Source organism: Electrona antarctica, assembly GCF_951216825.1.
Source record: "Electrona antarctica genome assembly, chromosome: 14".
In the NCBI taxonomy this organism is placed as follows: domain Eukaryota; kingdom Metazoa; phylum Chordata; class Actinopteri; order Myctophiformes; family Myctophidae; genus Electrona; species Electrona antarctica.
Genome location: NC_136795.1, coordinates 40,149,819 through 40,438,176, shown reverse-complemented (window position 1 = coordinate 40,438,176; position 288,358 = coordinate 40,149,819). Strand labels below are relative to the sequence as shown.

General features: G+C 42.7%; 10 protein-coding genes across 16 annotated transcripts; 6 read left to right on the top strand and 4 right to left on the bottom strand.

The window, feature by feature from the left end:
• The first annotated feature begins 45,118 nt into the window (after positions 1-45,118).
• Positions 45,119-60,105, top strand: gpr146 (G protein-coupled receptor 146). Its single transcript, XM_079521591.1, has 3 exons — positions 45,119-45,377; positions 57,549-57,704; positions 58,651-60,105. The coding sequence occupies exons 2-3, from the start codon at positions 57,591-57,593 to the stop codon at positions 59,575-59,577; spliced, it is 1,041 nt and encodes a 346-aa protein (XP_079377717.1). The 5' UTR covers positions 45,119-45,377; positions 57,549-57,590; the 3' UTR covers positions 59,578-60,105.
• Positions 60,106-85,804: 25,699 nt separating this feature from the next.
• Positions 85,805-90,587, top strand: gper1 (G protein-coupled estrogen receptor 1). The gene is made up of 2 exons (XM_079520140.1): positions 85,805-85,941; positions 88,460-90,587. Exon 2 carries the CDS (start codon positions 88,990-88,992, stop codon positions 90,094-90,096), a length of 1,107 nt encoding a protein of 368 aa, XP_079376266.1. The 5' UTR covers positions 85,805-85,941; positions 88,460-88,989; the 3' UTR covers positions 90,097-90,587.
• Positions 90,588-98,202: 7,615 nt separating this feature from the next.
• unkl (unk like zinc finger) lies at positions 98,203-120,297 on the top strand. 5 transcript variants are annotated; one of them, XM_079519990.1, is made up of 16 exons: positions 98,203-98,379; positions 100,198-100,407; positions 106,036-106,212; positions 106,954-107,087; positions 107,792-107,927; positions 108,240-108,357; positions 109,258-109,342; positions 109,978-110,126; positions 110,981-111,175; positions 112,722-112,772; positions 114,003-114,240; positions 115,010-115,096; positions 115,294-115,536; positions 117,354-117,544; positions 118,281-118,544; positions 118,987-120,297. In XM_079519990.1, exons 1-16 carry the CDS (start codon positions 98,315-98,317, stop codon positions 119,164-119,166), a joined length of 2,523 nt encoding a protein of 840 aa, XP_079376116.1. In that variant the 5' UTR covers positions 98,203-98,314; the 3' UTR covers positions 119,167-120,297. The 5 variants fall into 5 exon arrangements, with proteins under 5 accessions (XP_079376116.1, XP_079376115.1, XP_079376119.1 ...); XM_079519989.1 differs by having other exon boundaries at positions 109,978-110,135; XM_079519993.1 differs by lacking the exon at positions 110,981-111,175.
• Positions 120,298-133,422: 13,125 nt separating this feature from the next.
• On the bottom strand, positions 133,423-136,858 carry igfals (insulin-like growth factor binding protein, acid labile subunit). Of its 2 annotated transcripts, none has more exons than XM_079520373.1 (2): positions 136,802-136,858; positions 133,423-135,235 (listed from the first exon to the last, which is right to left on the bottom strand). In XM_079520373.1, the coding sequence occupies exon 2, from the start codon at positions 135,228-135,230 to the stop codon at positions 133,485-133,487; it is 1,746 nt and encodes a 581-aa protein (XP_079376499.1). In that variant the 5' UTR covers positions 135,231-135,235; positions 136,802-136,858; the 3' UTR covers positions 133,423-133,484. The 2 variants fall into 2 exon arrangements, with proteins under 2 accessions (XP_079376499.1, XP_079376500.1); XM_079520374.1 differs by lacking the exon at positions 136,802-136,858 and adding an exon at positions 136,052-136,068.
• Positions 136,859-162,948: 26,090 nt separating this feature from the next.
• Positions 162,949-184,304, bottom strand: shisa9b (shisa family member 9b; the record flags this gene model as incomplete). The annotated part of the gene is made up of 4 exons (XM_079520862.1): positions 162,949-163,355; positions 166,298-166,429; positions 182,172-182,248; positions 183,781-184,304. The coding sequence occupies 4 exons, from the start codon at positions 184,302-184,304 to the stop codon at positions 162,949-162,951; spliced, it is 1,140 nt and encodes a 379-aa protein (XP_079376988.1).
• Positions 184,305-189,768: 5,464 nt separating this feature from the next.
• mrtfbb (myocardin related transcription factor Bb) lies at positions 189,769-236,266 on the top strand. The gene is made up of 16 exons (XM_079521321.1): positions 189,769-189,884; positions 190,630-190,763; positions 203,791-204,005; positions 214,900-214,965; positions 219,151-219,206; positions 219,315-219,390; positions 221,698-221,865; positions 222,097-222,275; positions 223,686-223,811; positions 226,780-227,030; positions 228,492-228,627; positions 228,992-229,867; positions 232,864-233,037; positions 233,690-233,812; positions 234,135-234,195; positions 234,320-236,266. The coding sequence occupies exons 3-16, from the start codon at positions 203,837-203,839 to the stop codon at positions 234,817-234,819; spliced, it is 2,961 nt and encodes a 986-aa protein (XP_079377447.1). The 5' UTR covers positions 189,769-189,884; positions 190,630-190,763; positions 203,791-203,836; the 3' UTR covers positions 234,820-236,266.
• A 5,480-nt stretch (positions 236,267-241,746) lies between these two features.
• On the bottom strand, positions 241,747-244,627 carry snrnp25 (small nuclear ribonucleoprotein 25). Its single transcript, XM_079519459.1, has 6 exons — positions 244,591-244,627; positions 244,159-244,390; positions 243,271-243,361; positions 243,023-243,128; positions 242,806-242,880; positions 241,747-242,693 (listed from the first exon to the last, which is right to left on the bottom strand). Exons 2-6 carry the CDS (start codon positions 244,387-244,389, stop codon positions 242,636-242,638), a joined length of 561 nt encoding a protein of 186 aa, XP_079375585.1. The 5' UTR covers position 244,390; positions 244,591-244,627; the 3' UTR covers positions 241,747-242,635.
• Positions 244,628-244,764: 137 nt separating this feature from the next.
• Positions 244,765-248,704, top strand: polr3k (polymerase (RNA) III (DNA directed) polypeptide K). The gene is made up of 3 exons (XM_079521058.1): positions 244,765-245,111; positions 248,036-248,123; positions 248,390-248,704. Exons 1-3 carry the CDS (start codon positions 245,001-245,003, stop codon positions 248,515-248,517), a joined length of 327 nt encoding a protein of 108 aa, XP_079377184.1. The 5' UTR covers positions 244,765-245,000; the 3' UTR covers positions 248,518-248,704.
• On the bottom strand, positions 248,701-257,707 carry cdip1 (cell death-inducing p53 target 1). Its single transcript, XM_079521057.1, has 5 exons — positions 257,553-257,707; positions 254,641-254,796; positions 253,350-253,517; positions 252,203-252,479; positions 248,701-251,049 (listed from the first exon to the last, which is right to left on the bottom strand). The coding sequence occupies exons 2-5, from the start codon at positions 254,723-254,725 to the stop codon at positions 250,938-250,940; spliced, it is 642 nt and encodes a 213-aa protein (XP_079377183.1). The 5' UTR covers positions 254,726-254,796; positions 257,553-257,707; the 3' UTR covers positions 248,701-250,937.
• A 4,593-nt stretch (positions 257,708-262,300) lies between these two features.
• On the top strand, positions 262,301-284,534 carry LOC306936685 (putative E3 ubiquitin-protein ligase MGRN1). Of its 2 annotated transcripts, XR_013791521.1 has the most exons (17): positions 262,301-262,656; positions 267,147-267,265; positions 267,364-267,452; positions 267,996-268,142; positions 269,774-269,891; positions 270,069-270,135; positions 270,654-270,697; positions 270,796-270,843; positions 270,966-271,037; positions 271,463-271,622; positions 272,238-272,347; positions 274,183-274,397; positions 275,516-275,627; positions 276,148-276,193; positions 276,420-276,524; positions 280,388-283,937; positions 284,009-284,534. XR_013791521.1 is itself a non-coding variant. In XM_079520287.1 (16 exons), exons 1-16 carry the CDS (start codon positions 262,569-262,571, stop codon positions 280,498-280,500), a joined length of 1,653 nt encoding a protein of 550 aa, XP_079376413.1. In that variant the 5' UTR covers positions 262,301-262,568; the 3' UTR covers positions 280,501-284,534. The 2 variants fall into 2 exon arrangements, 1 of the variants encoding a protein (XP_079376413.1); XM_079520287.1 differs by having other exon boundaries at positions 280,388-284,534.
• Positions 284,535-288,358: the final 3,824 nt, after the last annotated feature.

Below are 288,358 nucleotides of genomic sequence, written 5' to 3'. Positions count from 1 at the left end.
GTTCACAGTGTGCATGACGCCTGTTCTGACTGATGTTCACCGTGTGCCCGAAGCCTGTTCTGACTGATGTTCACCGTGTGCCCGAAGCCTGTTCTGACTGATGTTCACAGTGTGCATGCATCTCCCCTCAACAACCTCCTCTGCAGTGGTTCTAAAACGGTTTGCATAAGGGTGTATGTAGCTTTAAATGAGATTATAGTGAGAGATTTTTTTATTTTTTCTGTTTTCTGTAAAACTTAATTACTTAGGCCATTATTTTTAGAAGGTGACCAAAATGATGGCTTCATTTTTTAAAGTATTGATAGGTCATTGGAAGCAGCACCCTACTTCCATGTCCAGTCACTATACAGTACATTGGTTTCTCAACTAGTGGAAAGAAAAAATAAATAAATCAACAAATCCTACATTAGTAAATGAATGGTCAGGGACCACATGCGATACTTCCATGGACCACCTGTTGAAAAAAAAAACCTTTCCTCCTCCGTGTTTGACACACAGACGCCTTGATGGTCAGCTGTCGGCTTAGCTTATCTCTTTATTGTCGTCCCGTGAATAATTGTTCTTGCTTACTGTAAATCGCTCTGGATTAAGAGTGTCTGCTAAATGCCTGAATTGTAATTATGGCGAGGAAAAATACTGCTCGAGGGAGGCTACTGGGAAGACATTATCTTGTGGGCATCTCTCTCTCCCTGACCTCCCATTCAAATGTTATGCTAAATAGCCAACGTAGTTAGTCTATGCAAGATAATATTAACCTATTTTGGGCGGGAACCCCTTTTGGTGCATTATGTTATGCTTTAGCTATTGCAAAATAGCAGATCTACAAGCTCATACGAGCTTGTAGGTCTGCTATTTTTGAAAAATCAGGATGTAAAAGACTTTTAGAATCTGATCTCCGGTCAAAATGGGTTAAACAACTGAACCAACAGCCAACTGGATGTGTCCAATTGGGTTTTGGCCGGTCTTCTATAGAGACATGAGACTGTTTGGATGAAACCGTCTGTGTCGGGCGAACAAAGACTGCCTTGTGGGCAGGAGAGGAATGCTGGGTGAGCACCATGCCCGCTGTCTACTCTGTACATATTCTTATCTGACTGAAAGCAAGGGGAAGGCCCAGGCATTTCATTGTGCTTTCCTCATACAAAGGCTAAACAACAACAAACCGCTTGCGCACAATATACGTTGTGCGTAGACAAGTGACATGGACAAGTGTATTTGAAGTTTACGCCTTCTGCTTCTGATTTGGTGTATACAGTATACTGTAACTGTATAATATGCATGTACTGTATGCGTGCGCATTTACCACTGTTGCTAAAGATACCACAGCTGTGTCAAGAGGTTTATCACACCTGCCGTTCTACCTGTTCTTTAACTTTATTTCACTTTTTATCTTTTTTTTTAATCTAATTTATTTGACATTTTACTTGATTATATAGGCTATCCAGTATTTTTAACTTTTTTTGTTGGGGGCTTTTCTGTCTTTGTTTGTGTAGTCTATAGAGACAGGAAACGGGTGAGGCAGGGAGTGACGAGCAACAAAGACTGTCACGCTCGGGAATTGAACCCGCAACCTGCTGTATTAGAGCCTATATGAGGTATGCGCCTTAACCACTAGGGCTAGGCCATTGGCACCCCGATATATCCAGTATCATTGTGTTGTTGTTGGTTTTTTTTTTTTAAATATTTATTATCCTGTTAAATTAGTTTTGCTGTGTTAGCTAGCACATATCTGCTGAACATTTCCTGCTTTTAATAATTATATTATATTTAATATTCTTGAACTGGGAAGGTTCCCGGTTCGATCATTGTTCCTCCGGGGCATCGTGTCTGAGTGTCCTTGAACAAGAACACAATGAACTTTTACTAGCCTTAGTGCTCTTGACAAGAACACAGTGAACTGTTACTAGCCCCAGGGCCGTGCAGAGAGCACTAGGGGGGCAGGGGCTCAAACTCCAAAAAAGGGCACATGTGTGGGCGCGCGTAGCGCGCGCCAATTTTTGGGGGTGGTCTTTTTGTGGAGTCCTTCCCTTGTGCCATTTCATGTCATTGGACAGTAAAATAAGAAATATGTTGTCATTAGTCTGAAACTAAAACTGACTGATGGCAGATTAAAAGATAATTCATTATGATAGTGGCATTTATCATTACTTGTCAAATGTTCGTCTTGAAGGGCCAATGGCACTTATTGGCCCCCCACACAAGCCTTTATTGGTCCCCCACACAAGCCTTTATTGGTCCCCCACACAAGCCATTATTTGCCCCCCACACAAGCCCTTATTTGCCCCCCACACAAGCCCTTATTGGCCCCCCACACAAGCCCTTATTGGCCCCCCACACAAGCCTTTATTGGCCCCCCACACAAGCCTTTATTGGTCCCCCACACAAGCCCTTATTTGCCCCCCACACAAGCCCTTATTGGCCTCCCATATAAGACCTTATTTGCCCCCCACACAAGCCCTTATTTGCCCCCCACACAAGCCCTTATTGGCCCCCCACACAAGCCCTTATTTGTCCCCCACACAAGCCATTATTTGCCCCCCACACAAGCCCTTATTTTCCCCCCACACAAGCCCTTATTGGCCCCCCACACAAGCCTTTATTGGCCCCCCACACAAGCCTTTATTGGCCCCCCACACAAGCCTTTATTGGTCCCCCACACAAGCCCTTATTTGCCCCCCACACAAGCCCTTATTGGCCTCCCACATAAGACCTTATTTGCCCCCCACACAAGCCCTTATTTGCCCCCCACACAAGCCCTTATTTTCCCCCCACACAAGAACACATTGAGCTGTTACTAGCCTTAGTGCTCTTGACAAGAACACATTGAGCTGTTACTAGCCTTAGTGCTCTTGACAAGAACACAGTGAACTGTTACTAGCCTTAGTGCTCTTGACAAGAACACAGTGAACTGTTACTAGCCTTAGTGCTCTTGACAAGAACACATTGAGCTGTTACTAGCCTTAGTGCTCTTGACAAGAACACAGTGAACTGTTACTAGCCTTAGTGCTCTTGACAAGAACACAGTGAGCTGTTACTAGCCTTAGTGCTCTTGACAAGAACACAGTGAACTGTTACTAGCCTTAGTGCTCTTGACAAGAACACACTGAACTGTTACTAGCCTTAGTGCTCTTGACAAGAACACAGTGAACTGTTACTAGCCTTAGTGCTCTTGACAAGAACACAGTGAACTCTGAACTGTTACTAGCCTTAGTGCTCTTGACAAGAACACAGTGAACTGTTACTAGCCTTAGTGCTCTTGACAAGAACACAGTAAACTGTTACTAGTCTTAGTGCTCTTGACAAGAACACACTGAACTGTTACTAGCCTTAGTGCTCTTGACAAGCCAGACAGTGCCTTGCAACAGGACCTCCTCCACTATTGGTGTGTGAATGTAACGCATACATTATAAAGCGCTTTGGGAAAAGGTCCTACCGTATTTAGACCATAATATAGGTTCAAGGTTGTCTTTATTTATCTCCCTCGGGAGAAATCTGTCTTGGAGATAGAGTCACAAGCTGCGTACATATACACATTACACACAAAAAGAAAATAAAATAAATATAAACAGGCCTACAGAAGAACAAAGTCTAGCCTAGCTGAAGGCCGGGAGTGAGTTAGTATCCTGCTCTGTCACACTTTATAGGAGTTGTATTTTGTGGAAAGCTTTTGTATAACTGATGCTTTTTATAGGTTTGTTTTTTTGGGTGGGGGGTACTCAAATGTTTTAAATAAATACTGCAATGTATAGAAATACTTTGTTCCAAGTAAAAGTCCAGAATTGCTGACATTATGCAGAATATGTCTCATTTCAAGTTTTCAAATGTATACAAATCTTTTGAAAGTAGCAGATCTACAAGCTCTCTGCTATTTTCAAATGGCCGAAATGTATGAGGCTGAAGCGGTTACTATTTGTTTCGTAATAGTAATCAAAAACTACAAAGTAACTAGTAACTAAAGTTTATTTTCAAATAAATGTAGTGGAGTAAAAGTACAATATTTACCGCTGAGATGTAGTGGAGAAATACTAAAGTAAAAAAAAATACTTCAAAATTGTACTTAATTACTTTCCACCATGCTGTGGAGAATAAAATATAAAAATCACACCCGTGTGAAGTGAGGGGCACTCTTATCATTATACATCATCATACATCATCTCATGAGCAACTGAATTTATGTTATTGGTTGGTTAAATTGACGTCATATTTGGCAGACATGTGACCTAATTTCTCCTTTCATTGTCAACGGCAAATATTGAGACGTGTGCGGGGACAAAAGCTGCATATAGGAGGGGCCAGCGCCCCTCGACCATGACGTGCGGTGACATTCTTGTGGCCCTGCATGTGTTGTCTATAAACACGCAGTGTCCTCCACCTCTAAATGACCTCACTGCATTCACATACGCTCATCTCCCTCCCATAGGATGGATAACCCCTGTTTAACCCACCCTAAAACCTCCACCCAGTGGGTGTGTGTGTGTGTCCAAACACACACACACCCACGCACACACACACACATGCATTAACACGCACGCACACATGCTTGCACACATTGACGCATGCACACACACACACGCATGTACACACCCGCACACACACCCACGCACACACACATGCATTAACACGCACGCAGCACGCATTGACACACGCACGCACGCGGGCGCGCACACACACACACGAAAAGCAGGCACACTGTGATGACGTAAAACTATGCAGTGATTAGCCTGCACTTCAGCCATATAGTTTGTCATAATGACAAATGAAGAAAATAGCCGATTTATAATTACATGTTTAATGTACTGTATCATGAGCCTGCAATACACACTGTTGTACACGCGTTGTACAAACCTGTACATCTGCTGCTTTAGAAACATTTTGAACATTTATAATTTGCCCAGAATAGGGGGAGGCCTACTATACGGCCAACATGGTTAAATCATTGATAGTGTTCGTTCGGGGCTGATGAAAACCGTGTGGGCGCAAAGCGGTTTGGAATTGTCTCTCTGCTGAAAGCCTGCGTCTTCCTCCTAGCGAAGAAATGTCTGCGGTGATTCAGGACCACCAATAAAAGGAGCCCCTCCAGACAGACGAGGGCACGCAGCCACCACCCCGGAGCAGAAAACCTCCACACAAACCTCCCACAAAGTATTAAAACACAGGCAGGCCATAAACAGGCCTGCTGGAGAGAGCCACGGTGGGGGAGGCGGGAGGGGGGGCCTGGGGAGTACCGGGGGGGGGGGCGATGTCTGATGGAGGCAGACAGACAGGCAGACAGACAGACAGACAGACAGACAGACAGACAGACAGGTTGCAGGGAGTGGGTTTTACCTGGTGCATACGTTAGTTAGTCCGACAACGCCGTCGCTCCCAACATGCGTGACCGGTTTCAACTAACCCATGGCCGGGTTTAAACTCACCCATGGCATCCCGACATGCGTGGCAGGTTATAACTAACCTGTGGCCGGTTAAAACTAACCTGTGGCAGGTTAAGGTTCAAATGAACCTGTGGTCTTAGGTTTAGGGTTTGGGTTTAAGGGTAGGTTGTCGGACTAATGCCTGTCGGGCTGTTAGTATATGTCGGACCAAACACATGTACCCGGGTTTGACGGTCCGCGCGGCGGGGAGACAGACACCTTAATTTATGTATCTTTTGGGCCACGATCTGAAAACATTTGGGAACCACACACACTGCGTTTAAAGCAGTGGTTTTCAAGCCTTTTCATATCAAGGCACATTATTTATTCTGCATTCGAGCACCATTTGATGAGATGACCCAAAACTAAAGAATATGTCCACATGTGATGATTGATTACTATATTTACCCAGGGTATCTGGGCTAAGCTCAAGAACTTGTTTCCAGCCAGGCCCTGCTCATGGAACATTTCATCGCAGTGGTTCAATGCCTTGTTCAAGGGCACTTCAGCGGTGGTAATTTTAACGTGTCGGACCACTGATTCGAACTGGCGACCTTCCGGTATCAAGACCGCTCCGCAATCCGTTCGGCCACCGCTGCCACTATGTCCATCCATGCTGTAAGCCTACTGATACTACCATAGGAGAGATAACAGGCAAACGTTGATCAAAATAACAATTCTTCTACATTCTCTAATTGCGTAGACTTCTTGTAAATTAACTTAAGTAATGGAGATGTTTCACAATAACTGAACTCTTGAGAGCGTGACATTTTACACTCTCAAGAGTTAAAGATCTATAAGGGGCCATTTGGTTGGTTACCAATTAACTCTCCATCATTTACCTGGACCACTGGTGCTCCCCGGACCACTGGTTGAGAACCACTGGAGAACCACTGGAGAACCACTGGCTAACACCTTTTGGTGTTAGCATTATGTTATGCTTTAGCTATTGAAAAATAGCAGATCTACAAGCTTGTAGGTCTGCTATTTTTGAAAAATCGTAAAAATGCGGCACAATTATTTGAATATATATTCTTTCAGAGCGAACGTTTTTTTTTTTTTTTTTTTTCGACGTCATGCCTAAATGGTTTAAAGTGTAGAAGCCGGCATTGCTGACTATAGAGAGAGACTCATGTGGCCTCGAACAACGAGGCGCCAAACAGAGGAACAATAGAGGACGGGCCGGGAGGGCTGCAGTGAGGGAAGAGGCCCAGGGAGAGGGGCTTGTTGGAAAGGCAACAAACAGTCTGTCTAACTCTAACTGGACCGGAGCAGCATGAGTTATACGTTGTGTTGTGATGCGGTATAAACAGCAGATCTACAAGCTCGCAACGCGTCACGGACGTGACGCGTTGCGAGCTTGTAGATCTGCTGTTTACGGCACGCATCACCGGTGCGCCAAGTATAAATCACTGGCTTGTGAGGGAGGGTGACCGAAATGCTTGCCCTTATTTTGTTGCCGCCGGCCTCACGCCTTCCGCTCTGTGGGGCGCAGTTCTTGTAATTGTTTTACTGAGAATAAGGTTAGAAATAAATACGTTTAGGGTTGGGCATAGTTTTCCTGGGGTTAAGTTTAGGAATATAGGGTAGGTTTTGGCAGCGTTTTACTGAGGTTAAGTTTCTGGTTTAAGGACTTCAGTGTTTTGTACCAAACTATTGTATGAGTACCGAACAAAGAATGTTTGCTTTCGCCATCTTGGTTGAAGAAGAGTCTGGGCAATTAATTAGTCGTATACCTCTGAGGTCAATGATTAAAGTGTTGATTGATGATTCAACCTTGATGATGAGACTTTTGAGGGGATTAGGTCCACCCATCAAGCCCATTAGTGTCAACCTCAGACCACTATGGTCTGATTTTGAATCTGAATGGCTTTGTGTTACTGCTATTGTCCTGGCTCTGTTCTAATTAAGGGCCATTTAGGAGTTTAGCATTTAAGGGTTTGTATACTAAGCTGTTCCCTGTGGGCCTATTGGATTGGTATTGTTTAAGCCGTGTGGAAATTTGGTGTTTAATTTTAAAATCCACTGCTTCTCGGCATATCTCCTTTCCCCCTCTGTCCAGGTTTGATTAGATTCTAATCCACAAACCTCCAAGGCACTAATCCCATGGGTCATGAAATGTTGAACAATTAATAAAGTTGTTTCTTTTGCATTATTTATATTATATCTATGTTGGTTTAGTCTATCTGCTATTGTGTTTCTAGTTTCACCCACATATTGTAGGTTGCATTTGTTGCATGTAATTAGATAGACACAGTTACTAGTATTAGCCTGTATGATTTGATTTATTCCCACCATTCTCATTGTGGTTCTATTTTTCACTTGTTGTTTAGGTCTGAAGTAATCCGGTTTCTTGCGTATCGGTCTGTCTGTCTCCTTTAGTTTGCTATGTACAAGGTAATCTTTCAAGTTTTTGTTATAAGGTTGGGTTTAACCGTTTAAGCATAGTTTACTGAGGTCTACGTTTAGGAATACCAAAGGCTGAGCAGTTCTGCCGTCTTGTACGCCAGAGGGGACTGTGTTTTGAGGCGAGCGTTCTAGTGTTGGTGACGGAGAGGGAGGCTGGCTGGCAGCGCTGCTCTGCTCTGCTGCAGCGCCACAAATGGGATATCTTTGTTGTGACAGGGTCTCGTGCCACAACAGAGAGCTCAATGCGCTGTATATACGCGACACACACCGCGAAGATCGTGGGACTACAGCTTGTCCTTTTCGAGGATGCCACGCCACTGTCGCCACACACGATGAACATTTAACCACTTAGATCCTATATAAATACCGTATATTTCCAAATAGTTGCCCGCGGGCGCTTAATACGCAAAATAATCGAGTCTTCACTGAAATCTGATATCTGTGGTCCTTCCGACCGCTACAGAATTGGGTTTTGGGCGGCTGTGGACAGATGTTCTGATGTCATCTGTCTGTCTAACCAGATGGGTCTCGGGGTGGATCCATGAGATTACAGCTGAGAGCTGCATTAAAGCCTGTTAGAACTGTGCGAATGTACAAATCTGCCCCTTGCGCGTCAATGTTTAAACATGCGTATTAGTTACATTAATACATTTGAATGTAATTAATTAAATTAGATTTTACAGTATAGGTAAAGAAAAACAATATCACAGTTTAGCACCGTAGGAGAGACAACAGGCAAACATTGATCAAAACAACAATTCTTCTACAGTACATACTATTATTGTTACAGTTAACTATGGAATCGTGCATTTCCCGTCAGTGTATCACTCAAAATCCCCATACATGGGACAGCCCCTGGTGCCCAGGTCTCGTGACATCACTATGACATCTAATGTCATAGTAAACGCGATCTGCTCTCGCAATTAAGCCCATATGGAATGTCAGAACAGGTTCTGACTTTCCATATGTTGATCCTTCCCCATCCATCCTTCCTCTTCAATGTCTCCCTTTTGATCGATACCTGTCCATTCAAACTCCTGCCCCAAAGTTATTAGTGCAGCTGTGTCCGGCAGCCGGCGAAAACTAGTGTTCTCAACAGGCCCGAAACTTAAGGCCTGGCCCTCATCAAACCCTGTACACTCAAGAGAATGTCCCCGCTACCACCCTTAGATCTCCATATATGGAGCTGACCTGTTCTGACATTCCATATGTTGATCTGACCTCATCAAACCCTGTACACTCAAGACATGCTCCTTATATGGCCAGCACAGAATTCATTCCATGTTGATCTGACCCCCCATGCCAAAGCGCCAGCGCTCGCCCAGCAGTCTGCCGTCAACGAGGTGCATGTGTGCAAGCGACCTCTGCCTTTAGGGCAAGGTCGCTTCTCGCCCTTAGGCGTCTTATTATTGGTATAGTCTATTGTGTAGACTCCAAATGGGTCCAAATGGGCCCTTACAGGTTTATTACTAACCCTAACCAAATTAGTTTCCATTGTCTTTTACACTCAGAGTTATAGAGTTCCTTTGAAATTAAAAAGTGTGAGAACCATGCACTGAACACAGAAAGACTGATTGGATTTGGTGCCCCGGAGTCAAAACTGATCCCATGTCAAACCTTCAGGGACGTCGGGACGCATGTGGGGAGACCATTACTCTCTGGACTTATTTGGGCTGCCTTAACATTAAACTATATAGCTGGCTTTAAAGAAAGTCATTTTCCTCTATTTCGTATTATAACGACGTATATCTGTCTCATTTCAAATACTTTTTGGGGCTAAAAACATTTCCATTCCATGCATACAAAATATTATATACCTTATGTGAGGGAGATTGAGAAACATGTGTTCCTGTTCTGTGGCCATGTTTCGTACTAATGGTTGGTTACTGTTAAATCCTTCCCTCGTTGGCGTTTGGTGCACCGCAAAAGTGTAGAATGATAAATCTAAAAGTTGTGGTCCCCGTTCTCTGCTGGAGGCGAGGCACGAGGCAGCTACACACACACCATATACCAACCACAACAGGCCAATGGCATGCGTTCTGATCACAATACATGTGGAGTGCATGTGTGACGTTAGGCAGCCGCGCGGTAAAGCCTTTCTATTTGAAGAGGGCTGATGTGTTTATGTGTTGCATTTACTGACATCCACAACAGGTGCTACCAAAACACAACATAAACCACGTCGCTCCTTATATACATTCTTGGCCACATGCATGTCCAACAGCATTACGTTCATGGTTAGTATGTTATAATGGAATGATATATCAAATGTATAGTTTATAGGGCTGGGACTTTAACTGGTTCATTTCAATTATTTCATTAGAGGAAAAATAATACGCATTTTAATCGCGGTTATTTTTGCACCACATTTTCTCATTCGCTGAGTAAAATAATATATAAAATATATTATTTGTGCCTCTTTTTCTTTTCTTTTTTAGTATGTCTCCAACACCTCTAGGGACCTCAGTCTGCATTCAAAGAGTTTCCTAGAAGCTTTGTAATTTTTGTCCAAACCTTTCCTCCTGGCAAATCAGTCAGACAATCAGGAAGTGGACAGTCAAATTCATGCATTGTTCCCATAGAGTATATAAAAGGATAGAGACTGAACTGGCGCGAAGCTCCGCCCCCCCAGCTATTCATGTCAGTGGAAGTTGCTCAGTGGCGTTTTGAAGCACCCGGAAGACTGCCGGAAGTACCGTCTCAGAACGTCTACTTCCGCATTTGACCACCAAATTTTGGTGGTCAAATGCGGAAGTGCAACCGAGCGCTCAATGTTAAAGCCCAGCTGCACGGGGTTTCCCGGTCATGAATCCACGGGTCCGCCTGTAGTCCCTCCTCTTACCACTAGGGCCCAGTGCTTCAACGTTGGAGTGCCTCACTGGCCCCTTGATTGTTCCTCATCTTTGAAGGCACACTGTGGTCCCTAGAGGTGTCACAGAGACTGTGGTCCCTAGAGGTGTCACAGAGACTGTGGTCCCTACAGGTGTCACAGAGACTGTGGTCCCTAGAGGTGTCACAGAGACTGTGGTCCCTAGAGGTGTCACAGAGACTGTGGTCCCTAGAGGTGTCACAGAGACTGTGGTCCCTAGAGGTGTCACAGAGAATGTGGTCCCTAGAGGTGTCACAGAGACTGTGGTCCCTATAGAGGTGTCACAGAGACTGTGGTCCCTAGAGGTGTCACAGAGACTGTGGTCCCTAGAGGTGTCACAGAGACTGTGGTCCCTAGAGGTGTCACAGAGACTGTGGTCCCTATAGAGGTGTCACAGAGACTGTGGTCCCTAGAGGTGTCACAGAGACTGTGGTCCCTAGAGGTGTCACAGAGACTGTGGTCCCTATAGAGGTGTCACAGAGACTGTGGTCCCTAGAGGTGTCACAGAGACTGTGGTCCCTAGAGGTGTCACAGAGACTGTGGTCCCTAGAGGTGTCACAGAGACTGTGGTCCCTAGAGGTGTCACAGAGACTGTGGTCCCTATAGGTGTCACAGAGACTGTGGTCCCTAGAGGTGTCACAGAGACTGTGGTCCCTAGAGGTGTCACAGAGACTGTGGTCCCTAGAGGTGTCACAGAGACGGTGGTCCCTAGAGGTGTCACAGAGACGGTGGTCCCTAGAGGTGTCACAGAGACTGTGGTCCCTAGAGGTGTCACAGAGACTGTGGTCCCTATAGAGGTGTCACAGAGACTGTGGTCCCTAGAGGTGTCACAGAGACTGTGGTCCCTAGAGGTGTCACAGAGACTGTGGTCCCTATAGAGGTGTCACAGAGACTGTGGTCCCTAGAGGTGTCACAGAGAATGTGGTCCCTAGAGGTGTCACAGAGACTGTGGTCCCTATAGAGGTGTCACAGAGACTGTGGTCCCTAGAGGTGTCACAGAGACTGTGGTCCCTAGAGGTGTCACAGAGACTGTGGTCCCTAGAGGTGTCACAGAGACTGTGGTCCCTATAGAGGTGTCACAGAGACTGTGGTCCCTAGAGGTGTCACAGAGACTGTGGTCCCTAGAGGTGTCACAGAGACTGTGGTCCCTAGAGGTGTCACAGAGACTGTGGTCCCTATAGAGGTGTCACAGAGACTGTGGTCCCTAGAGGTGTCACAGAGACTGTGGTCCCTAGAGGTGTCACAGAGACTGTGGTCCCTAGAGGTGTCACAGAGACTGTGGTCCCTATAGAGGTGTCACAGAGACTGTGGTCCCTAGAGGTGTCACAGAGACTGTGGTCCCTAGAGGTGTCACAGAGACTGTGGTCCCTAGAGGTGTCACAGAGACTGTGGTCCCTAGAGGTGTCACAGAGACTGTGGTCCCTAGAGGTGTCACAGAGACTGTGGTCCCTAGAGGTGTCACAGAGACGGTGGTCCCTAGAGGTGTCACAGAGACTGTGGTCCCTATAGGTGTCACAGAGACTGTGGTCCCTAGAGGTGTCACAGAGACTGTGGTCCCTATAGAGGTGTCACAGAGACTGTGGTCCCTAGAGGTGTCACAGAGACTGTGGTCCCTAGAGGTGTCACAGAGACTGTGGTCCCTATAGAGGTGTCACAGAGACTGTGGTCCCTAGAGGTGTCACAGAGACTGTGGTCCCTAGAGGTGTCACAGAGACTGTGGTCCCTAGAGGTGGCACAGAGACTGTGGTCCCTAGAGGTGTCACAGAGACTGTGGTCCCTAGAGGTGTCACAGAGACTGTGGTCCCTAGAGGTGTCACACTGTGGTCCCTAGAGGTGTCACAGAGACTGTGGTCCCTAGAGGTGTCACAGAGACTGTGGTCCCTATAGAGGTGTCACAGAGACTGTGGTCCCTATAGAGGTGTCACAGAGACTGTGGTCCCTAGAGGTGTCACAAAGACTGTGGTCCCTAGAGGTGTCACAGAGACTGTGGTCCCTATAGAGGTGTCACAGAGACTGTGGTCCCTAGAGGTGTCACACTGTGGTCCCTATAGAGGTGTCACAGAGACTGTGGTCCCTAGAGGTGTCACAGAGACTGTGGTCCCTAGAGGTGTCACAGAGACTGTGGTCCCTATAGAGGTGTCACAGAGACTGTGGTCCCTAGAGGTGTCACACTGTGGTCCCTATAGAGGTGTCACAGAGACTGTGGTCCCTAGAGGTGTCACAGAGACTGTGGTCCCTAGAGGTGTCACAGAGACTGTGGTCCCTAGAGGTGTCACAGAGACTGTGGTCCTTATAGAGGTGTCACAGAGACTGTGGTCCCTAGAGGTGTCACAGAAACTGTGGTCCCTAGAGGTGTCACAGATACTGTGGTCCCTAGAGGTGTCACAGAAACTGTGGTCCCTAGAGGTGTCACAGAGACTGCATGTCTTAGGGGACGTTAAATGCATTGCTGGCTGTCTGAATACTAAAAACATCACACCCGTGCCGTGGTAAGTGAGGGGCGCTCTTATAATCGTACATCATCATGACATAAAATAGACACTTTTATGCCTATTTGCTCAGACACTATGACGTAAAATTCTCCTTCCATTGTCAATGGGAATTTAATGTTTGTGTAAGACAAAAATAGACACTAACTAAGCCGATTTGCTCAGACACTATGATGTAAAATTCTCCATTCATTGTCAATGGTATTTAATGTTTGTGTTAGGACAATAATCTACACTATAGCTGAATATAGGAGGGGCTAGCGCCCCCAAAAAAAAGAAAATTCATATTTTTGAGTGGTGTAAACCACTCCTACAACTGGCTTTGTTAGTGCAGAAAAAATGAGCATGGTTGCTATGTTCACCCTGTTCACCCGGGTGTGATTTCATTACGTCAGACATGATTTCATTACGTCAGACATACCAGATATATACCTTACACCACTCAGTTCACACGGGTGTGATTTTTTATTATTACTTATAGCTACTTTAAGTGGATATTTAAGTCTGTGGAACCCTCAGAGCATGTTCTTTATCCATAGAGTCATAATGGATAGAGTGCGGACCGGGAGCGACACCCCTGCTATTCATTTCAATGGAAGTTGCTCAGTGGCGTTTGAAGCACCCGGAAGACTGCCCAGAAGTACCATTATAACTCAATGGCTCGAGCGAGCCGGAAGTTGAGACCGGTCTCAAATTTGAGGTCAGGGTTATCGCACGTTACGCACATGCCGTCACTGAGCGTCCGTCCACCTCCGTGAACGTGCTGCAGTTCTGGCCAGTAGGTAGTGGCAGAGTCAACGTTGGACAGCCTTTCTGGGGGCTTGTCTTTATCCAGTGATTTATGGACACCGATGTTTCCGGGACTTGCCCCGAGTCGAGTGCCTATAACTGAACTCATTGTGCAGAGTGTTTGTGTGTGGATGCAGTCGTAGAAAGTAACTATAAGTACATTTACTTGATCCATTTAGACCTGATGTCGAAATAAAATAAAAAAGTCTTCTGAAAGAATATATATTCAAAGATTTGTGCCGCATTTTCACGATTTTTCAAAAATAGCAGACCTACAAGCTCATAGCGCGCCACTCGGTGGCGCGCTATGAGCTTGTAGATCTGCTATTTTTCAATAGCTAAAGTATAACATAATGCTTAGTTAAAACACCAAAAGGGGTTCCCGCCCAAAATGGGTTTTAAGTACTGTACAACTTTGAGGTATTTTTTATTTTAGTGGAGTATTTCCAATTTCCAATACTTTTACTTAACTACTCCCACTACATCTCAGATCCAAGTATTGTACTATTACTCCACTGCATTGATTTGACAGCTTTAGTTTCTATAGTGATCTTGTATAGATTTGGATTATTATTACAAAACAGCCCTATATACATTTTGGCCATTTGAAAATTGCCGATCTACAAGCTCGCAATGCTTCGCATTCTGCATAATGAGTACTTTTTACTTTTGGTGCTTTAAGTACATTTTGGTACCAATACTTTTGTACTTTCACTCAAGTACATTTTGAATTCCGAACTTGTACTAGTAACGTAGAAGTATTTCTACATTGCAGTATTGAAGTACTTAAGTAAAACGCGCGAGCAGTACGTTTTCCACCAATGCACTGTTTGCTTGCTTTTGCGTGGAGACAGACAGACGGAAGTGGAAGGCAGGCTCCCCCTCAGAGTCACTATACAGCAGACAGGAGGAGGTTGTTATCAGTGGTGTTATCTGATGGAGGGGCCCTGCTGCCATGGCATCTCAACAGGCCTGGAGGAGGGGGGGGGGGGGGGGGGGCTGGGGAAAGACGAGAAGGCTGGTTGGGGGAGGGGGGGGGGGGGGTTCTGCTCCATTAAAGGGCTGCTTCGAGAGGCCCCAGCGTGCAGCGGCTCCACCGTTTCGAGGGCTGTCGCCAAACCCTCCTCCCTCCACTTCCCGCCCTCCAAAAAAAAAACGCTTAAGCTTTGATCACGCCGTGCAACACAAACAGAAAGGACAGATAAAAATGTTCAAATAAAACACGCGCATGGGCACGCGCATTACACAAACACACACACACACACGCGCACACACACACGCGCACACACACGTGCACGTACACACACACACACACACACGTTTGTATTACTACTACTTGGGTACTTCTGAGGACATCGACATTTTAGAGCATTCATTTTAGGATAGCATTTTTACGAATTTCTTTTGCAATTTTTAACCCTAAAACCACGTGTCTCACTGTCGGAGCGTGACACCGACATACAACCAAACTAAAAATCACACACGCACACGTGCACACACACGTGCACGCACGCACGCACGCACGCACACACACACACACACACACACACACACACACACACACACAGAGAGAAAATGAGCAGTCATCTTTTTTTTTGGCACCGATCATCTCCAGGCGGTAAAACCACAATGTCCATATTTTAAGGACAGTTCGTAGGGGGGGCCTCCTCCCTTTACAGCGTCAGTGTTTTCTCAGCTCTGCTCCACTAGATCTCCAAGAGACCTTTTCGACGTTATCCTTCCCCAGACACTCACACACCAGATTCCCAAGCATATACCTAAATCATTTTGGGGTGGGAACTCCTTTTGGTGTTAGCATTATGTTATGCTTTATAGCTATTGAAAAATAGCAGATCTACAAGCTCGTAGCGCGCCACCGAGTGGCGCGCTACGAGCTTGTAGGTCTGCTATTTTTTGAAAAATCAAAGAACCACTGACATAGAAACATAGCTTTTTCAGAAAACTGTCAGGATGTAGAAGACATTTTTTAGAATCTGATCTCAGGTCAAAATGGGCTAAATCACTCCACAGGTCGTCTCTACATCAGTCTATCAGTCTGAGGATACACGCCCCGCCGTTTATCCACCAGAAAGACCATTCGCGTTTCCTCTCCTCCAGCGCTTTCATTCTCTTGTACAAATATCAGCCCTTATATTGTATTCACCAAGACGTTTTTTGCGGAAACAGCCGCGCGCCCGCAGCAGCCTAACTCAAAGCACAGACAGTCACACAGGCCTACAAACATGTGGACGTCTTCCATGGACTCTTTGTTCTCGTTCCAAAGAGTTCCTTCCTGCGGCTGCTACTTGTTCCAGTCAGATTCGAGACTCAACACTCAAAGGGGTTTATTGTCACTTATTCGTAAGTTCAAGAGCAGGCAGCGAAAGGTCGGAGTGGCGTGTTCTGCCGTCTCTGTGTTATCACTAACAATAACACAAGAGATAACAAGATAATGCAGAAGGAATATTGAAGGGGGATAATCTAGCAACGTTGATGATAGAATATGCAGTTAAATGTACTGTGTAAACAGTATACTGTACATAACTAGTGCAAGTACAATACTGTACTTGCACTAGTGTGGGGCGGCGGTGGTTCAGGGGTAGAGTGCCTGGATGGCAACCGCAAGGTTGCCAGTTCAAACCCGGGCTCCCCCAGAGTTAGACACTGAACCCCTAATTGCTCCCGATGTGCTAGTTGGTGCCTTGCATGGTTTCCGTTGCCATCGGTGTATGAATGTGTGTGTGAATGGGTGAATGTAATGCACAATCTCTGTAAAGCACCTTGGATAAAGGCGCTATATATAAATGCACCATTTACCATTTATGTGCCATATAGGCCTACAATGTGCAGGGGTTTTGGTCCCAGACAAGAATAAGAATAAGACATTGTATTCTCTGTTTTGAACAGAAAGGGGTGATTGCGGATTGAATGCAGTCTTGTTTTGTTTCATTTTGTTTTGTTATTGTGTCCTTGTCCAGGGCTCTTAACTGCCTCAGGGACAAGCCTCTTGCTGAGTCTCTTCTCCTTCACTTCCCTTCTCTGCGTCTCTCTGTCTCTCCTGACCCAGTTCCTGTCTGTCTGTCTGTCTGTCTGCGGTCCCACTGCTCCAACAATGGTCACTGACACAGCGAGGCGGAAGTCTCGGAACATTCTTTAGACCGTCACCCACACGTGTAAATAAAGACATTATTCTTCTCTTAACAATAAACCTCTCTGTCGATGAGGATCCTGGTTAGAAATGTTTAACTTTTTTTTTGTTGAAACAATCGTTTCCTGCCAATGTTCATGGTTGGGGTTTATAAATAACCCAGTGTTTGGCCTACTGTTAATATTTATAATGAAGCCTGATGTATATCGAAGCTATACATCATTCTCATCATGTATTACTTGCAATGTGTAATGTTTCATCCCTAATGCACTGCTTCTCAAACCTTTTCAGGTTGAGACCAAAAAGAGAGATTATTATGTAAATAAGTCAGAGAGGCTTATTGTCGGTATCAGCCAGGTTACGGGAGTCTCGCTCGAGTCCTGTTTCATTGCGCTAGCTAGACCTCTGGGAGATGGAATGCTGAGGTGGAGCGCAACACCTACCATCAGCTCCCAGTACTTACCGCACGACTTAAAGCGGTGCCCCTCATGCGCTGGGTTGGCGGTGCCCGGGATCGAACCCATGATGAATGCTCTACCGACTGAGCTACCAGAGCAGACACAAGATTATATGTTATATATATAGTGAAAACAGCAGATCTACAAACTCACAATGTGTCACTTCGAGCTGCGTTGAGAGCTTGTGTAAAAGTTAAAGGTGGTGATTTTGCCGTGATTTTTTTTCTCCCCTAAAACATGATCATGAGGTACTAGGAGAAAGTTTCTTTTCAAAAACGTGTATAGAAAGTGTTAAAATGTTTTTTGTGTGGCTACACCAAACAGTTCATTAAGTATGCCTGGTTTTCACCTTAGCACCACACACCTGAACTTGAGCCTCGCCCACAGCTGTTGTTGATAATAAATTATAATATGATGAAGGGGGAGGGGTTAGGCGAGTGGAGGATATTGTTATGTCACTAATGTGGTGTATTTTTATTGAGCCTTTTGACTCGAAGGCTTTGATCTTTCAGGAAGAAACCAAAAATACACAGGGAAGACATTTCAATATCACACCCTGGGGGTCTGTTAGAGTAACGTTAACTCCATAGACACATATGTCTATGGAGTTGCAGATGTCAACTCCATAGACATCCACAGATGTCGAAATGCATGTGTGATCAAATGTTAACAGCTGTAGATAGATATAAATGCACATGTTATCATTTTGAGCAGGCCACATCCTTGAACATTTAGTTCATTAAAAAGTTAAAAAGAACATGTTATCTATAGAGACAGACAGTCATACTCTATTTTAGTGTTTTAGATAGAGAGCAATTGTGTATTGTTTAAGGAATGTTAACCCATTCTGGAGGGGAACCCCTTTTGGTGTTTTAACTAAGCATTATGTTATACTTTAGCTATTGAAAAATAGCAGATCTACAAGCTCATAGCGCGTGGCGCGCTACGAGCTTGTAGGTCTGCTATTTTTGAAAAATAGTGAAAATGTGTCACAAATCTTTGAATATAATATATTCTTTCAGAAAGCTTTTTATTTATTTCGACGTCAGGCCTAATTAAACGCCTGCCTGTCATTCACTCTCATGGATACAAGTAGGGTTGTCCCGATCCCATCTGGTGATCGGAAATCGGGGCCGAAACGGATCGGGAGCAAAGAAAGAAATAAAAATAAAAATGTGATCGCTGTAGTATCAATATAATATCCATATCATAATATTAGACTGGATATTGTCTGTGATATTGGATATTGTAATATTGTGATATGGCACAAGTGTTCTATATAAACATAAATATCGGATCGGGGAAAATCGGTATCGGCAGATACTCAAAATCAAATGACCGGAATCGAGTTCGGGAGCAAAATAAAACATGATCGGGACATCGCTATAGATACAAGTATAATAAGCATATTAAGCATTGTTCAGAGCCTATATGGGGGACGCCGTCGCTCAGATAAATTATTTACAATGTAATTTGCCAGGCCTAGATGTTATCACTGCATGGCAGGCCAGCTCTGGCCCCACACTGTTGCCTAGGCTACCTACCGCTGTCATAAATGTCACATATCATTTATGGCATGACAAGCAATTAGAGCCGCAGTGGCTCGGCCCTGATAACAGATAACAAAGCATTGTGACTCTATCTAGGCTGACCATGGAGGGAGGAACAAGCCACTGATTCGTACTGTAAACAGCAGATCTACAAGCACGGCGCCGGACCACGCAACTAACTTGCTTATAATGTACCGATTTTGCAACATCGATCAATTAATAAATGTCTTTTGTTTTGTTTTTAGATTCAAGTGGTTAAAAAATATTAGCTGACTCCAGGGTGTTTGTTCCAGCTCAGTGACCTGAAGGATTGTTGTCTTTGTGCATCTATTTTCTTTTTTCTTTTCTTTCTTTACACGCACACACACGCACACACACACACACGCACACGCACACAAATATGTGAGCATACAACAGTACAGCGCACACACACACACTGTAGTCATAGTGGAGATAGTAGACCACATGCTGTTGGCAGAGAGCCAGCGTGACAGAACGAGGCCTAGAGTAACCGCTCTGCTCCAAATGCCTTAGACAGCAGCCAGACCACAGCCACGCACGCACGCACGCACGCACGCACGCACAAAATAGAGAGAGCGAGTGTATGGAATGTTGCATTCTAGCAATTTTTCCTGACCGCTCGATGCGTTCCCCTTTCTTTATTTCTTTATTTCTTTCTTTCTTTCTTTATTTCTTGGGAAAGACTTTGAGGAAAAGTGTGTCAGAGTATCAGGGAGTAAGCAGTACAGTATGTAGCCTAAATCACAGTTCATCCTGTGACCACGTCCCCCGCTGAAAATACCTGAGTTTCAAGAAGATAAAAAAAGAAATGCAATGCGGTGTGATCGAACAGAAGCGAGGGGAAAACTCTGGATAAAGAACTCCAAGAACAGTCGCTCAGGACCGCAGACCTGTTAATTTTAGCACTTTCAACCTTGTGTCCTTATTTTGGTCGTATGTTACTAGAATTTCGCGGGCCTTCGGCCCGCTCATCCCAGAGTTGCGTTGCCCCGCGTTGCGATACAGAAGTCCACAGATACAGAAGTCCACAGTGACACGCGTTTTATGCAGCTGTTTTGTGTTGCAGCGCGTGCACGCGCGCGCGTGTAGTGTTGTTGTTCTTATCCATAACAATAAATGGATCAAATATGCTCTATATTAGTTATGTATAGATTTAAAGCAGTGGCTGTCAAAGGTGTGTTCCAGGGACCCTCATGGTTCCTTGAGGGGGTTCCAAATGGACCCATTATAGGTCTGTAACTCTGAGAGTGTAGAAATGGAACCAAGTGGACCCTACAGGTCTGTAACTCTGAGAGTGTACAAATGGAACCAAATGGACTGTTTTATAACGTTTAACTGTGATACTGTACAAATGGAATCAAATGGGACTGTTATGGGTCCATTTGGTTTTACTCTCAGAGTTATGGGGGTCCTTGAAATTAAAAAGGTTGAGAACCTGTATGCAATGGCTTATGTCTTGTAAAAAGAGAGAGCAGCCTATTCTCCAAACCATCATATCTTATGCTTTGCTAGGTTGTACAAATTAATATAGGGTCAATATAATGTGCAGGACTCACGTGTGTGCTCTCTGTCTCTGTCGCTCTCTTCTCTCTCCTCCGTCTCGGTGGTGTGTGGGGGGGGGGGGGGGGGGATTAGTTGCGCTGCCTGCGACAGTGCTATACTTCTCCAGCAGCGGTGCAGAACCGAGAGAGTGACACATTCGTGTGGATGTAAACTGCGCAAGTTGTAGCTTGAAAGTTCGGATTGTGTAGTCGCACCGGTGGTACAAAGTGAATGTTACAACTCGCACGGTGATGTTGTAAGGCGCAAATGCGAGTACCTAGTCGCACTGTCGAGCCCTGTGTAGTGTAGTGGCATTTGCGCTGCATCGCGAGGCGAGCCAAATTCCCCCCCGCGCACGCACGCACGCACACAGACACACACACACACACTGTACGTAGCTGTGTGTTGTTGCAGCGCGCGCGTGTGCGTGTAGTGTTGTTGTTGTTGTTGTACCACGCCAGGTTTGCACAGTGCGCTCAGTGCGATATTTCCGAACGTGGGCGTTGTGTGTGTGTGTGGGTGGGTGTGTGTGTGTGTGGCTGGCTGTGTTTTGTTGCGTGGGGATCGCCATGTGAGGGGGCTAGCCAATAAGGGCCCTGTGTTGCATGTGGAGAATGGTGTAGGTTAGTGTGTGTGGTGTAGCCGAACGGGGTGTTGAGAACATGAGGGGGATGTAGCACAGCAATCGGTGACCCCTACATTAAGCTGTGTTGCTCCCAAGATGCAGTGCAAATGCGTGTTGTAGCAACCGTAGCCAATGGGAAAACAGGATGCAGTGTTGCCAGGTCCGCGAATTGTAAGCGAGTTGTAAGTAGCGTGTTGAATGGCATTTTTTCTGGGCTAGTTTTCATAGACCTGGCAACAAATTAGGCGGGGGTGTCGGTGCTTGTGGCGTGTTTGTGTTTGTTATTGATATTGATGTTGTTTGTGAGTGTGGACGGGAGGCGGCTGTAGTGGCAGTGCAATGACAGTTTTTACGCGGGTGTTGTTGATTGTGGGCGTGCGGCGCGACATGAGGAGATAGCCGTGGATCGACGCGGAGGGTAAGGCTGTGTCGTGTTAGTGTGTTGTTGCAGTGTGTGTTGCAGCGTGTTGCAGCGTGTCAGTGACGTAGTAGCTGGTGCCTTTTGTTCCTGTGCGTGCTTTTGGGGACATGTTTTCAATTGTAATATAGGATTATAAACCAAGATGTTTGAAAATGTTCAAGAAATAGCCGGTCTACACGCTGTCTACAATGTGTCGCATCGATCGCTACATCTTTACAAATTGAGGAATATTTGGGAATATGTTTGAAACTTTAACAACACAAATCTTTTGTAGGTTCCCCGGCACAAAAAATATGTTCCAATAGGGTTCAGCGGTCTAATAAATATCAATATGGGGTCCTCGACGTGAATATTAAACTACAAACTACTTGACAAGCAAGTCAAAAAGGCTTGCACACTGAAAAACAAAGGCTCTTTGGATGCAGAGAGTGGACCTTTTCGTTTTGGTCCTCAGACCATTATGCCTATCATCAACACTGATAGAACATTCTGCTCACTAATTGCTGTGACAAAATGACCCAGCCATCTGTTATATTACACAGGTGAGTCATTTTTTGTTAAAGAACCATAATGTCTCGCCAGCCATTGCAGATTTGTCCGTTAAAAATAAAACATTGGCCCGACGCTCCAAGGCATTTTCTGACCACGTGAGATTTATTGCCTTGCATGTTCCCGCAAACCCTTTGTCCACGTCAATTGTTTTCTGTAAACAGAGACCGTTGCCAGCGAACAATATCCTGCTTTGGTGACACGAAATACGATCACTCTCCCTGAAAGGACATAAACAGAGCTGGGGCGACCTGCACCTGCGTGGTCACAACTCCCATATGCCACCATTAAGCGCACTCTGGAACAACATCCCACACTGCTTTTCAGCTATCCTTTTAGATCCTCTGAAACGTAATCCTAATTTTGTTCAGCCTTTCAATCATCGCCCTGAAGTAGACTTAAACACTTAGTTAAGCGGTATGCTTTGTTGTACGACACATTGTAAGATTGTGGATCGGTTACATTCCTCTATTTTTGAAAACTTGTCTTTTTAACACATGTTCACATTATTTTTGTCGAAAAATAGGGGCACCACATTGATTGGTTAAATCTGCAAAGTAACTAACTAAAGGTGTCTAAAGTAAAAATTAAAGTAAAGTATAGAGTAAAAAATAAAATACAATATACACAACTCTGATGGTGCATAGTGGAGTACAAGTATCAAAAATGGAAATACTAAAGTAGGCCTATACCTCAAAAAAATTTACTTCACCCATTCAGACCGGGAAAGCATCTGTGTCATTTTCAATTTTTGTGTTGGCTATTCAAAAAATTTGCAGATATAAAAGCTCACAGATTGCGAACATTGTTGAAAAATCTTGAAAGTGAAGATGGAGAACTACTGATTTAGAAGGCATTTGGAGAATCAGCATCAGGTCTTGCATGGGTTAAGTACACTGTACATTACTTGAGTAAATCCATCCATCCATCCATCTTTGTCCGCTTATCCGTAGTCGGGTCGCAGTTACTTTCCACCAGACGTCCTATGTTCTGGTCAGTGTCACTCACAGTCCAGGAACTTGGGAGAGCATCGTGTTGCTCTTTCATTCTGTTCCTGAGTTCCAGTGTTGTTTTTGGCAGCAAATTTCTATTTTAGTTTTAGTCATAGTCTTTGGAATTAAACTTCATTTAGTTTTAGTCACATTTTAGTCACCTGGAATTTCTTAGTGTTAGTCTAGTTTTAGTCGACTAAATGTTATGCGATTTTAGTCGACTAAATCTACAGGTGATTTAGTCGACTGAAATCTATTTTGACGGACCTTGATGCCATCGTAATGGCTGATTTTACACTTGCTGAAAATAGCAGATCTACAAGCTCACAACGTGTCGCAGCGCAAACTAAGTGTAAAATGACTTATACTGGATCTCTTGTCCACTAGTCCCTTCCTAACATTTTAGTCTAGTTGTTATTTGTCGACGAAATTGTCGGTATATTTAGTCTCCGTTTTAGTCATCATAGCTTAGTTTTCATTTAGTTTGCATTTAGTTTTCGTCTGTGAAAAAAGGCAGTCGACGAACAATTTTAGTCTTAGTTTTAGTCGACGAAAACAACACTGCTGAGTTCAGAGGTGGGAAGTAACTACATTTACTGTACTGTACTTAAGTAGGACTTTGAGGTATGATTTTACTTTACTTGAGTATGTTCGTTTTCCCATACTTTATACTTCTACTTCACTAGATCTCATACTGTACCTATTTTCTATTTTCTGTGAACATGATCGATACGGTGATCTTTGAGACGGGAGCTGCTGTATAAGTGCAACATAGCCAAGGTTTGGGTTGTATTTGTCTGTGGTTCTTAAAGGAGCATTCAGTGATTTGGAAAAAAAAACCCGGTCCGCCCCGGTAACAAGATGTGCACATGCACGCTCTACAGTGGGGGAAGTACAACAGACCAACAGCACCAAGGCCCGCCCCTCTCATCCTTATTGGATGAAGGCTTTGCCACCCAAAGCCCAAACCGAAACTAGGGTTTTTTGACCCCAGGGGCTCACTGGGGACAGGGAGGAACTCCTTATATGGTCAGCACCCTTTATAGTAGGGAGGATTATCCAAAAAATAAGAAAAAATAAGGGATATTTGAATTAAGTGAAATCACTGAATATACCTTTAAACTTCACAATACATTTGCTTTAGAATGAAAAAACGAATAAGACTTTTTTTTTGTTTTTCAACTAGAAGCTAGAAATGGAATTATCCAAGGCACCCGGACCATAGTGCATTCACGCTTCTTTTATTCATCCATTTGGTTATCATTTGTCTGAATAAGTACTGGTCGGCTCAACCTATTCAGGCCCTCGCATTATAGGTTGGACTGAAACGCAACAATTAGAGTTAACAGTTAGATTATCATGAATGTATTGCATTAATGTATAATGCCACTGTATTGACTGGCGTCTGGCGCGTGTATATATATATATAGGGCTCCTGTTGCAGTTAGATTCAGCTGCTTTTATCAGAGCTGCCTGGTTTGGTGAGGCCTTGCTAATCAGCTTTTAGCTAATCCAGTTAAGAATGTATTATTGGATAGAAACCCTTTTTTATTGTATGAGAGAGTCTTGCTGCTTCTGCTTGCAGGGCTTTACTATTTTTTTGTATTGTATGTGGACACTTTGAATGGTATTTTGATAACGCACATTTTCTGTAGCCAAAATGAAAGCAGAAATGCTTTTGCTGTAAGGGTATTCCTGGTAACATGTTACGCGCACGCACGCACGCACGCACGCACGCACGCACGCACACACAGTAGATCTTTGTGCACAGCCTGCACAAATGCACGCACACACACGAAGATCACGAACGCAATCATTAGCACACAAGTCAAGCGTTTTCCGACTGCAACTTTTATAGTAGTGACGTACCTTTTCCTTTCCGTAGGAACACAGTGAAATCCTGAGTGTTCATTCATCCATCTCTAACTCAGACAGAGAGAGAGTCTAGTCCAAATGGAACCAAAAGGACCCTCGCGGGTCCGTTTGGTTCCATTTGCCGACTCTCAGGATTTGACATGTGTTGGTAGGGACTGAGCGCTATAGCAGTGGTTTCTCAACCTCTTCTTTAGCTTTAGCTATTGAAAAATAGCAGATCTACAAGCTCATAGCGCGCCACCGAGTGGCGCGCTACGAGCTTGTAGGTCTGCTATTTTTGAAAAATCGTGAAAATGCGGCACAAATCCTTGAATATATATTCTTTCAGAGCGAACGTTTTTCCGTTTGGTTCCATTTGCCGACTCCCAGGATTTGACATGTGTTTGTAGGGACTGAGCGCTATAGCAGTGGTTTCTCAACCTCTTCAGACCGCGAACCCCCCAAAATAATATTTGAACTGCGGATTTGAACTGCGTTCTAGTCGGGACCCCCCACCCTGACAAGCACTTGGCATTGTCAAAGTTGATCCATTATACATGTAGGTTCCAGAGATAAATATTGTGAAAATAGCACATCCACAAGCTCACAAAGCCTTGTAGATTGGCTATTTTCTAAATGTTTGCCTCTTTATAATAATATTTGACAACTTGGCCAATGTTTGCCCAGTTTTTCTTATTATAGTATAGTTTGTTGTTTTAGCCTATACTTAATTTTGATGCAGTACATTTTGGGGGTCCTTGACCCACATGTTGAGAACCGCTGTGGTATATTAGCCCATTCTGGGCGCGAACACCTTTTGGTGTTTTAACTAAGCATTATGTTATACTTTAGCTATTGAAAAATAGCAGACCTACAAGGCGCGCTACGAGCTTGTAGGTCTGCTATTTTTGAAAAATCGTGAAAATGCGGCACAAATCATTGAATATATATTCTTTCAGAGCGAACGTTTTTTTTTATTTCGACGTCTGGCCTAAATGGGTTAGGGGACCGCGGGATCAAACGAGTCCCGGGACCAAACAACATCAAACGAACCCCCCCCCCCCCCCTCTTACTCCATGGGCATAATAATAATAAGCCCCGATCATTGGGGCCTTCTTGGCTAGCACCAGATGCAGCCTGGCTGGCTGCACCACTGGACGGGCCCCGCTGCTGGGGATGACAGAAGGGGGGGGGGGGGGGATTAGAGGGGGGGGGGGGCTGTTGTGGTGGATTTGGCGAGAACGGAACAGTGGGAGGCTGTCCACACACAGCTGTGTGTTTCATAATGCCGCGCGGCCTCCTGGCCCCCCGGCCGGGACGTACGCCCCCCAATTCTCTCTCTGACCTCACCGGTCAGTCACACAGAAAGTTATAGCTATTAAGTACATTTACTCGAGTAACTATTTAAAGGAGTGGTTCTCGCCAACAAATTACACGTTTTCGATCAATTGCACACGCCATGAAGCCTTACATTTTCTTTGTCATATTCCTATAAGCCAATAATTAGATGACTGCTCAATAGGAGACTCTTTGAGTAAAACAGTGGTTTTCAGCCCTTTTCATATCAAGGTCCATATTATTTATTGTTCGTTTCACGCTCTCAAGAGTTAAAGATCTATAAGGGTCCATTTGGTTACCAACTCTCCCATCATTTCGCTTGGGGACCACCTGGAATCCTTTCAAGGACCACTGGTGGTCCCCAGACCACTGGTTGAAAACCACCTCTTTGACTCTCCTACCAGATAGACGCCACCGTCGATCCTCAAATTATTGGCTCAGGAATGCAACAGAAACTATTAAAAAGTATCCATGAATTCTAGCCTTCATGGGGTGTGTAATTGATAGAATATAAATCTTCTTTTTTTTCAGGGGGGGGGGGGGGGGGGGGATTCTATATCTATATGTTTCTATATCAGTGGTGCTCAATATTTCATGTCAGGGACCCCAAAAATGATATGTAATCGGCCACCGTCCCCCATCTGAAAATATGTTATTCCAGGAAGTTACCCCTCAGAAGCAAAGATTTGACTTAAAAACGTTCGCTCTGAAAGAATATATTCAAATATTTGTGCCGCATTTTCACGATTTCTCAAAAATAGCAGACCTACAAGCTCGTAGATCTGCTATTTTTCAATACCTAAAGTATAATATAATGCTTGAAGCGCCAACAGGGGTGCCCGCCCAGAATGGGTTAAGTATACCATTTTTTAGGTACATTTTACTTTACCCGAGCATTTCCATGTTTTGGAAATGCTTATACTTGTTACTCCACTGCATATCATATCATATCAGGTTTGGAAATGTATTTTCTTTTTTTTTTTTTAAACATCTGTTTATTATGATTTTTGGTGTACAAGCATTTCAAGAATGTTTAACCAGTAAGTTTACAGATTGGAAAAAAATAGCAGAAACATTCAAACAAACAAAACAAGAGACTTACAATAAAAAGAGACAAAACATAACCAAATCAAAGAAAAAGACCAAAACAATAAAATAACTAACATGGCTGATGACTTATATATACCGCACTCCGAGGACACAAACAACTGGAAATGTATTTTCGCGAAGGCATCACGACCCCACAGTCTTATCCTGTGACAGAACACAACGAGAGAGAGAGAGAGAGAGGAGAGAGAGAGAGAGAGAGAGAGAGAGAGAGAGCCGTGAACACACCGTCTAAGTGAGGTGGGCGTTATGGAAAAGATTCATTACAGGGTTGACTTCAGGTCAACGTCCTGCATGTAATCTGTCCTGACACAACGGAGCTGACGGTAGAGAGAGGCCGTGGTGGAGTAACTAACTATAGCAAGTAAAGTTTACAAACAAAATGTAGCCGAGTAAAAGTACAACATTCGGATGGTAGTAAGTAAAAGTATGCACTTATACAGTTATAGTTGTACTTTATACACGTGACGCCACTGCCCTTATTAGGGCCAGACTTTGTGGCAGTGGTGGCCGAAAGGATTGCGGAGCGGTCTTGATACCGGAAGGTCGCCAGTTCGAATCAGCGGTCCGACACGTTAAAAATACCACCGCTGAAGTGCCCTTGAACAAGGCATTGAACCACTACGATGAAATGTTCTATGAGCAGGGCCTGGCTGGAAACAAGTTCTTGAGCTTAGCCCAGATACCCTGGGTAAATATAGTAATCATTTCAGACATTTCGGGCTCCATTTTCGTCACCGCTAAACCCCTTATCCCTAAACGTCTTTGCCTTTTTTTACTATTTTGCAAAACATTTTTGAATAGTTAAAATAGCCAGTCTACAAGCTCACAACGTGTCAATGTAGATTGGCTAGTTGAACTATTCAAAAATGTTTTTCAAAATAGTAAGTAGGGATAAGGGGTTTAGCGGTGACGAAAATGGAGCCCTTTAACTCCACGCCTACTAAAGCACAAATCTAACTACACTTCTACACTACAGGAATGTTATTTATTTTGTCGTTACGCAGGCCTCTCTTCTGTGCGCCACGCCAGACGCACACAGGAGTATAGATCATCATCATCATCGTCCCATCTGCGTGCGGATGCGTGCGTGTGCGCCGTGTACGCGTCGTGGAAATTTTAGCACACGTTACATAACAATCGGATCTCGACTGGGTCGGTTGGAGTAGTATAACGGTGAGCTCTTGAAACAATGTAGCCTCATGCAGGGTGAAATGCGAAAGCATATTGGATGTATTCCTTTCCTGCGCACAAAGTCAATTCCTCAATGTTCATTTACACATTTGTTACTCTGAGAGTGTACACATGTAACCAAATGGATCCTTTCGGATCCAAGGCTATTCAAAAATATAGCAGAGCTTGTAGATCTGCAAATCTTTTCGTGTATAAAATGTTTTAACCGAACATTTTTAACTCAAATCTTTGCTTCTACATAAGGACTCTGTTGTTGTTAACAGTCTAAGTGCCCTTATTTTATTATATTGTATTTATATATGTATGTACTGTATGTTTTAGTTTTTTTTGTTTTTTTTGTAAGTAATTGTATTGTCTGTTTGTACAAAAGATAAATGCAATAAATATATTGTTTAAAAAAAAATCTTTGCTTCTAGGGCTCCCTGGAACAAAATATGAGATGGGGGTCGGCGGCCAAATTCTATATCATTTTGGGGCGTCCCTTGACATGAAAAGGTTGGAGAACCACTGATAAAGCAACAGACGTTTTTCCCCCGTTTTTTTAGAAAACTGTCAGGATTTAGAAGACTAGACTAGACTAGTAGTAATCGGCCTCCGGTCTTAACTATAACAACGGGTTAAAAGAACTCTTGCGGTGTGTTTGTGGGGTTCCCCAGGCAGGCCACAGACAGACAGACAGACACGCAGCAGAATGATGAGAACCAGAGAGCTTTGAGGCCAGCCTCGTACGTAACGCTGCTAGCCTTGGCAGAACACGCTCAGGTTTCTCCTCTGGAAGAACAAACCTCTGCTTTTTTGGAAAGCGACACTGCATGTGTGCAGGATATATTATATCGTCACTGGCGTTGCAGCCGGGGTCGGGGATGGCGCTCCTCTGCCAAGAAATGTGAGCACTAGCCGCGTTGAGCTCTTGGCAACTGGCCCGAGGTTGGTGGGTAGTCAAGTCAGTGAGTGCTGCATGGCCTGGGGAACATGGTGCTATGCTGAATGACGGAGATGTGCAGGGCAGGAGGAAGGATTTGGCCCCCGGGAGGGGGGTTGTTTTGGTGGTTGCCCCGGGGGGTGTTGTTTTGGTTGTTGTGCGGTCGGACCTTTGAATACATTCCTTCCCCCGTCCAGACGGAACCGACTGTGCAGTCCCGAGTCCCTAATTTAGAAGTGTATAATATGATATGATGATTCTATAATAACAAGTTGTATACACATACTGTAATCCAAGGGTCTTCAACAGGACTCCCAGGGTGTCCTCAGAGTTACAATACATAACGTTTTGTGATTTACTTTGTGATTTTATTTGTTTACATTAACCTCTTGAACCCTAGCATACCAAGAGGGTATGCACATGAATAAAGTGAGTGGCAAATCGTGTGGCAAAGTGAGTTTAACGTTGTTAATCCGATCCGACTTTTCTGTTTGGATGTATGGGCTGTCAAGGCCAGAAAGTAGTTTTTTGCCACTCAGTAGGCGTTCCCGCATAACTTCCAGGTACGATGATGATGTCACGTGCTTATACCCTTTATTCCGGGGGGCACATTCGTTTTGGTGTAACGGGTAAAAGAAAAGAGCAGACCAAGTACAGAGAGGACAAGTCCAAAGGTCAAGTTTACTGAGGGTTAGTCTTAAACCCTCAAGGTTTGGACCAGGTTCGCCAGGGCGAAAGTGGTTAAGACTGCCTCTGTATATTTAACCAATACAAGTATTAACGTAATAATACAGGAGCTTGTGACTAAATAATACCTACATTGGATCCCCAACCCATTCTGGGCGGGAACCCCTTTTGGTGTTAGCATTATGTTATGCTTTAGCTATTGAAAAATAGCAGATCTACAAGCTCATAGCGCGCCACCGAGTGGCGCGCTACGAGCTAGTAGGTCTGCTATTTTTGAAAAATCGAAGAACGACTGACATAGAAACATAGCTTTTTCAGAAAACTGTCAGGATGTAGAAGACATTTTTTTAATCTGATCTCAGGTCAGAATGGGTTAAGTTGGAACACAGGTACTTTCCATTTCCTGGAAAGTATCGGTCTTTGGACACATGGAAGATTTCCGGCCGGCAGCGACAATGGGCACTAGAAACGCGCGTGTGTCACATTTGTCCCACTTTATGAGCCTCATGGAACCTGTGCTTATGCCAGTTTTCCCACAATTCAACTGCATGCATTTGTACTTTTTAAACGGCTTTGCTTTGTTTCGATTTGAGAGCCCTAGTATAATACGCACATGAGAGCTGGCCACAATGAAGGGAGGCTATGCGGGGAGATATATATATACTGCTTTTAGTTTCAAGTTCAACTGAGATGTGCTCTGCCAATAGCTCTTTGGAGTATAAACAGAAAGTGTGGGCTGCTTACTACTTTGCCAAGGGCTCGAATTCACTTCCGTTTGTGATGTTTTTTTTGCCCTGCATAGCCTAAAGGAGGTTAATGAAACTTTGGGGGCGGGGGGGGTGGGGTGGGAGTGGGACAGATGGGGATCATGATACAGAAATGTTTCCAAAGCATCATTTGCCGCCACAGGGAAATGCACACCGCCACCAGCTTGCGAGACAGGCTTAATAACCTCATGATAATCCACCACCCAGAATCCACTCAGAAACACAGTCCCTGTACTCAGTGGAGGACAAAGTACTCACTTTTACTCAATCCATTTAGGCCGATTCTAAAAGAATTTCTTCTATCCTAAACGTTTTCTGAAAAACCTATGTTTCTATGTCAGTGGTTCTCACACTATTTCATGTCAAGGACCCCCAGAATGATCTGTATTTGGCCGTGGACCCCCATCTGAAAATTTGTAGTTCCAGGGACCCTCCCAGAAGCAAATATTTGAGATAAAAACGTTAGAATATTATATTCAAATATTTGTGACACATTTTCACGATAAAAAAAAAATAGCAGATCAACAAGCTCGTAGCGTGGCACTCGGTGCCGCGATATGAGCTTGTAGATCTGCTATTTTTCAATAGCTAAAGTATGACATAATGCTTAAAACACCAAAAGGGGTTCCCGTTCTGAATGGGTAAAAGTATCAATACTGCAATGTAGAATGCTCTGTTACAAGTAGAAGCGTTGGTATCAAAATATACTTTAAGGTCAAAAGTAAATGTATAGGCTATATACTCTAAAAAGTTTTCAAATGTATGAAATGAATAAAAATCTGTTGAAAATAGCAGATCTACAAGCTCACAATGAGTCGCTTCGCGAGTCTCGTGAGACATTGTGAGCTTGTAGATTGGCTATTTTCAAATGTCCGCCATGGTTTTTCATGTCAACGACGTTGCATTTGGCCTCGCAGAACGCCATTGGACAGGATTGTGTGCCAGCTATGGGACCCAGATAAGGATTGTGTGCCAGCTATGGGACCCAGATAAGGATTGTGTGCCAGCTATGGGACCCAGATAAGGATTGTGTGCCAGCTATGGGACCCAGATAAGGATTGTGTGCCAGCTATGGGACCCAGATAAGGATTGTGTGCCAGCTATGGGACCCAGATAAGGATTGTGTGCCAGCTATGGGACCCAGATAAGGATTGTGTGCCAGCTATGGGACCCAGATAAAGGATTGTGTGCCAGCTATGGGACCCAGATAAGGATTGTGTGCCAGCTATGGGACCCAGATAAAGGATTGTGTGCCAGCTATGGGACCCGTATAAAGGATTGTGTGCCAGCTATGGGACCCCAGATAAAGGATTGTGTGCCAGCTATGGGACCCAGATAAAGGATTGTGTGCCAGCTATGGGACCCAGATAAAGGATTGTGTGCCAGCTATGGGACCCAGATAAGGATTGTGTGCCAGCTATGGGACCCAGATAAAGGATTGTGTGCCAGCTATGGGACCCAGATAAGGATTGTGTGCCAGCTATGGGACCCAGATAAAGGATTGTGTGCCAGCTATGGGACCCAGATAAAGGATTGTGTGCCAGCTATGGGACCCAGATAAGGATTGTGTGCCAGCTATGGAACCCAGATAAGGATTGTGTGCCAGCTATTGGACCCAGATAAGAGATGGTTTGGTCAGGATGTGTCAACAATAGAAAATAGCAGAAATATAAGCTCACGGCTTTTGAATATTGTAAATACAAATTAAATGGTGTTTGAACTGTTCCTCATTTGTTGAATGGGACCCAGATAAGAGATGGTTTGGTCAGGATGTGTCAACAATAGAAAATAGCAGAAATGTAAGCTCACGGCTTTTGAATATTGTAAATACAAATTAAATGGTGTTTGAACTGTTCCTCATTTTGCTGGGGATCCCCTGGAAGCCCTCCAAGGACTCCTAGGCGTGGTCCCCAGACCCCACTTTGAGAACCAGTGCCGTAGGGTCATACAATCAGCAACCAACCATCAACACGTAAACACACAGGCCTATAGTTGCATGTCGTCGTATATATCCAAAACGGTTACTTTCCAGGAAATGTACAAAAGAGCCTATATATATGAGCCTAGTTTACTTGGCAATGTTATTTTGGCTATGCCATAGGCCAAGGTTTTCGAAAATGTTCAACAATCATGAAAAAACATCGGGTATTCAGAATGCTGAAGAAAACGATCCGAGCACTCGATCAAAAAAGGACTTGCTTGCCCTGATAAAGACTCCTTTGTGAGTCGAAACATGTTGGCGTTTTAACTTTATTAATAAAGTACCTTGATTTTATATCCACCTCATTTTTGAGTGGTGCAAACCACTCCAACAACCAGCTTTGTCTGTATCTATGTTTGTGTCTATGTATGTGTGTACCTGTACGTGTGTGTACCTGTACGTGGGACCCAAAAAAATTAGCATGGTTACTATGGTCACTGACATTACGTCAGACCACAGCTGATCAGGCTATATACCAGAACGTACAGCACCACTCAGTTCACACGGGTGTGATTTTTTTATACTTTTTTGAGTGCTCAGATCACCGCCTTTTCTTCAGCATTTTTCTTTTTCTGCACCTCCATTGAGCACCTACTTGATTTTATTTTTTCTTCTCTTCAGATATTCATACTTTTGAAATGCCAGTAATGCATTCATTCATTCATTCATTCATTCAAACCTTTATTTATTCTCGAGAGACATTGAGGTTAATTCCATCATTTGCAGTGTCGTACAACATAATAGAACATTTTCAAAGCAATAAACAAAAAAAACAAAACATTGTGTGATCTAATACATGTTGCAGACACTTGGGGGTAAGTCTGCAATCAAAGATTTAAATTGACCGTATGTAATGGGAGAGCAGATCTTAAATTTAAGCTGTAAGTTATTTATTCCACGTGGTTGGGGCACTAAAACAAAATGCACACATGAATGATTGATTGAATACTTTATCAGTTTGCAGGGGGGGAAAGCACAGGAAAGTAGAGTTCAATAAAGAGAGTTCTGCTAAGAAGATTTAAACCCAAGAAAGCATATGGCGTGCTTCCATTGGGGTCCATTCTTGAATGGGTAAAGTGGCCATTGGGGAAAGGGAAGGTCCCCGGTTCGATCCTCGTTCCTCCGGGGCATTATGTTGAGGTGTCCTTATTGGGGCAGAGAGTCCCAGTTCCATCCCCCTCAGGGTCCCCCAGAGTTAGTGTAAAAGTGTCCTTGGGGCAGATAGAGACCCAGTTCGATCCCGCGGCTCCCGTAGAGTTAGTGTCAAAGTGTCCTTGGGGCAGATAGAGACCCAGTTCGATCCCGCGGCTCCCGTAGAGTTAGTGTCAAAGTGTCCTTGGGGCAGATAGAAACCCAGTTTGATCCCGCGGCTCCCGTAGAGTTAGTGTCAAAGTGTCCTTGGGGCAGATAGAGACCCAGTTCGATCCCGCGGCTCCCGTAGAGTTAGTGTCAAAGTGTCCTTGGGGCAGATAGAGACCCAGTTCGATCCCGCGGCTCCCGTAGAGTTAGTGTCAAAGTGTCCTTGGGGCAGATAGAGACCCAGTTCGATCCCGCGGCTCCCGTAGAGTTAGTGTCGAAGTGTCCTTGAGCAAGACTCTGAACCCCTAATTGCTCCCGATGAGCAGGTTGCATGGTTTCCTCCGCCACCTGAGTTTGAATGTGTGTGTGAATGGGTGAATGTAATGCAAAATCTACCTGAAGCGCTTTGGATAAAAGCGCTATATAATGTACCATTTAACATTTATTCCTTGCACATACCATACAGAAGGTATAGCAACACTGCAGTAACACTTATTAATGTGTGTAATCAAAGCATTCCTCAACTGTGGGGGGAAAAGAGATAACATAACCGATCAAATATAAAATTCAAATAATACAATACTATACAGACACACGCATGCGGACACAAACTGCAGCGACAACATCAGTCATTAATTGTCACACAAAACAGCCTTGTTTTTCCAGGAATGTGTCTGACGGCCTGACAGGCAGTCAGTGTGAGACAGCATGAGTCATGACAGCAAAACAAGATGCCAAGGAGACGACAGAGACGATCACACTGATGTTTACATTATAGCCTTGTTTTCTCACCTGTGGGAGCCCAAGCTAAGTATAAGCATTATACTGTATCTCCCCTGTGGTTCTCAACCTTTACGGGCCGTGACCCCCCCAAAATTAATCATGTTTGAGACTTAAAACATTATACTTGCCCTCTATAACTACAATTAAAAACTTTTGTTCATTGTTTTTTGTATTGTATTTGACTTTGTATTGTCATTTGTGTGTAAAAAAGGAAAATAAATACATTGTTGAAAAAAAAAAAAAACACTTTAAATATTTGTATTTCTTTCATAAATAGAGAATGTTTCACTCAATCGCAAGTTGATGATGTCATATGTGTGGTCCAGCCCTTGGAATATGTATGGAATGCACGTGGTAATAAAACGTATTTAAAATATTGCTTTGATGCTCATATTATCCTTAGGAAGTATTACGTTTTTTTTTTATTGGCATATGCATTCCATACATTCCATAGGACTAGACCAGGGGTGGGCAACTTTGACGATGGCAAGGGCCAATATATTTCCACACTCACTCCAGAGGGCCACAGTGCATATTACTGTCGTTGCAAAAATAGCCGATCTACAAGCTCAAGTCAAGCTTGTAGATCGGCTATTTTTGCTATATTTGAATTGAAATCCTGAATATTTGAATAATTGAATAATATATCAATGTTCGGATATTAACCTGGGGGCCACTTTAAGTGACGGTGGGGGCCGCATGTGGCCCCCGGGCCGCCAGTTGCCCATGTATGGACTAGACCATATGGGCATATGACATCGTCAACTTGCGACAGGAGCAGCTCCTATTGAGTGAAAGATTCTCTATTTATGAAAGAAATAAAATATTTAAAGGTGTTTTTATTTTTTTATTTTAGTTGTAGAGGGCAAGTATAATGTTTTAAGGCATATTTGTCTTATTAGCCAGGGGTCCAAAAGGGCTCAGTGGATATTTTATTTTACAGCCACTCTCTCTAGTAATTATGTAACATAAAGTAATGCATGTTAAACCACACATTTATACTTAACATTTATAATGTCCTATGCAGTGACGAAATATTTCTATTTTAGGCTATCATAAGACTCTTTTCATGTTAATAATAATAATAATAATATCTGGGATTTATATAGCGCTTTTCATGACACTCAAAGACGCTTTACATGTGTTGGGGCCAGGGGGGGAACAAGAAAAAAACTTTATTAGAAATGTTAATACCCAGTAGTGCAGTCTAATAATATTACAGGCCAAAGGAGGAATCTCTGTGACAGAACAGAGTCAAAGTGTAGAATTGATACTCTCCCTCTCTGACGTTTTAAAAATGAAGAGAAGTCACAGACAGTGGCATGGCTGCTGCCTGCATGGCCTGCCCTGCAGCACACTATAATCTCTGCCACAGCACACAGACTAATGAGCTTAATGTGCACTAGCAGGCAGCTGAGCTCAAATACATGTGCACTGTGTGTGTGTGTGTGTGTGTGTGTGTGTGTGTGTGTGTGTGTGTGTGTGTGTGTGTGTGTGTGTGTGTGTGTGTGTGTGTGTGTGTGCGCGTGTGTGTGTGTGTCTATCTCGCTGTCAGAGCAAGTGAATGTCACGTCCGTCCGCAAGCATAAACATGTGTCTGTCAGTGTAATTAGCTGGTCTTTGAACAACATGAAGTCCCACTGAGAGAGCTTCAGAAAGGTTACGGGCTCATCTTTCATTCATTTCTTTTCTGTTTCTGATTCGCAAAAAGAAAGCAAAAATAATATATACTCCCGAAGTGTTGGTATAATCGGATGAAATATTTCAGTGGTTTTTATTTACAGGATTTCAAATACCTTACTAGGTTTAATCATTATCGTTGTGGTGGTGCTCGCATTACCGTGTGTCCGTCCGCGGCCATCTGGAGTGAAAGTGACTGTGCAAACAGCTGAAATGTATCCAGGACCGACTGAGGCAGAGCAGAGCATGTGGACTTTCATTTGTAAACGAGCCATATGTCACAGTGCAGCCTAATGTCTTTAGGGGGAAAGTGAATGCAGACCAGAGCCTTACGGTTGTTGGGTGGTGGTGGTGGTGGTGGTGGTGGTGGTGGTGTGTCCACCAGGCTTCAGACCAGAGCCTTACGGTTGTTGGGTGGTGGTGGTGGTGGTGTGTCCACCAGGCTTCACCAGAGCCTTACGGTTGTTGGGTGGTGGTGGTGGTGGTGGTGTGTCCACCAGGCTTCACCAGAGCCTTACGGTTGTTGGGTGGTGGTGGTGGTGGTGGAGTGTCCACCAGGCTTCAGACCAGAGCCTTACGGTCGTTGGGTGGTGGTGGTGGTGTGTCCACCAGGCTTCACCAGAGCCTTATAGTTGTTGGGTGGTGGTGGTGGTGGTGTGTCCACCAGGCTTCAGACCAGAGCCTTACGGTCGTTGGGTGGTGGTGGTGGTGGTGGTGGTGTGTCCACCAGGCTTCCAGGAATAGGAACAGATTTCTGAGCCTGATTAGGGATTTAAACTGTGATTTACTCCTCAGACCTGTGGACGACTATGTCTCATTCATGGGACAATGGCTCACATCAAATTAAAGGTATATTCAGTGATTTGACTTAATTCAAATATCACTTGTTTTTTCTTTTTTTCTGGATAATCCTCCCTACTATAGAGTGTGCTGACCATATAAGGAGTTCCTCCCTGTCCCCAGTGAGCCCCTGGGGTCGAAAAAACCCTAGTTTCAGTTTTGGTGGTGGGTGGCAAAGCCTTCATCCAATCAGGATGAGAGGGGCCTTCCTCCGATCATGATCGAGTGGGGGCGGGCCTTGGTGCACATGCTGTTGGCCTGTTGCACTTCCCCCCACTGTAGAGCGTGCATGTGCACATTTTGTTACCAGGGCGGACTGGGTGGTTTTCCAAATCACCCAAATCACTGAATGCTCCTTTAAATAAGTTCCCTGAAATGAGACGTCTTTGCATGATTTCTGCCCTCATTCCATTGAAAAGACTAACATCGCATGCCTCCGCCATGCAGTGGTACGCAACCTTGTTTATTGTGTGACATTCACCTTTGACATTTTGGGATCCATTAATGAATCATCTTTTTGAATCGACCCCGCACCCCTCCCCCCCAAGTTACATGAAATATGTCCCATCCGTTTAAGAAATTGATCTTCATCCCGATTATGACCATGACCCCAAGGGTTAATCATCTCTTCTGGGCAAAATCTGGAATTCTGTTTTCTGTCAAATCTTACAAGATTTTTTGTGTCACAAATTGGCCAATAAGTACATGAATCTTGCCTCCTCCAAACAGTAAAACACCGACTGCAACTTGTCCACAACTTGTCTATCAACAACAATGGGTACTACTATAGTACACTACTAACTAATCGATATCACGATGTTCAATATATTGCAATATTGCCGGGAGGACGATACAATATATCGCAGGAGGAAGTATCGCGATATCGATATATTGGCACACCGCTAATACATTGTGTCTATGTGATAGTGCTGTGTTGATGGTATACTGTGTGCGTTGCGATGGTTGGGGGTGAGCCGGCGGGCATCTCCCATCTGCTAAAATAAGAGCTTCCTCTGTCAAAACCTTCCATCATAATCCTGAGCATGAATTCAAACTCTGTGTGACACCGCTTAATTTCACCTGCAGCACTGCAGTGTTGATTTTTACCGCACGTTTTAGTCATAACTAAAAATACATCGCATGGATGCACCTGGGACGTATCCTCAGTGATGTATCCCAAGGTCATCAGGGTTTCGGGTCTCTCGAACATCATACCTCTCACTCAGGTGACCCCCCCCCCCCCATCAAGTCCCGACTTACGTCCCAGTAGCTACCCTCGATCAGTCCCATTAGGGAAAGACCACACAATCCGTTGCTCCGGAACTACTCTACTGGGACTGGGAGGATCAGCAATCTGGCGCATGGAGAGACTATGCTCTGTACGTGGATTGACTCCTGTCCATAGTCTTTGGAATAAAATTCAGAATTTTCATTCGGCTCAAAAAGAAAAGCCTGTGGAAACCCATTGGAAAATCTGGCATATGAAGTGGGAGCCAACTTGTATTTCTCTAACCAATAACAGTGCAGAGGGGCGTCGCTCCAAATGTGGTTCTACCGGGGAGGGGAGGAGGGGGCGGGGGCTCAGGTCAGTGGACCAATAGGATCCACCACCGTGTTTTTGCCAGCACCCGCCCCTCTAGACCAGAAAGAACACATATGCTGCATGGGCCACACTACTGTATATTTTAGTCAACTGAAAATGTTTAAGTTTTATTTGACTAAATAGCATACGTTTTTAGTCAACTAAATCTTAAAATCTACAGTTGATTTTGTCGACTAAAATGAATTTGGGTGGGCCTTGATGTAGTGTAAATGCCTGATTTATACTCAGCAATGTGCCAATTAAATGGCCGATCGGCCGTTTTCGGAGAGTGACACCAGCATGCAACCAAACATGCATAAAATTAACTTGTCTTGGTTCTACTGCAGGGGTCTCTTCTCCACTAGTCCCTCCATAACATTTTAGTCTAGTTTTTATTTGTTGAGGAAATTGTCAGTATATAGTCATAGTTTTAGCCATCATACCTTAGTTTTTATTTAGTTTTTATCTAGTTTTTGTCAGTGAAAGAAAGTAGTCAACATAGTTTTAGTCTAGGAAATCAACACTGCAGTGCACCGCCATGAGGATTCTCTTCATACCTGTGAATGGTAATGTTTCCCTTGACTCCTTAATCTGATCCTCCCAAATCTCTCATCCTGACCCATTTTTAGGCTGTTATTCCGCTTATCGTCACACAGCCATTTGTTGAAAGCTACTGTTGTAGTCCTTGTTTCTGTGTCATCCGTGTACGCCTCGATGGGCGCTTTAGTTGCAGCTCGTCTTGCAGCCTCTCACCACTAGTAACCCATTTCAGTACCCTAGAGATCACCTCTTTATTTCCCCATGTAACAAAGTAGAGAGGTCGGTTTAAACTCGCCCTCTTTTGTAGAAATACTATACTTTGTCCCGGAGGAAGTACAGAGTGCAGACAAGACATCTGATTTGGGTTTGATCAGTGCATGCAATGATGCACGCTTGATCACGATGCAGGCAAGGACAGGACTTCAGGCTAGAGACTTGGAAAAAGAGTCTGTTTCTAGTTTGACTTTTTTGCTGACATGAATGGCAGCTGTAACAAACTCAGCAAGAGAGACATGCAGAGCATACGTTCGTTTTAGGGGCGCAACAACTATAATTCATTTAATCGATTATAAAGCGATGATCATTTAATAACATAATCCATGAATAAACAATCGTTACCCTTAAGTTATCCTGTCATTATAAACGTTAAAAACGAGTGAAAGAAGCCGATCTACAAGCTCACGTGTCATGATGCGATGCACTGTGAGTTGTGGATCGGCTAGTTTGGAATTCTTTGCACAACACCGTTGTGTGACAATATAACAGATACAATAACAACTGTAGGTTAATTGATTTGTTGACGTAAACATTACTAACAAAATTATATATATATATATATATATATATATATATATATATATATATCTTTTAGATATTTATTGGGGCGTTTCTGCCGTTATTGATAGGACATAGGGAATGACACGCAGCAAAGGTCGTCGGGATCGGGACTCAAACCCGCGACAGCGGCGACACGCTGTCAGGCATGCTCCTACAGTATGCGCCTGGACTGCTAGGCCAGCAGGCGCCCCAAAAGTTATATATATTTTTTAAATGCGCTCCTCGGTTATTCGGTTATTTTGTTTATGTATCTTTTCTATATCTATGATCTGTGGTCCTCATACTGTATGTGATGTGTCACCGTTGTAGACTTTCTGGGTTTATTGCTGTGTGTCTCCTTTGGCTCAGGTGCTGAGCAGGAAATGAAGGGATGGATCTGTACACATAGGAGCACTAATGCAAACCTCATGTCACCCTGGTTACGCACACTGTGGCTAATCTGTTGCCCATAGATACGGATAGGCAGTGTTCCAACTAAGATACTGTTAGGGATAGGATCATATTCCATTTCATCTGAAATTGATCCATTTGTCTGTCTTTAATATTAGCACAAAATAAAGAAATAAACTAGCATGACATTTAGTCATTCTACATTGGTACAGTATATTCTGCTTGGACTGTGTTTTATTTTATTTTAATGTATTATTAGTTTAAAGTGATTTATAAACTTCAAATATTAACATTGTATTATGGCCAAAGATGGCCATAATAATAACTGCTAAGCAAAACAGCTAAGCAAATTAACATGCTACTGTAGCAGTACTGTAGTAGTCTCATTCCAATATTATACATTATATATACTCTATCATGCTACTCAACCAAGGTTTCTGTTGAGAGAGCTATAAACAGTAATGTATTTACAGTTAGGCCTACTTCTATAATCCTTAATCTTCTTAGTAAACTCCAGTATTTATCTGAATAAATAACACAAAAACATTTTATCTGACATTAGAAAACATAATTATTGTTATAATACCCGTATATTATTGAAATTCTTACCAGACACGTTTTATACAAGTTCCTCATTAATATGGGAGTGCACATTTTGTTCAGATATTCAGATATGATTTGGCGCGTTGTGTGAAGGACGGACGGGTCAAGGCTGTTCTTTGTTTTCTGGCTGGCCAGAAGAATGCTAGGTCAGTGCACAACTTCTGGAACAATGGGGCAGAACGTCCTGCTTCAGGGATTTACTCTGTGAGTTTGAGATTAAAACCTTCTGGATCTGGGATCACGGAAAGGAACAAGGTAAACAGGTTAACCCTGTCCACTCCACACACTCACTTTCACTGAGTCGTGCATGGGGGGGTGCATGTGTTTGGTCCTACAGTCCTACAGTCATGACATGAGTCCGGACCGTCACCCTACCCAAAACCCAACGCTAAACCTAACCTCACAGGAAAGCCACGGGTTAGTTTTAACCTGCCACGGGTTAGTTATAAACTGCCACGGGTTAGTTATAAACTGCCACGCATGTCGGGAGCCACGGGTGAGTTTTAACCCGGCCACGAGTTGGTTGTAACCAGCCGCACATGTCGGGAGCAATTGTCGGACTAATGCCTGTCGGACTGTTAGTATGTCTAACCAACGTAAAATAATTTTTTCGATGCAGTTACTATACAGTATATTGTTACACCCCTAGTTGTCACTCTTTTGCACCTAATGTCGTGGACTACCAATGCGTTGTCACTCTTTTAATTGGACTACCAATGCGTTGTCACTCTTTCAATTGGACTACCAATGCGTTGTCACTCTTTTAATTGGACTACCAATGCGTTGTCACTCTTTTAATTGGACTACCAATACGTTGTCACTCTTTTAATTGGACTACCAATACGTTGTCACTCTTTCAATTGGACTACCAATGCGTTGTCACTCTTTTAATTGGACTACCAATGCGTTGTCACTCTTTTAATTGGACTACCAATGCGTTGTCACTCTTTTAATTGGACTACCAATGCGTTGTCACCCTTTTGCACCTTGTGTCAAACCTCATGTACATAAAAGAAAATGAGGTCTGCACGCTGGTGGTGAAATGAGGTCCACTTTGGTTTTATTGCCCGTCCTGATGGTGAAGATGTCTTGATCAAAATGCTGTTGACGCACATTAAAACAGTGCTGGAGCTTATTTTTCTTCTCTTTTCTTGTCTTGGATAGTGTTGCTTGGATAGTTGGATATGCGTGCGCTACCCTTTCATAACCTTAATGTACTGTACATACTGTTCCTGCTGCTTATTATGCTTTGTGTGTATCATTGATTTTGATCTTTCTCCTTGCCCTCCCTCTCTCTGCCCCCCCCCCCCCCCCCCCCCCCTTTTTTTCTTTCTTTCCTGGAAAACAAGGAAATGGTCTAGCTTGCATGGAAATGAATCCCACCCGCTGATTTACACCTGTTAACATGTGGTATGACGATAAAGATGATTCTGATTCTGTATGATGTATTTGTCTCATCGTCCGCAAGGGAACTTCAAAAGACAAACCTGAAATCATTCAATGACTAGACTAAAATAAACAAGGAACTGAAAACACAGGAGGGAAGAAGAAAAAAACGCTGAAGAAGACGTTACTGTCGAAACGTCGGTTTCAATCAAATTATTTTGACCTCCCCGACACGATCAGAAGATCAGTTTCTTCTCTGCGACCCACCACGGAGTCCGTTCTCCTCTATATGGCTGTGAATGCTGTACACTAACACAAGCCCTACAGACATCCCTGGACGGGTGCTACACCAGAATGTTACGTTTGGTACTAAACCAGGACGAGCACATCACCAACAAGCGTCTGTACGGGCCATTACCAAGTGGTGTATCAGAGAAGATGGCAGTAAGGATGATGAGACTAGCTGGCCACTGCCACCAACACCAAGAACTCCTGGCCAAAAGGCTTGTAGGCTACTGTGGGAACCAACACGGGCATCGATCGAGAGGACATCCCACCTACCTATGTGGACGTACTAAAGAAAGATGCTGGTGCAGAAAGCACAAATGAGCTGGCCAGATGTATGGAGAACCGAGATGACTGTAGATGCCGATGGAGGGCTTGTCTGAGGACGACGTAGAGAGATTTTGACACACAATACGAGTAGTGTGTCGTCCTCTTGTAACCATCATCAGTTTCTTGGATTATTGTTGTTCATTACATAATTTATACCGTGACTTTATTATTCAGAATAAACTATTGACTTAAGGGCAGTTCGAGCACCTGGCAAAACTACAATGGTGAACAATTTATACCTATCATTAGTGCTCAGTGTGAATGTTAATCTGTGTTTGCATTATATAAGAGCCAACCTATAATAAAATGTAAAAGTAGTGGTGAGGTGATTTTCACTGTCTGGAGAATGCATAAATCACCAGCCTTGAAAAAAGAAAACGGCTTTAAGTAGATCTCATTCCTAAAAGGTTGCACACTCCAGAACAGAAGACCCAGGGGCCGTGGCAACCAGAAAGGAGTCGGACAGCAAAGGACAGCAAAACTAAATATTTAGCTTTTCTCGTGAGCAGTGGCGATTCTTGAGACTGTTGGGACCCTGCTCAGAAAATAATCTTAAGAGGGCCCTATCTTGAATGAACCTTATTTGCTCTGGGGCCCCAGGTAGTTAAAATGTATACTATTATGTGGGGTCTTTCTTTTTGGTTCATTCTGAAATTCAAGTTCATCGTGCACTCGTGCAGGCTCTGAAACAGTGGGTCCAATTTTCTAGAGAGGTCCCCCTGACCTTTGGGCCCCCATAGGCCCTGCAGACCCCTTCAGGGATAGGATAGTCTTCTCTCTGCACGACCTCCCGAAATGTATGGTAATTGTCAACTATCTTTGTGGATCTGTCAATACATTCATGGGTTTACTTTACATGCCTGAAAGCACATACGCACGCACGCACGCACGCACGCACGCACGCACTCACGCACGCACGCACACACACACACACACACACACACACACACACACACACACACACACACACACACACACACACACTTGTCAGTTGTCACACACACACGCACACACACACACAGAAATCATGTGTTGAAAATTGAAGAAAAGCCACAACAACGTTGTGGGGTTGCCTGACAACCATCCAACCTATACCAGCCAATTACAGCGCGTCTGCCCCCACGGACCATGGGATACATAGATTGAGAGAGAGACTTTACCAACTAACAGCCCTAGGGCTGCAGCCCCCCCCCCCCCCCTCTCTCTCTCTCTCTCTCTCTCCCTCCCTCTCGCTCTCTCCCTCCCTCTCGCTCTCTCTCTGCACGACAGTGGGGGAGGGTCACGTGTGTACACACACACGCACGCGCGCGCGCGCGCACACACACACACACACACACACACACACACACACACACTGTAGGGTTGTAGTAAGTCGTCAAAGCCGTCCCCCTTTCCAGAACAAGCGTCGTGCGAGAGAACTAGATAGTGGATGAAGCCTGACTGGGTCTCTCTCTCTCTCTCTGTGTGTGTGTGTATCTCTCTCTCTCTGTGTGTTAAGTGTTTATTACAACAGTATTAATCAGTTTTAGCTGCTTCTCTGTGCTCGAGTCGTTGCCCACAAAGCCAAGCTGCGGTGCCTGTTATAGTTTGAGAGGGCAACTTCCAAATGCAACAACAACAGAGAAATGTCAGTGGAAATACAGCAAAACCCGATGCCTCCGTAGTAGATCTCTCGCCGTGCCAAACCTTTAGTTTTCGGGTGAGTTTTCGTGTCTTCTTTCTTATCTCGTTTTAGTTTGTGTGTCTCTCTAGATAAGATTGCAGTCTAAAGTTGTTTCACATCTGAAGTTTGAGGGGGAAACCGTTGAAATTCGCTCCTAAATGAATGGTCTCTCTAGTGAAGAGTTGTCCAATGATTGTAAACTCCTGACAGCTATATCCATCCTTTGATCTACTGTGTCATATAGCGATGCGATGCAGACAGACGGAGGCACTGCATGCATTCATACATTTATTTTATCACATGCCTATTTACATTGACTAATTTAACATACACGTTTTCCTCGTTTTATGAAATATGAGGCGGATACATTAAGCATAAAAAGGTTCCAACAGTATCTTCAGGTTTATGAGCCCAGAGGCTGCACTTTGTATTATTAATAATAATAGCCTGTATAGTCTAACGTTATGTTAATAATGCATGCACTTGACTATAGTCTCTGGATTAACGTTTAAAAAGAAGCTATAGCACATATCACATACCAATCAAAGTTACAGGCATTTAAACGTTTATTTTCTTCTAACATATACAGTATGTGATGTGTTTGTATCAAAAACCTTTCACTTTGCCATTGTTATTTCTTGTGATGTTAGGATATGAAATATTACTCAACTGTATAATGGTGGTACATGTACAGTAGCTGGCTGTATACAGACCAGTGGCTATTAGTATTGATGCCACCATGTACACCTGACACTGTCCACTGGTGGGGAAAGTACTCACATATTTATGTAAGTATCAATACTGCAATGTAGAAATACTTCAAATACTCAAAATTCACGTGAGTAAAAGGACAAAAGTGTTGGAATAAAAATGTACTTGTCTTAAAGTACCAAAAGTATAGGAAGTATACGCTCATTAGGATGCACAGAATGTCCCTGCATTTCACAAGTTATAACATATTTTGAAAATGGCAGATCTACAAGCTGACAACGAGTTTATTTTCAAATGGCGTGTGTGTGTGTCTGCGTGTGCGTGTGCGTGCGTGCGTGCTTGTGTGCGCGTGTGTATAAGGCTGGCTGTTTATGTTTTGTAAATATATAACATTTGCCTCTGAGATGTAATGGAGTAGAAGTAAAAGTACTCGAGTAGTAGGAATATAGGCGTACTTGAGTAAATGTACTTAGTTACTTTCCACCACCTAACTAACACAGTCTGTCACATCAGCCATTGTTGTGTTTGAAATCATGTTGCGTGGATTTAACGAGGCTCCCATAATCACACCTGTCAACAGCTCACCCAGTCAAGTAGCCTTAGTGGCTCCCAAACCTTGGTCAGAGATAAACGCTAGTGCTGATGATGGGTCAGTCAGAGCCTGCGGCGCAAAACATCCACCTTTTCTTCCACGTATAATTTGTGTTTTTCTCCCCACTTGTTTATTCCTTAGAACATTGGTTCTCAAAGTGGGGTCCGGGGACCTCTAGGGGTACTTGAGGGAGTTCCAGGTGGTCCCCAGCTAAATGATAGTTTGGAACCAAATGGACCCTTCTTATGGGTCTGTAACTCTGAGAGTGTACAAATGGAACCCTGACAGGTCTATTTGGTTCCATTTGTACACTCTCAGAGTTCAATTAACAGTGATTTTACAATATAAACTAGGGTCCCTTCATGCCAAGCTGGGGGTCCTTTAAATTAAAATGCTTGAGATTGCTTTGCTACCTAGAGCCGTAAAAATCTTCTCTCATGGGGGTCCCTGGCATAGCTCCTCACATGAGGGTCTAAGATGAGAGGCTAAATGTCGATGTGGAGGTCCTTGCCATAAAACAGTTTGAGAACCACTGCCTTATATCAGTAATCAGTAATCCTTTAAATAAACTTTCACATTTTTTGAATAGCCAGCGCTAAAATGTAAAACAACACATGATGCTCATGATGATTTTAATGGAATAAATCATCCGTTTTTGCAGAGCGTCAACGTTTTGTCAGCCGAGCAGGCATTTATTTTATCATGCTGGCTCAATAACAATAGGCCCATTCCAAGGAAATGAATGGCAATTTATTCAAAAAATGAATCTGACTGCACTATAAGGTGTGGCTACCTTTACTGCAGTGGATTTCAACCAGTGGTCCGGGGACCACCAGTGGTCCTTGAGGGGGTTCCAGGTGGTCCCCAGCTAAATGATGGAGAGTTGGTAACCAAATGAACCCTTTATAGATCTTTAACTCTTGAGAGCGTAAAATGAAACGGGTCCATTTGGTTTCATTTTACGCTCTCAAGAGTTACATTATTGTTAAACATCAGCATTACTTACACGTTTACACAATTAGAGAATGTAGAATAATAGGCCGAGTCACAGCCCCCTTTCCACGCCCACTTCCGGTAGATAGTGGTGTCATTTAATTAGGCATTTACACTTTCTTTCTCTGGAGAATCTAAGTACATTTCCTAATGTTAAAATGTCAAAGACCGATAATAATGTGAAGAAAACACAATGGTATAACAACTCAAATAAGTAGAATAAACCTTACCTTTACAAAACGGTAGTTTGTGGCTTGTGAAAATACCTCTTTTAACATGGAAGCCTATATGGACCGCAAAAAAAATAACACCATTAGGGGGCGGGGAAATGCTGTGAGAAAGGCCTATTGTCATTTTGATCAATGTTTGCCTGTTGTCTCTCCTACTATGGTGCCAAACTGCCAACAGCAAGTTTTGAGTCTGAGAGGCTAAATCTCAAATGCCGTGGCTCAAATGCCAAATAAATGATGGTCCTTGATATGAAAAGGGTTGAAAACCACCGCTTTACTCATGGATTGCATGAAATCTGCCCATAAATAATGCTGCTATCCAGCGTTCCTGCAGCTAAACCGTCTGAATTGTCTGTCTTCAATTTCTCCCCGATGTGCTTTTTCAGTGGCCAGCAGTCATTTCTCTGGCACTTAAACAAGAGTTATGCAACCTTCTCATAATTTTCGGTGGAATGAAAACACAAAATGAAAGTAATACCGCAAACTGATTGCTGCTGCCTTCTTATCATTTCCAGGGAATGAAAACACGGAATGAAAATTATACGGAGACTGTTTGCAGGTGCTGTGTGTCCCTGTACACTACAGTGTATTGTCTAGGTCTGTTATTTTCATATTTATGTAGAGGGATTGTGGGCTGCAGTAATGAATGTTTTTTTTTGTATCCACATATAGCCAATTCTTTTGAATGCGTGGCTACTTAAATGGGGTCTTTTTTCAGGATGTGTTCTGCCACTCATCCCACTGGTTATTGTTTCAACAAGTCTGGACACCTCATTGATGTACGCGTCTGTAATTCATATAGGAGTACTTTACCACAGGCTTAGGAGATTTAAATTCAGTGGACGACTGGACATTGTGGACTGTGTAGAGAATTTGATCTATCGGACAACTATAACAGTATAGACTTAAGTGGCTTCAAGTATAAAATCACAGGTTAGATGAGCGTCAGCTGCGTCACCTGTAAGTAGTGAAGAGATGAGAAAACGAGATGAGGAAATGTAATTGTTCTCTCATTCTCTCTCTCTCTCTCTCTCTCTCTCTCTCTCTGTGTGTGTGTGTGTGTGTGTGTGTGTGTGTGTGTGTGTGTGTGTGTGTGTGTGTGTGTGTGTGTGTGTGTGTGTGTGTGTGTGTGTGTGTGTGTGTGTGTGTGTGTGTGTGTGTGTGCGTGCGTGTGTGTCCACTGTCCAGCTGCATAGGGGAGACCAGTCAAGTGTCATAGTAGGAGGTTGCCGCGTGCGAAAGAAGAACCGAATCTACAAGCTATCAACGTGTTGCGACACAATGCTCTGTTAGCTTGTAGATCCGTTCTTTTTAAGCCAAAGTGATGACGTAACGCGTGCGACCTGCAGGTCAGGGTGTAGGTCCATGGAATGGTCCGCGGGGTCAAAAAGATAAGCCAAAAAAGTAATAATATAGTAACACAAAAGTAATATAGTATACTTATTTATATAACTAGTCAACGCCAAGTAATACGCAATATAATAATACTTTGACTGTTCCTGAGTAACACTGTCTACCATCCGCATAGTTTAAAACAGTTGTAGTTTTAACCACTTTTAAACCCTATCTTAGAGAGAGAGATAGTGCTGCACTGTTGCCTGAGAGAGAGATGGGGGGGGGGGGGGGGGATTTGCACCACTCAGTTCACACGGGTGTGATTTTTAGTTTAAAATAATGGTTGAAGTGGTTAAAAGCTATATGGTGACACCGATCCAGGTCTTAATGCAATGAATGAACCCATTCGGCAGATCTACAAACTCGTCGCAAAAAAGAAAAGTGACTCATTGTCAGCTTGTCGATCTGCCAAATGTTATTATGACATGCCCGGAATGGGGGGACATATGGGTTCATTCATGTGGATAAAATACAAACTATCTTGGCTACCGTTTAGTATTTTCGGGGGGAAAAAAATCACATTATTTTCTTTCGAAAATAATATATTGAAAATGTTCACCATATTATTTTGATGTAATTGTTCATTAATTGTAATCGAAGCAAAGTTTCAAAAGGACATGCTACCGGTACACACTAGTTGCGTTCGATTTCAACATTCCCTCGCTTTGCCCTCATACAAACAGGATCGTGTCACAACATATCTCTCAACATTGACACAGTTGCACATTCACACCATTCAAAATCCTGAGTCATGTAAATGTGTTTTTTCTTCTCCCTCCCACTCTTCCATAGAATACCTCTTGCTTTCTCCACTACTACTATTATTACTACTACACTCCGTCATAGACATAGAATCATGTGACATCACTCGGTACATTCTGAGAAGCGGCTGTAAATTCCAGTAAGGATATATGAGGGGTGTGGGCTCCTCCGCTATGTCACACAACTCCCATCAGCCGGCCCGTCCGTCCGTCCGGCGCTGGCTCCCAAAACGCTGGAAACGCCAAGCACATGTGCGTCACACACTCTCACAACATCATGAAGTCTGTGGGGTGGAGAGAGAGAGAGAGAGAGGGAGACGTGCCTGGAGCAATACCTCACCTTCTGGGAATATTCAACTAACCGTTTTTGACATGAGTTAGTGTGAAAAGTTCAGATGAGCCACATCTAATATTGCAGCCAGTGTGGTGTTTTTATCGGGTGAACTAAACGTGAATGAGACGTTTTCCCTCCAACAAATAGTCCCGTTCAGAGTTCTGTCCTGGGGTTGCAATTAAGCGTGGAACTTATTGGAATGAGGCTGTTTGTCACTCTGTATAGTGTATATATATATTATGCCTGTCACGCTGTCTAAAAATGTGTCCACCAGGGGGTGCAGAAAACGTCAAAACACTGCCAAACACTGCTAAAGGACAGGAATAATCATGACTAACACACTCACCGTCGTGAGTAACAACTCAGCTATGCACACCTCTAGGTCGACTTGTTCAGAAAGGCTGATTCCAGCCAATCTATTTAATTAGACGCATACTAGTAGTTGTAAAGGTGCCTTGTTATGACTCAGTAAGCAATGGGGGACTGTGTTTTATCAAACATAATTTAGCCAGACAGCGATTTGGCCACCTTTTTCTTAAGATCTGTTGGTTGTTATTCTTACAGACATGCTCCTTTATACTATAAACGGTAAAAATATGATACCTTAAATAGTTGTATTTATGTGATTATGGATAATTGTGGAAACAATTGCCTCATATACCGATCTATAATGTTGTTCACATGAGCACATGGGAGTCGGGACACAGCGAATAAGCTCTTATTACTATGGTAAGTTTGCACTTTTGCAAACTAATAGGTGCTTCAGTACATAAAATGGCTTGTAGCTGCTGTTTTGTCTTTATGAAAGAATACAGTAGAAAAGCCATGTACGGGGGCAGTGACGTAGAGTCTGTGGGGGCCGGGGGGCCAGGGCCCCCATGAGGAATTGGACCAGGGATCTCGGCCCCCATGAGGAATTGGACCTGAATATATATATTCGCCTTGGTTCGTCCCGTTTGTGCCGCATCAGGTCGCGCCCGTTCGCGCAATTCTCGTCTTGCATTGACTTTGTATGTAATCGCGCCGCTCTAACCATCCAAGTCTGGCACCTTAACACTGTCTGTTTTCCTCACTGTCCGGGGCGGGGGGTGGTGGGGGGTGGACCCCTAATCTGGGTGCTTAACCTGCCAGGTAGGTAAGGGTATCATGCGTGCATACAGTAGGCAACTTGTTCACAATGAAACCACCACCAGCAAGAACACACTGTTACGTTTAAAAAGTGTTACAAATAAGTGTTTAGAACCTAAACTCTTGAGTTTAGTGTGAAACGAAAAAAACAACTTTATTTTCCTGGGCTGTGGGGGGGGGGGGGACTGCGGGCCCCCATGAGGATTATGAAAACTATTCGTCCCTGTACGGGGTTTCTGTTTGATGCAATTTAATTACTATTCATGTTCCAAGAGATAAGACGGAGGTGGCTGATAACATCAATGATATTGTATTTCGGGCAGTCTCTGCATGCAGGGTTGGAGGGTTGTGTGTGTGTGTGTGTGTGTGTGTGTGTGTGTGTGTGTGTGTGTGTGTGTGTGTGTGTGTGTGTGTGTGTGTGTGTGTGTGTGTGTGTGTGTGTGTGTGTGTGTGCGTGCATGCAGGGTTGGAGGGGGAGTCTCATGGGAGTGTGCGGTAGGTAGGTATAGTAGGGCCATGACTTCAAATCAATATCACAGTCCTTTTGAAACATTTGCTTCGATTACAATTAACCCATTCTGGGCGGGTAACCCCTTTTGGTGTTAGCATTATGTTATGCTTTAGCTATTGAAAAATAGCAGATCTACAAGCTCGTAGCGCGCCACCGAGTGGCGCACTACGAGCTTGTAGGTCTGCTATTTTTGAAAAATCTAAAAACGAAACATAGCTTTTTCAGAAAACTGTCAGGATGTAGAAGACATTTTTAGAATCTGATCTCAGGTCAAAATGGGTTAATGAACAATTACATAAAAATTATAATATATTATTTTCGAAAGAAAATAATATAATATTTTCCCCCCGAAAATACTAAACGGTAGCCTTTAAACTGGTGGGGATTAGTGAGAAGTGTGTGTGGCGTAGGGATTTAGTGTAGTGAGACTATAGTAGCCTTTTTCATTCACAACCATCCTAATATTGAACACATTCATTGTATAGTTCATCACTTTATTGATTGTGTGGCGGCTATGGATCAAGCACTCTTCATGACTGGCAGATATATAGCTGCTTCTGTCTGATCCAAGGCAGACAACGTTCCCCTGCAATGTTACAACGGCGACAAAAATCTATTCTGCTTCTTCTTCTTTTTTCCGGGGAATTCCAAACTTCGTTTTACTTGAGTTAAACCAGCAGTGTTTTCTTTTTTTATTCTCATGTCGATTTGCTCAGTTAAATGATGAAATGTCCTAGACCTTCATAAACAATGCAGCCCCTCCACAAGGAAGCTAGAGAGAAACTGTGTTGCAAATCTCAGTATCATTGCTGCTTTGCTTCCTGTGTGGTCAGGTGTGAGTGATGTGAGTGACTTTAGTAACTAAAGTTATCATATGAATGCAGAGGCGTATCTACAATAATATTTCTGGCCTGGCCAAAATCCATACAATGAGAAAAAAAGAGGACAAAAACAAGACATGAGGCCGTCGCGGTAGAGCGCGACCATTGGAATGTAAATGCGAGCCTTTCAGCCTTTGTATCCTACTCGTCTGGCAGGTATATCTCTTTGAAAACCTTTAGTGCTACGATTGTGCGCGGGGAGACGACAATTAACACATCTTGCCTGCCCAAAATGTAATTCCTGGAAACGCCACTGTATGAATGTATAGTGGAGCGAAAGCACAATATTTGCATTCGAGACGTAGTGGAGTAGAAGCAAAAGTATTGGAAATTGGAAATAATACTCAAGTAGAGTACAACTACCTCAACATTGTACTTAAGAGCAGTACTTAAGTAAATGTACTTAAGTTTACACCACTGAGGCCATTTTACACTGCTGGTGGTCACTCACACAGAGGCGTGTTTACAAGTGGTTAGCAGTCTTCCTGTCCTGATTGAAGGGAGAGAGCTTGTTGTACAGAGTAACTCTACACTCTCTCTCCCCTCTACTGTAGTCTCTCTCTCTCTCTCTCTCTCTCTGTGTGTGTGTGTGTGTGTGAGAGAGAGAGCCAGGTTGTTGTACAACCTGGCTGTTGTTCTACGCTCTCTCTCTCTCCCCTCTACTGTAGTCTCTCTCTCTCTCTCTCTCTCTCTCTGTGTGTGTGTGTGTGTGTGTGTGTGTGTGTGTGTGTGTGTGTGTGCAGACTCTCTCTCCCCTCTACTGTAGTCTGTCTCATAGAGAGGTAGAGAGGAGGAGGGGCCGTGTGTGTGTGTGTGTGTGTGTGTGTGGTGTGTGTGTGTTCGCGCGCGCTGTGCATGTGTGTCTCGAGGCCAAAACAGGCCCTCTGTAGTGGCGTTACGTAAGTTAGTGAACGACGGACGGAAGAATGTTCCTCTTTTACTGGCATCTTTCCTCAGCCTGCAAACAAAGCCTCATCCCAACCGACCACCAGTAGTAGTACAGTGCACTTAAATATGTTCCGGGAAATCGTCACGGTCATAACTTAACATTTATTATATTTATTTGATGGTTACTTAGTTCACGTTTTTCCCCCCAGGCTGCAAAGGACTTTGTTTTTTTCTGGAACCACACAAGCACCAAATGACAGTGGATAAAGCAATATGTTATACTTTAGCTATTTTCTTCTTTGAAATCTTTGAATATATATTCTTTCAGAGCTCAAATAAAATATTTGCTTCTGGGGGGGGGGGGGGGGGGGTCCCTGGAACAACATATTTTCAGATGGGGGTCCGCAGCCAATTACGTATATTTTTGGGGGTCCTTGGCATGAAAAAGGTTGAGCACCACTGATATAGAAACACAGGTTATTCAGAAAACTGGTGAAACAGGTTTTAATGGTTTAATAAGTTCCTTCCAGACTGTACACGCTTTTGGGATCAAACGGTGGAAAAACACTGCAAAAAAAACTCCAAAAAACGCAGCTAGTGTGCTGCAGGGACCTTTATTGTGATTTGCGTCACTGTGTCTAGTCTTAGACCTACTCACCAAATTGAATTCACATCAAAGCCCGTTCATGTGCTCATGCTTTCACTTTTTTTTGCTGACTAAATTAATGCATTTTTTATAATATATATAATCTGTGTTGAGTGTGTTCCAGTGCGGGAGGTTGAGTTGGGGGAGGGGGGTTTACATAACTGTTTTTAATTAGCAGCCTCAGCAGACTTTCATTGACTATAGTGAACCCATTCCCCACATACATGTGTGTGTGTGCGTGCGACCGTGCGTGCGTGTGCGCGACCGTGCGTGTATGTGTGTGTGTGTGCGTGCATGTGTGCGTAGTTCTCTTTGACCTCAATCTGAACTCCAGCCCCACAGTCAGGCCACACTGACCCTCTTCCAAAAAAGCTTGCGTCACATTCAGTGGTGGAAGAAAAAAGGTACTTTTTAGTAGTATTAAGTAAAAGTGTCATCAATACTACTAAAAATATAATACAAAAAATGTAAGTAAACGTTCAAAATGTACTCCAGTAAAAAGTATAAAAGTATTGGCATCAAAATATACTTAAAGTATTGGAAATGGGAAATGCTCAAGTAAAGTGTCTCAGTATTGTAGTCTACACTATACAGCACACATTTCACTCTCAATGAATCCAGCCATCATCACCGTGACACCACTGCTCTGGGACACTGGTTTGGTTCCCAAACTTTTTCATGTCAAGGACCCCCAAATTGACACAAATTAGCCCACGGACCCCCATTTGAAGAGATATGCCAGGGACCGCCCACAAGAGAAGATTTTTACGGCTCTAGCAGTGATTCTCAACCCGTTTAATTTCAAGGACCCCCAGTTTGACATGCATTAGTCTATACGGACCCCCCATTTAATGGCATTTCTATCTCTGGGTCCCCCAATTTAGAATATAAAATCAATGTTAATTTAACTCTGAGAGTGTGCAAATGGAACGGGTCCATTTGGTTCCATTTGTACTCTCAGACCCCTTTTCCACCGGTTCAGTTCTTTTTGGTTCTTAGTCCATGAGCCAGAGCTCCAAAATTGGAACGTTAATTATGAATTGAGTGGGCAAAACCATACGTATATTAGATTGTTATCACGACGAAACTTCCCCAGTTGATTTCTTACACAAAGACAATGATTTATTGTATTACAAATTTTTGTTTTTTAAATATGCAAATGAGGCAAAATGTGCAAAAAATAGAAAATATGAAAAGTCTACTACCGTAGAAGGGCTATCATATATACATTTACTTATATTGATCCTATAAATAATTTAATATAGGTATAGTTTTGCCCACTCAATTCCTAATTAACGTTTTTTTGGAGCTTTGGCTCATGGACTAAGAACCAAAAAGAACTGAACCAGTTCCCATTGGGAACCAACCGGTGGAAAAGGGGTCTCAGAGTTACAGACCCATAAGGGTCCATTTGGTTCCAAATGATCATTTAGCTGGGGACCCCCTGGAACTCCCTCAAGGACCCCTGGGGGTACGCGGACCCCACCTTGGGAACGACTGCTCTGGGACTCTGAACAGAGTCGGTGCTTCAGTCACATCGCTGACTGGAGACAAAGCAGGTTGTAAAGACAAGTCAGCCCTCTAGTGAAGGAGAGTTCTTTATCTGGTCGCCTGATCATCTCAAAGGCAAAAGGGCAACTCTCCACAGGCGGTAGAGAGACCCTGCATGTGACAAGAGAGAGAGAGAGAGAGGGAGAGAAAGAAAGAGAGAGAGAGGTTTGCTGAGGTGTCAAACAAATGCAGTTTTGTATTCCTCGACAACAATAAGGGCCTCAGTTTGTCGACTCCACACAGTGAAATCCTCAGTTAATTTAAGTCTGCAAGTGTAAAGAATGTAACCAAATGGACCATTATAGTAACTCAAAGTTACTCTGGGGATTTTTACTGTGTTAATGTACTGTAGCATAGTGTGTTTCCCTGAAAGTGTAGGCAGCGGCTCTTTTTTTTTGTTTCCCCGGCCGTGCTAAATCCAAACCAGCAAACGAAACATTATTGTGAGGAATTCTGATTCAGCCAGTCAAATGCAGTGAAGTGAAATTAACAGTGTTACTCCAGGCATAATAGCCATGCCGTGTCTGCTGGCCTGTTTGTGTTAAAGAGGGCTCGCCTGTTCCCTCTCCCCACAAAGCACAACACTTGCCAGATACCAGATGCCCCCATTTTTGAAAAACTAAACTTCCAATTCGGTCGACTACACCTAGCTGTTGTTCACTGTTGTTTTTCGTTAATTCCACAAAGCCTAACGACAGTGGACAGTAAATGTTGGCACTGGTACCTGCCTAAAGGGTTCCATTTCTTCTCTAATCACGTTTGATCTAACATGGCTAGCCGAGGTTCTTTTAACCCATTTAAACCGGGAAATAGCAGATCTACAAGCTCGTAGCGCGTCACAGGTTAACTAATACCGTCGTCGTGCCGTATCACTTGCCCTAGCCTTGACGACCTTACAGGCGTATGCAAAGACTCAACTTATGTCATTTAGATAGCATTTTTGTAGACACTCTATGGTGTATTATACTCATAGTTTCATTATATAGATATTCCACTGTTGGGCTCTTAGCTCACGTATGATTCTTGATGACTTTTTTTTAATGTATTTGATGTCAATTTACAAGTGTCAATTTGGGGGTCCTTGACATGAAAGAGTTTGGGAACCACTGCTCTAACTAACGTTCTCCTGTGGTCTTCCAGTCGAGCTAGTGAGCTCTAACTAATGTTAACTAATGTTCTCCTGTGGCCTTACAGTCGAGCTAGTGAGCTCTAACTAATATAACGTTCTCCTGTGGTCTTACAGTCGAGCTAGTGAGCTCTAACTAATATAACGTTCTCCTGTGGTCTTACAGTCGAGCTAGTGAGCTCTAACTAATATAACGTTCTCCTGTGGTCTTACAGTCGAGCTAGTGAGCTCTAACTAATATAACGTTCTCCTGTGGTCTTCCAGTCGAGCTAGTGAGCTCTAACTAATATAACGTTCTCCTGTGGTCTTCCAGTCGAGCTAGTGAGCTCTAACTAATATAACGTTCTCCTGTGGTCTTCCAGTCGAGCTAGTGAGCTCTAACTAATATAACGTTCTCCTGTGGTCTTCCAGTCGAGCCAGTGAGCTCTAACTAATGTTCTCCTGTTATGTGGTCTTCCAGTCGAGCCAGTGAGCGTGGTCTCTCCATCGGCGTGGCCCAGCGATGTGGAGCTGCCTGGCCCACAACGAGACAGACGCCGACGCAGCCAGCAGTGACCAGCGCCTCTGCCAGGACTTCGGCCTCATCCTGTCCGTCTTCTCCCTGCTCTACCTCATGGTGTGTATTGGTTGACGGGACCATAATAATCGTCACGATAGATTTTAATTAATCGTGAAGACGTCCTCCGTCATACACCAGGACGAATTAGCTTTGGTTGAGCTTCAAATTCGGTATCACTTAAACACTCTATATACCCTGTAAAGTATATGTACATTTGGTACGCTTTTATTTCACTCTACACAAATCGATTCGCCCCCAGAATAAGGATGCTGCGTTTATTTTTAATCTTTTTCATTCTTTTTTTGATAACAGGCAGGTCATGTTGGGCATCACAGTTCAATTCATAGTTACATACATTTCAGCTATCTACACTCATCATTGCATCATTGCTTACAGGTCGGAGACGAGTCTGGTTAGTTTGCTGTCAGGTCTTTGCATGGTCTTTGGAAAGCATTTCTTTGTAGTCAGGAGCTCCTTTTTTAACGCTTGTCCCTCGTGGCTCTTATGTCGGCATGTATCGCGTCCGTGCTCGCTTAATAGGTACGGACGGCTCGGTGTTTCGCTCTGGGTCCACGTTGCCGTCGTGCTTTTTCGTTTGTTTGTTTTTCTTTCTTTCTTTTCCAGTCTGACGGTTGCTTTACCACTTTTACCTTTTCGTTGGTCAAATAAAATAGACCTGGGAGCTCTCGTTCCACTCCCTCTGGTGTCATAACGCAAGTCCTCGCTTGTACATATTAACCCATTTTGGGCGGGGACCCCTTTTGGTGTTAGCATTATGTTATGCTTTAGCTATTGAAAAATAGCAGATCTACAAGTTCATAGCGTGCCACCGAGTGGCACGCTACGAGCTTGTAGGTCTGCTATTTTTGAAAAATCGAAGAACCACTGACATAGAAACATAGCTTTTTCAGAAAACTGTCAGGATGTAGAAGACATTTTTTTAATCTGATCTCAGGTCAAAGTGGGTTAAGTCATAACATGTAATGTTCCTCTTACCCTATAGGTGTGCTTCCCGGTGGGCCTGTGCTACAACGCGCTGCTGGTGGTGGTCAACCTCTCCAACAAGGTGTCCATGACCATGCCCGACGTCTACTTCGTGAACATGGCCATCGCGGGCCTCGTGCTCAACCTGGTGGCGCCCGCCGAGCTGCTGGGCCCCGGCTTCACGCGCTGGCCGCTCTGGGAGTACAACAACGAGGTGCACATCACGCTGCTCATCCTCTTCAACGTGTCCTCGCTGGTGGTCATGTACTCCACCACGCTGCTGTCGCTGGACTACTACATCGAGCGCGCGCTGCCGCGCACCTACATGTCCAGCGTCTACAACACCAAGCACGTGTGCGGCTTCATCTGGGGCGGCGCCGTGCTCACCTCCTTCTCCTCGCTGCTCTTCTACGTGTGCAACCACGTCTCGGCGCGCATCGTGGAGTGCTCCAAGATGCAGAACAAGGAGGCGGCGGACGCCATCATGATGTTCATCGGCTACGTGGTGCCGGCCGTGGCCGTGCTGTACGCCTTCGCGCTCATCCTGCGCGTCCGCAAGGAGTCGACGCCGCTGGACCAGGACTCCGCGGCGCGCCTGGACCCGTCCATCCACCGGCTGCTCTTGGCCTCCGTGTGCGTGCAGTTCGCGCTGTGGACGCCGTACTACGTGACGCTGCTGGCGCACACGGTGATGGGCGGCGCGCCGCCGCCGGGGGGAAACGCCGGCCACGGCGGCGGCAACAGACGCGGCTTCACCACCTACTACTTCCTGAGGTGCGTGTCGGAGCTGCTGGCGCTGTCCAGCAGCTTCGCCATGCCTCTCATGTACAGACAGATGAACAAGAACTTCTCCCACAAGCTCCAGCGGCTGCTGCGGAGGCTGCGCTTGTGTGGCGACCGCTCCTGTCCTCACGAACGCTCCACAGTGCAACAAGTGGTGACGTGAACCTCCCCTCCCCCCCTGTCAGGAGATCACCACCAGACCCCTTGCCCCCACCTACCCAACATTTAGGCCACTTATCTCAAGCCCCATAGGGGCTCCTGTTGCTGCTTCTCTGGACTGGGTGAATAGCTTACGTAGCGAAAAAAACACTAAGGAATCACCTTTCATGACTTGATCTGGTTGGGCCAGTTCTGCGGGGAGATGACAAAACCAAGTGAAAACCACTAAGTGCTGTTGCTATTTGTCAGTGTGTGTGAAGCTCGACCACTGAGGCACTCGCTCACTAGAATGATACGTTTCACAGCAAAAGAACTCCTTCTTACTTAAACTCAGCAGATATTCAACCCTATAGCATGACCGACAGGATTACGTTCACTTCAAAGGCAGTGTTAGAGGTCGTATTCGTTTGCCCGTACATAAAAATAGTATTTTCAAACTACCCAGACCTGTATGAGTTTTGTTGCAGTAGACATAATTCACTTCTCTCTATGACGGCCAAGTCAGACTTGAGATATTTTCAAAGAGGCGTGTGATGACTGTACTGAACTGATTTTGGAATGTCTTACGCAAAGAAAGAAGTTGATAGTTCCACTTCCCGTGCAAATCTCAGATCTGATCTGCCCTCATAGACTTTGTTCTTAAGCCTGATTTGTACTTAGTTGCAACGCTGGTGTTGTTGCATGCCCGTAAATAGCAGATCTACAAGTTCACCGTGCGTGTGGAAACTCCCTCGCAGAGTACTGGAGACCTCTCAAAACGCTCCGCCACGCGTCTCCGCGTCAAAACGAGCCACGCGGGAGAAACCGCAAAACGAGCGACGTTTCGGCGGCCCACGCTGTTACGTTGGGCGTAAACAAACGGCCGTGATGGGACGTAGATCTGGCATGCACGATGCAGAGTTCTCAGTCACTGTCACGCCTCTGCCTAAACGCAGAATAAAGAGTAAACGGCCGTTGTCTCTCTAGAGACCGGCGTTGTGGTCTAAACGTGGTCTAAGTATAACGAGGCTTTAGGGGCTCCATTTTCGTCACCGCTAAACCCCTTATACCTAAACGTCTTTGCCTTTTTTTTTACTATTTTGAAAAACATTTTTGAATAGTTCAGCTATCCTCTTGACACATTGACACGTTGTGAGCTTGTAGACTGGCCATTTTAACTATTCAAAAATGTTTTGCAAAATAGTAAAAAAAAAAAGGCAAAGAAGTTTAGGGATAAGGGGTTTAGTGGTGACGAAAATGGAGCCCCTAGGTATCCAGATCCACTCACTAGCACATAGACAATATACTCATGTGTTTATAGCCCTCGAAAATGTAGAGTAAAAGCAAAATAGCGTAACTTAATTCACACACCTTTCGGAATTACAAGGCATTATACAATTGGCATTAAAAAAAAAAGAAGCATGTAGCCTATTCACTTCAGGGTTCAGACATAACCAGCTTACCTCTTCTCTTTTTTTCTGTGACCTCCAATGAAATCACATAACATGCTAAACCACCAAGTAGTTAAAACAACATAATCAGTTTGTGTTGAGAGCACTGAGTTGCCTTTTGCCAAGTGTGTAATTTGTTAAGCTATATTTATGTTTCTGGGGGGGAATGGATGCGTGCTGAGCGGAGCCAGGCGTATGGTTGGTCAGTGAAGGCCATACTACGGTATGAGTGGAGTTCACATGGTGCAAGCTTAAAGCAGAGGACTTTAGTGGAGGAGGTGGCGTACTGTACTGTACTGTACTGTACTGTACTGTACTGTACTGTACTGTACTGTACTGTACTGTACTGTACTGTACTGTACTGTACTGTACTGTACTGTACTGTACTGTGGTGGAAAAAGTACTCAAACTGTACTTGAGTAAAAGTACAAAAGTATCAAAATGTGCTTAAAGTACCAAAAGTAGAAAGTACACATTATGCAGCTGCTCGCTACAGGCTATCTATCTATCTGCACATTATCAGCCTGGCCCAATCTTCAACCCCACTGAGAAATGGTGGAATCAGTGGAAAGGTGGAAGGGAGCATTCTAAATACTGAATGATTAATACACATCATGATAAAACAAATACAAATAAAAAAAGCAATCGGAACATAATGTTCTCTTTCCATCATTACGTAATACCGATAAGATTTAAGGACCAAAAATGGTTATATCTTGTGGAATATATTTGACCAGGATCATTTTCACCAGGACGTCAGTTTGAGAGTAGAACTGTAAGCGGAATCATAACGCACATAAATATTTCCGCTTTTGTTGAACTGCCATTATCTTCACTTTATGTTGGCATAGGCATACCCTCATCGTAAAAAAATAACTAATGGTCATATTCAAGTAAAAAAGATAAAAACAAAGCAGGTTTGATTTAGATTTAGATGCCGCCGCCACCAATGATCTGAAAATACATTACATTGCCTAGAGATTATTCTTTCCGAGATGTCTATGATTAAGGTATATAAACATGTACCTGGCGTTCACATTTTAATGACAGGCTCCACCATGCCAACTCACAGTGTGTAATTATACAGCAGGTAGTGTGAAATATAAGCTCTCTTTGTTTTAAACTGTGCCAGGGCGTTCACGCAAGGCTATACTCTGTGTCCATGAGCTATCATTTATTTAATTTCAAAGATCAACAGTGTCATCATCAGTGAGGATCTTTGAAATTAGGATCTTTGACTGTTGATCTTTGAAATGAGGAAATGACAGCTCATGCGATGACTCATCATGAAGTTAATGATCATTTAAACTCTGAACAAAGTCTGAAGGCTGTTTATTTGGTATTAAAAAGCAAACAGTACTTGATTTGATTCCAAACCTATGATGCCACTGATAGTCGTAATTTTGTGCTACAGTAAGTGGGATATGGTGTTCATTTTCAGCCTCATGTTGCTATGTGTATGCTGTGTACTGTACTGTACTGTACTGTACTAGGTGATCAGCCGGTCTATGGTGGAGTCCAGGAAAAATACAATGTTGACCACTATTTAATCAAGTATAAGAAAGCAAACAAATACAGTCATATTGAATTGACATTGCTATGGGACTTCTTTGATAAACGCTTAATCCAAAGGTTGCTGCCTGGCACTATATTTTCTCTATTAATCTGTTTCACCTCCTAAATCTTTTATTCGTTTTTAATTACAATTGAATGGCATTTTCTCTGAATAAAATGTGTAATTTTCTTGTGTAATCCACTGAGAATATATAGTATGTATTTTTGTCTTGCTATTCACAAACCCCAGCATCCTTAGAAAACAGCAGATCAAGGAGCTCACAATGAGCCTGCCGATCGGCTATTTTCAGGCGGAAGCTTTCCCCACAATAATCGCAAAACAGAACATACACTAGTATTGAGCCCTGAGAGACTCCGGTTACCCATATGGGACTTTTAAAGCTGGAGTACCGTGATATTTTCCCCCCTAAAACATGATCATCAGGTGATTATACTAGGAGGAAGATTTTTTTTTTTTTTTTTTTCAAAGAAAGTGTAGAGAAAGTGTTAAAATGATGTTTCTATGTGGCCACACCCACCAGTTCATTCATTAAGTACATATCTATGATTAAGTATACCTGGTTTTCACCTTTAGTGTGTGTTTTATGATAACGGGGGAGGTTGGTTATGGGTTATGATGTCACAAACAAAGTGTATTTTCGATTGGGCCTTTTTTTGACTCCAAGGCTTTCAGGAAGAAACCAAAAATACACAGGGGAGACATATTTGAATAGGCTATTCTAACCACACCTGTGGGTCTGTTAGACTGAGTAATGTTAACTCCATAGACACATACAGAACAGAAAAAAGTACAAGAGGGGATATCTCACCCACATTCATTTCCGATGATACTCCAATAACAATGGGTTGGGAGCCATTTGTGTGAAATACTTTATAAGAAAAGAAAACTCAATCAACCCCCCCGTCGTTCCGACAGACGTCTGGAGTCGGGTCTGCTTCGGAGTGCTCTTAAATCATGTGGAGTGTTCACACATGTGCAGAAATATGCTGACTAATCGCAGCTAGAGTTCACTTAAAGCGGCTGAAGCGGACCAAGTGTAAAGAGAAAAAAAAACAACAAAAACACCCTCCGATTCACTCGTGTCGAATGTATTCAGTTTCATTTGAACTATCAACACCAGAACGAACCTCAAAGGTCCAAGTGAATCCACACGCAAGACGTAATGCTTCTGTGATTGTATATACACAACTATATGTATCCTACAAAAATAATGTGTATATATTGTATCTTAGAGATTTACAAGAAGACACCTTGCCTCTTACTTATAATACAGTATTATTTTCTGAAATATATATTTAGATACTGTGTAAGTAATCTCCACTGTCACCTGAGTCGAAGACTGATTAAACAATAAACTAACAAAGGGTTCCTGCCACTTCCGCCTCTGTCTCACTGAAAATCTGAAATACATTTATAAAACGATTATGAAATTCACATCTATTGGTGCATTCACACGGGCAGATGCAAAGATACAGTCTACCATTCATTGTCAATGGAAGCCAGCGACGTGAAGCCACGAAGCAAATCCGACGTTTGTAGCTGCTGCAAAAGATACAAAGCTACAAATTGAAGCTGAGCTGGGTTCAACTTCCAGATGCAAAGTTACGAAGCTGCAACTGTAGCTGCAATGACGCAGCGAAGCACAAACTATACTATTTTTATTCCCTCTACCTGCTTGTTTTTCACCCTGTTTTTTTTTCTTTTTTCGATGCAGTTGTGAACAATAGCCAAGTAAGATAAGATACATATCCATTGGCCAATCAAATGGTTCACTGCAGCTCAACAGTCAGTGTGAGGGGTGGTCAGGAGATATCTGTGAGCTCTGCGTTTAAAGGCTTGAAGACCATTGTCTGTGATGGAGTCCACTACGTGCTCTGGTAGGCTGTCCTGTCCCACACCTGGACAGCAGTGTGGAGAAAAGTTCTGTCCAATGTCCAATTCTGGCTGACAATAAGGGCTGATTCATACTCCTATTTTAGAGCCGAATAAAAGTCGGTTCGGCTCTGTAGAGCGTACAATGTGACGTCATTTGAGGTTCGGGGGGGCCGAAACAGCGGTAAAATAGGAGTATGAATCGGCCCTAACTCGCGACTTCTTCTTCTAGTCCGTTTCCGTTGTTTCCAATGGATATAAATAATGCCTATGTCCAAGATCACCTCTGGGACCCTAATTTACACTGTACATACATACATACATACATCTGTGATCATTTAACTTTGCGAGTGTACAGTACACACTACACAGTAGTGTTTACAGACCTGTAAGTGTCCATTAACCAAATTCTGGTTCCTAACTAGCACTCATTTAGCTGCATGGGCTCTCCTCGAGGACACCACTGTCCCTGGGGGGGTTGATGTTGAGACCTGTAAGTGTCCATTAGCTGCATGGGCTCTCCTCGAGGACACCACTGTCCCTGGGGGGGTTGATGTTGAGACCTGTAAGTGTCCATTAGCTGCATGGGCTCTCCTCGAGGACACCACTGTCCCTGGTATGGGGGGGTTGATGTTGAGAGCCACTCATTTAGCTGCATGGGCTCTCCTCGAGGACACCACTGTCCCTGGGGGGGTTGATGTTGAGACCTGTAAGTGTCCATTAGCTGCATGGGCTCTCCTCGAGGACACCACTGTCCCTGGTATGGGGGGGTTGATGTTGAGAGCCACTGCCTGGACTATAGATTATAATTGTGATAGTGGAACCTGAATGTCATGGAAAGTTCAAGAGAACAATATTGACATACTTGCTGTCGGGAGGAAATCACCTAACATCATTTTTGAGTAAAAAAAAAAAAATGTCAGTGCAATCAGTGCTATTGAACACCCTTTGTGTGTTGTTTTGAAAATATTGAACCACTGGAAAGTAGTAAAAACGCTTTGGACAAAACCTCTTAACTCCATTGGACCCTCAAACTGTCTGCTAAAGCAACTAACTCCACCACCTCTCCCCCTCTCATGCAAGTAATTGATAATATATAAAGTCACAACAATAATTTTGATGAGGCAGTATTGCTTTGTTTTCAAAATATATACGGTTTTCATAATTTCCCGAAACATGTATATTTTTTTCATTTCCTGAAAAACGAACATTTTGGAGTTAGGTGGTTTCTTCCCGACAGCAGAGATATGACACCAAGAGGCGAGCCATTGAAAGTGAGGGTGAAGGAGGAAGTCAGTCACCCCTCCTACTCCCCACACTAGGACACAGCAGAGTCCCTTAAACCACGCCACTCAACTTGAGGAACACAGCAGCATTCCAGGCATTCTGGGGATTGTTTAGTCTTCTGTGGGTTTACAGTCCAATACTGCGGCCATTCCCAACAAAAACAATGTCAGGATGTATATGGGAGAGGAGAGCTATACAGCGAGTGCTGGGTTTGGGGAGGGGAGGGGAGGGCAGCCTACTCCGATTTTGGACTGTAGCAACAGTAAAAGTACTCATTATGCAGACAGTAACAGTACCCTTTCCGCATACTGTATCATTGGACTATAATCATTGATTATTAACAATTTAAGTAGTTTTACTTAGGCTATATAAATAGCTGATGTGTATAGCTCACAAGGCGTCACAATATCTACAACGTGAGCTTGTGGATCTGCTATTTTCAAAAACGTTTGAAGATTTAATTATTAATAAAATCTGCAGACTAACTAGTACCGAAAAGCTGTCAAACAAATGTAGTGGAGTTAAAAGTAAAATAGAAAGTAAAAGTACCTCAAGCTTTTTAATTAAATGCACTTAGTGCAGTACTTAAGTACTTGCAGACAGTACAGTATGAGTTGAAAGGAGTGTGAGACAACCTCGCTTCAAAGTGTCTACTCTATAGAGATGAAACGGCAAAGGAAGGAAAATGACTAAGCGTGAGAGAGAAAATATGTTCGGTGGGTTTATTTCATCTCCGACTCAAAGCTGCTTCAGTCTGAATGTCTAATGACTTTGAGGACAGGTGGAATTCAAGCTCCATAAAATGGAAGCAGCGCCACAGAAAGAACTTTTTTTCTTTTTGGCTTTCGCCTTTATTTTTATTTTTTTATGGAGGGACAGTAGGCTGACAGGAAATGGGGAGAGAGATGGGGGGAAGACATGCAGTAAAGGTGGTCGGGATCGGGAGTCGAACCCGCGGCACACTGCCAGACTGGATCACCAGCCAGGGTGCCTGGACCGCTGAGCCACGGCCCAGGCCCAAGAACAGCCTTTTTAATCCACTTTAAAGACAGACAACTCTGCAGGGACGAGCAATATCCCATATGGTGAAGCATCAGCTGTTTGGAGAATAGAATAGAATAGTTTGTAAAATGTAAATACATAAAAGATGCAATTATAATCCATATGTAATGGATAAAGCCTTGGCCATCAGAGAGGTCATCAGGTTCTTAAAAGTGTTTCGACCCTTAACCCATTTTGACCTGAGATCAGATTCTAAAAATGTCTTCTACATCCTGACAGTTTTCTGAAAAAGCTATGTTTCTATGTCAGTCGTTCTTCGATTTTTCAAAAATAGCAGACCTACAAGCTGGCGCGCTATGAGCTTGTAGATCTGCTATTTTTCAATAGCTAAAGAAAGCATAACATAATGCTAACACCAAAAGGGGTTCCCGCCCCAAAATACCACAACACTCTCCAGTTGGCGGGTCAGCAGTGATTGGTCAAAACTGCCCATCTCATCCAGGCTACCAGCTGTTTCTCTTATGCCAGAACCAACAGGAGGCTCTCTCTCTCTGCCTTGTGTGTTCTTGGGTGGATTGCAGGCGCTGAGAGGTCTCTAGGACTGTAGCCTCGGAAACCCAGACGTTTTTGGGTCTGGGTCCGAGTCCACTTCAATTCGGCATAGAGTAGTGCAAACATCTCTCACTCTCTGCTGATTTCTGATCGTCTGCACCTTTGTTAAATTGACACACACGCAGTGACGCACACATATACACACACACACACACACACACACACACACACACACACACACACACACACTCCTCTCTCTCTCTGTCGCTCTAATTAATTAGTCTCATGTCTAGCAGCTGCGCATAGTTTCTCCCGGCGGATCCTGCCGGGATCGAGCTGCCTATGCCATAAAAAGCATAGGTGAGTTCCATGCTACTAGGACTGTGGTTTGCTTCCAGCCTTTGGCGAATAGAATAGAACAGAATTAGAATAATGTTATTTATTGGCATCCATCAAAATGTACCAACGTGCTTTGAGATTGTTGCCTTGCGAAACAGTGCAGCCCCACATTGAGGTGGACTCGGAGGCCGCTGTTGATTGATTATACCGAGTGTATACATCTGGAAATGATGTGATGATAATGCAGGGAATTGAACATGGTTATACCATGGAATGGATGCAGTTCTCTTCGTGGAACTGTGAATGTCATGGGACCTCGACCTGACTGCTATATATAGGCCTACTATAAGGACATGACACAAATATTCAAAAGACTATGACTAAACTAAAATCTGAATTTGCTGTAAAAATCAACACGACGACTCCACTCACCTTAAACAGGATGCAATGGTTATGCAACTACTACGAGTTGAACTGTTTAGTGTTTACACATAAATAAACATGTTACACATTGCTTAGACACACTATACTTACAGGAATCCCCTGGCTTTTCATGGAAAGTAAACTGTGAATGGAACAATCCACTACGGTGCACGCATACAAACATCTAAAGCCACAATGTGTATTTAGCTGAGAATACAAGGCTAGCGTATTGGCACCCTGTAAAAACATAAACCTTTTACAGTAAGCATTGTAGCATCATGGTAAATTATACTTGACATGCTGTGGTGGGACACTGCTGTCAACCAATGGTAGAAAGTAAGTACAAGTACATTTACTTATGTACTGTACTTAAGTATAGTTTTAATATAGTTGTCCTTTCTTGAGTATTTCCAATTTCCAATACTTTAACTTCTACTTCACGACACCTCAGAGGCAAATATTGTAGCCTACTTTTACTCCACACTACATTTATTTGGAAACTTTAGTTTCTAGTTACTTTGTAGATTTGGATTATTACTACAAAAAAAAATTTCAAAATATCTTTATACATTTGAAAATGAGACATTCTGCACAGTGATTACTTTCTACTTTTGGTACTTTAAGTCCATTTTGATGCCAATACTTTTGTACTACATTTTGAATTCCGGACTTTTACTTGTAACGGAGTAGTTCTACATTGCATTATTATTGATACTTTTACTTAAGTAAGACAATTGAGTAGGCCTACCCTTTTCCGCCACTGCTGTCAACCTCCTTGTCAAGTACAATGCTTATGGAACAGTCATTACGATGAACTATAACAGTGGTACAAATTGAACCAAATTACCCGTTAGGGTCCATTGGTTCCAGACACATAAGGGTCCATTTGGTTCCTAACTGTCTATCATTTAGCTGGGGACCCCCCTAGAACTCCCTCAAGGACCCCTAGCCTAGGGGACCCCACTTTGTGAACCACTGAACTATACGTAGACAAAAATACCAGTTGTGGACGAAGAACTCGGATGTGTTCGTTACTTAAGCAAAAGTAGCAATACCACCGTTTAAATAGTTAAATGAGTTAGGCCTCACTCAGACCTTTAAAACATTGATGCATGCTTGTTGTATGAATGTTGTAAGTGTCATGGCCGCCCCAATGCATTTCCAATGGAAGTCACATGGTTTGTAGTCCACATTTTGGACTACAAGCTGTTGTATGGCTTTCGGCTGTGTTTCGACTGCGCCCCTCCCCCTCATACAACACAAATGTTGTGTCAAACCATGTGACTCCCATTGGAAATGCATTGGGGCAAGATGTATCACACCCTTTGCATACAACAAGCATACATCAATCTGTTGCGACCGTGTGAGTCAGGGCTTAGGCTGAGCTCACACCTTTCATGCAATTCTGGTGCTCGTTGGATGCATGTTGTGTAGTGTCATGGCTGCCCAATGTATTTCCAATGGAGGTCACATGGTTTGACACAACATTGTGTTGTGTGAGGGGGAGGGGCACATTCGCTGCGCCCCTCCCCCTCACACAACACAATGTTGGGTCAAACCATGTGACCTCCATTGGAAATGCATTGGGCCGCTGGGCGGCCATGACACAACACCCAACGAGCACAGAGAATTGCATGAAAGGTGTGAGCTCAGCCTTACTCTCCTCCACCAGTGCAAAATACACACTGCAGAATCAGCTTCATCTGCTGGAGTGCAGTCAGTGAACCTCAAGGAATGCAGACAATAGAACAATATACGGACACAAAATGTCGTGGGGAAATATATACAGTAGCCTATACTTACTGTATACACTACAGTATTTCTATATGAATCTGTTCACTCTCAGCCTCAGTGTTTAATAGGGGAAGGATTTCAAGTGCAGCTTCCAAAAATAACATACTGTAGGCCTATATTTTTCCCAAGTTAAATACTTAGACTAAATATAAACAAGAACAGTGTACGTTAATTGTATACTGTGACAATATCACAAGTTGAATTGTTGACCTGAAAAAGGTATTACATTTATATACAGGCAACTGACCGTGAACACTGAAACTTTAACAATGCATTCATTTCGGATAAAACCAGTCAACCGGAGCGAAGGAATGAGAGTCAAATTGGATCTTTCAAGTAGCCTCAAACGTCAGACCACCTATGTTGCAGTCAGACCATTTGGTTGGTAGTTTAATGTTGAAACTGGCTGTCAACCAGATCTCACACAAAACCTAAACCAAAGCATAGCTTTTTTCCCCCTTCTTCTTCTTTTTCTTTTGAATGCAGGTCAATGGAATGTGGTTCCTTTAAGAATAGCAAGGGCCAAGAACAATGCAGCATACTGTATATGTTCATGTTATAGGCAAACAATCTGTTAAAATACAGGCCCTATATCTGTAAAATAAACCGCTTTGGGGATATCAGAATAGTGGCATGCAGACACAGTCTCACGCGTACTGGCCTATACTACTTGTTGTTGTTTTGTTTACAGGACCTCAAATATTCTAAACCATAATTGTGTGGGCGAGCAACAAATCCATGTGTTGCAGCTTTTCAGATCTCACAAAATGTCGCCGCGTTCCCGACATGCTTTGAAGGCACGCCAAACACAATGGATTTTCTTCTTAAACAATGGAATCTCACTGCAGGAACCAAACACCACCAGGGTTTCAGGAAAAGAGCCCCTTCCCCCCCCCCACCCCCCACCCAGCCTGCCTCACCCCATCATTTTTAGGTTCTGGGAAGACCACCACACACACCAGGGCAGATGCTTGAAACACAATCCAGCCTTTCTCTTCTCTCCAGCCACTCTTGTTCTGTCGACCCCCCCCCCCCCCCCCCCTCACACACACACCCCACCCCCTTTCACAAAAGGGACCAGGGAATCGAATATACAACAAACAACAATGAAGAGCCAGCATCAAACATGGCCCATGCAATGCAGTACCCAGTGTGAGGAGAAAGGAGTGGGCTGACTGGAGGATGTTGCATTCAGACGTTGTGGTTCGCGGGCGGCTCAGAGATGTTATATGGTGCCAGCGGCACATCGAGACTGTTATAAGTGAAGGCAGATGACGAGATATCTCTTCCCATTCCAGTGTAAAAAGGCTCTGCAGTGGACCTCCCAACTTTCACTTCCTTTAAGTCTAATTTATGAGTATAAATTGGTCTTTAACCGCAGGCAGACAGATCCCACAGGCAGCTCCCCGATGTAATAACACTTGGATGCTGTTAATATCGTTCATTAGGTTCCGTGAGAAGTGAGAACAACAACTAATTGTTGTCCGGCATTCTTCTGCTATATGGCACACCGTTCAGAGCAACAGCAATTTGAGCAATTAGTCCAAAACCCATTTATGAAAATAAAAGCTCTCCCATCAATGAATGCTTTGCACTTGTTCCCTTTTGTCATGCACGATTACAAAAAGGAGGCTACAAAATAATTGGAGCATTTAATTTGATTTAGCCCCAACTCAAATCAGATGAAAATGTCCAGGGACAAATGAATGCCCAATCTGACAAAATGAAAACAAATCACTATTGTCTCCCATCATATAATAACCAATCCATCGCCACAGTTTATTTTGTTATTTTTGTCCAAATGTGTGAGTGTGTGCAAGCTGAGATGAGCACTTCCAGTAGAGAACCTTGAGGCCTCACTCACACGGTCGCAACAGATTGCTGTATGCTTGTTGTATACAAAGGGTGTGACACAGCTTGCCCCAATGCATTTCCAATGGGAGTCACATGGTTTGACACAACATTTGTGTTGTATGAGGGGGAGGGGCGCAGTCGAAACACAGCCGAAAGCCATACAACAGCTTGTAGTCCAAAATGTTGTATCAAACCATGTGACTTCCATTGGAAATGCATTGGGGCGGCCATGACACTTACAACATTCATACAACAAGCATGCATCAATGTTTTAAAGGTCTGAGTGAGGCCCTACTCTCACTCCCCACATGGTGCCTTTTGGAAAAAAGGTATACTCAAATGTTTTACTTAAGTAAAAGTATCAATACTGCAATATAGAAGTACTCTGTTACAAGTCCGGAATTCAAAATGTACTTGAGTAAAAGTACAAAAGTATTGGCATCAAAATGTAGTTAAAGTACCAAAAGTAAAAGTACTCATTATGCAGAATGTCTCATTTTTCAGATGTTTACAAATCTTTTGAAAATAGCAGATCTACACTAATGTGTCGCATCGCAATGCATTGTGAGCTTGTAGATCTGCTATTTTCAAATAATAATAATAATGGATTGCATTACGTGCTTACTCAAAGCGTCCAGAAGTATAATGTGTATAATGTATATGTTTTGTAATCAAAATCTAATAATTGTAGTGGCGTAAAAGTACAATATCTGCCTCTGATGTAGTGGAGTAGAAGTAAAAGTATTGGAGATTTGGAAATACTATACTAAGTACAAATACCTCAAAATTGTACTTAAGTACATTACTTAAGTAAATGTACACCACTGGCACGTAGTATAGAGAACCTCGACACTGCTTCTGTTGCTCCCCATGGTGGAGCCTTCATTACACCACAGGAGCCTGGCCAGGCACACATCAAACATTCACTGGGAAAATGCTACACCTCATTAAGTGTGTGTGTGTGTGTGTGTGTGTGTGTGTGTGTGTGTGTGTGTGTGTGTGTGTGTGTGTGTGTGTGTGTGTGTGTGTGTGTGTGTGTGTGTGTGTGTGTGTGTGTGTGTGCACATAGGCCTACTGTATGAGCAGAGCACATTCACAGAGCTCATTATGTGTGTGCACTGTGCACAGATTAAGGCTGCACAATAGGCCCTATATCGTTATTGTATTGTTATCGAGGTATGAACATGCGCAATATCAGTAGCCTATCACGCGCGCGTGTACGTGTGCGTGTACATGTCGCCCCGTATCTGTACTTTACATTAACCACTTTAGCACTAAATAGGGTGGCTCAGGCAACCGCAAGGTTGCCAGTTCAAACCCGGGCTCCCCCAGAGTTGGTGTCGAAGTGTCCTTGAGCAAGACACGTGAACCCCTAATTGCTCCTGATGTGCAGGTTGGTGCCTTGCATGGTTTCCGCTGCCATCGGTATATGAATGTGTGTGTGAATGTAATGCACAATATATGTAAAGCGCCTTGGATAAAGGCACTATATTTATAAATGCACCATTTACCATTTAGGCTGTATACCAATACATTTCGGCCATTTGAAAACAGACGATCTACAAGCACAAGCTTTTAGATCTGCTATTTTTGCAATGAGACATTCTGCATTCTGCAGTAGGCTTTCTACTTAAATGGTACTTTAAGTACATTTTGATGCCAATACTTTTGTACTTTTACTCAAGTACATTTTGAATTCTTCTTGTAACAGAGTATTTCTACATTGCAGTATTGATACTTTTACTTAAGTAAAACAATTGAGTACTTTTCCCACCACTGAATGAATAGCTTTTTGTGGGATGGAAAAAACACACACCATCATTTATGCTAGAGTGCCACCCAGTGGTTACAAGTGACAACTGCACCATTATCTTCTAATCTATTATTATCTACTGCCAAAACTTTGTCAATAAATGTCTATAATTATGTTACATACAGTGGTGAGCTGTGGATTTTTTAACTAAGGGGGCTATAATTTATGACGTCACGTGCACGTGCACGCGCATGCGCGCGCACGCGCATGCACGCGCACGTGCACGTGCGCGGGCATGTGCACATAGCCACTCAGCTCAGTGCTAGTTGAAATACTGTATTCAACATGTGATTATTAATGTATTTATATTTCTTATTATTTTGTTGCATTGTTAATTTGTTGTTTTTATTTTTGTTTCAATTAATCAATTATTTTATTTTCCTTTACATAGACTCACCCACACATAAGTACTTAAAATAATCAGACAACTTTACTTCATCTTTACTTCAATGACTTTATTTTTTTTTAAAGACACAAGATGTCACTTACATTGCTTTCAACTTTCAACAGTGGTTTTAACAATCATATGAACAGTCACAAGAACTTCCAACAACGGTCAGGGATAACCGTGTGAGTTTCTGGTACAGCTCTCGTTCTTGGGTCCTCTGCTAAACGATGGTATCTATTCCAACTGATCACATAATCTGAAGGGTTCCAGACCTCTACAGGTGGCCCATGTAACTTGATGAACATCAAGGCTGATACCCGTTTAACCCCCAGACGTGTACGGATTGGGGTGATGATTAAATTCATCTGGCTGAATCCCCTTTCGCACTCTGCAGTGCTGCATGGAATGATTTGTGCACAATTTAATAAAGGCCTAAGGTCACCAGGTATAGTTTCCCCTTTGCTCTGTTTGAAGGCCCTGTATGCAATAACTGACCTAGTTGCTGGCAGCCTGAATCTTTCGCACAGTTCAAATATTTCCTCCTCTCCAAATCTGAGCAGCCTATTCTCTGCTGGTGGCCAGCTGTCAGGTTCCAGAGCTTGGAGTTGTGTAATCAAGGTAGCATACTGTGATGCAGACTCATCCTGTGTGTGTGACCCCTTAGAAGATGCAGTGGTGAACATACGATTGCTTAGATTGTCACAAAGACTTCTGATAAACTGTTTGTGGTTGATAGAAACTATGCTTTTGTTGTCAGTCAGCTCAATTGTTTCAAACTTGCCTGCTGATATTGCACTATTAGCTTGACGTACTTTGGTACCTGGATGTTCTGCCATTTCATCAAGGAGGTCCACAGTCTCCCTGATGAATCTGTCTGCCTGGGCTACTGTAGTTTTGCGATTCTGCAAACTTTCTGATAGTGTCTTTAACAGTGATAGTGTGTCATGCATGAGTGCTAAATCTAACAACATCTGCTTTGAAGTCAGCCGCCTTAACAGACCTGCATACGTGCTCTTATCCTTGTCTGATCGGTTTGCATCTGTCTTTGCATAGCTGAAGTGAGTACATAGTGACACCAAATTATTCCATACAGCAGATACTGTGCGAAAAGAACTTGCCACCCATCTTGTGCTCAAGACCCGGCCAATTTTTCTCACTTGCTTGTCGAGATTGGCAGCGCACTCAGCCAGTTCAAATTGGTTCAGAGGTGATCTACTGTACACAGAATACAATTTATCCATAAAGATCTGGAAATGGTTGACACCACTGACATCTTTCGCAGTGTCACCCACTGCCAGCTCCAGCCTGTGGTTTAAACAATGCCAGGTCAATATATTAGGATATCGATCAGACAATTGTTTAGCTACTCCAGATTTGCGCCCCAACATGACACTGGCACCATCACTGGCAAATGCAATTAAATGCTTCTTCAAATATGCATGATCAAAGCCATGTCCAGTGAGGCATGTCAACAGATTATTTGTAATCGTTTCAGCTTTTTGGTTGGGAAGCTCAATCAAATCTAGAAACACAGTGTGTGGTTCTAAGTTCTTTTCTGTTTCACAATTGAGATACACAATCAGTGTAGTTTTATCTCCCAGGGTAGTTGATTCATCAATCATAATTGATATTTTACCTTCAATTGCTTGGATACTTTTGCAGATGTTTTTGCGCATTTCTGAACCAACATGGTCGGCTATTTTTGCTGCACTGAATCTTGAGTGCAAGCTGAGGCCAATTTCAACCCCATTTTTTTCCTGTAACTTAAGTAAGTCATAATGATCTAGGAATGGCCTGTCTTTCTGTGCCAGGTAGTATGCAGAGTTAAAAATAGCACACGTAGCAGTACGAACTGATGCATTATTGTTGTCATTGCATTTCTCAAATGGCTGATCTTTTGCAGATGCTTGTATCTTTTCTGCCGCCTTGTGACTCTGTGTCTCTTTGTGTAGTCCTATTTTCTTCCGAAGATTTTTCATCAGGTAGATTCTGTCCTTTCCACTGGGTGTAACGTTGTAGCTACTCCATTGGTCTGACAAATGTGCCCCCTTGGCCTTGTGGACGGATAAACCTGGAACAGAAGAGCATGGCTTGCACCCCAATTTCCCATCTTTACAGTCAAGCCAGGGGTGTTCCTCCTTCTTCTTAGCCCACTTCTCATCTGTCCATAAATCGGGGAATGGTGAATATGAAGAAGAATCAGTGGTGGATGAGGAAGTCTTGTCAGGAGTACAGCCACTATCTCCCAGCTATAAAATGAACAAAGTAAAAAAGAACACATTAGAAACAATTACAACAGGTTAGAGACAAGAGAGACCAATTGTCTTTCATTGTGAGAGGAATGTAAACACATTCAACCACACAGAGCTGTTCCCCATCCCCCACATTTGAGTGAGCCCTGAATTGGTCATTGAGACACATTCAAACACATTCCATGACTGGTTTAACAGGTTTAATTTAAATGAACAGTAGGCTAAATGAAAAGCAAACACATTTATTTGCACTTAATTGCAGTGGTGTACAGTAAGACGTGTTGAGAGCTTGTAGATTTGCTATTTTAACATTTTAGTACTTTGGTACATTAAGTACGTTTTGATACCAATACTTTTGTACTTTTACTCAAGTAACATTTTGAACACAGGCCATTAACTCCCAAATATAAAAAAGGTAAACAGGGTCCCGAAAGGGGCTAGCCATTAACCTGTAACAAAGTATTTCTACATTGCAGTATTGATACTTTTACTTAATAATTAATAACAGAACATGTAACACTAGTGCATAGTCACATTTGTAATGATTATATGCCAAATTTAAGAAAAATAAAAATAGTAGCCCCATCTGATAATAAATAACATATGATTTAACAGTTACTTGCCTCAGTGATGGCTTCCACAGACGGTTGAACAACTGATAATCTTCTTTGAGCTTTGAAAGTTTTCCTCCCCTCCAGCGGTGGTGCGGTTTTCGGATCTTCTACCACAGCCGTTTTGTTTCCCAACAACAGCTGAGACTGAGCGTCCACATGCACGGGTTTTGTAGGCGTCGGCGTCGCAACAAAACACAGTTTCCTCTGGACTCCTGTCTTGTTGTTGTTTCCCAACAACAGCTGAGTCGGAGCGTCCACAGGCACGTGTTCTTCAAGCAGGCGGGTAGGCGTAGCGAAACTGAGTTCTTCAAGCAGGCGGGTAGGCGTAGCGAAACTGAGTTTCTTCTGGATGCATTTCTTCTTCTTCGGAGGCAAGGTGAGAGGCATTGTAGAATTCGCAGACAAGTGAAATACCTGACCTGTGTGGCTGTTAATACAGTGTAACTGAGGACGTAAGTGAGAACACAATGTGCTTTGCATAACATTGCTTTCTCACTTACGTCCTCAACCTGGCCATTGTTGTGTTAATGTTGACGGCTCGCGGCCGGGTGACGGTGAGTGCTCGCGCCAGCCCCCAGCCTGGGAACTAAGGGGTCGACGACCCCCCGTAGCACCCCCTTCAGCTCATCCCTGGTTACATAGGCAAATTAAAAACATTGACTTGCCTTGACAATAGCGCTATTAATAGCAGTTATAATGAACCTAACAGCATTGCATTATTGTATCTTAACTAGAGGTAGAAATTCAATTCAATTTACCATCAGGCAGATAGGCCTATACGTGTGCCGTGCATGAGAGTGAGAGTGCGTCTGTGGTTAGGATACTGTGCATGCGTGCGTGAGTATGCGTGCGTGCGTGCGTGTGTGCGTGTGCGTGTGTGTGTGGCGGTTTTAGGCGTGGTTGCCGTGCAGTATTAACTGCAGTTTGGATGGATTTGGGTCAATCAAATATAGGCCTAAGTATGAATTCATATTGGATAAACTGCGGGTGAAATAATGCGGGAAATAAATGAATGGCGTGATTGGCATCTATCTATAGCCTATGGCCTATTATAGCGTTTAAAATGCGTGTGTTTGTATATAGCTATAGCTACTGTATGTAGAATCCATATGTGCATCCCTGCAGTGCGGTCGGTGTGGATGATATAAATAGGATGATATAATTAATGCGGTTGGATAACGGATGGATAATCGAATGTGTAGGCCTACACGCGGGTTTGGGTGACAAAAAAGTCCATCCGCGTGCATCTCTAATATATATGACTTACCTATAAACGTATATAGGCCTATCCAATGAACTGCCTATCAGCAAAGATCCTCTTTCAATGAATGAATGAATGGATGGATGAATAGATGAACGAATGAACGAATGAACGAATGAACGAACAAATGAACGAATTAAAGGACCACTTCACCACTTTTCAACCTATCTTCATATAATAGGTCCTCACTAATAATCATGAAAAAAAAAATCTACTCTGTCTGTGTCTCATAAGAGGGCTGTGGGCAGTTCAGAAACCGTCTTCCAGTGACATCATCGATGGGGAATACAAGCTAATAGAAACTGCAGGCTTTCTAGTCCTGAAAAGATGCAATGTGAAAATGGAAGCCATCGTTCCCACGATAATGAAAATCTAAACATTTTTGTAAAAAAATCTGCCTAATGATGATGTCACTGGAAGACGGTTTCTAAACTGCCCACAGCCCTCCTATGAGACACAGACTGAGTAGACAAAAATCGTGCCTAGTGAGGACCTATTATATGAAGATAGGTTGAAAAGTGGTGAAGTGGTCCTTTAATGAATGAATCATAAAATAATCAACAAGTCAAACACAAAACCTGACGGTATTCCATTTCCCGACTATATATGGAAGACAAACTATTCCATGAAGTGCTGAACAGCAGTTCTGTAACGAGACAACAAGCACGGGCAACAAATCCACCAGCACTGCTTTTTCCTTTTCCTTTTCTCCCCCTGACTGACCTGTACACAGAAGACATCATCACAGTCACACTGACATATTCAGCTCAAGAGCTTAACTTCCCTTGAAGAGCCAGGTGGGCCTAAATGCGAAATGCCAAGAAGACAGAATGCCAGATTTTGAATGAAGAGTTGGATCATCCACCTATCCGCTCGGGCGCTCCACCAATGACACTGACATCAAGGAAATTGCAGACTTCAAACACCTATACAGGGTCAAATGCAATGCAGTCAGACAGCAGCAGAAAGGACTTCCTGACAAGGAAATGACAGGCCTGGAGTGCATCTAACATGAGATGGGAGTCAGACGTCTCGAGCACTACCAAGATCAACATTTTCAAAGCCTGTGTGGAAAGTATCCTTCTTCACTGTGCCGAAACACGGACAGCGAATACAGACCTCAAGGATCCTCTTGACGGAACATAAGACTTCTTCATTTGTGTCCAACCTTTCATGGAGGTATACTTTATGCCTCGCAAGCTTATAGATTCATGGTGGTATGTATGCCATTCCTTCCCATCTCAGCTGTTGTGGCACAAAGAAGAGTCCGCTTTCCTGGATATTTCCGCAGAGCAACATACCATCATCGCCATCATCTCAGATATTGTGCTCAGTCTGGAGCCTTTCTTGCCCATCACGAGGAAGAAGACCACTCACTCAATCTGCATTCATCTAGTGTGACTATGAGCAACAGCAACCAGTGCAGGCAGCTCAGATCCCGACGATGACTCGATCCGCATGTACGTGTTTTGATCTCTCCCAATAACAACACAGCTTCCGACATTCGGCATCGCCAGTGTCATTTTCAGTGAAGAGAGTAAGTGACTTTACATACTTGGGCTTTCATTCAAGTGAACACATTATTCCAGAGGAAGCTCGGAGGACGAAGATGTTTATTTAACCTGGGAGAGGTTGATCCAGTGCCTTTAAACCTTGAATGATTACCTTTTAAAGAGCTTTCGGAGAAAGCCCAGACCTGAAATCTGAAGTCATTGTCATAACACATGGTTATCTGGTCTTGTTGGTGCCACACTCTTTAGAGAGTGTCACGGGAAGGAGAGAGAGCAAGTGCATTTTCCGGTACAGGCGTCTGCGTCGCCGCCAACTGCCGATAGTAGCCACGGCATTGTTTCTGCATTAACGCCTATTCATAAAAACAGTCCAGTTTTCGATGAAGAGGTGACCACCGAAAACTACAACATCACACCATGCCGCGATGATGGTCACCGCTCACAAAACACATCTCTCTGTTTTTACTAACCACTGTTTCGGTGGTCACCTCTCTCACAGAAAACTGGACTGCGAATAGGCCTTTATAGTCTGACACCCTACCCCAAACCCTAACCTAACCCTAAGCTAACCCTAAGCTAACCCTAACCTAACCCTAAGCTAACCCTAACCTAACCCTAACCTAACCCTAAGCTAACCCCAACCTAACCCTTACCTAACCCTAAGCTAACTCTAACCTAACCCTAACCTAACCCTAAGCTAACCCCAACCTAACCCTAACCTAACCCTAAACTAACCCTAACCTAACCCTAACCTAACCCTATAAGCTCACAGGGAAGCCACGGGTGATGCACTTATACTCCTTCTGACAGGAAGACACTACAAAGTCTGCTCTTCGCTGGACTCAAACCGGTGGATCAGAAATGTTATTTGAATGTCAGATGTCTCTCTTCCTCTACCCTCACAAGTGTACCTCACACTATCGCCATGAATCTGTGATTTCTCAATTCTTCCTCTGTCCCTCCTCGCAGCATGTTCTCCTCCTCGCCCGTTCCAACTGTCTTTCTCCGTCCTCTCCTTCCACAGCTGCAGACTAGCTTCCACATTCCCACATCGCTGACATCTCTGGCTCATCCTTCTTAATATGCACTACAAGATGAAGACATTTCGCGGCAGGCACTTTTATCCAGAGCGACTTGGTTACAAGTCACTCACGTGTGAGATCGGAATAAAGCAGAGTAAGCATTGTAGTCAATAGACAACAAAGAAAATCACATAAGTAGACTGCAAAGGGAACAATAGTGTGTCACGGTAACTTTCATCTGACTGATCAGCCAATGTGGGGAGGATATATTCATGTTATGTTGTTCTTTTTAATGAATGTTAAATAGTTCTATATAATAATAATAATAATAACTTTATTTGTATAGCGCTTTTAAAAAACAAGTTTACAAAGTGCTTCACATACAATACATAAACAGGCAATTCAAATCAACAATGGAAATTAATAAAATACAAAATACAAAAATAATGAAAGACAAGATAAAAAGAGAAAGCAGAAACTGGGTGTTCATTCAAACTCATTAAAAGCTTTTCTATAATAGTGGGTTTTTAAGAGTTCTTTAAAAGTGGTCTGTCTAAGTTCCAGTGGTAGTTGGTTCCACAGCAGAGTGGACACTGAAGTGGTCTGTCTAAGTTCCAGTGGAAGTTGGTTCCACAGCAGTGGAGCCCTAGCAGCAAAGGCTATGCCACCTTGCGTCACCAGCTTTGTGTTGGGGGGGTCAAGTAAGAGTTTGCCTGCTGATCTAAGGTTACGGGCCAGGTATGTGCGGGGACAAGAGGTCAGAAATATACCCAGGTGCCAGTCCGTTTAGTGATTTAAAAACAAACAAGTTAAGTTTAAAATCAATTCTAAAAACTAGTTGAAGGCGATTGATAGATTTTTTTGGGAGTCCAGAAAAAAGAGAATTACAGTAGTCCAGATGGTTTGTGACAATGGCATGAATAAGGGTTTGTGCATCGCTGAATGAAAGAAATGATCTGATTTTTGCAATATACTGATAGTAATCATTGCTATGGAGCTGGAGCTTTCAGTAACATGGGGTCTCTCTGTCTATCTCCAGCTCTTTATAGCAAAGAGAACATCCAGTAGGTTTTCAGGTTAGGATACCAGTTTTATCCAATCGGGAGAGAGAGCTCATATTGGATACAGGATAAACAAGTGTGAATGGATCTAAAGAAATAAAAACAAAAAGAAGAGAGAAACATTGTGACGCTTTAAAATTTAAGCTGATAAATCATCTCTGTGGCATTCTCTCTCCTGATTGGATACAAACGGTATCCCGACCTGAAAATATATGTTCTGTTTACCAAAGAGCTGGAGAGATGGGGAGATCGACCCTGTTACCAACCAAACCCTCCAATGACTTACTATTTGATTACTATCTGAATATAGCCTGGCTCCCGCCCCTGAATCGATAACCACGCCCATAGAAAGAAATGTCAATGGAGTGAAACGAAAAGAAAATTGCAGGCTGAGCTGAGTGAGTGAGTGTCAGGCTAATTTGAATATAAAGCTTTTAACTTTTAAACACATTACCAGGGTTTATTATGCAATGTTGCCGTTTGCCGTTTTACACACAGATCCTGTTTTATTTTTATTTTAATTTTTAAATGAAATCTCTGCCAATCTCTTCTTTCTTCACTAATAAGACAAATGAATATTTTCCCTGCATGGCCACCTTTGAAATCTTGGCAAATTAGGACTGTAGACATGACATTCACAAAGGTTCTTTTCTAGCGGGGACCACACCTGTTGCTATGGCGATGATCTTTATAATAATTGATTCAGCAATGCCTCCGGGGATATACTGTACTACACTATTCTCAATGATGGCACCAACTGCCACCATTGATTGATTGATTCATTGATTGAATACTGTATTATAACAGATTGTAGAGGTATGCAGATTACACAGATTGTTATGGATAACACAAGAAGCCCCATGGGGCCTTGTTTCCATTGATTGTGCACTGTGTTCCATTATGGTCCACCTGCCACCAACTGCCACCCAATGACCCGCGGTGACAGTTTGAATGACATAGAAATGTACTTAAAAATGTGTCTACCTTATGTGGATATACAAAAGAGACAAAGATGTGCGTGCGTGTGTGTGTGTGTGTGTGTGTGTGTGTGTGTGTGTGTGTGTGTGTGTGTGTGTGTGTGTGTGTGTGTGTGTGTGTGTGTGTGTGTGTGTGTGTGTGTGTGTGCGTGCGTGCGTGCGTGCGTGCGTGCGTGCGTGCGTGCGTGCGTGCGTGCGTGCGTGCGTGCGAATGACATTATGAATTGAAAATAGTGAGGTAGAGGTTTTCTTTAGACTAAAGGATAATTTATACTATTTTATACTATGAAAATATACAATGTATTGTCACAACACAATGTTCAATTCCAGGCCGGTTATTTTAATTTAAATTGGCTATTTTCCACCGGGCTCGCCACAGCGGATCGTCTGTTTCCATCGGCTTCCGTTCTCTGTGTCACTCCAGCCACGTGCATGTCCTTCTCTCACCCAATCCCTAAACTTCCTCTTTGGCCTTTCCTCTTCTCGTCTTGCCCATGGCACCGACAGCTCCATCTTCTGCATCCTTCTCCTAATGTACACCTCCTTATCTCTCCTCTGCACATGCAGAAGGCTATATGCAGAAGGCTGGGTCCAGTTAAAGCTAATATCTAACAGGTAGGTCTGTAACTTGTTCTGAAGGATGCTAGGTTTTGACCTGCAGCACAAGGCCTGTTCCATCTCCCCCTTATTGATAGTGAATGGAAATGAAATAAACTCGCAGACTCTAAGTCTCAGCTGAACGTCACAGTGTTTTGGTTAGAGAGGCATCTTATCTGACGTTGCCGTGAAAAGCATGGATTGTTTCCATATTGCTAATATAATTCAAATATTATATCTTTTTCTTTTCTTTTTTTTAACCTTCATTTAACCGGATTTGTCAAGGATGTATTTTATGAGGGAGTCATGGCCAAGAATAACCGCAACAGAAAGTTTCAACAATAATATAACAAACAGCATAAAACAACAACAACTACAACAACATACATAGGTTTGAGTAACCTTAAAATGACCCCGTACTGTACCATTTGCACACAGACAACCCATGGATTCAGTAGATTTCCTGTTTTAAAATTATACAGTTGTTGAACATTAAAGGAGCATTTCACCCATTGGCCATCTTCAACCATATCTTCATATTATTGCTCCATACTAATGCTCATTATAACATCTGGCATGGGCAGGTTTTTGAATTGCCCACAGAGCCCTCCTCTGAGACACAGACCAAATAGACTTGAAATGGTGCCATTAACACATTTTGGGCGGGAACCCCTTTTGGTGTTTTAAACATTGTTATAATTTTGCTATTGAAAAATAGCAGATCTACAAGCTCATAGCGCGCCACCGAGTGGCGCGCTATGAGCTTGTAGGTCTGCTATTTTTGAAAAATCTTAGATGGGGTTCAGCGGCCTCTTACATAAAATGTTTGGGTTCCTTGACATGAAATATTGAACACCACTGATACAGAAACATAAGGTTTTTCAGAAAACTGTCAGGATTTTGAAGACATTTTTTAAATTTGACGTCAGGCCAAAATGGGTTAACGTAGCCTCCGCAACCACCCCGGTGGCGGAAATCACTGTGATTTCCGTGACTGCAGCGCGGTTGTACCAGGTGAACATTAATGATCAGTGAGGATCAGTTATCTGAAGATATAGGCTACGTTGAAAATGGGTGAAGTGATCCTTTACATTTTGTCTGCAGCAGAGTGCATGCAGAAGGTGCGGAAAATCGCAAGTGGCCTATAAGAACAGAGTGTTATTCCAAGTATATAACCAAGATAGGCATTGTAAATTAAAACATATAGAGGGTACGCACGTGACATTATCATCATACCCGGAAGTTATGCAGGAACGCCTACTGAGTGCCAAAAAAGCTACTTTCTGGCCTTGACAGCCCATACATCCAAACAGAAAGGTCCTATCTGATTGCATTAAACAACGTTAAACTCACTTTGGCACTCACTTTGCCACTCGATTTGCCACTCACTGTATGCATGCGGCATGCGCATATACCCTCTTGATTGGCATCATGTACATAAAGCAGGACAGTCCACTTTTGAATAGTACACGCAGTGGTGAGTAAGAGCTGTAGAGTTTGTAATGAATATACTGTCCTACATGTAAAGGCATTCATGTATTGTACACTACACACAGCACCATGATCAGTGACAGGTAAAAAGGCCATTCGACTTCACTCATTTCTGTGTGACGTGAAAGGAAAAGCAAGACTTGTTTTGTATGATAAAATTCAAGCATTAAAAGACAAGAGGTCTTCAATTAAAAACCTAATCAAATCAGATTGTTAATATTATGATATGATATCATAATTTGATATACTGTGTGGGTCAACGTAGGGTTGGAGGACTTCAAATCAATATCATTATGATTTAAATATTTGCCTTGATTACGATTAACGAACGTTTTTTTATCTATTCAGTGAAAATGGCAGATCTCACAGCGCGTTGCGATTCAACGCAGTGTGAGCTTGAAGTGCATGCCACCGTCGTGCAATATAAAAATAACTACGTATAAAAAGCTGCTTTTCAACTGTTCTAATAACCTTCATGAGCAAGATCAAGTCGGTTATTGGTTCTATATAAATGTCGGTTAAAAATGTTTTCGCTTATATTTGCCCATACTAAAGGTCAAAGGTCTCATAGAGCCCCAGGTGAACAAGGACATAAAAGTGGTTTCCATGGCATCCAAGGGCTGATCAAGACAAACAGCAGGGCAGGCTGCACTCATCTTTATGTGTTTACACACACAACCTGTCACATAACCTGTCCTACCATAGCTCTGGACACTCATGTGATCAGCACAACAACTTTGGAGGGAACTAGGCAAGACAGTGAGATTCAGTAGGGTCTGATTTCACAGTGCTTCATTTTTCACTGTGTGTGCCTTCACAGCCAATTATCTTCTCCTCTGTCTCTCCACTCTCCATCTCCCTCTCTCTCTCCATCTATCTGTCTCTCTTCCTTTCTCCATGGCAAGAAGTGTCAGTAAGTCAGTCAGTCAGTCAGTCAGTCAGTCAGTCAGTCAGTCAGTCAGTCAGTCAGTCAGCCTGTCTGTCTGTCTGTCTGTCTGTCTGTCTGTCTGTCTGTCTGTCTGTCTGTCTGTCTGCCTGCCTGCCTGCCTGCCTGTCTCTCTCTCTCTCTCTCTCTCTCTCCCCCCTGCCTGCCTCTATTCATGTTACTGGGTTGGGCTAAACAGCAGGTGGTGCATGTTGGGAGCACAGCCTCAGCTGGATATGGGATTTACAAATCAACAACACTTCTTTGACTTCTGCACTGAAGACGGACGCTTGGCAACAGACCCAGCATTCATCAAAAAAGAGTAAAGTAAGTCTTGTTCGTGAGATCTACTTTCTCCCTTTATTGTGAATGTTCAGATTAAAATCCTTAGTGTTATTTATTTAACTGTGTGAGAGTATGTGTATAAATGTGCACTCTCAGAGACACACATGCATTCTGGTTTGGGTAAACTCTGATTTTGTACTTCTAATTAAATTAAATTAAATTAACTTTAATTGAAAAGTGGTTAAATGCATTTCATATACCTACTGTGGATGAATTGATTTTGGTGCTTCTTTTGGTGTTTGATCAACCTGTGTGAATCTTTCCTAAGCTGATCTAATTTTGTTTGTAAAGCAGTCAAAAAGCAAAATTGCCCCTTGTTTAATATGTTCAGCTTGTTGCATAATGATATTTATAGATTCATGTATCAAATATTTGTATACCAAATGCTGATAAACTATGGATGTTCCTGTAAACTCAAAAGATTATACTGGGCTCAAGCACTCTCAAATATGGCATGTTTTTGCAATTCAAAATCACATTCAATGTAATGGAGATATCACCAAAATATCAGAAATATGATATTATGGAACGTCATTGAACTTTGTTGAAACATATACCTATATTGTTTTGCAAGGGTTACATTACAAATTGCATATTATGCAAAGCTTTTCAAATCATCGTAGGCAAACTAGGCATTCATATATTAGTAAAGACTTTCCTCAGGTTGAAATAAAGCTACAGGGGCTGTAAATAAAGGTCACGGTTTCCTTTCTTCAGCCAAATTATTTGTGTAATCACCGGGGAAGTAAATCTGAGTCTTGGATAAAGGTACCCAGGAAATGTGGGTCATATTAGACTGTCACGTAAATGAACATGAATTATATATGTCATTGAATTACTAAATCCTGAAACCGATTTGTTGGCACGACAATACGGACGTTATTAATATAACGTGAAAGAAGGCATTTTATTAAAGATCGACCAGGGCCATCAAAACAGAGTTAGATGTTTTGTTATGATAAAATATGTTTTCCCAGCATCACACCAATTAATACTAATGGCGTGTGGACAGGCCTGTGTGCAGTGGTGGAAAAGGTACTTGCGTTTCTTACGATGTAGAAGTACTCTGTTACAGACGGGAATAAAAAATTTACTTGAGTAAAAGTACTAAAGTAGTGGCATCAAATTGTACTTAAAGTACCAAAAGTATACCCATTGTGCAGAATGTCTCATTTCAAATGTATAAAAATCTTTTGAAAATAGCAGATCTACAAGCTCACAATGTCTCGCATTGTGAACTTGTGGCTTTTTTCAAATGGCTGAAATGGTGGTTAATGTAGGCCTATGTTTTATAATAATAATCACAATTTACAGTACAGAGTAACTAATAAATGTTCAAATAAACGTGGTTAAAAGTACAATATTTGCCTCTGAGATAGTGGAGTAGAAGTAAAAGTATTGGAAATTGGAAGTAAAGTACAAATACTTTTAACCCATTTTGGGCGGGAACCCCTTTTGGTGTTAGCATTATGTTATGCTTTAGCTATTGAAAAATAGCAGATCTACAAGCTCAGCGCGCCACCGAGTGGTGCGCTACGAGCTTGTAGGTCTGATATTTTTGAAAAATGACTGACGACTGACATAGAAACATAGCTTTTTCAGAAAACTGTCGGGATGTAGAAGACATTTTTAGAATCTGATCTCAGGTCAAAATGGGTTAAATTGGGAAAAGCACTGTACTTGTATGTAAATGTACTTAGTTACTTTCCATCAGTGCCTGTGTGTGACTGAGCAGGGGATTGGCTGAGGATTCTAAAGCGGCATTTCAATGCATCTGTTTAAGTCTGGCGCTTGCATTTTAATAATATACTGTACCTGCTTGCTGGTGGTCAACCTCTCCATTTTACACCCCTCGCTCTCACAGCCGTGCAATTATGTAACCCCAGTTATCCTCATGAGCATCCGCATCCTCTTACATAACATCCTTTTTGATTCATACAAAATGTATTAAAAGGCATCGCGCCTAATTCTTTAAGTACTCTCATGTCTGACCTAAAAAGTATCAATACTGCAATGCAGAAATATACTCTATTACAAGTAGAAGTCCAGAATTCAAAAATGCACTTGAGTAAAAGTATTGGCATCAAAATGTACTTAAACTAAGTACCAAAAATAGAAAGTACTCACTATGCAGAATGTCCCATTTAGAGTTTTCAGATGTATACAGATATTTTGAAAATAGCAGATCTATAAGCTCACAATGCGTCGCATCGCGATGCATTGTGAGCTTGTAGATTGGCTATTTTCAAATGGCCAAAATGTATATAGGGCTGAAGTGGCTAATGCATATGTTTTTTAATAATAATCAAAATCTACAAAGTAACTAAAGTTTTAAAATAATTGCCTCTGAGATGTAGTGTGAAGTAGAAGTAAAAGTATTGAAAATTTGACATACTCAAGTAAAGTAGGCCTACAAATACCTCACAATTGTACTTAAGTAAACATACTTAGTTACTTTACACCACTGATAATGACTTAATCGTCTCTCTCCACTCCACAGCTCAGGTGTCACGGCGGCGACAGCGTCACTGACGGAGGTTCGTTGAATAAGGATGCACATGGACTTGAGGAGACAAAGCAGCACTAGAGTCACGGCCTGGGCAAAACAAACCGCGCAGAAAAGACGGAAGAAGTCCATCCCTTAATCTCCGGGTCCACAGCAGCAGCAGGTCTGGTGGTCTGGCAGCAGCCTGGATGATGTGAGTCTTAATCACATAAGAAGGACGAGGCTGTTTGAAAACATGGAGGAGGTGGTGGTGGTGGTGGGTCACGTCTCATCCGATTGCAGGTGTCTGTTGGGTTAGGTGAACCCTGACGTTATAGACAGCATGGGGTCAGATCGACGCACCCTAAACTCTTCTTCGTCTAAATGACCTGACTTCTGTCAGCATGCAAACGCAGCATAAATGAGTCACCCTTTTGATACAGAGAATCGGGGACTACTGGTGCAATTTGAGTATGTGGCAGCTATAGGTGACCCCCATGTGACCTTTGACCCGGGACATTCCAAGGAAGGACACGCTAGCCAGCATGGAAGACTTGCAGACGTCCTCGTTGGTGTGGATTTATGCAAACGGCACGGAACAGGCAAACGCGTCGTACGGCTACAACAACGCCACAGAACTGACTGAAAACACGGACGTATATCAATATTACGTTATTAGCCTCTTCCTCTCGTGCCTCTACACCATCCTCCTCTTTCCGATCGGATTCATCGGTAACATCCTGATCCTGGTGGTGAACCTAAACAGCAGGGAGAAGATGACCATCCCCGACCTCTACTTTGTCAACCTGGCCGTGGCCGACCTCATCCTCGTGGCCGACTCCCTCATCGAGGTCTTCAACCTGAACGAGAAGTACTACGACTACGCGGTGCTCTGCACCTTCATGTCGCTCTTCCTGCAGGTCAACATGTACAGCAGCATCTTCTTCCTCACGTGGATGAGCTTCGACCGCTACGTGGCCATCGCCGGCTCCATCGGCAGCAGCCCGATGCGCACCATGCGGCACGCCAAGCTCAGCTGCGGCCTCATCTGGATGGCGTCCATCCTGGCCACGCTGCTGCCCTTCGCCATCGTGCAGACGCAGCACCGCGGCGAGCTGCACTTCTGCTTCGCCAACGTCACGGAGATCCAGTGGCTGGAGGTGACCATCGGCTTCCTGGTGCCCTTCTCCGTCATCGGCGCGTGCTACTCGCTGATCATGCGCATCCTCATGCGCTCGCGGAAGCACCGCGGCCTGTGGCCGCGCCGGCAGAAGGCGCTGCGCATGATCGTGGCGGTGGTGCTGGTCTTCTTCATCTGCTGGCTGCCGGAGAACGTGTTCATCAGCATCCAGCTGCTCCAGGGCACGTCGTCGGCGCCAGAGGAGGATCCGGCGCTGCGGACCGCCACCGCCACCACCACCACCACCCTGTGGCACGACTACCCGCTCACGGGCCACATCGTCAACCTGGCGGCCTTCTCCAACAGCTGTCTGAACCCCATCATCTACAGCTTCCTCGGGGAGACGTTCAGGGACAAGCTGCGGCTCTTCGTCAAGCAGAAGGCCAGCTGGTCGGTGCTGAACCGCCTGTGCCACCATTCCCTTGACTTACACATCCCTGTCAGGACTCAGAGTGAGGTGTCGGAGGTGTGACTGACTTGAGGCCTAATCATACTCCAGTTTTCGGTCATCACCTAAAACTCGAGTATGAATAGGCCTTTACACATGCAGTACAGTATGAACCTTTATTCAAAGCACTGACTTGCACATCCCTGTCAAGAGTGAGGTGTCGGAGGTGTGACTGCAGAAGACTGGCTGAAACGTTTGCCAGAAATAGCCGATCTGCAAGCTCATAACGTGTCGCATTATGGACTTGTGGATGGGCAATTTCTGGTGAAGAGATTTTGTGTATAAGGAAACAAGAGCAGACCAGGTACAGACCAGGTACAGAGCCAACTCAGGTCCGTTTAGTACAGGGTTTAAGGGGTTACGGTGAACATTTGAATGCACAGAAGCCAGGGGTGCGGTTCCTCATTAACCTGACTCCGCCAGATGGGGCAGCAGAGAGTACACTGGGTTCCCCCCTCCTGCTCCCATCTGGGAACTCTCAGGCAGACTTGATGCCCGGCCACAAAACGGCCTGGCCAATCAGCAGCAGCTATCCCGCCTCTAGCTGCTGCTGATTGGCCAGGCCGTTTTGTGGCCCAGTCCACATATTATGCTAAGATGTGATCCGTATTAAAGTTACGTAATCTCGCCATATCATTCAATTTGTTGTTTCACTTGCCGCTGCTTAACCGTTGGCCCCTTAATTCGCTCTTCAAATCCCCAGTGTGTCCTTTACAGCAATCAATTAACATGCCCTCCAACTTGTAAAACATTTAAAGAGATGACACACTGTGTGTGCACACACTGTAAACTGAAGGTTGAAAATGACATGAAAGGTTCCCCTGTAAGAGATTAAAAAACGTAGTCGTATATTTCATTATGTCTGATGTGAAGTTTAGCATTTAACTTACACTATGAGCTCATTTATTTTATTTTATATAACTGCCATAATTTCATGTCCATTGGTAACTATTCGGTAATTGTATTCTATTAGTCCTACACTGTTTAAGTTTGTTCAGCATGTTACGTTTCAGAAAGCTGCAATATAGTGCAATATTAGCATCATCCTCGTGAGTACAACTAACAGAGACAGCTAATTGACTCTTGTCTCTGCTTTTCTGAAAGATGTACTATAACTACAGTTGGGTGCCACCGATATTGTCCCTTATCATTTGACCCATTTAGGCCTGACCTCAAATAAATATTTTCACGATTTTTCAAAAATAGCAGACCTACAAGCTCGTAGCGCGCCACTCGGTGGCGCGCTATGAGCTTGTAGATCTTCTATTTTTCAATAGCTAAATTATAACATAATGTTTAAAACACCAAAAGGGGTTCCCGCCCAAAATGGGTTAACTGTCCTTTTGTGCAGATCACGCAAACCTCAGCAAAAAGAAAAGGACAATATCGATGGCCTCCAACTGTATTATGAAATAACCAAGGGTGTCAGGGGGCAATTGCCACCCCCTAGCGTTCTAAGCCTGGACCTTTTTGTTTTGCAGATGTTACTCTTGCGTATAGTTCATATTGGTGAAGAGTTTTATATTTGGTATTTCTATACCATACTCCATTACCTGAGTAAAATGGCATCCTTCTATTTCATTTATTTTCAGAAATCTGGTTCCAGATGGCACATGCTGTAAGTGTGTATTGTAGAATGCAAGAAATGCTAAATAACTTAAATAGAGTGCTCGTTATTTACAACTAAATCCCCATCACAAAAATAACTCCCACATAACAAAACAGCATGGAAAATCGTGTTTAGGAAACGAATCCATTGACCGGATTATTGGATATTGTGCCATTGTTTTGTACTTTTCAGTTAACTAAAGGACTGTTCAAAGTTGTTTCATTTCATCTTATGTATAAGTCAGTGTTACAACATTTCAGTGGGATGCTCAGCAAATTATAGTCTATTGCCCATGAAAACAAATGTTCTCAAATTCGATGTATTTATACGGTATAGTTCACATAAATAGTTCTCAGAAAGAACACTAATGTGTAGAATATAAATTATCCTTAATGTATTCATAGTATTCTCATCACGTCATTTGCCATAATACAGTATGGCGCATCATAGCTCGGCATGGTGGTCATTTAATGATAATCACCTGCTATTTAATTACAATCACCTGTTTGTGAGGTGACCAAGATCAACCACTATGCAATGATGACATGAGTCAAGAACATAATCATGAATACGATCATTGTCGTCATACAGCAGACTACATGCAAATGTTATATGAAAGGTTATTATGGATTTAATCTTTGCTATACCAGATTTCAGAGTCTGAGAAATATGAGCGATCATTTAAAAAAGGCTGCTATAGTGTTATTACCTCACTTGTCAGCCAGCCCAAGACTCGGGAGCCAACAGACAGGTGATGCTTGCCTGGAGGGGGATAAGACTTATAAACACATTAATTGAGGATACACAGTAAAATGAGTGTTCATTTAATGTCTCTGTGAGAGTGCATGTTGTACACTCAGTTACATTACTTACTCTTACAGTCACGTCCTTTCATCTAATGCCACTCAATATCATTGACCAGAAATAGGCTAGAGAATATCTACAGACTTTCCAATGTATTGACAGTTTTTTCTATGTTTTGCATTATCACAACAAAAAGGCACTATCTGCTGTTAATACTGTTACAGAGTAACATGTGCGTGTGTGTGTGTGTGTGTGTGTGGCGCGCTCTCGCTTAAAGGAGCATTCAGTGATTTGGGTGATTTGGAAAACCACCCAGTCCACCCCGGTAACAAAATGTGCACACGCTCTACAGTGGGGGGAAGTGCAACAGGCCAACAGCATGTGCCCCCACTCGATCATGATTGGAGGAAGGCCCCTCTCATCCTGATTGGATGAAGGCTTTGCCACCCGCCACCAAAACTGAAACTAGGGTTTTTTGACCCCAGGGGCTCACTGGGGACAGGGAGGAACTCCTTATATGGTCAGCACACTCTATGGTAGGGAGGATTATCAAAAAAAAAAGAAAAAAAAAGTGATATTTGAATGAAGTGAAATCACTGAATATACCTTTAAGTATCTACAACTTGTGCGTGTACTTAAAAAGTGTGTTGGGTGACAGTGAAAATGCTGCGCCGAGAGACGGCTGTGTGACTGGAAAAAAACAGGAGCCCAAACCACACAAGCTGTTATTCCAGCTGTGACAATCCCTGCAGCCTGGGAAATCAACTGAGACAACTGTTTGAACAATTGTTGATAGGAGGTCTGCAAAAAAATGTCAAACTTGTTGTGGTACATGATACCAAAGACCCTAAGCTTTCACTCTTGTTTCAATTACCAGGGGTTTACATTACATAAATGACTGTGGCTTGTACAGAGTCTTCAACATGGTTCTCATTTTCACACATTTGTCTTTTAGGCTATAAAGCTAAACTATAGGTCTGAATTGAGGGATTTTGGCATTTGGATGTATAAATAAGCATTTTAGTCCTTGTATAAACAGTCTATAGGCATACAGTATGACTCCATGCAGAAAAGCAATAGAGGGGGACCAACACTGGGAGGTTGGGCTATAAAATGAATACAATAAAGTCTGCCAAGTTCATGGCATATAATGAATCAATACCTAGACAGGCCATAAGAACAACCGAGTTCAACCCCCAGGGAAATGGCAGATGAGCCATGCATTACACACATACAGTATACATTCACACACACACACACACGCACACACGCACGCACGCACGCACGAATGCAGGCCCTGTGAGAAGGGGTTGACAGTGGATTGGGTCTGCAGCTGGGACCACAGACCAAGGTTAAAGGTTTGTGGTGACTGACGTCATAGAAAGCAGAAAGGGTGCAACTTTTTTCTTGCTTACATTTGTAATATTTCCTCTGACCGATGCTAGATTAAACAATGTATTGCTCTTCATGGAGGGACATACAAGTTCAAATCCACCTCTTGGTTATTCTTAGCTTCGGTAGGAAGCTGTCTGCATGGCCCAACTCTAAGCATGATTGCGTTCACAGATTTAGCCTCCAATGCATTATTAATGTAACTAGGCCTATTCCTGATTTTGTTTCTTTGAGAGAAAAAAACCCGAAAAAGAGGCCAGTGGATCAAAGTCCTCTCATCTCACAAAATACTGCCAAATGGTGAACATAGCTTCATTTTAATTCTGTTTAAAAACATCAATCTTCTATCTGACTCATTGTGAAAATAATCAGTCCCCCACAAGGAAGATCCACTTACATAAGGGCCTTTGCATTGTCAAAGTGCAGAACAACAGTGGAGTGTGGGCTGCATGTTGAAGTAATTACAACTGGATAGTTGAGGGCGTATGAATAATTACAAGGCAGTGCCCACTGCGGACCCCATGCAACTGAATAATGGATTAGATTTATAATTGCATTTGTAAATTAAAATCCTTTTTGCAGGAAAAAGAGTTGGAGAAAATAGATTAGCTCCCCAGGAATACGGATCGGAAAGGAACGGATGAGATTTACACAAGCAGGTACACATTTAATCTTGAAATTGACTGACCAAAATCAGCTGCTTTAAGTAAATAATAACCCAAGTCTTTAATCTCCAACTGTAAAAGGTGAAAATGAGTCACACTTCACCAAAATCAAGTTCTATGAAAAGAAGGTATACGGCCATCTACGTCATTGTCGTCGGCTGCATTGGGAGCCAAACTGCAGCCGTGGAATACATTGTAGTCAATGAGCCAGGTGGACCATCTTAGAACAAACACTGTTTCTGAACGACTCTGACCTTTGTGAAATACTCGGCCCAGGGAAATAAAAGAAGATATATCACACATTGTTTTCTGCTGTGTTGCTTTATGTGTACACTGTATACGTCTATTGAGATATAGAATTTAAGAGCACAAAGTATTTCGTTTCTGAACGTGCCAATGTATCTGAGACTATCCATCAATCATTGACCGCCTGCACTTAGATGCCTCAATAATATTTTACAGTGTGCACATCGAAAAACAATTGATTGGAAAACAACCTGTGATATGTCTTCTTTTATATTCCTGAACCTTTCAGAAATAGTGTTTGTTCACAGGCTGGTCCAGCCGGCTGCCCTAGACTTCAATGTATTTCACCGAATGTCCGGTTCCAGTTTTGGCTCGCAAGTGTGTCAACTGTCAATGGCATCTGCCCGGCCCGTATAGGCCTACTGCTTGACCAAACCACTACCAATGACAAGCACTTAGGCATTACATTGCATAGTGTGTACATTTAGTTCCACAGATAAATATTGTGAAAATAGCCAAACTACAAGCTGCGATGCGTTGTTGTGAGCTTGTAGATCGGCTGTTTTCACAAAGTTTATACACTTATAATGTATTTATGTTTTTCGCAACCGTATAGGTCGCATTTATGAAAACCTGCATCTCCAGTCCGTCCCTCCGTTAGTTACTCACCCCACGCCTCCATATATGGTCATGCCTCGTGACATCACACCTCCATATCACGCCTCGTGACATCACCTCCATATATGGTCGCGCCTCGTAACATCACGCCTTGTGACACGTCACGCCACCATATACTGTATGGTCATCTCCATATATGAAGATCACGACACTGACCTCATCTAACCCTGGATAATTAATTAACCATACATGGAGAAGACTGGATCATCACCTAGATCTGCATATATGGAGCCGGCCAGCAACTCTACATCTGACCTCAAACCCTTACATCTCCATATATGGAGCTGACCTGTTCTGACATTCCATATGTTGATCCACCCCACCCGTCCTTCCTGTTCTGACATTCCATATATTGATCTGACCGCATCAAACCCTGTACACTCAAGACACGCTCCATATATGGCCAGTATACAGAATTCATTCCATATGTTGATCCATGCCAAAGCGCCAGCGCTCGCCCAGCAGTCTGCCACCACCCAGGCGGATGCGTGCACTCAGGACGTCCTACTGGTTTCCTGTTGAGCAAGAAAACAATGTTGTATATTAAATAATCTGGGGACCCCTCAAAATAAATTTGTGACCCCCCTGGAGGTCCCGACCCGACCCCCAATTTGGGAACTACTGTACTGTACTGTACTACCTGAAAGTTGCTCAGTCAAATTTTGGCCACTAAATACCGTATTTGGGTTTGAACGTCAATCAAGTCCAACACATTTGTGATATTTAGTATCAATACTCTTTCCTTAATTGATGTGAGGGAGTGAGTCGGTCTTGTCCTCTCCTTCGGGGACTTGAAATATTACTTTGAATCATGAATTTCAATCAAAAATGAATTTCAATTGCAGTACTTGAAATCAGTCTCATTATTTTATATAGTAATTGTCAAAGGGGTCCTTGAGGAGGTTCAACGGGATCCCCAACATTGTGGGGCGGTCTTTCACATGGAAAAAGGTTTGAGAACCAAACACATGCTTTACAGGCTATCAATGTCCGGGGACAGCCCTGGGGGGACCTCCAGGGGTCCTTGGAGGGGTTCCATGCAGGGGCTCCTCAGAGTAATCTAGTAAGAGAGTAATGACACTCCCGTTGACTCGCATTGTAACAATGGAATGCGGAAGTGCTCATTCTATCTCAATGGAATAGTTCCAGTCATAGGACTTCATATGACTTCAGCTTGTGACTGCAACTTGTTCCTGTTCGCAGATGACTCGGCACTGCTGGTCTCGGACAGGGACAAACTGCAGGTTGAAAATGCCCTCAGCTCTGAACTTGGTAGAATCTGCACCTGGCTCGCTGATAACAAACTATCTTTACACCTGGGAAAAACTGAATCCATTCTCTTTGAATCTAATAGTAATCTCAGCAAGGCAAATGGCTTCTTGGTTAGAGTGGGTGACAATGTTATCACACATAAAGATGAAATTACCTACCTAGGTTCCATCCTGGAGGCTAATCTTTCCGGTGATAAAATGGCCACCAACGTAATCAAAAAAGTCAACCAAAGAACAAGATTCCTTTACAGGATCTCCTCACTGGTCAACAAAAACACCTTGAAGACCTTAACAGGAGCCCTCGTACAAGGCTTCTTTGACTATGCATGCACCTCCTGGTACCACAGCACCTCAAAGGCCCTTAAAACTATAGGCTCCAGACTTCCCAAAACAAACTGGTCAGGCTCCTACTTGGCCTCACCCCCCGAACCCACCTCACCCCTGCCCAATTTGACAGACTGGAATGGCTTAGGGTCGACGACAGAGTACAGCATCTTGCAATGGTTCTGGTCCACAAGATTCGATACTCCACCAAGATACCCATGTACCTGTCTAGATACTTCCTTAATGTTAACGAAGTCCACACCCACAACACCAGAGGGAGTGCAACGAACCATGTACAACCCAGATTCGGCACAAACAAGGGACTAAATTATTTTCGCTCCTATGCCACCAAAATGTGGAACACCCTAACAACAGTCATTAAGACATGCAAATCCCTTGACTCCTTCAAAACCGCTCTCAAAGGGCACCTACGGATGGCTGCAATTCTAAACTGGCCCCCGTAAAATCTGAATCCCCCCCCCCCCTTTTCCCCTCACTGTATATGTTTCTTTTCCCTTTTTACCTCCATTATGATGAATTCCTGTTCTGTTCTTTGTCTATATAGAAGTGTCTATTTGTACGTCTCTAAATGTTTTGATGAATTGAACATGGTGGACCCTGTTGTAAACAAGTGTAATGCTTAATTGGGTCGTCCACTCACAGTTAACAGCCTTTGTATTGAGTTTGTGCTTGAAATGTACTGTAATTCTGCAAACTGTTAATACATTTTTCAATCAATCAATCAATCAATCAGCAATGTTTGGAACTATAGCCCATAGGCACCCGCTTTGCGGCGAGATCAAAGCGTGTCACCACTCTCTTACTAGATTACTCTGGGGCTCCTCAGCTAAATTTGCTACCTTTGCTTTTCTACAAGAGTGCCTTAGTCTCTTCTTCTTTTTTTGCAGCCTATAGTATACTAGCCTGGCTAATAAGCCAGACCGAATCAGCCGTTGGCAAAAAAAATTGCCTGCCGGCGCAGTGTTGTGTGATATTAGTCTGGTTTATTAGCCAGGCTGATAGTATACTATATCAATTTGGCTATTTGGGGGCCCTCCCTTGGCACGAAAAAGTTTGGGAACCACTGCGTTACAATTAATGAACGCACGGCACAGTGACAGGCAGGCGGCCGGCGTGGGGCGCTCTGCTCCTGTCTGGACACAGACAGACAGGACAGCACTGCCCGTCATCACAATACGTGCATGCAGAGCAACAGATCTGCGCGCCTGCGCATTCCATTGTTTTGACTGAAAATGCCGTCGGTTTCGAAAACGGCGGCCAATGCTTCTCCTCAAACCGAGAAACCTACCCACTATACGTAAGTAAAACCAACGCTCTCGGCCGGAGAGCTAAAAAAACTCGCATTTGACATAAAAAACCAAACGCCTTTGCAACGTGCAGCAGCGGCCGTCTATTGTGCAAACGTTTTATATTCCCTTTTCGGCGTCAGCCCTTGTGTGTGTGTGCGTTAAAAACATGGTGCTTTTCCTGGCTTTGTGACACACTACCTACATGTAGCACATTTCCGATTTGCAACGCTAAAAAACGAGCGTGCAAGCCTGGAGGAGACGTGGAATTGAATACAATTTAAATGATTCTGGAGCCTGTAAGCGCGTAGAGGGGTCTTTTAAAGCGACTCGAGGAGTCGAGAAGTTGTTGTTTTTGGGGGGTTGCTTGCTGGCTAAATGATTAGCCAGGAGGAACTCGCTGCTTGTAAATAGCACGGCCTTATTTGAAGTTCCTCCTTCTTTCTCGCTTACGTACGCACAGAAGTGAACGTACGCTGCGCGGGTTCCGATGAGGGCTGCGCACGAACGCGCGCGTATCTCTTCTGTGAATGGCCAGATACGGCAGTAACCTAAACACCTAGCGCGTTGGTTTCAGCCAGGCTGCTACTATAATAGTACAATAATATTCCTTCTGTTATTTTGTTGTATTTGTATTTTCAATTCCATTTCAGGCAGCTTCATTGGCATGAGAAAACACGCGTTTTTACATTGCCAAAGCAAGTGCCAAAATATAATAAAGAACTCTTTAGGATAATCATGGGTAAAGTATAGTTGGAGGGGGCGGAGGCAGAGCATTCATTGTGTGTTTAATAAACAGACATTGCGCAGCGTAGTTATATACATGTTATATTATATATATATATATATACAGGGTGGTGTGTTTCACATTTCTCTGTAATATTGTGTATCTTTGAGTGATTGAATACTTTATTAAAAGTTTGTAGAAAAAAGCACAGGAAAGTACAGTTCAATACAAGGTCTGCTGCTATAACAGGATTTATAACCCAAGAAAGCACTATGGCTTGTTTCCATTGGGGTCCTTATTCAATTCACTTTCAATTCAAAGGATGTATCTGAGGATGTAAACATACCTTTACATTGCCAAAGCAAGTGTCAAAATATAATAAAACCGTTGAAAATGGGGAAAGTAGTCGCTGGTACTGCTACAGCATTGAGTAAGAGCTAATGCAATATTGCATCATTACCTCCATAGTCCACAGCATTTATTTACTACAGAAGAGACATGTTAGAAGTGTTACCTTTTCAAAATGTCTTGACCACTCCGCTCTACTCTTCAAAAAGCTAAATTTACTTACTGTCTTCTAGATCAACACATATCAAATATGTATCTTTAGTTTATTTATAAGCTCTCACATATATCCCCAACTATATTCCCAAACATTTTACCAATTACTTTCAAACAAATTCTCAAGTACACAATTACAAGACTAGACGGGCTACTCATCTTCATACTCCACTTTATCGTACCAGTCATAGTCAGTTAGTTTTCCATCAATACTACACTATACGACAAAAACTCTAGTGTTGATTGAAACCAAATTAATCCTTACCGGTCCAATAGGTTTCATTTCACGCTCTCAAGAGTTAAATCATTGTTAAACATCCTCTACAATTAGAGAATGTAAAATAATTGTTATTTTGATGATCAACATTTTGCCTGTTATCTCTCCTAATGGTACCAACATCAATACAGCATTGAATTGTGGACAAAATCGTATCATCAAATGGTGGTCCGTGGCTCAAATGCTGAATCAATAATAGACCTCGACATGAAAAGCGTTGGGAAAAAAAACCCCATTGATTTATATAATATGTGTTCCTTGCAGCTACCTAAAGGAGTTCCGTACGGAGCAGTGCCCGTTGTTCCTGCAGCACAAGTGCACGCAGCACCGGCCCTTCACGTGTTTCCACTGGCATTTCCTCAACCAGCGTCGCAGGCGGCCCATCCGGAGGAGAGACGGCACGTTTAACTACAGCCCCGATGTCTACTGTACCAAATACGACGAGACTACGGGCATCTGTCCCGATGGAGACGAGTAAGTGCTATTTGTTTTTGTGCCAGAGATAGGTGGCTGTGGTGTTTTTGTGTGTGTGTGAACATAATTCGTTTTTTTGTCTACTAGTTAGTGCTGCACGATTCTCGCTCAAATGTGAATCTCGATTTTCCTCCACAAGAATTGAGATGACGATTCTCACATGATTTCCATTTTTTTCCCATGAAAATATTTTATTGTCTTTAGTCTGTAGTTGCTGAACATTACTACGTTCAAAATGTGCCACCTGGAGCCAACTACTGTGGCTTTAAACAGACAACATCAAAGTGCTTGACTTAATCCTCTCTTAAAGTCTCTCTTGTAGCCAAAACATAAGATTAACAAAAATGAATTGGTGCAACCTAGTGCTGCACGATTCTTGCTCAAATTTAGAAATGAGCTCGCATAGGTGTCTGAATCTAGAAAGATCTCAGATCTTTTTTCAATTAATTGTGCAGCACTATACTGCTACTACTGCTGTTCATATGCTTCATGACCTTTTAAAACACCAATGTTGTTACAAAAATGAAATGAAAATAGTTGCCCTACAATTATGGATAGCTTTTCAGTAGGGTGCAGAATACATAGGTTCAAGGTTGTACTTTATAGTTTATTGTTACATCTTGTGTACAGTTATATACGAGTAAAACTTATTTTGGTTTGGCTTCCTTCAGACAATGCAGCAGCATAGACAATAACAACAGTAGAATAGTAATAAAAGATATTAAAGAAAAGGAGAGAATGCAAAAAAGAGCAAGGAGAGAAAGAAAGATATAGTGATTGTCCTTAATGATGGTAACGTTTCTTTCAACATTGGTAATTATGATTGTGGGAAAAGTGTGCAGTAGGTTGGTGTTTGTTTTGTTTCTGGTGTGAATGGCAGCACTGGCTCTGACTGAATGACTGTGGTAAACCAAGCTGTGTGTGGACACACCCCCTGTTTCCTGTGTCCTGATTGAACGGTCTCCTCTCACAGTCCGCTCTCATTGGTCCACACACACACAGACACACACGCACGCACGCATGCACGCATGCACGCATGCACACACACGTAGTATTGCGTAGTATTCTTTGTTTACATTATTAGGCCTTCCCAATAATGACGACCTAGCTCACTGTATCCCAAACTTTAATTTTGCTTTTAATTATTATAAAATGTCAAAACATTTTCCAAAAACATTCAGTTTTCATGAATTAATACCAAATCAAATTATCATGTCTTGAATAAATAAAATAAAAAATTAAGAAATGCCATAAATTTGAAAACAAATGTTTTAAGAAGTAGTGACAATAAGCGATCTACAAGCTCACAACCTATATTTCTATGTCCGTGGTTCTCATTTTTGTTCATGTCAAGGACCCCCAAATGTATGTATTTGGCCGTATAGAGGGTATGCGCGTGACATCATCATCAAACGCGGAAGTTATGCAAGAATGCCTACTGAGTGGCAAAAAAATACTTTCTGGCCTTGACATCCCATGGATCCAAACAGAAAAGTCATATCTGATTGCATTAAACAACATTAAATAATGTTAAACTCACTTTGCCTGTTGCTTTGCCACTCGATTTGCCACTCGATGTGCCATTCACTTTAAGCATGCGCATACCCTCTATACCCCAATCTCAAAATATGTTGTTCCAGGGACCCCCAGAAGCAAAGATATGAATTAATAACGTTCCCTGTGAAATAATATATATTCAACGATTTGCACACATTTGCACGATTTTTCAAAAATGGCAGATCTACAAGATCATAGCGCAGCACTCGGTTCGATGCTATGAGCTTGTAGATCTGCTATTCTTCAATACCTAAAGTTTAAAATAATGGTTAAAGTGCTTAATTGCTAAGGTGACACAGATGCGTTCCAGGTCTTAATGGATTAAATACATTTGTATTTGAACTTGAAGCCAATTATTGTTTGAATAAACGTAGAAGAAAGAAATGTAATTGCATAAAAATGAATAGTTTATATCAGTTCTGTAGTTTTTCAAATGTATTCACTCACTGTGTTCACATACAACTTTTATATTGTTTTTTTCCCCCCGTAGAATTGGCAAAGCTAACCTTTTTTTAAATATACTTTTAAACAACTGTAAATATATGCCTAGTGGAGTTAGGCTAATTGTTAACAACTGTAAATATGCCTAGTGGAGTTAGGCTAATTGTTGTTGTTTTTCTATAGTAAACTGTATCGTTTTGTTTGTTTGTTCTTGGTTAGGGCCGATTCATACTCCTATTTTATCGCTGTTTCGGCGCTGTAGTGCCGAAATGATTTCGGCTCGTCAGAAATCTTCAGTAGCACCGAAGAGCCGACTTTAGGACGGTACCTGCCCCCCACGAACCTCAAATGACGTCACATTGTAGGCTCTACAGCGCCGAACCGACTTTTATTCGGCTCTAAAATAGGAGTATAAATCGGCCCTTTGACTGACATTGTTGTATCCATTGGGTATCATGGGAAACACAATGTGGGCAAGTATGCCTAGCCATGGGTGCACACACCATAGTATACATCAACGGCGGCACCGGTAATTTCATGTTTGGGTCCCAAATTGAATTTGATCTTTACCACATTGCCACACAAATCATCAGCTTATTGTATTTTATTACAAGTAAATTATTTAATGTTATAGAACCCGGTTCACCACCCTTACTGTATAAGAAAGCATCTTGCTTTGCTCTTTGTTAGTGTTTTATAAATACAAGGTTAATCAGTGTTCGGTGTACGCTACATGCTGCTCAGTTAACGGTCTTTTAGCAGATTTACTCATGGTGTTTTGGCAAAACATACCATTGCTGCCAGACAGAAAGGTCATACGGTATCTCCATATTGCAACTTGTTTTGTCTTTGTAAATGAATGAATGCCCTTAATGCTTAAAATAGCAACTAGCCAATTTACAAGCCCACAATGGGATTCGTTGTGAGCTTGTAGATCTGCTATTTGTGCTATTTCTTTTATGTGAAAAGTATTTAATCAATAAAGTATATAAAAAAAAGATTGATATTAAATATTAATAATATCCACATCGGCTCCACCGGCTTTAAAATAATAATACATGATCAAAAATTTATTTCTGAAAGTAACAGTGTTGGACTAGATATGAAGGCGACGATCTTACAATGCTGATTGTCTTGTCTATAACAGTATAACTGTACCCACAGTGCAGAGATTACAATGCAGACTGTATGTTGTATAAATAGACAGTTGGAGCCACACAGTGTCGATAATAACACAATGCTGATAGATTGTATGGTGCATAATAGTTTAACACACACACACACACACACACACACACACACACACACACACACACACACACACACACACACACACACACACACACACACACACACACACACACAGTGAGTGCAGCTCTTATACAGTAATTCAACTCTGCACATAAGAGTCAGGTTGCACCTGTTAACCCATTAAGACCCGAGACCAGATTCTACAAAATGTCTTCTAAATCATGACGTTTATTATTATGTTTTAAACCTATGTTTCTATGTCGGTGGTTCTCAAACTATTTCATGTCAACGATCCCAAATATTGTTTGTATTTGGCTGGCGGACCCAATCTGAAAATATATTGTTTTCAGGGACCACCCGGAAGAAAATATTTTAGTTAAAAACTTTTTCTGTGAAAGAATGTTTTTTCTTTCCAAAGATTTGCACACAATTTTTCAAAAATGGCTGATCTACAAGCTCATAGCGCTGCACTCGGCGCCACGCTATGAGCTTGTATATCTGCTATTTTTCAACAGCTAAAGTTTAAAATAATGGTGTAAAAGTGGTTAAAAGTTAAAGATGCGTTCCAGGGCTTTATCGGTTAAGATTGAGTTACCGTACTGCATCAACATCTTCTGCTCCTCCTCCACCAATGGCAGCTATTTCTGTACAACCTTAAGTGTTACTATAGCAACGGTTGCCATTACAGATGAGGGAAATGTGTTCGATTCAACAATCTTATTGGCTATGCATTCTGAAAGGCACGGACTCACTACACCCTGCCAGCTCACTCAAGGTGCGGAATGGAATATGATGTCCATAATATTAAATTAAAATGTAGTGTAAGTGATAAAACATGATGAAATGAAACACAACGGGGAAACATATCGCATCCTCGTGTTTTACATACAATTGAGTGCAAATCTATTCTTCATTAGTTTGGATGAATGAGATATTATTAGTGGTGTTCACTGGTGTATTATAATTAGTCTATTAAGCATATTGTTGCAGAAACCGTATATCCATATTTCAACTTCAACAGTTTTCTTCCTAAATCAATGACACGTGTTGTGAGTGAGCTTGTAGATCTTCTATTTTCGCTGTATTTATAAACATTTAGAAAGTTAAAGTAGTTAAATCTATCTGCGGGTTTTATAAATATAAAACCAATTGGCCAATGAAAAGAGCTTGTTGTGACTAAATTAGTGCTGCACGATTCTTGCTCAAATTTGATCTTGATTTTCCTCACAATTCATAATTCTAATTATCTTCAGGAAAATATTTATTCTTTTAAGTCTGTAGTGTAGTTGGTTGCTGAACATTACTACATTCAAAATATGGCACCGGTCCGGGAGCCAACTACTGTGGCTTTAAAGTCTCTCTCTTTACTTGTAGCAAAAACACACGAGTAACTAAAATGAATTGGAAACTAGTGCTGCACGATTCTTGCTCAAATTTCGAAATGAGATCGCATACAGTAGGTGTCTGAATCTAGATCGCAATAATTGTATGGATTAATCGTGCTGCACTAGACTAAATCATAACTGCAGTTGTATGACTGAATGTGTGCACACTCTTCCACACAGGCATTTTGTGTAGGGTCTTACCCATAGAGCTATAAAGGTTAGAGACCGAACTGGAGCGTTAGCCCCGCCCCCCGCTATTCATTTCAGTGGAAGTTGCTCAGTGGCGTTTTGAAGCACCCGGAAGACTTCCGGAAGTATAATTATAACTCAATGGCTCGAGCGAGCGGAAGTTTAGCCTAGCCTAGCCCCGGACCTCAATTTTGAGGTCCGGGCTTACGCACGTGACGTCATGAACGTCCGTCCACCTCCATTAAAGTGCTGCAATTCCACATTTCGCCAGTAGCATCTTCAACGTTGGATAGCCTTACTGGGGGCTTGGTCTTACCTGCAAATTAATTAGTGGTATCAACAAGGCAATTCAGTGCAGCTATAATAAGTGATTATTAGGGTTTCAAGTTATTTTTTTTTATTTTTTTAAACCCATTTAGACCTGAGGACGATTCTACAAATGTCTTCAAAATCATGACAGTTTTCTGAAAAACCTATGTTTCTATGCCGGTGGCTCTCAATATTTCATGTCAAGGACTCCAAAAATATATGAAATTGGCTGCCGACTCCCATCTGAAAATATGTTTTTCCAGGCACCCCCCAGAAGCAAAGTTTTGAGTTAAAAACGTTCGCTCTGAAAGAAAAGATTTGCGCCACATTTTCACGATTTAAAAAAAAATAGCAGATCTACTATTTTTCAATAGCTGAAGTATAACATAAATAACCAAAAGGGGTTCCCGCCCAGAATGTGTTTTGATCAAAGATGTGAACATTGTTGTCTGCTTTGACTCGCTCCGTTTTCCACACTATCCCTTGTCCCTTTCAGCTGTCCTTACTTACACCGGACCACTGGGGACACAGAGCGCAAGTACCACCTCCGCTATTACAAGACTGGCACATGTATCCACGAAACGGATGCCCGCGGGCACTGTGTGAAGAATGGTCTGCACTGTGCTTTTGCTCACGGGCCACACGACCTCCGACCCCCAGTCTACGATATCAGGTGACAATCAATGCGTATATATATATATAACAGCCACAAAACATTTGAGGATTTCTTTTCATGTTGTGCAATGGGAATAATAACTGGCATATCAGGTTGTTGCATAGCAACAAGATACACAAAGAAAGGATTCAAGGAACATGTCTGTACGACGTGCACCCTGTGAACCCTCAAGTTGAGACGTTCCTTGTGGCTACATTAATTGTTTTTCTATTTTTGAAAGATTATTTTAACCCATTTAGACCTGGGGTCGATTCTACAAAATAAATCTAAATCAGTTTTCTGATAAACCGATGTTTCTATGTCAGTGATTCTCAAACTATATCATGTCCAGGACCCCAAAAAATATATATAATTGGCTGCCGACCCCCCATCTGAAAATATGTTGTTTCAGGGACCTCCCAGAAACAGAGATTTGAGTTCAAATCGTTCGCTCTGAAAGAATATATATTCAAAGATTTGCGCCACATTTTCAAGATAAAAAAAAAAAGCAGATCTACAAGCTTGTAGATCTGCTATTTTTCAACAGCTAATGTATAATAAAACACCAAAAGGGGTTCCCGTCCTGAATAGGTTAAGCTTGTCTTAGAGGTTTGTCCTGTTCCAACAATGGAGGAGTAATGTGGTGTACAGACAGAACTAGTGAAGCTGGTTTCATACGTTACACTTTGGGAGATTTTGGGACTAGATCAACTATTGTGAAGTCTTCTTCTCTGACTGACGTAAGCTTTCTGTGCACAGAGAAATCCAAGCACAAGAGGCCCTCCAGAACGGACAGCTGGGATCTGGAGAAGGCATCCCTGATCTTCAACCTGGCGTTCTGGCCAGCCAAGCTATGATAGAGAAGACCCTTACAGAGGACCCCCGGTGGCAAGGTGATTGATTGACTGATATGTTTATTGACAATGTTTACATGTACAGAAAATACGTGTGTGTGTGTGTGTGTGTGTGTGTGTGTGTGTGTGTGTGTGTGTGTGTGTGTGTGTGTGTGTGTGTGTGTGTGTGTGTGTGTGTGTGTGTGTGTGTGTGTGTGTGTGTGTGTGTGTGTGTGTGTGTGTGTGTGTGTGTGTGTGTGTGTGTGTGTGTGTGTGTGTGTGTGTGTGTGTGTGAGAGATGTGCGCACAAGAGACATGGGTGCATAACACAAGTCAGGAGCATATGCAATAGTAAAACGATACAGCATTCATTAAATGTACAATAGTTTAATAATAATGGTAAAGATAAACATTTACAATTTACCAAAAAAGAAAGACTGGGGCAAATGATGAGGACCTGATCAGACGTTTAACTGTGTCAGATAAACTCCTTGATTTCAGAGAAGGTTTTTTTTCGTCGACTTATTAGACATTTACACTCTTAAATCGGCATTGGCACTATACTTTGACTCTTTATTCCATCTAAAACAAATCTCTTTTTCCCAAAAAATAGCCGAACTACATTAAGCTATGTGTCACATTGTGATTTGTAGATCGGGTATTTTGGGGGCGATGGTTAACCCCAGAATAGTGATGCTAGGGTTCACGTGGTTAAATGAAGAAGAAGAAAATAGAATATTTCACAATCTTTTTTTTTTTTGCAGACACCAATTTTGTGTTGGCCAACTACAAAACGGATCAGTGTACCAAGCCTCCTAGACTATGTAGACAAGGCTACGCGTGCCCTCACTACCACAACAGCAGAGACCGAAGAAGAAATCCACGCAAGTTCAAATACAGGTGAGATGATGCCACTCTTTGGGAATATAACCCATTTTGACCTGAGATCAGATTCTAAAAATGTCTTCTACATCCTGACAGTTTTCTGAAAAAGCTATGTTTCTATGTCAGTCGTTCTTCGATTTTTCAAAAATAGCAGACCTACAAGCTCGTAGCGCGCCTAAAGCAAAAGCATAGCTAAAGCATAACATAATGCTAACACCAAAAGGGGTTCCCGCCCAAAATGGGATAAGCAAGATTACGTTGTGTGTGTAGGATTTGTATGTAATAACTATGTATGACTCAAGACATGTGGAATCCTGTGAATTGCAGGTCAACTCCATGCCCTAATGTGAAACACGGGGACGAGTGGGGCGAGCCCTCAAAGTGTGACAGCGGGGACGGCTGCCAGTATTGTCACTCCCGCACCGAACAGCAGTTCCACCCAGAGGTGTGTGTGAATATATGTTTGTTTGCTCCAAAAGATGTAAACAGTCTATTTTTGGATCTCGTCAATAGAGGGTATGCGCATGCATAAAGTCAATGGAAAATCGAGTGGCAGAGTGAGTGGCAAAGTGAGTTTAACGTTGTTTAACGTTGTTTAACGTCGTTTAAAGCAATCGGATGTATGGGCTGTCAAGTCCAGAAAGTAGTTTTTTGCCACTCAGTAGGCATTTCCACTTTACTTCCGGCTATGATGATGATGTCACGCGCATACCCTCTATAGTCAGTACTTGGTTGAAACGCAACATTCTTTTGGGCTCTTTTTTTAAAATCATGTGTTTTACAGAGGACTCAAACTATGGTTGAATTCAAATCAACCTGACTTGAATGATTGCTTTTGTTTTGTTTCACAAGTTAATGTAATGGGTATGATTTTGATTATATAGTATATATTCCCTTTTTGAGTGGTGCAACCACTCCTATAGACAGCTATGTGTGTGTGTGGCTGTGTTGAAGCACGGAAATAGCGTTTGTTCACCACCAAGTGTCACTGTTGCACAGCCTAACACACAGACACAGACACACACACAGGCCAGGGAGGTGGGCAGTACAGTACAGTACAGTACAGTACAGTACAGTACAGTACAGTACAGTACAGTACAGTACAGTACAGTACAGTACCACTCACTTCAGACAGGTCTGATTTTTTTGAACTTTAATTGGGTAACTGTAATTGGGTTTTTAGACTAAGGTGTTTGAATCTTTAGAAACGTTCTGTGGACAGGTGTTGAGAACGAGCACTCATGCTAATACAGTGTAAGCGACGCATCTACACATTCCAATGTGATTGTGATGTCCATGTCAAATAAATAAACGCATCATAACATGTATTTCCCTCCTCCTTAAGATCTACAAATCAACCAAATGCAATGACATGAGGCAAACTGGATACTGCCCCAGAGGTCCATTCTGTGCATTTGCACATGTAGAACGTAAGTGAAGTAGCAGTCACTTCTATTATCATTGCTGTTGGCCAGAAGAAACCTTGTACGTCTATTGTCTATTTATGTTCTTTTCATGAAAGTAAGTTTGCAATGCACACTGTGAGCTTCAGGCGTTGGCACTAAGGGTAGCCCACTTGCCCCTGGTAGGTAAATGAAACTTTTCGGGCAGGTGGAGTTTACTTTCAGGTTGCCTGACCCGACCCGGGTAAGTGCTCGTTTGACAGGGGACGCAACCTTCTTTAAACACAACACATGATATCTGTCTAAACACCTTAACGTGGCCAGAGCCCTCTGACATTTATGATCGCACAGCCCCAGCAAGTAAAAAAAGTGTTAAATTGAGCAGTAATTCTATCTATCATTTAATATTGGACCATTTTGCTTTTCGGGCAAGTGGACATGACCTTTGGGAAGTAGAACAATGACCTGTACTTGCCCAACAGGCAAGTGCCTGTGAGACCTTAGTGTCAACCCCCTGATCTGCAATGTTTTGCTGTTTTTGAAAACAAATAAATGCATTGAAAGATCCCTATACTATGACAAAATAGGAACGGGTTGAAAGTGATGTCTGTTCTAGGTTGTGTGTATTTCACAGTTTTAATTTATTTATTTCTTCGATCCAGGAATTCCCTCCACAGAAGAGACCATGAGTTCGCTCATAACGGCGATCCAGTCAGGATCTCAGTCTCAGCAGTATTCAGAATGTTGTCCAGTCAGCGAGTGGAACAGTGGAGGCAGCTCCACCAACTCTGCCAGCAGCAGCAACGGACAAGTAGGAAGTGTATGTTGTTGTCACGCGCGTCATGCTAGGGCTGGCCCGATATATACACCACTTAACCCATTTAGGCCTGACCTCAACATTTAAAAAAAAATCTTCTAAATCCTCCAGTTTTCTGAAATAAATATTTTCACGATTTTTCAAAAATAGCAGACCTACAAGCTCGTAGCGCGCCACTCGGTGGCGCGCTATGAGCTTGTAGATCTGCTATTTTTCAATAGCTAAATTATAACATAATGTTTAAAACACAAAGGGGTTCCCGCCCAAAATGGGTTAAGATCAGTTTCCACCGTTATTTGCAATTATTACGAACGACAAATGAATTGCCCAGCCCTACATTATACTACGTAACGCCTTAACTACTTTGGCCTTCTCTACAACACATGTCTGCATTATGCTTTGCTTCAAGTCGCGTCATTTTCAAAATTTATTTTGTTTTTGCTATTGCAATGTATATTTGTTGCAAATTTTACATCATTGTCCTTGTTTTGCTGTTCCTGACATTCCATTCATGAGTTTGAGGAACAGAAGAAAGTTGTCTTATTGTAAGGTTACTTAAGGCCTATTCATAGTCCAGTATTAGGTGATAAGGTGACCACTGAAACCGTGGTTTGTAAAACCAGAGAGAAGTCTTTAGAGAGCGATGTTGGAGTTTTCGGTGGTCACCTTATCACCTAAAACTGGAGTATGAATACATGCCTCAACGTTATTTATTTTCTCCTGACCCAAAGGTCTCTAAACTTAACGCCTTCTTACTCAAATGATTTAAATCCAGGGACATTTCTATAGTATTATTTTTGGGGATCAGCATTTCATTAAGATCCATGATGTTCGCTTCTCTTCCTCAGGTGTCATGTTCTAGTAGCCCGACCATAACGCCCATCTCAGGAAGCAACAGTGTGTTATCCCCAATGGGAACAACCCCCGGCAGGCCCAAATCCTTTACTAACGGTAGCTTATGTTCAGAGTCCAGCGCGCCCGGCGTCTCCTCTCTGACGTCTTACTACTACCCTAAAGCTCCGGGCTTTGAACGAGAGGATCAGGTACACAACAAGACTCCCACTCTAAAGTCTGTCTCAGGAAGACTGCTGACTGCATAACTTAGGCCCGGATGCTCGTTTCTTTTGTCATGTTTTTATCTTAACATTTAAGTTCTCTGTCTCTTGTCTTTGTGTTTCATTGTCATTGTTTTATTCATTGTGAAATGTCATGCTGAATTAAACGCGCTGCACTAGTCTCTTAATAATCTAACAAGGCGGCGGCCGCAGCTGAGCACATTTCACTTTTGCAGGGGTAAAGCCTAATCTATGCTCTGTCGCACGAGCGTATCGCACTGCAAAAATATCAGACCCACAAGCTCACAGGGCTGAACACGACCCAATGCAGGGTTTTGTCAAGGGTTCGATTAGCTGTTGCCACCCTTAGTTGAAACCGAGAACCATGTTGACTGAAAATATAATGGCTTTTGAGGTGGATTGTCCCTTTTCATTACCGTTGCCAGTGTGTAGCTACGTCCACTGCTGTTCAAAGGTCTCTGAACCCCATAGATTGCACTGCCGATAACGATATCACCCTCAAACTATTAGGACAATGTTTCTAATGCGTCGTTAAGTCCAATCTAGGGTCAAATATTTGACCAATTCTTAGCCCAGAGCTATCCTTGGATCAAGCCTAAGGGCCGATTCATACTCCTATTTTAGAGCCGAATAAAAGTCGGTTCGGCGCTGTAGAGCCTCCAATGTGACGTCATTTGAGGTTCGGGGGGGGCGGGTACCGTCCTAAAGTCGGAAATCATTTCGGCACTACAGCGCAGAAACGGCAGTAAAATAGGAGTATGCGTTCAGACTTAGATGGTTAGAGCGGCGCGATTACATACAAAGTCAATGCAAAGATGAGAATTGCGCAAACGGGAGCGGCGCGGTACAAACGGGACGAACCGAGGCGAATATATATAAGTGATATATAAGTGTATATATATTCAGGACTGAACGCAGCTTAAGAGGTGGCCCATGGTTGTAATTTAGCCACACCTTGTTGCCTTGAATTGCTTTTTCGTAGAATTTCTTGCCCATGCAAGTTTGGCATACAAACTTAATTTAAGTTTATGTTGTTCTATCTAAATGGATTTTTCAGCAGGACATGAAGGCAAAGTGCATACACATTCAGCCTAGAAGCATGAGAAACATAGAAGATACAGTGAAACAACAATGTAACATTTAGCACATTAGCAAATACGTTGCAACATAAAGTACATAGAGATTGTTACATAGTGGTATGTACGACTGTACGTAGATAACCCCCCTCCAGACCAAGACTTTGCTTCAAGTCAGGAGTGTCCAAGGTTGGAATCTGAAAGTCATGTTACTTAATACTTAGCCTGCCTTAGGGCTAAGAATTTAGCAAATCGTTTTTTGGTTTACAAGGTTCCTAAATGTACATTTAGCCCTTGAATAAATACAATGAATGTGGAGGTTGTACGTAGTTTCTAACCTACTGTATGTATAGGCATGAATGTAGATTTTTGACACTTTATTGAGGATAATGACCTTTGTTTGGCGTTTTTCTTTTTTGTTACCCAATTATTTTCAGATTAAGAACAAGGGACTGATGGATCACAAATTTATGGACCAAGATAAACAGGTTTGTGCTCGAATGACTACAGTATACTGTTTAGATAGTAGTGTTACTCAGTGGTGTTTTGCTCGTAGAATAAAACACCATCTTAACACATTTTGTGCCCAAAACGTCTGTGGATGTCCTGGGTATTACCGCACGTGCATAGCCCAAGACGTCTGTGGACGTCTTTGAAAAAAAAAATATATATATATATTTTTATTTATTTTTTATTTTTATTTTATTTTTATTAAAAAAAATCAGAAAAATCAAAACACTTTTTTTTTTTTTTTAACACATGGTGCCAAAGTTTGTGTTTTCGCCATTGAGAATGCATTTGGCGTTTAAATTAAATAACTCAGAAACTATAAAACATTTCAAAGTAAAAAGTTCCAGCATGTGTCTCCACAGTCAGCTGAATTATAAAAAATGTGAATGGATTTTCTAGGTGAAAGTGATTTTGGGCAGTTTTGCGTGGGCTCTCAATGTGTTAAGTACCCACTACTTTGCATAATAACAGCTTTAACTGTTTACCTGAATGCACGTTCTCATACAAGCCGCGACATAGCAGTATGGCTCCAGTAGGCTACCTCTTCTGTGGTGTTCTGCATGCAACAAGAATGCCGCCGCCTCCATCAAGAACAGATTCGTCCAAAGCAAACGTTTTTACCGTGGTTTCAGCTACTTCAGCGCAGTAAAGAAGTTGTCTGATTATTTTAACTTTTACTTTTGTGTTTGTGTGTCTAAAACTCATACACTATAAACACTACTAGGCATAATAACCCATTCTGGGCGGGAACCCCCTTTTGGTGTTTTAACTAAGCATTATGTTATACTTTAGCTATTGAAAAATAGCAGATCTACAAGCTCATAGCGCGCCACCGAGTGGCACGCTACGAGCTTGTAGGTCTGCTATTTTTGAAAAATCGTAAAAATGCGGCACAAATCTTTGAATATATATTCTTTCAGTGCGAACTTTTTTTTTTATTTCGACGTCAGGCCTGCGCACATGTATGCACGTGGGTGGGCACGTGCATCACGCGCCCGGTACCGCCGTCCCGTGGTACCGGGAAAAAAAACACCATTACACCACCGGTGTTACTACATGGTTCTGTATATAGTATTTTAGTGTCTCTGTTTTTCCAGCATGGCTCCTCAGGTGAGCTGTGTGGAAAAGGGACTGTGTCTGGCTGGCACTGCTCTCGTGAAACCAACGTCATCCATTAATGAATTGTTTTCTCATGCTTCCCTTTTCAGACACACCATAGTGTTTTTTCTGTGGTGAACCCCATGGCATCGAGCATTACCTCCAGTATGACATCAAATAGTGTTTTTTCTCTGGTGAACCCCATGGCGTCCAGCATGACCTCCAGTATAACGTCGAGCTTGGCCTCTAGCGTTGGCTCGGACAGTTCATCACCCACCACCTTATCCACGATGAACGTGAAAGCCACGCCTTTCTATCCCGGGAGCAACACGGTGGAGTCTGTTATAGGTGAGAACCTTGTATAAGCCCTATTAGGGATGCAACTTATCGATTACTTGATAACCTTATTGATTGATTCACCGGTTAGTTGATAAGCAGCGTTTTTTATTAATTTTTTATTTGAGAATCTTAATTTCCCTCAATGTCTAACATAAAAATCTACACTTTGCTGATATACAGAGAGTACAAAAGGCATATTATATCCCTTAATCAAATATTTATTTGACCATTTGAGATACATGGCCAGGCAATGGCATCTTTTATGAGGAATGAAATGAAAAGTGCACTGTCTTGTCTGTCACATCACATGCAAAAGCAGAGATGTTTAACCGGCTCACGTGTGTGTTCTTTGGCCACGCGCAGACAGCATTACATTCAATTCATTGTTAACTGTTAAGTTTAATTGAAGAATTTCTGAACGGCGATTAACTATGAACATCCCTAAGCCTTATATGGGTTTCCTTTCTCACCCGTGCTTATTTCTGTGTCTTTTAATAATTTTACTATTTGTACTGTTGTAATTGTGCGAAATAATGAATCAAATAAAAATTAAGTAAAGCAAAGACTGATCACTTTCAACCTGATGTTCGAAAATAGCAGATCTACGAGCTATTTGTCACAGTGTGACAAATAGTAGAATGGCCAACCTCGTAGGTTGGCCATTCTACTGTCTTGTCATACAACAACAAAGTGTAACATAGACTGGTCGTGTTCAAACGTCCACTGTCCTGTATCTTACGGTCCATTGTTCTGTTTCGTCTTTGTCCTTTTCTTTAAGGATCGGCTCTTGACCTGAATTTCAGTGACATCAACGTTGCGTCTCTCGAAAGGGAGTTAGAAGAACAGGGAAACGACTGTTTTACGAGTAAGAGCTTTTTTTAAAAAAAACCTATGTTTATTGATTTTTCTTTACAACATAGTATTTTCAAAGCAATTATTCACATATATTTACGAGTAAGAGCTCTTTAGTAAATTATATACATGTGTTTTCCTTGGCCGTCGTCCCAACGTATTTAATACACAAAACAAAAATCACTATTCATGTACTCTCTCTCCCTATAGGTCAGAGGTTGCTAGCCGGGTCCGCCCCAGTTAACATTCCTGGCTCACTTGCCCGATCCACCTCCTTTAATTCCTCATCATCACTCTCCACCTCCCCTTTAAGTTCCCTTTCTCAGTCCCTGTCCCAGTCTCTGATGTCAGGGATGGTATCACAGCCAAATCAGCCTCCAGGCACCGTGCTAGCCAAACAACACGAGCACGGCCTCCTGGGAACACATAACTCCAACTCCCAGAATTCTCTGGGTAAGACTGCGAGGATGGCATGGTTTCATTTATACCTGTATTAGTCTCTACAATACACCAATAGATCTAAAACAAAATGTCAAGGTCTTCCCTTAACTCTGACAGTATACAAAATTACAAATGGAAGCAAATGGACCCACTAGGGTCCATTTGGTTACATTTGTAAATTGTATACTGTCCGAGTTAGACTTGTAAGGGTCCGTTTAGATTCCCCTAAAGGAACCCAGAGAGTCCATATAATCCACTTTGAGAAACACTGGTCTACTCTAGTCTACACCATAGCAAAATGTATTGGGATGCGTACGTGCACATCCACGCCTTTTAGCCTGTGTGCTGCCATTGGCACCTTTGCAAGACATTTAATGCGTTTACAATAGTACACATTAGTTTAAAAATGTAGATGAGAGCAAAGATTAAGAAAAAGATGAACCCATTTAGGCCTGACGTCGAAATAAAAAAAAAGTCTGAAAGAATATATGTTAAATTTTCAAAGATTTGTGCCGCATTTTCACGATTTTTTAAAAATAGCAGACCTACACGCTCGTAGCGCGCCACTCGGTGGCGCACTATGAGCTTGTAGATCTGCTATTTTTCAATAGCTAAATTATAACATAATGTTTAAAACACCAAAAGGGGTTCCCGCCCAAAATGGGTTAAGACATGAAATAGATTTGGTACGGTAGGGAACAACCAGAATTCTATTCAGCAGTTTTGTGTTGGTTATTAGGCTAGAACACCGTCATGGAAACGGTGTTTTGAAGCATTTAAAATGTTTTGTTAGCGAAATAAATTAAACTTGAATTAAAAAAGTAGTCATTGCTACTCTGCGAGGTCATGCAGCGTTAAGTGTCTTTTCACGCGGGGAGCGATTGACACGCGTAGTTATTCATTTTCACTGAGCAGTGTGGGCAATTTGACGTGCGGGTGCAATTACGCTGACGTGTTTGTCCTTTTCTCACGCCCACCCGCTACCAAAATTAAAATGTGTTACTGTTGAACCTTATTCCACACCACACATAGAAACGTGTCTTAATTCACGTAGGGAGTGCAGTGCGACCCCGTGAATCCAAGCAGGTAGGCAGGCATAGTGTGCCCCCCCCCCCCTATGTGAAAAGACCTTTAGTCTTAGACTCTGACCGTGTAAAAATGTACCCTCACGTAATTTGTTTCACTCTAAATCACTGTTTCCCAAACGCCTATTTGTGGCTCGCGGACACAATGTTAAGGGTCCCCTTCGTTTTTATTTGTTTTTTAATTATCTAAAAAAAAAAATCCCAAAAAAGCAAAACTGCTTTTCGTCATTTCACGAAGAATTAAAAGAAAAATCTTAAGAAATTCCATAAATTGGAACAAAATATTGAAGATGTGGTAGATCTAGGCTATTTTCACTAGTTTGGGTCCCGGGGCGAAATATCTCATTTCTGTTTTGGGTCACGGGATAAAAGCTGCTCTGGAACCACTGCTCTTAACCCATTTTGGGCGGGAACCCCTTTTGGTGTTACATACATTATGTTATAATTTAGCTATTGAAAAATAGCAGATCTACAAGTTCATAGCGCGCCACCGAGTGGCGCGCTATGAACTTGTAGGTCTGCTATTTTTGAAAAATCGTTAAAATATGCCTCAAATCTTTCCGAAAATTGTCATGATTTAGAAAACTTTTTTTTTTAATTTCGACGTCAGGCCTGAATGGGTTAAATCAACAGGATTGTGCTGTGTGTGTGTTACACATTATTGTTTTGTGTCTGTAACACATCCTGCTGTGTGTTACACATTATTGTTTTGTGTATGTAATAACTCCTGCGTGGTGCTCCCAGGGTTGAACGGAGGATCTGGCAGCATATGGGACTTTGTAAGTGGCAGCTTTTCACCGAGCCCGTCTCCAGTGTTCAGCAGCCTGGCCTCCTCCGCCAGCAACAGTGCTGATCTGGCCCGCCTAATGAGAGAGCTGGACGAAGCCAAGAGGAAAATCAAACAGTGGGAAGAGGCGTGGCATCAAGTCAAACAGGTCAGTGTTAAACCTCCCGCTCAAAAAGCACAGAACTCGCAGCAGCGACAATGACACGTCGGTGTCATTTGAAGCACTACGATAATACCGTCGTGGTAATTAACACAATGCAATACTATGTAAGCATATATTATAGCGGGCAGTAGTACGATATATTGTAAATCAATTAACAGCTTGACTGCGGGGATTAAATAATCGTGATCTCAGATCTCCCTGCCTAGTTTTCATTAAGAGCCACTGCGCCGACATGATCGTTGCTTTTACACGAAACTCTGCTTTAAAATGTTCTAATCACTTGCCTTAGTGTTGAAAAATATTCCAAAGTGGCGATCGCAACAACAGAGTGGAGAACGAACGCGGCCACTGTGCGCCACCGCCACCATTGCAAGGCATTGGGCCTCAATTTCAATAAGCCCCGTAAGTCTTAAAATGTATTAAAAATGCGAATTAAACAATGAAAACATAACTCGTGTAACTCGTTATTGGGAGGGGAAGCTGTTCTACAGTCAATTAACTTGTGTTAGGGAGGGAAAGTGTTAAAATCGATTCAAACTGGTGACAATTTAAATGGTTGCTCAGTCAACGGCGAATCCCCTTGGCCAAGGGAGATATTCAGCATCTGATCTTCAGGCGTAACTATAGTTGTGCTACTCCTATATCTAGGCCAACCTGTCATCTAATAACAGAAGCTAGCATTGTTTTGTCACGTGACTACATTTCCACTTTGGTCTTCCAGGCATGTGAAGCTTGCCAGAAAGACGCGCACGATGCGAAGGATCAGGCCAAGTCGGCGGACGCAGAGCGGCAGCTAGCGGAGCAGAAGTGGGAGGAGACAGAGCGCACGCTGAAGGAGCTTCAGGGGGACTTTGACGTGCTCTGTCGAAGCCCCGCCGGGACGACGCCTCTGCTGCGCAGCTACGGGGAGCTGGACAAGCTGCCCTTGTCCAAGCTCCACTCCCTCCAGAGTCAGCTGCGTACTGACCTAGACCTGATAGACGGGGTAAGGAAGACTAGATCCTCACGCATAGCATTTCACTTGTAGCCGCCGATCCATCAGGACAGACATCAACTCAAAACGTTGTCATCAAAGCATGTTGAAGTCGGTTATCCCATTTTGGGCGGGAACCCCTTTTGGTGTTAGCATTATGTTATGCTTTAGCTATTGAAAAATAGCAGATCTACAAGCTCATAGCGCGCCACCGAGTGGCGCGCTACGAGCTTGCAGGTCTGCTATTTTTTGAAAAATCGAAGAACCACTGACATAGAAACATAGCTTTTTCAGAAAACTGTCAGGATGTAGAAGACATTTTTTAACCCAGTCTATCAGGACAGACATCAACTCAAAACGTTGTCATCAAAGCATGTACGTTTGAAATGTTTGCATGGATTCTGTTCTCACGAGTTACTTGCAACTGATCTGCGTTCTTTTCTCCCCCCCTTAGGTAATATATCAGCTTCAGTCAAAGAAATGTATAGTTTGCCAAAAGCATGATCGTTGCGTTGTTCTGCAGCCTTGCCAACATTATGTACTTTGTGAGAACTGTGCGCCTAGTAAAACAGAATGTCCGTACTGTAGAACAAAGATATTGAAGTGGTGTTCTACTATTCAAGGTACTATTTAAAGAATTAAGCCCTTTGAAAAACTACTAATGCATATTATGCTTTACATTACATTTTTCTACATAGCAACTTGTTTAATATAGTGATGGAATTGATAATTTATAATTGAGTAGAATTGCAAAAATGATGTTTGACTGATGAACTAAGATCCGTTATGATAATATGATTTGGACTCCAAAAGGGATTCCGTCGTAGGTTTTTGCTCATTTTAAAGTTTCCGCTCTGTCAATGCCACCCTTTCCAATGCTCTGATAGAAAAGCTATGCAGTTAGAAACCACAACAGTGACATCGCCTTGCAATGCTCATTTGATTTCCATTTATATATTACTAATTTAATGTTTGAGTGGCGTGCGCCACAAACGGCACAGACCCTACTGGAGTACTGACACGGTGTTCACACCTGTGCCCCTTCTCATCTAATGCATCCACCAGTACATGAATTTTCTTTTATTTGCACTTGTCATCAAGCGGTGTCTGAATTCTCTACGTTGAGGGATTAGCGATTTATCTTGCAAAAAAGAAAATGCAAATATTGCATTTGCCATCCATTACTTTCTTGAAGAATATGCAAAGTCACACGTAAGTAGAAAGTTAGGCGGCTCATGGAAAGTTGCAACACTGTCCTTTTTTTATTTATTTTTTCAAAAGACCTTTTTCACTTTTCCAGGTTCCATGGTAACGGGTGACATAATTGAACTCGATATCACCTAGTAGAGCAGCTTAAAATAGCTCAATCTGTTTTAGTAAATGAGAATTACTCTAACTATCTAGTCAGCTTTTCATTTTGTCTTAAAAAGAAATGTCTGGCATTGATTTCAAGCAATTTGAAAAGACATGGCAACCACGGCATCCCCTGTGAAACATGGTCTCTTGGCATAAACAAATAGCAGACCTACAAGTTCATAGCGCGCCACTCGGTGGCGCGCTATGAGCTTGTAGATCTGCTATTTGTGTGAGGGCCGGCCCTCTTATTGATCACTGCTAATTAACCCATTCAGGCCTGACGTCGAAATTTAAAAAAAAAAGTTTTCTAAATCATGACAATTTTCTGAAAGATTTGAGGCACATTTTAACGATTTTTAAAAAATAGCAGACCTACAAGTTCATAGCGCGCCACTCGGTGGCACGCTATGAGCTTGTAGATCTGCTATTTTTCAATAGCTAAATTATAACATAATGTTTAAAACACCAAAAGGGGTTCCCGCCCAAAATGGGTTAATGGTTAATGTGGTTAAACGCTAACGTGACATGGATGCGTTCCAGGTCTCAATGGATTAAGCTACTGGTCATCATGATAGTTCTGATTGTATTTTCTCTTTACTGCAAAAAGTAAGGACAAATTCCAGAAGCCAGGCGACAAAGCTGAACACAAAGCATAATGTATTACATTTACAGCATGTATATTTTTGCTGTATGAGGTTAATCATTCTCCAGTATTTCATTTTTCAAGTGGAAAGTAAAATAAGGGTGACAAGTTAAATTTACGGCATATAAAAATCCGTTTTTAGCAACACCCGTAGTGGATCGTAAAAGGGCATGTGCAAGGACGTCAAAATATCTTATAATACTGCCAGTAAAATGCTCTATGAACTACAAAATGCATCACAAACTTATCTGGTGGTGGTGTGAAATCTAAAATGGGCAAAACACAAACGCAATCGTTATTCGCTTCAAAGGGGAATCTCACTAAATATAAGAGTTGCCATGTTATTTATTGGCAGTGGTTCTCAAACTAGGTTCCTGGCCGGGGGACCCCCAGGGACCCCCTTGACGAGTTCAGGGATTGTAAGGCGCGATTCATACTCCTATTTTAGAGCCGAATAAAAGTCGGTTCAGCGCTGTAGAGCCTACAATGTGACGTCATTTGAGGTTCGGGGGGGGCGGGTACCGTCCTAAAGTCGGCTCTTCGGTGCTACTGAAAATTTCTGACGAGCCGAAATCATTTCGGCACTACAGCGCCGAAACAGCGGTAAAATAGGAGTATGAATCGGCCCTAATTCCGAGACTGTCTGATGGTGCGTTCACACAGGCAGATGCAACGACGCAGTCTGCCATTCATTGTCAATGGAAGCCAGCGACGTGACGCTACGAAGCAAATCCGACGCTTGTAGCTGCTGCAAAAGATACAACGGCTACAAATGCACTGTGTAGCTTTGCATCTTTGCGTCTGCCCATGTGAACGCAGCACGAGAATTAGGATTTTGCCAGTTGCACCATAAGAGATTTGCGTTGTTAAATGTATGTATAATAAATAGTATTAATAATGTTCAAAATATTTCAAAAACGGCAGATCTACAAGCTCAAAACGTGTCGTTTAGCAAGGCGTTGTGAGCTTGTAGATCGTCTGTTTTCCGGTAGCCAAAGTGGCATTAAAGTGGTGTTTAAACGGATTTTCATGCTATGTCGTATTTAGCTGGGGACCCCCTGGGAGCCGCCTCAAGGGCCCCTGGGGGGCCCCGGACAGCACTTTGGGAACCACTGGAACAAAATTGTCCGCAAAGGAACGCGTAAGGAAATAGACCAATCATGTGACTGCTGGTATTTAGTGGCATACCTCTTTAAGTACAACCCAAATTTTCATCCAATGCCGTGATTTGTATTTTTAAGCAACCAGTCAAGCATTATTGTGACCGACCCAAGAAATTTGATTTCTTATTAAAGCACTTTGTTGACCTGGGGGTAATTTGTTAAAGGGGATGTAGAATCTTTGCTTTAAGCTGCTTTGTAGTTTGTTCCTGTTCTTTGTTTTTTAGATTTATATATTTTTTTCTATATAAGCTGATGTCTGAGGCTTTTGTGTCAGTGTACTGTGAAACATAATTTGAATGTTTTATGTTTCCTACTGTTAAATCATGCTATTGTTCTGTATTAGTTGGCTTTCATAGAAAAGCACTTAATAGTTTCTACTTTAATAGTTACATTTATATATTGAAAAAAAAAAAGTCAATCAAATAAGTGCAAACTTAAAAAATGCATTTTAGGCATAACCAGCAGTGGTAATATCAGTGAGGCACATGCTAAAAATGTTACGGCATTTATTCAATCAGTCTGTCTTTTAGAGATTTATATAGCCTAGTCAATAGAGGAGCATGTATTGTATTTGCTAAAGCCTGAAATGGTAACATTTTGTAGAAATCTAGCCTCTTGACCTTGTCTAGAACATATCGGCCTCTCACTCTCAAGTGCCTTTGCCTTCCTTAGATGAAAAGTTATGTTTTGAGATTGTCGGAGCGAAAACACCAGTAGTTAAAGCTTGTGCACATGTTTCTGCACAACAAACGTCTACTTTAGGCTAGCAGAGGCGTTCACATACTGTAGAATATGTAATTATATATGCCATAATGTATTTTGGCCCCGATCCCCGCCTAAGTATTTCCGCGGACGATAATTGTATGAAAACAAATTGTGTCGGTGCCTGAGTGCTGACACCAAGCTAAAACATGAAGATTAAAACCCCCCAGTCCTTGGCCGTGGTGCTCTTTGGGTGCAGCTTACGTATTATCATGTTTTAAATTTCATTTTTTCAATTTAATGTTTGAGAGACATGGGACATAATATATGATCTTGTATAGCAACAAGTCAAAAGGCTTATTCTTGTTTTTCTTTTTTTTTCTCAAACGTTCAGTGATTTAATTCATATTCTTGTAATACATATTTTGCAATGTTGAATGAAGAATTCTGTGGTTGACATGTAAGTTGCATCTTCAATTACGACAGTGTATTGTGCTTAGGTTACTCTAATTGAAATGACCTCCTACTGTGTTTGAAAAATCTAACAAAACGAAACAAACAAACAAAAAAAAAGACAATGCATTTTCTTTTCATCTTTGCTTTTCGCTTCGATAGAAAACCATGTATTTTCCAGGTACACCTTTTTGCTACTTACAAATGGGAAAATTAATTGTTTACATTCAGCAAGCAACTCAGAGGGGAAAAAAGGTTTCTTCAAGAAAGTATGGTATTTTGCTTTACATTTTTTTATTACATGGCATAAAAGGCAGGCTAAACACATCTCCTATTGCATGTGATATGCGATATCTTAACCAGCTTAAAAGAAAGGAGAGAAGAAAAAAAACAGTTCACACTGTCACACTGCCAGAATATTTGTATCGAGTCATTTTTAGTGTACTTAAAGGCTTCTTAACTTCACCTCTGCGAGCTCTGCTGCTACTGGAAAAGGTATTAGCGTTAGTTTCTTATAATACATGTAGATGTTTTGAATGTTTATTATGCATTACACATACACATAGCTCAGACTGTCCATACCTTTATCTGCATCAGACTTGGCTAAACCGTATTTGATTGACTTATTCTCTGTGTGGGTCTCAAGTTTTTGAGTTACAATTTTTGGTACTTCTTTCCGTCAAATGGCTTTAGTATGGCGATAACGATAACAGACCTGCATTGTTGTGGAATGTCCCGAGTTTTCAATTGGTTGAAGTCGGTTATATTTCGGTTGGCCTGCCAACATTATCCTTTGCTCCTACTGGCGTGCAGCATTTAATATGCCCCCATCCTGATTAACTTCGTTATCACAGGACATACTGGGCTTTTGTTGTTGCGTTCTGCCTGGGAAGGAAACTTAAATCCACTATGTCCACTTTTAAACTGAACCAAAGTGGTGTTCTCTACTAGTGACTATTCAAATAGGTATTGTGCTATGTAGACCTACTTTGTTACAAATCAATGGCCGGATTGTGACGCATTGTGAGCTTGTAGATCATCTATTTTCAAATGGCCGGAATGTATATATTAGGGTTGAAGTGGGTAATGTATGTTTTCGTAATAATAGTCAAAATGTATCAGGATCAGGGGCATCCTGTCCAAAATTCTAAGGTAGTTGATCAGGGCGCTGGCCAACACCCCACAGGCACACAGAGCTATTACCGTTCATTGTCCGAGTATGGCTCTGTGGTGGCGGAATAAAAAACGAAATAAAAACTAAAGCTATGATGACTAAAACTAAGAAATGTCCTCAAGAAAAAATAAGACTAAAATGTTAGGGAGGGACTAGTGGAGAAGAGATTCAGTAGATCTAAGAGACAAGTTGGTAGCAATCTTAAAAATAGCAGATCTACAAGCTCACAACACATCGCAGACGCAGACCAGCTGTTTTTAGCAGTGCATCCCAAATCAATCATTACGACGAGGCCATCAAGGCCTGCCGAAATACATTTTTGTCGACAAAATCAACTATAGATTGTGTCTACTAAAACCAAAACCTTTTTCAGATGACTAAAATATGAATACAACTAAATTACATTTTCTTCAAAAGACTACGACTAAAACTAAATCAAAAAATTGCTGTCAAAATTAACACTGCTGTACACCAACGGTTATATAGTCATATATATAGTCATATAAGTCATGCCTAAAGCTCGGGAGGAGTGGAAAGGCTTGGTAGACTTGACATGGACATGACTACCAGTTCAATTTTATAGTAGGAAATATGGCAACAAGTTAAACACTGTAAAACTGGTGTGGGTTCTGTTTTTGGGGAAAGGATGTATCACTTTTAACCTTTTCATTTATATGATGTCATTAAAATGATTACAGTGATGAAATGACAGAGAGAACTATACCCATGGCTTTTGCTTACAATATTAATGGACTTCCAAGTCCATTTTTGTAGTTTTACCAAAGACACCTGTACTGTTATTTCTTTTGAATATCATTGAATTTCATCCATTCATTTTCTTTCTTTCTTTTATCAGCAAAACGTCTAGTTTGATAAATCACCTCATACCTTAAAGTAGATTGATATGGTTAATATTCAGTCACTGATAATATCCTGTTTTTCTTTTTTTACTATCTAGTTTAGCTGTAGTTGTACTCTGCTGTTATACAAATGATCAAATGAATTCTGACTTGATGTCTCTGTGTGTGAATTTGATTTAGCATTAAATCTATGTTTGTTAATTAATGGCAGATTTGTGCAATATTGGCGAGCACATGCTGACCGTGACTCAGCTTTTGACTACAGTGAAGGAAAGCCAGAGAGGAGTTGGGGCATTTGTGTTAAATTCTAAAGTGGCCATATAAGTTAAATATAGAACTATTTGAAGTATTTCTTTTTTTAATTTCCCTTATTGTTTTTGCTCAGCTCCATAGTGCTAGTTGTGCACTGACTGTATGCTGTCAAGTTAGGCCTAGAATGACTGTAGGTTGCTCTCTCGCCATTGGATTGGTTTGTTTGATTGGCTAATGGTTTTACTCGTCATCCATAAAATCATCATGAAGCAACGTCATGTGGTCAAAATGGATTTAACTTTTTTTTTATATGAAAATAATTCTTGTAACAAATCTCAATGGCAGATACAGACCTTACGTTGAATCATTCTATGAAATTGTCGCTGGCCCCTGCTTACCGTCTTGGCTAACCTAAATCTTTTGAGCAATTCTCTCGGTAAGCTCGATCGGCTTACGTGTATATTGTTATAACATTTCTTTGTTAAGTGTGTTAAATTTAATCTCTATAGTGGACCAATTAATATTTTTTCAAATACATCGGTGCCTTTTTATAACGATTTTAAAACAATCATTTCAATTTGGAACATAGGGAATATTGCTCTGAGATGCATCTCCACATTCTACAAAAGCAGAAATGTAACACAGACCTATATACCAGGGGTTCTCAACGTTTTTGGCCGGGGACCCCCGGAAATGCTTTGGCAATGTCTCGGGACCCCCGCCCCGCCCCCTCCCGACCCCCAATATAAATTGACTGCTACAATAACCTTAAACCATTTTGGGCGGGAACCCCTTTTGGTGTTTTAAGCATTCTTATAATTTAGCTATTTAAAAATAGCAGATCTACAAGCTCATAGCGCGCCACCGAGTGAGCTTGTAGGTCTGCTATTTTTGAAAAATCGTGTTTTTTTTTTTTAAAACTTCTTTTTTTTTTCTTTTTTTTTCGAAAATAATTTGGGGACCCCCTAAAATAATTTGGCGACCCCCCCGAGGGGTCGTGACCCACGGGTTGAGAACCCCTGCTATATACGACAGACCACAATTAGATTTGAAATGTCAGTGCCTTACAGTATTTTTGTGGACCACGTTTGAAGGAAATTGACCTGTAAACGACGGCCTGTATTCCAGGGGCCACTTGAGCTGAAAAGTGTATCACTGTTTGCATAGAAGTGTTTTTTTTCCCACTGAGACGGTTTAGCAGAATGACGCAAGAGACACGATTGAAGATCCCCTCTCAGTCTGTATTTGCCATGCCATTAGACAAACCATTATGACAGCAATACCTACAAACTCCTTCTGATCTCAATTAGCCTTTTAGTGGCACCAAGAAACGAAACGAGAAAAAAAAATAAGTATTTGTAAACAAAAGCACCAAATAGACTCTTGTAAATGAACTGTAATAGATGTGTTTATTATTATTATGCTCTGCGTTGGAATAGTTTAATCTATTTTGCATTACCGTTAGTTGTGTTGTGTTGTCTTTTGTTTTTAATATTATGAAAATGGAGCCTGAAGATTTATGCAATCTTGTACATGTATACGAGTATGATGTATGGAGCTGTTCAAATTTAGTAAAAAATGATACTTGTACAAGTGTGGTCATAAAATAATCTGAATGTGGAACCGCTTGTTCCATATATGCCGTAGAATTTCAGTAGAAATGTTATTTTAACATTGAAGCCCTGAAATATTGAATGTATTTGTTCTAAATTAGATATTCAATGAATAGGTCACTGGAAATATTATTATGGAGAGCAGTTAATCCAATATGATGTAGCATCTAGTTGTGAATTGCTATTCAATAAAAAATAATAAATTTATAACAACTAAAACACATGCACGTTTTCAAGTTTGTGTACGTGTAACGAGAGAACGAGATGTGTTTTTCTCAGGCTAATGCAACGATTGAATAGAGAGCAATGTGTTAACCCATTAAGACCTGAGGCCAGATTCTACAAATGTCTTTAAAAAAACAAAAAACCTGTTTCTATGTCAGTGGTACAAATATTTTCATGTCAAGGAGCCCCAGAATTATATGTATTTTGCCGTGAGCCCCATATGAAAATATGATGTTCCAGGGACCCCCCCAGAAGCAAAGATTTGAGTTAAAAATGTTTGCTGTGAAAATATATTCAAAGATTTGAGCCAAATTTTCACAATACAAAAAATAGCAGATCTACAAGCTCGTAGCGTGGCAATCGGTGCCGCGATATGAGCTTGTAGATCTGCTATTTTTCAACAGATAAAGCTTAAAATACTGGTTAAAAGCTATAAGGTGACGCAGATGTGTCCTCGGGTCTAAATGGGTTGAATCTGAAAGTGCATTTCGCAGATGTCTGGGTTAGATATTTATTTACAAATAAACATGTCCCTTATTTTGGTGTATGGATATGTAGGAAACATAATTCTGATAATCCTAGAACATATCGTGGTTGAAATATTGATATTTTTGTCTTGTAAACAGCAAGACCTTTAGCTGAAAGCCTCATAGAATAATAGACATTTGTTTTCTACATTTAAGAATTGTGTACTGCATAATATTTTGTAGTGTATATATTTACTAGTTTGTTAACACTTGTTAAAAATGTCACACTACAGTTATGCAACGGTTTACAGAATTCACATTTATTTTTTATCATCTTGGGGAATTAAACTCTTTTTCATCTGACATAATAATAATGTGTGCAATACTTTTTGTCTCGTGAACTCAAAGTGTAGAACTGGCCTATCTTTAGCAGAGGTCGAGTGACCAAAGTAGAAAATCTGATTTTTGTTTCATTGAACGAATACTGCTGTAAATGAATAGAATAAAACATTAACTACACCGTAATGTTTCTTCTGTAGGGCCCCTACTTGAATAGCAGACATACTGGGAAAAATCACACCCGTGTGAACTGAGTGGTGCGAGGTCTTATGTAGCCTGATCAGCTGTGGTCTGACGTAATGTCAGTGACCATAGTAACCATGCTCATTTATTGGGTCCCACGTACAGGTACACACACGTACAGGTACACACATACATAGACACAAACATAGATACAGACAAAGCTGGTTGTTGGAGTGGTTTGCACCACTCAAAAAAATGAAATCAAATGCACAAGAAAATAATGTAGACTGTTTTTTATTGTATTTTTCAAAACTAGTGCTCTTTAGATTGGTGGTTCTCAACGTGGGGTTCGTGGACCCTCACGGGTCATTGAGGCGGTTCCAAGTGCGTATACAAATGGAACTGAATGGACACTTCTATTTGGTTCCATTTGTACACTCGTTTATGGTGGTCCTTCAAATGAAAAGTTTGAGAAGCACTGTTTGAGATCATAGTTCTAACAATATTACAGTTGGAGGCCATCGATATTGTCCTTTTCTTTTTGCTGAGGTTTGCGTGATCTGCGCAAAAGGACAGTTAACCCATTTTGGGCGAGAACCCCTTTTGGTGTTTTAAACATTATGTTATAATTTAGCTATTGAAAAATAGCAGATCTACAAGCTCATAGCGCGCCACCGAGTGGCGCGCTACGAGCTTGTAGGTCTGCTATTTTTAAAAAATCGTGAAAATTTAGAAGGATTTTTTCAGGATTTAGAAGGATTTTTAAAGGTTTTGAAGTCAGGCCTAAATGGGTCAAATGATAAGGGACAATATCGGTGGCACCCAACTGTATGATCTCAAACAGTGGTTCTCAAACCCTCATGTCATGAGGGTGGTTGAATACAGTGGCTTGGCCTGTGGAAAGAGGGGAAACGGACCCGTCAATGGTACGTTAACCCCTTTCAACATGGCATCCCTATTTTGGGCACGTCATAATGAGAAAATAGTGCAGATCAGGTTCTTATGCTATTCTCATTTAATTTTTCAATTCAGAAGAAATTGTATAACATCAATACCATGTTACAATATTGATATTGAGGTATTTAGTCAGACCAATTGTTTTGGGTCACGATTCGAGTAAAATCGAAATTTTCTTTTTGCACATGCACACACTACAGTGGGGGGGGGACACGCAACAGGCCAACAGCACGCACACCAAGGCCGAGCCCCCACTCGATCATGATTGGCGGAAGGCCCCATCTCTATCCTGATTGGATGAAGGCTGGGCCACCTAGTCAAAAACGAAAACTATGTTTTTTTGACCCCCAGGGGTTAACTGGGGACAGGGAGGAACTCCTTATATGGTCAGCACACTCTATAGTAGGGAGGATTATCACAACAAAACAAAAAAAGAAGTGATATTTGAATTAAGTGAAATCACTGAATATACCTTTAAAATATAATATATTTAAAAAAATGTTGTATAGTTTAAAACAAACAAACTAATCTAAGAAATTCCATAAATAAATAAACAATAATTAAAGAAGTAATTAAAATTGCTCATTTACAAGCTTGTGTGCTCTACTATTTTCACTAGTTTGCATACGCAAACATCTGATCTCTCTTTTGGGTCTCGATCTGAAAGGTTTGGGAACCAACCAGTGTCCTTTAGGGTGCATTAGGAAATGTGCACCGGGAGCCTCTTAGTTTGTATGGCACAATTGTGGCTAGTTGCCACCCTGCCATTAACTTAATGGCAAGATGACCACTGTGTGCATATGGTCTATTGAATAATCAAACATGAGTATTCTCAACATTTTGAGCACCTCAGAACATCTGTAGCTCCAACGGTTTAGAAGATAGAGCTATGTTTTTGGGTATTGTTGTCCGTGTGGGAGGGGTTATATGGGGGTCATATTAGCCAAGAACAGTTGAGATATTCTCTCCTAAATGAAGTGCATATACATATTTTACAGGTCCTCCTAGACTAAGAGTACAGTATCTGTGTAGTTTCAGCGTTGTGTTGCCTCTGGTTCTCCTCTAGTAGTGCACACATCCTCCATGCCACCAGGTGGCAGCCTAACCCCATCAGCTGCTCCAGCAGGCACTTTGTCTGGCTGGCACAGACAACACTGTTTATCATCACAGTATGGACCCTGTCTGTTATAAACACACACAGAAGTACTGTTTATCGTCACAGCATGACAAACTGTTCTGTGTTATTCCACAGCGCTGTTGACAAAGCTCACTGAGTCACATAAATATACACTCAATGTTCCAAATGACTATTAAAAGGGTCCTTTATTTTGAACCAGTCAAAGAAAACAAAGTGAGCTTTTTTTCATGTCATGTCAATCAATACCCATTTACTCATACAAAGTCAAGTTTGAGATTTTAGATTTGAACTAAAAAGCATTTTATACTTTTTTTTTTTACCTGAGTTGACTGTGTACTTGGACTGCTTTTCCCCTCTACACCAAATCTCTTCTCCAAAAATAGCTAATATCTGAATCTGGGGCGACTGTGACTCAAGAGGTAGAGTAGGTCGTCCAATGATCCATGGGTCGGCGGTTCGAATCCCGGCTCCTCCTGGCTACATGTCGAAGTGTCCTTGGGCAAGACACTGAACCCCAAATTGCTCCCGATGTGCTGGTTGGTGCCTTGCATGGCTTCCGCCGCAATCGGTGTATGAATGTGTGTGTGAATGTAATGCACAATCTATGTAAAGCGCCATGGATAAAGGTGCTATATAAATGTACCATGTACCATTTAAATAAACCCACTCTTCTCCAAAAATAGCTAATATCTAAATAACCCCACGCGTTATGTGAGCTTATAGATTGGGTACTTTTGGCTAATCCTCCCAGAACAGGATGCTGGGGTTCAAGTGGTTAATTAATACTAAAATGGAAACCTGCAGGTGACTTTTTCAACGGATGCCAGGCAGGGATGCAGCCTTGTTTTGGTCCAGGACCACCAGGCACTCGGCTGAGGATGCCAGGCAGGGATGCAGCCTTGTTTTGGTCCAGGACCACCAGGCAGGGATGCAGCCTTGTTTTTGTCCAGGACCACCAGGCAGGGATGCCGCCTTGTTTTGGTCCAGGACCACCATGCACTCGGCTGAGCGCTGCGCAGGAGTTTGGCCAGAACGCTACCGATCCCAGACTCCAGCTCTGAACAACAGACACACACAGTGAGTATAGACGTTGTGGATGCGATAGTAGGTTCATATTGTTGGTTTTGAGACTGTGTGTGGGCTTGGAGCAGGGTTTGGAAGCTGCAGTCAGTCCATTCCATCCTTGATTTTGTGACAAACCACAGCACATAAAAGGCACTTAAAACAAGAATCCAGACTTCCCAAAACAAACTGGTCAGGCTACTACTTGGCCTTACTCCTAGAACCCACCTCACCCCTGCCCATTTTGATAAGCTGGAATGGTTGAGGGTTGGTAACAGAGCACATCAACTTGCAATGGGTCTGGTGTACAAGATTCGCTACACCACCAAGATATCCATGTAGGCCTACCTGTCAAAATACTCACTTAATGTCAACGAAGTCCACACTCACAACACCAGAGGGAGTTCAACTAACCACGTGCAACCCAGATTCGGCTCAAACATGGGATTAATTTAATTTCGCTCCTATGCCACTAAATTGTGGAACGCCGTACCAACAGCCATTAAGAAATGTGCATCCCTAGACTGCTTCAAAACTGCTCTCAGAGAGCACCATGGCTGCAATTCGAAACTGTCCCCCACCCCTTTTTTTCCAATATATATTTCTATATAATTTTTGATAATTTCCTTTTTTTCATAGAAGTGTATATTTGTACGTCTTTAAATATTCCGATGAATTGAAAATGGAGTACCCTGATGTGAACAAGTCTTAGTACTTTTATGGTTTCACCCTCGTAGGGGTTTTTGTATTGACTTCAACACTTTTGTTTGAAATGTACCCATTCTACATACTGTGAATACACTTTTCAATCAATCAATCAATCAATCAATCAATCAAACAAACATAATGCTTGCGCAGAAAAGTAGACATGTTCAACTTACTGGGGACCACTTCTGTCCAAGGATTCAGGTCCATATCATCATCATCATCATCATCAGTAGCAAGTGGAAAGCTTTCAGTACCTGCAGAATTCCCAGTGGCATCCATCCTCTGTTGCCATAGTAACGCAATGCAATGTTTTGAAAGTAAATATGGATCCGGGCCTTGAGGGCACTCTGAGGTGCCGTTTATTCATGAGATGGATTACCTATAAGTGTTAAAGTGCTAAACCAGATGGACAATGAAATGCTACTTTGCTTACAAAGAGAATGATAATTAAAAACTATTAGGCATTGCTTAAATTGATTATTTCGACGAGGAGCATTGGAGCTCCTCCTGTGAGTCACCAGTGGAAAAACTAATTAGGCGCTGCTATTGTTGGTTTTAGCCATTAAGACCCGAGACCAGATTCTACAAATGTCTTCTAAATCATGACTGTTTTCTGAAAATCCTATGTTTCTATATCAGTGGTTCTCAAACTATTTCATGTCAAAGACCCCAAAAATGTAATTGGCCACGACCCCCATCTGAAAATATGTTGTTCCAGGGACCCCCCAGAATCAAAGATTTGAGTTAAAACGTTCGCTCTGAAAGAATATATATTCAAAGATTTGCGCCACATTTTCACCATTTTTCAATAGCTAAAGTATAACATAATGTTTAAAACACCAAAAGGGGTTCCCGTCCTGAATGGGTTAAGACCCGAGACCAGATTCTACAAATGTCTTCTTAAATCTAACAGTTTTCTGAAAACTTTTCATGTCAAGGCCCCCAAACATTATATGTATTTGGCCGCGGACCCTCATCTGAAAATATGTTGTTCCAGGGACCCCCCAGAATCAAATATTTGAGTTAAAAACGTTCACTGTGAAATTATATATTCAACGATTTGCACACATTTTCACGATCTTTAAAAAATAGCAGATATACAAGTTCTATATGGTAATGATCAAAAAAAAAGTGTGTTTATTATTATTATACAGTGGCGCTCCACATTAAACTAAAGGACTTGTTCAGTATCAATTTAAATGAAATGATGCCATTTTCTTCATGTGGTCCCAGTATCAGGATTTTAAATGGTGTTGAATACACAAAGGCTTAAAACATACACTGAAGTTATTGTTTCTATGATGTGTTTAATTTTCACAGTACAGTTTGCAAAGGAGCTCCAAAACATACAGTTTACACATATATTATGGTTGCATATTATGGTTCATTGTAAAAATATAACTTGAACACAGGCAAACATAATCAAAGAAAATGCAGTGTCATGGCAGTTGTGTGAATTTTCTGTCTGTTATTAGATTGTATTTTATTATTTGTTAAAGGCCCATCATATGAAAACCAAAACCTACACTAAACAATACTCTTATCTTGTCTAATCGGTACATAAATGTTACAGTTCCAAAGTAGAGTACTTTAAACCACCACTTTAAACCTGGCATCCTGGCATTATGTTGCACATAAGAAATAAACAAAAGAAATGTCAACGACACAGGACATGTTGGTTGGCAACATCCCGTAGGTCGAGGCCGTCCAGGCTGGGTGGGCTGGCACATGTAATGTTATTGTAGATGGTGACAGTCGTGTCGGGCTCCTCGCCCTCCGCGTGAGTTTCCACTTGCCGGGGTATCACCAATGGCTTCCTCAAGCTGTACAGTCTGAGTGGAAGAGCATTGCAATCACATTGCCACTGATTCCCTGTCAGCAAAAGTTTTTCCAGAGTTTCTGAGAAATCAGGGACTATGCTCGTCAAAGCATTGTTTCTTAGGTCGAGATAGCGCAGCTTAGGCAATAGCTGTTTTGTGCCGTTTGGCAAGAATTGTTGGAAAACATTGCCAGACAGTAGCAAATATTCCAGATTCTTAAGACCATAGAATGTGTGGGACGGAACAGTCTCCAGCTTGTTGAAACTCATATCTAGCCCCAGCAGGCCTACCAGGTCAACAAAGCTCTGGCGTTCCACTATGGAGATGTTGTTGTGTTGCAGGAAAAGCCGTCGCAGTCCAGAGAGTCCAGTGAAAGCTTGCGTTGTGACCTTGGTTAAGCAGCCTCTGTCCAGGTGAAGGCTGTGCAGCTTTGACAAGCCTCTGAACACGTGGTCTGGCAGGCTGTGGAAGCAGCTTCCAGACAGGTTGATGACAGCCACGTGAGAGAGGCCAGTGAAGCTGCCTGCCTGCGCCTCCTGCATCTGGTTGTGCTCCAGCTCCAGGTTGCCCAGGTGGCCCAGCCCCTCAAAGATCCTCTCCCCCAGAGAGCGGATCCTGTTGTGGCTCAGCCGGAGCTCCTCCAGGTACTGCAGGTCCCGGAAGGTCCTGGGCCGGAGCCCCGTGATGGAGTTGTTGGAGAGGCGCAGCACGTTGAGGCTATGGAGCCCCAGGAAGGTCTCGTCGTGGAGGCTGGTCAGCCGGTTGTTCGTGAGGTCCAGCCACTGCAGGGACCTCATGCCCACGAAGGCTCTTGGCACCACCGTCATGATCTGGTTCTGGGCCAGGTAGAGCTTTTTCAGCTTTAGTAGTTTGACAAAGACGTTGGCTTTGATCACCTTGATGTAATTTCCCGTTAGGTCCAGCTCCTTCAGCTCGGTGAGACTCTGGAAGAGCTGCGGCTGCAGGTACGCCAGCCTGTTCCCCGCCAGGAACAGCTCCCGCAGCTCCACCAGGTCGTGGAACGCCGTCTCGGGCAGCACCGTCAGCGAGTTCCATCCCAGGTTGAGCTGCCACATGTGCGAGAGGCCGGCGAACAGCCTCTCCTCGATGCGAGAGAGCTGGTTGTTCTGGAGACTGAGGGAGGCCAGGTTGGGCGTGTTCTGGAAGATCGTCCCCGGCAGCGACCGCAGGCGGTTCCGCTGCAGGTGAATGTGAGCGAGCGACGCGAGCGACCTGAACACCTGGGGGTCGAGCGTCGCCAGCTGGCCACTCTGCAGTTGCAGGAAGTCCAGGTTGGCGAGATCCTTGAAAGAGCCGGCCGGGAGCGAGGTGAACAGGTTGCCGTCGAGCCAGAGGGAGTGCGTGGCGGGCGGGAGGTCGGGGGGGACCTGCGTGAGGTTGCGCGCGCTGCAGTACACGTTGAGTTCCAGGCTGTAGTCGTCGGGGAGACAGGCGCACCCGGGCGAACACGGGACGGTCTCCTCGCCGCTGGTCTTCTCCACGCCCCCCGCCGTGTCGGGGTCCGGCAGCACCAGCGACGTTCCCAGCACCCACCCCACCACCAGCAGCACTGGGGCCAGCATACCAGCTGTGGACACAATCGGTGTGTGCTGCGTTAAGCCTCAGAAACATGCCCATACAGTATGTACACAAAATGGTCAGATTAGGTGACGACAAGAGAGCAGATATACTATATTGTAGCTGTTAGGCAGACATTTGTTATCTCCATATCTTGAAAAACAATAATAATAATAATAACAACATAAATGAATTCCCCATTTTATACTAAAGTAACAAAAGTCAGCGATCTAAACCTTTCTAAAGTTTTTCACTTATAAGGACATGCCCAAAATAAATATGGACGCTAGGTCGAATGTGGTTCGTCTGTCACTCAGTCGGTGGGTTTTATAATTTTTTTAAACCAATGAAAAGAACAGTATTAACAGCTTCGACTAAATTAACTACATTTTATCCATCCATCCCATCCTTCCGAACACAGGTTATTTATTTTTAATTTATTTTTCTACTTCCTGAAAAGTAACCGTTTTGGTTCTGAACATTCCACCTGACAGCAGCCTTATGTAATGGGATCACTTTAGTTGTGTGTACCACTCTAAATGTTAATTATCCTATTTTGGGCGGGAACCCCTTTTGGTATTAGCATTATGTTATGCTTTAGCTATTGAAAAATAGCAGATCTACAAGCTCATAGCGCGGCACCGAGTGCCGCGCTACGAGCTTGTAGGTCTGCTATTTTTGAAAAATCGAAGAACGACTGACATAGAAACATAGCTTTTCCAGAAAACTGTCAGGATTTAGAAGACATTTTTAGAATCTGATCTCGGGTCTAAATGGGTTATGTTACAGACTATAGTGCCTACGCTATGCTTCGTGTTCCTCTCACCTTCAAGCTCGCTGATCTTGATTCGAGGTTGCAGGCGTTAGGTGAAATACTGAATGACTAACCTCTGTGCAAATTGTTTGTATGCAGAACAGAGACCCTGGCAAACCCTACAACACTCTTCCACCCACTGTATTTGTACAGTTAACCCGTTAATGTCCACATGGATTTTGTTTGTTTGTTCGCTAAATTTCACGCAATATTTTAAGCGATATTCTCTTAACCCACTAATAAGACCTGAGGACGATTCTACAAATGCCTTCTAAATCAGTAGTTCTCACACTTTCAAGATACAAAAAATGGTTGAAAAATAGCTGTGCGGCACGGAGTGACGTGCTGTGAGCTAAAATCTTAGGACGTGATTTAAAATTATTTGCGTGCCTGGAATGGGTCGCACACAAAAGAATAGTGGATGTATGTACAAGCCCACAACGCATCGCAGCATGGAATCCTTGTTGGTTTATTTTCCTCTGCTTAGTAATATGCTTCTCGTTCCTAAAATGTAGCTAAAATCTAAAATGACATGGATGTTTCCCAGTTTAAATGGGTTCGTTTGACACATTTACAAAAGAAGCAAGACTTTATTTTCTCTTAGTGACTGTCTCCAGTAGCATGTCATGTCATCAAGCATTGTAAAAAATAAAAAATAAACAGAAAATAAGTGTATTGTTAAATTGCCCATAACCTAGTTATCGGGATGATGTGATTGGGCCCTAAAGTAAAACACAGCCGTAAGTTTTCCCTTTAGCTTACCTGGTTAAGCTGGAGGATTGCCGTTAGATGTTTGAGCGTGTATTGTTCTTAATGTAGTCTCTACAACACATTCTGTACTAAACGAGGCAACAGGTGAACATGTTTAGTTAGATTGGCCTTTGCTGTTTACCAAAGCCAGGGTCCTGCCACAGAGTGCAGTTTACTGTAGATTCTCCACTGATACACAGTATGGCAAAATAGATAAGATGGTGAACTCATTGCTCTGGACCTGCATGGGAACAAAACCACATACTTTGGTTTACAAAGGACTCACGTACTCACATACAGTAGGACGGAAGGGGGTGATACAGTATATACAGTATAATAGAGAAGGACATTACACTGACAGACTGTGTAACTGACACACTGGTTCCCAAACAGTGGGTCGGGACCCGTTTGTGGGTCACGGACACATTTTTATGGGTTTTGGTTTCTTACATTTTTTTTGTTTCAAATAAAACATTCCCAAAAAAAGCAAGATTTTTCATGAATTAAAAACAAATTCAATTATTTCCCCCCCCCCCCAGTCAGTCAGTAAGTCAGAGAGACTTATTGTCGGTATCAGCCAGCCAGGGTGCGGGAGTCTATCCCCGTTTCAATGACCTCTGGGAGATGGAATGCTGAGGTGGAGCGCAACGCCTACCATCAGCTCCCAGTACTTAACTTCAACCCGTGCTCCTCACACGCTGAGTTGGCGTTTTCCACAGTAATTTCATGATGAAGAAACAAAAGAAAAATCCAAGAAATTCCAAAATATATGATTAAGTACTAGTGAAAATAGCCAATCTTGTAGATCTGCTATTTTCACTGGTTTGGGTCCCGGCCGGGGAGGCATTCAGTTTCTCTTTTGGGTCACAGGTTTAAAAGTTTGCGAACCACTGGTGCAACATGATAGGCTATGCCTTTATTGCTGTAGGGCAGGGGTGCCCAAAAGGTAGATTGCGATCTACCAGTAGATCACAAAGGCTGTGCAGGTAGGTCACATGACATGCCCCTAATAAAGAGTATTTAATTTAAATGTATTAAAAAAAATCACACCTGTGTGAACTGAGTGGTGCAACTCCCCCTCTCTCTCTCTCTCTCTCTCTCTCTCTCTCTCTCATTAGCAGGCAACAGTGCAACACTATCTCTCTCTCTCTGTTTCTGGCACAACAGCGCCACTTTTGCCCCTACTGGTACTCTAAACATAGTCACATAGTCCCATAGTAACATTGCTGTTCCTTGGAGTGGTTGCACCACTCAAAAAACAAACTATAAAAAAGAAAATCTCCCCCTCTATTTCCCATTCCAAGTGCATTTGTCTTATACAGTACTGTACAAGAGTATGTAACACCAGCTCTGCTATTCCAAAGCTCCCTCAGGTACATATTTACACTATTTTCAGCAAAGCAATGGTATAAAAATGTATTCGGTGGGTAGATCTTGCTGAGCTGGTCATTTTGAAAGTAGGTCTGCGTCTGAGTCTCAAGTCAAAAATGTGTGGGCACCCCTGCTGTAGGGAAATATAGAGGAAATCGCCTTTTCACTTGCCACCTTGTATCTCCTGTGTTATCAGATTGAATGAATAAATAAATAAATAAATACATACATACATAAATAAATAAAACACCCACCGCCTCTGGGCAAAGCAGTTAGAGTTCATGTTGACCTTAGTAAGGGCATTAACATTGCTTCATTGCATTTGTTTCAAATGAATGACTAACTTTCTGTTTACTTACTAATTACTGGTATCTGAGGTTACTTTTGGGTAACCATGAACTGTTCCTTCTCTGAAGGATTGACTTTTAACCCCGTTGGAGCCAAATTGCCCAAACTATCAAGACCATCATCATGACATTTGCATATTTCAAATAAATGGGTATAGAGCGTCGCAGTCCTGCCCCCCACCAAACAAATAATTAGAAAGAAGAAAAACTCTAAAAGAAAGTGTTGTACCCTGCTCTTTTTATTAAGTGGTACAACCACTTCCTTAAGTGACTATGTGTGTGGCTGGGTGGGTGGCTGGGTGGCTGGGTGCGTCTGAGCACGAAAACAGCATGGTTGTTTTTCACCACCTGTGCGCAACCTAACACATACACAAACACATGCACATATGAACTGAATATGTGTGTGCCAGTACAGTACAGTACAGTACAGTACAGTACAGTACAGTACAGTACAGTACAGTACAGTACAGTACAGTACAGTACAGTACAGTAACGGGACGCGTTAAGGACAACCGTTAAGGACGCGGGTCGGCTCGCCGGAATCGGGCTGGCACCCTGGGTGCGTTCCTGTGGGTCTGGAACTCCCCCCCCCTCCCGGGCCCCCCCACGGAGTTGCACCACTTACTTCACACGGGTGTGATTTTTTTCTTCTTTCTAATTATTTGTTCAGCCCCAAAAAATGTGTTTATTGTCATGATTTGTCAACTCGGCTGTTGGCTTTGTCCGAGGCTTACATGTCTTTAAATAAATACATTTTGAAACCTCTATGGGAAAAGATTTATGGGGAATTACACGTGCGTGCGTGCGTGCGTGCGTGCGTGCGTGCGTGCCGAGGAGAGAGAAAAATGCTGACCCTGCAAAATGTGAGGGAGGGGAGAGGAATTTGGAGAAATTGGAACTCCCTGACGTTCTCTGTTGTATAATCATGAAGATAACACACTGAAGGGTTTTAGTCAGCAAGCATAACCTTTGTGGTTAAAACTGTGGGTGAATCATGTTGCTAATTTGTAGCAGCCATGCAGTTAGGGAAAGTTAGCGAAATGTGTGGCAAATCTGCAAAAACAAAAGCTGCTTACCATAGCTTTCTACAGAAATGTGTTCATAAAGGTGTCTACTATTGCACCATCACCTCTCAATTTGTTCCCAGCCAACTCCCTTGTGGACAGCTGCTGAAAGTTGGGGTACCATTAAGAATCTATAAGGCAACATTTTCAAAGTTTCATTATGCTTTAGGAGCATGTGAGGTTGTGAGTTTCTGAATCTGAACCCATTCCAAGCATTAGTTTTGCACGAAAAACACTCCTTGGGCTAAATTCACCCATAGCCACCCAAATGTGCTGACCTCATCACATTTGTGATGACGGCTATGGCTATGCTCAAAAGCTGCAAAGTAATTTTCAAATAAATGTAGTGGAGTAAAAGTACAATGAGATGTAGTGGAGTATAAGTAAATGTATTGGAAATTTGAGCTATTCAAGTAAAGTACAAATGCCTCAAAATGTTAAGCGTACTTACGGTAGTTACTTTACACTGCTAAAGTGCTCTACTTTGAGGCACTGTGTGTACACTGTTCTCTCTACTTGTGTACCCTGTTGTTTGCTCACTAGATTGCATCCTCACTCTGCTCACTCTGATCTCGCACTTGTATACTCTGGATACGAGTGTCTGCTAAGTACATCATTGTAATTGTAAATTGCACTTAAAGGACCACTTCACCACTTTTCAACTATCTTCATATAATAGGTCCTCACTAATACTCATGATAAAATGGCACTATTTTTTTCTACTCAGTTTGTGTCTCATAGGAGGGCTGTGGGCAGTTTAGAAGCCGTCCTCCAGTGACATCATCATTAGGCAGATCTTTTTTACAAAAATGTTTCGATTTTCATTATCGTGAGAACGATGGCTTCCATTTTCGCATTGCAACTTTTCAGGAATAGAAAGCCTGCAGTTTCTATTAGCTTGTATTCCCCATCGATGGTGCCCACAGCCCTCCTATGAGACACAGACCGAGTAGAAAAACATTGCGCCATTCTTTCATGATTATTAGTGAGGACCTATTATATGAAGATAGGTTGAAAAGTGGTGAAGTGGTCCTTTAACTTAGATCTGACCGTGAAAGTGTTGCCTATAACGCAGACTGCTGTGCTGTCTGTAGTTCTAGGGTCGGGGGTTTCACTGCTGTGCTGTCTGTAGTTCTAGGGTCGGGGGTTTCACTGCTGTGCTGTCTGTAGTTCTAGGGTCGGGGGTTTCACTGCTGTGCTGTCTGTAGTTCTAGGGTCGGGGTTTCACCGTTGTTCATTACCTACCAGACTGTATAGTGCTGTATAGTGTATATCAGGGGTTCTCAACCCGTGGGTCGCGACCCCTCGGGGGGTCGCCAAATTATTTTAGGGGGTCCCCAAAATATTTTCAAAAAAAAAAAAAGTTTTTTTTTTAAATTTTATTTTCACGATTTTTCAAAAATAGCAGACCTACAAGCTCATAGCGCGCCACTCGGTGGCGCGCTATGAGCTTGTAGATCTGCTATTTTTCAATAGCTAAATTATAACAATGCTTAAAACACTATACAGTAATATACAATTATACACTGTATATTACTGTATAGTGGTGGAAAAGTGATTCAAGTTTTATTCTACCAGTAGAGGGCACTGCTGATCTTTCGTGATGATCAGAACAGATTCATGAACCTGAATCTGAATCTTTGTCTGAATAAGAAACACATTCAAAGTTGTTATTATTGTACTTTCACCTTCAGTCAATTCACTTTAGTTGAAAATAATAATGATAATGTACATATTTGGCCTGAAAGAGGGTGGGGCGGGCTTTATTGGGTTATACAATTACAGTCAATTGATGTCAAACTATTTCTTGATATCAAGTAAGTTAAAGTAATCCTACCAACATCCGCATAAAGACCTCCTTTGTTGTTGTTTCCTGTAGCAAAGCTAGACATACTGCAACCATGACTGCAACAGTGGGTTGATTGCGCACGCACGCACGCACGCACGCACGCACACACCCACACACACACACTATCTAGTTGCTGTGAGTTGACTATTTTCAGTAGTGGTTGCAAAAGTACTCAAATGTTTTAAGTACCAATACTGCAATGTAGAAATACTCCATTACAAGTAAAAGCTGTCCTTTTACGTTTATGTACTTGAGTAAAAGTTTGGCAAAATGTACTTAAAGTACAAAAGTAGAAAGTACTCACTATGCAGAATGTCCCATTTCAAGTTTTCAAATGAGAGTAGCAGAACTACAAGCTGATGTGGTTAATGCATGTTTTGTAATAATAAAAGTAACTAGTAACTAATGTTTTCAAATAAATGTAGTGGAGTAAAGGTACAACTTTTTCCTCCGAGATGCAGTGGAGTAGAAGTAAAAGTATTGGAAATTGGAAAGTACAAATACCTCAAAATTGTACTTTACTGTACTGTACAGTACTTAAGTAAATGTATTTAGTTTAGTTTAGTTCATGGTGAGTGGCAGAGCCTGCTACAGGCTGGGAGTGTTCCACTGGGCATGGCAACTTTACTGCTTTCTCAGCAGCAGTGAACAGGCCTGCGTCGTGCGTGCGTGAGCACACGCTCGCTGTTCATCACGAGGAGAATGGCCTGAGAGATGGTGCAAAGACGCAGCACAATGCAAACTCCACATTACTTAAAGATGGAGTGCCATGATTTTTTTCCACCCTAAAACATGATCATCAGGTCTTATTGTTGTATAAGGAGGAAGAATTCTTTCAAAAAAGTGTACAGTATTTGTTCAAATGTAATTTTTATGTGGGCACCCCCACCAGTTCATTAAGTATGCCTGGTTTGCCTGGTGGGTGGTGATGGGTGGTGATCCACCTGAACTTAAGCCGCACCCACAGCTGTAGTTGTATGATAAAGGGGGAGGGGTTAGGGGAGGGCTGATAATGTGATGTAACTATATTACTGTTTTTTTCATTGGCCCGTTTGACTGTCAAGGGTTCAGCCTCCAGGAAGAAACCCTAAATACAAAGTTAATACACCATTGCACATAACAACGACTCCAGGGTGTCTAATGAAGTACTGTCACCTCATAGACACATGAAAAAATGCAAAAATTGTGGCACTCCATCTTTAACAAGGTAATAGTACCCATACCATATTATGCGTATGGTTTCTAACTTTCTGCATGATATTCATGGTTCTATAGATGATTATTGAGGTCCCTGATGGTCAGCTTATTTACAGAGCCGACCCTGGTCAAGTACATGTTTAGTGGTTGAACTAAGTTTGTAAACTGTTGACCTCCTATAGGCCCTATTCTATATATAATTCTATTCTCCTATAGGCCCTATTCTATATATAATTCTATTCTCCTATAGGCCCTATTCTATATATAATTCTATTCTCCTATAGGCCCTATTCTATATATAATTCTATTCTCCTATAGGCCCTATTCTATATATAATTCTATTCTCCTATAGGCCCTATTCTATATATAATTCTATTCTCCTATAGGCCCTATTCTATATATAATTATATTCTCCTATAGGCCCTATTCTATATATAATTCTATTCTCCTATAGGCCCTATTCTATATATAATTCTATTCTCCTATAGGCCCTATTCTATATATAATTATATTCTCCTATAGGCCCTATTCTATATATAATTCTATTCTCCTATAGGCCCTATTCTATATATAATTATATTCTCCTATAGGCCCTATTCTATATATAATTCTATTCTCCTATAGGCCCTATTCTATATATAATTCTATTCTCCTATAGGCCCTATTCTATATATAATTCTATTCTCCTATAGGCCCTATTCTATATATAATTCTATTCTCCTATAGGCCCTATTCTATATATAATTCTATTCTCCTATAGGCCCTATTCTATATATAATTATATTCTCCTATAGGCCCTATTCTATATATAATTCTATTCTCCTATAGGCCCTATATTCTATATATCATTCTATTCTCCTATAGGCCCTATTCTATATATAATTCTATTCTCCTATAGGCCCTATTCTATATATAATTATTTGGGAAAATCAACTCTTTGCCACGGATAGAATGTTTGTGCTGCATGCGATCAGAAGAAAGCCTCCGTGTAAATGGAGAATGCTTTTATCCAGGCCATTATTGTCTCCACCAGGCCGAAGGCATGGGGAGAGAGTATGTTTTGCACTCAGTCCGTGTGTGTGTGTGTGTGTGTGTGTGTGTGTGTGTCCGTCCTTCCGTCCTTCCGTCCGTCTGTGTACAGCTAATCTCCGGCACCCGGTCGATGCCAAACTTTGCCCACACACTCCCTGGATGCCAACGATGAACCTCTGCCCCGCATTTTCCAGAACGGCCTGTTATAGCGCCACCATGAGGCAGCTTTTCACATTTTTTACCTAAAACTGCACCGGTCTGCGTGAAACGTTGCATGCACACTCCCTAGAGGCCAAGGACAAACCTTTGACCTGCATTTTCCGCATCTGCCTTTTATAGCACCACCAGGAGGCCGACTTTTGTAAAACACATTTTTTTATATTACTCCTCCAGATTCTGTCCAAAAATCTCACAAATCGTTACACAGTATCTCTATGGTCATGTGCTCAAGTCGGATCTGTCCGATATTTCATATTCCATCCTAATTGGCTATAATTGGCTTTCACAGTTTGCAAGATTGCCACGTTTTGAACAAAAGCCTCAAATCATGAATGCAGCATGCAATTTACGTGAAATCTTTCACACATTTTCTTACTAGGCTGAGGAATATGTCCCACCCTTTTCACATTGGCCTGTTATAGCGCCACCAACAGGTTGATTTTTGCAAAACACATTTTTGGAACAAAATGCCTCAAATCATCCAATTGCCATCAAAGGCAAACATGTTTATATTACTCCTAAACATTTTGCCAAACATCTCACACAGTCCTATCCTCCTGGTGGAGACCTGTGCCCAGAGGGGCACTTTTTCTAGTTTTTAATGTTTTTTGTGGCTTTCGCATTTATTTTATATTTTCATGGAGGGACAGACAGTAGGCTGACAGGAAATGGGGAGAGAGATGGGGGGGGGGGGGGGGTGACATACAGTAAAGGCCGCCGGGATCGGGAGTCGAACCCGCGGCACACTGCCAGACTGGATTACCAGCCAAGGTGCCTGGACCGCTGAGCCACGGCCCAGGCCTATCCAGGCAATTCTGTCCACAGTTTGAGCCTCACAACTGTACTCTGTGTAGGTTTCCTATAAGTCTGACCAAATGTCATCTTTGGCTCCCCAATCAAAGCTCCTGAGTGGGAGCTATAGCATACAGTTGGAGGCCATCGATATTGTCCTTTTCTTTTTGCTGAGGTTTGCGTGATCTGCGCAAAAGGACAGTTAACACATTTTGGGCGGGAACCCCTTTTGGTGTTTTAAACATTATGTTATAATTTAGCTATTGAAAAATAGCAGATCTACAAGCTCATAGCGCGCCACCGAGTGGCGCGCTACGAGCTTGTAGGTCTGCTATTTTTGAAAAATCGTGAAAATATTTATTTCAGAAAACTGGAGGATTTAGAAGGATTTTTTGAAATTTTGAGGTCAGGCCTAAATGGGTCAAATGATAAGGGACAATATCGGTGGCACCCAACTGTATAGCATATAGGCTGGCATGCACCAGTCCCAGGCCCAGCGCCCATTGAGCTATACTTTCAACCAACATCACACCAACATTTCCTTCAGCCCAGGAGCTTTGTTGTTGTAAACAATCTGAAGGAGCCATTCTGCCTGTGTGTGCCTTTAACCCGTTAGATGGGCGGGTTCACCATGAGGGGTGTGTGTGTCACCATGATTGACATAGGGAACACAGGTGCAACAAGCCAGGTTGATGGTTTTGGAAGGTATGGGCACAACAGGCTAGAGATCACACGGTTTTTACCGTCTCGTTTTATTTGCAAAAGAAAACTGCTGTAATACCATATTTATGTTGAATAAATGGGAACCTCACCCTACAGCAGTTAAATTAATGCCTGGACATTGTAATTTGAACGTGTCAAAAACGGTTTCTATGTATACATGCATCTGCCCAGCCGAGTGGCAAAGTATTGTTTGAGCTAGTTGCCACTACACCAGGGGTTCTCAACCTGTGGGTCGCGACCCCTCGGGGGGTCGCCAAATTATTTTAGGGGGTCCCCAAATTATTTTCTATGAGCTTGTAGATCTGCTATTTTTAAATAGCTAAATTATAACAATGCTTAAAACACCAAAAGGGGTTCCCGCCCAAAATGGTTTAAGGTTATTGTAGCAGTCAATTTATATTGGGGGTCGGGAGGGGGCGGGGCGGGGGTCCCGAAACGTTGCCAAAGCATTTTCGGGGGTCCCCGGCCAAAAACGTTGAGAACCCCTGCACTACACAATCAACAATAATGTTAGAGGGGACAAACGGCATCAAAAGCACGCCTCTGCTTCTCTTAGACTTCTTCTCTTAGCAACTTCTCTAATAAACGCTAAATCGCTCTTCTCTGTCATACTCTTGGTCGACACACAGAAACACTCGGTCAGCACTTATTAGAGATGGTTGAATTATTAAGCAGTCTAAAAGTGGGTTTTGTTGCAGAATGAGTCACAGAGCTGATAGCAGGTTCGGGGAAACTGCTGTATCTGTACCATTCAAACAACGCTCAACTGCTAGCCTCTGTTATTCCCTCTGGAGATAAGTAGGCCAGGCCATTATCCGCATATTATCCTCTCAAAGAAACTCCAGAGAGTCAGTCATGGCTTACTGTTTACAGTCTGCCGACATTGACGTTGATAGTCCTTCAAGCAGATGTCTTTTACGTGGTGCACAGTCAATTCAAAGATAATTTAACTCCAGTCTTTCCTGTCACAAGCATACTAGGCTCATGCGATAAGAAACTGCTTTAGGAAGGGACGACTTGACTTTGATGTTTGAGGACATAATTCTAAGATGATTTCACTCGACTGCATTATAGCGGTTCCCTGATTAAGTCACGTGGCAAACCGTAGGCCTATACTAATTTACTGACCTTTATGTAATGTGCTGTTTTCATTACATTTTCCTCCTTGACATTTTGAGAATTGGTTCCCAATTAATTGTCACTGAGCACATTCAGATTATTGTTATTCAGGTTACTGGGTGGCATCACAAATTAGAGTGTGTGAGCCGAGGAAAAAAGGTAGTCGACGAACATAATGTTTTTTCATAGCTTTAGCTGACGAAATGAACACTAACTGAATCCAGTCTCCCTGGGCTCATGAGACGGTGGCAAAACAAATGTTTGTGTCTAGTTCAGTGTCTAGTTCATTATTCTACATTGATTCCATGAGCCGCTAGACTCTAGCGCTTCATGGAATCAATGTAGAATAATGAAACGATACAGAGAGAGTTCAACGGCAGCCAGCCTAGTATAACAAAGTATACAAATGGTCCTTAATTGAAGAATCAATAGGAGGGTATGCGCAATTGCGCATGCATAAAGTGAATGGCAAATCGAGTGGCAAAGTGAGTTTAACTTACTTTAACATTGTTTAACGTTGTTTACTTTTCCAAACTTTTCTGTTTGGATATATGGGCTGTCGATGCCAGAAAGTCGGTTTTTGCCACATTCCCGCCAGGGACAGATTAACCCCCATGAGGACCCCTGGACTGCTAATGTTTTTGTTGCGCACGTGCGCGGAAATTTTTTGTGTTTTTTCGTGTTTTAATCATCTTTTTTACCTAATTTAACTAAATCAATGGCCAATTTCAGGGCCTCAAACCCAGTACCGCGCGGTCCAGTTTCCTCGAAGGGCCCCTGAGAGCCAAGGGCCCCTGGGCCACGCCCCCACTGGCCCAATGGCTAATTTGGCCCTGGTTCCTGCATAACTTCCGGGTTTGATGATCACGTCACGTGCATATACCCTCTATATGCTACAGCTACACATCATCGCACATGTTTCTCAGTCTGTGCTGAACATTGAAGCAGCTGTCTTGTATCTTATGAGCCACATTAGCACTCGCTACAGCAACAGCGTTGGATGACTTTTACACGAGTAAATGGACAGGTCAATACTAACGTTAAAAGACGGTTTTCTCTTCACCCTCCCAATGACTGATTGTGGGGGTTAGCAGAGATGGAGTACTTGTAGAGAGGCTGGGGAATTGAGAATTGAAGGGGAGAAAATGTTTTTCTTTTGTCTTGAAGGGGCATGTTTTGCACAATAACAGTCTTTTCATTATGTCTGCCCACGATCTCTGTGATTCATACAGTAGGCTACGTTTGTTTACCTCAGTCACTGATACTAAAATCTGATATTTTATTTTTTCTATGAACCTGTGACTTGACACCCATACTGTTATAAAACGGAAATAAAAAGATTTTGACCTACAGCATATGTTTCTAATATACCAGTGGTTCTCAAACTATTTCATGTCAAGGACCCCAAAAACGATATGTATTTGGCTGCTTTTCAGAGCACAATTAACACCCAAACATAACATCTTCTCCCCTTGTTCCCTCCATAACATTTTAGTCTAGTATTTATTTGTTGATGAAATTGTCAGTATATTTAGTCATAGTTTTAGTCATCATAGCGTAGTTTTTGTAGTTTTTATTTCGTTTTTTGTCACCGAACCGAACATTTTTCGTCGTAGTTTTAGCCGACGAAATGAACACTGGTTGCAAGTCATCAGGCCATACTTAGTTTAGTTTAGTTTTATTTGCACGTGATGTACATTAAAAGAAAAACAAAGGACATTTCAAATGGCATGAAATACATTTGTATGAAAATAAAAATAAAAAATCAGAAAAGAAAATGTGCCGGAAGGACCAAAAAAACCCAGAAGGGCTTATCGAGTGGCCTTCCTTAAAGCTGCCAAGGGAGCTTAAGCTAGTTATAATAAAATTAAAACATTAATGAAAATACATAATGATGATATTAATAATATTTATATTAACAATAATATTAATAATAATAATAATAATACTAGTAACAATAACAAGAAATGAAACAGGTAGTAACATTAATAATTATAATAAAGATCAGGGTGACTAGGGCATGTTGCCCAAGCTTAATAGGAATATGTAATTCATAATGATAAATAAAGAGCAGGGTGACTAGGGCGTGTTGCCCAAGCTAGATAATAAAAACTGCTGTAATCGTTTCTTGAAAGAACTTACTTTCTTCACAATGTCTGTCTCCAGTCCAGTACCGGCTCCATATATTTCACAGTCTGACCCCGTTTCTCAGGCGACAGCTCTGCCACGCGTCATTTGGTCACCCCCATGGTACTGTACTGAATGACCTGCCAGCGCTTTCCTTTTATCAGGTCAATTTATGTTCACATTCATCTCATTCTCATCTCGTCTCATTCTAACGGCACGTCTGCAGTGAATTGTCACCGTAACAATTCCCAGTACATGTAATGCACTTCTTCCCAGCCAGAACGCCTCCGAGGACCTGTCTGTTAGGGACCTGCTCCATTGTGGCAGTGGAGAGATGGACAGACAGCCTAATTGGAAGCTTAACTCGTTAAAACCGGGAAAGCATCTGTGTCCTTTGTAGATTTACACCATATTTTATACTTATAGCAGATCTACAAGCTAGTAGCGCGTCACTTCGTGCCGTGCTATGAGCCTGTAGATCTGTTATTTTTGAAAAATATTGAAAATGCGTGCACATTTTTGAATGTTTTAAAGCCAACCGTTTAAACTCAAGTCTCAGATCTTACGCTTCTGGGGGTCCCTGCTGGAACAAAATGTTTTGAGACGTAAAGCTTTTAAAAAAACTGTTCGGATTTGGAAGACGTTGCAGAATCGGCCTCAGGTCTTAATAGGTTAATCACGTCTGGTTGTTGGTGGCGTCCAAAGTCCCAGAGGAGAGAAGAGTTTGGAATTAAAACGGACAGACGGATGGCCTAGAATTAGATCACGGGTTCCCAAATGTTTTCAGCTTGATACCTAAAAGAGAGACGCCACAAAACCGAATATGTTTGCATACTGCTAGCGTGCCTTCAGGCACTAGCAACTTGCATGATAAATGACTGTAGGCAAAGCATTTCAGCAATGTAGACAAACGGCTTTATTTAGAAACCTTTATGTTCAAAATAAAGTTTTTTCTGCAGTACTGCATTAGTATCCTCCTAGCGTGCTACATAGCTATTGTATCGGTCATGCTTGTTTAGTTAGTCTAGTTTTACATACACAACAAAAGAGGGAGGACAGTTGTCGGACTAATGCCTGTCGGACTGTTAGTATGTCTAACCAACGCACCCCGCTGGGTCCAATGGTCCAACATGTGGTACCGTGGTTGACCCAGTGGCTTAATTCCCCTCCTTAATTATGTTCTGTTTGCCCAGGACCATCTGCCCCTTTTGTTTGAGTCATTATTTTTCATAGCGTCCCTAGTTCATTAATCATTAGATTTGAGTGGTATTTTTCGGTTAAGTTACATATTTTTAAATCATAGTTTCTTTGCAATTCCTGGTGTAGTGTCGCTTGCGGTTTCTAGTGAGCCTTCGGAAACCGAGGCCACACACACACACACACACACACACACACACACGCACACGCACACACACGCACACACACCCTGTAAACTAAAGTGAGACTTTGCCGTGATTGCACTGTGAAGATAACCACACTTACCACAGTACAGATTGTCCACCCTGGAGGCTGTCTCCATCGCTACTTGAAAGAGCATGACATTTCATCCTGTCTGAGCACTCTGTCTGCTCTGTGAGGGTCTCTGTGGAGACTGCCGTTTCTAGTCTGTCTCTTTCACAGCGCCTCAGATCGTGGCCCAAAAGCTGCTTTGCTTGCTTCTGGGCTGGTGCTCTGATCTGGGCTAGTGCGACTCTGCACTGCATGTCCCAGGCAGAGATTACATGAATTGTGGACAGTGACACATTCTTCATGCCTTGCGGGTGTCGGTCCATAATAACACAAAGTCACTGACTTCATGACCATTCATTTTAATTGGAAATCCAGCTAGTAGATTTCAAGATGTATTGTTTGGGAACAAAGTGTTGGACAGACAGACAGACCGACGATATCGGCATCGCCCATCCTATAAGCCCCGGCGCTCGTATAGTGAGGTTAAAAATGTATGAACCAATTTATCAAAGTGCTCTGTTCCTTTGTGACAGCAATATTGGTATTATACACAGCAAATGTGTGCTTCAGAGCTGACAAATCCTAGGGCCATATAGTTATAGGCAAATAAAGCATTCATTCATTCATAGTTATAGGCAATACCACTGAGAGTATGTTTCTCAACTGAAATACCATTACTGCTGCTTTGCCTCTCCAGATGATTGATATAGCGTTGTATTCCTCGCTCTCAAGTTACAACACGATAGGCAATTAATTTGTTCATCTCTCCCAAGTCCTCAACAATCACTTTAAGGAGTACGTTGGTTGTGTCTAAATATAAAAACGAGATTTAATTTGATGATACCTGCAGGGACTGAGTCGCTAAACCAGATGTATAATGCAGTACGTCTTTGCACACTGTTTCCGTTAAGCTCATTGCATGCAGTAGGATTGAACAGGTTTAGTTCTCAGTTCAGTTACTTATCTCTTGTGGATCGTCTATTCATGAATCGCACAGGTTTTTCGGGAACCCCTTTTGGTGTTAGCATTATGTTATGCTTTAGCTATTGAAAAATAGCAGATCTACAAGCTCATAGCGCGCCACCGAGTGGCGCGCTACGAGCTTGTAGATCTGCTATTTTTGAAAAATCGAAGAACCACTGACATAGAAACATAGCTTTTTCAGAAAACTGTCAGGATGTAGAAGACATTTTTAGAATCTGATCTTAGGTCAAAATGGGTTGAGTTCCTGTAGCCAGCTATACTGTGTGAGCAGGTCACATGTTTTAGATTTCCACACATCAGAGCTCAGAACATGTCCTTTTTGTTCCGTGTGACTGAATTAGGTTATTGTGCTGATAGAATTTCCAGAGGGGACCTCCTTGGTGTTATAGGAAACATCATTCACTAATTGAAATGATCTCTCTTGGCATTTTGAAGAAAATGACGACGCTCCCAGAGGCCATTTTTAAACTCCAGTTCTAATGGAGTGCATGATTGTAAACAGGATTCATTTGTGGTAACGGTTAGCTGCTGTCGGGTGGAAAACCTGTATGTCCAAAACCAGTGGCGTAAAGTAACTAAGGCAGCACACTGGCAGCCAAATCCAGCTTGAATCTGATCTGAGCCACATCCAGATTGGAATCTGATTTGTTTAAATGAGTCATGTGACATGTTGGACTCATTTAAACCATGTGGCACAGATCTGATTCAGGCTAGACTTTTGTATTGTTCTTAATGAACTTTTAATCTGTTTAATCAATGACCTCTTCCATACAGGAAAGGATTCCAAATAAGCCAGCTGGCTTCTTCCTTTCCTTGCATTGTATTTTTGTGCCTAAGTACAATTTTGAGGTATTTTCACTTATTTTCACGTATTAAAAAAAACAATACTACACCGATCTCAGAGGAAATTATTGGGGGTGCGTGCGTACAGTTTGCTGCCCTGTCGTTGACATTATTATTATTATTATTATTCATCCCACAAAATAAATATCTATGAACACCATTCATATAACCTCAAAACAAAATACACTAGATTAGACCAGGCATCATCATCAAAATCACTATTTATACTGGTGGAAAGAACCTCACAGAGTTGAGGTTATTATTAACACCCCCCACGTCTCAAGGACACGACTAGGGAGTGCTTCTGTTCTTGATGCGGATGAATGCTGAAAAGAACAATCTTAATAGAAAGTTAAGCTCCATTTCCCTGCATTTCACAGGCACAGTAGATTAGTTTATGGCGATTAAGATGTGTTGTAACATGAGGAGTGTGTGGGCTCTTCACCTGATGACAGATAAACTGATGTGGGCTGTGAAATAATCAATATGGACTGATGATACATTAATTCATTAATTAATTACTAGAAGTGTTCATACTAGGACATTAGCTCTGTGTGAACAAAGTCTACGGATACATACTTGCTGCTCAAGATAGCTTATATAGGTCTACCAGTGGTTCTCAACCATTTCAGGCTGCAACCCCTCAAAATAATTATAATATAATTATTTGAACTTGGAACGGGTTACGTGGATTACAGACGTACGTACAGAGACTTTATGTGTAGTTGGAGCCTCTACAGCGGTGACCGTTGGGTACTGGCCTACTTGGAACGCTGCAAGTTGGAAATGCGTGCCCCACCCAGATATTATGTCTGTGTCCCTTTTATGCCCATATATGGAGTTCTTTGTCAGGCATGCCCAAATATGGAGTCTAACAGGCCAGCTCCATATATGGACACTGGGCAGGCCGGGCCCTGTCCAGAGCCCGGGCAGAGGCTTTTTTGGGACCGTTCTGGACAACCGTGGGTCCGACCGACTCGACACCGGGCACTGCACCTCTCAATCTCGGGCCCTGGTCTTGGAATGACCTACAAACCAGACTCAAACTGAAGTATTTTCATGGGCACACTGCTCCTGCCTCGACGTATAGGAAATGTTTGCTCTAGTCCTACATTAGGTTAGTAGCAAACATTGTCATTTACTCTTTATATCTCTTTATATACAGTATATACTTTGTATTGGTCATTTTGGTAGTTATTCCTGTTCTTTCCTCGAGCTTCCTATAGGTATAGTGCTTACAAATGTTATTTGTCTGTCCTAAATGTTGTCCTGTATTTGTTGGTACTGGCAGAGCTGTGTAACATTATTTGCCTCTTCGCTTGGCCAGTTCAAACTTGTAAAAGAGTCTCAATGTGTTTTTTACTGATTAAATAAAGGTTAAATAAAATAATAAATATAAAGGTAATGGGGCACACAATGTGGCAAGAGTGAGTTTTCTTCTTTATTGTATCGTTACATGTCACAAGAACAAACGTTTCAGCTACCCAGCCTTTGTCCGAGTCAGTGTCAACACAGTACATTGTATACAGTTGGGTGCCACCGATATTGTCCCTTATCATTTGACCCATTTAGGCCTGACCTCAAAATTTAAAAAAATCCTTCTAAATCCTCCAGTTTTCTGAAATAAATATTTTCACGATTTTTCAAAAATAGCAGACCTACAAAGCCGCGCTATGAGCTTGTAGATCTGCTATTTTTCAATAGCTAAATTATAATGTTTAAAACACCAAAAGGGGTTCCCGCCCAAAATGGGTTAACTGTCCTTTTGCGCAGATCACGCAAACCTCAGCAAAAAGAAAAGGACAATATCGATGGCCTCCAACTGTATGCGTGGGTAGTGGTGATCTAAATGTACAGATGTTAAAGAAGGGGTTGTTTTTACTGTGCTCATCTTGACTTTCATTTGGAGGTGTCTGTAGGGTGTGTGTGACTGTCTTCCACTCCAAGCTCCCACACCCGGTCCCATGTGGTGAGGGCCTGGCCATTTGCTATGTGCCTTCCTGTGGCTATTTGTACAAAGGAGTTTGTTGACATGAAGGAACAGACTGATTGATCAAAGGACTTGTCATTAAAATGTATGCATATTTCTGTTGACACCCTACACTCATGTAAACTGCTTAAAAGGTTGACCAAGATGGGACTCTTTGTCAGTCGGGCGTCAGCCCATGTGTGGAGCACGTCAGGCCACTCTGGCTGGCGTGAGCATTTAACCTGCTGCGCTGTGTACTTGCGAAATAAACAACCTCATCTCTGATCTGCTGTCTGCCGTGTGTCACAACTTTTCTCCGGGGCTCTCATGGTTCAGATACATCATCACTCTTTTTGACTGACCAGTTGGAATCAAGGAATAGGCTAGAAAAAAGCATGGCACATGAGAGGCTAAAGGGCTCTATCTACGCACACAGAATAACTCTTCCTACTTCCGGGCCGCTTCGCTACTTCCTTCACAGGTGTTACCAATGATACTAATGAAGTCCCTGTTCCATTTGGTGTGTGGTTCTCAAACTTTTATTTTCAAGGACCCCCATAACACTGAAAGTGTACAAAAACATTTGTACACACTCAGAGTTAACACACCCGTACGGGGCCATTGGGAGTGGGACCCACTCAAGGACACTTTGAGCAGAGTGTTTCCAGTGAGCCAACATGCACAATAGCAGCACCCTGACTCTGTTTGACCAGAATGGTGAACAGAGCCTTCATTAGTATCATCGGTAACACCTGTGAAGGAAGTAGGGAAGGGGCCCAAGTTCTTTCCAAAATGGCATGTATGCATAGAGCCAATTGCAACTGGGCACCTGGGCACGCACACACTAAGGCCCAGGTATGTGGATCTTTTGCTAAACGCACATTATTTTTGTGCGTTTGGGCCTTTCAGCCACACGCAAACGGCGTTTTCGGCCACTCAAACGGAGGTTTTTGGAAACGGATAAATAAGTGAAGATTTTCGAAAACATCCGGATCAGTGGATCTGTGTAGTCATGTGAAACGGAGCTTTTGAGAAACGATGATGTCACCGCTTATTAGCGCATATCATTTTTACTATAATTAGGTGAGAAATGCAGCTTGTGCCTGCATGGAAACTACATGGATATCAATCCGATTGTTCATGTTTATATATCACTGTTAACAATTTTAAAACGTATCATATGTTGCATCAACTGCAGCGAGCAAAGGCTCTGCTCTGCTGCATCCAATAATAAATATAGCAGTGCGGACTGGTGATTTCATTTGTATTGGTGCGAAGCTTGAACAATAGGTTAATTGTGGACCGCTACAGATAAACTATGGATATTAACCTACCAATAAGGACCCAGGCCAAATGCCATTGCGCAGTAGCCTACACCAACAAGTCTATGCGTGGTGTGTGCATATAGCCGCATGTGAAACTATATTGTGCTGTATTTTGCTCTCCATTTCATGGTCATGCGAGGAGAGAGAGAGAGAGAGGGGGTGCAGAGAGAGAGAGAGAGAGAGAGAGGTGTGAATGGAATCGCATCAAATAGCGTGGTTGGTGAGAAGAAAGTATACAGTGGGTCGCCGTGCGCATATGGCACATCTCTCTCCTGTTTTGGTAATAAAGGGCACACCCTTGACTGCATTCCGTTGTCACTGCGCCTGCATGCCGACAATGTGCGCGCGTGAACTTTTATTAGCCTACATTATAACGTGACATTTATTATATACACCTGGAAAATATAGCCACTCTACAAGCTCACAACTGGTTGTGGACGCGAAACTTCTATATGTCTGACTCTGCTATTATTTTCTGTGCAGGACTTGCCATGTCGCCAGAGCAATGGTAAAGTGTCTATCATTTTTTAATTATATGGAGAGAAAAGTCGAGAGTCGGGATTTGGAGATTTACGCACATAGTGTGACATGCTGCTGACAGACTTTTATAATGTGGTACTTATTCCTTCATTAAAAAATATGATTGGCACCTCATAAGTGTAAATATATAGCCTACTGTGACAATGGCACATTGTAATGTTTTTCTACTTTGTTTTCCCTATACGTGTTATTATTTTTATGAAGTGAAATGTAACATGTGGTCGCTATATATATTACTGTATATCCTTTCCTATTCACAAGAGAGGTAACGGGACTTGAGGTACCTGGGGTGATTGACAGCTGTCATAGACTGATGTCGCCACCCACACAAAGTTACAAATGGAGGAAGTGACACACGGGGAACAGGGGGGAAATTGAAAAGAGAGTGTAGGCCTACACTAATGGGAAGAGGAGCCCCGGCGCCAGATAGTGTTTAATTCATATAAAGTAGTTTAAACTCAGTATCTGCGGCCGAAGAGAAGGATTGTCGAGGCCATCGGGAGAAGTGACGCGCTTGGTTGCTGCCGTTGGTGAATCGGAATTGTTTGGAGTATCCGTTGCCGGCGTGTGTGGTGTTTGGTGGAGCCGACGCTAACGGTGAGATCTTTCCAAGCTTTCCAGAGGGATTGTAAACATTTAATTAGGGGTACCCCATTCGCGTTTTTTCGTTGGACCGTTCAGAGCGGATATTTTACGTTTCTTTGGATACCGAGGGATCAATCGAGGAGCTATTATAGACTGTCGCGGGCGCGCGCTCCATTAAGTCAGGGTAAATTTCAGTATCGGGCACTTTTGCTTCAGATCCAGGTACATCGAATGCCCAAATCTGAATCTGAATCTGAATTGAAATGTTTTAGTTCAGGTTCGGTTAACGGGTGATTGGATCTGAAGCCGAAGCCTAAACCTAAAATTTGAGGCATTTCAGATTCAGTGAAGGCCTTTTCAACTTCAGGGAACTCCGGCTGTACAGCTAGGGGCACTCACGTCACATGCCCCGCTTCCCCTTCGGGCACCGCCCGGTGCCCGAAGCCCCACCGAAGCCCCGCCCAGTGCCCAAACCAAGGCCCGGATACCTGAATCTGAAGCTGTATGGTCCTAGTGCCCAAAATTGAAGGGTTCTCATATAACTCCGCCCACTTCCTCTTGCCCAAATCTGAAGCCGGTAAGGCCCGGATGCCTGAAGTTGAATATAACTCCGCCCACTTCCTCTTGCCCAAATCTGAAGCCGGTAAGGCCCGGATGCCTGAAGTTGAAGCTGTGTGGTCCATGTGCCCAAAGTTGAAAGAAGGTGGTCAAATGAACTGACACTGAAGCAATAGTGTAAGAGTGCCCAAGGTTGAAAGAGGGTGGTCAAATGAACTGACACTGAAGCAATAGTGTAAGAGTGCCCAAAATTGAAAGAAGGTGGTCAAATGAACTGACACTGAAGCAATAGTGTAAGAGTGCCCAAGGTTGAAAGAGGGTGGTCAAATGAACTGACACTGAAGCAATAGTGTAAGAGTGCCCAAAATTGAAAGAAGGTGGTCAAATGAACTGACACTGAAGCAATAGTGTAAGAGTGCCCACAGTTGAAAGAAGGTGGTCAAATGAACTGACACTGAAGCAATCGTGTAAGAGTGCCCAAAGTTGAAGGTTGATGCTCAAATTAACTGAATTTGAAGCTTTTCCCCTGGGGGCCCCTAAGGGCCCAGAAGGCCCAAAAAAGAACACAGTGCTCTATTGAGATGTGGGAACAATATTATAAAATAGCTCAAGGCTGTATTGCTGATTACTTAGCTTAGGACCCCCGCAGTGGTGTCCGGTTAGAACTTAAACCAGGATGCTTTGACTTCTGCCTTCTCCCTGAAGCCGACCCTCTATATATTCTCCGACCAGGCTTGTCACGATGACTAAGCCAGTTAGATCTATCCATATATGGTTCTATCCATATATGGTTCTACCATATCTATCGATATCAGCACTAGGTCGGCTCGGGCCCAAATATAGGGATTGTCATACTAAACATGTCATATATCATATAGCCCAACGTCCTAGTCAGAGTCTTTGTTACAAATATATTGAAAGATTGGAGCGCAGATCTGTCAGGAAAAAAACCCCGTCTTTAATCAGCCCAAGATTCACAGATCGTGTTGCAGCCTTCCCCATCATTTGGGCCATTAAGATCATATTTTTTTCCTGACAGATCTGTGCTCCAATCTTTCAATATAGTGTTCCCACATCCCAATAGAGCACAGTGTCCTTCTTTGGGCCTTCTGGTCCCTTAGGGGCCCCCAGGGGCAAAGCTTCAACTTCAGTTAATTTGACCATCTTCTTTCAACTTTGGGTCAGTCTACATGTAAAAGTGCCCAAAGTTGAAGGGCAGAGCTTCAACTTCAGCTACCCAGTACCCAAGGTTGAAGCCCTTCAACTTTGGGCAGATCTACAAGCTTGTAGTGCGGCACCGAGTGCCACGCTATGAGCTTGTAGATCTGCTATTTTTCAGTGGGGTACATTGAATCACTGGTCCTGGGTCAATCCAAGGGCCTACCACTCCACTCTCTTGATATGTTGTTCCCCAACTCTTGGAGAGTATTTAGGCCTTTTACTGGAGGTCCCAGCCCCTAAAATGACCCCAGGAGGAAGTGTTGACCTTTACTGAATTGCTTCAGTTTGAGTTCATTTGAGCACCTAAATTCAGAATTTACGAGCTGCGTTCGCTTCCCGCGTTTGCGCGTCTTACTTGTGATAATCAATAGCTTCGGTTTCAGTTCATTTGACCACCTTCTTTCAACTTTGGGCACACTGCTTCAGTTCCAGTTCATTTGACCACCTTCTTTCAACTTTGGGCACACTGCTTCAGTTCCAGTTCATTTGACCACCTTCTTTCAACTTTGGGCCCTCTGCCTCAGTTTCAGTTCATTTGACCACCTTCTTTCAATTTTGGGCACACTGCTTCAGTTTCAGTTCATTTGAACATACGGCTTCAGATCCAGGCACCCGGGCCTCGTGGGCGGGCAGTGGGCGGAGTTGACCGTTCGACTTTGGAAACTCTGAACATACGGCTTCAGATACGGGCACCCGGGCCTTGTGGGCGGGGAGTGGGAAGTGGGCGGAGTTGACCCTTAGACTTTGGGAACTCTGAACATACGGCTTCAGATCCGGGCACCCGGGCCTCGTGGGCGGGGAGTGGGCGGGAAGTGGGCGGGGAGCGGGCGGAGTTGAAAGAGCCCCCTTCCACTTCGGGCACTCGGGCGGGTGCCCGAATCTGAAAGTGGTGCTGCCACCCGGTGGAGGCACTTATATGACAGGGTCCGAATCTGAAATCCGGTAAGTTCCCTAGCTATCCGGAGAGGACGAACGCAGACTTTATTATTTATTTAATACTTAAGCGCGGTTTTGCACCGTTGACTTTGGGGGGGGGGGGGGGGGGGGGGGGGGTTGTTTGTTTTGTTTGTTGTAAACGTCGAGACGCTACAGAGAGCGTCGGGACTTGTTTGGGGCGGGAGGGGTTTTGAAAGAGAATATTGTTTGTTGATTTCAGTTTGTCTGCCTGTTTATTTCTTTTATGTTATAGGGAGAATGACAGGGACAGACGCACTTTACCAAGTGCCTTGGTTGAATTGAACACCGTGTGTTTGACAATACACTTTTGCTGCATCTCTATATAAATAATTTAAACCCTACGATCCCGTTTTTCCTTAGTTCATAATCCTTAAGATATAAAGGGCGATTGTTACACTACAATTGAAACTGCAGTGATTTTATCCTGTGTTCATTGCGTTTCTGCATTTGTGTGTGGACATAGATATCTCTGTCGTATGGGCAGGGATTCTTTTCTAAAACGGACGGAAATATCCGTTTAGCAAAAGATCCATGTACGTGTAGCCTGGGCCTTATAGGCTACTACCCTTCTCTCACAGGCGGGATCTTCATCCAGATCTGCCACCTGAGCAATGGTAAGGACTCGGTTTCTGGCCTCCATGTTTCAGTTACTTCATACGTTATTTTGGTTAGGCTATTTGTGCAAAAAAAACCAGATGACATTGCAACCTAACAGCCGGCGTGCTCGCGCACACTGTGTTCTTTGCAAGCACTCTGGAATGAATCATTTGACGTTTCGGGACTTTCACCATTAGGCTACGTCCTCCCTCAGGTGACCCAGTCAGTGTTGTTCAGACCCTGGCTGGCTTGTGTACCAGTAGCATCGGCCCACTCCCACTGATCGCTCCTCGTGATCCAAAGCCATCTGGAGGCTCTCTCTCTGCCGCCTCCATGGTGGACTTGTTGGCTGGGAATAATCCAAAGCAGTCCACCATGTAAAATAAACATGTTTTCCATGTACACAGCCCCTAAAGCAGCATTTCTCTATACTACATCGGGTGTCCAAAACTTTACATTTTGAGCGGTGCCTCCGCTCCATTACGGAGCTATGTGTGTCCCTATGTATACACGTATGTGTGTGTACGCTTCCCAGCACGGAAAGCTGCACACGGTAACTGTCATTTCTCTACCGTTTCGGACGCGTGGCGGCTCGCCGGAACCGGGCTGCCCCCCTGGGCGCGTTCCTGGGGGTCTGGATGTTGCAGGGACCCCCCCGGGGACCCCCACACGGTACAGTTGCACCGCTCACTTCAGGTGTGATTTTTTTATATAATTTTAAAAACACTCAATTGTGAAAATAGCTGATCTACAAGCTCACAGAGCATCGCATGTAATATTACATGAAAGAAAAACATAAAAAGTTTAAATGTACATGAGACAAGATTTCTGCATGATCTCTCCAGATAAGTTCAGGAGCTGCTTCAAATCACTATTATGAAAAGAATGTACATTTTTTTTGGTTTTCTCTTTTAGATACTTTACTATCGTGTCTCATAGACCTCACAGAACGGGGGACCAAAATTCTGTAGTTACTTTTTTGTTCTATGATTGATAACAAAATAAATCTATCCTATAATGCATGTTGTAAACTCAAATGTAACTTTAGGCTGAGGAGAAATGTGACAGCCAGTGGTACACTTCAGCATGTAGTCCATTGTGTCAGCGGTGGCCGAACGGATTGCGGTGCGGTCTTGACACCTGGAAGGTCACCAGTTCGAATCAGCGGTCCGACACGTTAAAATTACCACCGCTGAAGTGCCCTTGAACAAGGCATTGAACCACTACGATGAAATGTGTTCTATGAGCAGGGCCTGGCTGGAAACAAGTTCTTGAGCTTAGCCCAGATACCCTGGGTAAATATAGTAATCATTTAATTTCAAACAAAAAGGAATGCAGAATATTGGAGATTTAAAGTGTATACAAAGCCCAACATTGTCACTGTACAGTACATTGAGAATGTGATTTATTTTGGGGGCATTTCATTATATCGTCTTACTATGAATCAAATAATCATAACAATAATTCCACAGTTAAAGCTGGGCCATCAAATACTCAATATGGTATACAATATATGATTATCCGATACGCATGCTGGTATAAGAGGCACTATGACGCCAATACAACACTGCTTCAATACTCTACTGCTACGCTATACAGTACTTGACTGACCGGAGTCCCCCAAGGATCTATACTTAGGCCCCCTAGCCCTTTTTTCCCCTCTATACATGCCGCACGTCGCAGTCACATTGCACCACGGTGTGAGCTTTTACATTTTATTAGAAGAGATTTTATTTTCACAGAATGTTGGCACCGGAATACACGCTTAAAGGTTCATGTGGTTAACCCATTTAGGCCTGACCTAAAAATTAAAAAAAAAATATTCTAAATCCTCCAGTTTTCTGAAATAAATATTTTCACGATTTTTCAAAAATAGCAGACCTACAAGCTCGTAGCGCGCCACTCGGTGGCGCGCTATGAGCTTGTAGATCTGCTATTTTTCAATAGCTAAATTATAACATAATGTTTAAAACACCAAAAGGGGTTCCCGCCTAAAATGTGGATTTTTAAACTACTGCACATACTGTATAGACTACTAGAGTATGAAAAGTGCTAAAACAGTTTTCTACAGTGTCTACAATTCTGACAGAGGAAAGAAGTACACTCACATGTACAGTACAGGGAAGGTTTCCAGTAAAAGCTGATGTGCATTTAATATTAACCATAGACATAAGGCCAGATGGCTCAAGGCGGAGTCTCTGACGTAGTTCACCCGGTGGCCATCTTGCTGAGGGGCTACAGTACAGTATGTTCTATGGCAGCTCAAACAAAAGTCATAACTCGCTCAAATCTTGACGGATTTACAAACGGGTTGGTTTAATTATACAAACGTTATCAACGTGTCTATGATTTAGGACGCTTATCTGCTTATTTTATGTTTTATAAAAATGTCATATAAAAGCATATAGGCCTAAGTATGATATGTTTGTTATAAACGTCTCTGACAAAACCGAACCGTTTGAAAATCAGTTGAAAATAAAGCAAGTTATGGTTATTTAAAAAGTATATGCCCATAGACACAATGTTATGCTGCCCCTCGGTAAGATGGCCGCCACGTAGCAACGTCGCTCTCATTGGCCAGCAGCGCGGGTGAGCCATCTAGCTTTATGGTATTAACAACACATGACACATTTCTGTTCCGCTACTGTAGATAAATACTGACAAATATAAATATGTCAATTGGTTAGTCTTCTTCCAATGACTGCAATGGATCAGTGTCGGACCATACATATTCTCAACATTCATATTAATTATATTGAATACTGATTGCTCTCTATATTCATCAGCGTGGCTTTCCACATGCTAGATGGATATAGTCTCTCAAACAACTCTTCCACAATCTTCGAGAGCTGCCTGTAACTGCGTCTCGCCTTGTTTGTCACTTCTGTTTTAAAATCTCTTTAAATTGTGTTTTTGAATGTCCATTTCTGCTAAGCAGCGAACTAGAAAGAAAGGCTTTGACTAACTTTATTTACAGTTGATTATGTTCTAATAATCTTCATCGCTTCTCATTTGAAAATCGTATGAGCCGACAGTCTTGAGAGACTAAACGGATGGATGTAGCACTGTCTCAACCATTGTTTGTAGAGGGAGTGCACTGAATACTACATGCACATCTTCACATATTACATGGTGATTCACTACAAAAATGCCCCAGTGTAGAGCTGTCGGCACTCTTGTTCCCTTAAACGCAGGCTTCCGCTCTCTCTCTCTCTCTCTCTCTCTCTCTCTCTCTCTCTCTCTCTCACACACATTCCATGAAATTCTCTCTCAATTTGGTTTGGTCCCCACTCAGACAGTCACTTCTGTTTTGCTGTTGCTGACAAAGTAGGGCTGCGCTGGCATGTACCGAGCGGCGTAAATCTCATCGATGTTCTCTGAGGCGCTGTGGGTCTTATAGACGTGCGTCTGCCACCGCTCCGTGGTAGCGTCTTGGCTCTCCCAGCCCTTCATCAGCGCGTCCGGGTGCAGGGTGGCGGGCCGCGTGTCGGGGCTCAGAGTGAGACCGTAGGTGGCGGTGGTGTTTCTCCTCGCGCCCTTGTGCCGGCGTCCGTCCTGCCTGAGACGTTTGGGCGAGCTGTAGGGGTTGCTGGGTTCTGGCTCCACGTCCACCGCTCTCATCCTCGGGAGGCTGCTCATGGCCGTTATGTCCACCGTGTGCCGTCGGTTGGTGTAGAAATTCTCATTGGCTTTCTCGGCTGCGAAACGCACAGGCGCACGCACGCACACACACACACACATACACAGAGACACATGGTTCACTACAATGCAATACAAATATCAAGATGTACATTCGCCCAGCGGTACTGTATGTTAGTATTTTTTTTAAAGTCATCATTCCATTTTAAGCCACAGTGTTGCTTGAATGAAGCAATTGTATGATGCGGTTTTGCAGCGTGCCCCCTCAGTTGGCTAGCCGCGTGCGTGCGTGCGTGCGTGTGTGCACTCAGTTCAGCTCAGCGCCAAACTTTGTACGCACGCTGCCAGCAGCCCACAGACGTACCTCCACTGAAAGGAAACTTGCCCACACATTGTGCACATTGTACAGTCATACGTCATGATACATCATTGATGATGATATGGCATATATGACTGACATCACATAGATGACTGAGGTCACAGGCTGACTGTAAATGAACGTGTGACAATGAGCAACAGAGACCGGTGGAAGCAGCATGTGCCTCAGATCTCGAGGGCACTTCTAGGATGATTATGATTATGATGATGCTCATAATAGGAGTGCACCATACAGTTTCACCCCCCCCCCCCCCCCCCCCCCCCAACACGGGCCAACACAGGTGTTTGTATAGATAGAATACAAAAATCTAAAAAATTACCATTTTCCACTCACCTTTCAGTTTTTCTTTTGAAATCTCCCTCCAGGCTATGGGATACACGTTCAACAAGGCTATCAGCGCTATAGTCAATCAGGTTGACCATCAAGACGGACGGACACACAGGCTGTGTCCGAGGGTCGCCATGCAACTCCTTGCAACGTGCAACTACTTGCAACCATTATTCCCAATGGCAGTTGCAAGGAGTTGCATTGGTGTGGTTTGTTTTGTTGCAAGGATTGCGAGTAGTTGCAAGGAGTTGCAGCTGGTGTGGTTGACAATTGCTCCTGTCCCTCTGGCTTATGGGGTAATCATGGTACCTGATGAACATGTTTTAGAGAGGGGGAAATCACGGCATTCCATTGATGGCCTGCAAAATGATGTATCCAATTAGACAATTCCAACTGAATAAGACCCTACTTGGTGAATCTACAATATGCTACTGAAAAATTATGAGAGTTAAAAAACGAATTTGAATACGGTATGTTGATTAGTGTCAAACACATCCTAGCTGTGTCTCAGCACGTGAGCGGTAGAATGAGGAGGAATGGAGATGAAGGTAAATAGTAATTACAGCCGGCAGAACATTTAACGGGTACGTTATGCATCTTCCTCCAGTTTAGTAAATTAGTGTTAATTAACCCACATTCAATCATGTCGTCGTTGCACTATGATTACAGGAAACTTCCACTCTTCAGGATGATTTATTCTCCTTCACCGGTCCTTGTGTTCTTGAATAGACGTCAAACTAATCTGTAGATCCCATTGAATCATTAGGTTGAAGGTTTCATCGCTTAAATAAATCTCTTTCCCCCCCCCGTATTATACCGTATATTGTAAACCATTAGTCAGCATCAACATTCTGTCACCCTGCAGGCCTTTTTGAGGAAGTTGGCATACTGCAATTTCTCCAAAATGTGTCCAAACTTAATTCAAATATCACTTATTTTTTCTTATTTTTTGGATAATCCTCCCTACTATAAAGTGTGCTGACCATATAAGGAGTTCCTCCCTGTTCCTCCCCTTACCCCTGGGGTAAAAAAAAAACCCTAGTTTCGGTTTGGGCTTTGGGTGGCAAAGCCTTCATCCAATCAGGATGAGAGGGGCCTTCCTCCAATCATGATCGAGTGGGGCGGGCCTTGGTGCATGTGCTGTTGGTCTGTTGTACTTCCCCCACTGTAGAGCGTGTGCATGTGCACATCTTGTTACCGGGGCAGACCGGGTTTTGTTTTCCTCTGTTAAGGAGGTTATGTTTTTGGTGCCATTTGTTTGTTTGTCTGTCTGTGAGCAGGAAAACTAATGGCCTGCAGACCATTAACTTTAAGTGGGCAGGTAAATGGGCATAGCCAATCACAAATACGTGCCTGACTCCCAAACGGCTTCACATTATAGTCACTTTACGGTGTTTCTAAAACAAATGTAGTCTAGCATCATGTACAGTATTTTGTTTAATAGACTTCAATGCATCACAAATCCACCAACAGTCCAAAGAGCCAGTGGGAAGGCGTAGTGTACCGAAGGCAAGCAGCAAACATGTATGATGCTGGAAGCTTATTTATTTAGAAATTCATACAGATTATGCCAATGAAGAAAAGCTGTATTTATGAAAAGTGATGAATTTCTGGATTAGACTATAACGTCAACTTAGTTTCTTATTGTCCTAATCACAAACATGGACTTAGAATGTTTAGGACTAAACAGTGACCTTTGCAGGTTGTCATGTACAGCAGCAATGGAGTCAGCACACCAAAATCAGATGCGTGAAGTATTTTTCCTCAACTATGCCTACCACATTGTCCACGGGAATTTTTCCGCTTTTGGTCCAAGTGGTCCCATTTACAGCTGACGTTAAAATGCAGTGTGTACCAGGGTATAGGTAGGTTATCTGGATAAAGAAAACTGCATCTTAAGGTGTAAACACACTGCACACAAATGCAATAGAATACTCATCAAAGATACATTACATTTCACATCAGATTGAACCAATAACCACTTTAGCCCTATTTTATACCTCGTCATACGGTAGTGTCAAGCAGGAGAAATGGCAGATCTACAACCTCAAAACGTGTCGCATCACGACATATTGTGAGTTGGTACATCCGCTAATTTGAACATCTTCACCTATAATGACATGCCCTAAATAGGGATGCACGGTTTAAAATAATTTAATTAGGAAAGTGTAAAGTGCAAAAATGGACCCTCACAATTATTCAGATACATATTACAGTATACATTACAAAACCAGGTGTACAGGACTGACACTCCATGACGTTTGCAAAAGGAAAATAAATACATGAACCTCTTACCTACAGCCTTGAGCGAGGCATACTGGTTGAGATCCTTGCTAGACTCATAGGGGCTAGTGATCTCTCCCAACGTGGGGTACGGCTGTGCTATCGACAACGATCTTGGACTGGCATTGTTCATCGGGCTGCCCACTGAAATGGAAGACAAGTTGTTGTGAAACACAAAGACTAAAGAGTTAATTAAGCTCAAGAACATGCTCCTTCCAACGTTTGAACTTTTTATTTGTTTATTCAGAAAGGGAATGGTGACAAGTACATTTTGACATTTGTCATTCAGAACTTCTCCCGGGCTTTTGTTTGGACGCTCCTGCACCCCCACAATCCTCCTGAGAGTCCTGACTGTCCAAACTAGTTTGCCCGGGTTCGGACAGCCCGTCCGAAACTGACATGTTTTTCTGATGTCAGAAGGAGCATGTATTGAGTAGGGTGAGGAGAGCAGTGTGTACACACACACACACACACACACACACACACACACACACACACACACACACACACACACACACACACACACACACACACACACACACACATATATCTAATTACTGTACTGTCTGTGAAATTAGTTTAGGAGAGTACTGTTTCTTGTCTAGAATGCGTACGATGAAAATAAACGTGATGATTAATGTAGAATATGGGCTATTTGGGCTAATTGGGACCTTATTTCCCACAGGTCGTCAAGGAAAAAGTTTGCTGTGCTAATTACTTTGGAAAAAAAGCATGAAACGCTGTTGTCTCATGAAAAGATGCGCCAGACATCAGCAGCAGTTCCAGCGCTAGTGCATCACAAAGCTACAGTCTCTGCATGTCTATGAAGTTCATGGGTAGAACCAAATGAAAAGGTTAATCAAGGTAGCAAACATTTCATGGGCCTGCATGCATTTTTCTCCTCAAGGACTCGGTTGATATAGCAACGGCAACTCTTGTATTTTCTAAGGTCGTTAGGACATCTTATTAAAATTCACAGCTAACGACTCATTCAAATACATTTGAATAATGATTTATTTTTTTATTTATTCGTCAGGGACATTAATCAACGCCGTAGTCCCTGAGCAGGCTGTTAATCCATATCCATATCCATACAAAAACAGACAATACAATACAAGTAAACAGAACAGAACAATTACAGTGAAATGTGAGGATTGACACCAGTGACAAATAGAGCTGATGATTACCAATGATTACAAATTTGGTTTGCTTTAAGCGACCTCCGTAAAAAACATGATACCAACGGAAGGGACAAATAAAATCACACTTGTGTGAAGTGAGGGCCGCTCTTATCATCATACATTGAGAGTGCCGCAGACTATTGACTCTTTTAAAACAGGCCTGAAAACGTTCCTGTTTCGGAAGGCTTTCTCATGTTAAATTGTTGTCGTTTTTGCACTTGATTCTTTTTATTTATGATAACCCTGTTTTAATCTTCTGTGATTGATTATATGGTTTAACCATGTAGCACTTTGAGATTCCCTGTGAATGAAAAGTGCAATACAAATAAAATTATTATTATTATCATACATCAGGCAATCAAATCAACATTCCGTGCGGACATACACACAAAGCTGTGCATAGGAGAGGCTAGCACCTTTCAAAATATATACTTTGTTTTTATAACTTGATATTGTTTTATGTATTGTCCCTGTCATTTTATATTTTTTTGTATATATACATTTTTTCCCCATATTTGAGGAATATTCAAATTTAGAATATTATTTTACCAGCCCTACTGTGAGTGTCCATGTCTTGGTCACAGTATAGTACTGATGAACAGTCACACGTTGTGAGATTGTCCATTTTCAAAGATTTCTGAGTAGAGCTTAAGTGGTATAGCCTGTTAGGAACAGAACGTACATCTGAAAAGAAGTGACCACAGTTTACTGATCCTGGCTCAAGTTTGGTCTGATGACCTTCTTCAAAAACAATACAGCACTTGTGTGTAGTGTCATGGGATAGCACAATCATGCTCATTCACAAATCGCTTTTTTAGTTTTAGTTTTAGTTATTGGCGTATATTGTAGCCTCATCACTGTTCATTTTGCCTTGTTATTTTGAGCTCTTTGTGTCCTATATTGAGTCTTTGTGGGTCACCTACTCTAAGTTGCCACCAATGGAGCAGTGGGTAAACTTGCAGCTGGTCTAATTTTGATGAGCCACAGAGCGTTAAGCTGCGTTGAACAAAAATGTATTTTGAGTCCTGAACTGTTAACATAAAGAACACTGGTTCTTCTTCTTTCTTTCACCCAGGGTAGTAGCTGAGCACAATATAGTGCTCATTTTCTGCACATAGAAACACACAGACAGACACACCTGGGAGCTGACCAGTACAACCACAGTCTTATACTGTTGGCCACTAAGCAGCTCCACTGGAGCAGTTGGGGGTTCAGTGCCTTGCTCAAGGGTACTTCAGCGGTGTTGAGTGATGACCAGTCACTTCCCGACCCAGATTTTTCCTGCCCCTCCGGGGAATCGAACCGGCAACCTTTCGGCAACAAGGGCACTCCTCTAACCCTTAGGCCACCGCTGACCTCGTTCCGATGGATAATGTATTATATGTATTAACACTAAAGGTGACCGTCAGTGACCATAACCCTGACCCTTTCAAAGTATAGTTCTTAACTCTATTAAGCAGATTTATTGCAAAATATGTAAAAAAAATATATTTACACATGGGATATACTTTGTTGTTGCTGCTATCGGGTTCAGAATCCCAGAAAGACTGTATATAAAGTAGTTCATTTATCTGGAGTGCACATCATATTGCGCAATATGGGCTAATTAAAACTGAGGAGTCAATTCATAATTTTACTGACTTTATGAAAATCTCTCCTGCGGTGTTGTTTTGTGGTCAAAGTCAGAACTTTTCCATGTCCCCCAATGGAAAGTAGGCCATTTGTGGCTCGTAAGGTTAAAGACTTTAAGGCAAAAAATAAGCGAGTTAACTCCACACATGGATGATACCTCCCTGGAACTCATAAAACATTTACACAAGTATTTTGGGAGCTGAGCTGAATGGCATGCCCTGAAATAAATGGTACAAGGAGAAGGCTGCTCCTATTTACAGGCCAGCCTACTTTCATATTAGTGGTGAAAATGAATTGGCTTCAAAGCTCTCCTCAATGCTTCCAAATCACATACAGTATCCATCTCCATTAGTATAGTATGTGTTTTATATACCTGTATACCAGTATACTATCCTGTTATACCCTGACCGTACATAAAATAAGCGACAATCCAGCCAAGAGCCAGCTGCTCTTCTCATTGATTGATTGATTGATTGAAATATTTATTAACAGTTTGCAGAATTACAGTACATTTCAAGCACAAACTCAATACAAAGACTGTTAACTGTGAGTGGACGACCCAATTAAGCATTACACTTGTTTACAAGAGGGTCCACCATGTTCAATTCATCAAAACATTTAGAGACGTACAAATAGACACTTCTATATAGTCAAAGAACAGAACAGTGCTCACTGCAGTGCTCTTCAGTTCCTAATTGATTAAACCGGCACTATGTAATGTTGTGCCTATCAGCGGCCACTTTGGACACAAATAACATTAACCAAATGTCTCTATGTCCCTGCTTTGTCGTGCTAGTGATGTGATACGCTATGTTTGAGACTTTTGTCTTAAAATAAGCCTGGCTTCACGGGAACTAGTGAACGACATGTAGCGGTGCTCTTCATACGGTATAGCGGAGCACATACGTTTAGTTTACTATGAAAACCTGCATTTAATTTCGGTCAGTCCGTCACGCCTCGTGACACGCTCCAGATATGCCGCGCCCGGCAGCCGGCGAAAACTAGAGTTCCCAACAGGCCCGAAAATGAAGGGGTCGGCCCTACCTGTGCCCTAACTGGGCTGGCCCGAGGCCCTGCCTGCCCTTACTAATTAGCCCTACCCGGCCCGAAGACGTCAATAAAGAATCATAATAATAAATTAAAAAGGGTCCATATACAGTATGGGCATTCCCAGACCTGATGATATGTAAGACGTGGGAATCGGGCGGTCCTCATATGAAACAATCGATAAATAGGGAAACCTCTCTTACGTGTTTGATGTTTCTACCCTGCCTGGATAAGCCACATTATCTCCTATCTCCCTATACAGGATATTGTGTCCGTAGGTGACGAGTTCAAAAATCGGCTTGTGATTATGTTGTCAGTGGGGTAGGAATTATGCGCTCCGCTGTGTTCATTTGGACCGCATGCAAGTGGTTATGCATAAACCTAACCCTAACCTTGACCTCACAAAAACTATGCCTAAACTTAACCTTAACCACAACCTTTATCGACCAAAAAAGTAGTCTTTAGTTGTTGGAAAAATAGTGGTGGCAGCGTGATTCTATATACCAGGAGGAGTGTGTTGGGAGTCTAATGACTAGCGAGGCACGCTACCGAGCTGGCTGCCAGAATGGGGTTTTCTGGCTGTATTAGAATGTGGCTGTATCTTTTTGCGGGACATAATATCTCTGCTGTCGGGAGGAAACCTCATAACTCCAAAATGTTCATTTTTCAGGAAATGAAAAATATAAATTTTCAGGAAATTAAGAAAACCTTATATTTTTATAACAAAGCAATACAGCCTCATCAAAGTTGGTGTTGTAACTCTATATATTGTCAATTACTTCCATGAGAGGGGGAGAGGTGGTGGAGTTAGTTGCTACTTGCTTTAGCAGACATTTTGAGGGTCCAATGGAGTTTTGTCCAAAGCACTTTTTACTACTTTCCATTGGTTCAATATTTTCGAAAACAACACACAGACGTAAAAGGTGTTCAATAGCACTGACTCCCGACAGCAACGAATGCTATTTGGTTCAAATTAAAGTTAAATATAAAAGTACATACTGTAGTGCCGCTTAATACGCGTGAATTCAGATTGCCTACATGTGCGTGAATGTGGCAGTTGGACTACATGAAACTACACTTACATCTGGTTGCTAATCAACCTTATTAAAACTAGAGCGGTGCCCATGGGGCCTCTACAGCGGTGCCCGTTGGGCACTTACCTACTTGGAACGATGCAAGTTGGAAATTAATGCCCCACCCAGATATTATGTCTGTGTCCCTTTTATGCCCATATATGGAGTTATTTGTCGGGCATGCCCAAATTATGGAATCTATGCAGACGTCAGAATGATGTCAGGCCAGCTCTATATATGGACCTGAGGCCTTTTTGGGGCGGTTCTGGGTCCGGCCGACTCGACATCGGCCACTGCACCCCGTGCGGTGGTGTGGCACGCGTGTGTCGAATTTGAAGTCGGTGGGGCGAACGGTTCTCGAGTTACGTGGATTACACACAGACAGACAGAGACTCGGTGCATGTTTCAGTAAGTGAGGAAGCGGGACATCATACAGAGCTAACAGTGAGAGGTGACTTTAATCTTTGGCTGCCTGCCTAGAGTAAAAGCAGGCCACACTTCCAAAATTGCCCTTTATACACACAAGCAGGCCACCAGGACAGGCATATGAGAGTAATGGTTGGCAGTGTAGCCCAGGACACCATACTGCTGTCTTGAATGTAATCTTTGATAGGCAACATGTCAGAACTTCTCTCAGATGTCACATATCTTCAGTTCCTAAATCGGTCCCTTGGAGGAGTGTTGTACAGTTGAAAGTGTACAGATTAATGTGGGTGAATGGCAGCTGGACAACATGAAACCACACGTTAACTGTACATCTGTCTGCTATTCCTCTGACCTCTGTTATTCTATGGACCCCCTGAGTGTCTGGAACAAAGTTTGAATTGAATTGAATTACTGGTTATAACCAACCTTATTGAAATACATCTTTCAGTCAGTGAGGAAGCGGGATACACCACTGGAGAGCTAGCAGTGAGAGGTGACTTTGATCTTTGGCTGCCTGCCTAGAGTAAAAGCAGGCCACACTTTGCCCTTTGTACACACAAGCGGGCCACCAGGACAGCGATATAAGTAATGGTAGGCAGTGCAGTGTAGCCCAGGACACAGTCACACCATAGCTAGCATCTTGAACAGAAAGAGGACAGTTTCATGTTGTCTCACTCCCCAAAAGGCATATTGTGACTTAGTGACCAAACGTCAACATGTGCCTTGAAGAGGGGAACATAACAACCTCGACTCCACCAGATGGAAGACACGCTTCACAATCACATTTGCCTCACAACGTACGTCCATGTAGTTGACTGTGTTTGTTTGGTTAGCAACCGGGTTAGCCACATTAACGACGTCATCTGCTTTGCTACTATTTTGATTGGTTGGTGTGACGTTGAACCAATCGCCGAATACTGCCGCTTGGCAACGCCCATCCCAGGAACTGCTACCATGGGAAGTATAGGGCTTCAGTCTGAATAATGAAGTGAAACGAAATGAAAACTCAGGCTGAGTGTCAGGCTAGAAGACTTTCTCAGAAAATAGCAATATCAAATTAACGCGTTGTAAACTTAGCAAAAACATAGTAAGGAGCCCTGAGTGACTCCACTCAAGGTTAAATATGTTCATCTTGTGCCTTTGAGACATAGCTACTGAGCGCTATTTGTCTAGTATTTGACCATTTGTGTCACCATTTGTGTCAAATGATGATGTGAATAGTGACGCCATAGGTACATTAGGTACTGTGGGTTTAAATATGTGGTAGAAAAAGCACTCACATTCTTTACTTCTGTAATAGTGTCAATACTGCAATATAGAAATACTTAGTGAAATACAAGTGAAAGTCCGGAATTCAAAATATATAAGGCTGAAATGGTTACTCTTATTAATAATAATTGAAATCTACAAAGTAACTAGTAAAATTGTACTTTAGTACAGTACTTATTAAGTAAATGTACTTAGTTACTTTCCACCACTGTCGTTTCTATACAAAGGTACAACGTGTTCATTGGGTTTTGTGTGTGGAATAAAAGCAGCTCAGGGACAAAAGCGAGAACAAAAGGTGCGCACTGCCCAGCGAGAGGCTTGTGGTGTGAGTTGAATTGATGTGTTCAGGTTAGGGTTAAGAATGGGTCATTGTGGTTTCCATTGGTAAACAAACATGATGAATGCGGCACGATTTTTGGCTGAGGTTCGAAAGCACATCTAATGAAGTTAACCTGACCCGCCTTCTGATATATTCCAAGCATGATAAATCAAACGTTATAATAGAGAGTATGCACATGCATAGTGAGTGGCAAATCGAGTGGCAAAGTGAGTTTAACGTTGTTTAGCGTTGTTTGATGCAGGACTTTCCTGTCTGGATGTATGGGCGCTAGCTGTCAAGGCCAGGAAGTAGGTTTTTGCCGCCACTCAGTAATGCATTCCCTCATACTTTCCGGGTATGTTGAAGATGTCACACACATACCGTCTGTAATTTGTAACCAACATCTGCTAAAAGCTCCCACCTTCCTACCATTATCATCATTACAACAGTCAGTGTCGATAGTAAAAAAAACTATACTTTGAGAAAGGGACCAGTACTTGGAATAACAAAATATAAATGATCACAATTTAAATCCAGAGGAAACCCACACAAATACCAACTACTGTATCTCTATGAACATGAATGTCCGCATGTTACCTGACCAGAGTATTACAATAACTTCCCCAATGGCCACAAAATGCATGTACTGTATGCATTTCTTATCTCCTTATCCCTGACACACACTGCTCTCCTGCAATAGGATATTTGTCTAGTTACTTTTTTTTAACGTTCTGTACGTGCTAGTTACCATGGTATCATGATGGTACAATAGGTTATGCACTATCAAACACTCCATGCGTGGACTTCAGTGAAATGAGTCAGAACATTAATTCAAATGTGCACATTCAAACAGAATGTCATCCAATACATTTTAAATAATCCTATGGGCAATGCAGCAACCTGTAGCTAATCCAGGAAATAGAGGGGAATCCTTACTCAAACCATAGAAAATATGCCAACTATTTCAATAACTGAGATTCAGAATAAGGTTTTTTTTGTAAAAATATATATATATTATTCCTACTTTTCATTTTAACCCTAGAACATTACATTTTTGTCACACTATCCCTAAACATGTAAAAATATTCCATAGAACATATTTCGATGGCAATTTGAGGTACTCTTCTTTAATATTTCATTATGACCTTTCACAACTACAAAGAAAATGGAGCTGGGAACTTCTCCTTTGGTCCATCCAACATGTGAAAGAAAATAAAAAAGGTCCATTGTGGGTGTATAGGCCTATGGGATTTCTCTCGATCACACTATCAATAAACACGAGTGAAATTCATCCGAACACCTGCCTGTAGAAACAAACCTACCTTCTATGATGTCACTGAGCATCATGAAGGTACTGAAAGACCCACCCACCTCAGACATCAGCAACATTATGATGTCACTGAGCATCATGAAGGTACTGAAAGACCCACCCACCTCAGACATCAGCAACATTATGATGTCACTGAGCATCATGGAGGTACTGAAAGACCCACCCACCTCAGACATCAGCAACATTATGATGTCACTGAGCATCATGAAGGTACTGAAAGACCCGCCCACCTCAGACATCAGCAACATTATGATGTCACTGAGCATCATGGAGGTACTGAAAGACCGACCCACCTCAGACATCAGCAACATTATGATGTCACTGAGCATCATGGAGGTACTGAAAGACCCGCCCACCTCAGACATCAGCAACATTATGAAACAAAATTATAATTGTCCGGGTGTTCTGGGTTAAATCAAACTGAAACATTACATTAAAATAGGTCAGAACATTTGAAACAAATTATCTGCTGGTGAATTCTAAGATTATGGGAGATTATGGATTCTAAGACACCAATATTAACCCATTTAGGCCTGACGTCGAAATTTAAAAGAATGTCTTCAAAATCAGTTTTCTGAAAAACCTTATGTTTCTGTATCAGTGGTGCTCAATATTTGATGTCAAGGACCCCAAAAAGTATATGTAATTGGCCTCTGCCCCCATCTGAAAATATGTTGTTCCAGGGACCTCCCCAAAAGCAACGATTTGAGTTAAAATGTTCCATCTGTGATAATATATATTCAAAGATTTGAGGCACATTTTCACGATTTTTCAAAAATAGCAGACCTACAAGTAGACCTACAAGAGCTTGTAGATCTGCTATTTTTCAATAGATAAAGTTTAAAATAATGGTTAATACACCAAAAGGGGTTCCCGCCCAAAACGGGTTAACATTAGCTAAGTTGCTGATGATAATTGTTATTAATTGCCACAGTATGTTAAGTGCTTGCTGAAGACATGACTAATTGCTTTACCAGCCCCCAGGATTAGCATGCCTCCTCTCATCTAGAGCATCTAATTAGGAAAGGCAAAGAAATGTGTCGTGTTCTGTAAATGTTTTCTTGTCGTCCTTCTTTGGCATTAGTATAATCATTTATACTGTAGAATCACAAGTCTATATTATACCTCAGCCAGTGGAGTTGACCCGGGTTTATGTATGTGTTCACCCCATTACGTGTACTGTTTACAAAATAGTCGTGAACAAGCAAGCACAGGTACAAGCATTCCTTTGTCCCTCTGTCAATCACACTCCTTAACAGAGTCCTTGCAGAGGGCAGACAGGGTAGGGGTCGAAGGTTATGAGGTGATGTTCTTCCTCTTTTGCTCTAGGTATGTTGGTGTGTGGTTTTTTAATGTTGTACGGGTCACTGTGTGCCTTTGTTGTCTTGTATTGTGTATTGTTTTGTATTGTACTGTATTGTATTGTATCTGTATGCTGCAGGGCGGGTCCTTGGGGTCCAAGACAAATTTCTCCCCTGGGAGACAAAATAAAGAAACCTTGAACCTTGTGCTGAGAATGAACAGTAGGCTGTTTGGAAGAGATCACTATAATAGGGGACAACATGGACAATGTATGGATGGACCACTTAGCTAGATTCCCATGGAATTTGCTGTGTAACTACAGATTTTATGACTCCATGGTTTCCTCTAGTGCGGCGTGCCACCATTATTAGGACATTTTCTACTTGCACACAATATATTAGCAAAGCTATGGAGGAAAATGCCATTCCAATGCAAACGTCTTACAGTATGTGATTAACCCATTTTGGCCTGATGTCGAAATTTAAAAAAAAATCTTCTAAATCATGTCATAACAGTTTTCTGGAAAACCTTATGTTTCTGTATCAGTGGTGCTCAAGGACCCCACAAATTATATGTAATATGCCTCCGCCCCCCCCATCTGAAAATATGTTGTTCCAGGGACCTCCCCAGAAGCTTAAGTTAAGTTAAAATGTTCACTATGTAACAATATATATTCAAAGATTTGAGGCACATTTTCACGATTTTTCAAAAATAGCAGACCTACAAGTTCATAGCGCGGCACTCGGTGCCGCGCTATGAGCTTGTAGATCTGCTATTTTTCAATAGCTAAAGTATAACATTATTCTTAAAACACCAAAAGGGGTTCCCGCCCAAATGGGTTAAAGGACAATCCCTGTTATATTATACTATATACATTATACATATACTATTATATATTATACATTTCACTGTTACAGTTACAGCCTAATAATAATGACAATTAAATACAACTTACGAAGACTGTTGACTGATCCCCTGGTTTGCATGGTCTCATAGGGCTGCCTATGCATTCCGATGTCATCAGATGGGGGATGTCGCATCACCTGGGCAAGAACCCTGGAGAAACAGTTCATTCAAAGAAAGCTGTCCTGATCAGTTTAATACAAAACAATAAATCGTTAAATTATCATTTTAAACAATTCATGTATAATAGCCATGCCAGTTGCTTTCATCATAAACTATTGTTTATTGCTAATATGTCAATGCTCACATGTATTCCAAGAACGGTTAGATACTAGGGATGTAATGTAACCACATTGTCGTTATCGTGATATCACAATAACAAAACGGTAGTATAAGTAGTATTAACGTGGGCCTGTGAAGGCATCTAGCATACAGTAGGTATTCCGGACGAAACTTGCTGATCACTTGGTTATATAGCTAAACATCTAACAAACCTGAAGGGGTGGATTTATTAACAAAAGATGAGCAACTAAACTGGGGGGTAAGCTTGAAGTGGGGCGAGGGCCCTGCTGGCTGCCATGACTGGGCCAGAAAACTGCAGAGAAGGAGAGGAGAAGCTGGATAAGTGATTGAAGTTATTCAGGCTGTATCTTCGTTGGAGAGACGGGGAGTCCCACCCTGTGCGCGCATTGGAGATCAACAAAGCTCTCTTACTGTAGGCCTTGGAGGTCAATAAGAGCTGGAATGGTGATCGTCTGACCTTGCACGACCGGCGAGAGAGATGTAGAATCTCACTGTGCAGATGAGGGTCTGGGAAGTGACCAGACAACTCCTACGGAAACCCAGTGCGGTTGAGTTTGGTAATTTTGTTGTCCGGGCAGAGGACACTCTGGGTGGCAAGATTGGACAGGAATTGTGTGCTGGCACATTGTGTGCTGGCACAATTCATACAACGTTTGTGTAGTCCTTTGATGCTCGCTCTCCCCCAGAGTTAAACAACCGTTGGAAGTCAAGCTGATTCGGCCGTGTTGCACAGGCTGCTCCCCTGTGGATGTTAGGAGGGTTGACGGAACTTCCAGGCAGTGATTCACTGGAAATTGAGAGAGACCGAGAGAGAGAAGAAGAGCTGGTTCAGGGTGGAGGGTCTCTCCCTCTCGGATAGTATAGGCCAGGGTGTCCTTCATAGCCTCACCCAAGCCCTGTGTGAGGCTGTACAGTGCACGCTCCAATTAAAACGGCCTGCGAGGAATGCGGAACTCTGTGGCATAATCCGCCACCAAGCTAGAGCCCAGCTGGAGTTCTGCCCCTGGGTGTCGTGGTCAAACACAGTCCTGAACTCTGTCACAAAAGCCTTGTAGTCCTGCATGTACTGTAGGCTGTGCATCCCTCACGACTTGACGAAACCCACGAAGGCCCTTATTTTTTTTCAAAGATTTGTTTTAGGCTTTTCTGCCTATATTGATAGATACAAGTGAAGAATGACAGGAAAGAGGGAGAGAGAGAACATGCAACACGCTGTCAGGCCAGAGCCTATATGTGGCATGCGCCTGGACCACTAGGCTAGCAGGCGCCTCACCACGGGCCCTTCTATAGTAGTCAGCTTGGTTGGCGGAGGAAGCGGAGTACATGCTGGGCTGGAGGCTGGAACACACTCACACTGCATGATAAACTCCCAGCAGAGGCTGAATGTGCCGTCATATAGGGGTTTGGGATAGAAAGATTGGGGGGGGGGGGGCTCCTGTCGCACTCTTGAGACCTCTGACCTCTGATGCTTCCGAAAGCATGCAGGAGGCCTGAAGTGGACTGGGGGGCATAATGGTGCCTTCCGTGCTGGCTGGGTTCAAGCTGACCAGATCTGGCCATTACTTACAGCTAGTATGTGTGAGACCTGAAGAAGAGAGATATTGCTTGTTCTGTGAACTTGGTGAAATTGAAAACGAGGTTCACTTTTTGTTTTATTGCTCTAAATATGATGACATAAGGGATATTTTGGTTCATAAGATGTCTTCTATCTGTGGGGATTTCCTAGATTTAAATGACTATGTAAAAATGGAGATATCTATGGCCAAAGGGACTTTTGTTGTGGCAGATTGTATTTGTCAAGCTTGGGAAAGAAGACCGAGTACTCTGTATAACTCTGGGCTGTAATGTAATGAATTATGTAATGTAAACATGCTGTAAATGCAATTGTGAAATGGTGTCTTATAAACCCATGAGGGTTGGGCACATTGGGTGCAGGACACGAAAATAAATAAACAATCAAAAAAATCAAAAAACCTACTACGCTCACAGCAAAGAGGAGCTGATTGGAGACAAAAGGCAGGTGTGAGATGTGCTATGGAGCTGCCTTGGGGCACTGATGATGAAGTACATATACTGTAGATGTGGAGGCGAGGACAAACCAGTTCAAACCAGTTCAAACTGCAAAAAGTAGATTGTAGTAATTTGTAATACAGCACTAGTGTTTATAGACTGCTAAACTGTTAATTTTGCAATCTTCATAATCTAATTGGCCGAGTGGAGGATGAGTCCTACTTATTTTTGGTTACCCCATGGCCTTGCCACTAGCTTTTTTCAACCTACGAGCTTGTAGGTCTGCTATTTTTGAAAAATCGTGAAAATATTTATTTCAGAAAACTGGAGGATTTAGAAGGAAACATTTTGAGGTCAGGCCTAAATGGGTCAAATGATAAGGGACAATATCGGTGGCACCCAACTGTAACTTGCTTTTTGATGATGGTCAACACATTGAACACTGTTTAAAATCGTTCATACTGTAACGGTACTCAAACTGAAATTGTATTCATGGTTGCAATGTTATGTTTATTAATCACTTGTTTTATATTTAGTTGTATTTCATTTTTGTAACTGTTTTTCTTATACAGTCTTGTAAAATGTATAATGTATCTTATGTGTGGACCCCAGGAAGAGTAGCTTCTACTAAGGTACTAGCTAATGGGGATCCAAATAAACAAATAACCCTAACCTCACAGGAAGCCACGGGTGATTTTTAACCTGCAGCACGGATTAGTTGTAACCCGCCACACATGTCGGGAGCTACGGGTGATTTTTAACCTGCAGCACGGATTAGTTGTAACCCGCCACACATGTCAGGAGCTACGGGTGATTTTTAACCTGCAGCACGGATTAGTTGTAACCCGCCACACATGTCAGGAGCTACGGGTGATTTTTAACCCGCAGCACGGATTAGTTGTAACCCGCCACGCATGTCGGGAGCTACGGGTGATTTTTAACCCGCAGCACGGGTGATTTTTTAACCCGCAGCACGGGTGATTTTTTAACCCGCAGCACGGGTGATTTTTTAACCCGCAGCACGGGTGATTTTTTAACCCGCAGCACGGGTGATTTTTTAACCCGCAGCACGGGTGATTTTTTAACCCGCAGCACGGGTGAATTATTAACCCGCAGCACGGGTTTGTCTGACTAATGACTGTAGGACTGTTGGTATGTCTAACCAACTGTAAAATATAGAAAATCGCAGTATAACGGTAAGACATGATGACATGGTATATTAATTCCAAAAACAAATGTCTAATATCATAATCCTCATGGAAGCCTTTAGGAGCCAGTGTGCAGATAAAGGGGTGACATTGTCGGACAGTCATCATCCCCCCAGCTACAACAAAACTCTACTCAGCCGTGACCAACATTGTATCAACTACATGAGCACGGGCCCACCCCTTTCAGAGGTAAATCCACTTTCATTCCACCTAAATATAGAAACTCATCTCTAGACTGCCAGAACAGTATGCCTATACCTGTACTCTGCACAGGGTATGTAGTACTACTAAATTAGTAGTACTATAGCCTCCTAGGCTATTGCAGTGGTCCACGTGATTTTGTTTTTATTTTGTGTGTGTGTGGGGTCTACCAGAAAATGGCCGCCACTGCTATGTCCTAATACTGTATATTATTAGTATATACATTTAGGATGGATATTGGAATCAATTTGCACAGATTATAATAAACACACATTTTCAGAGAATATACTATGCATCATCATAGGCAGAGTTTTATTTTAATTGTTGTTATGAATTAGTCATAACACTTCCCACACTGTGGCTGCTCTCTTAAGCAGATATATATATTTTTAATTATTTCAGTTGTTATCGCCTGACATTAATTTTATCTCTCATGAGGCTTGCCAAATGCTGCAAGATACTTCTGTTTGCAAATTATGTCTGTCTGTCACTCTCCAGTGTCTCACCAACAATAAATAATGGCTTATGCAATCAGTGAGCTGAAATTAGGTGTGTGTTACCGTATTCTCTGTAATCTCTGAGACAGTGTTGCCGTTTTCCTTAATCTGTTTGCATTGCCTGCCCTGCATTATGTTAAATATATGCATTGAATTAAATAATCCAATATTTACAACATACATTGTGGGTAAACAATAAGTAAATGAGAAACAGTAAGCTTGTAAGTAACACTTATGACTTGATTGTTTTGGCTTGATTTCTGCATCAGTAGGAGCATATCAGTTGTCAAAGAAGCTGTCAGACCAACACTTCTACTTTGGTGATGATAGTCTTGCATGGTCAGACTGTTGCCTCCTACAACTAATTTCAAATGCTTCCGATCATACAGTCTGGAGTGAGGAAGCTATGATCGTCAGTAAAATATAAAGTGGACGTGAAGCCTCCTCCCCACTTTCGTCTTTATAGTCTTGCAAATGTATCCTAATTTAAATCAAAATAACCTAAGCAGATATAGCTTGCTGCTTAGCAGAAATGGAACAAATTCAATACAGATATTTTCGTCAGCTTCCGTTAGGCCTACTAGGATTTCGGGAGGTGTAATTGTACACACTATATACTGTAGAATTTGGAGATTGTGGATAGTTGACTGGCTACGCAAGACTAATCCCATACCAACGGTGACAGAGAAGCCATGCAGTCAAAAGTGTTTGACGCTTTGGCAGGCGCGTGCTACAAGGGAGAGGATGCCTTGGTCTTGAGAGAGCAAACCGTCCTTGTATAAAGCAACTATCCATCTCACCGACGAGGTCTCGTGGTCGAGTAGGTGCACCAGAAGGAGTATTGAGCATTAATGTGAGCAAAGGCTGTCTCAAGGAAAGTAAAGCAAGACAGTGGATTTCACCCCTTCTTCCGGGTTGGAAAAGTGGTGGTCTCCGCCACATTTTGAGCCTAAAGGCATTCATAGTCCAGTTTTCGGTGAAGAGGTGACCACCGAAATGGTGGTTAGTAAAAACCGAGAGATGTGATGTGTAAGCGGTGACCACCGCGGCGTGTCGTCATGTTGTAGTTTTCGGTGGTCACCACTTCACCGAAAACTGGACCATGAATAGGCCTTTAAACGTCATCAGTGCATTCACGAATGTGCCGGGCGTGTTGTGCGTGTGTACGTGTGTACGTGTGCGTACCAGTCATGAAAGGAGGGTTGGCCGGTCGTCCCATGGGACGACCGGCCAACCCATGGGGTAAATTCACCTCGCTCCTCCTGCAGGAAAAAGCACCGCCACTATTGAGTACGTCAGCGACTGTACTACGCGCGTTCATGTTATAGGCCCAGTTCAGCTCACACTGCAGTACCTATGCTTCCTCTCAGTGGTAGGGGCTTGGTATATCCATATAATACATGTATGTCCTATACACTGTACATCTCCTCAGAACCTCAGCCAATATATGGCGAAGACCCTACTTTCCCTCGCCGTCCATCTCCGGCAAACCTGAAACGCCAGTCGGCTGAAAATTAAAGCCACGTCGGCCCAGTGGAAGTTGGGCTGTAGAGGCTTCGTAGAGAAGTCAACTACCAGGCGGCTCCTTAAGAAACCGAGTCCAGGCCCAACGTCAAGCCATCACTCACACAGCCCTCTCCGGTGCTGCTGAAAGGGTCAGTGCCTCTGGATTAAAAGGAGGGAAGACATCTGGGCTCTGAAAGAACATCAAAAACGAGATGACCTAAAGTTGACCGAGGGGTAGAAGGGGTTGGAGTGGAGAGTATAGCACACCTGGGAGACCAGATGTCGCTGTTGAGCCCTTTGGAGGTGTCGTGGCGCACCTGATCACCCCAATTAAGCACCTACCTCTTTCAGCCACTCAGCCCCCTGACGTGACATCATCATTCATCGCCCTCACATCGGCAGGTATAAGCAAGGGATTGTTTCAGCTTGTGTGCGGTCAGGCCGCGCAAGCTTGACTCAAGGAGGACGACGGCCCTGCCATGCAGAGTCCTGGGCAGTGGGCACTCAGGATGAGACAAGTGCTGTCATAGCAGCAGCTCAACAGCAGTGAGAATGAAAGAGGTACCGTACAGTATAGTACACTAAAGTACAGGTATACACTAATGGTTGATTGAGGTCCAGATTCAATACAATCATGTGCAATGAATGTTTAATACTTAAAGGTATAACAAGATGCTCAATATTAAATTCAATGTCTGATCCTCCATCTGCTATATAGTGTAGTGCCTCTACATTCTGTTGGTGCACTGAATCAACACAACCTGAGAGAGCAGATGAACGGAAATATAGAAACCTCCCTGTTTGGGAAATAAATTAGTTTGAGTCATGCAGCCAGGATTTCTATAGGCTACTCTTCTGCTCCATTTACACAAATAATTTCCTTTAAAAAAAACAATAAAAAACAGGTGTACACAGTCGTGCCCACAATAGGCAACCAGAGCAGTCAAATCGAGATAGAATTTGACTTGAGCCTAATTAGACTAGCCTATATATTGCATGCGCCCCCCCCCCCCCCTCTTCATATGAAAACCCCTTGACACTCACATGCTACTTAAATCAGAATTACATTTTGAGAATTGTGCCTTGTGTTGTTAAGGGTATATATAGGCTACCGTCCATCACTGACCTATTTGAGCATTTTTCAATATCTTCTATATGGGATTTCTTAGGACTTTTGATGCTAACATTATGAAACAAAGAAAGTTGAAAGAGTTTCCGACTTTCTGTTGCAATTTGTTTGAGTTATACGACCCCTTTTTCCATTAGAATGCCTGTAGGGAAACTATACCTTGACATATTTTGTCTGTGCGGCCGGTGCGTCTTCTCCAGGCCCAGTTTAGTGAAAATCCCGACCAGTGCCATCATGGCCACGATCCCGCACACGATATACACAACGAGGTTCGACTTCTCCTTTGAGCTCAGCACGCCGGGCACCACCGTCTCCGCCAGCTGCTCCGGAGGCGCCTCTGCCGTGGTGATCCACGGCGGGGTGTCATAGTTGCCGCAGTTCGCCTGGTCCAGCCGGGAGCTGTGGAACTCGCAGCAGAACCTGAATCCACAGGTGCCGCAGCAGTACAGGTAGCTCCCCGTCCTGCAGACGAACGGGGGGTCCCACTGGCCCATGACATCGTAGTAGCCGCGGCACATGTCCTCCGTGAGCGCCGGGGTGCTCTCGGAAGAGTTGCTGTTCTCTCCATCCTCCGTCGTCGTCGGAAAGCTGTCCGGCGGCTCACCTTGCGCGGCGCACACCTGCACCAGAACTTTGACCAGAAAGTAGCCACAGAGCAACAGTTCTGCGCCTCTCGTCGTCATCATAAGTCGTGCACCGTGCAGATAGTCTGCACGCACACACTTTGAGTCTGTCCACTTCTTCTTTCTTGCACCGATTGAAGGACGAGCTGTGATGCCGAGGAGGAGCGCTCATGAGTCCGCTGATGGCCGCATCAGCATCATCATCATCCACCAAAGATGAATAATTATCCTCCTGATGATTGCTGCAACTTCCACCACGCGCATTGTGTTTGAGGCTGATCGCGTATAGGCCTATATACGTGCGTTGTTCTAATTATAAAGAGGAATAAAGCAGTTAAAACGTGACCAAAGTCACCAAACAGTATAAGTTTCCACAGGTAAATAGTTGTAGGCTATGCATGCGCATCGCATCCCTGTGAGCGGTGCTGGCGCCGCTGCTGCTGGCTTTATTGTCGCTTTTCTGAGCTCTTATTGTTGGATGCTCTCTTCTCTATAGGAACTGTGCCAAATGGAACCGACTATCGGACTGCTCAAAAACAAAGTGGACCTGCTTGTGCGTGCGCGTAGTGCACTGAGAGAGAGAGAGAGAGAGAGAGAGAGAGAGAGAGAGAGAGAGAGAGAGAGAGCGAGAGAGAGAGAGCGAGAGAGAGAGAGAGAGACTGGGGGTGGGGGTGGGCGTGCAGGGGTGGAGAGGGGGGAGTAAATAATTAGGCCTAAATATTTAAATTAATTATTATATTATTATTAATTAATTCATCAATTTCCTCTTACTGTACATGATGTGACATTTACAATACTATTATATGTATATTTACATATACACCTGTCAGAGTATAGGCCTATGTAAGCTACAATATTGTATAGCTACCAGTGGTTTTCAACCAGTGGTCCGGGGACCACCAGTGGTCTTTGAGGAGGTTCCAAGTGGTCCCCATGCAGCTAAATAGTTTCATAACCAAATGGACCCTTATTAGATCTTTAACTCTTGAGAGTGTAAAATGAAACCAAATGGGCCCATAAGGGTCCATTTGGTTTAATTTTACTTTTTTTTTGTTTAGTTTACATTTAGTCAGTCCCACTAATTTGTGTAAGGAATCAGAAAATCAATGTTCCCATTTGCCCAGATGTCTGTGGCGGCCATATTGGGATTTACAAAAGGGGTGAGTGAGTTTGTGAATCAGTATACAGCAACAGCTTAATTAACTTCCTCGACTTTTACATTTCCATATGAAGCTGAGATGACTGTTGGTTCCATGTCAGTTACAGTAAATTGTTTACATTCTGAATCACTCATGATGTCAGCATTAATAACACATCTTTTACATGAGCTCAGCCACATTCTCAAGATGACATCTTGAATTCTTGCATATAGTCTAATTAGTCCAACGTGCTGCAGGAGCTGTAGACGCATGCTAATTAAGCATGAACAGACTAGAGTCTAATGAGGAATAAGTGTTGTTGATTATTATAAGACCGTCACACTTGATTGATTATCACACCGTGTGCTGACATTTTTTTTTTTTTACCATTGAGTTAATAGAGCCTGTCTGCTTTCTCAGGGAGATGAATTGAATCTTGTCAATCAGGTCAGCATTTGTGTCAGTCAGAACATGTCTAGGTTAGACATGACCTTTGACACGATCTAAATGGCTCAACAGAAGAGCAGGGAGATACAATTATACAACCACTGCAGGTGCCAAAGTTCTGGGCGATTTCTTATGTTGTCTCATATACTGTGGGGCGGGAGGCCGGGAGCAGGTGGCCAGACGAGAGTGCGGCAATTGTGCTCTGACAGACAGAGCTTCAATTAGAGCAGGGGTGGGCAACTTTGACGATGGAGAAGGGCCACCATGGTTCCACACTCACTCCAGAGGGCCACATTGCATATTACTGTTGCAAAAATAGCCGATCTTACGCACGCACACACACGCATGCATTCACACACAGACACAGACAGACAGACAGACAGACAGACAGACAGACAGAGACACGCACAGATGCACAGACGGTCAGACGCACACACACACACACACACACACACACACACACACACACACACACACACACACACACACACACACACACACACACACACACACACACACACACACACACACACACACACACACACACTTCTCCCACCCCTGGTTGTGTGACTTTGATTTGGAAAAAAGTCTGTGTAGAGGTTTGGCGGTATATGGCAATTCAAGCTTTGTTGGGTCTCCTGTGTATTGTAATACGAAGCACAACTCTTCGATCAGGCCTATTTACAGCCCACACGTTTTCCTGAGACAAAACTGATCTCCCAAGTTTAAACTGTGGGAGAAATTGGCAGCGGTGCACGCTGACTCAGCAGACGCTTGGCTGTCTCACGCCTCAAAAATCTAACCAGGGAATACGGATTTGACCTTCATTTAGCACATGTTGGCCTTCTACAAGCACATACTGGACCTCTTAGTGGGGTGCAGAGGTTCCTAGTAAGGGCATTTTATCAGGTATTTGACCAATCTGGGAACTAAATCGTTACCAAGACATTTCTTCACCAATGTGTTTCTAAAGGTGTCTAATAACATATACTAAAAGTTTGAAATTCAACTCCCGTGGGAAATTGAGTTATTAGCATAATATGTGACCATACCCCCTTAACATCCTATATAAGGCAAAAAAGTCAAAATTTCATCATTCTTTAAGTAGCATGTGACATATGAAACTAGGGGGTTTTCATGATTCTGAATCCATTCCAAGCATTAGTTTTGCACAAAAACACTCCTTGGGCTAAATTAGGCCATATCCCCTTGACCTTAATGTGCTGACCTCATCACGTTTGTGAGGCAGTTTTCCTCCCAAGGAGTGTTTTTTGTGCAAAACTAATGCTTGGAATGGATTCAGAATCATGAAAACCCTATAGTTTCATATGTCACATGCTACTTAAAGAATGATTTTTTTGCCTTATATAGGATGTTAAGGGTTTGGTCACATATTATGCTAATAACTCAATTTCCCACGGGAGTTGAATTTCAAACTTTTAGTACATGTTATTAGACACCTTTAGAAACACATTGGTGAAGAAATGTCTTGGTAACGATTTAGTTCCCAGATTTTCATAGATTTCTCTTACTATCCAGGGGGTCTCCCAGTAAAATGAGGAACAGTTTGACCTTATATTATATTTAGGCTATTCAAAAATCAAATCAAAAATATTATATTTTGGCTATTCAAAAACAACAGGTCGACCCGTTGTGAGTTTGTAGATTGCTTATATTCTAACTGTCTAACATATTTAGCCTGTAATTGTATAACATCATATTAGCATATTCTGCAAAACATTAATGAGCTGCATGGTGACACAATATTTCAAGTACATAGATGTCACTGTTTTGACAGCTCAAGCACATGCATTTTTTTCCTTCCAAACAACCAGAGCCAAGACTTTCCCATACATAATACGTTAGCAACAACAAATTGTGCTTCTGTGGTTGAGACATGTGCTGTGGTTTTCAACCCTTTTCATATCAGGGCCATTATTTATTCGGCATTTTAGCTACGGACCACCATTTGATGACATTTAGCGCCCTCAGACCCAAAACGAAATAATATTTTGTTATCGTTCGATAAGATTCTGTCCACAGTTCCAAGCTGTAGGCCTATTGTCTTATACATTCTCTTAATTTACTTCTTGTAATAGGTATATTCAGTGATTTCACTTAATTCAAATATCACTTCTTTTTTTGTTTTGTTGTGATAATCCTTCCTACTATAGAGTGTGCTGACCATATGGAGTTCCTCCCTGTCCCAAGTTAACCCCTGGGGGTCAAAAAACCTTAGGTTTCGTTTTTGGCTAGGTGGCCCAGCCTTCATCTAATCATGATAGAGAGGGGCCTTCCACCAATCATGATCGAGCGGGGGTGGGCCTAGGTGTGTGTGCTGTTGGCCTGTCGCGTGTCCCCCCACTGTAGTGCCTGCATGTGCACATCTTGTTACCGGGGCGGACCGCGGGTTTTTCCAAATCACCCAAAACACTGAATGCTCCTTTAACAATAATGTAACTCTTGAGAGTGTAAAATTAAACCAAATGGACCCTTATGGACCCTTTGGTTTCATTTTACACTCTCAAGAGTAAGAGTTAAAGAGCTATAAGGGTCCATTTTGGTACCAACTCTCCATAGCTGGGGACCACCTGGAACCCCCTGAAGGACCACTGGTGGTCCCCGGACCACTGGTTGAAAACCACTGGCCTATAATGCTGCTAGGGCAGTGGTTCCCAAAGTGGGGTCCGGGGACCCCCAGGGGTCCTTGATGGAGTTCCAGGGGCTCCCCAGCTAAATTATAGTTTGAAACCAAATGGACCCTTATGGGTCTGTAACTCCGAGAGTGTACAAATTTGTACACTCAGAGTTAAATTAACTTTGATTTTACAATAATACATTGGGAATTGGCCTGGGGTCCCACAGATAGAAATGTCATTAAATGGGGGACCGTAGCCTAATTCAGGTCAAACCAGGGGGGTCCTTGAGATTAAACTGGTTGAGAATCACTGCTAGAGCCGTAAAAATCTTCTCTTATGGGGGTCCCTGGCATGTCTTTTCAAATGGGGGTTCGCAGGCTATAATTAAAAAGTTTGGGAACCACTGTTCAGGAACAAGTTTGTAGAGATAGGTCACCAAGAGCATACATCCTTACATCCACTAGATGGCAGTGTTGTCCAAACAATAACATCAGTTTTGTTTGCTTGAGGGGGCGGGACATCTAATTTTATTTTGCAGCAATATTCAGAGTTAACAAGATGCAGCCTATAAGTAATGGCATAGATTGCATTGTTTAGGAACCAATGTGCTCACCTATACAAAACACTATATCTTTTAGTTCATCCAGTGCTGGATCACTACAGAGCAAAGGGACTATCACAATTAAGATTGTGTTAGAATGTTCTCCATCCTTTTCTGTTTCAAAATGCACATTGAGGCTGTCTGTTCTGGTGTAGCCTATACCTAATTACACTATGGACAGAGACCATAGATACTCCTGGTCAAAAAATAAATAAATACTTATTCAAAATTACATTATTAATACGTTTCAGCCCTAATATATACTGTATGCAGGCCATTTGGCCAATCTACATAAGCTCACATGTGTTGATGATTTTTATACATTTGGAAACTTTGGGACATTTGTATTACATTTGGAAACTTTTGGGACATTTGTACAATGAGTACTTTTACTTTTGGTAGGCCTACTTAAGTAAATGTTGATGCCAATACTTGTGTAGCCTATACTTTTCTATAATAGCCTACTGTATAGAAATACTGTATTTCTATAATGCAGTATTGACACTTTTACTTAGGTAAAACATGTGAGTACTTTTTCCAACACTGCCCAACAGCACCCTTACTTCAATTTATTTTGATTTGTCTGCCAAAACAGTACATGGAGGGTTAATTTAATGACATCATTCCATCCTCAGCCTGCAGCCAGTAAGCAGCCATCTTTTCCCAACACCAATATAACTCAATAACTCCACTTGCAGCTGGGAACGAGTTTGTTTGTTTGTCAATTAATTAGTTTATTAAGACAAGCGTGCAGCCTGCAGTGACGTCAGCTGCTTTCAATTATGTTTATCAACAATGGAGTAGTAGACTAAAGGTAAGACTTGTCAAAAAACTACATTTATTTTCATATACTGCCGGTTACTTTACTTAAAAAGTATTAAAGTATTGTGATGTCGTGATGTCGTATTTGGTATTGTCCGACAGCGTCGCGACATTTCTCAGTAGGCTATATGAGTAAACCATGGCTGTCGTGACGTGTTGGTTGGTTGTGCATGGTTCATGTTACAGTTTTGCTTTAGCATGAAATCAGTTTGCTGTTTGCACATTTTGTATTTTGTAGGCCTATACATTATGTTTGCGAAATAACATTGTAATTATTTTAAGTCATTGCAAAGTAGTGTGTGTGTGTGTGTGTGTGTGTGTGTGTGTGTGTGTGTGTGCGTGTGAGTGAGAGAGAGATGGAGAGAGGGAGAGAGGGAGGGAGAGAGAGTGTACTGTATGTGTGTGTGTACATTAACATGCAAACAAACAAACTCAGTATTATAATTTTAAATACAATTCTGTGGTCAGCTTCTGAATGTGTGTTTAATTTTATTTATTTTTTAAAATATACTGTATGTGTGTATATACATATACACCGATATATTCTCACCCAGTCCTATCAGAGTAATTTATTGTATTGTGTGTCTTTTCCTTTGCGAGGGAATATTATGTAATCCGGATTAAGTACTCTCCCAGGAACCTTTTGACCGCGGTGGCCTTATGATGCACATCCAATGTGGGTGTGGGATTTAGAGTTCAGTTGCTTCGGGCCTGAGTAAATACTGTATCCATTACAGGCACTGCTGTGACTGATGGAGGAAGGAAACGTCTGCAATCAGCCTAAAAAACTTCACTGTTTCCCATGGTCGGACGCAGGAAGGCCACTCCTGGGACATGACAGTGGATGAATAGAGGAAGTCAAAAACCAGAGGTATTATTGGGCTAGGCTATTTAATCCATTGAGCACCCGATTCTACAAAATGTCTTCTAAATCCTGACAATTTTCTGAAAATCCTATGTTTCTAATTTTCTATGTCAGTGGTACTCAAGGACCCCCAAATTATATATATTTGGCCGCCGACCCCCATCTAAAGATATTTTGTTCCAAGGACCCCCCAGAAGCAAAGATTTGAGTTACAAATGTTTGTAAGACTACGTTTTTTCTTTCCAATGGAAATATCCTAAAAAACAGGGTCGTAGTATAATCGGGGACTAGACTATTTGACATTCAATGTTATTTTTCCACAAATGAGACTTGAAAATATTGTATATTCGGCACAATAGGTAAATTCAAAGATTTGGACACATTTTCACGATTTCTCAAAAGTAGTAGATCTATGTATGAGCTTGTATATCTGCTATTTTTCAACAGTGGTTAAAAGCTGAGGTGACACAGATGCGTTCCAGGTCTTAATGGCTTAATGTAGTTCTCATTCAAATTGTCATTATTGATATCCAAGTTAACACAATCTTTGCCAAGAACGCGGGATCCCGTGTTTTTGCTTTAATGCCCGACTGAAGAAATGTGTCTCCGCTTAATAAGCTCTTGGAAGAGAAAATTATCTCAAATACGAACATATTCGTATTGGTTAGGTAAATAATACCAACTAAAATTACAAAAATAGTCTTCCCTCTACGTCATTACATCAATAAAGTGTTCAATGTCATGCAGGTAGTCGTGCAGGTATTCTCTGATTGAATGAATTCTGATGAATTGAAAATGGAGGACCCTGATGTAAACAATCCTGGAGGACGAGAATAGGCCAAAGTAACGTAGGCCTATAGAACCGTGCCAGAACCGTGCCAAAAAGGTCCAAATTACACGCCAGGTACACTGAAGTAAAACATGTGAGTACTTTTTCCACCACCGTATTCAATATACATCGTTTTTTTTAGAGATTGAGGTGGTCTTTCTAGAGACTGCAGCACTGCTTGTATTGGTGGATAACCCACAGAGTCTGGGCATGTTGCAGACTGCAGCACTGCTTGTATTGGTGGATAACCCACAGAGTCTGGGCATGTTGCAGACTGCAGCGCTGCTTGTATTGGTGGATAACCCACAGAGTCTGGGCATGTTGCAGACTGCAGCGCTGCTTGTATTGGTGGATAACCCACAGAGTCTGGGCATGTTGCAGACTGCAGCGCTGCTTGTATTGGTGGATAACACACAGAGTCTGGGCATGTTGCAGACTGCAGCGCTGCTTGTATTGGTGGATAACCCACAGAGTCTGGGCATGTTGCAGACTGCAGCGCTGCTTGTATTGGTGGATAACCCACAGAGTCTGGGCATGTTGCAGACTGCAGCGCTGCTTGTATTGGTGGATAACCCACAGAGTCTGGGCATGTTGCAGACTGCAGCGCTGCTTGTATTGGTGGATAACCCACAGAGTCTGGGCATGTTGCAGACTATAGCGAATGAGCTTGATGGCTCCCTTGTGGGCCAGACTGATGTGTTTTCTCTGCCCACTCTCGTATCCGTCCGTCTTGAGAACAGAGAGGCTGTGGTAACTGTGTGTGTGTGTGTGTGTGTGTGTGTGTGTGTGTGTGTGTGTGTGTGTGTGTGTGTGTGTGTGTGTGTGTGTGTGTGTGTGTGTGTGTGTGTGTGTGTGTGTGTGTGTGTGTGTGTGTGTGTGTGTGTGTGTGTGTGTGGTTACAGTGTTGTTGTTACCTGTTATTGCAGTGAACACAAATGTTTTCCCTAAATCCTTTTCTGGGGACACTCAAAACCATTATGTAGTTAGTAGGCCACTAAAACTATAATATAGGAAAGGCCAAAAATGGATGGTCCATGTATATGTACTTATGTAGGCTTTACTTACAGTGTGTGTGTGTGTGTGTGTGTGTGTGTGTGTGTGTGTGTGTGTGTGTGTGTGTGTGTGTGTGTGTGTGTGTGTGTGTGTGTGTGTGTGTGTGTGTGTGTGTGTGTGTGCGTGCGTGCGTGCGTGCGTGCGTGCGTGCGTGCGTGCGTGCGTGCGTGCGTGCGTGCGTGCGTGCGTGCGTGCGTGCGTGCGTGCGTGCGTGCGTGCGTGCGTGCGTGCGTGCGTGGGTGCGCGTGTGGGTGAGCATTTTTGAGCTCCTGGATACCCCTGGCTGCTGTGCATTGCCTGACTGCATGAGCGGGTGGGGGGGCATTCACAGAGCAAAGAACTAAAGTATCTCTGTGTTTCGCCGCTCGCTCCACCATTCTCTGTGATACTAGACAAAAACAGATACTCCCTCTGGCTCCCATGCAGACCCATAGTCAGTTTCCTATAGCAGCAGCTTGCCAATGAGCAAGCAAGGAAGTTATTTCTGTCCGATTCCGTGGTCTAGCCAGCCGCCCCTCGTCCACTCCACTCACCCCCTGCCAAGCTGCGTCCATGCTGGCCCTGTCGGCCCCATCATGCAGCAGCAGAGACAAGAGAACAAGATGTAAGCAGTGGAGAGGAGTTTATAGTGACGGCCTGGCGTGCCACTCGTGACTCGTATTAAGAGTTATGGGAAAGTTATGGTCGTTGAAATCAGGGAATTTCAGCGAGGGGGGGAGTGTGAAGGCGTTAACGCTAACTGCCTATATAGCCTGTATTTAAAGACAAGTACAACAGTTTGCTTTATGTGGAGTCCAGATTGAGGTGACTATTATCCCCCCCGAGCCTCCTCCATACAAAAGGAAAAGTCCCGTGCCCCACCACCCACCCCCCACTTCCCAGATGCTGTTCCTGGCTCATAATATTGGCTATTTTTAGCTGCATACTAGTAACTGTAACCTCCGCTGGCCTCATGGGCGGTGAGGTAATAATCAGTGTTTATTGTGGCTGAGATTACTTTCCACCGAATGTATCTCCTCGTCATCATCCATTGTTGTTGTGTCCCATATTGACTGTTAATCGCTCGCTGTCGTTTTCTCTCAATTCACACAGAGGAGATGTGGTGCATTTAACTCATACTAAGCTACCGGTATATATGACACTGTTTGTTGAGGGTCAATCTGAGAACCCATCATCAAAAAAGAAAGGAAAAACTGCAACCTCTTTTCCTTTGAGTTTGACGTTATTCAACAGTCTGTCTCGAGAGACTAGTTGAGGGTTGACCCTTATGATATAAGCAATACACCTGTATAATACCTGCATTACTTCATGATGAACAGATACAGCTTATCCACATACCAATAGAATCTTTATTGTCACGTCACAGTTTTACAAGTAAAAAAGTGTGTGAAATTCATTTTTGCGCATATACAGTAGTTCCCATCGTGTTATTTTTTGCAAGAAACAAAGAAAGGGAAGAAAAGAGAGATCAAGGGAGATCAAGGCAAGAAAGCAACATTTTAGAAGATTGTTCCACACACAGACAGCACACTCGTATAGGGTCTCTCTTATTTACAGTCTGTACAGCTGTACAACCAACCGGTCTCTTTTCTATAAGAAGAAAAAAACACATAGTAGCATTAGCAGCCAGAACCATCCTCATCGTTCAAACATTTTCACGATTTTTCAAAAATAGCAGACCTACAAGCTCGTAGCACGCCACTCGGTGGCGCGCTATGAGCTTGTAGATCTGCTATTTTTCAATGGCTAAAGTATAACATAATGCTTAGTTAAAACACCAAAAGGGGTTCCCGCCCCAAAATGGGTTATAGCTAATTAGCTAATGAATGGCACAGCTTATTATCTTATTTACAGTCTGTACAGCTGTACAACCAACCGGTCTCTTTTCTATAAGAAGAAAAAAAACACATAGTAGCATTAGCAGCCAGAACCATCCTCATCGTTCTCTTCGGTTTCCCAGTTTCCCACATACATAGCCTTGGCTAAACACAGTGTGTAATGGTAGAGTTTGTGTATGCAGTGGATTAGATGGCCAAGCCAAATTAGAAACTGAGAGTAGCTGTCATCACAGTGTGGCTTTCTGTTTATTTCTTGTCACCTAGCAAATGACAGGAACTCGAAAATGAATGTAAACTCACAGCGCTGAGGTTACAACAACAGCAACAGTCTCCTTGGAAGAGACAACACAGTCTCCACTGCAATGGCCGTGTAACTTAGTATTATTGTATTGATTTCCGATCACAGTTATCAACCTGAATATCATGGCATGTACAAAAATGTCATGTAATTTAAACCTTTGTCTTACCAGAAATGAACAGATGTTTTTTAGCAATTATTTTTAATTTAAATTCAGCCAAATATTAGGTGACTGTGTCATGCACACATTAAAGCGTAGGCTGAATCCCTCAATGTTCTTCTCTTTTGTAGTTCTGGGATTGATCATGCTGGAATCTAAAAAATGGCACCGAAATTGACAAACAACACATGAGAAATCATCCACAAGTTCCATTCTGTGGCTTTATACTCATCACGCTGTCACATGTAATCATCAGTGTGCCTTCGCAATGAGACGACTCTCGGTTGCATTTTGCACATTCCTTCAAACATTTCGCTGATTTATTGCCAATTTAGTCATCGTGCAGTTAGTTATTGTGGATTATCAGCCCAGTGTCTTGACTGGCCATTTGAATTTCATGTCATTTTTCAATTTGCAATGGTCATAGTTTTTAGTCAAATTTCAAGACTTGTAATTGTATGGATTTATGTGCTTTAGCTGCAAAGCCACTAATTGTTTACAGGTAAATGCTTGTCTGACTTGCCACGATGGTAATGCCGTCTGGTGTTTAAATAAGGCGTACTTGTAAAAGAAAAATGCCAAATTAAAAAAAAGTTTAATTTGTGTCTTCTGGAAAAATATAAATTGCCTTTCACAGTGAATGTCTCGGTTCCAACCCCCGCCGGCAGTGACAATGGGTTGAGCTGTTACTGTAAGTCAGTGGTTTTCATTATTGTCTCCACCAGGCCGAAGGCATGGGGAGAGAGTATGTTTTGCACTCCGTCCGTGTGTCCTTCCTTCCGTCCGTCCGTCCTTCCGTCCGTCCGTTATCAGCTAATCTCCGGCACCGTTGGCCCGATCCATGCCAAACTTTGCACACACACTCCCTGGATGCCAACGACGAACCTCTGCCCCAAATATTCCTCAACGGCCTGTTATAGCGCCACCATGAGGCCGATTTAGGCAAAACACATTTCTGTAGATTACTCGTACACATTTTATCCATACACCACACAATTCGGTATACACTATCTACATAGTCATGTGATCAACACGGAGCGGCACCATTTCCCATCTTCCATCCTGATTGGCTAAGATTGGCTTCCAAAGCTCACACGATTGGTCCGTTTCTAACAAAATGCCAGTGTGCAATTTCCGTGAAATTATACACGCACATTTCCGTGAAATTATACACGCACATTTCCACTAGGCCGAGGACAACATGCCACAATTTTTTTCCCCAAATCAGCCTCACGGTGGCGCTATAACAGGCCAATTCCTGTTTTTAGCTATAACTGCATCGATCTGTATACAACTTATGTACATATGCGCACTCCCTAGAGGCCATGGAAAAACATTGTCCCTGCATCCCTCCACATCTGCCGGTTATAGCGCCACCATGAGGCCGATTTCTGCAAAACACATTGCTTATGTTAGGCACAGATTTCATCCAAATCTCATGCAAATCGGTCCACATGATCTCTGTAGTCATGTGATCAAGACGAGTCTGTTGGATTTCTCAGATTCTACACTGATTGGCTAAGATTGCCTTCCAAAGTATTCAGTTTCGTTCAAAATGCTGCACGTCCTGCTCATCCAGAATTCTATCCTCAGAGATGCTATGAGTGATCTGGCTCTGCATTTCCTCAACAAAATGAAGACAATTGTTGCAACAAAAAAAAAAGAAAAAACATGTTTATATTACTCCTAAACATTTTGCCAAACATCTCACACAGTCCTATCCTCCTGGTGGAGACCTGTGCCCAGAAGGGCACTTTTTCTAGTTTATTCTACATCTGAGCCACGGACCACCATTTGATGACATGTAGGGCAGTATTATGCGTGTCTTAAGTACCAGGTCTTATTACTTAATTTAAGACCTGGAGGCGTGATCAATGCCATTTGGCTATTCTGAGTGGCCAAACAGCATTGACCACGCCTCCAGGTCTTAAGTTAAGTAATAAGACCTGGTACTTAAGACACGCATAATACTGCCCGTAGCCTCTCAGACCCAAGACGATAAAGAATATTTTGTTATCGTTGGATAAATATTTTGTCCACAATTCCATGCTGTATTGATGCTGGTCCCATTAGGAGAGATAACAGGCAAACGTTGATCAAAATTACAATTCTTCTACATTCTGTAATTGTGTAGACTTCAACAATTTAACTCTTGAGAGTTTTACACAGGTCTCATTTTACACTCTCGGGAGTTAAAGATCTATAAGGGTCCAATGGTTGGTTAAGAACTTAACTTAATTTAGGCTGAGCTCACACCTTTAATGCAATTCTCGTGCTCGTTGGATCAATGCTGTGTAGTATCATGGCCGTCCAATGCATTTCCAATGGAGGTCACATGGTTTGACACAACATTGTGTTGTATGAGGGGGAGGGGCGCAGTCGAAACACAGCTGAAAGCCATACAACAGACCCCTCCCCCTATGTTGTGTCAAACCATGTGACCTCCATTGGAAATGCATTGGGCGGCCATGACACAACACATCATTGATCCAACGAGCACAGAGAATTGCATTAAAGGTGTGAGTGCACCCTTAGCTGGGGACCACCTGGAACCCCCTCAAGGACCTCTGGTGGTACCCGGACCACTGCTTGTAAGTCCATGTGTGTGTGTTATCGTCATGACCCTGTAAAACAGCTGCCACGCGATGTACCATGATTTCCCAGCTCATGTTACGGCTAATCTAAGATAGCAAACACAATGCAATCACGTGTATGCACATATGTAAGCGTGCGCATTTATGTACATGTGTGCACGCATGTTATTTTGCGCCGTCACAGACATGCGCACGTGTGTGTGTGTGTGTGTGTGTGTGTGTGTGTGTGTGTGTGTGTGCGTGTGCGTGTGCGTGTTTGTGTTGTTGATAATGATGATGATGATGCCAAAGGCATGCCTTTTCAGCCTCTCTCGGCAGCTGCATGTTTAGCGTGGCTTCAAAGTGAACTCAGGCCTACAGGGATTTCCCTCTGGCTTTCCCACCATCTGCAGTGCGTTGTTGGACTGCCTAGGAGTGTTCATGGGACTTGATAGCACAGGGTGTTTGTTTGGGTCACTCCTCTGTGAGAATCACACCTCTGACACATCAGTCTTTCTGATACCATCAAAACAATGCTCATAAATAATTGTACTTATTTGTATGTGAATGACGCACAGACATACCCCACATCTTAACACTTTGACTCCATAATACGATTGACCCGCATTTTAATCAAATATTCTACGCTGCCGAGATTGTTTTATTACCTTTAGATCATACGCTGAAGTATCTGGGCTTTTGATCGGCGAAAATACGCCGAAGATAGGTTCCCCCGTGTGTTGACTTCCATCGCACCACCCGCCATCTTGCTACGGCAAGATGGCGGGTGGTGCGAGGCGGTTGTAGTCAGACAAAACCCCCGTTCACTTGCATTGGACTCAATTTTCCAGAAGCCCTAGCAGCCCAGCGCATGTGTCGATTTCCGGTTTCGACATCATAACAAGAAGCTTCCACCAGCTCCGCAGCAAAGACGGAGTTTCTTTTTAATTATTAAAATACAGCGAATTAAACAAATAGCGGGAATGTCGTATTATGCAGCGGCGGAACACTGGAGTAAACAATTCTCGGCATTGTATGTTGAGGTGTCTGTCAATCCCTGATTTCCCCCTCTGGGGCTGCACAGTACGGCTCCTAATAGGATGCAGAGAAGCAATTTCCCTACAGTGATCCATCACTAGAAATATCTTCCTTTTAAGTTTAACAGACTCCCTGACTGTGCCTCCAGAATGTCTTTGGATGTACTTAGGGCCAGATACAACAAACCTGCTACATTTGCTGGTGAAGCCATGAAGATAAAAGCACCACAAGAAGAGGAGAAAGAAAGAAAATGTGTCTTTTGTAAACCTGCAATAGATCACCCTGCAGGGCCTTTTGAAAAAGGCAGCACATGCCTGGCAGTTTCAGAGACAAACTCCAATAACTTTCGCTTAGTTTGACATGATAGTAGTTTGACATGTGGATGGAGAAGTATGTGCCTGCATGCATGCCCAAGACCAGATTTCAAACATGCACATCAAAGCGTGCCGTGAGCCTTATTCTGAGCCACCGCACCAGGATTCAAGTTCACCCACAGTCTCTGGGTTTCGCTGCAAATGCCAAGGTGAGCCAGGAGGACCTTTCGTTTCGATAACACCCACGAAGTGCATCTGAACTTGGTCACGTCACGTGTGTTCAGCATTAGAGAAGGTCAGGGGATTATGTCTAAAGGTTTCTCTCATAGCCCATAAGTGGTCGTTTTAAACTAGCTCAAGGGTTGTTTTTCTAGTATTGTTAGCTGCCTTTGCGGGTGTCGTTCTTCTGATGTGGAATCTAAAGTGGCCGTATTAGCTGCAAAACATAGTTGGATCTCGACACTTTGCCGTGAGCGGTGCACTGTAACTGGAGAATAATTCAGCATAACTCTAAATATGCTACTGCTGTTTTCTTTTTACAGACACCTGAGATGGAATGTTTTAAAAAAATGCTTTGATGTAGTAAGACTGCTCTTTAAGAAAAAGACGTGTGGGTTTTACCTCAGAAAAAATATATTTTTAAAACCTCTTTTAGCTTTAACAATAATATATTATAACTTGGCTATTCTGTCTTTTGGTTGATGTGTAACCCCGATCTTACTTGTCATGAATTGTAAATTTCCAATTGTAAAGGTCCAGTTGTTAAAGATGGAGTGCCGTGATTTTTTTCCAACCTAAAACATGATCATCAGGTATTATTATTATTATATAAGGAGGAAGGCATTTTTCAAAAAAGTGTACACTATTTGTTAAAATGTAATTTGTATGTGGACACGCCCACCAGTTCATTAAGTACTGTATTCCCGGTTTGCCTGTTGGGCGGTGATGGGTGGTGATCCACCTGAACTGAAGCCACACCCACAGCTGTTGTGTATGTATGATAAAGGGGGAGACGTTACAGGGGAGGGGATAATATTGTGATGTCACTATACAGTATGTCACTGTTTTTTTCATTGGCACGTTGACTGTCAAGATCCAGAAGGACCCCTAGGGCCTAGGGGTCCTAGGGGGCCTAGGCAACCTGTCTTACCTGGTCAAACCCCACGCCAAACACCTGGGTGTGCTTTTTGACTCCGAATTTAAATTCGATAAACAGGTAAACGCAGTTGTGAAATCAAGCTCCTTCCACCTCCGCTCCATAGTCAATATAAAACCATACCAGTGAAATTCAGAATTCATTTTAAATGTACATTCAGTGATTTCACTTAATTCAACTATCACTTATTTTTTCTTGTTTTTTGGATAATCCTCCCTACTATAAAGTGTGCTGACCATATAAGGAGTTCCTCCCTGTCCCCAGTGAGCCCCTGGGGTCAAAAAACCCTAGTTTCGGTTTGGGCTTTGGGTGGCAAAGCTTTCATCCAATCAGGATGAGAGGTGCCTTCCTCCAATCATGATCGAGTGTGGCTGGCATTGGTGCGCGTGCTGTTGGTCTGTTGTACTTCCCCCACTGTAGAGCGTGTGCATGTGCACATCTTGTTACCGGGTGGACCGGGTTTTTTTCCCAAATCACCCAAATCACTGAATGCTCCTTTAAGTCTCTTTTATTTGTTTATAAAGCTCTGAATGGCCTAGCCCCTGCCCACATCACAGACCTGGTAAAATACCCCCCCCCCCCCCCCCCCCCACCACCACCACCACCACCACTAGGCAGCTCAGATCCACGGACCTTGAGCTTCTAGATTTCCCGACGACCAAGTTGAGGCTTAGAGGCGACCGTTGCCTTCTCGGTTTCAGCCCCTAGGCTGTGGAACACCATCCCCTACTCAGAACCTCCCCCTCCATTGACCTTTTTAAATCCAGACTTAAAACCCTGTTTTACTCCCAAGCATTTGATTGCCTGTGACTTTGTTCTTGTTTATAAACCAGTATATCATTTTGATTTTTATGATAACCTTAGTTTGCTTATAATTGTGCTTTTAAGGTCGGTAATTTTCTTTTTGTTGCTGTGTTCTCACTATCTGTCGTGTTGATGAAATGTCTGTACAGCACTTTGGTACAATGGAAATAGTTTTTAAATGCTTTTAAATGCTAAGTGCTTTATAAAGGTGAAGGTTTCCGCCTCCAGGAAGAAACAACCACACCAAGGGTTCTAATGAAGTACTGTCACCTCATAAACACATGAAAAACTGGAAAAAAATACAAAAATCATGGCACTCCATCTTTAAAGGGACACTTCACCCTTTTTGCAAAAAAATATATGTTAATGACGTTTTGGAAGCTTTAGAACACTTTCCTGGGGGTCTTTATGTGTGTAATATGTGGTTTTAGATATGTTAGATTGTAGCAGTGAGCCCAGTGTCTCTGATGTCATCGACACTGGGCTCACTTCCTTCCTGGACTACAATTCCCATAATACTTTGGTGCACTGCTCCTCCTTGTGGATAGGGGGATGGCTGTCTTACTGAGACAACATCTAGTCCAGGAAGTAAGTGAGCCCAGTGTCCATGACATCAGAGACACCGGGGTCACTGCTACAATCTAAAATATCTAAAACCACATATTACACACATAAAGACCCCCAGGAAAGTGTTCTAAAGCTCCAAAACGTCATTAACATGTATTTTTTAGCAAAAAGGGTGCCAGTCAGAAATACAGTAAGTATTCTTCCAGGACAGTGGTGTTAATGGGCCATACTGGAAGTGTCTACCAGTGTAAACTAAGGAGCATTTGGAATTGGATTATGGATTGAAGATGAACCGTGCTTTGAAAGCTGGCCTCGGATGGGATTCAAATGGGGGTCAAGTTACAAATTGCCTTGGCTGCATGGTTGCTTTTTAGACAACGCATTAACAGGACATGTGCTTGAATTCCCGCTTGGAATTCACCCCTAATTTGATTTCAATCTTCCTCATTTCAGGTTATTGATTCACGTTGTTCTCTGTTACACCACTCACTGTTCACTACTTGTGTTTTTATAATAGGAAGATGTGAGATGAGATGAGCGCACCAGTATTCATCGTTTAAACATCACCGCTTCATGTAATGCCAGTTGGGTGTATTTCGGGAACTCGGTACTCTTGGGAGGGTGGCCCACAAAGAAATTGTGAAATTGTGAAAATAAGGCTCAAGGAATTTAATCTAGCTGATAGTCATTTGTTGAGCCATAAGGCTTACAATTTACAATTTACAATTTAGGCATTTAGCAGACGCTCTTAATCCAGAGCGACTTACATTAGGCAAGAACAAAAGCATGGGAATACATCACATATATAAAATGCATTTATCAAGAAACATGCGTAAGCTAAGAACGTAACTAGAACATATCTATATAATGACACTATACATATTAACTATACATATATACTATACTATGCTATACATATGTACTATGATGTGCTATGACTACATACAATGCAATTATTGTGCTGTCTACATGACCTGCTATAAGTCTGTTTCAAATGCTATCTAAGTCTAAAAAGTGCTATCTAAGGGCTTCTAAGGGCTATCTAAGGGCTTACTGTGTACATAGTTTTAATTTCATCTAGCAGATAGAACAGTCATTTGTTGAGCCATAAGGCTTACTGTGTACATATTCTTCCCACACAAGCTGCTTTGGTCACACATCTACTGTATCTGTATCTAGGAAATTCCTGGCTTTGTAAAACAGAAATATGTCACGATCTGAAAATAGCCTAAACCTCGTCATCGTAAAATCAATTGCCTAGGATTTTATTATACCGTATTTATTATAAGAGTAGTAGCCTACACTTAATATTATATTATATACACGATAAGGCATGTATGTGATGTTTAGTTTGTGTCTGACACACATATTTGGATAAGAACATTATGCATCATTGTGTAATGTGTAATAACAGTGTTGTTTTTCAAAGGAAACAATGTGAGAACATCTCCATGTGCGCCCAGGCCAGTCTTTGGGGGAGTTGTGTTAACAAGAATGTTTGTCTGTCCCGGCTGCGTGTGTGTACATTAATTGGAAAATAAGGGTGCAGTGAGCATTCACAACCAGGAAGAACAAATTCCTCCTTCGTCCTCACCAAAAACATTATTAACGAAAACCCATAATATTATTTCTTTAAAAAAAAAGATTCTTCTCATAAAGAAGAGGCATGGGAATCAATATCGATGCTATGTAATGTAATTTGTAGAGTCAACCATGCGCCAAAACAAATAGCATGACAAAAACCTCCTTTGGGAGGTTAATAGAAAAGTTACACAACGCCCAAACTATTTGGAAGAGCATATCTTGTTGTGAAATAAGATCACATTCGTCTGGCTCATTGATTGATTGAAATATTTATTAACAGTTTGCAGAATTACAGTACATTTCAAGCACAAACTCAATACAAAGACTGTTAACTGTGAGTGGACGACCCAATTAAGCATTACACTTTCATGGAAAGAAGAAGGTACTTCATACGTTCTTTTAAGAATTTCTTAAGTTTCGATAATTTTGAAGTCAAGCAGTAAAGTACTGTAACACTAAAGGTTAAACACATAAGAAGATAGCAATTTATTTTTTATTTTTTATTCTAATCAAAGTTCATGTTCATGTACTTCAAAGCAACGTTATGAATAGGCGTGTCAGATGCTACTTTTTGTGCCAAATGCCAATGCAGTATGTCTATAATATGCGTCAGAAAAGGGTTCTCAAACTCTTCTATGCCTTTGAACCTCCTTGTAGAGAAACATTTAGTTGAGGGCATTGACCGCATCTTTGAACCAATGTGCTGCAAAATTATTCTGTAATAAAAAAATAATCAAATTATTATTACATTTATATAAAAAACTGATATTGATTTCTGTCCTCTCCCTAAAAATCCCAACCCCTGCGTTGGTCCCTCAGGTGCCGTGCTTCACCAGGAGTCTGGGAAAACGTCCAGAACGACCCCATGATGGGGTCTCGGGGAAGTCTGTCTGTGGACGGGGATCCCGAGGTGATGGGAGGAGAGCCCAGCTCCAGCCCGTGCAGCGGGGCGGTCACTCACCACCTGGAGGAACTGTCTCTGCAGCAGCAGCAGCACAGCCCAAGTCCTGTGGCCCTCACGGAGCGCAAGAACGGTGAGTACTGGACCTCTACAGTAATAATAATAATACAACTTTATTTGTATAGCACCTTTCATGACATGAAATGCAGCTCAAAGTGCTTTACAGAGCAATGGAGAGGGAAAAAAAAGAAAAGAAAAGCAAGGCATAAACATTAAAAAACAAGAGCAGTAATGCAATACAGTGAGGACATGAATAACAAAAAATTAAAAAAAAACAAATCAATTAAAAGCAAGGGTGTAGAAGTGGGTCTTGAGCTGTGCTTTAAAAATGTCTACAGAGGCTGCCTGTCGAAGGTACAGTGGGAGTTTGTTCCAGTGACCCAGTGACCCAAACCCTGATCTATTCTTCCATCGATCATCCATTTAAAGAGCAATTTAAGACAGTGGAAAACAAGCTCTTTCCTCCAATTAGTTAGACTCGCAGGGGTTCTCAACGTTTTTGGCCGGGGACCCCCGGAAATGCTTTGGCAATGTCTCGGGACCCCCGTCCCGCCCCCTCCCGACCACCAATATAAATTGACTACTACAATAACCTTAAACCATTTTGGGCGGGAACCCCTTTTGGTGTTTTAAGCATTGTTATAATTTAGCTATTGAAAAATAGCGCGCCACCGAGTGGCGCGCTATGAGCTTGCAGATCTGCTATTTTTGAAAAATCGTGAAAATATTATTATTATTATTTTAAATAATTTGGGGACCCCCTAAAATAATTTGGCGACCCCCCGAGGGGTCGCGACCCACGGGTTGAGAACCCCTGAGTTAGAGGAGAGAAGTGAGGAATTACATCGTAATTGCGTTGGGATGCCTATACAATACATATCCACATAGTTCAAATAGTTTAAATCAAAGCAGGTTCTTGGGAAACTGGTTTATTTAGGCTACCTATAAGCTGTTCTCCAATATAGGCCTTTAAATAATTCGGGACGGATATGTACAGTATTTTTGAAAGACTAGGTGACTTATGTTGCTTTGACATGCATGGTCCTTTCCGAAGACAAAGAAACGTGGTTGTTATTGCCAATTGAGTGTCATGATCACAGAGCTTGCCAGATTCCAGTCAGGAATTGCTCCCCGGGCATATCAGTCTTAATAATGGGCTGTACTTTGTACACATCTGGTAGGCAGGCTGGCATTCACCAACAATGAGGCACAACAACATTTTGCCTAATCCCCAAATGGAGCAACCGGTAACATGGGGACATACTATATAGGAGATCAGTGCTGTTCTGAGTGGCTTGCTGATTAAGGAAATGTAAATGCAAGCATCAACGACGATGATCGAATCCCATATTTTTATGTATTTATTTATTTATTTCATTGAGGATATTTTAAACGTGTGTATAATCCTCAATTTCACAATGTGTAACACTGATGCTTATTAAGTCTGTATTCAATTCAAATCTAAACGCTCCCATGTTTTGAATCTATTTTGTTAACGGACAAAGTCATACATAAGTTTGACAACAGACCGCTTGGAGAGCATAATAATCTTATTCATCATGGCTTCATCTGGTCAAGAGCTACTAAGGGATTGAACACCTGCTCTTTATAGGAACATTGTTCTGTTTAAGCAGTGTTCCTGGACCACTGAAACACCTGGCATTTATTACAATTAGAGTCATTTCCTTTTAGCTCATTTCCCATCTAGTGATGAATGCTATTGTTGAGTTGAAACTATCTACTACTAACCGTAAAGTCTTTCATATGAGGCTCTGTCTTCGCTCATCTCGGTCCCTCCTTCACATTTCTTTTGAACCCGGTTTTCTGTCTTTCTTTTTTATCAAACTTGACATTAAACAGGGCCTCTTCTGAGTAAATATTACTTACAAATAATATGTTTGGGTTTTCTTTTGCAAATAAAGACAACAGATAAGATCGGAATGAAGATTCGACACGGACTGCAGTGAATCAAAATGGCATTATATCGCTGAGTGAAAGATGAAACTGAAAAATCACAACACAAGAACTATATCCAGTTTATCACCAAAATGTGACACAGAGATAAATATTTGGTGACCCAGCAGGGGACATACAGTGTGTTTGTTTTGCATAATACTAGTAGTGACACAACATTTCAGAGAAGAATACAAAAAAAACTCACAGCCTTCTTTCTCGTGTAGCTTTTCACACTCAGAATGACCTGGAACAGCTGGTTGCAATATATAGTATACACATATATATATATATATATATATATATATATATAGTATAGGATAGTAGTCTGACAGGAAATGGGAAGACAGATGGGGAGTGACATTCAGCAAAGGGCGTCGGGATCGGGATTCGAACCCGCAACACGCATTTGCAGCCTATAGGCGCTCGGACCAATACACCAGCGGCCCAGACCGGTTGCAATATTATTATTATTATAATTTTTTGTGGCTTTCGCCTTTTTTTAAAAAAATTTATGGAGGGATAGACAGTAGGCTGACAGGAAATGGGGAGAGAGATGGGGGGGGGGGGTGACATGCAGTAAAGGCCGCCGGGATCGGGAGTCGAGGTGCCTGAGTGCCTGGACCGCTGAGCCACGGCCCAGACCGATTGCAATATTTCTGACCAAAGAAATCACGTGCAGAATGAAAATGGTGCCTAGCCTGCGAGACTAGTTCAGGCAGATATTCTCGAGAGGGTTCGCACGCATGTGCAGCTCTGTGTGGGAGATGTAGTCTGTGTGACGTGTCAGACAAGCAGCTGATCAATTGGCTACTTGAGCTCACCTGATTCATCGCACTTCCTCCTGTTGTATTGTCACTGTCAGTGATGTATGTTATATGTGCTTTGAGGAAGGAAGGCACTACAGTTTAAGCCCTTTTTAATAATTCACAGGGTGCAAGTAAAACTTGACGTTTCGCTGTATCGGTCACATCTTCAAATCTTCGTCAGACCTGACGAAGATGTGACCATGATACATCGAAGCGTTGTTTACTTGCACCCTGTGAATTAAAAAGGGCTTAAACTGTCTGAGTTGCTCCAGTGCCTTCCTTCCTCTTGCTACCTGTCCTGCCTGGGGACCGCATGTAAATCCAACGGAGCATTAGTCCGACATGCGGACGCATCTCGGACTAGCGCCTGCTCCCGTGCTTGCGGTTATGGTTAGGTTAGGGGTTGAGGTGGGTTGTCGTTTGTCGGACCAATGACTAGTCTAACTAAAGTACTGCACCCGTCCTGCCTCTGAGATCCACCAGATTAGCCTACCACAGGCTTGAGGCGCGGTGGAACTCCTGCTTTGTTTGCTCCCACCTGACCACCACCCCAGCACCGCCGGGCTCTGTGTTGTTATAGATGTATATCTCCCTGTTCTTAAATGCTTTCTGCTGAGCAGGGAGTAATGTATTAGCAGAGCCTGTATGCATGCTACGCCAAAATCACATTTTATAAATAAAAGATGTTCTCAAGCTAACATTGGTCTCAATCTATTGGTGAGTTGTCCGACCGAACAACACGGTTGGTCAGTTTTGTGAGGGCATTGATGAAAATGCCCCCAAAGGTGAGGATTGTCGCGTTTATTGGCCCGCCTGGCCAGCCAAGTGTTCAGGCAGCAGAGTGCAGGGAACTGGCAAGGGTTAACGAGGGCAGCAGTCAGACCTGTGTTCCCTCCTCCTCCTCCTCCTCTTCCTGACGCTCACTGGCTGAGAGTGAGCAGCACACTGTGTACACACACACACACACACACACACACACACACACACACACACACACACACACACACACACACACACACACACACACACACACACACACACACACTTTCTCCAGCAGACAGTCAGAGAGGAAGAGGGGCGGAACCACGCTGGCTCCACTCTCAGAAACCAGCTGTCGGCGTGCTCGTACAGCAGCGCGGAGCTTTTCGTCTCTCTCTCTCCCCAACTCAACTCCTGTGTAAACGGTCCGTTCTCCACCGACCTTATCCTCAACCCATGGGACTGCAGACCTGGCCACGGAGAAAGCCACCGCTGTCCTCTATGGCCTGCCTTGACGTGGTGGAGGCCCCCGCCATCTGTAGGGGTAAATTACAATCAGATGCTTTCTCCTCTCCTCTCCTCTCCTCTCCTCTCCTCTCCTCTCCTCTCCTCTCCTCTCCTCTCCTCTCCTCTCCTCTCCTCTCCTCTCCTCTTATCTGTCTTGTTTTCTTACTCTTCTCTCTCTCTCCTTTACTCCTAGACACATTCTCTGTGTGTATTCAAATGTTTCAGTTGTTTCGAATTAAAAACTTCACAGTATAAAGTTTATGAAAATAAAAATAAAAAAAGATAGTAGTCTATGCTGCTGCTGCTAGATGGTGGGCTTTAGTAGCATGAGCCCCATGAACACCATAGGAAACCAGACCATAGGGTTCATGATGAAAGCTCATCGGAGTGATTTGTGTGTGCATCGCGTGTACGTATACAGGACAAGAAGCTGCTGTTAGCTGATGGATGCTAAACTAAAGTTGTCTGAGAGAGAAGGGGGAGAGATAGATGCTGCTAGATGTTGGAGTAGGAGAGAAGGGGGAGAGATAGATCATGCTAGATGTTGGAGTAGGATAGAAGGGGGAGAGATAGATCATGCTAGATGTTGGAGTAGGATATTCTTGAGTGTGTGACGTGTGTGTATAACGTCTTTGTCGGCCCGGGGTGGAAACCCCATATGTCCAAAACTGTTAACTTTTCAGGATTCACGTTAAAAAATGGCAAAAGCAGCAGATCCACAAGCTCGAAACGCGCCGCTTCGCGTCGCTGTAGCGTGATCGAGTAGCTCGTTGATTCGCGAAATTTAAAAAAGCTAAAAAATTAGAATATGGAGATAAGAGGTTTGCGCCGGACAGCGGCGATAAGCCGTGTTTATAATAGTGCTCTGTTGATTGATTAGGGTTCGCTGCCTCGTAACGTAAGCATGACTTAGTCTCTGTAAGCATAACGTATTGACATACAAACATCGAGTCGAGTCAAATAAAACGACCCACGCTGTTGTTGTATATAATATAATTCAGGTCAAGATTAGTATTTTCCTCGTACGGCACTTCCTTGATGACTTTGACTCGCGTCACCCGACACTTCATCTCATCAAGCCTGATTTATACCTTGTTTTCGTGTGCCGAAAATAGCCGATCTCCAAGCTCACAACCTCTGCTATTTTTGATGTGCTACACCGAGTGTAATTAAATTAGGAATTAAGAAGGTCTGCCAGGATCTCAACAGAGCTGTCTATAGGTTGCTTCTACTGTGCCTTTAAATAACAATACAAGTAACGTACAGTATCCATGTCTATATGGATTTATGCATTTATGCAACTATCATCTGGTATTTGGGATATTGTGTGATTATATGGCACTGTTTTCCTATTTTTTAAGGCTGCATTACAGTAGGGTAATTTTCCGAACTTTTAGCATTTACCCAGTTTGTTACAGTAGGCTTTACTTTATTAAAAATATGATTATTTTGGCGGTCACGGCCTGACACGGTTGAGTACCACTCAACCAACACATTAGCTCCTACTACAGCAAAAGTGCATACTGTAGTATACTCATGGCAACACCACTTGTATTGCCCCTTAAATACAGAGTTTCATCAGGTACAGTAATCACGTCATACTAGCTCTATAAAAGTGGTTATTTGTCTCTCGTCATTGGCTAACTTGTGGTTTGAAAATGATGCAGAGCTCATTTGAAAGGTTTGGCAAATTAAAGTAAAAGGCTTTTTAGAAATACATTTCATGTGTGTGTATCCATTAGCGGTCGTGGTTTGCAGTGTATGATGGCTTGCACCGCCTTATAGTAAAATGCATGCAAATGATGCTACACTAACAGTTATGTAATAATATATACGGTATACTTTAGCTTATCTCCTGTATAGACTTGACTGTGACAAGGTTTGCAGTGTCTCTGCCTCATTTCCCTTGGAACAAAGAGGCTGTATTTAAAAAGAAACTCTGTTATTTATAACCTTAATGTCAACAGAAACTAATGTCAGACTGTTTCTAAAACAACTCCACTTTCTTTTCCATGGGCACGAGGAATCTATGTCCATTTTTCTTCTTTTTTTTGTATCTTTATCGAGTGCTTGTTGAAAATCTCCATCCTAGATATATCTGAGGAGAGAGAGAGACCTCTCGAGTCTTGAGATGATTTCGCCCCGAGAGGAGTGGATCTGAGATTAGAGATTACATCAGAAGACAGGGATCTCGGCTTCACTAAAGCCTTATGCTGCTACCTCTGTTTATGCTCCTCTGCTGAGCAGGAGAGTGCATCGCAGAGGAGAGGGGAGGGTCAGCCAAGGGTCACCAGGAACAACGGGATTGACATCAGCCTAGCTATAGCCAGCGTACGTATACCGTACGAGTGGAGGAGAAAAGGACCTCGGGCGTGAAGTGTACCGCCATGCCCCCGCGTTCCATTACGCTGCACTTTGACGCCGGAAGGCATGCACTTGATGGATGACTATTGATATACGCAGCATTGTATTCATAAATCCTCGCACACATTCCTCCAGAGTCACGATCTGATGTGGATAGGAATATTGAAACCAAACGGCGATATTTTCTTCTTCTTCTTCCTAATCATTAATCTTCTTAAAGAATGATCTATGTCGTATATGCTGTCCAGTTTCCCCGTCACCCCCAACGCCTCCCTCCCCCCCCCCCCCCTTCCTGGCCTGCTGGACACATGTGTTTAATAGGAAACAGTGGGGGGGGGGGGGGGGGGGGGGCACAGTGTGTTCTGTGCCCCCAGAGTTGAGGGCCAGTTAATGCTTTGGAGGCTGTGAGAGAGCAGACTGGGCTCTCCCACCCCGCGTCTCAGCTCCTTGGGTCCGCATTCTCTCTTGCCCACCAGTGGGAGCCCATGCATGTCCCCTCTGCGTCCCCCCCCCCCCACGCCCCAGCCCCCCTCCCCTAACTGCCCCCAGATTTCATGGTTCCCAGGCCTTGTTCTCACAGCTGCCCAGTTTATTTTTGCTGGAGTGAGTCACTCGCAGGCCTGATCAGACGCAGTGCCTCTTTCCCCGGAGAGTTGCAGCCAGGTCTCTGTGTGTGTGTGTGTGTGTGTGTGTGTGTGTGTGTGTGTGTGTGTGTGTGTGTGTGTGTGTGTGTGTGTGTGTGTGTGTGCGCATTATTTGTGCGAGAGTGACTGTGTGTGTGTGTGTGTGTGTGTGTGTGTGTGTGTGTGTGTGTGTGTGTGTGTGTGTGTGTGTGTGTGTGTGTGTGTGTGTGTGTGTGTGTGTGTGTGTGTGTGTGTGTGTGTGTGTGTGTGTGTGTGTGTGTGTGTGTGTTCACTGTTCCTCCAGAGTCCAGAGCAGTGGTGGAAAGTAACAGAGTACATTTGACCAAGTACTGTATTTACAAGTACAATTTTGAGGTACTTTTTCTTTACTGGAGTATTTCCAAATGTCTATACTTTTACTTCTACTCCACTACAATTATCTGAAAACTTTAGTTACTAGTTACTTTGTAGATTGTGTTTATTATTACAAAACATATAGGGCCTACGTTAACCACTTCACCAGCCCTATTCGGACCATACTGCATAATGGGTACTTTTGTACTTATTTTGACACCAATACTTTTGTAGTAATATTTACTACAAAAGTATTGGTGTCAAAATAAGTACAAAAGAGTATTTCTACATTGCGGTATTGATGCCTTTACTTAAGTAAAACATTTGAGTCCTTTTCCCACGCTGGTCCAGAGCCAGCTTGCTATAAGCAGGCTTCACTTGAAGAACACAACATGGGGCTGACGACACACACAGAGGCCTCATGTTCCCTCACACCACACCACGTTCTCCTCCACATGTTTGTCATCATCACCCATCACCTTCGGCTTGGCTTTTCTTTGTTTGTGTGGCAGTGTGTGATTCTGCTGAAACAACATGTCCACACTTTCTTTAGTAGTATAATTAACCACATGAAGGCCCCCCATAGCATGCCTATTCTGGGGGGGGATTTGCCGAAAATAGCAGACCTACAGGCTCACAACGCGCAGCAATGCGCCATGAGCTTGTAGATTGGCTAGTGTCATTATTCCGACCTCTCAATATTCCGACCTCCCATTAGTCTTAACCGGCCACGTAGGTCGCTGACACCTCAGTCTTAACCGGCCACGTAGGTCGCTGACACCTCAGTCTTAACCGGCCACGTAGGTCGCTGACACCTCAGTCTTAACCGGCCACGTAGGTCGCTGACACCTCAGTCTTAACCGGCCACGTAGGTCGCTGACACCTCAGTCTTAACCGGCCACGTAGGTCGCTGACACCTCAGTCTTAACCGGCCACGTAGGTCGCTGACCCTAACCTCAGTCTTAACCGGCCACGTAGGTCGGACTAACGGGAGGTCGGACTTATGGGCAATCCCCATTTCGGTGAAGAGACTTCATGTCGAGGGTAAAAAAAGGAGTGGAACTAGTACAGAGCCCTGGGGGACCCCGGTCATATGGGTTTAAGTGTTTAAAATACCATAAAGGCCATCTAGGTCAGCGGTTCCCAAACTGTGAGTCAGGAGTCAGGACACCCAGGGGAGTCCCAACATTATTCTGGGGGTTCCCCACATGATTAATGTGCAACATTGTTTTCTCACTCAACAATAAACAAAGAATTTGAGTGCATACATACAGGGTATCTTCACATTTCTAAAGTTACAATTGAATGACTTTCAAGACCTTCTTAACAACAAGTCAAATATTATGTGAGAAAGAGGCAAACGTTGTGAGAATAGGCGCTGTGAGCTTGTAAATCTGATGTTTTCACAATATTTATCAGTGTCAAACTAAATGCCTACAAAGTGCTTGTCAGGGTGTGTGTGTGTGTGTGTGTGTGGGGGGGGGGGGGGGGTCCTCACTTCAAATATGATTATTTTGAGGGGTCACGGCGGGCGGCCTGAAAGGTTTGCGAACCCTTTGATCTAGGTGTGTTGTTGGACTGTCTACAACGCGTGACATATTTCACCTCTGTACTGAAGACTCTCGTGGTCTGCTGGGCTGTCAGTAGACCTGGGGCTGACTTATACTTTGAGGTGTGGCTGCATCACTCGCCGAAAAAAAATTTCAGCGAAGAAACACTCCACATGCAGCCATAAATAAATGGTGCATTTATATAGCGCTTTTATCCAAAGCACAATTACATTTTAGCCATTCACACACACATTCTTCATACACCGATGTCAGAGGAAACCATGCAAGGCACCAACCTGCACATCGGGAGCAATTACATGGTTCAGAGTCTTGCTCATGGACACTTCGACCCTTAACTCTGGAGGAGCCCGGGATCGAACTGGGAACGTCACGTTCCTATCCGGCCACTCTACCCTTGAGCCACTGCCGCCATGGGGATGTATCGACTGGCCGTGTGTCTGTTCAAAGCGAGACCTAAAGTATACAGTTGGGTGCCACCGATATTGTCCCATTTGACCCATTTAGGCCTGACCTCAAAATTTAAAAAAATCCTTCTAAATCCTCTGTTTTCTGAAATAAATATTTTCACGATTTTTCAAAAATAGCAGACCTACAAGCTCGTAGCGCGCCACTCGGTGGCGCGCTATGAGCTTGTAGATCTGCTATTTTTCAATAGCAAACCTCAGCAAAAAGAAAAGGACAATATCGATGGCCTCCAACTGTATGACTTCACCCGTTCTCAACCTATCTTCATGTACTGTAATTGGTTCTCACGTATTATTTGCTCATTATAATGTGGTACGATGTTTGTCTACTCTGCGTCTCAGAGGAGGGCTGTGGACAGTTCAGAAACCCGTCTACCAGTGACATCATCGATGGGGAATCCAAGCTATAATAGAAACTGCAGGCTTTCTGTTCCTGGAAAGCTAGCATGCTATAATGGAAGCCATTGTTCTCGCTTTAATACAATCTAAATTTAGAAATCTTGTTTGAAAAGAGAAAAAAAACATGCCTAATGATGATGTCACTTGTGGGCGGGTTTCTGACGTGTCCACAGCCCTCCTATGAGACACAGGTGGAGTTGAATTTGAATACGATAAAAATTGACAAAAATGTCAATTTGTATCGTGAGCATTAGTGAGGACCAATTATATGAAGATAGGTTGACTTGAAAATGGGCGAAGTCGTCCTTTAAAAATAATTAAATTTTTATCAGAGTGCACTTAAAAAACCAACACCATCCGTGGAACACGTCATTGCCAACTCCAGCAACGTTCAATTTTACCATTACAGTACGCGTTTAGTTTAGTTTATTTGCCCATGGTATTAGAAATGTGCAGAGGGGCCTGGGCCATGGCTCAGTGGTCCAGGCACCTTGGCTGGTAATCCAGTCTGGCAGTGTGCCGCGGGTTCGACTCCCGATCCCGACGGCCTTGACTGCATGTCCTCCCCCCATCTCTCTCCCCATTTCCTGTCAGCCTACTGTCTGTCCCTCCATAAAATATATAAAAATAAAGGAGAAAGCCAAAAAAAAAAAACATTTAGAAATGTGCAGAGGAGGTATGAAATGAAGTCCCAAGGATTTGACTTTGTATCTGTGCTAGTGCTAGACACAGTTAAAGTGTTGCCTGTTTTGCTATCTGAAGTTGGACCGAACAGCAGAGGCTACTGTGTTTGCCCTCACCGGTCCGTGTGCATTTGCATCTCTCATAGTAGATATTGGCTTATCGTTGGTATTCCAGCCAGCCGGTCACATTCAGTTGTATAAAGTTGTAAAAATGGGTGATATAATACTTCTCAACAGCGCCTTGTTTAAAACCCATCCAGGAAGCCAATAGGATGTACTGAATGTGGCAGTGAGCAAGGTTTCCTGTCGCGCCACTGGGAGAACGCGTTGATGGAGACATCATTACTTTTGTTATATTATAGTGAAGACTGGTTTCAGCACTGACTGTGTGCGTGTCTGTGTGTGTGCGTGTGCGTGTGCGTGTATGTGTGTGTGTGTGCGTGTGCGTATGTGTGTGCGTGTGTGCGTGTGTCTCTCACAGTGCTCCAGCTCCGCTTGCAGCAGAGGCGAACCAGAGAGCAGCTTGTGGACCAAGGGATCATGCCACGTGAGTATGGGCGTCGCTGCACCACACTCCATTTATCTCACCCACCATATTATTGTCACCGTCAGGCAGAAAACTACTTTTTAGAGTGTCGCACAAAAGTAGTAGACAATAGTTGTTGTGAGCTATATATAGATCGGCTATTTTGGGGTTTTCCACCCGATAGCAATGATATACTCGGAGCCGGGCTAACAGTACAGTCCTTGGTGTTCATTTAAAGTAAAATAAAGTTAAATACATCCATCCATCCATCTTCAACCAATTATCCGTAGTCGGGTCGTGGGGGCAACAGCTCCACCAGAGTGCTCCAGACTTCCCTCTCCAGAGCAACATTAGTGACTTCCTCCTGGGGGATTCCGAGACGTTCCAAGGCCAGTGAGTCGATGTGTTTCCTCCAACTGCGCCTTGGTCTGCCCCGGGGTCTCCTCCCAGTGGGACGTGCGTCGAGGAGAGGCATCCTAACCAGATGCCCGAACCACCTAAGCTGGCTCCTTTCCAGGCGAAGGAGCAGCGGTTCTACTCCGAGTCTCTCTCGTGTGACTGAACTTCTCAGGGAGATGCCAGCCACCCGTCGAAGAAAAATAAATACAATAAAAAAAATCCACTGGCATATTCTTCCACGATAACCATGTCACATACTGTAACTGCGTTGTGTGATCATTTTTCTAAATACAATTTTTAGCTGTGAGAGTCTGCTGGTGTCTGCCCCCTACAGTCCCACCAACATGAGCAGGAAAGTGCTTTGGATTTCAGATTTCTTTTTTTAAATCTGGAAATGTAGTAACTAACAAAGCCAGTAGCAAAAACTAGCTATATAAACAGATGCTGTAACGACAAAAAACGCTGTATTTCAGTGTTACACATGAAGTATTAGTTACACAGTATTAGTTACACAGTATTACTTCTTATTACTTCTTATTTGCACACTCTCAAGTGTGCAAATGTAACCAAAGGGAACCGTAAGGGGGTCCACCTCTGGATTGTAAATGAATATTATTAATTGTTCTGTGCACTTGGGACCAAGGAAATTCGCTGCGTTTCTAAAGAATAACGTCCTCGTTGAATAACGGCCTGCACTATTGTGGTCGTATTTGGCTTCTTGCTATCTTGAGAACCGTCTGAGGTGGAATAAAAGATATCCTCTGCTGATGTTATTATGGAGCCACCCTCTCCCACAGCCCCTGGATGATCTTTGGAAAGTGAATGACTTAAATGTCTTTAGACATTTAAGTCATTCATTTAGACCTGAGGCCGATTCTAAAACAATTGCTTCTAAATCAGTTTTCTGAAAAAACCTATGTTTCTATGGCAGTTGTTCTCAAACATTTTCATGTCAAGGACCCACAAAAATATATATAAAAAATAGGAATTAAAAGAATTCCAAAAAGGCAGCACATCCAAAAATTAAACAAACAGCGGACAAAGTACTCACATTTCCATTTCTTTATTGGCACACACCAAAAAGGAACGCTTACGCGTTTCGGCTATGCAGCCTTTCCCACAAAGATATATGTAATTGGGCACCAACCCTTATCTGAAAATATGTTTTTCCAGGGACCCCCCCCCCCCCCCCCCAGAAGCAAATATTTGAGTTAAAAACGTTTGAAAGAATATACATTCAAAGATTTGCGCCACATTTTCACACATTTTCAAAAATAGCAGATCTACAAGCTAGTATGTTATACTTTAGCTATTGAAAAATAGCAGATCTACAAGCTCGTAGCGCGGCACTCTGTGCCGCACTACGAGCTTGTAGATCTGCTATTTTTCAATAGCTAAAGTATAACATAATGCTTAAAACACCAAAAGGGGTTCCCGCCCAGAATGTCTTAAGGCTTAGTTAGACTGTTAAATAAGCAAATGGCACACCAGCATTGTGCTATCAGAGTGCAGTCACAGCTAATACATCATTTTTTGCTCTTCATGTCTGTCCACAGTGGAGAAAACTAGTCTGTACCCAATGTGCAGAGTACCCAATGTGCAGAGTCAGCTTCAGGGATGTAATGTAGAACATGTTGTATAAAAGCCCCATTAGTGCCCCCCAGGGGATGTAAGCAAAAAGTAAGTAAGTAGGTTTGAGAACCAGTGGTACCCGAGCCATGCGGCCCATAGGTCAGGGGCCTATCTCCAGTTTCTGTAAGCATGAGGCGGCTATTTGTACGAGTAACTTACCTCCAATCCAACAACCCTTGATGCTGCGTGACAAGCAGAGACTTTATTTGGGTACCATTTTTATGGTATTTGGTGTGAAATCAAACCTAGGAAACCAACCGTTGTTTGAATTGAAATGGGTTGTCAGGTTAAAAATCACACCCGTGTGAACTGAGTGGTGTAAGGTCTTATATAGCCTGTCTGACGTAATGAAATCATGTCTGACGTAATGAAATCACACCCGGGTGAACAGGGTGAACATAGCAACCATGCTCATTTTTTCTGCACAGAAAGAAAACCCAACATAGCAACCATGCTCATTTTTCTGCACTAACAAAGCCAGTTGTAGGAGTGGTTTACACCACTCAAAAAAAATGTATTAGTGGCATGTGTTGTGCAATCATGTCATGTCATGGGGTCACTCAAATGGTCAAGAACTTCGGATTCATCCTCCCGGCGAACATGAATGTGCTCAGTGAGTTTCATAGCAATCCTATGAAACTCACTCACTGCCCTGTATACTGTACACCGAATCAATCTGAAGTTGGCTGTTCTACTGGAGTATGCCGTATGCAACACCTTAAGTGTTTAAGAATTGTATTGCAGCAAGCTCATCTCAGCCAACATGAGTCAGCGACTGGGCCTGCAGTGGAGGTCATAGTCACCTCCTCCCCCTCAAGTAAAAACGAAGAGTTCCTCAAAACTGTACTTTTTTTTTTAATTATATTTTTTTTAGGTTTTTTCCATTTTAAAAGACATACATGACCAAACAAAACATAGGAAATAAAACAAGAGACAAAACAAAAAAGTAAACGGAACACGTGGAAACAAAACAAAACAGACAACAAAAAAAAAACAGACCCTCACAAGTATCCCCCCGCCCTTACCCTCCCATGCCCCGGGGGAAACAGAATGAGTTACTAAGTTTGAGATTCATGCATTAAAGTAATTAAGATTAAATGCTAGCAATAGTGGGAGCAATGTAAAGAAAACAAATTGAACTATTTCATTTTTAAATATATATATATATATATATATATATATATATATATATATATATATATATATATACACATATATACACATAGCCTACATGTACTTTTAAGTACAGTGCTCGGCTAAATGCAGTTAGTTACTTTTTCACCACTGATTGGAACCTCCCAAGCCACTCTCTCTCCACTGAAGCGCTCTGCCTCTCCCACACTTATAGGCTTATGGTAGGTATGCAACAGAGTTTGGGTGACTAGCAGGAATGTTTTCCTTGCCTCGCTGACACACTCCACAGAGCTACCCCCCCCCCCCCCCTAGGCTGTGTGTGTTTAAAGCAAACAGTGCCTGTCATAGATGAGGTGACTAATCGGTGAACCAGTCCTTGTCACAAGCAGGGTGAGTGTGTCGGCGTGGATCAAAGATCAATCTCTGCTTGGGTCTCTCTACTTGAATGACTGAAGGAGACACATCCTGTTCCAATGAGTTGGTTTGCTGCTCTATTAATTAAATACACCCCCGTCTGCTTGAATAATTCAAGGAAGTTACGCGTTCAGCATCTTGTCACACCAGCTACATGATGAACAACAGATAGATACCAAAATAAGCATCAAAATAAAGATAATAAATTGGTGTGCTCAGTAGAAATGAAATATCTTTGCTGTCGGGCAGAACACTTCGATCTCCATAAATTTGTATCTTTTTGAGTTTTTTCCATAAACTACTGGTCTATATTATAGTTTGTCGTAAGACAGTGTCACAAAGTAGAACAAATAGCCAAACTAAAAGCTCACAATGCCTTGCAGTGCGATGAGTTGTGAGCTCGTACATCAGCAATTTTCTAAATCTTTCCAAAAAGTACAAAGAACATGTTTACCTATAATGCCAAAATATATTCTACACCGGGTTGAAAGTGGTTGAGCCTGCCTGTGTCTTATAAATATTTAACCAATGAAAAGTACAATATTAACAAGAGCTTATGACTAAATAATAATTACATTGCATCCACTGGAACACATTGAAACTTATGCGTATTTGTCTTGACCACAGCTCTGAAAACCCCTGCTGCCTTTCACGAGCAGATACGTAGCCTAGAGAGAGCAAGGGTAAGTAAGGCCTCAACCACTCATTTTGCTTACATAGTAGTCGACCAGACCATACGGTATTCTTGCCAACTATGCCGACGAAACATTTAATCATATTTTTTTTTGCAGACCGGGAATTTCTTGAAGCACAAAATCTGCAGCAGGCCTGAACGCTCTGAGCTTGTTCGTATGCACATCCTGCAAGGTAATAATCATGATCATTCTTATTTGATGATAGTTTGTATGTACAGTTCAGGGGCAGGCGGGTGCATTTTCCTCTGGTCTTAAAAGACTGATTTATACTTGGTTGAACATACAGTTGGGTGCCACCGATATTGTCCCTTATTATTTGACCCATTTAGGCCTGACCTCAACATTTTTAAAAATCCTTATAAATCCTCCAGTTTTCTGAAATAAATATTTTCACGATTTTTCAAAAATAGCAGACCTACAAGCTCGTAGCGCGCCACTCGGTGGCGCGCTATGAGCTTGTAGATCTGCTATTTTTCAATAGCTAAATTATAACATAATGTTTAAAACACCAAAAGGGGTTCCCGCCCAAAATGGGTTAACTGTCCTTTTGCGCGGATCACGCAAACCTCGGCAAAAAGAAAAGGACAATATCGATGGCCTCCAACTGTAGCCGATCTTGAGCTTGTAGATCCCCTATTTCCGTTGCGCGACCACCAACGATTACTCAGCTCCGTTAATTATCAGAGGAAGAGATGTCCTGATAGTCGTGTTTGGGTTTTGACGCAGCTTTGTGAGGTCTGACTGAGTCTCTACGTGAGTCACAGTGAGAAAGCTGACCCTGGCTATACTGCAGCTGCTGTTGCTGCTGCTGGCTGATTAGATGATCCCATGATGATGTGTGTTTTTCTGCGGAGGCAGTGGCCTCACTGCAGAGGGGTACAGGCCGACATACTATTGGTCCGACTGTCATTGGTCCAGGGGTAGGCAACCTGCAGCTCTAGAGCAGGGGTTCTCAACGTTTTTGGCCGGGGACCCCCGGAAATGCTTTGGCAATGTCTCGGGACCCCCGCCCCGCCCCCTCCCGACCCCCAATATAAATTGACTGCTACAATAACCTTAAACCATTTTGGGCGGGAACCCCTTTTGGTGTTTTAAGCATTGTTATAATTTAGCTATTGAAAAATAGCAGATCTACAAGCTCATAGCGCGCCACCGAGTGGCGCGCTACGAGCTTGTAGGTCTGCTATTTTTGAAAAATCGTGATTTAAAAAAAATATATATATATATATTATATTATTATTATTTATTTTTTTGAAAATAATTTGGGGACCCCCTACAATATTTTGGCGACCCCCCCGAGGGGTCGCGACTCGCGACCCACGGGTTGAGAACCCCTGCTCTAGAGCCACATGTGGCTCTTATAGGTCCTCTCCTGTGGCTCCCAGTTGCTACGGCAGTGGTTTTCTTTTTCTTTTCTTTTCTTTTTTTTACATTTAATCATAATGTATTATTGAATTCGTAGTAGGCATAAAGTTATTCTTTCATTTTGATATTGCAAAACAATGTTGCCTATACACCAGATAAAATGATAAGACATCTTTGTTTGTTTTCACCACCAATGCTACTGGCTTACTGGGTACAGTATACTTGATATGCTTTGAGAAAAAAAACAACAATCAAATATAATATTGAAAGACCAGAAAAATCTGAAATAATTAAACTTTGCTTTATTAAAGCAAACATATTTTGCGGCTCCAGATAGAATTGTAATACGTTTTTGGGCCAAAAATGGCTCTTCTGGCCTGGGCCGTGGCTCAGCGGTCCAGGCACCTTGGCTGGTAATCCAGTCTGGCAGTGTGCCGCGGGTTCGACTCCCGATCCCGACGGCCTTTACTGCATGTCACCCCCCCATCTCTCTCCCCATTTCCTGTCAGCCTACAGTCTGTCCCTCCATACAAAATAAAAATAAAATAAAGGCGAAAGCCACACAAAAAAAACATTAAAAAAAAAAAAAAGGCTCTTCTGATAATAAAGGTTGCCTACCCCTGCATTAGACCAACACCCTACGCAAAACCCTAACCTAACCCTAGCCGCCAGCACGGCGCAACGCGTGTCGGACCAACGCATGTCGGGAGCGACAGGTGATTTCCGCATGTCGGACCTTTGGTGTGTCGGTTCTGCGTGTGCACCCGGGCCAGTCAGATGAAGCTGACATGATGATGTACAGTTGGGTGCCACCGATATTGTCCCTTATCATTTGACCCATTTAGGCCTGACCTCAAAATTTTAAATAATCCTTCTAAATCCTCCAGTTTTCTGAAATAAATATTTTCACGATTTTTCAAAAATAGCAGACCTACAAGCTCGTAGCGCGCCACTCGGTGGCGCGCTATGAGCTTGTAGATCTGCTATTTTTCAATAGCTAAATTATAACAATGTTTAAAACACCAAAAGGGGTTCCCTTTTGCGCAGATCACGCAAACCTCAGCAAAAAGAAAAGGACAATATCGATGGCCTCCAACTGTATGTTTTTTCTCAGAGACCCAGGCAGTGGCCTCGCTGCAGGCCACTCAGATGAAGCTGAAGAGGGCCAGGCTGACGGACGACCTCAAGGAGAAGCTGGCACTGCGGCCCGGTCCCATGGAGCTGGTGGTGAAGAAAATTCTGCATTCTGTGGACACTGCAGGCGTCAAGGAGGCCGTCATTGGTAGATAAACCTTTGTTTAGCCGAGTGCCACTCACTATCATTATTGGTAAAAAATAAAATAGATCATTATGTCATCAAGTCAAAGAAGGAAATACTTTAATTTTCCTACTAATACTCTTAGTATTACTATTACTCTGTACTCTTACTAGTACTACCACTTCGTCATCAGAACTTACAAAAGAAATCCTAGTCATTCTATTTGATCTAATGGTTTGCATGTCTCTGCTGTAGACAGCAAGGAGAGCTGCACAAAGACGCTGGACGTGTACAACTTTGACGAGGACAGCAGTGACGTCGCCCTGTCTCCAGAGCAGCCCGCTAGCCAGGAGTCCACCCAGAGCTCTGCCTGTACCACGCCCCCGAGGGAGGGAGGGATGCCCGAGCCCCCTTCCACTTCCCCCGCTGTGCAGGTGGGTCTCATGGACACGCCCCCTTCCACTCCCCCCGGTGTAAACTCCAGTGTACAGGGACACGCCCCCTTCCACTCCCCCCGGTGTAAACTCCAGTGTACAGGGACACGCCCCCTTCCACTCCCCCCGGTGTAAACTCCAGGTGGGTCTGAGGGACACGCCCCCTTCCACTCCCCCCGGTGTAAACTCCAGTGTACAGGGACACGCCCCCTTCCACTCCCCCCGGTGTAAACTCCAGGTGGGTCTGAGGGACACGCCCCCTTCCACTCCCCCCGGTGTAAACTCCAGTGTACAGGGACACGCCCCCTTCCACTCCCCCCGGTGTAAACTCCAGGTGGGTCTGAGGGACACGCCCCCTTCCACTCCCCCCGGTGTAAACTCCAGTGTACAGGGACACGCCCCCTTCCACTCCCCCCGGTGTAAACTCCAGGTGGGTCTGAGGGACACGCCCCCTTCCACTCCCCCAAGTGTAAACTCCAGGTGGGTCTGAGGGACACGCCCCCTTCCACTTCCCCCGGTGTAAACTCCAGGTGGGTCTGAGGGACACGCCCCCTTCCACTTCCCCCGGTGTACAGGTGGGTCTGAGGGACACGCCCCCTTCCACTTCCCCCGGTGTACAGGTGGGTCTGAGGGACACGCCCCCTTCCACTTCCCCCGGTGTACAGGTGGGTCTGAGGGACACGCTCCCTTCCACTTCCCCCGGTGTACAGGTGGGTCTGAGGGACACGCCCCCTTCCACTTCCCCCAGTGTAAACTCCAGTGTACAGGTGGGTCTCAGGGACGCGCCCCTCCAAAATGACTACCTACATGGGAACGATGCAACTTGGGAACCTAATGATATACGTTGCCAGAGCACCCGTTTTAACTGTCAGCCGGTGTCCCACATGGAGATCTGTGTATGTGCCTGTGTGCCTGTGTGTGAAGACTGCAAACGGAAAAGTGTACTTGGCAATCAATTCGGCCCACTGGTAGAGCCTGATTGGTTGAGCCTCAATTGGCTGAGGCAGAGGCTGGAAATTGCACAGGTGAAAGGAGTTGCCCTCATTAGGCCCACTGGCAGAGCCTGGCCCAGGTGAAAGGAGTTGGCCTCATTAGGCCCACTGGCAGAGCCTGACCAGAGCCTTTTGTGGTGGTTCTGGAGAACCGTGGGTCCGACCGACTCGACACCTGGCACTGCACTCCCTGTGGGGGTGTGGAATGCGTGTGTCGAATGTGAGCAGCTTGGACAGTTAAGCCTTTTATTCAGGTGCTTGTACAAGAAATTACTGATGTTTTGATCTTTCGATCTTCCGTCATGAATAAATACCGTTTGGGACTCTTTAGATATGTGATAAAAAAAAGCTTGTTCTTTCAGTAAATCATATGTTCTACTCCCAATGGATGATGTGGTGTCTCTGTTTGCTGTAGCAGTCGCTGTCCAGCTGCCTGTCCCCTTCAGATGTGTTCAATCGCAAGGAGCAGCAGAGCACCTGTCTGACAACAACCACAGCTCAACCCAACCGCACTACGCCGTCGCCAGGGCCTGTTCTGATCAAGGTGAACGTTGAATCAATGATACGTAGCCTGCCAGTTAGTTCAGTCAGGTTAACACGCTTGTGCATTACAATGTGGGTGAATACAACAGTGTTCTGCAAGTCCCATACACTAACATGGCAGCGGGCGGCAGTGGCTCAGGGATAGAGTAGCCGGTAGAGCGGCAGGATGGGAAACCGTGAGGTTCCCAGTTCGATCCCGGGCTCCCGCAGAGTTACTGTCGAAGTGTCCTTGAGCAAGACGCTGAACACCTAATTGCTCCTGATGTGCAGGTTGGTGCCTTGCATGGTTTCCTCCGCCATCGGTGTATGAATGTGTGTGTGAATGGGTGAATGTAATGCATCTATGTAAAGCGCTTTGGATATATAAATGCACCATTTGCCAACCATTTATGGCAATCATCTGACCAATCGAGCGGGTTATTTAAGCTCACCTAAGCCTGTGTTCTTTCTACTGTTTGCTCCCGCCGCCACCCCAGCACCACCAGTGGGCTCTGCTATTAGTTCTCTTCCCCATGGGGGGTTATTATTGTATATCTATTGACTATTACCCTGCACTTAATAGTTAGTTATGTTTGTCTAATTGTGCTGAGCAGGGATAAAATTGTAGCAGAGCCTGAACACCAAGATAAAATATACACGCTTGTATTCACATTCTATAATAAAATATTGGTTCATTCTATTTGTGAGTTATCTGACTGAATTATATACGTTTTCCTTTGTGCATAATAATTCCCACGATGCTTTCAAGTTTGAAAACAAAAGCCACTTGTATGAATCTCTTCTCAACACAATTTATACCCAGGAAACATATGGTAGTGACGTATTTGACTCATTAGAGCTCTATCGGTTGTGTGTTTTCTTTATACTTCCATTGCAAAGGGAATGAGAGATAAGACACTGGAGCTGTGTTGTGTCATACTGAATGGTCCAGCATCAGTTTAGGGGGTTGAGTCACTCGGGATCCAGCCTTATCCAGCCGTATCCAGTGCAGTTCAAAGAACAACTAAGTTTAAAGGAGTTTCTCAAATCCAAGGGGCTTAAAGCTACCGGCCGCATTTAGTCTTCAATTAGAGTCAAATGACAGACTGGGCCTCCGTGTTCAGGCTGTGTAAAATGTGAGCCAAAAATCAAAAGGAAGGGAGTAAAGCAATAACTTGTGCATTTATCATAATCCTGTTACCCTCAGAGCATGTGGCAAACTCTCTCACTCCCGTGGTGAAGGGGGGAAGGGAGGGGGAGGGGGGTTTCGGGGCGCAACACATTTGCGGCTATGTGCTTGCACAAACCCACTTGAATGTGAGGTTTTTTTCATGGCTGGAACCTGCTTTGTGCTTTTCATGTGCCAAGCCATTTTCATATGTATCCTGTAATTCGACGTTGCAGGAACAATAACGGCCGACATCATGTCCATTTCCATTCCCCGTATTTCCACATCCTGTCTTTCTCTGCCGGGCGTTAAAACAATGTCCCACCTATTCCTGTGAAATGATGAAAGAGCAGGGTTTCAGCTGCAGGTCTCACTGTGTGCTGCTGTGTGGCCGTCCATTTGATACATCCACCCCCCCCACGGCCTCTAGGGGCGCTGTGTGGCCGTCTATTTGATACATCCACCCCCCCCACGGCCTCTAGGGGCGCTGTGTGGCCGTCCATTTGATACATCCACCCCCCCCACGGCCTCTAGGGGTGCTGTGTGGCCGTCCATTTGATACAGCCATGGTCTCACTGTGTGCTGCTGTGTGGCCGTCCATTTGATACATCCACCCCCCCCACGGCCTCTAGGGGCGCTGTGTGGCCGTCCATTTGATACAGCCACCCCCCCCCCACGGCCTCTAGGGGCGCTGTGTGGCCGTCCATTTGATACATCCCCCCCCCCCCCCCCCCCCCCCCCACCCCCACGGCCTCTAGGGGCGCTGTGTGGCCGTCCATTTGATACAGGTCTCACTGTGTGCTGCTGTGTGGCTGCTGCTGCTGTGTGGCCGTCCATTTGATACAGCCATGGTCTCACTGTGTGCTGCTGTGTGGCCGTCCATTTGATACAGGTCTCACTGTGTGCTGCTGTGTGGCTGCTGCTGCTGTGTGGCCGTCCATTTGATACAGCCATGTCTCACTGTGTGCTGCTGTGTGGCCGTCCATTTGATACAGCCATGTCTCACTGTGTGCTGCTGTGTGGCCGTCCATTTGATACAGCCATGTCTGGAAAGTCAGGCAGGACTCAGGACGCTGTCTTTTTCTAACTTTTAGCGACACCAAAGGGCAAGACAAAATCTCATAGCACACATGTGCTCATGGCACACATGTGCTCATAGCACACAGCCACACACGTACTCATAGCACACATGTGCTCATAGCACACACGTACTATGAGCTGGGGCTCCATTTTCGTTACCGCTAAACCCCTTATTCCTAAACTTCTTAGCCTTTTTTTACTATTTTGAAAAACATTTTTGAATAGTTCAAATAGCCAATCTACATTGACACATTGTGAGCTTGTAGACTGGCCATTTTAACTATTCAAAAATGTTTTGTAAAATAGTAAAAAAAAGGCAAAGAAGTTTAGGGATAAGGGGTTTAGCGGTGGTGAAAATGGAGCCCCTGCTGATCTACAAGCTCACAGCGTGTCACAATATGATGCTTTGTGAGCTTGTATAGGTGTGCTATTTTTTTGAACATTTTTGTTATATAAATATATATACAAATTATTAAAATGTTTTGCCTATTATGACGTAGTGATATAGTGATGCCAGTGCCAGGTTGAAAGTAGTTCATATGTATGTTTTAAGGCTATAGAGTAGAAGTACTGATGCAGTAAATACAAAAATAACTGTTTGTATAGTTGTATATTGTATATTGCCATAATTATATGTGGTTTTCTAAAACAAAATCCCACAGACGTTGGAGAACCACTGCCCTACACACACACACATCCAGAAGGTTTTACCCCTTTCCCCTTGTGTTGTCATGCTCCACAGCAAAGCCAGCCCAAGACGCCCGCTGACAAGAACCGCAGTAAGAAGAGCAAGGAGCCCAAACCGCGGGTGAAGAAGCTCAAGTACCACCAGTACATCCCCCCGGACCAGAAGCAGGAGCTCAGCGAGCTGCCCATCATGGACTCGGCCTACGCCTGCCTCTTGCAGCAGCAGCAGCAGTTCCTGCAGCTGCAGATCCTGAGCCAACAGCAGCAGCACTTCAGCTACCAGGCCATCCGGCCTGCTCCACTGAAGTGAGTATTCTGGGGGGGGGGACATTCACTTAACCCAGGGGTGCCAGGCCATCCGGCCTGCTCCACTGAAGTGAGTATTCTGGGGGACACACATTCACTTAACCCAGGGGTGCCAGGCCATCCGGCCTGCTCCACTGAAGTGAGTATTCTGGGGGACACACATTCACTTAACCCAGGGGTGCCAGGCCATCCGGCCTGCTCCACTGAAGTGAGTATTCTGGGGGACACACATTCACTTAACCCAGGTGTGCCAGGCCATCCGGGCCTGCTCCACTGAAGTGAGTATTCTGGGGGGGGACACATTCACTTAACCCAGGTGTGCCAGGCCATCCGGCCTGCTCCACTGAAGTGAGTATTCTGGGGGGGGGACACATTCACTTAACCCAGGTGTGCCAGGCCATCCGGGCCTGCTCCACTGAAGTGAGTATTCTGGGGGACACACATTCACTTAACCCAGGGGTGCCAGGCCATCCGGCCTGCTCCACTGAAGTGAGTATTCTGGGGGACACACATTCACTTAACCCAGGGGTGCCAGGCCATCCGGCCTGCTCCACTGAAGTGAGTATTCTGGGGGACACACATTCACTTAACCCAGGGGTGCCAGGCCATCCGGCCTGCTCCACTGAAGTGAGTATTCTGGGGGACACACATTCACTTAACCCAGGGGTGCCAACACTTTTTTTGACGTGAGATCTACTTTTAAAATGACCAGCTCAACAAGATCTATACACACCCAAAAGATTACCTGGGGAGTCTTTGGAATAGCCCATCAAAATGGAAATAGTGGGGAGAAAAATGCCTTCCTCCCATTCTGTATGTGGTAGGTTTTCGGGTTCTTTGCCTCACACATTTGTATGTAAACTTTATAATCCTGCTGAAGTGTGTGAGCAAATCTCTTGAAAACAAAGCATTGCACTATAGAACTATAAAAGCCATGAAGGGAGCTGACAGACCCTTCTTGGTGTCAATCTATCAAGTCACCTTAATCCAAGTGGCAGATGCCAAAAAGAGGAGTTCTACGATTTCTGTTTATACATATTTTCTTTTAGATTTTAATGATTCGTTTTTAGGGGAATGTCATGTGGTCTACCTGGCCTGCACAGCCTTTGTGATGTACTGGTAGACCACGATCTACCTTTTGGGAACCCCTGATTTAAAATAGCAGTTGTGAGCTTGTAGATCGGCTATTTCCAGTTAAGAGCTTTGCTGTAGACCTCGGTCAAGTATTAGATTATTAGAAGAGACGGTTAAAGTGGTTAGGTATTTTATTTTCATCAATCCTGATGAAATCCTCACGTCTTTGTCGGAGTGAGGTCATGCTTTGCTTTTCGCATTTTCCACCACATCCATTTTCTGACCACATGTCTTTTGACTATGACACATTGCCACATGCAGCTGTAGGCCTACACAAGTTGGTCTCTCATCCCCGCTCCCTAATTCTTCTTGTCTGTCTTATGATAGATCAGGCACCGACAGTCAGAACAGCTGTCCCCAAGTGGCTCTGAATGGACACGGTCTTTCCACATCGCATGCGATTTCCCCGCCCGGTGCCGCTTCAGTGCGAGCCAACTTACCCGCCAATCTGGAAGAGATGAAGGTTAGCCCCTTTCTGCCGTCCTCTATTAGTTTGCCCATGCTTTTAATACGCCTTTAATAACCACATGAACCCTGGTGTCCCTTCTGGGCATGTCGTAATGGGCAAACGTTCTGCAAAGATAATGTGAACATCTGTCAAAAATAGCACATCTATAAGCTATAAGAACACGTTGCAATGCAAGTTTGTAGATTGGCTATTTTTAGCAAAGACATTTTGTGAGGGAAATAAGGATACTATAAAAAAGTATAGACCCTGTAGGACTCCAGTCAACTGAAGTACAGTTAAGTGGTTAACACAACAAGCAATGGGATGTATACCGTATGGTTGAATTGTGTTTTATAACATGTTATCCCTGCCCCCACAGGTTGCTGAGCTGAAATTGGAGCTGAAACGCAGAGTCCTGCCTGTGTCCGGCACCAAGACAGATCTGATAGAGAGGCTTAAGTCTTATCAGGAGAACTGTAACATCCCGCCTGCCAACGTCATGGACGTCATGCTGCCAAAGTCTGAGAGCATGAACTCAAGTCCGCCCGTTTCCCCCGTAGCCTCCAAGGCGTCCGGTCTAGGCGTAGAGGAGAGTGGCGTGGCGGGTGGTCTGTCCCCCCCTGCAGCCACGTCTGGGAGCTCCCCGCCGAGACCCCCGCGAGAGGAGAGCCCCACGGAGAGCAGGACCTCGGAGAAGGACAAGCGCTTGCACGAGAAGGAGCTTCAGATCGAGGAGCTGAGGCGGAAGCTGGAGTGGGAACAGAGGCTGGTGGAGGAACTGAGGATGCAACTGGAGGTGGAGAAACGGAACCAGCAAGGAGAGTCTCCGCCTCGGCCCTGCCCTCCTAATCCCGTCCAGGTCAAAGTGGAAAATGAGTCTCCCCCGAACTGCCCAAGATCCTGTAGTCCTCCTGGTCTGCCCGTGGTCATCAAACAGGACCCGGATCAGAGCCAGTTAGCACCCAGTCCCACACGTCAGTTCACGATCGGCCGGCAACAGGTGAATCGGGCCCTCCCCGGGCAGCCTGAACCTCAGCTTGCGGACCAGCCTGGGACTCGGCTCCTCCTGCCCGTGTCTCTCGCTGCCCCCGCAGCCGTCGCCATGCAGCTCCCAGGCGGTGGCGCTGAATTACAGCCTTCCGTTAGCAGTGCAATCCCAGACCTCATGCAGAGCCCTGGGTCGGGGCTACGGACAACAGAGGCCTCAACAGCACTGCAGAAACATTGCACCACTCACACACAGCCCATGACACAGGTAAAAAAAGAAAACGGGTGTGCGTGTGTGTGCGTGTGACTTATTTACACCTCATCTGACATATAATTTACTATAGACATCGCTCAAACAAACAGCATTTCTCCATCGTTGTGTCTCCCTGGCATCTTTGACACACTATCCCATTGGGTGATCCCTTTGTTACCACGGTAATATAGCAGGCACAGCACAGGCTGGGTGATGAATTCCTCCTCTAATCACATCAAATGACAGACAGCCCGGCGGAGGTCGGGTTACTGGAGCAGGTGCAGACTGACGAGACGGTCCGCTCCGCTCGCCCCTCCAAAATAATGACCCTCCAGTGGTGGAAACTAAAGTAACTAAGTACATTTTCTCAAGTACTTTATACTCCTACTCCTACACTCACTACATTTCAGAGCAGGCAAACAATTTTTACTGCACTACAATTATCTGTCACCTTTGGTTAATAGTTTTTATTTTATTTTGTTAAAAGAAAAGGGGGTTTCCCCCACCCACAGGTTGAACAGCAAAACAGATAAAAAATTACAATACATCAAAAACAATCATAATAATAATAATGAATAAAGCAAGACAGGTACTTTACCATTGGAAAAATAAAATTAAAAGAAAAGAAAATAACAGTCATAGAGTCATCAGATGTTGGCATGATTTAAGTTTTTCTAATGCTGTGGATAAGATGTCAAGTGTGTTTTCTTGTGCCCCATTGGATCGAGCTATAGAGAGTTCCAGAGCGATCATGTCCATCAATGAGAGGATCCATTGTGAGACCTCAAGTTTATGGGGAGGTTTCCATCTTAGGACGAGCAGTTTTTTTGCAGCTGTCAGCCCTAAGAGCAGGAGTCTTTTACGTGGCATTGTCAATGTCAACCCAATCGAAAATATTAGGCAAGAGGGGAATTCTAGTTCCCATTACCTCAGATAGTACTCTAGACCAAAAGCGATTGACATCTGGACACTCCCACATCATGTGCATGTACGTCCCCAGTTTGTTATTGTTGCATAGGGTGCAAATGGGTGTCGTACAGAGCTGGAGTTGAAAACGTTTCCTTGGAGTCAAATAGAATCTCTGGATAAATTTGAAATTCAACATTTGATAGTTTCGTGATGAGAGAGAAATATTTTCCCAAATTCTTTTCCAATTGGTCGGCCGCTGCCAACTCTTTAAATCGACATTCCAGACTCTAGAGACACCCATTGGTATTAACCTTTGGTTAATAGTTGTACTTTGCAGATTTAGATGACTATGCAATTTTAATATACAGTTGGAGGCCATCGATATTGTCCTTTTCTTTTTGCTGAGGTTTGCGTGATCTGCGCAAAAGGACAGTTAACCCATTTTGGGCGGGAAACCCTTTTGGTGTTTTAAACATTATGTTATAATTTAGCTATTGAAAAATAGCAGATCTACAAGCTCATAGCGCGCCACCGAGTGGCGCGCTACGAGCTTGTAGGTCTGCTATTTTTGAAAAATCGTGAAAATATTTATTTATTTCAGAAAACTGGAGGATTTTTTAAAGTTTTGAGGTCAGGCCTAAATGGGTCAAATGATAAGGGACAATATCGGTGGCACCCAACTGTAGGAAGGATACCAAACACACCCTGAGCCATAAAGGCCCATTTTATACTCAGGCTATTTGAAAACAGCTCATCTACAACTGGCTATTTTCAAAACCTTTAGACACATTTTGAAACGTTTTGGTACTTTTGATGCCATTTACTTTTGTACTTTTACTCAAGTAACGTTTTGAATATGGGTTTTTTTGACTTGTAAGGGGCGACTCACACGGTCGCAACAGATTGATGTATGCTTGTTGTATGAGATGTATAGCTGATGCAAGCTCGCAATGCATTTCAAATGGGAGTCACATGGTTTGACACAACATTTGTGTTGTATGAGGGGGAAGGGCGCAGTCGAAACACAGCCGAAAGCCATACAACAGCTTGTAGTGCAAAATGTGGACTACAAACCATGTGACTTCCATTGGAAATGCATTGGGGTGGCCATGACACTACACAACATTCATCCAACAAGCATACAGCAATGCAGTAAAGGTCTGAGTGAGGCCTTACAATGCATTTCTACAATGTGGTATTGGTACTTTAGGTAATTTTAAAAAAAAGTACTTCTTCCACCACTGTGACCCTCTGCACTCTGCTCAAGTACCCAACAGCCAACGAGTCAGACTTTAGCAACAGGAAGTGCAGCTCGACAGCGACGGCTCTCATCTGCTCCCTGATGCTCCGCTTGTTTGTTGTCCTCCAGTGTTTACGGAACAGAATTGTTTATTGTTTTCCACAGAGGGGGAGGGGGAGTGTTAGTCACTATCATTTCCTCTTTTCAACTGAATAAGCGAAACGCGCCTGGATTTTAGTTTCCACACGATACAGCTCGGTTTCAGATACTTGGCCCGTGCTCGGGACTCAGGAGGTGGTGGTCTGAAAACCACACCCTGAGGTCTGAAAACCCAACAACTCAGAAGTTGTACTGTACTTTCATTATGAACATTGTGAGCTTCAGTGCTTGTAGATCAGTTGTTTATACTTTTCTACGTTTGTTTCTTATAATGTACCGTACCTTCCCCTTCAGGGGCGGTTCTGGTTATAATGTAAACGTAAACAGCTTTTACTTTTACTTTATTCGAGTATTTATTTTACTTCTACTCCACGACATCTCAGAGGCAAATATTGTAAACATTACTTTTAGTTACTAGTTATTTGTAGATTTTGATTATTATTGCAAAACATATACAGTAACCACTTCAGCCCTATAAACATTTCGGCCATTTGAAAATAGCCGATCTACAAGCTCCCAGACTGGGACATTCTGCATAATGAGCACTTTATACTTTTGGTACTTTAAGTACATTTTGATACCAATACTTTTGTACTTTTAACTTGAGTACATTTTGAATTCCGGACTCTTACTTGTAACAGAGTAATTTCTACATTGCAGTATTGAGTACTTCTTCCCAACCACTGCTTTCGTGTGTCCACAGACCGGTCCGCTGGGCAACTCTCCAGGCTCGGGTTTCCGGTTCAGAGCAGAGCAGAGTCACACCACAGGAGGAGACGCACCACAGCAGCATTTGCTAAATAACTTCCTAGGAAGTGGGTCCTCGCCTGGAGGGGCCCACTCCACCCGAGCTGTGTCTAAAGCTCCCACACACAAGGTGTGTGGACCACTATCCTAATATACACATATAATATAATGTCTGTATATGTGTATATGTATAATATGTCCAACACTGTCACTTTTCAGGAAATGGAAATAATTTTAGTCGCAAGCTGTTGTTAATAACCCCACAGACACCCATAACCACTTCCACTTTCAATCAATTAAAATAAATGCAGATTTACATGCTCACAACTACGGTTGTCTCGATGACGTGATCGGAAATGGGGGCCGATCACGTCATTTTCAAATGATCGGAATCAGATCGGGAGCAAGAAAAACGTGATCGGGACATCCCTAGTATCAATATAATATCCATATCATGATATTAGACTGGATATTGTCTGTGATTATGGATATTGTACTATTGTGATATGGCACAAGTGTTCTATAAAAACATAAATATCGGATCGGGAAAAATCGGTATTGGCAGATACTCAAAATCAAATGATCGGAATCGGATCGGAAGCAAAACAAAACGTGATCGGGACATCCCTACTCGCAACGCATTGCACCGCAACACGTTGTGAGCTTGTAGATCGGCTTTTTTCACTACTTTGTTATGACAGTCGACAAAGTAAGCCATTGACGAAGGGAGTTTGTTATTGGATAAACACTGCTATTCACATGAATGATTTTCTCTCAACCAGTGCCTCGGTCCCTGCCAGCCAATGATGATTCCGAAATTCTCAACCCATGGGTCCAAAAGCAAGGATCCACCCTGCTACGAGGAGGCTGTGAAACAGACACGCAGCATGCAGATTGCTGTTCAGGTGAAAAGCACAATACCATACACATTAATACCTGTGTGTGCGTGTGCGTGTGCGTGTGCGCGCAGCAAATTCTTTAAACTAAAATCTGGAACAAAATATTTTGCTTCTGGGGGACCGCAGCAAATACATATAATTATGGGGTCCTGGACATGAAAATGTTTGAGAACCACTGATATAGTTTTTTTTCTTTTCTTTTTTTTCAGAAAATAGTTTTAGAATATTAGATTGTAAAATTGGCCTCAGGTCTTAATGGAACCACTGCTATAAACTATAATCTTGTAGTCAGTCACTCAAACATTTCCGTTTCTTTTCTCCATGTCAGGTTCCCAGTGCAGCCAGCCAGCACATGGACGACTTGTTTGACGTGTTGATCGAGAGCGGGGGTGAGAAACATACCCTTCTTCTTCAGCCGGAATCGCCCGTTTCAGATACACCAGAAAATTATCCTCTTTTCATAATTTCTCACACAGCCTCACATTCTGTCAATTATGTTTTTTTTTGCCGCAGAGATCTCGCCGTTCACAAAACCCGACATGCCTTCCCTGGACAAGCTCCTCCCCGTGACGGCCAGCGTGACCACCCTGCCCATCAACACCGTCTTGTCCCGTCCCCCTCCCCAGATCCAGGTGGCCCGCAGGCTCCCCGGCGTTCCCACGGCGCTCAACAACCGGCCGCCGTCGAGCTTGGTCGCCCTGGCCTCCGACGGTCCTCTGGAGACGCTGCTGGAGGACGAGGAGACACCGCGGACACTCAGGCTGATGGAGGAGCTGCTGGACCATCCCACCTCCCCTATGGACTACACACCACTGTCCTCCTCCTCATCCTCCTCCTCCTCCACCTCCTTCCACCTGCAGAGCAGCAACTTGGACAACATGGAGTGGCTGGACATCGCTCTGCCCGCGGCGGCCCCCGGGGAGCTCAACGCTCTGGGCGTCCCGTCGGCGGTCGGCGGGGTCTTCTCCGAGGACTTCCTGGACTCTCATGAACTGCAGCTCAACTGGGATTGAGGAGCTTGCTTTCGGTGGGAGCTTGCTTTCGGTGGGAGCTTGCTTTCGGTGGGAGCGTTAGCCTCACGTTAACCATCGCGTCATTTCGGAAACGGACGCCCTTGTTTGAACACTTTGGAACGCTCACTTTTCGTCTCGACGTAGAGGTTAGAGAACGTTTTGCACAGTTGTTTGGTGGTGATTGAGTCTTCTCAGAGGTAGCGATGTGCTCCCCTTTGATGAGGAAGAAAAGATATTACTGGTTATAATGGTGCATTGTGGGGCAACTTTGAAAGGGGTCCAGGGTGGATTCAGTTAAGTTCAACCTAAACCATTTGTCTGTTTGCTCTTTACCTTCTGATCACAATGAATGTAGAATGTTGACGGTGAGAACTCTCTCATTGTCACTCTCTAAGGAAATATTCTTAGTATCTTGTGAAAGGCCTGCATCCTAAACTAAAACTTTTCCACTTCCACATTGTCTAGTCTTCCAGAGATCCCACTGTCACCATAAAGGATAATTCATGCAATGTCACACGTTGGTCACACACAACCAACCAAAGTGACATCATACTGCTGGCTGTCAGGCCATTGAGTTTGTTTACGAAACTTTATTTGTTATTACTATTGTGGGGCCACAGGACACAATGGACGGCCCAGCAGCCAAGAGCACTGGTCTGAGCTCAGCCCAACGGTGCCTTTCTCTTAATTATAAAAGTATATGCATTGGTACCTTTCCAAAGCCTAATTTATGCTCTGTCATAGCCAGACAACTATTCAACCGCTTATCCGTAGTCGGGTCGTGGGGGCAACAGCTCCACCAGAGTGCTCCAGACTTCCCTCTCCAGAGCAACATTAGTGACTTCCTCCTGGGGGATTCCGAGACGTTCCAAGGCCAGTGAGTCGATGTGTTTCCTCCAACTGCGCCTTGGTCTGACCCGGGGTCTCCTCCCAGTGGGACGTGCGTCGAGGACCTCCCTAGGGAGACGCCCGAGAGGCATCGTAACCAGATGCCCGAACCACCTAAGCTGGCTCCTTTCCAGGCGAAGGAGCAGTGGTTCTACTCCGAGTCTCTCTCGTGTGACTGAACTTCTCACCCTATCTCTAAGGGAGATGCCAGCCACACGTTGAAGAAAACTCATTTCGGCCGCTTGTATTCGCAACCTTATTCTTTCGGTCAAGACCCACACTTTTCCACAATCTCCGAATGCTATATAGAGTCTGGAACTACAGCTCCCAAGAGCTGAGTAACGGAAGCTGTCTCTGTTGCTCAGACCGGATCACGACACAGTGCTCACAGAACTGTAGTTCCATTGGAAACACAACCGAGACGGGAGCATAGAGTCATACGAGCGGGAGATTCATGTTATTTGTGCGCAGATAGTTGTAAACAGAAAAGTATCATAGAATTAACACAGACAGTAGAATCTTAGCTTCGACAATCGACACACTGTTTGTTGCTTCGAGTTGGACTTGTTGCACCAAGTGAGGGGATGCGTCACATCCGCTTTATCGCTTACTCATGGAAAGAGCTTCCATTCTTCAGACTGTATGACGGAAGCATTTGAAAATGACGAGAGGCAACAGAGACTATCTGTCGTATGACGGTGTCACGTGCCGAATATAATAGACCTTATAGCTCACAGTGAGCTTGTAGATTGACTATATTCAGCGAGCAACACACGTCAGACCAAGTATAAATCAGGCTTAAGCCGTTGGCTAGTGTATGCTTGCGCACCTGGTGGGTTTCAAGCGAAGCCCAGAGAGCATTTCTACCAATCTACAAGTCAGTTGAATTGTGTATGTGTTTGTTAGGTAAGACCATGGGCAAATATGTGACTTCACTGTGAAACTGTAGTGAATGTCCAAGTGAATTAAATATTGATTGTTTGTTTTGACAAGAGGAACTGCTGAATTCTAGCCAGTAAATAATGCCCTGACATTTCCATTGTCATGATGGAAAATGTGTGAGAGCATGAGATAGTGACTCGAGATTATCGTGTGCTTTCATCTTTGTCACTTTAAGTGGGGAGTTGCTATTTATGGCCACAATAATTCTTGTTTACATGCTGTACGAAAGTATTTCAGTCTAACTTGTTCTTAGTGTCCATGCTATAATCAAGTTTAAATAGCAAGATTGGGATCTCCGTTTATTGTAGCATTACTGTAATCAAATAGAGACACCATATACCAAAGTGTAAAAGATACAGCGAGAAGCTGGTTCTGTGTGGTTTTAATAGCCTAAGCCAGGTCTCTATTCACTTCAGTCTATTGTTGTTGCATTGGAGTAGTGTTGTGTTACAGTGCCATCTACTGGCCAAACTACAGTAGAGTCAACTTGAACAACCTATGCTCAGACCTGACTGAGTGATTATTGTTGTTTGTTTTTAAGCAACGATTGCGTTCGACCTTAAGAAGGGAACATATTCTATAAACCAGCAGAATAATAATGGTTCTTTTTATTGTCCCCTCAGGGATATTCATCTTCACAGCTACATAAAACATGTAAATGAACGTAAACTGTTTACGTACGTGCACAATAAGACAGAACATGATGCACTATACTAGGCACAGCGGGAAGACAAGAAGGCAGGATGGACATTCTTTGGAGACATTTCAATATATTTCTTTGGTTGAGATATGAGTTATTAAATATTTGCATATTATATTCTCTTATCGCTCTAGAAACATTTCCTGCGGTGATCATTCATTTCACACAGGAGGTGGCGGTTAACTACTTAATCATCACACCATCAAAGCACCCCTAATTGCCTTATTGAGTACAGCTTGAGTAGCCTCCCTGGTGGAATGAGGCGTTTATATGTAGGCCTAGTGTTTAATTTGACTATCAGCATTATGCCACCCTTTGACAGGGACTGTGTGCTGGAATCAGAAAATAAATGTATTTTTTTTACTATGCTAGTTTAACTACCCTTGGAAATGTTTCAATGCAGTATGTAGTTAGTATGCCCAATGTTTTGCACATTGTGTACATATTTCATGTGTCGTACATTTTATACAAATGTAGCTTAACTTTTTTTTTTTTTTTTCATATACCAAGGTCTGTTTGGGATGTCTATGTGTATTCTGATGAGTTGTAGTGTCTGTCATTTAAAAAAGGAGATACATGATGAGACTTTTCCAGTTGGTGTTGTATTTATTGAATATAAAGTTTGTTCCTGCTATAGCCACAAGACTTGAGTGGTTCAACTGGGATGAACAACTCAACAATGTGAAGCTAATATTTTCCATTGTCACAAGGCCTGAAAATACTATGGGCTGTAAGAAGTGGCGCCAACAACAGCACACATCCATGCTGTTGTGTTCCCTGCTTTTCTAAAGCGTGTTGTCAACATCCAACTTGGTCTGTTGGCCATGAATGTTTTTGATAGACAAGGTATGGGGAAGTGTGCCAGGGAGGTCATTTCCCTTTGTTTTTTCAGGGCACCTGATGCCACACAATGCATGTCATAGTCGACTAAATATACGATATTAGTCAACTAAAAGTTGATTTTGCCAAAATAATGTATTTTGGTAGGTGGCCTTGATGGCATCATAATGGCAGCTTTTACACTTGGTTACATGCTGAAAATCTACAAGCTCACAACGCCTTGCAGCGCAACACTTTTTGTTTAGTTTTCATCAGTGAAAAAAGGTAGTCAACGAACATTTTTCGTCATAGTTTTAGTCGACGAACAACACTGCAGTGCATCAAAGGTTCATGTACACTGTACAGGGAATGTACAGTAGGCCCATTAATATATTTTCATATGTTGATAGAAATGATGAATTTAATCATGCTAAATCACATCCAAAATCAACCCCTAGATCCACTGGCAAATAAACACAGTATTTGCACGTTTCCCTGTGCTTCATTCACCTCAGTGAAAACTATTAGTGATTACAGCGCTAATGTAAAAAATTGTGAAGTTGATAACATCATTCCATACGAGTGTTATTAATGTCTGCTGAAGCTCCTGTTATCCACTTCTCTCTCACAGCTTTTTAATGGTGAGGATTGTGCTTCGACACTTTGGACATTTGTGTGTAAGGTCTTTCAAGTGATCCGTGCAGAAGGGAAGGAGGCAGCAACCAGCTACACCGCTGCAAAAAGAATGTTGAAAACTTGAAACTGAAAGTAAGTACATTTACAATTTTTTTTTACAAGACCTGGCATACAGTAATTATTACATAATTGCCTGATCACTATTTCCACGATATGTTTTTAATATTTTTGAAAGTATAAAATATTAAAATTATACACAGCCTATTTTGGCCATTTATTTTAAATATTGGTACATTATCAATTATTTGTCATATCTGCCCTGTGTTTACAAATCCTAAAGGGCAAACAAGTGTATCTGTATTTATTTATGATTCAATGCCAACAAACACAAACTTCATGATCGTGACAGGCTAGCCCTACTTTCTATACAAACAGAGACCGGTCCAACAAGTCAGACATTCATGCAAATAAGTTGGCAAGATTTGTTTGCATACCCAATCATAACTAACACGACACAAGCTATCCAAGTCACGCTGCTCACAGACGACACAACCTCTGTGGTGATGAACTGTCGGCACTCTGGACACTGCGTCTTGCAGGGATACGGTGGAAGTTGTTCTATGTCCAGGATGACTGTAGGAGCTACAAACACATACAATAATAATAATCTTTATTGTCCACGAAGGGATATTTGTCTCCACAGTCTGTTCAAAATCAACAAAACAACATAAACAACACATAACCAATAGGTAATCTACAGTAAGTCTGAAAAACATTTTAGGTATGCCACCAACTCACCAGTTATAGAGGGTGGAGGCTCAACAAATATATATGATTCATGAACACCAGGCACAAGATTCTGAGTGGAGATAATAACATCGTCTAGATGAGAAGGATAAAGGAAAAACAGCCGGCATTTTAGGATACAAGAGATAAGAGATTTTTGAGCGATATGAATAGAGGTGTGTGCCTTGAGATTCTGACTTGCCTTTGAAGTGTTCCTTCTTTACTACAGCAACACTGCTGCTGTACTCAATCTCCTCCTGGTGTCTGTGCAGCTCCAGCTTCCTTTGAGACAACTCTTCAAGTTCAGCATCAATAGCGTCAATCTCTGACTGCCATGTGGAACCATCACCTAGCACATAAGCAGAGCATCATACAGTGTAAAAATGGATCATCTCAGAGTGAAATTAGCACTTAAATAACACATCGGGGCAGCGGTGGCCGTACGGTTTGCGGAGCGGTCTAGATACCGGAAGGTCGCCAGTTCGAATCCCCGGACCGGCACGTTAAAATGACCACCGCTGAAGTGCCCTTGAGCAAGGCATTGAACCCCTACCATGAAATGTTCTATGAGCAGGGTGTGGCTGTAAACAAGCATCTCGAGCTTAGTCCACTTCCCTGGGTAAACAAAGAACTTTGCTTTGCTTTGCTTACAGCAATCCACGGTTTGTTTTTACAATTTGAGTGTGTGTTGTGTGTCTTTAATGCATGAATTGTTTAATATAAAAAACTATTGTATGCGTAAACTGATGCTTCTTTATGTCAAGTGGTATTCAAAACATTGTTGTTATCTTAAAATGTTAAAGCACGAAATATATTATTTATTTGGTTCTCCAGAGTACAGACAACTGGAGGCATATTCAGCCAGATTGCTGTTTAGCAATATTTGGTTGCTCTGTGGAGACAAGGGCCCTTCCTTCTTACCAAAGGAAAAACTGGAGGTTTCCAACTTCACCATGTTTCAAGAGATGGCTCGCCATTGCTAAGCTGGAACAAATCCATCATGAGTAAGTAAAAAACTAAAAAGTGGATGCCATTCCTGGCAGTGCTTGACAATAGTTGAGTATATGTCTCATTGTCCTGTATATCTGGCTGCTATGGTGCAACCGTACATCTTTCACTATTGGACTCATACTGTAACTATCCTTGGTTTCGGGGGGGATACTCAAAATAAAGTAAGTATAAAATGTTAAATCATTGTCACAGGAGTCTCCAGCTTTTTAATAAACAGAAAATACATTGTCCATAATGTTACTTAAATGTAAAATAATGTAAACATTTCCAGATATCACATTTTCAAATGATTGAAGCCTGTACCTGTGTTTCCATCGATGCTAGACTTCCTAAACTTAAGGAGCATGGTTAACATGTGCCTGCGGTCCTCAAGTTGTTCCCTCTTCAAAGAAACTTGTTTCAGGTCCATAGATATCTTCACCAGCTTCTTCGCCTCTGCAGAACTTAGTGGCATAGTGGTTGCTGGGGGTGGTAATCGTTTGAAAATGTACAATTGTTTTGCCTATTATTTTCAAATGAATATGCGTTTGCGAATGCCGTTTTCAATCACAGGTACATTATAACATATTACAGGATATGCATTAATACAACATGGATTTTATATACATACATGATTTTTAAGCTAATGCCTATTCTTTTGGTGAATGAATCAAATGTAATTTGGACAAATAGACAAGGCACAGCCTTATCTGTCTTCATCTGGCTCTGAATGTTTATTACATACATACTCACTCACACACACACACATACATTTAGAATCCATCAGACATTAAACCCAGTTATATTATACAACCTTGAAGGTTCGTAGAGACACAAACTTTGCTTGTTTCAAGTGCACCCTTCCTTTTCAATTGTGATGATAAAACAGAGAATAAAGGTCACACCTATGTGGTGCACAGCAACAATTAATTTCCATATCGTTGCTGTCGGGTGGGAAACATTGGACGTCCAAAACTGTTACTTATTTTAAAAACGTTTTCAAATAGTGAGAATAGCCGATATACAAGATCAGTTGTAGATCTGGTATTTTCACTACTTTTGTGTGACACTCTTATGATGAAGTATAGGGCATTAATTTACCCCCTTCAAAAAACCTGTCAGCAAACATAATACATAACATAATACACGTTCGTCAGCAAACATAATACATAACATAATACACGTTAACATTTTGTCTTTTCTTAAACATGTTTAAACATCAAAGGCAGCTGAACATGTCACAACAAAGTAGTAACTATATGTCTTTCACACTTTTGAGTTTTAAATTACTACAATAAAACAATGTTTATTTACCCGTTGTCTGCTCCCAATGTGTCTCTGTGCGGGAATTCGTTCACACCAGGAAACAACACATTTAATGCATCCGCAACATAATTATTCAAATTAAGTCACATCTGATGCAAAAAAGATAGCGACCAAGGAACTGCTGCACATAACGTGCGTTTTTAAGCCCCGTTATATATTAGCCATACAAATACATATTTTCTTCCACAACAAGAGTGCCTCGGTTGCTATATTTTTTGCTTAAACATTATCACCCCTGTACCAAAGAGCACCTTGCTGGATATTACTCAAAAGATGTGCTACATTTCTGCTTTTCTAAATATGTAGTTCTCTTTGAGTGGCATAACTAAAACACATAGGCCTACAATTATTTGTTTTTATTGAGGGGCGCTAGCCTCCTATGTGCAGCTTTTAGTGTGTGTGTGTGTGTGTGTCCTAACACAAACATTAAATGCCATTGACAATGGACAACTTTGAGTGTTGCGTAACACAAACATTGAACATTGATCAAGATGTATGATGATGTACGATGATAAGAGTGCCCCTCACTTCACATGGGTGTGATTTATTAAATTGTAATTGACATTATTAGACAAATCTACAAAGAAAAATACAGGATAGAATATTAATGATGCTGAGGCTTGCCCTCTATTTCCATTTGCAGTTCTCACAATTTCTTTCAACGGTAATATTTCCAATAGTCTCTCAGACAAGTTATCCTGGTGCAAGGGATGTGTTCTGTGGTCCATTTCACTTTTTCCTCATCCTCTTCATGAATGTTACTTCATCTCGATTCCTGACGCCATAGCTGAAGATACAAATGAATTATGAAATTAATTGAAGCACAAATGATTTGCAATTTCTGTCAGTTTCAACAAGAGCAGGAATGTAGCTAAAGGCAACATGTTTTATAGACTTACTCTTTAAGTCTCATTTTGTCATCATCAAGCTGTTCTCCTTGGAATACTAAATGAAAGGTCCTCCAAACATATCTCCTATAAAAGAAAGGTCATGACAGTGATAAATGGTAATGCAAAGATTAGAATGCTTATGAGATACAGACAGACAAACAGAAAGACAAACACAGACAGAGAGAGATAAGAGAGATACAAAGACAGAGAGAGAAAGAGATTTTACCAGCTAACATGCTTCACTCCGCCTTCACGTTGCTGTTTCAGCTCCATGAATCTGCAAATAGCCTTCTTCAGATCCAGTACAGTAGCATTCTGTACCACCACTATGGCTTAAGAAAGAAAGAAAGAAATATCTGTAATGTCTATAATGAAGTCGCTTGATATGTATCGTTCAAAATGTGCAGGTTCATATATCATACAAAATGTGAGTTAATTACATTACATATGTAAGGAATTAGGAATGTAACTTACGCATAACTTCACCGTCTGCCTTTAAAACCTTTACAGTCATGGCCTGACCATACTCCAAGGCTATTTGCGAATTTACCTCCTCCAGAGTCACCTTAATTAATAAGAAGATGCATATTGTTATGAATCACAACTTCTGATTCTTCCTTTTCTCTGCACGGATACAGGACAGCACTAGGGACATCTGGGCACCTCAATGTAAAATTGGCTATTTTGTCCAAAATGTTAAAAAATAAAACATTTGAAAAATGGTCTTAAGTAATGTAAAGTATACATGATGTGAACATGCACGGTACATTATCATCAGACTTAATTGCATCCTTTAACTTCTTGTTTATGCCCCAAAATGAATGGATAGAATACATACATAGTGGTTTTGTAGCAATTTGTAGCACTTTTGGAAATATTAGATCTTAATTGTGGAATGTTTAAGCTGTTCTAATAATGTATACTAAAAAACATTTTCCAAATCTTCTATTTTTTAACATTGGTGAATTGATTGATTGATTGAAATATTTATTAACAGTTTGCAGAATTACAGTACATTTCAAGCACAAACTCAATACAAAGACTGTTAACTGTGAGGGGACGACCCAATTAAGCATTACACTTGTTTACAAGAGGGTCCACCATGTTCAATTCATCAAAACATTTAAAGACGTACAAATAGACACTTCTATATAGTCAAAGAACAGAACAGGAATTCATCATAAAAACTTCGAACCAGCCAGGACTCGAACCTGGAATCTTCTGCTCCGTAGGCAGACGCGTTATCCATTGCGCCACTGGTCCTTTTTTTGTCTTATAGTGCTTTTTCTGGTTGACTGTACTTTCCTTGAACTGTACCCATTCTGCAAAGTGTTAATTCAAATTTAAATCAATCAAACAGACCTGAATGGGGAGGTCGCACAGTAAAGGGTCCTGCACAAGGCGAGCGAGGCCCTCTTCGAAAATGTCCAAGATTTCTGAATGAGGGAGCGCTTCTTCATCCTCCTCCTCCTCCTCCTCTGAATGTGGCGGTGCGTCTTTATCATCACCATCTTCAGTTAGTCTCTTCTGATCATCACAGCTCTCCTCAGTCTTCACAGGAGGGAGAGGAGACTCACACTGCTCCTCCTCCATACTGTGAGTGCAACAAGAGTTCTTTAACAAGTTAATATCGCAGATTGGGATGTTTTATAGCCACGCTTAATAGATAACGTCCCCGAACAAAGCGGACGGGAATTCAATTAATGATTTAGATTACAATAATGGCACTGAAATAATGTTTTGAGATCTGTAGAGCACAGAGCCATTGTACACATTACCGTAACAAATACGTACCGGAGGGAAACTACAGCTCAACACAAACAGTCCTAGAATTGTGGAATGTTACCTTTTCCCAAAATATAATACTTTAAAAAAAATATATATATATAATTGATGAATAAATTACTATTGTTTACTGTTACAATTTCAGTTCTTATTCATTGGCATTTATGTGGGCGCTGGGCGGCTGTCGATTTACGTCAAAGGGAATTATTGGACGTCAACACGTTTCCACCCGGACCGGAAAAGAAGCCGGACCTGCCTGAGTTTTAGTTTTAATTTCCATCACGCTGCTCTTCACTTCAGATCACAAACATCTTCTTAAAATACTTCAAACGAGAAATCCAGTGAATGATAACCACCATACATGGAATGTTGCATCGAGATTCTGTTTTGGGGATAGTGTAACAGATTCTGAAGGTAGAATGCTTCTTTTCTGCCCAACATGTGGAAATGTTTTGATTGTCGAGGAGGGACAGAAGTGCATGAGATTCGCCTGCAACACATGTCCATATGTCCACAACATTACAAGAAAGGTAAATATACACGTCATCATCCCTGTCCACATTGGTAAGGTTATTATCAACTGTTGAGTTAAATCCAAACTATTGTAAAAGCATCGGGCATCAGTTGTCTCTGTGATGTGTACATGTTAGCACAATTAGCAGACTCTTTTAAACCAGACTTACAAGGTAAACGCAATGCAGAGACAGTGTACTAGTGCCTCAGTAACTAATAAGGCTGCAACATCAGTACAAATGTACTATATACATTACATAGTAATGTACACACCAGAGGAAGTGCAACGAACCATGTACAACCCAGATTCGGCACAAACAAGGGACTAAATTCTTTTCGCTCCTATGCCACCAAAATGTGGAACGCCCTACCAACAGTCATTAAGACATGCGAATCCCTTGACTCCTTCAAAACCGCTCTCAAAGGGCACCTACGGATGGCTGCAATTCAAAACTGGCCTCCGTAAAATCTGAATCCCCCCCACCGCCCACCCCCTTTTTCCCCTTACTGTATATGTTTATTTTCCCTTTTTACCTCCCTTATGATGAATTCCTGTTGTTCTTTGACTATATATAGAAGTGTCTATTTGTACGTCTCTAAATGTTTTGATGAATTGAACAAGGTGGACCCTCTTGTAAACAAGTTTAATGCTTAATTGGGTTGTCCACTCACAGTTAACAGTCTTTGTATTGAGTTTGTGCTTAAAATGTACTGTAATTCTGCAAACTGTTAATAAATATTTCAATCAATCAATCAATCAATCAATAGTATATAGTGTACATAACGCCTTGTTCCCAGGCACTGTACACTAGATAAGTTACAGTGATACTCCCTTGGCTTTCTGTATAGCTATACAGGACGCAGATTTACATACTCTGTTCACGGAGACCTGCGCCGTCGCTTGAGTGTTGGTGAGATGTTTCAAAGATGCATAACACAGCTATAGGAGATAACGGAAATGTGTGCGAAAGAGCGCTAATCAGAGTGGCCGTTTAAGTATTTTTAATCTTTTTTTTTAAATTTTGCTTCGCTGAACTTCTCTCTCTTCCTTGACTTCCTTGTTGACTTCCCATTGTACCGCCTCCCGCACCGAGACTGGCTAGCTGCACGTCCTAGTTACTGCCTCTGATTGGCCGACCGCGTACATGCAGGATGCTGTTGTGTCGTGGGAGGCGGGACATGGGATGTGTGGTAGAGAGAATTTCAGGGAAGCCAAAACTTCAACTTCAACTTTTATGCATCTTTGAAACATCTCACCAACAACACTCAAGCGACGGCGCAGGTCTCCGTGAACAGAGAGTATGTAAATCTGCGTCCTATGGATAGTGGAATAACCGATGGACCCTAGGGCTAGGCTACCGCCGTCCAAAATTCAGAAAAGGTAACAGAGGGTCCTGAAAGGGGTATGTATGTATGTATGTATGTATGTATGTATGTATGTATGTATGTATGTATGTATGTATGTATGTATGTATGTATGTATGTATGTATGTATGTATGTATGTATGTATGTATGTATGTATGTATGTATGTATGTATGTATGTATGTATGTATGTATGTATTTGGTTAAAATGGGTAAGGTTTTAAAAAAGGCAAAAGCATGCTCTGTTGCACTGGCCTAAAAGTGGGTCCTCTAAAACTGCTTCAACTTCTGAGAATGTGTTTGGTTCATTAGCCACCAGATGGCATACCTTATATGTATGTATGTATGTATGTATGTATGTATGTCTGTATGTATGTATGTATTTAAAAGGGGGGCTTTTTTGTAAAATCCCAGCCTACAATACCTTCATATATTTAAAATCCAATGTAAGGTTACCAGTGAAGGGCAACCTGCCTATTCACTGTATGTATGTATGTATGTATGTATGTATGTTTAGGGTACCAACAGGGGGCACCGCTCACTTCAGACAGGTCTGATTTTAATATGTTGAATCACCAACCATTGACAGCCCCTACATCCAAACAGAATATAAACAACGTTAAACTCACCAACATGGCAGCTGTACGGACATCTTGAATTATACTCTATCTGGCAAGGTTTTTCTTTCATAAAATCAGACCTGTCTGAAGTGAGTGGTGCAACCACTGTTGGTAACCTGTTGGTACCCTAAACATACATACATACATACATACACACACACACACACACACACACACACATACATACATACAGAGATTAAAATAGGGTGCATTTTGCATCCCAAAATGCAGTTTATAGTTAAGGGACGCAATAAAACAACGACCTCTGCATCCAAGGGATGCACTACTGTACTCAGAATGTACAGTCAAAATAATACACGTAAAAAAACATGCAATATTTTGCTAGATTTAGTTATAATAATCATTTCTTCTTCTGTTTCCTACATGAATATAACCACATAAAATTAAATGGGAGTTAAATGCTGCAATTTGTAAAAATGGCAAAATATGTTGTTGAAGTGGGACTCATAAAATGTCCCTGGGACTCATCTAAAAGACCATCCCTGCATCCCGGGACGCATTACATTGAAAACATATTTACATCACTGTACATACATACATACATACATACATACATAGGGAGTCAGGGACACAGCCAGGGACGGACAAAGCTGGGCATTGGAGTGGCTGCACCCTATGGTTGCACCACTCAAAAATCTACCGTAGACATGTGAATGTGAATTAAATCTTTACAAGAAAGATAAATACATGTCCATAATATGTCCACAGCATTACAAGAAAGATACTATGTGTGTGGGGGGGGGATGTTCTGCCTTAGGACACGGTGGAGATGGACAGGAAACGGGGAGAGATACTGGGAAATTACACACGGCAAAGGTCACCGGGATCGGGATTTGAACCCGCGACACGCTGCCCTGGACCGCTAGGTCAGCGGTGCCGGGCGCTCCCGTCCGATAGCTTCACACAGGTGCTTGACAAAGGTGTTTTCGCTTACAGGTAAACAACAGGAAATATCCCAAACTTAAAGAGGTGGATGATGTTCTGGGTGGAGCTGCGGCCTGGGAAAATGTAGATTCTACTGCAGGTAGGTCTATGTGGTACATGGTAATTAGGCCTACTGTCAGAAATAGATTGTTGTAGCTTCACATCTCCAACAGCTGAAAGTCTGCCAAATGTAGGCATAAATGGTGTTTGCATTTCATGTGTATGAGAAAAAATACTTGAAAACCCTGTTTATTTGCCATTATATACACACACCATTAGCCAAGCCTTTGCGACCCAGCCGGTTTCCTAGTATACATTCGTAGAATAATTTTGAGCGCCAGAGTAACACGTTTTTGTGTTTTACAGAAAAATGTCCAAAGTGTGAACATGCTCGGGCATACTTCATGCAGATTCAGACCAGATCGGCAGATGAACCTATGACAATATTCTTTAAATGCTGCAATGCCCAGTGTGGCCACCGATGGAGACATTGATACCGTACCACATATTACTTTCCTTTGGAACATGCTTAGCTTATTGCAAATGTCCCATAATTACTTACAAATGTTCTCCTTTACTTTTGATTTTCCCATTGATATTTTTATTATTTAAATGGGCTTTGCACTTTTGTATTGAGAATGTAAAATAATATTAAAGATGCATTTCAATGGAAAATCTTAATCATGTCATGATTTTTATTGATAAAATAGTACCTGTATGCAACAGTCAAACAAATCTTGATTTACATAGTTACACATCACAGACATTTAAAGAGCAATGCAGATCATAGCTATCCACAATAGCGTACAATGCTTCGTATTAAAAGTACAATGCAATCCTTCAACTCAAGATTGTACAGTTTTGTTTTTTTGTTTTCTCTCACACAAGCCTCAAGTCACGTTTTTGAAAAAGGTTCCTGGAGCACAATCGGAACCAGCCGGTGAGAAATTCATTAGTTAACTGTTCATGCAGACATACTCTGCATCTCATGGGGGGGGGGGGGGGGGTTGTGGTTGATGGACATGCTGACCATACAGAATATGTTCCAAATGTGTCATTTCAATATTTAACAAATGGTGTTTTTGTCTACTCCGGTCTTACTTGAATGTTATAGCATTTACAGTACTTGCAGTCAAGACATAGCCATGTACCTGTATTTTTGCTTTTGGTGTTCTCTAACATGCATCTGAGCATTGAAGTAGTCTTGAAGGGATGATGTCATTAGTAGGGATACAGGGAAGGCCTATAGTGCATTATGATGTTGCCACTGGTACAAGTACATCGTTTGCTAACATACAATTCCTTTTTTCTAAACTACCTACCTATTCACTCAGGCGCTAAACAATCATCAGCCAACATTATCATGTGTAAGGGAAGGATAAGCTATTTTAAAATGGTGCAATGAGACGATACAGCTTGACACAGGAATCTCAGCAGACTGGACATATGGCCAGTGTGACGAGGGGGACAAGATTACGGCGATGTCATGCAGGGTGTTCTGATGTTCACTCTCACTATGACACCCTCCAACACGAGCAAATACAATCTATCAGGAACACCTCACTCCTGTTTATCCTGAACAAATGCATATGAACCAACTGGGTCTCATTCCGAGCTGATGTAATCTACAAGCTCACATTGACCTTGTAGATATACTCGCTATTAAAGTACAGTATATCAAGCCCTTTAGTTTCATATGCAGTTTTTTTTTGTACAGAGTAGATGCTTCCAAGTCTTAATTTAAGAGATGAGCAATTGTTTTTAATTTTTAGATCTGTCTTTCAGATAAATTATTATATTGTAGCAATGAGAATTGAGCATTTGGGGAAATATGGATTTCAAAAGAATACACAAGGTTGCTTTATTATCAAAACAAAGTACAATGTTGGGCAAAGTGTATTGTGTAACAGTATCTGAAATCACCTGACTTCAGCCCAAGAGATACAAAAATTAAACATTAATTCCCAGCAGGCAAATTAGTTCTCATTTACTTCACAATAGAGGGTATGCACGTGACAACCTCATCATACCCGGACGTTATGGGGAACGCCTACTTGGTGGCAAAAAAAAAAAACTACTTTCTGGCCCATACATCCAAATAGAAAAGTCCTATCTGATTGCATTAAACAACGTTAAACTCACTATGCCACTCACTTTATGCATACCCTCTATAAGAAGCTACATGATTGTTTAATTAACCGACATTCAAAGGAGGAGACACTATTTAGAATAAAGAAAATATTAAATTATTTAGAACACAAATAATCAGACATAGACAAAATCTGTAACAAAGTTCTTAATATTAACATTGAAATTATGGATAGAATTAAAAAATAAATACAAACTAAAATACTGACCCTGCAAATGTTGACTTGTTTAAGTGTGCTTCTCAGCTAGATTCACAGATTGACATGACTTCAACTAAAATAAAGTGACAATTTTCACAGCTTTCCCCAGCTAGAGTGAGGCCTTCTGCAAACTAATATTCCCTCCTAAATGCATAATATTCTGTAACGTTTTTTCCCCACCTACAGTACAGTATTTCCAGGCATCTGTATTTTTTCCTTCCAGACAGTACATGACTACAACTAAACTAGCCAATCTTCATAGTGGCCGTTTTTACTGCCGTCGATTTCATTAATGTCCAGTGTAGTGAGGTTTGTACATTTCAATGCATAAAATGTATAACGCTAAAAAGGTGTATATACAGTAAATACAGAGTGAACTTCATGATTAAGCTGCATCTAAAATTAAGTTGGAGGAGGGGGGACGGGGAGGAGGGGGGGACGTAATCTTTTTAAAAAGCAACACAGAGCGCAAACCGAAAAAAGCCATCACTATTAGCAGGGAGGAGCTTTGAGTTTTTTTTGAATGTGTGCATATACATGTCTCCGTAGCATACAGCCGTCCGTGGTTAGCATATACGCTTGTATGTGTAGATGTAGCCCTTACAGTAGGGACAGCTGTGTGTCACGTCCTTCAGATCATCAATCAGACAGGGAATCAAACAGCAGCCAAGGTCACACCTGGAGTAGAAGAACAGAAACAAATGAGGATTGTAAGCATGTAACATGCCAATAAGCCTATCTCACAGAATTTCCCCGCCCCCTTTTTACGCCCCCTTTCGGGGCTAGTGGTGATAGCGTGACGTCACTCCATAGACACTACATGTTAACAGAGGTTATTTAAGAAGTCTACAACTTTTGTTTTCTCAAGGTAAGGTTTGTTCTATCTGTTCGAGCTGATTTACCATCTTGTTTGCTTCATAATAATATTGGTCTGTCACATTTTTACATTAGAAAATGTACTTAGATTCTCCAGAGAAAAAAACGTGTAAATGCTAATGTTAAATGACACCACTATCTACCGGAAGTGGGCGTGGAAAGCGGGCTGTGAGATAGGCCTATTATTACACGTTTATTTCATTTCTGACTTAGTCACGCCACAATAAAACGGTATCGGGACAGGCACGCATGTTTAACCACATTTAAAGTGATACTGAACCAGCACAAAGACGGCGTGCAGCAATGTGACGCTGATCAGCTGTTTTTGAATAGCCAAAGTGTAATATAGGACCTACGTTGTTAAACACTTAAGGTCAAGGAGAGTAGAGTAAATGGTTAACCACTTAAGCCCTGGTTAACCACTTATACAGTATGCCCTAGATTACACTGACCGGTAGTCGAACAATAGTGTCGTGCAAAAATAGACAATCTACAAGCTGGAGGAATTTCACCTATAAATAGTAAGGACAAAATAGGGACACCAGTTTGAAAAGATTATCTGAATTTTAAACTGGTAAGAAAATAAATATAAAATAATATAATATGCTATAATATGCTAATAAAAGACCACTACAGGGCCGCTGTCACATACTGTATGTTTTTAAGCCCGTAGTATACTTTGGACCACATACTGCTAGTACATGTGTACACACGTGTGCAAATAATATGAGCAAACTGTGCACATGACAGTGCAAGGATAGTATAGATGGGCGTAAGACCTGCAAATTAAAAAGAGGCTGTCATAAACAAGTGAAATAGGGCACATAGGACTAAAGGGCCATCACACCTACTCACAAGCTCATCCCTGTTCACCCATTCATCAAGTAATTGCAACTATCTCATAATTGCGATCAGGCGATTATGTATTATTGATAACAGGCCTGCCAGCACTTACCCCACAAAGAAACAAAAGAGGCAGAAGAGTGTATTCATGAGGCCGACGTCGTGGGTGATCCGGGTGATGATGGCCTGCTGGCAGTGTGGACACACGGTCTGCACTGGCGTGGACTGGAACATCTCCCCCTGGAGGACCGTGACGGTGGTGGAGGTCCCCGGGGGCGCCAGGACGGTGGTGGCTGTGTGGCCTCCCATATGGCTAAAGTGACTGGGACCAGGGCCGAACTGTCCTGGCACGGGATGGACAAACTGTCCGGGTGGAGGGTAGAAGCCGCCTGCGGGTAAGTGAAATACACATTTTAGCGTGTAAATTTGTATAGATACATGTAATATTTGAAAGAGTTTTTTCTCCTTTTTTTTACACACTTGTTCATCTTGTGCACATTTTCTTTTATGGCATTCAACCTTTTGGTTGGCATTGTTCAGAACACCCACACACATTATGTAATTGCTCTGTTTGCTGTCTAACTACGCTGAGGAAGGCCATACAGGCCGAAACGCGTACGTTTTTCAGTCTCAGAGGTAAATAAAATCATGTAAAAGGACATACAATGAGTGCTGGCATTCTTCATATCTACTGTCTATAACTACTGCAATTTATTTTACAAAGTTTAAGTTTTAATCCCAAACTGTACTGAATTGATCACACTTGCATGCCGTTATGCTTATTTTATATTCTGTTGTACGCCGGTGTTGTGTGCTGGAAAAAAAAGCCAGATCGTGCCAGATCTAGGATCTTTTTTGGCATGCGACACAACAAAGTATAAATAAACCAGTAAGACGAAAAGGGCTTAACACAAATTACAGGTGTAGTTACATAAAGTGTCTGTAGGAGGTGTAAGATGTTAACAGTGTTAACAGGCAAGAGAGTAACAGAGTTTCATGTGTGCTAGACATCAATTGATCTGATCTACCACAACTGAACTGGCTTAACACTAGTGTGCGCGTGCGTGCGTGCGTGCGTGTGTGTGTGTGTGTGCGCAAGAGAGTAACAGGAAGCGTTAACAGGAAAGTGTGCCTGCTTCCTGTTAACAGGAAGTGCGTGACAGCTTCCTGCTGGTTTTCATAGTAACTGCGATGTCGCAATCAGGCTTTGGAATTCACAAGTCTGTACAAAATGCACAGCAGCAGGAAAGCAACAGCACCTGGTGGCATGGGCATGGTCATAGGCATGGGCATGGGTCCGTCCCCTGGGACATGTGGGGGCAGGAAGCCTGGCGACGCGAAGCCTGGCGACGCCTCATACGGGGGTGGACCATATTCTGGAGGCAAGGGCTGTCCCTGTGGAGGACCCGTTCTCACGGGAGCTACATCTGAAACATGAAGCACATCTAAACATGTCACTGGATCCATTTAAATCAATATTGATTGACATTTTTTCAAACCTTTGCCATGTCATCATTAGTGTGGTTGCCCTGGCTGCAACCAGTCTATAGTAATTGCCCGACTATTTATAGAGCACTAGTTCCCAAACAGTGGGTCAGGACCCATAAGTGGGTTGTGGACCGATTTTTGTGGCTCGTGAGTAAATATCCCCTTATTTAGTTTTCCCTAAATCTTGTTATTAATCATTATTCTAAAAGGTTTTAAAAGAAAAACACAAAAGCTGAAAGTTGAAAAAAAATGTTTAAGAAGTAGGCCTAGTGAAAATGGCAGATCTGCAAGCTCATGACGCGGTGCGAAGCGACACGTCGTGAGCTTGTAGATCTGTTATTTTCACTAGTTTGGGTCCGGGGCAAATGTCACATTTCTATTTGAGTCTTGAGCTAATAAGTTATAGACTAACACGAAAAGGTTTGCCTATTTATTATTCCGCCCCTGTGACGTCATGTGGGTCAATACATCATCATGATCAGACATCATCATCATCATATTGTACTTAGAGAGCTACAGTACACATTGTTAAAAATCATATTTTGACAAGCTAAAAAATCAACTATTACTTTGGGGACTCCTAACTGCACACAAGAACGGATTCCTTGGACTCCCAAGGCCGCAAAACCACGACATCGGGGCAACCACACACATGATATCCCAAAATTGTGAATTTTCTGATTCATTATTATGTTTTATTTATACACCTTCTTTGGTCAATTAGAGGTTCTAAATGTCGCATTCGATTTATCAGTTAATTGCCCAGGCCTAATCAAACACTTTGTACACCGTAGAAGCTTCACTGGGACCACACTGGTCCCAGTGCACTGTACACTGTAACAGCACCATGTACTGTCTGTAATTACATATTTGGGAAAGAAAATCTATGACATTTTTCCACATTGCAATATCAGTGGGATGTTCTTTTTTTCATATTAGACCATATCTAATATAATAATAATAACAACAATAATAATATCAGGCTCTTGAACATTCCCAATAAAGCTTGTGGGACATAAACCCCAAGGGGCATTACAGTAGTGGTTGTTGTAACATTATTACCAGAGGCAGCAACTTGACCAGTCTTCTCCTCGATGAGTGGGGCGCTCGGGCCTCCTGGGTAAGGAGGAGGGGGGTCACTGGACATGCTGGCCGGATCTCGAAACAGGGGAGGGGCTGGGGAGGGAGCTCACACAGGGGTCCTCAGACTCACTGTCTCTGAGAGAGAAAAGAAAATCACAGCTCATTACCCTCAAACAACAGTCACCAAAATGTTTCAACATCTTCGTGAAAATGGGATGCACAATTGCACATGCAGATCCGACACACCAAATATCCGACATGCACTGCTGAACCCCCACTTTGATATATACTTTTTTTTTATTGTGACCCCAATCTACACTGTAAAATCCGCAGAGTTTATTTAACTCTGAAAATGTACAAATGGACCCTTTTACAAATGGACCCTTTCAGTTTCAGAAACCTTTGTGGTCCCCGGAACCGATTTTGAATAGCATTGTTCTAATCTAGATAATGACTTCTCTCCTGGTCTTTATATGGTTTGGCTGGCAGTAGAAGCCATTTTATTTATAGAGTAATCCAAAATTACATTTCTCCTTTAAAAAAATGAAGTAGCAGAAAACATGACAATAAGATTCCTGAACCCATCTTTGACAAGTAGAAGAACACATTAGTTTGATGGCCTTATCTAATAGATCATAACCATGAAATGCTCACACATACTTTCCTTTTAGTAAGTCTGCTGCCAGCAGATACATTTAATTGTGTAACCGAGACCGTCCGACCATGAATGTTGAGTGGCAAAACATGGCATCGTGCCAGTGAGTATACATCTGGCACTATGCCAAAACAGTGCAAAATGAACCTAGTGTCCGGTTTTCAACCAGTGGTCCTTGAGGGGGTGGTCCCCACCTGGAACCAAATGCACCCTTATGGACCCTTAAGGGTCCATTTGGTTTCATTTTACGCTCTCAAGAGCTACATTATTGTTAAACGTCTGCATTACTTAATTTACAAGAAGTCTACAAAATTAGAGAATGTAGAATAATTGTTATTTTTGATCAACGTTTGCCTGTTATCTCTCCTATGGTACCAACATCAATACAGCATGGCATTGTGGACAAGATCTTATCCAACGACAACAAAATATTCTAAGTTTTGGGTCTGAGAGGCTAAATCTCGTCATCAAAATGGTGGTTCGTGGACATTGGTATGAAAAAGTGTTTGAAAACCACTGCTATATAATAATACAGTGGGAATAATAAACAGTGTGCTGCCTAATAAAGAGTAAATTCATTTCCCTACGAGCTTGTAGGTCTGCTATTTTTGAATAAATCACACCCGTGAAGTGAGTGGTGAGAAATGGTTCCCCCACACACGGAGTGTGGGGGAACCATTTCTCAACCATTTCTCAACCGAAACCATTTCTCAACATTTCTCAACCATTTCTCAACCGAAACGGTTGAGAAATGACAGTTACCGTGTGCCGTTCCCTCTACTGTACTGTCACACCCAAAATCATCATATATACAGTTAATATGTGCATGTGTGTTTGTGTGTGTGTTAGGTTGCGCACATGTGGTGAAAAACAACCATGCTGTTTCCGTGCTCATATACCCAGCTAGGCAGGCACCCACCCAGCCAGGCAGGCACCCACCCACCCACACACACACATAGCTCTGTAAGGGAGTGGTTGCACCACTCAAAACAATCATGAAAAATGTAGTGCAAATCTTTGAATATAATATTCTTTCAGAGCCAACGTTTTTAACTCAAATCTTTGCTTCTGGGGGTGGTCCCTGGAACAACATATTTTCAGATGGGGGTCAGCAGCCAATTACATAATAATCTTGGGGGTCCTTGATATGACATAGTTTGAGAATGACTGACATAGAAACATGGGTTTTTCAAAAAACTGTCAGGATTTAGAAGACATTTGTAGAATCGTCCTCAGGTCTAAATGGGTTAAATCCATTAGTTTGCTTATACATCTCAAGTTGTGGGATCTCATCAAATGAAGGCACACTGGGACAGAACTAATCCAATCAGAATAATCACTTAATAGATAACCACCATGTTTGCCAGTCTGGCAGTGGTTTACAGCTTTTAGATCAGCTGTCACAAATGCTGCTACTCATAAACCATATGGCAAAAAACAAAGTACAGTATACTTAATCCACCTCCTCTGCAAAGCATACTTGACAATAATCCACCTTTGTGTTGTAAATGTAACATTAAACGCTGGGAGTGAGCAGCTGTTCGATTTATCGATCTTCTCAATCTCCACTACTATACAGAGAATGGTCAATCAATACATTGATCATTCTCTGACTGCGAGACATTCTGAAACGAATGCTAATGTTATTAACCCAGCTAATATGTTGGTTATTTTTACACAGATAAGATTATCCAGCTCAACACTGTTAGTAGTAGTGTCAAAGTCCACACTATACAGTCAATTTCCCACGATGAATAAATACATGACGTAATGCTGGTGGCTAACGTTAGCATTCAGTACATGATGGATCTGTCAGACACGCATTGATCACCAGTTGACAGCTGGTGAGTGGTGACATCAGCTGATCGTCGTTTTAAAAGCACAACAGAACAAAACAGCTGGTATTTGATGCCTACAGATTCATTAACAGTTATTTTGATGTACACTCAAGAGCGTGCAAACAACAAACGTTAACCAAATGGACCCGTGAGGACGGTTACATTTGTCATCTCTCTCGTCTCGGGAGTTACAAATTGCATGAGGGGGTATTATTACAGTGTAGTTAATTCTAACGTTAGCTAAGCTAGCTAGAGCGTTAGCAACAAGGTTCGTTTTAAAGGCTTGTCATATCACATTGATGATATCATTAAAGCTAAACTCGGTCTAAAAATACAAAAACAATCGAGATGTAATAACGCTGCCCGCCATGCAATGAAACGCTGCGTTGTTTATTTACCTGCTATGAGCGCAGTTATAACCAAGCGGACCGTCGGTCGAACTGAAATGTTCCGACGTCGCGTTAGCTCCGTTTAGCCTCCTAAGTAATAACAAGAGTCAACATCCGCCTCAACGAACGAGCGCTACTAACTGGGATTCTGGGAACTACACACACACACACAGCAGAGATGCGCCGAGGTTTCGACAGTGACATCACAAACTATTTGGAAGAGGCCCTGCCCCTCCATGTGTTGTTGTTGTTGTGAGTCAGAACTAGCACTTCCGCATGCCGGTGACGTCACGCATATCTCCTTGGTATCATTATTCTAGCTCAGTCTTTTGTAAAGCTGAAAGGGGATTTCTTTTCTTTTTTTTTCCATCCACGAAAGTTCCAGGAGGATCCAGCAAAACGGTTAACCCCTAGATCCGCATTGCAAATATTGCACTTTTACTCCACTACAATTATATGACACCTTTAATCTACTTTGTAGATTTTGATTATGGTATTCGTATTATAACAAAACATAAATTAGCCGCTTTTAAAACCTTGCGGTTTTAAAACTTTTACTTTAATTCAAAAAATGTGAGTACATTTTCCACCACTGAATATAGGCCTATAGATCTTTACACTGGTATGTATGTATGTATGTATACTGTATGTATGTATGTGTATGTGTGTGTGTGTGTGTGTGTGTGTGTGTGTGTGTGTGTGTGTGTGTGTGTGTGTGTGTGTGTGCGTGTGCGTGTGCGTGTGTGTGTGTGTGTGTGTGTGTGTGTGTGTGCGTGTGCGTGTGCGACAACAAATTGATTTCAGAATACATACATGCATTTATAAAGCATTGAATGGTAGGGCCAAATAGTACATTTATGATCTTGTGCATCGATATCATGAACCATATCCAGACCTCTCTCGGGTCATAATTAAGGGACACCCTAGAATAGAATGAGTCAGATGGTCGCAGGTCGCCCCCACCTATGGTCTCTTGACATGGCTGGCTGCTATTAGTGGCCTTGGAGTGCATATCTCTGCCAGGCAGGGTTCCCTACCGTACCCAGGGCTGGTGATGGTGTGTGCAGCTGTCAACACATGAGGAAGCTGGGGGGTGGGGTGTCAAGTTTGTACAACTAATGGCCAAACTGCACCAATGCAACTAGTCACAAGACTGAGACTCACAACTCCTTGCAACAAAACACAGTCAGTTGCGAAAAGTTGTACCATTAGAGACCATTAAGGCCAGTGCACAACAATGCAACTCCTTGCAACTGCCATTGGGGATAATGCTTACAAGTAGTTGCAAGTTACATTGGTGCCTTAATGGTGCAACTTTTCACAATTGAGTGTCATCCCAATTTGGTGATGGCAAAAGCAAAGCAAAGTTCTTTGTTTACCCAGGGTGAATGGACTAAGCTCGAGATGCTTGTTTACAGCCAGACCCTGCTCATAGAACATTTCATGGTAGGGGTTCAATGCCTTGCTCAAGGGCACTTCAGCGGTGGTAATTTGAACGTGCCGGTCCGGGGATTTGAACTGGCGACCTTCCGATAACAAGACCGCTCCGCAAACCGTTCGGCCACCGCTGCCCCATGTGTGCCTGTGAGATGTATGTGAGACGTATGAGCTATCAAATGTAGTGTCAGCGTGTGAGTGCCTCCCTGGTTACTTTGCATAACATAAGGTCTTCAATAATGCAAACAAAAATAAAAGCCTGGGTACCAAGGCTAGGTCGTAGAACCACGTTCTAGTGCCATACGTCATTGGTGTCTGGTGTCAATTGATAATTGAGGAGTCAGTGCGTACTTACTAGAACAACAGTCATAATCCAAGGCATCCATCCAGGAAAAATATTTTTGATTGTATGACCTATTATGGTTCAAGGGTATTTATAGGCCAAAACATGAAGTGCAAGAGGGCTGCTATAGAGCGTTGCAGTCCCGCCCCCTACCATGGACCAGGAAATGAAACCCAATGCATTTTTCCCATAGACATTTCTTAAAGTATTTATTTAAAGACGGTTACGCCGCGGACAAAGCCAACTCGAGTCGTGACAACTCATGACAACACAAACAATATTTTGGACCAAACAAATAATTACAAAGAAGAAAAACAACAAAAAAAGTGTTGTAAACTGCCGTTTTTTTCTTCTTTCTAATTATTTGTTCGGCCCAAAAAATTGTGTTTGTTGTCATGATTTCTCACGACTCGAGTTGGCTTTGTCCGCGGCGTAAACGTCTTTAAAAAAATACTTTCTGAAATGTCTATGAGGAAAATGAACGGAGAATCATTTCCTGGTCCAGGGTAGGAGGCGGGACTGCGACGCTCTATAGCACCACCATACGAGAAGAATTTGCGATGTACTGTAGTCTGTAGGTAGCCTGGTTAATAAACCAGACCGAATCAGCCGTTGGCAAAAAAAAGTTGCCTACCAGCGGATTACGGTCTGGCGAGGCTCAGTAGCACGCCTCTTTCCTACAGCAGAGAACAGGTCGGACCAATCGGGACACGGTATGCAATATAGGCGGGCTTTGGTACAGTGACGTTCAATGCTTGAGACTTTTGACTGACAGTAGCTCTGACCAATTGCGTCAAAGAGAAAATGTTCCCCGGGAAATGAAATCCAAGTGGAGCCAGCCCAGACTGATATACCGCGACAGTGTTGTGTGATATTAGTCTGGCTTATTAGCCAGGCTAGTCTGTAGGTTCTTCTTTGGCCTACTGCTGCCTGGGAGTGTGCGTGCTTGGTCCAAAGGTGTCGGAGATTACCAGAGGTTACGAAACGTACCCCTTTCTTACAAAATGTAGGATACGTACGAACGAACGTACCAGAGGACCGTGCGTACTATGATGGTCTCTGGCCTGGCAGAGATAATAATTATTATTTAAATAATATTGTTTTATTTCATAGCATTGTTCATAGGCTACTTACACATGTCTAAAACAAAACAATATATTTAAGGTGCATTTTCTATAATGTCTATTGTCTAATGTCTATCCATTAACATGGCTGTGAACTTGTTGAAATTCTTATCACGAAAGATTGTTCTCCATCTCCAGTGTGGATAGTGGAGTCTCTTCAGTCTAACTAACTGAACGAAACACTGTTGAGGCCTATAGTAGCCCCTCAAACTTGCACTTTTAACAAACCTAGAGTGCAGGCAGCCAAGTCTATGGACTTTTCATGTTTGCTTAAGCATGAAATAAGCATGATGTACTGTACATCCTTCTCTGTGACCACATCCTCTGCTCTAGTGCTGCTGTCGTCTATGTGTTGATTAGTGACATGTCAGCTCATCATATCTCTAAGTTAATCATCATGTGGTTTAATTGGATGTATTGTAGACTCTGACGGTCTGCAGCAAGTGCACACACACACACACACACGCACGGCGCACGCACACGCACACACACACACACACACACACACACACACACACACACACACACACACACACACACACACACACACAATGTACCTGCAAATGTCCCGGAAGTATAAGTGCATTTAATAGTATTTTCCTGCAAATAGCCCGGTCCGTGACCCAAAAATGGGTCTCGATCCATCGTTTGGGAAACCCTGCCTGCACTACTCACTCACGCCACCATAGCACGCCACTGCCGAACCATGTACAACCCAGATTCGGCACAAACAAGGGACTAAATTATTTTCGCTCCTATGCCACCAAAATGTGGAACGCCCTACCAACAGTCATTAAGACATGCGAATCCCTTGACTCCTTCAAAACCGCTCTCAAAGGGCACCTACGGACGGCTGCAATTCGAAACTGTCCCTGGTAAAATCTGAATCCCCCCCCCCACCGCCCACCCCTTTTTCCTCTCACTGTATGTTTCTTTTCCCTTTTTACCTCCTTGTTTTCCTGAATTCCTGTTCTGTTCTTTGACTATATAGAAGTGTCTATTTGTACGTCTCTAAATGTTTTGATGAATTGAACAAGGTGGACCCTCTTGTTAGTCTTGTAAACAAGTGTAATGCTTAATTGGGTCGTCCACTCACAGTTAACAGTCTTTGTATTGAGTGTGTGCTTGAAATGTACTGTAATTCTGCAAACTGTTAATAAATATTTCAATCAATCAAACGGGCGGTCCAGTGTTGAAGATCGAACACATCTCGGGGCAGCCAATGAGCTTCATGTGTAGTTACGTACTGTTAGCACCAGGTGTTGCCATGTCTGCTTATTATAAGCTACTTTGGGCATGTCTTTCTGTGATTGATTGATTGATTGATTGATTGATTGATTGATTGATTGATTGATTGATTGATTGATTGATTGATTGAACAACAATGTGTGACATTTCAAACAAAAACACAAGTCAATACAAAAACTGCTACGAGGATAAAAAACAAAAAGCACCATAAAGACTTGTTTACATCAGGGTCCTCCATTTTCAATTCATCAGAACATTTAAAGACGTACACATATACACTTCTGTGTTTTGTAAATATTGGGCTTGTATAGTTGGTTATTTGGGCTTGTTTCCTAAGGTTGTTTAAACCACTAAACCAGTGCCCCAGATTAATATGTCATTGTCTGCGTATCCGTATCTGAATATTTTTGCCATGAAATACAAGATTCCCCCAAATCAACCGTACAAGATTTGTGTTTTTAAAATGTTTCCAAAATATTTCACTTTTTCCCCCCAAGAGTTTTGAAGATATGTTTAAATATATTTAAAGAAAATGCTCATGATGTGGCCTGTAGTTGTTTTCATATACCTGGTTGCTTGTTTCTCGCACACAATGGACACCTGGCAACCCTGTTAGCACCACAGCAGCAGCCTCGGCCACAACAACAACAAGCAGCTCATCTTCTTCTGGCTGTTAGCACCTTTTCAACCTAACAACAAATTACCAAAGAAAACGCGTGCAATGTTTCATTAGCCTCACAGTTTGTTTACAGTGGACAGAACATTATTCCAGTGTTTGTGTCAACTGTAGACAAATTAGTATTCCTCATCAGCGTTGCTACTGTCGTTAGCCGCTAAGCTAAGCTAAGCTAACTGTGGCCAGAGAGAGGAAAGATGGGGTCCATTCTGAGTCGGAGGATCGCTGGGGTTGAGGATATTGATATCCAGGCCAACTCGGCCTACAGATTTCCACCCAAATCAGGTAAAGTGACCATGTAGTTGTCCATCTCGATGCAATTATGCCGACATGTTATGAAGCTGCCAACAAATACCTTTGTATGGATGTCAGTGATGGGGGGGAAAAAAATACCGTTCCTTTGTGGAGGTTGGCTGGCCATCATAACAAAACGCATCATAAACAGAGACGAGTAGACGGACAGTGCCATGTAAACATGCGTAATATCAGATTGTATTAGTCGTTAGTTTGATTAAAAAGGATACATCCATGTCTATATGAGCTCAGAATGGATGTCAATACATGCATACATCAGGTCAGGACCACAATGGAAACAAGCCCTCAGGGCTTTTGGGGCTATCCTCATTTGTATTATCGTACCACTTGACATTTTTGCAAACTGTGAATAAAGTATTCAATGAAACTAATCTTTATTCTTTACCATTTGGTGGCCACCACACACCTCGCCCAGAGCTGTTTGCCCTACATTGTTTATAAATGTCCTATACTATAGCCCAGCGGTTCTCAACCAGTGGTCCGGGGACCAAGGTGGTCCCCAGCTAAATGATGGAGAGTTGGTAACCAAATGGACCCTTATAGATCTTTAACTCTTGAGAGCGTATGGTTACTAATAAACAATAAATTGGCTCTCAAGAGCTAATTTATTGTTAAACACCTACATTACTTCATTTACAAGAAGTCTACACAATTGGATAATGTAGAAGTATTGTTATTTTTGATCAACGTTTGCCAACAGCATTGAACTGTGGACAAAATATTATCCAATGACACCAACATATTCTTTAGTTTTGGGTCTGAGAGTCTAAAATCTCATCAAATGGTGGCCCGTGGCTCAAATGCCGAATAAATAATGGGCCTTGATGTGAAAATGGTTGAAAGCCACTGATATAGCGTGATGCTTTGCATAGATATAATTTCTCAAACTATAATACCGGTATAAGAAAATACACCGTAGGCTTTCGCTTTCCCCAAATCCATCATCAATGCATCGCATAGTGGTTAAGACCAGATACCCACCCTGTGTCTGATTCATGGATTTAAATCTTTATTCACAGTTTGTAGAATGGGTACAGTTCAAACGAAGGTACAGTTCAATACAAAACTGCTACGAGGATAAAACCAGAATAAGCACTAAGACTTGTTTACATCAGGGTCCTCCATTTTCAATTCATCAGTCAGATGATTTAAAGACGTACACAATAAATATACACTTCTAGGGCTGGGTGCAATAACCGCAATATCGCCATACCGCCGGTATACAACGCATACCGCGGTATCGGGTTCGTTACCGCGGTAAAAAAAAAAAAAACATTTTTTTTTTTTTTTTTTTTTTTACGTTTTTTTTGTCCGTGCTGTTCTGGCGCCCTAGGTTCTAACCCTAACCCTAACCCTAGTTCTAACCCTAACCCTGGGTTCTAGGCCTAAGTGCATATGGTTGATATGAAATAAAGTTTATCATAATAAACAGGGGGGCTCAGTCAGTCTAATCATATGCCAGCAACACCAGAGGGAGTTCAACAAACCATGTGCAACCCAGATTCGGCACAAACAAGTATTGATTGATTGATTGATTGAACTATTTATTAACAGTTTGCAGAATTACAGTAGCCTACATTTCAAGCACAACTCAATACAAAGACTGTTAACTGCGAGTGGACGACCCAATAAAGCATTACACTTGTTTACAAGAGGGTCCACCTAAATTAATTTCACTCCTATGCCACAAAAATGTGGAACGCCCTACCAACTGTCATTAAGACATGTAAATCCCTTGACTCCACCCACCCCTTTTCCCCCTCACTGTATATGTTTTTCCCCCTTTTTACCTCCTTTATGATGATTTCCTGTTTTTGGCTTTATAGAAGTGTATAGTGTACAAAATGTTATGATGAATTGAACAAGGTGGACCCTCTTGTAAACAAGTGTAATGCTTTATGGTGTCGTCCACTCACAGAGTAACAGTTAACAGTTTTTGTATTGAGTTGTGCAAATGTACTGTAAACTGTTAATACAAACTTAAATCAATCAATCAAGCAATAATGTTAACTCATGGCTTGGGGACTGGGGAGGCGCGCAGTTGCTGCGTGGTGTGGAGCGGCTGGAAGTTGAACCTTTCAATTCATCATATATTAAATCTATCAGTTAACTTGGAATTTGTTTAATATGTTTAAGATTTTAGGTTCCATGATGAGGGGACGTTTTTGAATGGTGGTGTTTGTTTCATGCGATGCGCTGCTGAGCGGGAATTTCATTGGAGTGAGAATGGTTGCCATTGCGATTCCAAGTGAGACAGTGTGCGGGATTCTTTTTTTCTCTACTTCTCAGTTCCAGTTATCCGACGCACCTGTCCATTGTAGGTGTGCAGAAGGACTTTTTCTTATAGTCAGTCAAAAGATAAAAACAGTTCTGTCCGTCCTGTCTGTACAGCTCTCTCTCTCTCTCTCCCTCCCTCTCCCCCTTTCTCTTCTCTCGCTGACAGACATCAATACAAAGTTGAAACCGTTACGATGCGCCCTTATCCATAGGCTACAGCCTAATGTCTCTCTCTCTCTCTCTCTCTCTCTCTCTCTCTCTCTCTCTCCCTTTCTCTTCTCGTCTCTCGCTGACAGACATCAATACAAAGTTGAAACCTGTTACCTACGATGCACCCTTATCCATAGGCTACACGTTTAGCCTAATCTTTCTCTCTCTCTCTCTGACGGTCTGAGCAATGCACGATGCACCTGGCTGTTACAATAGCGCGAGGTATTAATATTCTCTCAAAACAAAGTCGGACAATGTTTTAAATTAGGCTACTCCAAACCAGACCCACCTATAAATGTTGTCTGTTGTGACATCAATGGGATCGCAGGAAAAAGACGCTCAACACAACTTGTCTTGATCTGAAATGATGTGAAATCCGTTCGCTTTTTTATTTCTTTTTTTTAACAGCGGGCTGCGGGAGATGTCTGACGCAGTTGATTTGATTGACACCCGAACACGTGTTGCGGCATTGACATGCCAATCTTTCCTTAATAAAACTGTAGTCCATAATATCCGTTAAAGGATTTATATATATTATAATCACACAATCAAAGTCCGGATCGTTTGCAGCTGGGGTTAATTACCTCGCGCTGCGCAAGGGTCTTCACAATAAATAGCGCTGTTGTGGATTTAATTTTGGTAAACTGGATAACAACAGAAACACGTGGAAAAGCTATATGAGTCGTCTTGTCTGTTGTCTCTGTAACGGTGCCACTGTGTGTGTGTGTGTGTGTGTGTGTGTGTGAGCTGTGAGGGGAGGCCGCGCATGGATCGGAGGAATGACACTGGAACTGCACTAAAGACACACAGCTGCTCTATACATCTCCGTATACGGTGTTTTACCGGATTTTGCAGACCTGCTCTAACATCTCCATACACGGTGTTCCACCGGACTAAATAACACTATAAAACCGGAGGATTTTTTTTTTGCGCGCGGGGGGGGGGGGGGGGGGGGGGGGGGGGGGGGGGTGCGGTAATTATCGCCATACCGGCGGTATGGGGGCCGACAATAACCGCGGTAATAAAAATCCCATACCGCCCCAGCCCTATACACTTCTATGAAAAAAGGAAATCATCATATATACAGTTAAAGAAAGTAAAAAAAGGGAAAAGCATGTACAGTATGGGAAAAAGGGGTGGGGTGGACTTTGGATTTTTTACAGGGGCCGGTTTGGAATTGCAGCCGTCTGCAAACGCAAACCAATTGTTTAGAATTGTCTAGAATGGCTGTGATATTTGTAAATATTCATATCCAACTTACTTTCATTATACTAATTATAACTTACTTCAGGTCCTCTACATGTTTATATATTTTTTGCTGATCTATGATTAAAAAATGGTACTATGTGGGGTCTTAATTAGTATAATGAAAGTAAGTTGTAATTGATGTTAAAATGATTTTTAGAAGTTGGTGCATTAATCGTTTTTGCATTCGCACTTGGTATGCAGAAATGGGTTGTATACAAAAGTGCTTGAAATAATTGAAATTAATAATGAACAGTATCATAACTTAAGGACGACCTTTTCACCCACTTTCAACCTATCTTCATATAATTGGTCCTCACACTAATAATTTCAGACATTTAATTTGTCCACAGCTCTCCTCTGAGACGCAGACAGTAGACAAAAATGGCACCATATTAAAATGAGCATTAGTGAGAGGACCAATTAATTATGAAGATAAATGGGCGACTGTGGCTCAAGAGGTAGAACAGGTCGTCCAATGATCCATGGGTCGGCGGTTCGAATCCCGGCTCCTCCTGTCTACATGTCGAAGTGTCCTTGGGCAAGACACTGAACCCCAAATTGCTCCCGATGTGCTGGTTGGTACCTTGCATCTATGTAAAGCTCCTTGGATAAAGGCGCTATATAAATGCACCATTTACCATTTGAAGTGGTCCTTTAACAGTGTGGCAGATTGCATCTTTCAATGTCTCATGTATTCATCATGGCTCAATTCATCCTGTGTCCAGGAAATTATTTTGCCAGTCACTTTTTTATGGGAGGAGAGAAATTTGACACGCCACATCCAGAGGGTTACCTTTTTGGAGAAAACATGGACCTCAACTTTCTTGGAAATAGGCCTGTGCAGGTGAACATTTTGGTTGCTTTAGAATGGACTATTTTGTCAGATTATTTTCATTGACTTCCTAACTAACAATGAATGTTTCTTTCTATGTGGTTTCTTAGTTTCCATATGTGACTCCTGCCCCCCACGAGCCTGTGAAAACTCTTAGGAGTCTGGTTAACATTAGAAAGGATTCTCTACGCTTAGTCAGGTAAAGTAGGATGTCAGGTGATGATGCAAATGTCACAGCTAGGGATGGGACGATATGCAAGCGATGTCACGGTGTTTGTGGCAAAAATTATTTCGATTAACGAGATGAATGCTATAATCAAAATGCGCTTAAAACGTAAAATGCCCCTGCTGTTAATCACTTGAAACTGCTGGGGGGAGTGTTTGCCAAAAATAGCCGATCTACACGCTCACAGTGCGTTGTTGTAGCATAACATCTTGTGAGCTTGTAGATCTGCTATTTTTGTTGAATCCTTTACATGTCTGTTTCATTAAGTATAGATGGAATTAGATGGTACTGAATTTGCAGCTCCATCAAATCTAATTCATCCTAGTGTATGACAGAGGACAATTTCACAATAAATTTAAATGTCCAGTTATCCACAACATGATTATTGTGTGTGGTTTATTCATCACGATAAACGATTATCGTCCCATCCCTAGTCACTCGCAGCTGTTACAAATGTAGAGGCTGTTGGTAAGAACACAAATAATTCTATAAACGATTCGAATCTTGCGTTTCTAGGTACAAAGATGACTCCGATGCAACAACAGAGGAGGGTGGGAAGCCAAAGGTTTTATATGGCGTGGAGTTCACCTTCGATGCAGATGCACGGGTAGCCATCACCCTGCGCTGCCAAGCCTTCGAGGAGTTCCACAATGGGATGGCTGTGTAAGAATCTGATTCCTAAAACCTTATTCAGATTACTCTATCGCATGCATGCTTATAGTTGACCCATTTAGACCTGAGGACGATTCTACAAATGTCTTCTAAATCCTGAAAAACCGATGTTTCTATGTCATTGGTTCTCAAACATTTACATGTCAAGGACCCCCAACTAATTATGTAATTGGCTGCCGACCCCCATCTGAAAATATGTTGTTCCAGGGACCTCCCAGAAGCAAAGATTTGATTTAAAAACATTCGCTCTGAAAGAATATATATTCAATGGTTTGCGCCACATTTTCACCCGCGCTATGAGCTTGTAGATCTGCTATTTTTCAATAGCGAAAGTATAACATAATGCTTAAAACACCAAAAGTGGTTCCTGCCCAGGATGGGTTAATTAGATGTATTTGTAAAATTATGTTGACATTATTTTAGATCTAGTTGTTGAATTGCGTTAGTTGTAGAAGTAAATACTTTTGTTAAAATAAGTGTTAAATACAGGTCTCGTTCAGTGAAAGGGGTTTCCTGTTACTGAAAAAACACTATAGCAACGATCGGAATATAGTAATAACATCATATATTTTGAAATAATTTAGATTATTCTTTTTGTGGTTAAGTGGTTAATCACACACCACATTTGAATCCAGTGTATAGGTCTTTTATTAAAAATCTATCTCGCATCTAGATGTCATGGACCAAAAGGGTTGATTTCAAGGGAGTCTGAGCCAAAGATATCACACTGTTTTGTGAGTACTGAGATCTACAGTGCAGAGCCTAGATTGGACGTGGCGGGTCCTTAGCAACCAGCAGTCACCATGGATACTCTTGATAAGGCTGACGAGAAGATGTACGATAAGATGAAAACCTTTATTGATCCCTGTGGGCAAATTCAAATGTCATAGTCAGCGACAGCAGTGAGAGTGAAACACAGAATATGTACAGCCGAGAGTAGAAAGAGCGAGCCAAACCAAGATGGATGATACAATAAATAAATGATGTTGTTAGATTTAACTACACATTCGCAATTTCGCATTGAGCTAAAATATGTACATTCTAATATAAGAAATGTAAGGTATATCACCAGTAAATATTTGGATATATACCTCTCTATATCACCAGTAAAAACAGGAGTTGGTAATCCAGACAGTGTAGTTCTCATACTATATGGGTTCAGCTGTTATTGTATTAGGCACAGCGAATCTATTTAACATATCTCTCTGTGTTGTGCTAAATGTCGTCCCGGTCTAATGCTCAGACCTCGGATCATAGAAAGTGTGAGCCGTGAAAAGAGCCTCATTATAAATTACTTCATATAATGAGACCAGTCTGTGTCCATTTTCAAGCTTTTTTACACTAATGAATGGTCCAAGTGCAGATGATACATCTTGTGTTAACATCATTAGTCACCTCCTAGTGTAGAAATATCCACTATCCGGTCCCTCTCCAGCCCTTTTCCTTGTTGCCACTTTGGTGATGGAATAGAAACACGCATTTATAGTGTACACACCGAGCGTGTTTTTCAGATTTTTAGTGGCGTTTTCCGAAAAACGTGCCCAGTGTGCAACCACCTTAAGTGTAACTTTGTCGGCCTTTACCATTTTTCTTGTTATTTGACCATGGTGTGTTCTGCATAGGTACAACCCCAAGGTTCCAGGACTGGTCTCTGAAACTGTGCACTATAAACGAGGCGTGAGTCAACAGTTCTCCATGCCCTCGTTCAAAATCGACTTCACCGAGTGGAAAGAGGAGGACGTAAGTATCTTAGTTAGTTCACATTATCTGTGGTGTTATCCTTCCTGCACCCACATTTGGCCCGACTTTGGCCATATGCCAACATGAACATTGATTCATTCCGGAGATTTCTTTCTATTTATGACTAACCAGGTCAATGTTAAAACAGCAGCGTCTTCTTTTGTTCCCTTTTTATAGCTGAACTTTGATCTAGACCGAGGCGTTTTCCCCATGGTAATCCAAGCTGTGGTTGATGAAGGAGACGGTATGTTGACATACCTGATGAACAATGTGATGAGATATCCTCGTGTGTGTGTGTGTGTGTGTGTGTGTGTGTGTGTGTGTGTGTGTGTGTGTGTGTGTGTGTGTGTGTGTGTGTGTGTGTGTGTGTGTGTGTGTGTGTGTGTGTGTGTGTGTGTGTGTGTGTGTGTGTGTGTGTGTGTGTGTGTGTGTGTGTGTGTGTGTGTGTGTGTGTGTGTGTGTGTGTGTGTGTGTGTGTGTGTGTGTGTGTGTGTGTGTGTGTGTGTGTGTGTGTGTGTGTACACAAAAATATGGTGGACCTGCCAAAAGTATCGCCTAAGCTCATCAATTGACTGAGGGCACACAATTTCAAAGAGATTGTAATATTTCTGTTTGAAAGAAAGTAGGTCACTGAAATCTTTCATTGACGAAAGTTTATTTCCTTTTTTATTTTATTTTATTCATGCTGAAAATGTATGTATGCATGGTGTTGTTGTAGGATGCTTTGTATAAAAACAGACCATTATACTGTGTCCTTTCCAGATTGCCTAGCACATGCCCATGTTCTGTTGGCAGCCTTTGAAAGAGTAAGTACAGCTCTTAGTCTGAATTACACCTCATTAAAGTAGAAAGTACAAGTTCAAGTTTTCTACGATATGAACAAGTCTTTGTTTTTTACTTCCAGCATGTTGATGGCAGCTTTTCCGTGAAGCCTCTGAAGCAGAAGCAGATTGTATGTTTATTATCATTCTTATTCCAATATCTTGTCCAACGGTATTTTCACCATTTTGCAAGTGATGTGAGTGGGCTAAAAGAATTTCCACACTGACTTATTCATGTTTTCTGTTCAAACAGGTGGATCGAGTGAGCTATCTGCTGCAGGAGATCTATGGGATTGAGAACAAAAACAACCAGAATGAAACCAAGGTTTTCAGTGGAAATATTATCTTATGTATGAATGATAATGCCGAGTTATTTTTAAAACCGGAAAAGCATGCGTGTCATTTTACATTTTAGCTTGGGTTGGGTATTCAAAAATAGCAGATACAAGCTCATTGCGCGTCACTTAATGCTTCCGTATGAGCTTGTAAATCCGCCTTTTTTATTTTTTCTTGAGCATTTTTGTTAATCTTTTGGGGGTCCCTGGAACAAAATATTTTGAGATGGGGTTGGGGGGATCGGGTTTGAGCACCACTGATATACCACTGATATAGAAACATGTTTATCAGAAAACAAAAACAAAAAACAGTTAGCATTTAGATCTGTAAAATAGCTCTTAATGGGTTAATGCCCCATTCTGGCAGTGTGTTGCGTGCGTCACTAACTTTGATTGATTGAACGTGTCGTTTCAGCCATCAGACGACGAGAACAGTGACAACAGCAACGAGTGTGTCGTGTGTCTCTCTGACTTGCGAGACACACTCATCCTGCCCTGCAGACACCTGTGTCTTTGCAACTCCTGCGCAGACACGCTGCGTTACCAGGCCAACAACTGTCCCATCTGCAGACTGCGTAAGACGACGTGTTTTCAACAGCGGTCGAGTACTGCTGCACTTAACCCATTTTGACCTGAGATCAGATTCTAAAAATGTCTTCTACATCCTGACAGTTGTCTGAAAAAGCTATGTTTTTTAAAATAGCAGACATACAAGCTCGTAGCGCGCTATGAGCTTGTAGATCTGCTATTTTTCAATAGCTAAAGCATAACATAATGCTAACACCAAAAGGGGTTCCCGCCCAGAATGGGTTAAAGTGCAATACTGACGTGCTTTCCACAAATCTTAGATTATTAGATCCATTGCATCATGGATCGGTTATAATGATGATTAGTGAAAACATGAACATTATTAAATATTACAATATAACAATATAATATATATTGACACATTTGTGTACTTTTGCTTTGGTAATGCATACAACTTAACAGGCCTTTTACTTTTACGAAGAATCTTTACATTGTACATTGTACTTGTAAAAAGAGTATTTCTTCCACCACTGGTTTTCAATAGAATTCATTGTGGATTCCATTTTGGAGTGATGTTCTCTGAAAGAAAAAGCAACACAAGCATAGTGAAACGTGCAGTCCTGTGGTGCATAACGTGTCGTCCTTGGTCGTCCTCTCTCCAGCCTTCCGAGCCTTGCTGCAGATCCGAGCGGTGAGGAAGAAGCCTGGAGCACTGTCCCCGGTGTCCTTCAGCCCCGTCCTGGCACAGACCATGGACCACGATGAGCACTCGGTACGTTTGAAGCAGCCTGGCCTACATTCTTTCAGGCACCACTACTGACGACCGTGAAGACGACTCTAAACACGACCTAGTCGTGATTGGCTGCCTCCTAGCGACCTCACTAGCGACCTGGTCATGATTGGCTGCCTCCTAAGCCAATGAGAGTCTGAACGGAGCGAGTGGCAACTGGAGCGACAGGAAAGCCATAACAAAACACCAACAAAAGAATGTTGGAAACGAACGGAAACGGCGCTACAAGAGCTTGTTGCACCTGGCAGTAATCTTTTTGAGTAGAAAGGCTCTGAGAGGCTCTCTCAAAGTGCCAGCTTTTCATGATATAATATAACTCCAAATATAGTATTAGTTTTACCTCTTTCTCTTGCCTCCTCTAATCCGATTGTTCAGTTTGCGAAACGTGACTTTGACGAGCGCAGTACCTCTGAATAGCTGAGCTTATTTTAACTTGAATCGCTCAGGGGGCAGCCGCTCTCTTAAACAAGATGCCGGCGCTTGGCAGGCACTCGGGAGTTGACTAAAGGAACCACTGAATACAATTACAAATGGGCAAATAGTAAGCACCGACCTTCAAGTCTTTTTTCAGCTGCTGGACCATATCCAGCCAGAGGGTTTGCGCATGCAAAGTGAGTGGCAAATCGAGTGGTAAAGAGAGTGGCAAAGTGAGGTTAACATTGTTTAAGGTCGTTTAATGCAGTCAGGTCTTTTCTGTTTGGATGTATGGGCTGTCTAGGCCAGAAAGAAGTTTTTTGCCACTCGGTAGGCGTTCCCGCATAACGTCCGGGTATGATGATGTCACACGCATACCCTCTATACTTGGAATATAGCTCTACAAGATCTACGAGCTTGTAGATCTGATATCTTCGATATCTTCGAAGTATAAATATTAAAAGTCCCCATAATTTACATGTGAAGTATGCGATGTGGACCTTATTCAAAGGGAGCTTTTTGAATATGCATCCCTTTTGTTGTCTCCACCAGGCCGAAGGCATGGGGAGAGAGTATGTTTTGCACTCCGTCCGTGTGTGTGTCCGTCCGTCCGTGTGTGTGTCCTTCCGTCCGTCTGTGTACAGCTAATCTCCGGCACCGTTAACCCGGCCGATGCCAAACTTTGCACACACACTCCCTGGATGCCAACGATGAACCTCTGCCCCACATTTTCCAGAACGGCCAGTTATAGCGCCACCATGAGGCAGCTTTTCACATTTTTGACCTACAACTGCACCGATCTGCGTGAAACGTTGCATGCACACTCCCTAGAGGCCAAGGACAAACCTTTGACCTGCATTTTCCGCATCTGCCTTTTATAGCGCCACCAGGAGGCCGACTTTTGTAAAACACATTTTTTGATATTACTCCTCCAGATTCTGTCCAAAAATCTCACAAATCGTTACACAGTATCTCTATGGTCATGTGCTCAAGTTGAATCTGTCCGATATTTCATATTCCATCCTAATTGGCTATAATTGGCTTTCACAGTTTGCAAGATTGCCCCGTTTTGAACAATAGCCTCAAATCATGAACGCAGCATGCAATTTACGTGAAATCTTTCACACTTTTTCTTACTAGGCTGAGGAATATATCCCACCCTTTTCACATTGGCCTGTTATAGCGCCACCAACAGGTTGATTTTTGCAAAACACATTTTTGGAACAAAATGCCTCAAATCATCAAAAAAAAAAAAAAAATCCTCCTAAACATCCTTGCCAAACATCACACACACTCCTATCCTCCTGGTGGAGACCTGTGCCCGGAAGGGCACTTTTTCTAGTTTAGTCTGTCTTTATCGGGTTCAGAATGCCAGCCAATAGTCTGTGTGTGTCTTTCTGCAGAGCTCGGACTCAGTTCCTCCTGGCTTTGAACCCATCTCGCTTCTGGAGGCCCTAAACGGCCTGCGGTCGGTGTCCCCCGCCGTCCCGTCTGCACCTCTCTATGATGAGATCAACTTCACCGGAGGCCTGGGAGGAGAAAGCAGACAGCTGGGCTCGCCGGAGCATTTAAGCGACGGAGGCCTGCAGAAAGGCAAAGTCAGCAAGTCACCCGACAGGTAATTAAGCCATTTTGAACGGGAACCCCCTTTTGGTGTTTTAAGCATTATGTTATACTTTAGCTATTGAAAAATAGCAGATCTACAAGCTCATAGCGCGGCACTGAGTGCTATTTTTGAAAAATTGTGAAAATGCAACACACATCTTTGAATATATATTCTTTCGGAGCGAACGTTTTTAACTCAAATATTTGGTTCTGGGGGGGGCGGGGGGGTCCCCTGGAACAATATATTTTCAGATGGGGGTCGGCGGCCAATTAGATATATTTTTGGGGGTCCTTGACATGAAAATGTTTGAACGACTGACATCGAGTTTTTCAGAAAACTGTCAGGATTTAGAAGACATTTGTAGAATCTGGTGTCGGGTCGAAATGGGTTAAACGATAATGTTGTCTCACAATGCAATGCTCTCAACCGTTTTGTCTACCGTTTAAAATGTAAAAGTATTTTTTTTACATTGCATGGTGTAGCTTCATGTACTGTTAACTTTCAACACTGTAGCTAAGAGTTTCAAGCGAGCATGTAAGCCCTAGTTTAGTGAAGCGGAGAGAATGTCCTTAGTAACGGTTTACATTTCCTCTTTAACCCATTCTGACCTGAGATCAGATTCTAAAAATGTCTTCTACATCCTGACAGTTCTCTGAAAAAGCTGTTTCTATGTCGGTGGTTCTTCGATTTTTCAAAAATAGCAGACCTACAAGCTCGTAGCGCGCCACTCGGTGGCGCGCTATGAGCTTGTAGATCTGCTATTTTTCAATAGCTAAAGCATAACATGATGCTAACACAAAAAGGGGTTCCCGCCCAAAATGGGTTAAAGCTCTTTAGCTTTATTGGGCCGGCCAAGAGGATTCTCGTTAAATTCAGTCCTAGGGCTGCTGCCTTTTTCAATTTATCACCATCTTCAGCATCCGACACAGCACCACAGATTCACACATTCAGCTCTGTCCGCGGCAATCTGTCTTGTTGGCATTGCAGTCGGTTCTCTTCCCTGCAGGTCAAAACCTGCAGCCAAGCGAATCGCTCCGTCAGAGCGAAAAAGATACCCATGTGTGGGTGTTTGGCCGATGTGTTCTAATAAATTGCCTTTTCTACGTATTGTTTTTGTTCTCTCCCTCAAGCACCCTGAGGTCTCCGTCCTCTCCTATCCAAGAAGAGGATGAGGAGAAGCTGTCTGAGATGTCTGACGCCCAGCCACACACACTGCTGTCCAGCAGCCCCGCCCCCACGGAGGTAAACCTGCCAACTACACGCCATCTGACCTTTCATCTGCCTCATCTGAACGTCAGCGGCTTTTAACCCGTTAACCTCTACCACTCATTTGCAACGTTGAACTATGTCATTAATATACATTAGAGTTGTGTGGAAATTATAATAATAATTTAGAAATCACACCCGTGTGAAGTGAGGGGCGCTAATATATTTAAGTCTAACTCATGTTGCTATGATTAGGTGATGTAATGGTGATGTAAAACAAACGGTGACAAAACAAACATTAAATTATCTTTATTGTTAATGGCATTTAATGTTTGTTAGGGACAAGATGACGTAATTATTCCCTTCATTGTCAATGGCGATTTTAAAACAAACATTAAACCTGTATATAGGAGGGGCTAGCCTCTAAAAAAATGTCATCAGTGATATACTGAAGGTGTACTCTGCAGGCCAAAAATTACACCCTCTCTATCTCTCTCTCTCTCTCTCTCCTCCCTCCTCTCTCTCTCTCTCTCTCTCTCTCTCTCTCTGTGTCTAGGCCACTGCAGCTGAGGATGTAGCAGAATCCCTGTCTCCAGATGATGGTGAGTTCTCTCTTCATCATCATTAGAATCGATAGAATAATCGCAATTATCTTTGCTGTCCTAAAAGTCAGTTGGTGTTCATTGATTGTAGTCTGTACATCCATCCATGTGTTGGGTGTAAGTATTAATGCTGAAAGTTGAACCGACATTCGATTCGAACGTTAGTCCCTGTTTCCAATGTAACGACACTCTCTTTTCTTCCACCGTCTTGTCCTGGGCGTTGCAGAGGACCGGCTCCATTCAGGGGGGGAGATCCTCCAGGACTGTAGCAGTGAGCACAGCAGCCTGACCAAAACACAAAGCGACCCAGCGGGAGACCTGTCTTTGCCAGGTGAGCTGAGCAGCACCCCTGTGCTGGTTATATAAAGACCCATTTTGACCTGAGATCAGATTCTAAAAATGTCTTCTACATCCTGACAGTTTTCTGAAAAAGCTATGTTTCTATGTCAGTCGTTCTTCGATTTTTCAAAAAATGGTCTCGGATATTTCATATATAAGCGGTCTTTGATTTCGTCACCTGGTTGGCATTACTGTATGTAGAACAGCAGGAGCAATATTACTAAAACATCATAATGTTACCGTACTGTTCTCACTGCACACTGGATAGTATGATTCAGTCAGATAAACACCTTTCTTCAACCACAACACTGGAGGTGTTGTTTGTAGTCAACATGTTTTATGGCTTCAAAAGGGTGAAACTACAAAAACATACAAAATAGTACTTAAACTCTTGGTTCATATACATAAATGCAATAAGTACAGTATAGAGAGCTAGAATCACTACACAGACAATAATAATATGCAGTAACCAGCTACAAGCTACACAGTGTTAGCAACAACAGTCACATAATATGCAGTTGACTCAAACACAAACACACTACAAAGTGCTAACTTCACACACAAAATATCAATGAAGGCGTTTCTATAAACACACAGTATCATACAGTACATCTGTAACAGAACAGTTACATCTAATTGTTTAGAAAACGGCGCTAGTGTGTGCTTTCACAATTCGCACATTAGGACTTTGTCATACAAACATTTTCAGTCGTGAGATTTGATTTTGCGTTCATCTATGCTGCACCCCTGTGCTGGTACTGAAGCAAGAATAAAGAGGACCTCAAAGAAAAAAAGCGATGCGTTGTGAGCTTGTAGATCAGTTATTTCTGCCGCAGAACAAAATCCAGGAATCCGGAATGTTAATTGAACTCTGAGTGTACAAATGGAACACTGGAGATTTAAAGGCCTATAAAGCCACAGCGTTTTGTTTTTCTTAAGCTTTACTTTTTGTTCTAAAGTATATTTATATACTGTATACTGTATATATACAGGTAATTATCCACAAGATGCAGGCAGCATTTACTGGAGAAACTCTAGCACGAAAACGCCAACTCGTTGTGACGGAAAGCGTCCCGTTTTGGAACACATCTCTCGACCTCTTGAGTTCCCAGCATACCTCTTCTGTTCTATACCGTTCATCATGGCTCCTTGCTGGTTCTCTCTGAGGCTGACGTTCTCTGTGCTTTGCATCGTCTTAACTGGTGTGCTCTTGTCTTGTCTCTCCTCTCTTCTCCCTAACACTGCTCCTCCTCTGTCTTCTCCTGTCCTCCGCACGCCTGCGGCCTGTCTCTGGGACACTCCTCCTCTGTCTTCTCCTGTCCTCCGTACACCTGACCTGTCTCTGGGACACTCCTCCTCTGTCTTCTCCTGTCCTCCGCACGCCTGGCCTGTCTCTGGGACACTGCTCCTCTGTCCTCCTGTCCTCCGTACACCTGACCTGTCTCTGGGACACTGCTCCTCTGTCCTCTCCTGTCCTCCGTAAACACCTGGCCTGTCTCTGGGACACTGCTCCTCTGTCTTCTCCTGTCCTCCGCACACCTGGCGGCCTGTCTCTGGGACACTGCTCCTCTGTCTTCTCCTGTCCTCCGTACACCTGGCCTGTCTCTGCACTCCTGTCCTCCGCACACCTGGCGGCCTGTCTCTGGGACACTGCTCCTCTGTCCTCTCCTGTCCTCCGCCTGGCCTGTCTCTGGGACACTGCTCCTCTGTCCTCTCCTGTCCTCCGCCTGGCCTGTCTCTGGGACACTGCTCCTCTGTCCTCTCCTGTCCTCCGCCTGGCCTGTCTCTGGGACACTGCTCCTCTGTCCTCCTGTCCTCCGCCTGGCCTGTCTCTGGGACACTGCTCCTCTGTCCTCTCCTGTCCTCCTCACACCTGGCCTGTCTCTGGGACACTGCTCCTCTGTCCTCTCCTGTCCTCCGCACACCTGGCATGTCTCTGGGCAGCTCTAGGTCCTGATGCCTGCTCTATTGGTATGGAGGAATAACCGTGGTATGTACCGTTAGGCTTTAGGGCGCAACGGTTCATTCAACTAATGGTTTAATTTAATAAATTGTAAAAAATAAATACATCAATAATTTAATTTGATACAATTGTAATCGATTCCTATTTTGGCCATGTCATTATAGTAGAAAAGCATAAAAAATTGTTGAAATGGCTGGTCTACAAGCTCACAACGTGTCGTGATGCAACGCGTTGTGAGCTTGTGAACTATTTTTGCACGACCGAGTATAAGACAAGTGGTTAATCGATTCATAGATATCGTATATCGTTCCTATCTACATATTCTAGCTTTTTGTTTTTCCGTAAATGAACGCCCTACTTGATCATACTACAGCGTCACACAAACGTAGCAGATCTGCAAGCTCGAAACGTGGCACTAATCGACGTGTTTCGATCAGTGCTGCTTTTGCTGGTTTTTTTTTCATTTATCGTTTTCCATTATCCTGCTGATTTTATTTTATTATTGCGAACGCAGTGATTGCGAACGCAGTGAGCATTTACTATGAGACCCAGCAGATCATGTTTGTCTGTCTGTCTGTGTGTCTGTCACACTGTAACACCACCCGCCCACCACCAGAGGGCGCAGCTGTATCACACACAAAAACACACACACATGCACGCACACACGCACGCACGCACACACGCACACACACACACACACACACACACACACACACACACACACACACACACACACACACACACACACACAAAACTTAACTTAAAAAAAACTCAACTTAAAACAAACTTAAAAAGGAAAAACTTAAAAAAAACTTAAAAAAAAAAAAAAAAACTTAACTTAAAAAAAAAACTTAAAAAGGAACTTTAAAAGGAAAAACTTAAAAAAAACTTAACTTAAAAAAAACAACAAAAAACAAATCTTAAACACAAAAAAAGAACTTAAAAAAACCTTAAAAAATTACGTAATTTATTCTAATTGTTGTTTTTGCAATTTACAAGCTGCGTTCGCTTCCCGCGTTCGCGCGTCTTACTTGTTCTATTAATCAGAAAAAGCAATCGATAGAATAATCCTTACCGATCGATAGTTGCAGCCCTAGTAGGTTTCTTGTCTGTCCTGCCTCTCCCACTGTGCTCCACTGCTTTCACTGGACTCTGTTCTGATCCTACCAGGAAATACAAGTTTAATTCACCCTGGCATACCTGTTCTGGGCATGTCATTGTAGGTGAAACATTTCAGAACCTGTGTTAAAAAAATAGCAGATCTACAACTTAAGCACGTTGGCAATTTCTTTTCTCTCTTCCATTTGCTTTTTTGGATAAGGTTGATTATTATAGAACATGATACTTAACCTTCGTCAAATAATAGTCGCTTTACTTGCTTATAATAATAAGCGCTACCGTTCACATTCGAACAAATCCCATATGCTGAGCAGGGAGGCGGCACGAATGCAAGCCTTTACCAACAAGAGGTTATTTCGTGATACAAATTCGATATAACTTGAACGTCAGCTTAGTGCGGATAGTACTGCTAACCGTAACGTACCTTTTGTCCGGGGAGGGTATTGTTAACCTTCATTACCGCCGAAAGAGATCGGACGCTTTTGTGTCCACGTGAAATAAACCCCGCTCATAGAGGGTAAAAGTGGCAGTTATGGAGGGGCGAACACTCGTTACTCCGACCGATACGGCCACGGAACTACTAGAGTCTTCACTTTAAAGTAGCATATTGCATCACGGGGTCACAGGTGACATTGTTGGTATAAAAAATACTCAAACCACGCATGCACAATGGGATTATTCATTAATCTATGAATAAACACATAGTCAATGTGTGGAGAGAAGAGGTTTCTGACCGACGGTGGCAAATAAATGCCCTTTTTTTCTCCCCACAGGGTCGTCCGAGTCGACAGAAAGCCTGAAGAGTCAAAGCACAAACTGCTCCAGCCAGCCTCTGCTGTGTCCCACCAGTAGCCTGCATATGGAGGACGAGCACCTCAACCCTTGACTCCTCTTCCTCCAGCCAGCCTCTGCTGTGTCCCACCAGTAGCCTGCATATGGAGGACGAGCACCTCAACCCTTGACTCCTCTTCCTCTCCTTCTCTACAGCAGTGGTTCTCAAACTTCTTCATGTCAAGGACCCCCGAATCGACATTCATTAGGCCCGCGGAGTGCGCGGACCCCCATTTGAAAAGATATGCCAGGGACCCCGATGAGAGAGGATTTTTAGGGCTCTAGCAGTGATTCTGAAACCTTAATTTCATGGACCCCCAGTTTCACATGCATTAGGCTACGGACCCTGATTTAATGGCATTTTCAACTCTGGGACCTCCAATTTATATTATACAACTACAATCACTGTTAATTTAACTCTGAGAGTGTACAAATGGAACCAAAATGGACCTGTCAGGGTCCAACTCTCTGAGTTACAGACCCATAAGGGTCCATTTGGTTCCTAACTATCTCTAATTTAGCAAGGGACCCTCTGGAACTCCCTCTAGAGGTCCCTGGACCCCACTTTGAGAACCAATGTTCTACAGATGAGTCGGCACAGACTCCCCGTGGCCCATTTGGTTTCCTCTATGGCGTCCAACACATGCTTTTGTGCATTCGGCGCCATAGAGCACCTGACTCTGCAGTCCTAAACCCAGACGTGAGTTGGCAGGCAGTCGTTTCCCTTGACAGATTTCCAGTTTCCTCGTAGGATTATTCGATTTGTGCAGGAAAAATAAGGTGGTTTATTCTACTAAATAGAATACATTTTATTTAAAATCTTAACCTTTTTTTATTGTAACAATCCCGCGTGGCTCAGAAGTCGTACGACATATTGATTTGTGTAGGTGATCTTGTGTGAATATAATAAGCCGTTGCTGTAGCCGCGCTGCAGAGCTTATTTTCTTCATTTAAGTAAGCACAATGCAGATTTATATTTGGAAATCTGCCATTGGGAACCCATGATGTATTATTTTCTTTTTCCATCAACATCTCTTGACACATTAAAGAAATGTGGCAGCGGTGGCCGAACGGATTGCAGAGCGGTCTTGATACCGGAAGGTCGCCAGTTCGAATCAGCGGTCCGACACGTTAAAATTACCACCGCTGAAGTGCCCTTGAACAAGGCATTGAACCACTACGATGAAAGGTTCTATGAGCAGGGCCTGGCTGGAAACAAGTTCTTGAGCTTAGCCCAGATACCCTGGGTAAATATAGTAATCATTTCATTTCATTTCATCTCATCTCCGGGTACGTGTGGCTGGACATGTCACAGATTTGAGACTAACGTATGGAGGGGGGAGAAAAACAGAAATTGTAATTCCTGCTCGACTGTGTTCAGTTGTGTGTTTTGGCTGGACTTGTGATCTATTTATGTGGTGAGAATCCAGAAATATGCCACTACCTAAACACGGTGGTGCTTAAGCACACTTATTTTAGATCAACTCTATTGCTCGACACTACTATACATTTCATTGAATTAGTATTGTGTGTTGAAATGGTGTGTTCACTTATGAGGGGAAAACCCCAATACTGTTTGATAGTTTTCTTGATTAGGAGAATGGGCAGGACTTCTAGAATATGCTAATTATTTTTTGAGTCCGTCTGGAACATATTTCATACTCATGAAATCTATTATAATAATCCATTCCCTATACTATAGCAATGTATGATATGTTAGTTTAATATGGCTACAGTCTTAAACCTCAACATGTCAGACTTTTTTTTGTTTTTTTTAACGTTATATCTGTGTATCCTAACTGTATACAAGATTTCTCTGTAGTTGCTAAATTGTACACTTGGCATATTAACATAGAGGAAAAAATAACTGGTATTAAAGTAATGTAATTAGGTTCAGCTACAGTATATATGCACAGACGTCATAAATTAACGCTACAGTTTACCATTCCAGCAGCTGAACTAACGATAGCCTGAGCCTGCAACGAGCATAGCGCCGCTGTCGGGAGGAAACCAACTAACTCCATTTTTGAGGTTTTAAATGTTTTTGTTTTTCATAAATGAATGCTATTGTTTGTTAAAAAATTCACACCCGTGTGAACTGAGTGGTGTAAGGTCTTATATAGACTGATCAGCTGTGGTCTGACGTAATGTCTGACGTAATGAAATCACACCCGTGTGAACTGGGTGACCATAGCAACCGTGCTAATTTTTTACGAACAGACAGACAGACAGACACGTAAACTAACAAAGCCAGTTGTAGGAGTGGTTTACACCACTCAAAAATATTGAAACAACGGAAAGTATTAAAACGCGCTTTGGACAAAAAAAGTCCATTCAAACTCCACCACCTCTCCCCCTCGTGAAAGTAATTGACAATATATAAAGTCACAGTACCAACTTTGATAAGGTTTTCTTCATTTCCTGAAAAAAAAATATTTTTTTCATTTCCTGAAAAATGAACATTTTGTAGTTCTAGATCTACAAGCTTGTCTTGATACCACACGTTATGAGCTTGTATATCTGCTATTCTCACTACTTTGCACGACACTGTTGTAACAGCGTAGTGTTAAATAGAGCCTAGCCACTTAGACCCCCACCATGATTGCGTGACGTCGCGTTGCGCAGAGCTTGTCGATCTATTTTCAGTGAAAGTAACAGAAAACACACTAGTATTGAGCCCTGAGGGACTCACCTCAACCATATGGGGTTGAAGTGGTCAAAGGATGTCCCAAAAAAAAAACAAGTCTTCTATGGAGATGCAAGGTTTCTGTTTTCCGACCGACGGTGACAACAATATGACAAAAGAAGTGTGCTTGGCATAAACGTGGCGGCAGGTCTCTGTTTTGCTCTCTCTTTATGTTGCAATGCCAGCGTCTGCTTCTGTAATGTGTTTGCAGAGTATAGGATCAAACTTTTTGCAGTCTGTGCCTCCTTCCCTGGCCCTATAGATGAAGCACCGTGCATAATATAGATCTATGTGCCTTTGGAACTGCTACTGTACGACCGCTTGTTGCTTTGGGGCGTTTGTGTTCTCATTGAAGCTAGAATATACAGCATTTTTCAGCCTGTATAGACCCTGGTTTTGTTTTGACGCAGATTGTCTTTTCTTTCACCCCGACTTTATTGTTTTTGTATTACGACATTCGCTACTGTAAGATATCTTGTTAATGAGCAATATTAAATTTCAATGTTACCATTTTTAAGCCCACGTATTGTTAATAATGAATCTAATCTCAGAAGAATTTAGGTTAAAGTGTATATTGTTCTATGTTTAGATGGGAAGAACACGTCCAATGTGATACACACACACAAACATTGCATTATAATCAGTTGGGCTAGCTTTTTTGCATGTGGATTTCTACCGCTTTCACTGTTGTTACTTTGTGTTTCCCCTTCTTATATGTGCCATTTCAGCGAGCATGGAATCTCCTTCGCGTTTGAGTAAATGCTTAACCCATTTTGGGCGGGAACCCCTTTTGGTGTTAGCATTATGTTATGCTTTAGCTATTGAAAAATAGCAGATCTACAAGCTCATAGCGTGCCACCGAGTGGCGCGCTACGAGCTTGTAGGTCTGCTATTTTTGAAAAATCGAAGAACGACTGACATAGAAACATTTTTAGAATCCGATCTCATGGTCAAAATGGGTCAACGCCCCCTCCTCCTTGTAGTAGGGGATAAAGTACAGTTTTTGACCGCAGAGTCAAGCGAACTTGAGCCACGAGAGACACCACCGAGCGAACGAGTTGCCGTGTCAAAACGTTGCGAAGTTCGCTTAGCCGACTCGGCCCCGTTCGAGTTGCAACCCGATATGGACAGACTAGTAAATCCTCGTCCCACAAGTATAGGGAAAGTCGCGACGGGGACGTGACCATTTACTCAAACCCGAAGCAGATTCCATGCTCGCGCCATTTCAACTTGACACCGTGCCTTCCTCCTTCCTGTTCTGACCACTATTGACCTGGTATCCAGGATGACGCCACAGTAGGTGGCCATTTTGTGGCTCTCTTTAAAACGATACCCATCTGTCCCCGTGTGCAGCATGTGTATAACAATAATGCAAAAATAAAGGATCAATACTTTGACTATCACTTGCGTGTGTGTGTGTGTGTGTGTGTGATCCTTTGGTTTTTGTTACACATATACCCGAAAAGTGGTTCCAGAGAATGCATTCATTTTTGGCCAGCCAGCAACCCTTGAATATGTTTATCCCACACATTGAGAGCCCACTCAAAACTGCCCAAAAATCACTTTCACCTAGAAAATCCATTCACATTTTTTATAATTCAGCTGACTGTGGAGACACATGCTGGAACTTTTTACTTTGAAATGTTTTATAGTTTCTGAGTTATTTAATTTAAACGCCAAATGCATTCTCAATGGCGAAAACACAAACTTTGGCACCATGTATTAAAAATAAATAAAAATCATTGTTTTGATTTTTATGATTTTTTTTTAATAAAATAAAAATATATATATATATTTTTTTTTCAAAGACGTCCGCAGACGTCTTGGGCTATGCCCGTGCGGTAATACCAAAGACGTCCACAGACGTCTTGGGCACAAAATGTGTTTTAAGGCACATTCTACTTCTAAATCCAAGATTCAAGACTTTATTGCCATGTCAACAGAGTTGATTGGAATTTGTTTCAGTGCACTAAAAACAGACACATAAAAAGACACATATTCACATCACATATTCAGACAGTAGAACAAGATACAAAAGTACAAACATCATATGAGGGGGACCAATAAATAAGAAGAATGCAAAACGTTACAATGCATGTTGAATAAATAAATAGCAGTTCATCGCAGTTCGGCGTATTAGCCTACAAAGCAGCTTCACGCTGTAAAGTGCGAGTGAAAAGAGGGTCAGCATTCAGGAGGCGAACAGCCTCGGGATAAGTGCTGTTCTTAAAGCGGGAGGTATTGCACTTTAGAGACCGCAGTCTCTTACCTGAGGGCAGGGGTGCGAAAAGAGAGCGGGCAGGGTGGGAGGGGTCGGCAATCACCTTCTGCATCCTGCGCTTAGAGCGTATGGTGTAGATAGAGGAGACGGATGGGAGGTCGAGGCCAATGATTTTTGACGCTGTGCGTACTACCACCCTTTCCAGCTGTTTCCTCTCTAAGACGGTGGTGTTTCCATACCACACTGAGACTGAGAAGACGAGGACACTCCACAGTGGCTCTGTAGAAGTGAACCAACGCCTCCCCTGTCACACCGAACTTCTTTAAGAGGCAACTTCTTTAAGAGGCGTAGGAAGTGAAGCCTCTGGTGGGCTTTACTCAAGATGTTACTAGTGTTAACTTCCCATTTCAGGGAGCAGCATATAGTGGTGCCAAGGAATTGAAAACTGTCGACCCTTAGGCTGGTCATCGATAACCAGGGATGTATAATCTTGTTTTTCCGAAAATTAAAGATCATTTCTTTGGTCTTAGCCAGGTTTAGAATAAGGTTATTGGAAGTGCACCAGTCTACGAGGGCTGCTACCTCGGCCCTGTAGGCTGATTCGTCACCATTTTTAATATAACCAACGACCGTTGTGTCATCTGCATATTTAAAAAGAAAACGAGACAAATTGAGAATGTGAAATAAAGTCATTGGTATAAAGTGCGAAGAGGAGGGCTGAGAGAACACAGCCCTGGGGGGCCCCGGTGTTAAGAGTCATGGTTTGAGAAAGCATGTTGCCTATCTTTACCACTTGCTTCCGGTTTGACAGAAAGTCTAAAATCCAGAGACAAAGAGAGTGATTGATACCCATGGCCAAGAGTTTATCGAATAGTTTGATGGGCCTCATCGTATTAAATGCAGAACTGAATAAATAAAACTCTGACATATGTGGCAGGGGCCTCCAGGTGCTGTAGGATACTGTGGAGGCACAGACTCGAGACACAGCATCCTCTACAGATATATTAAAGTCTAACTCATTTTCAATGGCGTTTTTAAAACAAACATTGAACTAAAAACAAACATTAAACCTGTATATAGGAGGGGCTAGCGCCCCTCAAAAATGTATGTTGCTATATATCAGTGGTGCTCAAACCTGTTCACGTCAAGGACCCCCAAAATGACCCGACCCCATTTCAAGTTATTTTGCTATTTTTCCCCAGAAGTAAAGATTTGAGTTTGCTTTAAAATATATGAAAGTTTGGCACATAGGTTCAAGATTCTTCAAAAATAGCAGATCTACAAGCTCATAACGTGGCACACAGCTACTTGTCTAGGTGTAAATCCGTGATCTGCTATTGTCTATTTCGAAAACTCCAGCAAAAGTAAAGTAAACCCTGGCATACATTATTCCCTGTTCATCACAAGTAACTAAGATGGTGGAATAAATGGAGCCTCTTGCAGAGATAAGCCGAAAATGTATTCATTAAAAAGCCATTTAAAATGTTCATCTTACAGTGGACTGCATGATCTGGAAATGTTTCATAGTTTTAGAAATAGTACTTTCAGATTTATAATGGGGGTCAATGGCAGATTTTGGAACATCAAATAACCACACTAGCTAGGTACTAATGCTCACACATCAATGGTTTATTTACAAACCCAACACGTTGTTTGAACTGTCAAGGCAGTGGTGTCCCGTTTTACTAGCCCACTGCGCCATTGGTACCAGTCAATTCATGCTGCTTTTTTAGTTTTGAATTGGTTCTTCTATAAGCCTATAGGCCAACCGGTCTTGAAAGTAAAGACTTGAGTGGGTTTGAACCCACAACCCCCATATCATGGAGCCAATTACCTAACTCACTGAGCTACATGATACCTGCAACAGCACAGTCTTCCTTTGCCTTTGAGTAACATAATTGGTTCAAAGAATTAAACAAAATAACCGGAGCTTTGTCTATTGTTTGTTGTGCTGTTGTTTATTTAGACAAATGTTTATGAATCTTGTTTCCATTGTGGTTCATTGTGGTTCATAAACATTCGAACGTCTAGAGATAAACAACAGCAAAATAAACAGTAGACAAATCTCCTGTTATTTTATTTTTTGTATTTTATTTTTGTATCAATGTTGTACTCAAAGGGAACAGCAGACTGTGTTGTGGCAGGTAGCAAGTAGATCAGTGACTTAGCACACTGACTGCATGTTCTGGAGATTGGGCGTTCAAACCCCACTCAAATATTTACTTGCCAAAATCTGCCATTGACCCCCATTCTGAATTTCTCAAATTTAAAAGCACTATATTTCTAAAACTATGATCAAAGATTCCTTTTCAGGCAAACATGTCCACCGTAAGATGAACCTAAAAAGGTTTGAATGGGGTTTCTAGGTGTAAGTATGTGGGACTAGTAGCATGCCAAAGTTTGTGCTATTGCCATTGGGAATGCACTGGGCGTTTAAGTTAAATAACTCAGAAACGACAAAACATTTCAAAGTAAAAAGTTCCAGCATGTGTCTCCACAGTAAGCTGAATTATAAAAAGTGTGAATGGAGTTTCTAGGTGAAAGTGCTTTTTTGACGTGCCAATATCTGCCATTGAGCCCCATTGTAAATGTCTGAAATTTGAAAGCACTATATTTCTAAAACGATGAAACATTTCAAAGATTCCTTTTCAGGCAAACATGTCCACCGTAAGATGAACCTAAATAGGTTTGAATGGGGTTTATAGGTGTAAGTATGTAGGACTAGTAGCATGCCAAAGTTTGTGCTATTGCCATTGGGAATGCATTGGGCGTTTAACTTAAATAACTCAGAAACTACAAAACATTTCAAAATAAAAAGTCCCAGCATGTGTCTCCACAGTAAGCTGAATTATAAAACGTGTGAATGGAGTTTCTAGGTGAAAGTGATTTTGACGTGCCACTATCTGCCATTATAAATTTCTCAAATTTAAAGCACTATATTTCTAAAACTATGAAACATTTCAAAGATTCCTTTTCAGGCAAACATGTCCACCGTAAGATGAACCT

Bases quoted from the DNA above. Each gene is read 5' to 3' on its own strand.
- mrtfbb (XM_079521321.1), top strand. From the start codon at position 203,837: ATGATGGGGTCTCGGGGAAGTCTGTCTGTGGACGGGGATCCCGAGGTG. The intron at 204,006-214,899 runs GTGAGTACTGGA...TGTCTCTCACAG, and splicing joins CCTCACGGAGCGCAAGAACG to TGCTCCAGCTCCGCTTGCAG. The intron at 214,966-219,150 runs GTGAGTATGGGC...TCTTGACCACAG, and splicing joins GGACCAAGGGATCATGCCAC to CTCTGAAAACCCCTGCTGCC.
- gper1 (XM_079520140.1), top strand. From the start codon at position 88,990: ATGGAAGACTTGCAGACGTCCTCGTTGGTGTGGATTTATGCAAACGGC.
- polr3k (XM_079521058.1), top strand. From the start codon at position 245,001: ATGCTTCTTTTCTGCCCAACATGTGGAAATGTTTTGATTGTCGAGGAG. The intron at 245,112-248,035 runs GTAAATATACAC...TTTCGCTTACAG, and splicing joins TCCACAACATTACAAGAAAG to GTAAACAACAGGAAATATCC. The intron at 248,124-248,389 runs GTAGGTCTATGT...TGTGTTTTACAG, and splicing joins AAATGTAGATTCTACTGCAG to AAAAATGTCCAAAGTGTGAA.
- cdip1 (XM_079521057.1), bottom strand. From the start codon at position 254,725: ATGTCCAGTGACCCCCCTCCTCCTTACCCAGGAGGCCCGAGCGCCCCA. The intron at 253,518-254,640 runs GTAATAATGTTA...TTCATGTTTCAG, and splicing joins TGGTCAAGTTGCTGCCTCTG to ATGTAGCTCCCGTGAGAACG. The intron at 252,480-253,349 runs GTGCTGTTGCTT...ACTTACCCGCAG, and splicing joins GACCATGCCCATGCCACCAG to GCGGCTTCTACCCTCCACCC.
- igfals (XM_079520373.1), bottom strand. From the start codon at position 135,230: ATGCTGGCCCCAGTGCTGCTGGTGGTGGGGTGGGTGCTGGGAACGTCG.
- gpr146 (XM_079521591.1), top strand. From the start codon at position 57,591: ATGTGGAGCTGCCTGGCCCACAACGAGACAGACGCCGACGCAGCCAGC. The intron at 57,705-58,650 runs GTGTGTATTGGT...CTTACCCTATAG, and splicing joins TCTCCCTGCTCTACCTCATG to GTGTGCTTCCCGGTGGGCCT.
- snrnp25 (XM_079519459.1), bottom strand. From the start codon at position 244,389: ATGGAGGAGGAGCAGTGTGAGTCTCCTCTCCCTCCTGTGAAGACTGAG. The intron at 243,129-243,270 runs GTAAGTTACATT...TTCTTTCTTAAG, and splicing joins GGCAGACGGTGAAGTTATGC to CCATAGTGGTGGTACAGAAT. The intron at 242,881-243,022 runs GTAAAATCTCTT...TTTCTTTTATAG, and splicing joins GGAGTGAAGCATGTTAGCTG to GAGATATGTTTGGAGGACCT.
- unkl (XM_079519989.1), top strand. From the start codon at position 98,315: ATGCCGTCGGTTTCGAAAACGGCGGCCAATGCTTCTCCTCAAACCGAG. The intron at 107,928-108,239 runs GTGAGATGATGC...TGTGAATTGCAG, and splicing joins CCACGCAAGTTCAAATACAG to GTCAACTCCATGCCCTAATG. The intron at 111,176-112,721 runs GTACACAACAAG...AATTATTTTCAG, and splicing joins GCTTTGAACGAGAGGATCAG to ATTAAGAACAAGGGACTGAT.
- LOC306936685 (XM_079520287.1), top strand. From the start codon at position 262,569: ATGGGGTCCATTCTGAGTCGGAGGATCGCTGGGGTTGAGGATATTGAT. The intron at 272,348-274,182 runs GTACGTTTGAAG...GTCTTTCTGCAG, and splicing joins TGGACCACGATGAGCACTCG to AGCTCGGACTCAGTTCCTCC. The intron at 274,398-275,515 runs GTAATTAAGCCA...CTCTCCCTCAAG, and splicing joins GTCAGCAAGTCACCCGACAG to CACCCTGAGGTCTCCGTCCT.